Here is a 287,485-nt window from a genome sequence, read left to right as displayed (position 1 = left end):
CCATGTGGTGGGTGGGTGGGATCCAGGGAGTCTTAATACATCATGTCTGAGGAACAGCCAGTTGGATGAAGCTGAAACAGAGGATCCAAGGTAAAGCACAAATTGCAGCAATGTACACAAGCTGCTTTGGGATATGTATGGAGAAGTTATACTGGAATCACAACATTCTAGAATTAAATCAAACCTTTGCACGGTATGATTTTCATACCCCTAACAAAAGTCTTGACTATGTTATTTTACAAAGAGAGAATATTTTTTAAAGAAGTCTTTGCAGAAGTGCCTAAATTTTGTCACATAAACTTGAAACTTAAGTGACACTGCAGTCTATAATTGAATCTATGCCAAGTGATTAAGCTTTCAGATTTGCAATCAGGTTACCAAAAATAATTTGTTATAAAATAACTTCTTCCCAGTTAAGGAAATGGGGCTACAGGTTATATGAGATTCTATGAAATTCTATTTTAACTCAAAACAAAATGCAGTCAGTGTAAAAGCTACTAAGTGACTTTAATATAGACGATTAGGAAAATATGGAAACGGATGGAGAAAGAGCTTCATTTTAATCCATTGTTACTGCTGCCGTATTTTTAAAATAAGATTTTAAGAGGTATAAACAGACTTACAACATGAACTAGTTCTTTTAATTGTTTTTTTTTAAAGCTTATTTTATGCCACAGAAAATACAAAGTTACTGTACGTTTAATACAGCTGTATTAAATACAGACTGGATTATATACAGCTGTGTACTGTATTATAGACAGGCACACATATGGGCAAAACAGATTTTAATATTTACTTTTTTAAAACTGCATTGATTTACAAGACAGTTATATACATTTGACTAAGGTATATTTGTTTTTAAGGTTTCCACACTGTTGTACCAAATATGTCACATTTCATATTTTATATGTTGCACATATATCACATAAATATATAGTTTTTAAATTAATGTTTCTAAACAAAAACTTGTCTAAGAAAATATGCATAATTGTTGGAAACATTTTCCCTCATGAACATTATAAATGATTGTGGTATTTTAACTTGGGCTTTTTAGATTAATACTAAGTTCTATGGCTTTGGCAGCACTGCCTATTCTAAGAGACAGGAATTACTAATTGATTTTTAGTAACTTTATTTTTCAGTATATTCTTTTCAAATGTCTAATGTCTGTTTATATTAACAGTAGTTTGATCATTTGAGGAACACACACACACACCCAAAAATTTTATGGAAAACATGTTTATAATCTTGCATTTATTTTCATTTGTGAGAAAAATGTATGCAACTTTTGTTTTTACTTGTAAATTTGCTCTGTCATTATAACTTGTTTGTTGACTTGGCTGTTTACTTAACCTCTGTGGTTGTTAAGTTTTTTTTTAAATGATCCATTTAAATATTTGGTATATAATTCAACAGTGCTAAATGGCAAATTATGTACGTTTAAAATATTTAAACTGTAGAAAGAGTATATGAACATACTAAGTTTAAGCAATTATTTTCTTAGAATCCCTCTGATATTATTTACTGTCCTTTGATAAACAAATTTTCAAGACATGTATGAGTTTTCTTCCTGGATAAAGAATGAAAAAAAGAAAATGTATTTTTTTTAAAAAAGAGATCCCCTCTGTTGGATATAAGTTTGTTCTATTACTACATTTAAAAAAAAATTAACTATTAAATGATTTGTTCCAGAAAAGTCAAGTTGATCTCCATGGTGATATGCTGGAATAAGTGGTTTAGGTAGTTTTAAAGTATGTGTCGCAGAGAATGTACAAATGGTGAAAATGCCATTGAACATGATAGACATCTGTACAATCCACTTTTGAAAATATAGCTCTTAAATTGTCCCTTACCTGATTTCTTACAAATTTTTGAGGAAATGCTTATCCATTTGTCTCTGCCACATTATGGTCAACAATTTCATTTTTATTTTGCTCAGACTCCCCCATTCATGAACAGGTTGCTTTGTTTTTTTATGAGCATATCAACATTCCTCTGCTTTACAGAGGACAGTATTACTTGATTTTAGTCCTATCTACTTGTTTTAACCCTCAAGCATTTACATGCATACTTTGACCGTTTTTTTAATTTTACCAGTTTCTTAATTTTGACATCTAAACAAAATCAAAGTAAACTTCATTCTACTGATTTGTTGTTTGCTCCACACTGTTGTTCGAACATAGTCTTTAGATAAGATCACAAGACAAGCTCTGTTCAAGTCCTACCAAATCTCTATGTATTTGCTGAACTAAATGTGAATGTGTATGCCAGATGTAATGTCCACCTGCAAAAGCAGCTTATTTCTATTAGTTTCAGCAAGGCTATCTAGGACAGCAGAAGTTATGCAAGTATAGACCTGCCCCATATTAGCTGTTTCCAAAAAAGCAAATTATTAGTCTGAGTTCTATTCTGCCCATATTCACCACACTTTATTTAGTCTCTGTGCCTCTTGCTTTTGGTCTGTATTAATGTTAAGAAACAACCTAAATACGAAATATTAAGTTCATACCTTTATTTATTATAGAGTAATTTTGTAGAATACATTGATTTGGGGATGATATAAAACTTTTTTTTTGTATAAATGTTATTTGCCAAAACTTCACTTATATTTTGGAAAAGAATGCATAATGATAGTAAATGGACCTCATGTTGGTTTTGGATTTTTTTTTTCATAATTCCTTTGAAGCAAATGGGCCAAAATAGCATGCCAATACAGAAATTGGAGCGTAATTTCAAATTATTTGAGATGGTCTGTAGTTTATATAAGGAGGTCTTCACCAAAATACCTTAATCTGTCCATACGAAATGATTTACACTGCTAACAGTTAAATAAATCCTTCCTGTTGGTACATGTTCTTAACTATCTAGCAGCATACATACCCATTTATAAGTGTGTTGAGATATTATTTAATTAACCAATGTGCAACCATGGAAATAAAAAGAAGCCTTTTAAAATCATTCTGGTATGTCAGTTTTATTTCATTTCTGTGACACTGAGAAGCAAAATGCTTGAATGAAAAAATACATCTTTTTCTTTTAGTTACAAGAAATAATATAGAATGAAATTTAGTTTGCTTTCAGACAATGGAAATATTGATACATAGCATCTTCAGTTCATAGTGAAACAGCACCATATAATATCAAACTTCTGTAGGACAAGCTCCTTCAATTTTAGTGCTTGACATCAGCTGTCTCAAAGTACTTTTAAGTTGATGGTGCTCTTTGAAAGGGGATTCCAGGGGGGGAAAGGCATTGGAACTCTCAGAGTTGATCATTTCAGAAGAAATGGATAAAGTCTTGGGCATTATATGGTTCTCCATCATTGGGTGTTCAATGGGCAAGCGTCAGCCTTCTACCTCTCATTTACCAGAGTTCTGAAATTTTGCTGGGTCTTCACTTTGGCCAAGATGGCTACCTTGTCCTCTGCTGTCTTATTGGGGCACTACAAAAATATTCTACTTTATTAATGTATATATACTTGGGGGTGAGGGGGGGAGTGGCCCAATGGAGTCTTTGTGGGTTTTTTCATTGCTCTCTCTACAGGGAATCCCAGACAATGTTTATTTATCCTAACCTGAAGAAATTGCCTTGCAGAAAGCATGAATTCTACTGGTCCCTTCTCCTGTCTGACCATTCAGATATATTCTTCCAGATTGCCCAGTTCTGTACTTCTGAATATGTGTATGCATATACCTTGGGTCTCAAATTTTTTTTATTAACTTTATTTTTGTTTTATACATCTTCATTTTTACCTGTTTTATTTCTATTTCATAGATGGCCTTATGGCTGTAATAAAGATATCATTTGGATTGGATTGACTTGATTTGATTTGCTGTTGTAATCAGTTGATAAAACAGAAGTAGTGCTGCAACCTAAAACTCTGCAGCTTTAAGATTAAAAATTATTCTCTGAAAAGTAGTCAGGCACAACAGCCTTCTCCAATGTGGCACACTCTAGAGCCATGGAGCCTCTATTCCCAAGGACTTGCTGGCTGGGAATGAAGAAGGTTGGTAAAAAAAAGTGGCAGAACCTCTTGTGGATATTTTTTCCCCTGGTGATAATTTTTTTTAAGCCTTTCCATGTGGCAGCTTTCAGCCACTTGTGCCATGTATGTAAAGTGGCTAGAAATGAAAAACACCTTTAAAAATATTTTCTAGATTTCAGCCCCTTATCTCAGTGATAACCTGTATTCTATGTGGATGTTACTTACCAAGCCCCTGATTGGTGGATTCCCTTGTTTCTTTGCCCTCTCTCCCTTGGGGGGAAAACTAGGACCAATCACTTTCCCTCCCTTGGGCATGACTCTTTTTTATTACTAATCTTTTTTTAAAGAAGAAAAAATAATGAACGAGCAAGAGAGAGGAAAAAGAAATAGATACTGAAATATAATATCCATAAGTGGACAAAGGAACTACCAAGATTGTACAATTAGTGCTCAGTAGATTGTTGCTGAGAAATTTACCATAAAAAACAAAGTGAATGGATGAAATAATGGCTGTTGCTGAGAAATAAGAGAATGCTGGAACTAGAAGAGCACAACCTGAGGTTTGGGTGGCATGTTTTTTTATGATACAATATAGTAAAGTTAATGTCGACTTCAAAAAATCATTATGTTAGGAGTGCCATATTAAGAATATGGAATAAATTCAGACCCAGGGTATGTCCAAAAATACTTCTATTGGCATCAGCACAAGAAGCATTTTATAGAAAAGAGACAGTGGGCAAAGAAAAATGGCTAACATACCAACATTTGTTAGTATGGAGAAATGGAGAACTTAAGATGAAATCGAGAGAACAATTGACTGTACAGGGATTTTCAGTTTAGTTTTCAGTTTTCAACAGTTATCATATGTACAATTAAGAGAAAGATTTAATATAGATTTTGTTGAGATTTGAAACAGAAGAGGAGGAGGGGGGAGGGGGAAGAGATGATTTGAAATTACTTCTAATTACTGTTGGAAATGTGAAAAGCATGAAAGAACATTTTATCATGCATGGTGGACATGTGAAAAAGTGAAAAAGTACTGGACACAAATATATATGAAGATGCAAATAATTTTAAAAACTAATATTCAGATGAAACCAGATTTTTTTAAAATCAGGACTTATGGATGTACAATTAGAAAGGACGCATGGACGATTGGTTTTATATATGATAATTGCAGCATCTTTATGTATTATATACATAAAGATGGAAAAATTCAGAAGTACCCACAATGGAGGAGTAAAGATGGTAGAACTTGCAGAGATGGCAAAATTGACCTGTTTGATTAGCGATAAAACAATAAGCACTTTTATAAAAGACTGGAAACCTTTTATAGACTTTTTGCCAAAAATATATAAAAATGAACTGGTGATTTCTGGGTTTGCCAATTAAAAGGGGTTGAATATGGGAAGAAGGGAACTATATAAAGTAGTTCTAAAGGGGAAGAAATGATAAAAGTTTACTTGTACAGGGCTAATTGCTATGAAGATTGGAAACTGCTTCTTTAACTTTTTTTTCTTTATCTGTTTGTAGCACTTTTTTCTTTTTCTACTTTTCTTTTACAGTATACATTTGTTCTTGTTTATCTTTTAATTATGTAAAAACTTTCAATACAAATTTTTAAAAGAAAAACAAAGTACATTAAATTATTTTAACAATATAAGTAAACTACCATACATATTATATAAATGCTGCAAGGCAAATATAAGTATTGAGAGTATGGCTTTTAAAAGGAAAAAGAACTGACTAGAGAATTGAAATCAGAAACACAAAAATGTTAAATGTCTAAATACTATACATTAGTCAAAGTGGAACAAAGGGGAAGTTAGAAATTAATATTTCTAATGTTTTAGTATCTTTTTCTTTTTTTTATTCTTAAACAACAACAAATAACAAATAGTGGAGATTTGGGCACTTAGAGATTCAAATTCTTAGATTTTAAAATAGTTGAATGTACTCAGGCATGACTTCTGAGGATTGGTGGAAAAAAGGAACACCACAGCTTTACCATTCTGAAAGAGGAAATTAGCTGAACTCTTGCCAATTTCCCCCTGCTGTAAAAAAAAGTCAGGTCCATCATATTTTTTAAGTATAGTGGGAAAAATGGCCATAGGTTTCCTTCCTAGTGAGCTGGGGATGGTAGAGGATAACATTCTGGAGAAATGCACAGTCCTCTGTCCATAAAGGATGATATTAGAGGTCCTGATCAAACTACTTTTGATTGTATTAACAGTGTTGGCATTTCTGCATGCATCCTTTGTCATGACCCCCATCTCTTACACGTTTACATTGCAACACACTTTTATATCCTACAGTAACTGTTTTTACATCCTTTGGCACTCCAAGAGTCTCAATATCCTAGGTAAACTAAGCTTCTACAATAGCTGTAGTCCTGTGTGATTTGAAAAAGAATAAATAAGGAGCCATAAGAAGACAGATGAACAAGGAAGCTTTTTGACAAGATACAGCATGCCGCATCTGAACAGATGGCTGTGAAGAAATTGTACAGAGCTTAAGGACACAAGGGGACTACTCTGTAGGGAGGAGAGAGGACTAGAAGGGAGCAACAACATGCAGGGTTGCAAAAGAAGACAGGGAAAAGTTTATCAGTGGACTGACACTGTAAAATGTCAGTCCAATGCACTGTAAAATGTCAGTCCAAATGCACCAATGCTTCATGTAGCCCTATTTTGGAAAAATACCTAAGCATTTGATTTAGGAGACATACAATAGCAATTAGACTTCATGTACAACCCTTTAATATATTGGTTACCCACATTTCTGCTCCCACCATTGATGCAGAAGAAGTGGTTGACAACTTTTATGGTCAACTTTAATCTGAAATCAGCAGAACATGCAAGAAAGATGTGCTGCTTGTGGTTGGAGACTGGAATGCCATAGTTAGAAATAGTAAGGAAGAAGTGTAGCTTATATGGACTAGGAAACAGACATGGAGCATGAGAACAACTTGGATTCTGTGAATCCAATGATTTCTTCATTGCTAACACAATCTTCAAACTGAAATGATGTCTGTATATATGGATATCACCAGATGGAATTTAAGAAAATCAAGCTGACTGTATTTTGGCACATGGAGGTGGAAGAGCTCAGTTATAAAGGAAAGATATGGCCAGGAGCTGGCTGTGGAACAGATCACAATCTACTGGTGTGAACTTGCAAGTCAAGCTAAAGCAGCAGAAGAAAGCCAACCAATTTCCATGTTATGATATTGAGCATGTAGCCATCATTTTCAAGGAGAACATCAGGAGTTATTTTGAGGTCCTGAACCTCATTGATGGAACCAGAGGTACTGTGGAATGAAATCAAGGATGTTGTTAAGGATGAATATGAAAAGAGATTGCCAAAGACCAAGAAGAAAGCAAACCGGGTATCAGAACAGATGGTGGAAATGGCCAAGTTGAAATCTATACACAGGACGGGAAGTCACAGTCTGGATGGAATATAGCAAAACAGACTGGCTGTAGGCTGGCAAATGATTAAGGCAAGTTTGTGTACTCTCTCCATATTTATTCAACCTATTTGCTGATATATATTGAGGGAGGTTCTGTGGGGAAAAGTTAGCATTTTTTTAAATTGGGTATGCTAATTACACTACTCCAATAGCCGAAAATGCAAATGATCTGAACACTCTCATAGTGAAAGTCAAGAAGCGCAGTGAAAAAAAATGAGACTAAAATTAAATATAGAGAAGGCCAAGATAGTGTTAGCAATAAAGAAATCACTGGATTGGACTTCCAGTGGGGGATTAGCAACTTGAGACATGTCTCCGCGAGCTCTGCAGTTGACTGAGCAACACGGACTTTTTTGGGCTCAGGCAGGACTTCCTAGAGCCCAGAAGTGTTCTCCAGATTAAGGAGAACCCCAGGATTTATTTATTTATTATTCACATTTCTATCACCGCCCATCTCCCCCTAAAAGGAGGGCAAATTAACCCATTTGCCCTCCAGATGGCTGGAAACAGCCAGAAGATTGCAAAACAGCATTTCATGATCAACTGGTAAGGTAGCTGGGAGGCAGGGATTGCCAGCATTTCCTAAGCAGTGTTGAATCCTTAAACAGACTCAAAAGCTGCCCACCCCATTTCTAAAACACCATTTTTTTTCTTTCTTTATTATTATTATGGAGAGGCTCTTTGCAACAAAGAAATGCAGAATCTCTTGATGGTTTTAATTACTTTTGGAAGTTATTAATTTGTTAATTTGGATTTTTTTCTAAATATATATACAGTATATTATCTTTTTTTTCTTTTTAAATTGTATTCTTGGATTTAAGGACTTTCGCCTGTTTACTGTTACTTTTTTCAAAGTTTGAAGGATTACAAAAGAATTACCCACTTTGTTGAATTTGCGGAGCTGAGCTTTGATCTATCTGCTTTCCTGTGAGAAATGGTTTTGTTTACCTTTAATTTTGCACCCCACTGATTAACACTTCCTTTAAGAAAGACAGCCTTTTGTCTAATATCCCGAGGTACTAGAGGGCATCATAATGTTCCATGGAGGGATATGGAAGATTTTAAAGAAATTTTTAAGGAGCTGTACCTCCAAGTTACTTATGCTTTGGATCATCTTTTAGAAAGTTATTTGGAAAATAAGGTCCCAGACTCAAAGAAAAAAATGAGGAGTAATGTCTCAAAGCCAAAAAGTGAAGGGAAGACGACTCACCTCTGGAAAGTTAATTTTGAAGAAGGAAAAGCTTTGGGTGTGAAAGGAATGGAAATGGTTGCATTCGTTGAATATCAAGATCAAAGACAAGATTTAAGCCTCAAGGGATGGAAAGTCCTTTAAGATCAGTTGGACTTTATAAGGCACGTGGAAGATTGTAAGGAAAAAGCCTTGTGTCTGACAGTGAGATATATAAATGCCTTAGTTTACTCTGAAGTGGGTTAACTCTTTGTGTTTATTAGGATGGTCTTTTAAAGGTTTAGACTTTTGCTTTTGGGATAATGAATTTATCTTGGGTAAAAGGATATTAATAAGCTTATTGTTTAAATCTGTAATGGAGGAGATATGTTTAACTATGTGCTTTGGTTAGGAGTAAAATTTAAGGAAGGATAATATTTATTATCTGTCTATTAAGGGGGGAATTTTTTTATGTTATAAAAATTTATATCTATCTATCTATCTATCTATCTATCTATCCATCCATCCATCCATCCATCCATCCATCTCCATTTCAAGGGAAAAATAGTGTTTTAGAGGAAATGTTATATTGAGAATGGAATTGTTTTATAGGAGTAATGCTCATTCCAGTTTGAACTAGAGTAAGAGATTGATATTGACTTATTTATATCTTTGTTGTAGAAAGTCAGAAGTTAGTATGTATATATTATGTAGTATGTAGTAGTCTTTTTTGTACTTTCACGTTTTTTAGTTCTTTTTCTCTTATAGTATACTTTATTTCATTTCTTGTAGACAACATTTATTTGTTGAAATATTAATAAAGCTTTTTTTTTAAAAAAAGAAATCACTGGATTGACAGAAACTAGTAAGATGTATACAACCAGCCCTAGAACTGATGAAGAAGATATGTATTTGCAGATGACACAAAGCATAGGTGGGTGGTGGGTGGGTAGGAACTAGGGAGGGATTGTTAATACCTCAGAGGATAGGATCAAGGTTCAAAGGGTATTTGATAGATTTGAAATTGTACCCTACCCAAAAAAATTCTGCTCACTGGCACTGCACTTATAGAGAAAAAAAGCAGATGTGCAGGTACAAAATATGTGATACCTGAGTCAGCATTAGTACTTCCTAGAAAAATCTGGGTGTCCTGAGAGATCATAGATTACACATGATCAACTATGGACTGCAATTGCCAAAACAGCAGATGCAATCTTGGTCTACAGCAACAGAGATTATGGGAAGTGGTTGTTCTGCTCTGTGCTGCACTGGTCAGACCACACCTGGAATACTGTTTCCAGTTTTGGTTGCCACAATACAAGAAAGAGGCTGAAGAATTGGAGAGAGTGCAGAGAAGAGCAACAAAAATGGTGAGCAGCTTGGAAACTAAATTCTATAAAGAATGGTTAAAGGAACTGGGTATGTTTAGACTAAAGAAGAAGAGGCTAAGAGGAGACATGATTGCAGTCTTCCAATACTTGAAGGACTGTCACTATTCTCTAAAGTGCTCCAGGTAGGACAAGAACCAATGGGTGGGAGCTTTACAGAGAGACCCAAACTGAAAATAATGAGGAGTTTCCTGATCATGAGAGCTATTAAGCAGTGGAGCAGCCTGTCTCCTGGAGTCATGGGGGCTCTATCACTTGAAGTTTTCAAACAAGGGTTGAACAATTGTTGATCTGGGATTCCTGCCCCGGGCAGAGCACTGGATAGAAGACCTCCAAGGTTCCTTCCAGCCATATGTGTCATGTTCCTGTTCCGATGTTTATGGTTCCTCGTAACGTTTCACATGTCATATCTGCAGTTGCGTGCCTGCCTGGCCACGCTGGTAAATTTCCTTTGTGCTGACTTGTGATCTTCTGGAATGTATGTTTGGGTTATCTCTGCTGTTCAAGGTTACTTTCTCAGGCCGATTCTAACGGTTGCTAGCATCTGGGGTGGGTGGTTGCTATGCTAGCCTGAGGGGAGGGTTCGCAAAGGGGAGCAAGGCTTTTTAAGTTTGTATTTGGCGCACTTTTGCTCATTCTCAGCTTTCTTCGTACTTTGCATACTATTCATTCAATAAATTAATTTTCTCTAGTAACTACTGATGAGACTCCTTTTATTGGAATAGGCAATCATTACATAAAGCTGAGAATCTTTAATATCAGTCCGCTAGCATCCATCCAGTTTCCTGTGAGGAGTTTAATTAGCGATGACTGAAACTGCCCCAACCTCAACCACTGGCTCGGGGGAAAGTCAGCTCTCCAGAGGTGGGGAAAAAGAGCCCATGGAACCGCGGAGAGAGGGGACTCTCACGCCAGGGTCGGATGACCTCTCCAAGGCAACGGATTCCAGTTGCGATACGGAGAAGGCAGTGAAGTCAGTGGTAGTCAAGACGACGGAGGGACCCTTGTATGGGTCGCCACCAGCCCCAGCCAAGCCGGTGTATTCCTCGCTGTTTCCGACTGTGCAGATCACCAAAAGGACGAGAGCAGTGACACCAACGGAGATGGAGACGGAGAAATCCCAGCAGCTGGAGGCGAGGATGAAATCCATAGAGGATTTGTTGGCAAAGTTAACCTTTACCAGGGACACTCAGAAAAAGGAAAAGACGGGAGGTAAAGAAGGTAGTGACTCTCCTGACACCTCCGCATCCCCAACCCCCCTCCCCCAGTAGACAAACAGGGAAAGCCACGGAAATATTGGGGGGGAGGGCCCCCGCCGAGCCAGCCTCCAAAGAAAGCCTCCTTACCTTCCCCAAGTAGGGAGCAGAAGGAGAGAGGATGGAGCCGGGAGGGGGGGAGACGTGTGAAAGTTCGACTGGCAGAGGCTCAAGAAATAGCGGCAGAGATGCAGGAGGAAGAGCCACCACAGCCACGAAAGGCTAAGCCAAAAAAGAGACACGATAGCCCAACCCAGGTCTGATATCGAGACTTTAATGTGAAGTTTAATGGGGATCCTACAAAGCTGTCATTTTTTTTGACTAATGCACACAGCTATGTGGAAGAGTTTGGGAGCGTGTTTCGTTCTGAGCGGGCTAAGATTAATGCTGTCACAACCCAACTAGAGGAGAGGGCAGCAGACTGGTTCGTGCGACTGGTTGACATGGACGCTTTGGAGTTGGATTGCTTTGATGATTTCATGTGGGCAATGAAAATGCATTTTGGTGATCCTCTAGCTGAGGAAAAAGCAAAGGTAGCCCTAAGGGAGTTGGTTCAAGGCTCCAGATCAGTGTCGGATTATGCGCTGGAGTTTCAAGCACTCTCCGGCAAAGTAGAGGATTGGTCTGCCACCACCCCTGTAGAGATGTTCAAAGATGGACTAAGACCAGATATACTACGATGGGCAGTTGTACGGGGCGACCCAGCAACGCTGTATGAGTGGATACAATTGGCTGCGAAGGTTGAGCAAGCCCAAGCTAAGTATACTCAAACTAAAAGAGGTCCCAAACAACAAGCGATGGGGAAACCTACAAGGCCAGCAGCTACTGCTAGCAAACCAGTGAGACGGTCGTGGCAAGAAGAAAAAGAAAGCCGTTTTGCCAAAGGATTGTGCCTGCGGTGTGGAAAGGAGGGGCACCTGGCAGCTGCATGCCCCCGCAGGAAACCAGAGGAACGGAGAGACAGATCGGCGGGGAAATCACCAGTGGCACCGAGGAAGCTGAAAGCGACAGTAGCAGAGCTGGTGGAGGATGTGGACTTGTTTTATGGTGGGCAAGACGAAAAAGAAGCCTCCCAACTGGCGGAAAACTCCAGCCACCTGCTCTAAAAAGCGCCAAGGAGCAGGTGGAAGAAGAGGGGCGCGATCATGTCTCGGTGAGTGGATTTCCCAACGTTGACCGTGAGACTTAAGCTCGGTTCCCGTACAAAAACTGTGGAACTATGGGCTATGATTGATTCGGGATGCTCACGTTCCTTAATGCATCCTGATGTAGTAGCTGCTTTGGAGTTACCCACCTTCCCGTTGAAACGTCCCATGATTTTCACCCAATTGGATGGATCTATATCGGGGGGAAAACCGGTCACCCAGTCTACAGCGTTAGTGGCTTTGCAACTGGGTAGCCACTGGGAAAAGTTGCCCTTTGTGGTGGCACTGGTGGGTGGTCCCTTGGTCATTCTGGGGATGCCTTGGTTTGTTCAACAGAACCCTAGTATAAACTGGGTACACCGAACTGTTACTTTTGCAGATGGGTTCTATAAAGCCCCTCCTGGGGATGATGAGGAGGAGGATAGCAATGTGGGGAGGGCAGCAGTGTCAACGCTGCATACCCTCGCTGTACCGTTGGAAGGGCTACCGGACCAATACCAGGACTTTGCCGATGTGTTTGGGGAGAAGGAGGCGGATCGGCTGCCGCCTCATCGGAAAACTGACTGTGCCATTGAAATTCTTCCCAATGCAAAGTTGCCCAGACCAAAGGTATATGCAATGAGCCCAAAGGAATTGGCTACTCTTCGTGAATTCATAGACAAAAACTTACAACGGGGCTTCATAGAACCAGCCAATTCACCAGTGGGTGCTCCAGTACTCTTTAGATCAAAGAAAGATGGAACTTTAAGACTATGCACGGATTTCCGTGGGTTAAACGCAGTCTCCTTATTAAAAAAATCTCCCCTCCCGGTCATCAAGGAAATGTTAGCCCACTTGGCGGGGGGGAGAATCTTCTCTAAATTGGACTTAAGGGAGGCGTATTATCGCATTCGCATTCGGGAGGGGGATGAATGGAAAACAGCTTTTAATTGTGCATTTGGGGCTTTTCAGTATGAAGTGTTACCGTTTGGATTGGCTGGGGCACCTGGGGTTTTTATGCAATTGATAAATGAGGTCTTGCACAACCACTTGTTCAATGGGGTTTTGGTCTATTTAGATGATGTGTTAATATATTCAAAAACCATGAAAGAACATGTGCAATTGGTTAGGCAAGCGCTAACCAAATTGAGAAATGCTGAATTATATGCCAAGCTATCCAAATGTGCATTTCATAAAACACAAATTGATTATTTGGGGTATAGGATTTCAGATAAAGGCATTGAAATGGATCCTGCCAAAATTGAGGCTATTTTGGTATGGGAACCCCCACGCACACGCAAACAACTACAATCTTTTCTCGGATTTGCGAATTTCTATCGTCCATTTTTAAAACATTTTGCTGAGATTGCCTTACCCCTGACTGAATTACTCAAAACAAAGGGTGTAGGAGACACCCGCAAATCAAAGAATCCAGGGACATGCCTAAAATGGACGCCTGCTTGTCAACAGGCGTTTGACCAACTCAAGCGACTGTTTACCTCTGAACCAATCTTGCAACACCCTGATCCTAACAGACCATTTGTGGTGCAAGTCGATGCCTCAGACTTTTCTATTGGTGCCCTCTTATTGCAAGCCGATGAGCAAGGACAATTAAAGCCTTGTGCTTATCTGTCACGTAAATTCTCTGAGACAGAGAGACGCTGGCATGTTTGGGAGAAGGAGGCTTTTGCGGTTAAAGCCGCTTTGGAGAATTGGAGGCATCTATTGGAGGGGGCGGCACACCCTTTTGAAGTGTGGACTGATCATAAAAACTTGGAGTCCCTTACTGCCTCTCGCAAGCTCAGCCCTAAGCAAGTGCGATGGGCTCAGTACTTTAGTCGCTTTGATTTTAAACTCACATTCATTCCGGGAAAGAAAAACTTTTTAGCTGACGCACTGTCGCGGCAACCCCAAGATTCGGGAACAGCCCCAGATGTGGTGGGCACCCTCTGGACAGATTCCCAAATGGCACTAGCAGCAGTCACTCGCAGTCAGACGCGAGCGCAGCAACCTGACACTTCTGCCGGTCCTAGCGCGATACAAGTATCCGTTCCTGCAGATTTGCAACAAAAGCTTCTGGCAGAGTTGAAATAGGATGTTGTTGTTGTTTATTCGTTCAGTCGCTTCCGACTCTTCGTGACTTCATGGACCAGCCCACGCCAGAGCTTCCTGTCGGTCGTCAACACCCCCAGCTCCCCCAGGGATGAGTCCGTCACCTCTAGAATATCATCCATCCATCTTGCCCTTGGTCGGCCCCTCTTCCTTTTGCCTTCCACTCTCCCTAGCATCAGCATCTTCTCCAGGGTGTCCTGTCTTCTCATTATGTGTGAAATCGGATACTTGGTTGCAAAACAATCAGAGCGAGGTTACTTTGAAGCAAGGTTTGGCATGGAAAGATGATCGCCTCTATGTGCCTGTAACCTTGTGCAAAACCGTGCTGTTCAGGTCTCATGACGATAAAACAGCTGGGCATTTTGGCTTTACAAAAACTATTCATCTAGTGCGCCGACAGTTCTGGTGGCCAACCCTGCGGCGAGATGTAAAAGCCTATGTCAAGTCTTGCCCTGTCTGTGCTACTGCAAAACGAAAAGGGGGGAAACCTCAGGGCTTTGTGCATCCAGTGGCCAATCCCTCCCACCCCTGGGAGGAAATCTCTATGGACTTTATTGTGGATCTACCTCCTAGCCAGAGAAAGACTGTCATTTGGGTTGTTAAGGATTTTTTCTCGAAGCAAGCTCATTTCGTCCCTTGTGCGTCTCTACCATCTGCACAACAGCTGGCACGCCTCTTTCTAGTTCACGTGTACAGATTACACGGTAGCCCCGCCCGCTTGGTGACCGACAGAGGAACACAATTTACTTCACGCTTTTGGCGGGAATTTATGAAGCTATTGGGCACTAAACAGGCGTTATCCACGGCTTCCCATCCTCAGACAGATGGAAATACTGAGGCTGTCAATTGGAGCAATATTTATGTGCTTTTGTTAATTATCAACAAGACAACTGGGTAGATCTCCTGCCATTTGCTGAAGTTGCTTACAATAATGCTGTGCATCAAAGTACTGGGGCGGTGCCCTTCCGTACTGTGTTCGGGCATGACTTTGTCCCTATTCCTGAATTGCCTCCACCGTCTACCTCACCCACCTCCCCGACCGATTGGGCCTCACAATTGGCAGATTCCTGGCCAAAAATACAGCAAGCTTTAGCCGATGCTCAAGCCACTTATCAACGACATGCCAACGAAAAAAGGGCACCACAACCTGTTTTTCAAATAGGGGATAGAGTATACCTTTCCACCAAATACATCAAATCCCCTCAACCATCCAAAAAACTGGCACCCAAGTTCATAGGTCCATTTCCTATTGTTGCTCAGATTAATCCTGTTACCTTTAAGTTGGACTTACCTCACAATCTCAAGCGCTTACACCCTGTTTTTCATTGCAGTTTGCTTAAACCATTCGTGGAATCTACCTATTGGCATCCTGAGCCGGCTGCACCTCCCCCCATAATGATTGATGGTCAAACAACATTTCGAAGTCAAGGAAATATTAGACTCTAGACGTTTCCATTCCACTCTGCAATATCTGATTCGCTGGAAGCATTTCCCTCATCCGGAGTGGGTCGCTGCACGGCATGTGCGCTCTCCCCACTTGGTTGCTCAGTTTCACGCTGCTTACCCTGATAAACCCGCGCCTTAACAATTAAGTTTTTTTTTTCTTTGTGGGGGGGCAGTATGTCATGTTCCCGTTCCGATGTTTATGGTTCCTCGTAACGTTTCACATGTCATATCTGCAGTTGCGTGCCTGCCTGGCCACGCTGGTAAATTTCCTTTGTGCTGACTTGTGATCTTCTGGAATGTATGTTTGGGTTATCTCTGCTGTTCAAGGTTACTTTCTCAGGCCGATTCTAACGGTTGCTAGCATCTGGGGTGGGTGGTTGCTATGCTAGCCTGAGGGGAGGGTTCGCAAAGGGGAGCAAGGCTTTTTAAGTTTGTATTTGGCGCGCTTTTGCTCATTCTCAGCTTTCTTCGTACTTTGCATACTATTCATTCAATAAATTAGTTTTCTCTAGTAACTACTGATGAGACTCCTTTTATTGGAATAGGCAATCATTACAATATGGTTCTATAAATGGTAGATAGCTTCTGCCTTTCAACAATTAAGCAATCAAGAAATAAGAAATTTACTTTGTAGGGTAGCAATAAAGGCCTTGGAAAAAATACACAGATACCATTTGTCTATACCTTCAAAGATCAGCCTGGTACAGGCAATGTTTTTTCCTGTGTTACTCTCTGGAAGCAAAATTGAAGAAGCAAGATAAAAAAACATTGATGTTTTTGAACTTTGGTGCTGGAGAAGACTCCTGAGAATAGCCATGATAGCCAAAATAAAGAAACAAATGGATCATAAAACAAATCAAATATTCTCACCTGAGGCACAATGACCAAACCATATTTTGACACAGTTCGCAAAGACATAAAGGTAAAGGTTCCCATTTAGTCATGTCCGACACTATGGGGGGTGCTCAACTCTCTTGAAAAGTTTACAGTGTTGAGAAAGGTATAAAGACAGAAGAAAAGCATGACCAGCAGCAATTTGAATGAACAGCAGGCAAAGGTGAACCATTGGAAGACTTGATGGGCTAAGCTGGAGCAGATCATCCTGGAGGTGGTCTATGTAGTTGCTAAGAATTCATACTGGCTTGATGGCACATAGTCAATCTTATCACCATTATATCATTATTTTATTATGCTTTTTACATAAAAACAGTAGAAAACTCTGCCTTTAATCTTCAGGACTCATACCACTCAAATTCATCAGTATGGTTACAGAAGAATCCAGAGATCAATAACAGATATATGAATGGGAAGTGATGCCACACATAACTAAACTTAATAAGGTGTTTGTTTGATTCTTCCTACATTAACTCCTCTTATATATAATAGAAAATACATCATTTTGGTCTGGTGGTTAAGGGAATTGGCTAGAAACCAGGAGACTGAGAGTTCTAGTCCTGCCTTAGGCTGGGTGACCTTGGGCCAGTCACTCTCTCTCAACCCAACTCCCCTCACAGGGTTGTTGTGGTGGGGAAAAGAGGAGGAAGGAGTATTAGGTATGTTCCCCGCCTTGAGTTACTTATAAAAATAATAAAGGCAGGATGAAAAATCTAATAAATAAATAAATAAATAAAAATATGCACTACAGTAACACCAAAAGTATGATTCCTATCCTTGACAGTTTTACACACTTCTTCAGCAGTTTGCTGCAGTACTTTTCTATAGCAATTTACATACATACATACAATTTATTATGTGGCACAAACTAGATCATTTATCTAAGGCCCAATCATAAATTTACTTTGTTGCCCCACAATTCTTCTGTCCTGTTATGAAACATGAAAAAGCTGGGAACTACAGTAAACCTTTGCCAACATTGCCATCTAGTGGTGGTTCTCTGAAGCATCTGTTTCAGCTTAATGTTTAAAATATGCAAAGAATAGAAACTGCATGTGTAACATTCATCTTTTAAAAGTAGTTTTTAGATCAAATATTTCAGTGCCATGTTTGACACTCATATTCAAACATATAATGGGATGTCTTAAATTAAAAAATCAACTGACCATAATTTATTTCTCTAAATCATCTCTGTGTGATGTCCCAGAAAGAACTCCATTGTGCTAAAGGTCTCCTTGAATTACTTCTGTGCATCAGAGAATACAATATGCTGCAAAGGGGAGTCAAGGTGTGCCCTTCTAATTTATTCTGCCTGGGTTTCTTTACATTTCCTCATGAAGAGTTCCAGGGAAGCCTATTTTCCAATAAACTAGACAGCTGCCTACACATGTGGAGTTTTATTTGTAATTGAGATTTTCTTACTTTTGACTTACATTTACTTGATCTGTCACTGAACCCTTGATTTTAGAAAAAGGAATACAGAGATTTTATGTACAATATTAATTTTTTGGCTGCACTCATGAAATCACCCAATTTCTGGGTTCACACAGCACTTACTGTATGTTCACTTACTATCCACTAACCATAGAGGCTGGGTTTGCACAAAATGCTAAGCCACACACACACACACACAAACCTTTACTAAGCAAGCTTAGTAAGGCGGTCAAATACCATCACTAGTTCTTTAACTGAGCTGGTTAAAAAGGTTGTGTGAACTTACATTTAACTTGGGTAATTCTGATATTTCTCTTGATTCTATAGCTGTCATTTTTGAAATGACTAGCATGCATATGTTGATATATAATTGAGGAACAAATGCACCAGGTAGTTCATTTGGGTGATAAAATGTGGGCTTTTAAAAATGTAGGTTGATTGTAAGAACTGTTCCTCACCAGTTATCATAGCAGATATAATGCTGGACAAAGCTCAGGAAGAACTGATTATCTGAAATCCCTGCTTGGCTAAGAATTTCCCTGGGTGAAATAAATTGTATTTAATTACTACTAAAATAAGAAAAAGTTCAGACAAGATACACATTTTTATTCCTAAATGCTAGTATGCTGCAATTATCATTTTTGTGTGCTAAACCTTTTGATATGTGTAAAGTACAGCAAATCACCTCTTGCATTTCACACTATTGTCTAGCTCATTTTGTATATGGATTATTAGTTCTTCTGATAATGGAATATGCCTTTTGAGGGTTGCAAATATCACCTGTTTTCTCCCAGCTGCAGTCAAGACATTGTAGAATGATAATCCTGTTGGAAGTGTTAGCAAATCCAGCATGCCTCATTAGTATGTGCATTAGCATGTAAATTGAGTTCATCCCAAAATGCAATTCTGAGGAAGCTGTTTGTTGCCACTCCTACTCCCTCTCTCTCTCTCTTCCTCCTCCTTCCACCGAGGGAAAAGCAAGCATGCTGCTCTGCTCTCCGTTCATCAGGGCCATGTGCTCCGGCCTTGATGAAGGATTCTGCCCCTTTCTTCCACGCAGCTCTTGGCAGCTGTAGGGCAGCTGTAGAAAGAACAGAAGATACAAGGAACTTCATTTTCTACCGAAGATGGATGTAACAACAATAAAGTCAGTAACATATTCTTTTTACTTCTTCATCTACTCTGTCTAAGCCTGTGATTCTTTATGCTTCGGAGGGCTGAATGTGTAAGATCAATAACCTGTGTTTCTTTGACATGCTCATTAAAGCTATCTAAGATAATATTCTTTTTCTGTGCATAGCTTCCTCCGCTATGTTAAACTCTGCTCCATTTTGAGGTTCTAGCAGGCCACTAAATGGCTTCAAATCCAAGAAGGTGAGCAATTTTCCTCCAAGAGTGCTTTCTCTTTGGCAGGATAACACATTCAACTTTCAGTTCAGATAAAGTCCAACTTTGGACTTTGGTTAAGTCCTGTTCAATTCCCAAGTCTCTATGTTTTGAGTGCTGCCTTCTAGGAAGACTTCTCTCTCTCCAGATGGTGCCCTGAAGGTTTTGGCCATGCAGTGAGTTCTGCCAGTTTTATGCCAATCTTGTCCTAAGTATCAAACATAAGCTGACATTTGCAACCGTTCTTTGGGGCCAGCAAGTATACTGGATTTGGGGTGTTTATTTGGGGCTCTTTCACAAAACAGCTGCCACTGGAAAGGATTTTGCCTGTTCAAAATAATGGCTGGGAGGATGGCTATAGCCAGGCACAAAAAACCTATTTCCATCAGATTGGAAAAAATCAACTTACATCCCCAAACCAAAAAAGGGAAACACTAAAGAATGTTCAAACTATCGAACAGTGGCACTCATTTCACATGCCAGTAAGGTAATGCTCAAGGTCCTGCAAGGTAGACTTCAGCAATTCATGGAGCGAGAATTGCCAGATGTACAAGCTGGGTTTAGAAAAGGCAGAGGAACTAGGGACCAAATTGCCAATATCCGCTGGATAATGGAAAAAGCCAGGGAGTTTCAGAAAAACATCTATTTCTGTTTTATTGACTATTCTAAAGCCTTTGACTGTGTGGACCATAACAAATTGTGGCAAGTTCTTAGTGGTATGGGGATACCAAGTCATCTTGTCTGCCTCCTGAAGAATCTGTATAACGACCAAGTAGCAACAGTAAGAACAGACCATGGAACAACGGACTGGTTTAAGATTGGGAAAGGAGTACGGCAGGGCTGTATCCTCTCACCCTACCTATTCAACTTCTATGCAGAACACATCACGTCACGTGCTGGGCTTGAGGAATCCCAGGCTGGAGTTAAAATCGCTGGAAGAAACATTTAACAATCTCAGATATGCAGTTGATACCACTTTGATGGCTGAAAGCAAAGAGGAACTGAGGAGCCTTATGATGAAGGTGAAAGAAGAAAGTGCAAAAGCTGGCTTGCAACTAAACCTCAAAAAAACCAAGATTATGGCAACCAGCTTGATCGATAACTGGCAAATAGAGGGAGAAAATGTAGAAGCAGTGAAAGACTTTGTATTTCTAGGTGCGAAGATTACTGCAGATGCTGACTGCAGTCAGGAAATCAGAAGACGCTTAATCCTTGGGAGAAGAGCAATGACAAATCTCGATAAAATAGTGAAGAGCAGAGACATCACACTGACAACAAAGGTCCGCATTGTTAAAGCAATGGTGTTCCCCGTAGTAACATATGGCTGCGAGAGCTGGACCATAAGGAAGGCTGAGCGAAGGAAGATCGATGCTTTTGAACTGTGGTGTTGGAGGAAAATTCTGAGAGTGCCTTGGACTGCAAGAAGATCAAACCAGTCCATCCTCCAGGAAATAAAGCCAGACTGCTCACTTGAGGGAATGATATTCAAGGCAAAACTGAAATACTTTGGCCACACAATGAGAAGACAGGACATCTGGAGAAGATGCTGATGCTAGGAAGAGTGGAGGGCAAAAGGAAGAGGGGCCGACCAAGGGCAAGGTGGATGGATGATATTCTAGAGGTGACGGACTCGTCCCTGGGGGAGCTGGGGGTGTTGACGACCAACAGGAAGCTCTGGCGTGGGCTGGTCCATGAAGTCACGAAGAGTCGGAAGCGACTGAATGAATAAACAACAAAAATGTATATAAGTAATAAAACTTCATTTTTTATATTTTTATTATAAAATCTTTAAAAAGAGGGCAACATAAAACTAGTGGGATATTTGACTTTGTTTTTGCGAAACTAATGCATCAATGTCTGGTTCAATGAAAGTGGTTGCAATTCTCAGTGAGTTCTCAAGGTGATCGTCAAAAATTTTAATTCTAATTTTACTCTTTGTGTGCTTCATCCTTGAAAATAGTTGCTCACCAATGTATGTGCTGCCAAAAAGTGATGTCATGAATCAGGCGTGATTGTGAAGCGAGGAGTATTTTGGGAAGATAGGTGTCATGAGTAAGGATGGCGAGCAGGGGGCTCCCATCCAGACTGTTAAGCGCATGCATAGCACTGAGGAATTGGGCAGCCATTCCAAGAGACACAGATCGGGCCCGCCTTAACCTTTGGGGTTTATATGTCTGGGTTTTTCCCATGCTTCTTCAGTTTGTTAGGATTCCTGTTATGTACAAGCAATAAAACATTAGAGACCAGTTCCTTGTCTCAGCGTGGTTCCTGGCTGTTAGAACATCAATCCTAACAAACTCCTACTCCCATCGAAAGAGGGAGGAACAAGAAATTAAGGTGAGACATTTGGAAATGTCTTCAGAAAACCAAGAAATGCGGCTCACCATCCAACAATTGGCAGCAGCCCTGCAACAACACCAACAACAAGTAGATCTCCAGATCAACACATTACAAGCTGCCATGCTACAGCAGTTACAACAACCAGTTCCGATTAACCCACAACCGGCACCAGCAGCAGCAGCAGCAGCAGCACCTCCACCAGTAGTCTTGAGATCCCAGGGCAGTCTACCAGAGAAGTTTGGAGGAGAAGCAGGACAGTTGAGAACCTTTCTCACACAGTGCACTATGTTTTTCGACAGCAGACTGGCAGAGTTCCCCACAGACAGAACCAGAGTCACCTTCATCTTAAGCCTACTAAACGGACCAGCAGCCAAATGGGCTATTCCCATGGTGGAGAACAACGACCCGATTCTCAACGACTACCAGAACATTTTGGCAGGGTTCTGAGCACACTTTGATGACCCGATCAGAGAGGCCACTGCCAGCCGGGAAATTCGGAAGCTCAAGCAAGGGCGGGAATCTACATTGCTGATTTCAAGTTGTTAGCAGGAGATCTAGACTGGAATGAGAGTGCATTAAAAGACCAATTCAAACAGCAGCTGGATGAGGAAATTAAGAATGAATTAGTGCACCAGGGAACACCAGCTACCCTAGAAGCCTTATATCAGTTGTCGGTGGTCATAGATGCCAGGCTAGAAGAGCTCAGACAGATGCAGCCGGGGAGAAACAGGACCCTCAGAGCATTTCCAGGATTTCCAGCTCTCTCCGTAGTATCCACTCACTCAGCACCAGAGGAGCCGATGCAGATTGGGGTGAGCAGGAGGCTGAATTCCGAGGCTGAGAGGCAGAGAAGGAGAGAGAGAGCTCTTTGTTTCTACTGCGGAGCCCAGGGGCACATGGTGAGAGCTTGCCCAGTGAGAGGCCAAGCAACTTCAGTAAGACCCCCAGGGCAAGCAGCTGAAACAAGAGCCATCTCTGCCTCTGCTTCCAACCAGGGAAACTCCATCGGTCTCCCTCCACAGAGCTCAGCAGGGAGACCATCAATCAATTAAGGAGGGCTCATTCCGAGGATTCCAGGCAAGCCTTTTACTACTTACCCGTAATAATGCACGTCAGCCCAGAGCACCAGGTCAAGCTAGAGGCCATCGTGGATTCCGGAGCATCAACCAATTTTATTGATGTGCAGACCGTACAAGACTTCAACATCCCGACCAGAGAATTGCCATGTCCCATAGAAGTGGAGACCATTGACGGCCAGCCTGACAACGGGAGACCACACTGAGTGGATCCAGCTTTACATTACTGCATCGCTTAATGTGCCTGTAATCCTAGGCATGCCTTGGCTGAGGATCCACAACCCATTGCTGAACTGGACTACGGGAGCAATCTCCTTCCCAGCTAAGGAATGCCAACACCACAAGATTCAAGCCGCTATCCGCTCTCCAGCAACCAACGCAGTCACGGAAGCAGGGGGGGTCCAGTTGCCAGCCAAGTATGCAGATTTCGCAGACGTTTTCAGCGAACAAGAGGCCACGGCACTACCCCCCCATAGGGACTGTGATTGCACCATTGAGTTGATACCAGGAGCCAGGGTTCCAGCAAGGAAACAATATCCCATGTCTCCCAAGGAACTAGCCACCTTAAAGGATTACTTGGACGCTAATCTCCAAAAGGGGTTCATCCGACCATCTACGTCCCCAGCCTCTGCTCCTACCTTCTTCGTACCAAAGAAGCCTGACCCGTTGGCACCTGCAACCCAGGAGACACCCATGAGAGTGGTCCACGATTTCAGTTCCCTCAATAAAATAACAAAAAAAGAATCCTATCCTCTGCCTTTAATCTCGGATCTGCTAGACCGCTTACAGAAGGCACGCATTTTTACCAGGTTGGATCTCAGGAGTGCGTACAATCTGATCCGGATGAAAGAGGGGCACGAATATCTGACTGCCTTCGACACCAGGTTTGGTAAATTTGAGTACCTTGTTATGCCCTTTGGCTTGTCTAATGCAGGAGCCATATTTTCCAGATTTATGAATCAAGTTTTCTCTGATTTACTAGATAAGTATCTGGTCATTTATCTAGATGACATATTAATTTTCTCTGAGGATGCTACAACTCATGTAACCCATGTACATAATGTCTTGCAAAGACTGAGAGAGAACAGGCTGTTCGCCAAACTAGAGAAGTGTGCCTTTGATTACATTTCCTGGGCTATAAAGTATCAACAGAAGGCACATCCATGGATCCTTCTAAGGTCCAGGCAATTCTCTCTTGGCCACCTCCCCGAAATGTTAAAGAGGTACAAAGATATCTAGGATTTTGCAATTTCTGTAGGCGGTTTACAAAAAATTACAGTGATAAGGCTAGACCCCTCACACAGCTTTTGAAGAAAGAATCAAAATTCATTTGGGGGGAGAGACAGCAAGCAGCTTTCCAAGAATTTAAGCAACTCTTTGCATCCCAGCTGCTGTTAAGACACCCTGATCCCACAAAGCAATTTATAATGCATTCAGATGCTTCAGATATTGCCATTGGGGCAGTGTTATTGCAATATACAAACAAAACCGAGAGTACATTGCTTCCTTGTGCCTTTTTTTCACGCCTGCTCTCACCAGCAGAGAGAAACTATGATGTTTTTAACAAGGAGTTGCTGGCAATTAAAGCAGCATTCCAAGAGTGGAGGCACTGGCTGGAAGGTGCAGCCCTTCCTGTGAAAGTTTGTACCGATCACAAGAATTTACAGCTTCTACAAAACACCAGATCCCTCACCCCACGCCAAATCAGATGGAGCCAGTTTTTCTCCCGTTTGAATTTTGTTATTTCTTATGTGCCCGGGGCGCAAAACTGCTTGGCAGATGCCCTGTCTCGATCCTTTCAGGCAACCCCCACCGCTCACCAGGAGGTACAGGCTACTATATTACAACCTCACAACTTTGATCAGTCTATGAGGGGGAGCCAAACAGAGATTTTAGCAGCAGGCAGACAAGCAGAGGACCTATTTATAAGAGTCAGAGCTCAGCAGCAACAAGACCCGTATACCAGGGCCAGGATGGATGTCCTCCAGAGGGCCCCGCAAGACACCGCCTCACCATTCAATGTGGAGGCAGGAATCCTCTGGCACAGTGGGCGATTATATATTCCCCCTTCATTGAGGAAAGAAGTACTGAGACTTTGCCATGACCACCAAATGGCAGGCCACGGAGGTGTTTTCAAAACTCTCCATATTGCTCTGAGGGACTACTGGTGGCCTAAGATGGCTGCAGACATAAAGGGTTATGTTGCTTCTTGTCACACCTGCAGATGAGCCAAGCCTCTCCCAGGGAAGCCCACAGGACTCTTGCAACCCCTACCCACCCCCAGTAGGCCTTGGGATACAATCTCCATGGATTTCATCACGGATTTACCCCCGGTCCAGGGGCTGACTTCCATACTAGTGGTGGCGGACCTTTTCACAAAGATGGCGCATTTTATTCCTTGCAAGGGCCTCCCATCTGCACAAGCCACAGCGCAGTTGTTCATGGACCACGTTTTTAGATATAGAGGCATGGTGAATCACTTGGTGAGTGAGAGGCCCACAGTTCACTTCCAGGTTCTGGAGGGCCCTTTTCCAGTCATTAGGGGTCCAGATCCACCTGTCATCAGCGCATCATCCTGCCAGTAATGGGCAAGCCGAGAAAATTAACCAATGGTTACAGCAGTATCTCAGGTGTTACACCACTTATCAGCAAGACAATTGACCAGCCCTGCTACCCATGGCAGAATTTACATATAATAATTCTGTACAGTCCTCTACCAAGATGTCCCCTTTCCAGGCACTCTACGGGGTTAACCCTCTGGTGTTGCCGACCTCCTCCCAGCAGGGAACTGTCCCAGCCGTGGCTGATTTTCTTAAAGAGCAACAAGCCGCACAGGAGTTGTTAAAGGAGCAGCTGAACAGGGCAAAGAGTGCTTACAAGAGGGCTGCAGATGCTCACCGACAAGAGGGGCCAGCGATTACGGTAGGAGACAAAGTGTGGCTCTCTACCAAGTTTTTTAACTCTACCAGACCCTCCAAGAAATTGGACTCTAAGTTTGTGGGCCCTTTCACTGTGGCACAGCAGATAAATCCAGTGGCTTATCGTTTACAGCTCCCAGCATCCATGAAAGTCCACCCAGTGTTTCACAGAGCCTTGCTAGCCAAAGACCCTCTCCCAAGTGCCTTGCGATCGCAGCTGCCCCCCCCCCCACCTCCAGTAATTGTGGAGGAGGAATACGAAGTGGAGGACATTCTGGACTCTAGGAGGAGGGGAAGGGGCATCCAATATTTCATACACTGGAAAGGGTACCCTGAGGAAGAGCACACGTGGGAGAATGCCAGAGATGTACATGCTCCAGCACTGGTTCATCGTTTCCATCAGCTTTTCCCTCACAAACCCAAGCCTCGCACTCTACCTGAGATTCCTCTTTCGGCTGAGCAGGCAGAGGAATCCCAAGCAGAAGAGTTTGTGAGTGTGCACCTCCCCCCCCTGCCTGAAGCCTTGACTCCAGTTACAGAGGAGGTTGGGGAACCACAGCCCTCCACCTCGGGCGTACATTTCCCAGGGGGGAGGGGGGGATGACTTTTCTAATTATCTAGCTATTTTCCAGCAGCAGCCACCTGGGCCAGAAGCGTTATCAGACCTGGAGAGCAGCACTGACTCGTCCTTGGAGGAGTTTTCCTTTGAAGACTTTCCATCGTTGCCCAGTTCCCATGGGACCTTAGAAGCAGACGGCGAATCTTATCAAGACTCTGGAGGGGAGGGAGCTGAAATGGAATGTGAATCTGGAGGGGAGGGTGATGTCATGAGTAAGGATGGCGAGCAGGGGGCTCCCATCCAGACTGTTAAGCGCATGCGTAGCACTGAGGAATTGGGCAGCCATTCAAAGAGACACAGATCGGGACCGCCTTAACCCTTTGGGGTTTATATGTCTGGGTTTTTCCCACGCTTCTTCAGTTTGTTAGGATTCCTGTTATGTACAAGCAATAAAACATTAGAGACCAGTTCCTTGTCTCAGCGTGGTTCCTGGCTGTTAGGACAATAGGTCTTATAAAAGTCATAGATCAACAAACCCACACGCCGTCAACAAATTATACTCCCATAGAGAGGAATTGGTTGGAACGGGGAGGTGAGGAGATTGAAGATCTAAATGACACCCCAACTCCTGGCCTTACAACTGGAAATACAAATGAAGCATTAAGATTAGACCTGCTAACACTGATAGACATTTTCAGCAAACAACAACAGAGCTTAAATAGTCTAGCTCATTCCTGGCCATAAGATATATCCAAGATGAAATCCTTTTTAGCAGAGTGCAAAGACTTACTACAAACATTGACAGAACTGATACTTAAAACAATAAGTGTAATAGATCATAAACCAGAAGAAACCCTCACGGAATCATCACCAGTCATATTAGGCCATACTTCTAATCCTGAAGAAGAGATAGAAACAACAACTGTGAAACAAAAAATAAAAATACCCAAGGAAGGTGCCAAACTAAGAAAGAAGGCCAATAAAAAGGGAAAACAGGTCAAGAAAAGTAAAAATATTAAAAACTTGGAGTGTCGTAGAACAACAAAGAAATTAAAGCCAAATAAATTGTTACAAATCATTGAAACTGAAACTGAACGTGAAAAGAGTAAACAATCAAGAAAACCTCAGAAAAATCCAGGGAGACAAAAGAATAAATTTAAGAAAGATAAAGACAATCAAATACCACAAAATAAATTGAATGAAAAGAGCCATAGGGGAAGTCAAGTAAAAGCCATCCAATTAGAAGTAGATATTAAACATATTCAATCAGATAAATTAAGTACACGAGCTGATCTCAGCACAACCACTCCTTCCAAGAATCATCTAAGAAATATTGACATTAAACAAAATACTTGGCATTTACAATTGATACTTACCAAACTGACTTTTATCAACTACCCTAAACCTAGCGGTTATCAGATTGTTTGATAGGAAAATACATTTTGTTCATCTGAATATAATTGACCTCTCAACAAGAGACATAGATAAAGTGGAATAGCTATTTTACAATTATATAAATATAATACAATTGTGACGTTTGAATCTATGGCAATGGCCAGCTTGGTGATGAAGAAGAGATTGCTACAAAAATACGTGATAGGAATATCCAGAAATTTTCAAAATAATATACTTTGTGAAGCTTATAAAAACAATAGTAACCAAATAACACCAGAAACACAAAAAAATGAGATACCATATGCATTACAAGAGGAGGGAAATGAATATAACAACCTGGCCAAGGATAATGAAAGAACAGAGCCAGGGGAAAATTTAAGTAATATAGAAATGAACTCCACAATATTAAGTGTGTCACCAAAAGACAGTGCTTTAGCAAGACAATATATAGTAAACACCATTAATGAACATGGAGTCATATAAACGAGCATATCCTGACACAACAGGAGTTTCACAAAGCAGCACGAAAGCTGCCATCATCAGAGATGGGTAAGATAACGAAAACAAATAGTGCAGGAGTTCACAAGACTACTGCAGAAGTGCACAAATCAATCAAATTTAAATTCAAATCCGAGACTCCCCAAGAAAGTACAAGATGTAACACATAAGTCTACAATGAACAATCCTGGGATTAAAAACAATTGTGTTTATGAAGATACTCAAGGAACTCTGAATCTAACAGAACAAGCGATATGGTCAGAAGATGTTTTGAATTATCAATAATCATCAGAATCAATCCCAAAATAAGGATAAACAAAGTTGACAAGAAAACAATATGAAGACACCCACAATTAAATGTATATTTTGGAATATTGCTGGGTGGGCAGGCAAATGTACAGATGGGGAATTCTTTCATTTTTTACAAGATTATGACATGATCTTCCTCCAAGAAACTTGGATAGTGGAAAATAACGTGACAGTATTACCTGGTTATATGTGTTTTTATAAATGGGCCAAGAGGGATCAAAGGATGGGTCATGCCAAAGGGGGTTTTAATGAGCCTAATTGCAGTACATTTGGATGCGAGAATAGCAGAAATAAATCTCGAAAATCATGATATGGATGAAATCCAAATACTGAGGCTGAAATTTAAAAGGAGAACATTAATATGTGTTAACATCTATGCCCCACCTAGACACCAGACTAATTGGGATAAGCTGGAACAGTCATTAGTTGATATGTTACAGAACTCCACAAGCGTAGATTTAATTATCAGTGGGGATTTTAATGCTAGAATTGGCCCAGGCTTGGAAATACTGAACTTAAAAGATAAAGGCTTATTTGAAATGGAGGCCATCTTCCCCCTGGGCCATATGTCATATGATAAGCTCCAGAATAAGCACAGTTTAGAACTACTTAAATTGATGTATAAATTACATATGATTAATTTACACAGATCACAATGGGATCAATCTGGGGGTTCATATACATCAGTCAACAACAGAGGAGGTGCTGTTGTTAACTATATATTTATTTCACCCTCATTGATCCCATTAGTACAGTGTTTTAATATTAGACAGAACAGAGAGTGATCACCTACCACTTGGCCTGAATTTATGGTGGGTTTGTGGGAATAATGTAGCACAAAAGAAACATAATACAGAAGGTACTATAAAAAATTAGTAACGATTAAAGTGGACACTCTCCCTGGCCGAATGTAAGAATTGCCTATTCTAAAACACCATCAGACTCATGAGCAGGATCACAAAGATATCTGATTTATTAAAGAATAGTATGCAGGATCACAAAGAAAGCTGAGAATGGAAAAAGCATGCCAAATGCAAACTAAAAACCCTCGGTACAAATGAGATCCCTCCCCCCATAGAATCTTCCCAAGCTCACAATCCCAGGTACTCCTAATGGCTTCTGATGGTCCACGGGAAAAGTCCTTGAGCAGAGCACATAACCCAAACACATTCCATTGAAATGAACCTAGATACAGTGCTTGGCACTAGGTTTCACAGCAGCTCCCTCCCAAACAGAAACGCGCATCAGCACCATGGCATGTCAAACGTTACGATGTACAGTGCACATTGAAACAGTGAATATGACATACTGCCCCCCCAAAAGAAAGAAAACACTAAGCGGCAGGCTTCAAAGGGTAAGCCAAGTGGAAACGGTTAACTAAATCAGGAGCATTAACGTGGCGAGCAGGCACCCATTCAGGTTGAGGAAAGTGTTTCCAGCGGATCAGGTACTGGAGGGTGCCTCGAAGCTTGCGAGAATCAACGACCTCCTTGACTTCAAAGTGCTGTTGGCCGTCAATCATGATTGGAGCAGGAGGAGGAGGTTGGGGATGCCAGAGGGAAGGGTGGTGGACAGGCTTGAGCAGGCTGCAATGGAAAACAGGGTGCAAGCTTTTCAAATTGTGAGGCAGGTCCAACTTAACAGTAACTGGATTGATAAGAGCAACAATAGGGAAAGGACCAATGAATTTGGGAGCAAGTTTTTTAGAGGGTTGTGGGGACTTGATGAATTTGGTAGAGACATATACTTGATCCCCAATTTTGAAATCGTGTTGCAAGGAACGTTTATTGGCTTGAAACTTGTAAGCAGCCTGGGCATCAGCCAAAGTCTGTTGAATCACTGGCCAGGAATCAGCCAGCTTAACAGCCCAGTCAGAGGCAGAACAGGATTGGGGAGGGGTTTGTGGCAGCTCAGGGATGGGAACAAAGTCGTGACCAGAAACCACACGAAAAGGGGTTTGCCCGGTGCTTTGATGGACAGCATTGTTGTAAGCCACTTCAGCAAAAGGCAGCAAGTCCACCCAATTGTCCTGATGGTAGTTTATGTATGCTCTAAGGAATTGTTCAAGGGCGGAGTTCAAAACCTCAGTAGATCCGTCAGTCTCAGGATGGGACGACATGGACAGTGCCTGTTTGGTGCCAATCAATTTTAAAAATGATTTCCAAAACTGGGAAGTAAACTGTGTCCTGCGATCGCTGACCAATCGGGAGGGGCTACCGTGGAGGCGGTAGATGTGGATGAGAAAGAGGCGGGCCAATTGCAGGGCCGATGGGATGGACGCACACGGAATGAAATGGGCTTGTTTGGAGAAAAAATCTTTTACAACCCAAATGAGTTTTCTGACTGGGAGGTAAGTCCACAATAAAATCCATAGAAATCTCATCCCAGGGACAGGATGGGCTGGCCACTGGCTGTAGAAGCCCCTGTGGTTTTCCTCCTTTACGCTTTGACATGGCACAAACAGGACAGGAAGCAACATAGTCTTTTACATCGCGCCTTAAGGTTGGCCACCAAAATTGGCAGCGAACCAAATGCAAGGTTTTGACAAAACCAAAGTGTCCAGCAAGTTTATCATCCTGGGAATGCTGCAAAACATCAGCTCTTAAAGTTCCAGGCACATAGAGGCGGTGTTCCACCCATGCCGGACCGTTTTCAAAGGAAACATTGTCTCTATTAGCTAGCAACCAAGTGTCAGATTTCAGCGCCTGGAGAAAGTCCTTCTGTAACTGACAAGGAACTTGCACTTTCCACTTCCCAGACAGGGCTGGGGGCGGGGTTGCCTGTGCACGGGTCTGGCTCTGAGTGATGGCAACCAAGCCCAGTTGTGGTTCAGTGAGAACAGTTCCAACTATATCTGCCACGTGGTTAAGGTCCTGAGGTAAACGTGACAAAGCATCAGCCAGAAAGTTTTTCTTTCCCGGAATAAATTTTAACTGGAAGTTAAAGTGACTGAAAAATTGAGCCCAGCGAATTTGTTTAGGACTGAGACACTGGGGGGTGCGGAGGGCTTCCAAATTCCTGTGATCGGTCCAAACCTCGAAAGGGCATTTAGCGCCTTCCAGGAGGTGACGCCAGGCTTCCAAAGCGGCTTTTACAGCAAAAGCCTCCTTTTCCCAAACATGCCACTGGGATTCAGTTTCAGAAAATTTTCTGGACAAATAAGCGCAGGGTTTCAAGTGATTTTCAGAATCTCTCTGTAACAATATAGCCCCAATTGAGGAGTCAGAAGCATCAACTTGGACCACAAAGGGGCGTTCAGGATCGGGGTGCTGTAAAATAGGCTCAGCAGTGAAGAGGGTTTTTAACTTCTCGAATGCTGCCTGGCATTCAGGCGTCCAATTCAGCACTGCCCCACGGTTTTTTACTTTGCGTGTCTCCCCCAAACCCTTGGTATGGAGTAAATCAGTAAGGGGCAAAGCAATCTCAGCGAACCCCTGGATAAATTGGCGATAGTAATTACTGAACCCGAGGAAACTTTGCAATTGCCTCCGGGTGCAGGGACGTTCCCAACTTAAAATCGCCTGGATTTTTTCAGGGTCCATTTCAATGCCCTTGTCAGATACCCTATAGCCTAGATAGTCAAGTTGGGTTTTGTGAAACTCACATTTGGAAAGCTTGGCATAAAGCTTGGCATCTCTAAGCTTACTTAACACCTATTTGAGAAGGCGTTTGTGTTCCTCCTCGGATTCAGTGTAAATGAGCACATCGTCCAAATAAACCAGGACGCCTTTAAACAAATGATCATGTAATACTTCATTAATCAATTGCATGAAGACTCCAGGCGCCCCTGCTAACCCAAAAGGGAGGACTTTGTACTGAAATGAACTCAGTGGACAATTAAAAGCAGTTTTCCACTCATCTCCAGCTCGTATGCGGATGCGGAAATAGGCTTCATGAAGATCGAGCTTGGAGAAAATCTTGCCCTTAGACAAGCAAACAAACATGTCCTTCATGAGTGGCAGAGGGTATTTGTTGCAAATAGAGACGGAATTTAACCCACGACAGTCCATACAGAGTTGAAGTGTGCCATCTTTCTTTTCCCGGAAGAGCACAGGTTCCCCAACTGGGGAATTTGCAGGTTCAATAAACCCCCTTGACATATTTTTGTCAATAAAGTCCCGTAATGCCCCAAGCTCCTTCCAAGTCATTGGATAAATGTTTGGCTTGGGCAATTGAGCGTTGGGAACCAACTCTATTGCACAGTCAGTTTTCCGATGGGGGGGGGGGTAGCTGATCTGCTTCCATTTCTCCAAAGACATCTGCAAAGTCTTGGATCGATCGGGCAAGCCTTCTAAATATGCCAAACTAGGGCAAGGCGTGGCAATTGCAGCCCTTCCAACCCCCACACTTGAAGCCCTCTCCGCGGTAGGGGCTTGGTAAAACCCATCTTTAAAAGTCAGAGTTCTATGTTCCCAATTTATATGTGGGCTTCGATAGGTCAACCAGGGAATCCCCAGAATTACCACGGGGTTGCCAACAGGTGCCACTACAAATTTTAAAGTCTCGCGGTGGCTGCCCATTTGCATTGCGACAGTTCCAGTGAAATGGGTTGCCGGGGCCCCCCCCTGCCGTTGAACCATCCAACTGTGTGAAGATCAAAGGCTGCTGGAGGGGAAAGCTAGGCAGGTCCAAAGCAACAACCAGATCAGGGTGAATCAGACACCTGGAACACCCAGAGTCAACTAAAGCCCAGACCTCTCTAGTCTTTGTGCGGGAGCCCAATTTCACTTTTACTGCTAGAGTGGGACAATCAGCACTCACCATAGCATCCTCACGCCCATCCTCCTCCACCTGCCTGCAGACGCTCTTCATGGCAGGTGGCCGGCGTTTCCCGCTGGCTCCTTAGAGTCGTCTTCAGCCTCTCCCAAGAAGTAGAATACTTCCTCAGCATCGGCTGCCCCCTTGGCTGCTGTCATCCGCCGCGAGGGGGGGCGGCGATTTGGCCAGCAGCTTGCCCACTCAATCTCCAGCCTTGGCTTTTGGGCAATCAGCTGCTCGATGCCCTTCCTTTCCGCATCGGAGACACTGACCCCTCACATAGAGCCGACCTCTCTCCTCTTCCCAGGCTCTATAGCCTGGCCGGGTAGCAGTTGCGGCACTTCAGGGTCCCCTCATGGTGGCTGGTGGTTTTTCAGGTCGTTTGGTTTGCATGAAGGTATGCTGGGCATGCTCAGCCTTGCCGGCCAGACAGATCCATTCATACTATGTCTCTGGGTCGTCTCTACACAACACCCACCGCAGGACGTCCCTGTTGAGTCCCTCTTTAAACCATTCTATTAAGGTTGACTAAGACCAGTAGGGGATTTTCCCAGCTAAAGCCTTAAACTCCAGGGCATAATCAGCTACAGACAGCTGGCCCTGGGTAAGATCCTTCAGTGCCTTTTTAGCCCTTGCCTTGGCTAGAGGATCCTCAAAATGCAGCTTTAACACCCACATGAAGTCCTCAAAATACTCAAACTCAGGGGAGTCAGCCTCACTTAACTGAACATACCAGTCAGCCGCTCGTCCCTTCAGCTTGGTGGCAGTGGGAGTTATTTTAGCCTCTTCGGAAGGGAAGTATGGTCCAAACTGCCTCATATAACTTTTAGCATTAGTGAAAAAGAAAGATAACTTAGTTGATCCCCATCAAACTTGACAGAAAAGTCTTTCAGCCCCACTCCTGTTGGAGCTGAATCAGCGGCTGCTTGAGTGGTTGGGCCCCAGGTTACAGTAGTTCTCCCTCCTCGGGGTGGGGACATTGATGGTCGAACTCTGCGGGGTGGAGATTCATCTGGGCGCCGTCTCTGGCCCCGCTCCGCTGGCGGTCCAGGTGAGGGGATGGAGGATGATTGTGTGGAGCTGGAATCTTCTTCGTGCCTCGGCTGCCTCCCCCCATGACAGAGACAGGTTTTTTAGCATGTACTCCATCAATTGTATTTTGGCCTCTACCACTCTTAGCCTTTCAGGGGTTTGAGATTCCTCCCTCCCTCGCATGTTAGGCTGTCTTCCTGTTGATACTGTGGTAGAGTCTACGTTTGGGGTCAGCGGGAACCGATACTTCCAGGACACCTGGGACGTCCCTGGCAGGGGTTCTCCCATTTCATCCCAGGTGATCAACTATGCGGGTGATTTGCTGGGTGCCGGTTGCTCTGGTGCTCTCCCATCGTCGGATTCCTCCACCTCAGGGCTGGAACTCGAATCCTGCCAGAAACCTGAAGGTTCTGGGGTGAGGCTCAGTTCTCCGCTCTTGACCGTTGACTTGGGCATCAAGCCAGTTGGCTCCTCAAGTCTCCCGGTCGTGAGCTTGAACTTGGCCATCGTTAACTATTTTCCCTCACAAGAAACTAATCTTGGTAGGAGCTAACGGTACAACTTTGGTAATTCTCAGCTTTATGTAAGGATTGCCTATTCTAAAACACCATCAGACTCATAAGCAGGATCACAAAGATATCTGATTTATTAAAGAATAGTATGCAGGATCACAAAGAAAGCTGAGAATGGAAAAAGCGCGCCAAATGCAAACTAAAAACCCTTGGTACAAATGAGATCCCTCCCCCCGTAGAATCTTCCCAAGCTCACAATCCCAGGTGCTCCTAACGGCTTCTGATGGTCCGCAGGAAAAGTCCTTGAGCAGAGCACATAACCCAAACACATTCCATTGAAATGAACATAGATACAGAGCTTAGCACAAGGTTTCACAGCAGCTCCCTCCCAAACAGAAACGTGCATCAGCGCCATGGCATGTGAAATGTTACGATGTACAGTGCACACTGAAACAGTGAACATGACACCAAAGTAGTAAGAACATTATACAGTCCAACTACGCTACAACAGAGGCTCACACTAATCCAAAACCTCAGAAAAGCAAAGAGCATATATGAGGAGGTGGTTAGCAAACTTAAACATCTGGTGTGTAAGACATCGCAAGGGGAAATGAATAAAACCAGAATTTTGTGGTTCAACCATGAATGTAGACATGAAAGAAAGGAATTATCTAGACTTATGTCATGCACTGCCTACCGCTGAATAAAACACAGACGCTGATTCAATGGAGAGCAGGTTCTGGTTTATTCATGCGTAGTGTCAGTTTCGAAAAAAAAGCTGAGAGTGAGGGGAGCGCGCCGGTGCGGGGTTTAAATACCCCGCGCCGGTCAGCGCCCCCTTTCCCTGGCTTACGTCATCCCCCCTTTGTCCTGCATCCTGTCGTGCCGGTAGGTGAAGGGTTGCGAGGCCCCAGCGGGTGCTCCGGGATCGCCCATCATCGGTTTCCTCCTTCAGCCGGTGATTGCTGTCAGCTGGGCGATCTCCGTTGCGCTTTTGCTAACAGCTTGGGTGTGCCTCGTGATTCGCCTAGTCTTTGTCTTTCCTTCTTTCTCTTTTGTGTCCTGATGGCTGAATCATCTGGCCAGGGTCTGTGTCTGTTGTTGTGCGTGCTATGCTTATCTTGAGTCCCTTCCTCTGCTTCCTCGTTATTGTCATGTGTGCCGTTGAGCTGATGTCTTCAGCTCAACGGCACTCATGACAACTTATCAGACAAATCAAGGACAAATCATCTGACAGGGTAGAGGCAGTAAGGGAAAAGCACCGTAATTATCAAGCATTGATTAGGAGGAGTAAACAAGAGTATTATAAAACACTGTAAGCACTGGCACATTCAAGCATTCACACAATGACAGTCGAGAGACCAAGCTCCTTTTACTGTTTTAATGAAACGAAATTCTCCATTCGCAGCACAAGAGTAAAGCTGCGAATGGAGAATTCCCACTCAAACCTACATTTAAAACTACATTCACTTAATTACCTTTTTCCCCTCTTCCCACTAAAGTAAGTTACCCCCCTTCCCAATCCAGGTGGCGTCTCTGGTGTATCTCTGCTCTCTGACCTCGATGTGCGAACACCATAAATCCCTAGCCATAATAATACAATTCACACTCCATCTTAGCACCCCCTCCCATCTGGCAACACAGAGTCTGTTACCAGTGATAAGAAACTAGTGGAAGATTCTCCAGTAAGGGGTTCTGTGAACTTTTGATCAGAAGGATCTGACAAACACAATGGCAAGAATTAAGATTGTCATGTTTACAAAATAATGATATAAAATTTTGGGAACCAGTTGCCCAAGGCCAGAGAGAAATAAAAGTAATAATAGAAGCTCAGATTACACCAGACGATTGGATAGCTTATTTTAAAAATAAATTTGAGGATATTAGAATTTCAAACCAACAGCTAATAAGTATTGATGTATTAAAAACAGCAACAAAATGGCCACCTGTAACTGTGGCAGAAGTTAAAAGAATAATTGCACAACAAACAGCCGGCAAAGCCCCGGGAGAGGGCATGATGCCTCCAGAAATTTTTAAGGCTTTTCCTGATTGGTGGACCCCTATGTGTGCCACTTTGTTTACTCATATTAATAACAATGGGAGATTACCTGTAGGTTGGAATAATAGTGTAGTAATCCCAATATACAAAAAAGGAGATACTACAAACCCAGCCAATTTCCGACCTATAAGTCTCATTGACATAGGATGTAAGCTATATACAAGGTACTTTTTAAATAGGTTGATTGATGGGGCAGATTCCAAACAGATTATAGCAGAACAGGCAGGCTTTAGAAAGGGACATAGCACTAAGATCAATGCTTCATTTTACAACATTTGATACATAAATCAATAAATGGACCTTCAAAATGCTTGTATGCAACATTTATCAATTTATGATCTGCCTTTGACACAATAAATAGAGGGAAATTATGGGAGAAGTGTTTAGCTACTGATATAGATAGAAGATTACTTTATTTAATATATATATTATATGAAGACACTTATGTACAAGTAAGGAGAAACCAGAGCGGATCTTTAACAAAGCAGATTAAAACCACAAAAGGTGTCCACCAGGGCTGTTTACTGGCCCCTTTTCTTTTTAATTTTTATATAAATAATATTGGAGAAGCTTTAAATAACCCCCCTTTCCATGCTCCATCAACTGGATGCAGAAAGGTCCCTATATTACTGTATGCAGACAACATGGTACTTATGTCGACAACATTAATTGGAATGAGAAGAATCCTGACAGAATTTGGCATGTATTGTAAGAAAGAACATTTACAGATAAATTATTCTAAATCCAAGGTAGTAATATTTGCCAAAAGACCAAAGAGACATAAATGGACTCTAGACGGTAAGGAGTTAGAACAAATGAGGTCATTTAAATATTTGGGCATTCAGTTCACTGAAGCACTGTCCTGGAATTCACACATAGCATCAACAAGAATAATAGCTATGAGATCTATGAGAGCTATTTGCTCTTTCTATTATTCAAAAAAAGGACGCCTAATCCAACCAGCACTTAAGATCTACCAAGGGAAAACAATTGATATATAGCACTCCAGTTTGGGGATTTAATAAACTAGATGAGTTAGAAGTGGTTCAGAATAAATTCGTGAGATCAATCTTAGCCTTACCTTCATGTACACCAGCGGCAATGCTGAGATTAGAGGATGGCCTCCCATTGATCAATATAAAAGAAGGCAATAATCCTATATTATAGGAAACTAGTTCTTATGCCTGATAACTTCTTGGGAAAAAAATGCCTATATGAACAATTTAATAAAAACAGATGGGCAATTTCATGTCAAAAATTATTTTCCCAATTATCTCTAAATCAGGAACTGTTTAATGATACAAATTATCATACACTATTGAGGGACTATAGGGACGCGGTGGCGCTGCGGGTTAAACCGCTGAGCTGCCGATCGGAAGGTCGGCGGTTCGAAACCGCGCGGCGGGGTGAGCTCCCGTTGCTCGTCCCAGCTCCTGCTCACCTAGCAGTTCGAAAACATGCCAATGTGAGTAGATCAATAGGTACCGCTTCGGCGGGAAGGTAACGGCGTTCCGAGTCGTCATGCTGGCCACATGACCCGGAAGTGTCTCTGGACAACGCCGGCTCTAAGGCTTAGAAACGGAGATGAGCACCGCCCCCTAGAGTCGGACACGACTGGACTTTACGTCGAGGGAAACCTTTACCTTTACCTTATTGAGGAACTATTTATTTTTTAAAGATTTTAGTCAGGATAGAGACCAGGTATATAAGCTTAGGGTGGCTAAGTGGTACTGGCATTTTAAAAATAGACAAGGAATGTCATATTACTTACAGTCTTCCATATCCCAGCCACTGAGACAAGCTTTTACAGAGCTTCGTTTTCAAACAATGCCAACAGTCTATTTAGATGGAAGATATAAAGGACTACCGTTTATACATCGTTTATGTATTTGTAACATCTCACAGGTGGAAGATCTGACCCACTATTTATTACACTGTAGATTATATCAGGAAACAAGAGCTAGATTTATCATACCTTTGTTAAACCAACTGAATCAGACAAATTTGGGGGGGGAAATTGTTTCTTATTGTCTGATGAGAATGAATATGTAACAAATCAAGTCGCATTGTTTGCAAAGGCTGCAAGAAAGATATGGAAGAAAGTGTTGATAAATAGTCCTGCAAATATCAGAGGGGAAGGGTTGTACTGATATGGATCACTATAATTTTAAATGAATTTTGCTAAAAGGTTGCAAATAAAATGTATGAATGATGAATGATGAAATTAGCAGCATTACTCTTCAAACCTCTTTCAATAGATTTTCCTGTTTCTTCAATTCGCCTGGTGAGACAAACTGATTTTAGAAAAATCGCTTTTTTTTATCAGGACAAATTATATCTGCCACGCTTTCATACATTGCTTAATAAACTCACCATCGGTAAATGGTTTTGAATTTTTTGCAATTAGATTTACTACCAAATAACTAGCTTTTATAATAGAGTCCTTTTGAGTTGTGACTTTTTAAAAAAAAAACATTGTTGAGACGACACTTTTTTTCAGTTCCGCTAGTTTATCTTCATGACAAATTCCTTGATACACGTCGAATTTGGCAGCATGTTTTTCCATATAATGCCGTTTCAAATTGTAGTCTTTGAAAACTGACACATTTTCCCTACAGATTAAGCATAGTGCCTTAGTATTTGTCTCGACAAAAAAGTACTCATCTCTCCATTTTTCGTTGAATACTCTTCCTTCATCCATGATTTTTCTTTTTTTTTTCTTTTCTTTTTTGGGTTCTGTTTTCTGTTGAAACAACATTGAAGCCATGCTGGAATAAATTTATTTAGGAATAAATATAAATAATAAATAAATATATTTTTTAAGAAATAACACAACAAGCCCATTGTAAATTGTTAGGTAGGCAAATAAACAAAGCAAAGTTTAATAATCAAATAAGAGTGTAAAATGGGTGAACTTAGGGGTGCCCAACACTACATGCACGACTGCATTCTGGACCAGTTGTAACTTGTGGGTGGTCCTTAAGGGCAGCCCCATGTAGAGCACATTGCAGTAATCCAAACAAGTTGTAGCTGAAACACCATCATCTGAGCAAAAAAGGGTTGGAGTAAATTTATATTTCACTGCTGCCATGGTAGATCTCAAAAAAACCCGTATCAGAATACAAAATGTGAGATTTGGTAGTTTCATGAATTCTGGGGCATTTTTCCCTCTCAAGAATATTTTAAAAAAGAAAACCAATGTCCTATTTTATTTTGGAGATCCATGGACATAGTCTAGGGGCCCTGATGATCCATGACATAATGGATCTTGGATTTATTAGTTGCAACCAAATCATAAATTACTTAGCTATGGATTGGTTAGGCCTGGTGAGAAATGTAGAAGAAAACAGGAAGAGAACTGAAGGAAACATAGACTATTGCTATTAACTTAGACTTCAGCTGCTCTCAGACAAAGGTTTATTGTGTAATTGTCCTTCTTCAACATCAGATCCATAGTATTGACATCATTGGGTCCCCCTGAAACTTCTTGATTTGGACTGCTAAAGATCCAGCAAAAGCTGTTTTCTAGCACCGAACGAGATGTCAGGGACATAGAGGAGCTAAATTTGTCAAGTGCAATGTAGCTTAGTTCCCCATTTTTCTACTTTTGATATGCACACATTCACACTTTCTCCCTGAAGGCGACCTCCAGTGCCACGTCTCCCAAACCCCTCCTTTGGGAAGAGAGGGCTGGGCAGGCAGCCCCCTGACCTGGCTTCCCCACATGGGGACCCCTCCTCAGCCTCGCCTCCCTGGATGGCTGTAGTGCGGGCAGCCCTGGAAAGGAGGAAAGGAGGGCCAATCCTTTTATAACCGAAAGGGATTGGCCCTAAGTTAGGTTGGCCATATTTCCTTGAGACAAAAACGGGACATTGGGATGCAAAAATGGGACAGGGTTAAACTTACGTAATATTCCGTATCAGTCCCTGTGGTGTTGTTTCCCAATGCGAGGGGCAATCAGGCTGGGATCTCACAGCAGCAAGGCAAGGCAGAGCAAGGCTGATCTGGAAGGCTGATACCTCACAGCAGCAGAGTTTCCCTGGTGTAGCAGGGCATGAGGCAGGCACTGGGACTGGCACGGAATTACAGCCGGGCTCCGAAGCGGAACTCCACACAGCCACAGTCTCAGAGGCAACAACAGCAGGATACTAGCCAGCAGCAGACTCAGAGGTGACAGTGAGGCAAGCACCAGCAGCAAGCTGGGAGGGGGCAGCGACAGCAAGACTAGACCCGGTGACAGGCTCAGCAGCAGCAGCGGCGAGGTGCAGGTCAGCAGCGGTTTCTGGTGCAACTACGAGGCAGGGTGAAGGGCCGGGGTCCATCACATTGGCAGGGCAGGATTTCTGAGGCAATTCTGGAGCAGAGGCTTGAGGCGGTTCTGGAAGCTCGATAGAACAATTGTCTGCAACAACCAGCTCTTCTCCTGAGCACCTTTTATCTCAAATCTCCAGTCACTTGCGGGCGGGAGCCAATCGCCTCTCATGCTCTTGGACTCTTTTTTCTGCCCTCCATGCTTGCGCACTGATAGGCTGCCTAATGCGCATGCTGATAGGCGATTTTTTAAAAAAACCAGACAAAATGGACGTTTAAATGAAAACAAGGGGATGTTTTGGGGGCACATTACTAGCTGTTCAGGGCCGCATGTGGCCTGTGGGCCGCGGGTTGGACACCCCTGGCACAGATGTTAACATATCCGCTGTGCAGCATGGGATGGTTTGGATACAAGGGTAGCTGAGGCCACATTGCAAGCAGCATCCAGGAGGAACTTCTCAGAGCTTCCTTGTGAAAGGTCTCTGGGGAAACTCCTGTGGCCCTCCTAGTGGGTGAGAGGAGAAGGTAAGAGCAGAAGGCACAGAGGGGTGGGGTGGGGTTAGGGCTGGCTTGTTTATGTGCATTTAGCCACCAGGCCTTTGGGACTCCTACAGCCCATCCTGGGAGAGTAAAACACGAGCTTCTGTGAGGGGGGCAAGCAACGAAACAGCTGTCAATCAAGCAATCAAGTTATTATGGTTGTAGACCAGTAGTGCTCATGACAAGTACAAGCAGAATGCTCTGTGAATATATATAAATCTATCTTAATAAACAAAATAAAATTTAAGACAAAATTAAAATACATTTACAAAATAACCTAATATGTCAGGACAACACAATATAAATCCTGTGATTTACATACTTGCATCTGACATCAGGAAGCAAGGAGAAAAGGGTGGGGGTTGTGTTGTGAAGTTGCTACATCGTGTCAGTGTTTCTTCTTTACCTCCCTATGTCCACAAACACTAGTTTAGTGATATATATTTGTGAGATCATGCATAAACCCTGGTTTAGTTTGCTGAGAACTGTATATCACAAATGCTGACATTTTAAAATTTTTATTTATTGCTTTTAAAATAATAAAATTATTTTACTATTTATTATAGCCTGGGGATAGCTAGCACCATAGAATGATTTTAAAAGGGCATGTTATACTCACGGACTGACTGAGAACTTTCAGCCATCTAGATTCTTTTCACTCTTATTTTATTTATTGTATTTATAACTGTTTGAATTTTAACTCCGTTTTTATTGTAAATTGCCCAGAGTCCCTCCTTTGAGGGGGAGATGGGCGGCGATAAAAATTTGATAAATAAATAACAGAAAAAGGAAAAAAAACACACAAAGATAATTATAATGCAAATACATACATTTTCAGAGGAAAAAAACCCTACACATAAAAGGTGCTTAAAAAGTAAAAAAAATACAGCAGAAAAAAGAAAAAAAAAACCAAAGTAAAATATATCATTATAACAATTTAGTTACAATTCCATATATATTTATCTAATGTAAATAATAAGTACATATATATAATACATACATATTAATTTCCAGTACATTTATATAATCCTTTCTTTTTTTTAATCTACTGTATTTTGTATAAATGAGTTCCATATTTCATTATACTTGTCCATACAAAGTCTATTTCTATAGGCAACCCGCTCATTGAGTAAATGGGGTCATACATTTATCTTTTCAATGTTGCAATATCAGTCTTTTGGCCATAATAAGGGCACAAAGAATCCATTTATGTTGTCCAGTTGTCAAATTCCATGTACTAAATATGTAATTGAAGAGAATATTATCCTCTGAAAATTTTAGCTTTTGTTCGCACTGTCATATATTTGGGGGAGATGGGTGGTGGCTAAATTTGATTAATAAATAAATAAATAGTCCACTACTTTCTCCCAAAACTTAATAAGTATAGGACATTATCCTATCCTTATTACATCTCCAACAGAATGCTGGTTTTGACAGTCCAATAAATGGAGTCCAATAAATTCTAAATATTTTTTGTTGTATAAGTCATAATTTGAGGTCCATTGACATTCTTGCTATAGAAGTTAAGACACTTTCTTACTGTCTAGGCAATATAGGAACCTCTAATTCTTTATTCTACTCATTTGTTAGCATCTAATTGATAACAAATATCTATAAAACTAATCATAAGGTTTTTTTAGTTTTAAAGGATTTAAGAAGTTGTTTTAGTATCTCAGGTGTCCAAGAAGCTGAAAATGCTGCTGGTCCAAATAATGTTGTTAACGAATGTTGTAGCTGTAAAGATTGCAACTGGGTTATATCTGATAGATGATATTTATCTCTTAACACAGCATATGTTAAAAAATCATCTTCATCATCTATCAGTTGGTCCAAAGCCAATATCCCCACTTCCATCCAATTTTTCCATATCACTATCTTTTTCCCAATAACTCCCAATAACATCATGGAAGTTGTTGCTTTATTAGAATTAAAAATTAAAAGTTTGAACCCAGGAACATATCTTCACTACAAATTTAAATTGATATCTTGTAATGGCAGATTTGTAAGGAAAAGGATCTTTAACGTTATTCTTTACATAAACACCATCTCAGGATTCAAAGGAGAAAACCAATTCAGTTGACAGTTAAATTTGTAAGATACATTCACAACACAGTACCAGATCTTTTCAGACTATCAGTACAATTGGTCTTAGTTTCTATATGTTGTCTTTTCCCACTGATATGCTACAGTGAGAATCAAGGATGAACAGTTTCCCAGAATTCTATTTCCTTGAACATATCTGCTTCTGATTTTGTTCCAAATGTCTGGTTCCGAAACAGATTTTTAAAAAAAAATTCTATTACAAGATGAATATCTAAAGCTTAGCAGTAATTAAAACACTCTTTTAGGGATACCATATTTGTAATCTTGTTAATCTAGTATTAATATAGAAACAAAATCTAATTAAATGTAATAAATGAAGCTTTTTGCAAAAGCCCATCTCTAGCCTTATTGTAAGATATTTTATGTGAGATTTAGTAGGGACGCGGTGGCGCTGCGGGTTAAACCGCTGAGCTGCCGATCGGAAGGTCGGCGGTTCGAAACCGCGCGGTGGGGTGAGCTCCCGTTGCTCGTCCCAGCTCCTGCACACCAAGCAGTTCGAAAACATGCAAATGTGAGTAGATTAATTGGTACCGCTTCGGCGGGAAGGTAACGGCGTTCCGTGAGTCATGCTGGCCACATGACCCGGAAGTGTCCTATGGACAACGCCGGCTCCAAGGCTTTGAAACGGAGATGAGCACCGCCCCCTAGAGTCGGACACGACTGGACTTTACGTCAAGGGAAACCTTTACCTTTACCTTTTATCTCACTTACAAAAATATTAATTTCTTTGTCATGATCCTAAGTTACTGCTTGTTGAGGTACTCATTGGTATCAATTATATTCTATTACTGGGACAACACAAGGCACAAACAACTAAACTGGTATGTGAATTTAAGTCAGCTAGTTAGGCTGTAGGGCATGCAGATATGAAAACAGGGCACAGGTCTCACAACTAGAAAAAATTCCTTTCTATGTACTTTTCAGGTTACAAATTAGCACCTTCAGGATCAGGATAAAGAATGGTGGCCCTTCACATCTGTTACTGAACTACAGCATGGCCAATGTTGAAGGATACTGGGAAATGTCATTCAGCAACATCTGGAGGACTATATATTCCTCATGTCTGCCTTAAATAAAGAACTTTCTCCTTCACAAATATTCTTTCTAGTTCAGTCAGATGCACAGAGGTGAATGTAATAGAATTTATTCCCAGGAAAATGCTGGCACTTGATAACAATGGTTGGCTTCAGGCGAAGTTTATTTCTGCCCACAGAAATTTATAAGCAGAAGAACTGCTAGGATTGAGAGATCAAAAAACTTTTAGCACACACACTTCTTTCTCTCCATTCTTTCTTTCTCCCTATCACTTCACACAATGGCACAGTTCTTTAATTTTGAGTCTTGGTGGGTTGTAGATTCTTGGTATAAGTTAAAAACCCCAAACCACCCACACGGCATCAAATCTGGAGAACTTTTAGACTGTGTAGTGCCCCCAAATTTTGGATTTGTGCCTAAATTTGTATCTAACTTAGCAAAATTATTGTCAATGTTTTTTAAATTAATATTTGACTAATGTGTGTTATCAATTTAAAACATCTGATTTGAATTCTAAAATGATCACTTATTTATTTCAACAAACCTTTTGTCATGACCTCGTTGCAAGGCACAAAGAGCCTCACAACGTAGATCATGATCATCAAGGAATAGAGGAAGAAGATAATTAAAACAGGGATTAAAACAAGCACCCAAAGCACCCACACCCATGGACCCATATGCAGCTGAAAAGAAGGACATCGGATGAGCAGAGATAAGCCACACCTGGTGCCCTGGAGGACACACCAGAATCGAGAAGACAAGAGAAGACACCGGGAAAACGCCCAGGCAGCAATCAAGGGTCCCATCAAGAGGGATTGGGACAATAGAGGGTGGAGGAGCCCGGGGTCATACAAGAGGGTATAAAATGGGCACCTCCACACCACACCCCCCGTTCCCGTTTTTCGTTCTGTCAGCCATCATTCCAATAAACCAGAAATCCTTAATACCCATTAAGTGAGTCTGTGTCTTATTGCGAAGCGAGACTGACCCTGACACCTTTTCAATTACTCACATTGACTTACAAGCACTTTGTCTTTCAATGGCAGTTGGTTGAACTACACCAGGAAGTTAAAAAAATACCTTGGAAAAAAGGCAACGGCAAGCTACTTCCATTTGATTGCCAACAAAACAATAGGGACATGTCCATGTGGACACCAGGAATCAAGTTTGACTTGAAGGAGACTTTATCTTACTGAATTAAACAACTCTTCTACTGATTTTGGTGGCTTTGGTAAAGTTTCAGAAAATGTTTGGAGCATTCAGCCTTTATTAATTAAAACCACATGCTTTTCAGATGAGAGTCTAAGACAAATAATCTCCACTAGAATATTTTTAGAATCAGTTGCAAAATACGTTTAGACACATTTCAAGAACCAGCTCCTGAATTGTAAGTAGGGCGATTAGCTGACTACCGTAAGTACTTGACTTAGTTTCCTTTGACAACTGACATTCTGATTAAGGGAGCAGAAATCGGTCTGCAAATTACATGAAGTTAGCTAACACCTCCAATTTACTTAAAACATGTGTTCAGTCATATTCCCATACATTTTTTTGCTGTGGTACTAGAGTCTGCAATGTCTCCTATTGTTTTCCTTGCATTATACATAGTTTTAGTTTTGATACCATTGTTCATGGAATCCTTCTGGACCATCTCAGGGGCTGCTGGGTGGGTGGAGGTTGCACAGTCTTGCAATGGTTCTCCTCTTTCCTCTGGAGCTAATTCCAGTCAGTTTTGGTGGTGCTCCAGGACCTGCTCCTGTTTAACATCTACATGAAGCTTCTGGGCAAGGTCATCCAGCCACACAGGGAATCATAAGTACACTAACAATAACCCAGTTATATATCTGAACCAGTCTCTAAATTCAATACAGTGAAGCTGAATCCCAACAAGATAGTTTTCTTGATCAGGCTGTTATAGTTTGGGTGCCTATTTGTGATTGGCCTACCTGGCTGTATTATTTCACCTCAGTTTGTTCCTGCTTATTGGGTTGGTTCTCCCTTATTTATTAATTGCTGGGTGTGTGAGAAGGTAGATGCACCCTGGGCAGTTTGCTGCTTAATCAAGGCACACTGGTACGGCTTGCTGCCACATATAAAAAGCCAGCAACCCCACTCCCCTCTGTCAAGGCACTGATGATGTTACCTAATTTGACAATGACACCTTTGCAAGAGAACCAGGCTCAGCAAACACCAGGATTCCAACACATCCAGGTAGTTTTCTCTAGCAATCTTCTTTTTCAACTCCCCAGTCTATTTCACAGCCCTGGGAATTCCTGGTGGTCTCCCATGCATACACTAACCAAGTCCATCTTGCCTAGCTTTCCGAAATCAGCTCCGGTCAATTACCTCGTGTGTATGCTGCCCTTCAAACCGGACTTTGCCAGGGCCTCTTAAAGAGCCTTCTTTCGCAGAGGTTTGACTACAACGCCCATTACCCCAAGCCAGCATCAGGCAAGAAGCCGAGAACTGATGCAGTTGTTTTAATACAACAACGTTGGGGGAAGGCCCCACTTTAAAGAAAGCTGCTTCCTATTTCCCCATTGAGTCGGAACATCAATCTCTTCCACTCCTTACCTCCCCCGAACAAGCGCAGAGCGGCAGTGATTAATAACCAGGAGGAGAACGAAGGAGGGAATTCGAGCCTCTTCTACTCTCCGGCAGCCCCAACCCCCCAGCCCCGCGCGTCCCGCGGCACAGCGCCCTTCCCGCTGATTGGGTCGCTCGGTTATGCCTGTGAGGGGAAAGCCCTCCTCGATAGGTTGCTTTAAAGCCACGTGCCCTGAAACTTGCACTGGTATACAGGGGAGGAAAGGCGGGCCTCTGTTTCCTAGGCTACAATAGGAAAGAGCGGATCTGTCACGTGGGAGAAGGGAGGCGAAGATGGGGAGAAAGCGAGAGAGAAGAAAGGAAGAGTGAGAGTGTGTCATTCAGTTCCTCCGGCAGTGGCGATTGGTGGAGGGGAGTTCGTTCCAACCACAAGACGGAACGCCCAGCTTCTGTCCGGTTGGTGGTTCCCTCGGTTACGAGCAATGAGGGGGCGGGTAGTTCGTGCCTCCTGGCAGCGCCAGCAGTAGTGCCGCCGCCGCCGCTGTGGCCCCTGAAGGCGGCCCCGGCGATCGGCAAGCGTCGCCTTCGGCCAGCGGCGGCTGAAGCGCTCCCCTTCTTTGCCTCCCTTCCGCCCTTTTCCCTCCTGGTTTAAGCCATGGCGGTGCCGGAAGATGCTGTGGCGGCGGCGGCCGCCGCAGCAGGGTGACGCCCGAGGCGGCGGATGAGCGGCGGCGGACAGAGTCTGGCGTGGGAAGAGGATGCGGGAGTACAAGGTGGTGGTGCTGGGCTCGGGCGGGGTGGGGAAGTCGGCGCTCACCGTGCAGTTCGTCACAGGCACTTTCATCGAGAAGTACGACCCCACCATCGAGGACTTCTACCGCAAGGAGATCGAGGTAGACGCCTCCCCGTCGGTCCTGGAGATCCTCGATACAGCTGGCACCGAGCAGTTCGCCTCCATGCGGGATTTGTACATCAAGAACGGGCAGGGCTTCATCCTGGTCTACAGCCTCGTCAACCAACAGAGCTTCCAGGACATCCGCCCCATGCGCGACCAGATCATCCGCGTCAAGAGGTGATGGGGGGATGGAGGAGACCCCGCCTTAATTCAGCGAGATTCCTGCTTCCTTCCCTCTAATACCCCACCCAAATTCCGCTCCCCTTCTTCTTCTCCGTGGGTTCCCTGGGATCCTGGGTGACCAGTTATTTCTCCTTTACCCAGCAGCCTTTTCGTTTGCTTTGCAAAAAGCCTTGGGCTCATCCTTTCCTCCCAATAGGTCTTGTTTCTGCAACTCCATCTGCTTTTCCCCTGTAGGAATTACACATTTTGCAGCTCTGTTGGTCAGTGGAATTGTTCCTCTTTACTTACCTTATATATCAAAATGTTATGCCTGGGCAAACGCCTCTGTGATGTAAGCCCCATTGATTCGGCATCATACTGACTCATGCCTGCTTTCACCCATCCCTGCCTGCAGCTAGTCTTCTTTAAATACTGCGAAGAGACTTGCCTATTGCTTGCTACAGAGATCTGCACCTCAGTGTCACTATTGTCTAACCCATTTCTCTGAGTGATCAATCTTGTCATTCTTTTACCTTTACCCACAGAGTGCCTTGCATCCAGATCTATCTGTCCTCTCTGCCCTTGTGTATATTTAATTCTTTTCCCACACACAGAGCTTTCCGTTCCTCCTTACATTTACTTCCGGTGCTCCAACAGCCTGCACAACTTCTCCAACATGCCCTGAAGAGTGCTGTATAGTATGTGTCTGCAGCTCCCCATGTGTTTCTCAGTATTCATTTCATGCTGTTTTGATATATGGATCTTGAACAATCTGAATCTTTCTGCTGCATAGATCTTGACATCTGTACAGCACTCTGTGTTCCTCTGTTGTCATGTGTTTACACTGATGTGTGCATAAATGAATTCTTTACCTTCACTTTGGACAAGTTGTTTTGGATTTCTCGTTTTATAAAAAAGTTATAAAACTGAATCAAGTATCAAAACTATTGTTAATTTGGGAACAAATGATTTAATGGGGTATAAAGGGTTAGAGTATAGCTGAACATTGCTGTACTTCATACTTGAATGTATATACTTGCTTGTCTGGCAGAGTTTCATAAAATAGCATTAGAATCTACTTTGTCACACTGAAAAGTCTTCTGCTTTGCCCCTTGCTTACAACTTACAAAACATTACTTCCTGAATGCAGGAAGGGAAAATTCACTATTACTATGTTTCAGAAAAGTTTCAGTTTTTATCTTTTCTAGTGAAATGATTCAGGCCTTTGACCCTTAGGGAGGAACAGTGGGCAGCCATTTAATTTTATTGGTGTTGGTTATTTTGAATATTTAGAGTTTTTATTTTGCATATTATGTCTACCACCCACAATCATTTAAATTGGGGCAGCATAACTGGTCATCTTGGAAAGTATTTCAAGTAACAGAATCTTTTTCAAAGCTATATCAGTTTTGATTTATCCTTTTTGGTGGATGTATCTGTGAGCATCAGCTCATTTTAGTAAAGTTTGCAGGTTGATAAAGTCTATGTCCAAGCGAGTCCTGGAACCTGCAACCTGACAACTTGAAATGTAATACTACCTTAACCAGCCTGTCTTCAGGACAGTTTTTTTAAATCAATGTTTTATAAAACCTTTCTCACTGGCTTCTTAAAGACTGCTTTAAAAAACAAGAAAGGACCTTTTTAAAAGGTAGTGAAAATAGTTTAATAGGTACAAAGTCAGAAACTAAATGCAGCAGAAAAATGGGAGTCTTTTCCAATTTGTTTTAGAAGGTAGATGCCAGTTCATCAAAGGCATATAAACCAAGCTTTATAAGCTTGTACTATAAAGGTAAGAACAGAGATTAAATTCTGTAATAAAAGCATAGAGAAGATTCTACATTTTATAATTTCAGTTTTCATCTGTAAGGAGTTTGGAACTGGTAAGTAGTCTCACCTATCCAACCTTAGATATCTTAGAATGCTAAAGTAAGATTGTATCTGGCTAGTACTTAGATGGGGGACCATTAGGAAATCCCAGGGCTGTAAAATAGATTGAATTTTTTAAAAAATTTTTTCCAGAAGACAGGCAAACTACTCCCATAGTTTTGCAAAAAGAATTGTATCTGTCTATGAAATAACAAGGAATTCAGATGATTGTTGAGAAGAACATGATGGACATGCTGATAATTCATGTAATTGTAAAATGTTTATAGGTAAGGATCAGTTGAACAAAATAACTGCTTGTTATAAATGAAGAAAACCATAGTAAATGTTGAGGCAGTGGTATTTGTATTCTCTGGTCAGAGTTATTACTGCATCTTGTTTAAGAAAACTTTCTAACCATAAATACAATATTATGCTGAATTAGGCCAGCCTACCATTAGCTATGCTGGCTGCTAATTCTCTGAGTTAATTCCCAGCTTTTGTGGAGGGCCCCAAGTTTGGAAATGCTAAAAAATAATGTTTTTTGCTCCTTCTACTGTAGAAGGATTTTCACAGAGTGAAAATTCAGTGTATAACACAGGATGTGCTTCCCATGCTCCTAGACTGGGATCCCTGACCTGGAAGCAGAGTGTTGCAAGCAGACAAATAATCTGGGAGGAAACTCATGTGTCTCTGCTTTGGGAGCTGCACCCAGTTGCACATGCTGCAAATTCCCTGACCCCTTGACTCCAAAGCAGTGATTTACATGTGGATTTGGGTGACACCATGGAAGGGGAAAGCATGCAGGTTTTACTTTCAGTTGGGCTCAAGCTCCTTCTTAGAGTGTGTTAGTCATTTTATTTTGGGCGGATGGTGCAGGAGAAATCTCAAGTATGTAATATGGAGCCCAGCATGTTTCAAGCATTCTTCCGACAAACATAGAAATGGTAAGTTTACAGTACAAATCTTAAAACAACTGATAGAAAAAACATTCTGAGAAATTGTTCAGTTCTGCAGTCTACTACTTTGGGGATTTTTAACTTATGTATGAATTTTTGGTAAATACACAAGCAACAATGTCATATTTTTGTAATATTAGGCAGTGTATGTCATTAAATGCTCATGTGAGTTGCTGTGTATCTGTCAAACTACTAAGGCTTTAAAAGACACTAAAGGATACATAATTCATAATTCAAGGATTTGTTCTTCCCTTGTCCCAGTTCATAAGTGAGTGTTTGGTATATATATTTGTTATTTAAGATGTAGCTGTTATTTAATTCGAAACCAGTTTTATAACCAATATTTTCTTTGATTTCTGTGAGAGGAAAATTTAGAGATTTTAATCTTTATGGTAAATTTCACTACAGATTAGTGTTATGTTTGAGTTTGAATTGCAAATTGTATCCCATTACCATTTATTTTACATCACTGTAAAAGCTTTCTCCCAGTAGCTACTCATATCACCTACTAGGAGAACGTAGAAAGCTACAATGTACTCTTTGCTATGTAGCCTGGAATTCTCTGGGTGCTCCTGCTTGGCAATAGGTGCTTTTGCTGAAATAGTTCTCCAGTGTTTGTTCTTGCAAAATCCATAGAAAAAATATTTTACACATCAGAGCTATTAATCAGGGACAAGCATAAAGATAAAATATTTCAGATACCATGTAGTTGGAGATATGCAAGATAAATCAATAAATCTGAGCCCTACTACAAGCTTACTCACTGCAGGGGAGAAAAATGTAGGTTGTAAGAAAAATCACAATTTGCACAATCACAGTGCAAAGAGTGAAGGTTAGGAAAAGATATTTGGGAAAAATATACTAATTAGCATAGACATTTGGTCCTACAATTTTTATTTTTGGACTTCCCAGGATAATCTTTTTTTTTCCAGATAAAATAATTAAAATATTGTACAAATGCATTTGAACATTTTGTCTAATTTGAGTTAAGCAGAACAAGAATTACCTACCCATGAATTTCTACTGTATACAACTGTGCTTCTTCATATATGATAGATGGGGTTGGATATATATTTTTTTCTCAATATGCATAAGTATAGCCAGGATATGTAGAATCATTAAATTTTAGGTGCTTGACAATCTAGAGTTAGCAGGACGTAATTGCATAATGTAGGATAGAAGGAACCCTATAGAAGGAAGGCTGTGGTAGCAAAAAAATCAGGAAGAGCCTGGTAGTAATTTTTCCAACTAACAAATTTAATTAAAAGGCATAAACTTTTGTGACCTGCAGTCTTTTAATAAAATTCGTTAGTTGGAAAAGGTGCTGCCAGTCCCTCCTGATCATGTGCAAGAAGGCAACTAATATGAAAAGAGATTGACATTTTGTTTTTCTACTTTGGTTGACATACATGTAATCCAATTATTTCCTGGGCTGAAACATATTCCGAATTCCTAATATTGGTTTCTGGTTTCTCAACATTTGAAGTAGTTTAGCTGTTTTTAAATTTTCTATAAAAATTTCCTTGGTATTTCATGTATGTTATTCAACCTGAATTAATTACTCTCAAATTACTATTTGATGGTACAATATATTATGGATAAAGTTTTAAAAAAGCAAACACTTGAGAAATTTTTCTGAACTCTGTAAATGCATGTGTGTTCTCCATGATGTTAATGTAATTCATCTGTATGCTATTTTCTTTTGCAATGTTGTGGGTACCTTGCTAATTATGGACTTTTTAAGCTGTATTCTGTGCAACAGAAATTATGTTTCTCTTGGATTTCTGTTGATTTAAAAATAAGCTCTCAGATACTGCTTTTAGAGAGAATGTCTGACATAAAACCGTAGAATGGAAGGGATCCTGCCCTCTACTGTATTTGTAGAAAGTTCAGAAGGCTAAAACACAAGAAACTTAGGCTTGCAAGGAAAGCACAATGCAATACCATAAGGGGCTCTTTTCACTAATTCCTTCATCAAAGGGAAGGAATGGGCCTGCTTCTGAGAAACAATGTAGTATGGTAATTTGTGATGGGAGAGGGCAGAGCTCAATTCCTACTGTGCTTTGCTCTTAACCCTGAAGGAGGATGTAAAAGGGGAGAGAGGGAACCTAAGATAAGTTAAAAAACAAAAAACTTAGGGAGCACCCGGCTACATGCATGAGTTTAAATCTCCAGTACCAGATTTTTCATTTGAGAGTCCTGAAGGAGCTTGAAGTTGCCATCGGTGATCTTTGACAAATCACAGATGACAGGTACAGTGCCAGAAGATTAAAGAGGAGCAAATGTTCCTTTCTTCAAAAAGTAGGGGAAAGAAGACCCAAGTAACTGTAGACTGGTCAGCTTGACAAGAATACTGGGCAAAACTCAGGAACACTGTATTAAGCTTGATTCTAGAGGACTGGTGCTAGATGGAAAAAATGCTCTCAGTCTTGACATGGCTATTTCAGTGCAAGGAAATACTAATCAGCCAAGCATAGATACATGAGCTACAAGCAGACTTTTTCCAAATAACAAGGTGTTCCTGTGTATAAGGCTGTTTTGCACAGCACTTTGTTGATAAAGTCACTGAGGTGACTCTTCTTGGTCAAGTCTGATGTCTGGTGTGGTAGTTGGGGCATCATCTATCTATTTTATCTGAAAGTTCTTTTGGCCTGTAGATTCTGAGGAAGTGGACAGGGTGCTCTCTGATTTCACCTGTGCTGCTTGTAGACTTGAATCATGACTCTCCTGCTTCTGTATAGGGTGGCTGGAGCATGACAAAATTAATGTAGGAGGTTGTCAGTGCCTCTTTTGCAGATGGAGTGATGCCAACCTTTTTTTTTTTTTAGCCAACCACAAGGAGCTAGATAATGGATCCCACATGGCAGCAAGAAGGAAGATGTGCAAATCCTGGGCTCCTTTTTCTCACTCAGGGAGATGCAATTTCTTGCTCCACAACTAACAATAGGTGCCTGTTTGTTTTTGCTTACTCTGAAAAGTCATGGAGAGGTGTAGGTAGAAGCTACCAACAACAACAGTAGCTCACCCCAGCAGCCTCCAGCAAGGAAGCCAGATAGTGGCCCAAACCTTATCCTGTCATCTTGCTCTGACATGTATGTTAGGGGCCTTTTCAATGACAGATCTACATATGTTGCACCAAGACAAGGGGTTCCTTGCTTCACACTAAAGTCACTGTTGTCTTTCACAGGAGATGGTGTTATCAAATTTCTGTCCAGATCCCAACCTAGATCCCAGGAACACATTTATAATAAGCCAGATGTGCATATAACCTTAAAAATTATCTCAGGCTTAGCTGGGAGTTAAGAAGGCCAATAGTTCATTTGTGTCTTACAAACAGGAAATGCAGGGAGGCAGATGGGTCACAGAATGCATAGTCATGGCTAGCAGCAAGCAGATGCCAGCTGGGTTACCTCTGTCAGAGGAGCAGCAATAGCTACCACAGGTTTGGCAGTGGGAATCACATTGACAAACTTCTGTAAAGCAGCAAACTGGGCAGAGATAATTTCCAAACATTACAAGATGAATAAATTTGCCTCAACAGAGGCAGGCTTCAGGCAATCTCTTCTACAGAAGACCTGACAGTTTTACCCCAATTATTATTTTTTATGAGCTCACATGTTACAAATGTGTGTTGCAGATGCTTGCTTTTTTCTGGTGTGTTTTTTTCCTTGCAAATTAATAGAAATTGAAATGATTTTCTTCTCAGCCGAAGTCAACTGAGGAAGGAGGGATTCCTTCTACAGGGTGCAAAACCTAAGCCTTGCCTTCTGACCAGAATAGGGGAATTAATCTCTTGAGTCCCTTTTGTGGTGACCAGGATGGCCCCTTGCAGTGAGTCCAAGTGATATTCTTAGTATAACTTGGAGATTCAGAGGGAACAAGTTACATTAATGAGAGAGGTTCTAAAAAGAGTAGTCTGGTTGGATTAAAGCATTTTATGGGTTTTGTAAAGTGTTTAACTTTGTGCTAAGCTAAGGCTTTTTGAATGGGCTGCACACTGTGAAATTTTAAGACTAGCTTTAATAAGATGGGTTATGAAATTCTTGTCTAACTATGAAGAGAAAATGAGCCAAGATTTGCTGTAGATTTATTTGTGAAACAGTATGTTATGTCCAGACACTTCAATTTCTTCACCCAGCTTGCTGCAGCTTGTTTTATTTTATAGGATTTAGTTTATGCTGTAATAGATGTTATATGAGGCAACTGGCATTATGGTAGAAAGAGTTTTCTTATATGAACATTTTTCTTATATATTATCCTTATTTAATTCTCTTTTGGGATGTCTTTTTTTGAAAAATAAAGATACTATGTCCAAACAGCATCTGTGGAAAATGAATAGATGCTTTAAGTTGGAGTTTAATGTGTAAAAAGAAGGCAAACCTAAGCAGCTGTAATTCAGGATTAACAGGTGTTCCTTTAAAGTACAAATTTTTTTTTTTTTCAAATGAACGATTAACCTGTCAGTACATGTACTACAAGTGCAACTCCTTAACAAGTGAGAACATGCAAGGTTTAGATGCCTATCAGGAGGCCTGCTTGTTTTTATTATTTTCAACTACAGTATAACATTCTTTGTGGATGCATCAAGAAGAAATATTTATATTTGTATGTTCTCTGCATAAAATTGTTTACATATATAAGACTATACCTTAAGGCTGTGTTAATTTCTGCACTACAGTATTTTAAACTAAAAAGATATAGTTGAGGTGATTCATATAGATTGCTGAAGACATGTCTGTAATCGTTTGATTTTCAAATGTTTCTGAAAAATACTCTTTTTACATCCTGAAACAGAAAAGCACCCAGCAAGGATGGGAAATTCTACAGAATGAGATACTGAAAATCCAAACAAGAAAAAATGGGAGAGGCAAATGTGGATATACGTGTATCTGAAAAAACTGACAAGAAAAAGGGACATGAAATAGAATGAGGGATAGATAAGAAAGCAGAATACAGAGTCTTCTCCAGAAACTCTAGGAGCTCTGTCAGAAACCTAAAGCTCGGAATGAGCTAAGGCTTGTGAGAGATACTAAAAATAACAAAAAGGGTTTATTTGGTGTGTTAGAAATAAAAGGAAAGCCAAAAATAATATAGATCTATTGCAAAGAGAAAGTTGCAAAGTGGTGCATGCGTTGGTGAGAAGGTAGAAATTCTTAACTCCTGTTTTGCTTCTGCCTTCTCTCAGAAGGGAATGCTGGTGATGGTTAAACCACAGGGGAAGGAAGGAACCACAGTTCAGGACAAACAAGGCAAAGGTAATAGAAAACTTGGCTAATTTAGATGAATTCAAGTATGCAGGGCCAGGTAGATTACATCTATAGTTACTGAAGGAACTAGTGGAGGTGATCACAGGACTACTCTTGCTAATCTTTGAGAAATCTTTGAGAATTGGATGACTGGTGAGGTCACAGAAGACAAGGTCTTTGAACAAGCAGCACATCCAAGAGCACTTGGGTATGCTTTAACAGGAGCTAGCGTGGGTTTGTTGCAAGCAATTTCATGCCTGACTAACCACCTCTCTTTCTCTGATAGAGTTAATAACTTAGTAGATCAGGGGAATGCTGTGTGTACTTAGTGTACCTGGAGTTTAGCAAAGTTTGTGACCAATATTCTTCATAAAATGGTGAAATGTTGCTCAAGTGATATTACTGTTAGAGGGACTCACACCCAAAGCATGCTAGGTAACATCTCCAGTTTAGCTTTGAGTACTGGCCTCTGCCCTGGACCCTGTGCTATTCAACATATATTCAACATATTTGGAGATAACATAAAATTGAAAGGGTTGACTAATACTTTAGATGAACAACTTAAAATAAATTAGACTTGAGCAATGGGCTGAAATGAATCAGATGGAATTAAACAGGGAGAAAGGTAAAGTTCTGTATCTGGATATTAAACATGTACAGCAGCATGAAGTAGTTGCTAAAAAGGCAATTCTATGTTTGGGTATATTATCAGGAGCATAGAGTTCGGTTTGCAGGAATAAATTGTTTCATTCTGTTCTGCTTTGGTCAGATTCTCTAAGTTCAGAAGAGGGCTACCAAGATGGTAAGGGTCTGGAAACCATGTCCCCTCAGCAGTGGCTAAAGGATCTAGGTATGAGAGCCAGCTTGGTGTCATGGTGAAGATGCTGGGCTAGAAAGCAGGAGACTGTGAGTTCTAGGCCTCCCTTAGGCATGAAAGGTGGCTGGGGACTTTGGGCCAGTCACACACTCTCAGCCCAACCACCTCATAGGACTGTTGTTGGGGGATAGGAGGAGGAAGGAGTAATGGGTATATTTGCCACCTTGAGTTATATGTAAAAAAGGATTTTAAAAATCTAAGGATGAGGATGTATAACCTAGAGAAAAAACAGCTGAGGTGAGGGATGATAACAGTCTTCAGATATCTAAGTAGTTATTATACAGAAGATAACCTCTGTTGCCTCACTGGGTAAAGCTACAGAAACTGGATAGTCATTTGCCAGAGATGCTTTAGTGGATCCTGTACTGGGCAAGGAGTTGGTTTAGATTACCTCTATGATTCTATAGCATAACTAGTCCAAAGTGTCATACAACAGGAGAAAAACCATATTCCAAAGTAGAAAGCAGATAGGAGGAGGAAAAGTTTCCGTGTTGGTGATGATAATGCTAAGCCAGGGACTTTAACCATGATTTGTTGAACAAGGCTTGCTTGCACTTAAAGCTAAGCCATAATGGATAGGATCAGACACTACAATAAATAAAAAATGAAAAAAATGCATTTTCTCATACATGAACCACCTTCCATGGAATAAAGATTACGGTTGGATTTTTAGATTACATTAATGTGTATACAGTATATCAAACATTACACTTGTTTATCCTAAAACATTTACAAAAATCATTATAGAGATGTTGGCAGTAGTTCCTTTATTTAGCTTATTGAAGCTTTTATACTAAGAAACAGTATTTTGCTGGTTGGAACACTGAAACTGTTGATTACTGCAAAATTAGAATTCTAAAAAGATTGCTGTGTCATTTCATATTTTTAACTAGCGTTCATCAAAATAATAGCAGTGAGTCAGTCTTGTGGCTGCCTACTTTTGATCATGCTGATGTATATAATATTTAGACAGTGCTTGCGTGTGCAAAATAATACCTGTCCTGGAGTTTGGATATTGAATTTTAATATTCAGTTGAAATGCACAGGATAACAAGACAATACCTAGATATTTAAAAATGTGTGTAAAAAGTATTTTGATTAAGATATAAAAGGAACCTTAATGTATTTTGGATCCAAAACTTATATCAGGTTAATCTTGTCTCCATTTTTGAAGGTTCTGAAGGTTTTAAATGACTGTTTGAATGTGGAGTATAGGTTATTGTTGAAAATATCTTGGTTTTTCGTTTTAATAAAACAAAAGAAAAATTGCTGAAAGCTAAGTCTCCATTTGTCCTTTCTCAAGGATAGGGGGATCTCAGGTGATAGGGGGAGATATGCCCAATTAAGTGCAAAATTCCAGAGGTTAGCCAGAAGAGATAAGGAATTATTTTTAAACAAGCAATGCGCAGAAGTGGAAGAAGACAATAGAATAGGAAGGACAAGAGACCTCTTCCAGAAAATTAGAAACATCAGAGGTAAATTCCAGGCAAAAATGGGTATGATCAAAAACAAAGATGACAAGGACCTAACAGCAGAAGAAGAGATCAAGAAAAGGTAGCAAGAATATACGGAAGACCTGTATAGGAAGGATAACAATATCGGGGATAGCTTTGACAGTGTGGTCAGTGAGCTAGAGCCAGACATCCTGAAGACTGAGGTTGAATGGGCCTTAAGAAGCATTGCTAATAACAAGACAGCAGAAGATGATGGTATCCCAGCTGAACTGTTAAAAATCTTGCAAGAAGATGCTGTCAAGGTAACGTATGCCATATGCCAGCAAATTTGGAAAACACAGGAATGGCCATCAGATTGGAAAAAATCAACTTATATCCCCATACCAAAAAAGGGAAACACTAAAGAATGTTCAAACTATCGAACTCATCTCACATGCCAGTAAGGTAATGCTCAAGATCCTGCAAGGTAGACTTCAGCAATTCATGGAGTGAGAATTGCCAGATGTACAGGCTGGGTTAGAAAAGGCAGAGGAACTAGGGACCAAATTGCCAATATCCACTGGATAATGGAAAAAGCCAGGGAGTTTCAGAAAAACATCTATTTCTGTCTTATTGACTATTCTAAAGCCTTTGACTGTGTGGACCATAACAAATTGTGGCAAGTTCTTAGCGGTATGGGGATACCAAGTCATCTTGTCAGCCTCCTGAGGAATCTGTATAACGACCAAGTAGCAATGGTAAGAACAGACCACAGAACAACGGACTGGTTTAAGATTGGGAAAGGAGTACGGCAGGGCTGTATACTCTCACCCTACCTATTCAACGTGTACGCAGAACACATCATGCAACATGCTGGGCTTGAAGAATCCAAAGCTGGGGTTAAAATCGGAAAGAACATTAACAATCTCAGATATGCAGATGATACCACTTTGATGGCTGAAAGCGAAGAGGAACTGAGGAGGCTTATGATGAAGGTGAAAGAAGAAAGTGCAAAAGCTGGCTTGCAGCTAAACCTCAAAAAAACAAGATTATAGCAACCAGCTTGATAGATAACTGGCAAATAGAGGGAGAAAATGTAGAGGCAGTGACAGACTGTATTTCTAGGCACAAAGATTACTGCAGACACTGACTGCAGCCAGGAAATCAGAAGACATTTAATCCTTGGGAGGAGAGCAATGACAAATCTCGATAAAATAATTAAGAGCAGAGACATCAAACTGACAACAAAGGTCCGCATAGTTAAAGCAATGGTATTCCCCATAGTAATATATGGCTGCGAGAGCTGGACCATAAGGAAGGCTGAGCGAAGGAAGATCGATGCTTTTGAACTGTGGTGTTGGGGGAAATTCTGAGAGTGCCTTGGACTGCCAGAAGATCAAACCAGTCCATCCTCCAGGAAATAAAGCCAGACTGCTCACTTGAGGGAATGATATTAAAGGCCAAACTGAAATACTTTGGCCACATAATGAGAAGACAGGACACCCTGGAGAAGATGCTGATGCTAGGGAGAGTGGAAGGCAAAAGGAAAAGGGGACGACCAAGGGCAAGATGTATGGATGATATTCTAGAGGTGACAGACTCGTCCTTGGGGGAGCTGGGAGTGGCGACGACCGACAGGAAGCTCTGGCATGGGCTGGTCCATGAAGTCGCGAAGAGTCAGAAGCGACGGAACGAATAAACAACAACATGGTGATTTCTCCAGTCACTGTAAACTCATTTGAAGCTGTGTAATGTTTGCCTACCCTAAACACGCTCAGACTCACAAGCGGGAGCTTGAATTAAATCTGGTTTATTTAAGAATATGTGCAAGTACAAAGAAAGCTGAGAATGAGCAGAAGCGCGCCAAATACAATTTAAAAACCCTTGGTGCGAATGCAAGCCCTCCCCCCGTACAACCGTTTCAAGTTCCCCATTCCCAGGTGCCCCTAACGAGTTCAGCTAATCAATGGGCAACAAGACCTTGGACACCACCGATAACCCAAACACATTCCATCTCCAAGAAAACAGATATACAGCCTGGTACAAGGTCTCCTAGCAGCTCCCTCCCAGCCAGGACACGCATCAGCACCATGGCATGCGAAACGTTACGATGTAAATCAAACATTGAAGCGGTGAACATGACAAGCTGTAAATGAAGACTTGTGTTCATACACTTATATGCATGTGATATGGGAGACAGTAGCGCATAGATCTAATTATAGACAAAATCTGCACCCATTTTGGACAGTTCTATTCATACCTTGAGACAGCCAGTTTGGTGGAGTGGTTAAGGCATCAGGCTAGAAACCAGGAGGGCCTGAGTTCTAGTCCCACCTTAGACACAAAGCCAGTCACTCTCTCTCAGCCCTCTCCGGCTGCTGTGGTGCCAAAATATGGCATTTGACTCAGATGGGACAACATTTCCAGGGTTTAGGAGTGGTTAGACCTAGCTGAAGGCTGACACATTTTTTGTTTATCTTCTATTCTTATTAAATTGTTAGATTTATATCCTGCCTTTCTTCCAAGAGCTCAAGCACTCCCTTCACAACAACTTGTAAGGTAGGTGGGGCCAAGGGTTGGTGATTGGCCCAAGTCACCCAATCAGCTTCCATGGCTAAAGGGTAGATGTAAAAATGTAAAAACAATGTGTTACGTTTTTAGTATGGTTTTATATGTTTTTAATTTGTAGCTTCTTGTTTTTTACTGATTTTTTAATGGTTGTAAGCTGCCCAGAGTCATGTATGTGAATAAATAAATCACATTTTCTGGGGGCTGCAGAAAAATAGTTCTGAGATTGAATGCCAGTCTCAGAAATAAGGCTTTAATAATCTGTCCTCCAGCTCGAAATTTATTAAATGAAGCAAAGTTCAACATTCCTAGAAGACTATGCTAAAGACCACCCTAATGGCTAAGGCATGGGCAATTTTGACTGCTTTTGTCTTTGCAAACATGGCAAAAGACTTCAACCTTGTTTGTTTACCTCTAATTGCAGATACGAGAAGGTACCTGTAATCTTGGTTGGAAATAAAGTGGACCTGGAGAGTGAGAGAGAAGTTTCATCAAGTGAAGGTAGAGCTCTGGCTGAAGAATGGGGTTGTCCTTTTATGGAGACATCTGCTAAAAGCAAAACAATGGTGGATGAGCTCTTTGCAGAGATTGTCAGACAGATGAACTATGCCTCTCAACCAGATAAAGATGACCCATGCTGCTCTGCATGTAATATACAATAGCATTTCAAGGATGGAATTGGACCTAATTTGCTGTATTTTGGGTAAGGTGACAGAATAGACTATTTCACTTTGTGATTTAAAATTGGTTCTCTTGGGCTAAAATCCAAAGTGTAGTAGCACTGAACCTCCAAGTGAAACATAGATATTGATCAATTTAATAAAAAATTGAGGATAAGCTTCACTTGCCTGCAGCACATCTTCTGCATGTACTATTCTCTGGCTTAGCCAACAGATTTACAGGGTGAGCACAATCAGTGCATGTTGGCTTGTCAGGTAACAGCTACTGCTTTAAATTAAGAGAAGTTTTTGGTGAAAAGGAGAGCACCAGCAAAGACCTTTTGCACTCTGCATATTCTGTACTGATAAGTAAAGATTTAACAAAATGTACCTACTTACTGAATTTCAGGACTTTATCACTTGTGGCCAAATCAGTCCAATATGCTAATTTCATTTTTGACACAAGTGTTGGTAAATTTATTGGCAAACTGATATAGTTCTCTGTTATTTCCTTTATATTCATTATTTTCTGTTATCCCATAATGCAAAAAGGAAAATACTCCATCCGTACTTGAACTTAAAGAGAGAAGCTCTGAAAAAAAATCAACAGCTTATAAAGAGAACATAGCAACCCTAGAATGTGTTAAATATTCTGCATTGTTGCTCAGAAAATGGTGGATTGCTTCAACTGCTGTTCAGTCAAGAAACCAAACCAGCCCTTGCTTTACGGAGCAGGAAATGCATTAAGCGCTTTACTGATCCAGGAAGAAGCAACCACGATGGGGTAAAGAGAATTGTTTGGCCTTACTAATGAGGAACATTGCTAGCACATTAACAAGCACCACCTTGTAAGGAAAATGAAGCCATGTTGTATCCAGATGTTCCTTTTTGCAGAAACCTCATGGGGGCTGTAAAAGCATCCTGCATTTTTTAGTTTAAAGATACCAGTTTATTTCTGCCTTTAAGGGCTGTGTCTTTGACGTGATATTGTGGAATTTAATTTTGCCATTTTAAATCTTTAATGTTGGCAATTCTGGTTAACTCTGTAGAATTACTTTGACTCAGAAGTTGAATACAAAATATTTTAATTCCATGTGGGAATGAGAAAAGGATTTGTGTCTTCAATTGCCTAACATGCTAGTCAGGTGCTGCCATAAAGTGATCCTGTTGCCCTGGTTATTGCTGTGACAAGTAGTGAGTGAAAACATTGTTTTTAAATGGTGCTCAGCCTCTGATTTTATTTTAAATAGCAGTGAAATACTTAAAATTTGCATGACTAACAGCACCAATTATATCTATTGTGTCTTACAATCCAGAAAGTTTCCAATCAGAAAGTCTAAGATTGAAATGGTGGAATGATAATGGACCTTGATGGATAAATTGGCCTTTAAAATACAATACCATTGAGCCTGTGGTCCAAATACTATCCTGCAATTTGGTCTCTCTATCTTGTGAAGTAGCTCTGTAATTTCTTGTGTAGATGAGTGGAAAGGAATGTATGTGCTGTGTGTGGGTGTGAGTGTGTTGGTGGGTGCAACTTTTTACAAATGCTGTAATGAATTTGAGTTCTGAGATCTTGTCTCGATCAGCAGAAAACAAACTGCAATCTAAAGGGTATTAAAAGCAAATGAATTTTAAAAGCGTTTTTAAAAAAACGTTAACAACACTTGGCCACTTTATATCTTACACAGTAGAACACATTTAATTTCGATCAGATCAGTTTTTAATAATTATGGATGATTATTGGCCTTCGTCCTTGAATTAGTTTCCCTTCATAAGAAAGCAAAGAGTTGTCATTTAAACATGAGGTCCTATTTTAGAAATGTAATTCCTTCCCAAACCACTTTCTCAGCTCTGGGAATTATTAGACTTTAGTGCATCTCATATTGGCAACTTCCATGTATTAAGGTAAGAATTATGAATTACAATTTCTAAATTCTTTTAGAAGAAATATTATGCAGCACTAGCTTTGAAGAAAATAATTAATTTCACTGATCAAATACAAATGAAATAAACAGGTATAGAAGAATGTTGATTGCATCTTACACTGATTCCCAAAATATGTCCTGTATTGCATGTCAGATTATTTGATGTAAGAAAAATGAGGGGCATAAATGGCATTTCTTATTTTTGTTAAGGCACTATTTTGATAGGAAGTCTTTGTGTTATTTGAAAACATACACAAAAGTACTTCCTAGTGCATAATGTTCTTTTACAGGCTAAACATACATTCACACAAAAGTAGGTGATATGCTAATTCCAAGAACTCATTTATATGCTACTTAGATTCTGTCACTGAGTGGTATATTTGACCAAAATGTTTTAAATCAACAGAGGGATATTTAAGGCTACCATTAATTATGTTTGTGTGGATTCCCTCTCTCCCATGTTGTGTGTTTAGACCAGCAGAGTTAGTGGCAGCTAAAGGAGGTTCCTAGTGCCAATGCAAGAGTGTTCCTTTGTCAATTCCCTATCCTTTCTTCACAATTTGTAGCGGTGGGCGACTTTGTCATTTTCTGGCCATCGCTGTGTTAGTAAAGATCATCTTGCCATTGGCTATCCCAGAATATGGGTTTTAAAAAAATAGATCAAAGCAGGCATATTAATCTGGGCTACATGGTCACTCTGACTCTGTGCCCCTGAATATATAGCTATGTCACCATTCAAGCATACAACCTGTAACCTCTATAAAGTAATGATGACATTTTCCCATCTATCTGCTCAGCAATATTATATGCCTTGGGAGTTGCTTGTCAAGAATAACTACCCATCCTAATCAGATCCATTAGTAATAACCTGGGAGGGAGGGCTAACATGCCTTAAAATATTATCAGTTCATCCAAAGACCCACAGTTCGTTGTGTAGAGCTTTGTATTTTTGTGCAGCTGTCAGTTCCTCATTTCCTTTGAAACTGGTTAGGCAAACATCTGTTCAGAATGTTTTTTAAGATGATTCAGTACACATGCAAACGCTGTCTTGATAGCAATTTCTGCGGACTTTCTCATCTGGTAGTACTGACAATAGATACAGTGTATCCCTTTTTTAAAGAATTGGCATTATATTTTTGTCAGCAAACATGTTAGTATTTTCTGTGTCACATATGCTGCCTAAAGGCTTAGGGTGAGGTGACACATGGTCTTTCATCAACATACAACTGAAATAACTGCGAAACTCCATGATAAAGCAAATTTGGCAACTTCAGGATTTTACTGTGCATTATTCCTTTATGAGTTTTTGATCAGGAGTTTAAAAAGGGATTGCAGTGTGTTTTTGCAAACTAGATTTAACCATTGACAATTTGATTTCTAGAGCTGAATAAACATATTTAACAATTGATTGTTGACCTGTTACAACTGATAAATGAAAAAAATTACATTTTATAAGGTATCAGTTGTTTAAATCAAACTATTTCAAAATCAATCAAATTGTACATAGAACTCAATGCAAACTCAGCAGTTGTATCTGGAGTTAAATTATTTTAACAAATAAATTTATTTAATGAAATGTCTGTTGGATCGTCTTGTATTCCTTTTTATTCAAGAATAAAACAAAAAGCCAACTACATTCTTCACTTGTTCAGAATTCAGATATCCTTTATTAGAATGCCTCTTTGAAAAGGAGCATATTTGTCATACATTTTTAGTGAAAAAAGTTTTGCACTAACTGATATTGATTCACTGCTGCATTGTTGTCATGTCAGTACTGCTAAAATCCATCATTATGTACGATAGCGGTAAATACTGGATAGTTCTTGTTCGTAAGTCATGTGAGTCCTCTGACACCAAAGACTGCTGTGAGAACTCTGTATTCCAGAGCTAGTGCTGTGAAGATTGACAAATGTGGCTAATTGTACACAGCCATCAGCTGGTCCTGCATTTGATAATTGGATCCATTCATTCAGCCAGCCAGTTTTGGCCCAAGTCCCTTTGGAGGGCTCTAAGTAGCATTGCTTCTATGGATTAGTGTGTGTGTTGCAAACAAAAGTAGCTGTATAGAGTAATGCAGACCAAATTATCTTGTTTGTTCTTTCCCTCCCCCTTATCACAAATAAATTGACATTTCTATAAAGTTTTCAACAGTGCTAATGTTTTAAAATGTTTCTTCATCTTGTAAACGTTGAAGAAGACAGAAAGAGAAAATTTGTTGCTTGTTTACTTCAGTAAACCTTTACAGAACATATGAAAGCCAATGATGCAATGAATTCAATTTTTTTTCTTTTAGGCAATATAAGAAAATCTTAATATTGGAGCACAGACCTGTAAAAAAAGTTGCCATGTCAATATTTATATTTGTATTTGAAACATTAATATTTTATTCTTTAGCTGAAAAGAGTGTAGGAATGGTTCTGAAATATGAACCAGATAGTCCCTACTTTGAGAACAGATTAAGGGTGCTCTCAGAAAGCAGTTGGCTGCAAACATCAAGGATTTAAATATGTAAGAGTTTTCTAATAAATCACTGCTTTGGGAAAAGAAACATAGAAGTCTTCCTATGCCGTAATTCAGTTTGCTAGCCACCAGGCAACAACTTTCTCCTGGCTGTAATTATTCAAGACCAAGCTGCTGAGTCCTCTGCTTTATGGTGCTCAGCTTTGTGCTTATAAAGACAAGAAAGCATTGGAAGAAACAGCCCAGGTTTTTATAGGCTATGAACCTAATGGTTTTCCTTGTTGAGGCTGATGAGAGATCCTACCAACAAATGTATTAACTAAAATTAGGCTCAGATGGTTCTTTGGCCCAGTTAATCCTAGACAATGTTGATTTCCTCTTGGGAAAAAAAACATAGCCTCAGACTTGGATTATTATGATCTTTATTAATGCATCAGGACCCAAGAGGGCCAACCTAGACATTAAACTGCAAGAAAGATAGAATCTCTGTTTACTGCAATGGTGAACCCTATTAGAGATCTATCTTTAATTATTTTTATAATATCCACACAGGAGAACATTTATATTAGCCAGAATCAAGAGTTCAGTTGAATGGGCTGGCATGGCTTGAATTTCAGTTTTTCCCCATTGTGGGGAAAAAAGTGCTTATTAAGACACAAGGGGTACATATGACATATAAAATGTGTTCTGAATGTGGAGTGTCCACAGTTTGATCAACCAAAACTCAGACAATTCTGACTGTTCTGCATCATTAAAACAAAACTGCTTTCAGCTGTGGGATTCAGGACAAGCTTCTTGGGCTATAAAAAAATCTAGATTCCCACCACATAGCAGCAAAGAATTGGGATTTTCTGTATTTTTTTGCTGCCATCTAGATTTGGACATTCAGATTTTTGCAATCCTGATTGGGTAGGCCTAGCCTTCATTGAACTCATTTTTTTGCTGCCAGTCTCAATTCCTCCCACCCACTGTCTTTGATTATTGGTCTTTCCCCAATCCCTCTTCACATCTTAGACAATTAGGCTCCTTGTGATCCTGATATCAAGTTGCATATGATTGCAGAGACCACATTCTCTGCAATAACATCTCTTTAGAGAAGGCAATTCCGCTCCAAGCAATTGCAGAGGAGAAAAACCTAAGGCTTCCTCTGTCCATAACCCCCTCTCATAGCTGGTGGGTAGTCAGCACCAATTTTATTGCCACATACTTGTCTGTATGCATTGGAGGTTGAACCAACTGTCTGGAAGGCTGACTCTTCCCTGACACTATTGCTGCTGCTCCCACATCAATCATCTTCATAACAACCCTTGCTGCCTAGAAAAAGCGGGTTTTGCTGAATCAGACTATAAAGCAATACAGCTTTAGCTGTTAATGGCAGAGACTCACAAAAGCTACTTCATCCTGAGCCATTCTTTATTCAGGTGGCTGCTTGTCAGATGATATTCTATACCCCCCACTCCCACTCCAAACTTTCTGCTGTTGCATCTACAGACTGCAGAGCTCCAACTCTGCCTCCTCTAGCCAGAACACTTATCCATTCAGGCTTTCCTGTGACTCTGAGTCACATTACGGTCATCCTAGCTTCCATTTGAGAACACTTCTGGTAAGATAAGGAGGAAGGATTCTGTCATTTGTGAATAGGAAGGGGGCATGGGGCAGAGTTAGGTTTGGCTGTATATCACCTAAAACAGAACACTTGAAAAACTTTCCTCCTGAAGCAACCTCATTGGATTTATATCTGAAGCAAAATATTGGAAATGGTTTCTGAGTGAATGACTCAAACTATGCTTCAAGTTATTCTTACATTTGAACCATTTTGTATATTGGAGTTCACACTTTGCAAATCAACATACAAATGAGAAAAGTTTTATGTGCCAAAATCAGTTTTTTAGAATTTTGCAATGTGGTTCACAAATTAAGAAATGTGCACAAAAGCACATGCAGAGTTGATTATGATTATGTGCCATCAGTTGTTTTCAACTCCTAGTGACCACATAGATAGATTTTCTCCCTGACGTTCTATCCTTCCCCTCCCAACGGTGTACTCATCACCACTGTAACTGAGTCCCTCCCCCTTGCTGCTGGTCGTCCTCTTCCTCTATTTCCTTCTACCTTTCCCAGCATTAGAGCCTTCTCCAGAGAGCTGGGTCTTTGCAGCTTGTTTGTTCTGTTATCCCAGAGGGGTAGCAATGCTATTTTTTTTTAAATTTTTTAATCTGTTCAATCATGTCCGATTCTTAGAGACTATCTGCACAAGTCCCTGCAATTTTCTTGGCAAGGTTTTTCAGAAGTGGTTTGCCAATGCCTCCTTCCTAGGGCTAAGAGATAATGACCAGTCCAAGGTTACCCAGCTGGCTTCGTGCCTAAGGTGGGACTAGAACTCACGGTCTCCCAGTTTCTAGCCTGATGCCTTCATCACTACACCAACTGGCTCTCAGCAATGCTAATTAAGAAATCTCAAATTATATAGTTATAATATAATTTTGGATGTTGATGGATATTATATGATTTTGGTGACTAATGAAAGACAATTACATTTACTAAACAGAAGTTGCCTATAGATGTAGAGCATTATGCTATCATTTGTTTCTTCTTGTTTATATTGATATTTAAGAAAAATGTTCTACAGTATTCTTACTTTTTTTCTCCTATTGACGTTTGTGGTGCATGCTGATTTTTAAAATTGATTTGCCTTGATCTGAATCATGGTATGTTTTTTCATCATAAAATAAAATATTTTAAATTTTGGATAATGTTGTCAATTGTTTCTTGGAATGTTAAAGGTTTGAGATGTCCAGTCAAGAGGAGAAAGGTTTTTTACAAACTGATTCCATTGGAACTGGAAGAGAGTTTTTGTTTTTCTGTTTTCTTTGTTTTTCTGTTTGTTTTGTTTTGCATGTTTCCCTGATGGGAAACATAGATCCATATCTCTCTGATGGGAAACATTTAGAGTTGGATTGATATATTTGTGACAAATCTAACTTGGCTAAGGGAGTAGTTATTTATTAAATTTTCCAATTTGATGGGCAAAAAAGGAATTTTAGATAATGGAAATTATTTTGAAACTTTTGGCTACTAGGTTTTTAGTAATTATTATACCTAGATGTTTTGCTAAACTTTAAATGGCCTGGCGGAGTGGGTTGGCAGCACGGCAGACCAGCAGCGTGGCAAACAGGCAGACCAGCCTGGAAGGGCCTGCCGGGCAACGTGACAGACCCAGGGGTGCCCAGCACAACAGACTTGGGCAGGGGGAGGTAATGAGCCAGACCCCGTGGATGAAGTGGTGGGGGCGAGTAACCTTTGCGGTGCCATGAATTGTAACATCACAGGGGACCCAGGTGGTACAACGGACTTCGGTGTGGCAGACCTTGGTGGTGAGGAGCAATGGGCCTGGAGTTGAGAACTTGGCCATCCCCTCCCAACCTACCCAGAGATGGTGGAGAGCTGTTGGGGCCCCTCCAGTGCAAATGAGGACTCCCTCCTGGGGATGAGATGAGGGGAGTCTGGGAGTGTTTGATGGTGTGGAAGGGCACTCACCTCCTGAGTGAAAAACAGGAGGTGAGAGGGACTGAATGAGATGCCCCCTTGCTGACCAGTGAGCAAGGCCAAGTGGGTGGCATAGTGAGTGAATAGTGAATGGGTTGGTGATGGCTGGGTCCAGATGGTGCTGAGAGTATGAATTGGTGTGCTGGAGGACCTGCTATTGACCTGTGAGTAACTGAGTATGTGTGAGGGTGTATGAGTGGATGAAGGGACCTCTATTTCGAACCAGGGACTCCGGAGGCCCAGGAGCGGGACTAGATGGATTTGGAATCTCGGGGGGCTATAGGGTGGGTCATATCATTGAAGTGAGAGGCAGGGGATTCTATGGTGGGAGCCGGAGGGTGGGCCATCTTCAGGGAAGACGCCCCTGGTGTTTGCTACCAGTGGTGTATTCTGGCCCTTTGTGCTCAGACAGCAGACCCAATGAGGCCCTGGCTTTTGGCTGCTGCTTTTGAATGCCAGGTCAGTTAACAACAAGGCCCCCCTCATACGTGATCTGATCATTGAGGAGGGGGTAGACCTGGCATGTATTACCAAGACCTGGCTGGTGCCGGTACCCCTTTTGGAAATTTGCCTGGCTGGGTTTATGGTATGGCACCAGCCGAGACCCCAGGGCATGGGAGGAGGGGTGGCTGTTGTCATCCGGGAGTCTCTAGTGGCCTTCAGGGGTGCTGCTCCACAAGTGTCTGTCTGTGAGACCCTGTTCTTCAAGTTGGGTTCCTGAGAACAGTTGGTGTTGCTACTGTACCAGCCACCCTGCTGCGTAGCAACCTCCCTGCCTGAGCTGCTGGAGGTCATTACAAGATTGGCAGTGGAGTTCCCCAGACTTATGGTTTTTGGGGGACTTCAACCTGCCATCCCTGGGGCATGCCTCAGAAGCAGATCAGGAATTCATGGCTATCATGGCGGCCATGGGCTTGTCCCAGATCATTTGGGACCCGACTCAAGACAGTTGTCTCACCCTGGATGTGGTTTTCTTGTCGGAGCAGTGGCAATGTGACCTGAGGGGAGAGTTACAGCTGTCCCCATTGTCATGGTCAGATCATGCCCTGGTGGCCTTGAGATTCTCCTATGCCGCACCCCTCTTCAGGGAGGCAGGACCCATTCGATTGGTCCACCCCCAGCGACTGTTGGACCCAGTAGGATTCCAGAGGAAGCTGGGGGTTATACCCAAGTGTCTGCTGCATGATCCAGTGGAGGCCCTGGCTGCTGCCTGGAATAGGGAGGCAGCCAGAGCCTTGGACAGGATTGCATCTGTGCGGCCTCTCTTACCCCATCAAATCCAACACTCCCCATAGTTTATGGAGGAGCTGAGGGTTCTGAAGAGGGCTAAATGCCACTGGAGGAAGACAAAGACCAAATCCGACTGAACTCTGGTTAGAGCCACTATTAAGGCCTACATTGTGGAGATAAGAGCGGCGAAGCGCCAATACTTCTCCGCCCTTATTGCGTCCGCGGACTGCCGCCCCACAGCCCTGTTTAAAATTACTCAATCCCTTTTGGGGAAGGTGGGCAGAGTTTTCTGAGCATCTGCAGGACAAAATTGTTCAGATCCGTTCCAAGTTAGACTCCAAGCATGAGGCATGGTCCATGGAGACACCAAGGGAGCGTACTTACCCAGTTATCTGGGAACAGTTTGATCCTGCTGGACCCAAGGAAATGAACAGGACCCTCCAGACAGTAAATGCCACCACTTGCCATCTAGACCCATGCCCCTCCTGGCTGGTGAAAGCAGCCTGGGAGGTGATGTGGTTGGGTCCAGGCGATGGTTAATACATCCTTGGGGGAGGGAGTGTTTCCAACTGCCTTTAAGGAGGTGCTGTTGCACCCCCTCCTCAAGAAACCATTGCTGGACCCTACTGGACAATTTTCTTTCAGTCTCCCACCTACCCTTTTTGGGGAAGGTGGTTGAGAAAATGGTGGCATTGGACCCGGAAGCAAACTGGTACCCAGTGCAGCTTGCGCAGCAGAGGTGTTATATGTGTCCTTGTAGGGGCACCAAAGATAGTTCTCCTGGCCATGGCTGCTATGGGTTCTGGATGAAACAGATTATCTACCTTTCAGTCAGGTGTCAGGCCTGGATATGGGATGGAAATAGCATTGGTTGCACTGATGGACAATCTCTGGGGGGCACAGCATGGTGGCAGTGCATCCATCCTTGCTCTTCTTGACCTCTCAGCGGCTTCTGATACCATCGACCATGGTATCCTTTTGGGGCGGCTCAGGGAGTTGGGGGTGGGTGACATGGTTTTGCGCTGATTCACCTCCTTCTTCCAGGGCCGTTACCAATCGGTGGTGATAGGGAGTGAGAGATCCGACCCTCGACCCCTCCTTTTTTGGTGCTGCAGAGTTTGGTGCTCTCTCCGCTCCTTTTTAACATCTACATGAAACTCTGAGTGAGATCATCTGTCATCACGGGATGAGGTATCATCAGTATGCTGATGATACTCAATTATACATCCCCATCCCGGTAAGTGATGCTGTGCCTGGGGGCTGTGGGGGTCTGGATGGGGAACAACAAGCTTCAGCTCAACCCTGGTAAGACAGAGTGGCTGTGGGTTAATGGCTGTTCTGTATCTGGGACTTCGTCATCTTTGGCTCTGAATGGGGTTGCACTGCTCCAAACAGACCCAGTGCATAATCAGAAGGTCCTCCTGGACTCATGGCTCCTGCTCGAAGAGCAGATGGCAGCCGTGGCCAGAAGAGCTATCCTTGGTGCCCCTAGTAAAGATAAAGGTTTCCCTCGACGTAAAGTCCAGTCGTGTCCGACTCTAGGGGGCGGTGCTCATCTCCGTTTCTAAGCCTTGGAGCCGGCGTTGTCCGTAAGGACCCATCTGTGGTCATGTGGCCGGCATGACACGGAACGCCGTTACCTTCCCGCCGAAGCGGTACCTATTAATCTACTCACATTTGCATGCTTTCGAACTGCTAGGTGAGCAGGAGCTGGGACTAGCAACGGGAGCTCACCCCGTCGCACGGATTCGAACCGCCGACCTTCCAATCGGCAAGCTCAGCAGCGCAGCGGTTTAACCCGCAGCGCCACCGCATCCCTATTGATGCCCCTAGAAGGACACATATAACACCTCTGCTGTGCAAGCTGCGCTGGGTACCAGTGTGCTTCCAGGTCCAATTCAAGGTGTTGGTTATCACCTTTAAAGCCCTACATGGCATGGGGCCAGGCTACGTGAGGGACTGCCTCTTCCCCATTACGTCAACCCGTCCCACCCGATCATGCAGAGAGGGCATGTTGAGGATCCCGTCATTAAGAGAATTCTGTCTGGTGGGGTCCAGGGGGCAGGTCTTCTCTGCAGTAGCTCCCGCCCTCTGGAACATCTTATCCCCAGAGGTGAGGTTAGCCCCATCGCTCCTGGCCTTCTGGATGAACTTGAAGATGTGGCTTTGCCACTTGGCTTGGGGCAGGGAGGGGGATAGTCATGCCTGGGGATAGCTACTTCCTTAAACTGCTCCTCCCATGCAAGGACTGAACTGGATCATAGCCATCGGGACTTTATTTTTTTCTATATTTATTAATTATTGTAATTGTATATATAATATAATATATAATAATATATATAATATATATATATAATATAATTATATATAATATATATATATAATATTATATATTCATATAATATATAGTAATATAGTGTATTTTTATATATTGTAATTATTTATTGTTTTATTGACCATTTTGTTGTGAACCGCCCAGAGTCCCTCCAGTAGGAGGAGATGGGCGGTGACAAATTAGATGAATGAATGAATGAATGAAAAAATAAATAAAATCTCTTTGTCCCCTATCCCATCCCTTATCTATAGACAAAGCATCAATTTTTCAGCAAAAAGTCCATAAAGGGTTCCCAGCTTTGTAACATAACAACATAGTTTATTTTCCGATTGAGGTGGTGATGGGCTGGGGATGCTATGACGGGACCTGGTGAGCAGACCATCTTCAGGGAAGATGCCCCTGGTGTTTGTTACCGGTAGCGTGTTTCGGCCCTCCATGGTCATACATGGCCCTGGACAGCAGATCCTTGTGAGCCCTGGTCTCCGGCTGCTGCTTCTCAACGCCAGGTCAGTGAACAACAAGGCCCCCCTCATATGTGACTTGATCACAAGGAGGGGGCAGACTGGCGTGTATCACCAAGACCTGGCTGGGCTCAGAGCGGGGAGTAGCCCTTTCTGAAATGTGCCCGGCCGGGTTTCAGGTGTGGCACCAGCCAAGACACCGGGACAGGGGAGGAGGGGCGGCGGTTGTCATCAGAGAATCTTTAGTGGCGTTCAGGGGCACTACTCTGCAAGCGGCTGGTTATGAGACCCTGTTTTTCAAGCTGGGTTACCAGGAACAGTTGAGGGTGTTGCTATTGTACCAGCCTCCCTGCTGTCTAGCAACATCCCTGCCTGAGCTGCTGGAGGCTGTCTTGGGGTTGGTGGTGGGAGTTCCCCAGGCTTATGGTGTTGGGGGACTTCAATCTGCCATCCCTGGGACGTGCCTCAGAGGCAGCTCAGGAGTTCATGGCTACCATGGGAGCCATGGGCCTGTCCCAGATTATTCGGGACCCAACTCGAGACAGTGGTCTCACCCCAGACTTGGTTTTCTTGTATGAGCAGTGGCAAAGTGATCTGAGGGGAGAGTTAGATCTATCCCCGTTGTCATGGTCAGATCACGCCCTGGTGACCCTGAGATTCTTTTGTGCTACCCCACTCTGCAGGGAGGCAGGACCCATTTGACTAGTCCACCCCCAGTGACTGATGGACCCATTAGGGTTCCAGAGAGAACCGGGGGTTATTCCTGAGGACCTGCTGCACAGTCCAGCAGAGGTCCTGGCCATGGCTTGGAATAGGGCCGGGGCCTTGGACAGGATTGCACCTGTGCGACCTCTCTTACCACATTCGACCCATCACTCCCCATGGTTCACAGAGGAGCTGAGGGTTTTGAAGAGAGTTAGACATCTAGAGTGCCTCTGGAGAAAGACAAAGACTGAATCTGACTGAACACAAGCTAGAGCCGCTATTAAGGCCTACCTTGTGGCGGTAAGAGCGGCGAAACGTATTTCTCTGCTCTTACTGCATCCGCAGAATGCTGCCCGACAACCCTGTTTAAGATCGCTTGATCTCTTTTGGGTCAGGTAGACTCAGTGATCCACTTGCAGGGCTGTTTGGAAGTTTTCGGAGCATCTGCAGCATAAAATCGCTCAGATACATTCTAAGTTGGACTCTAATTGTGAAGCAGAGTCTGGGGAGATACCAAGGGAGTGTACTTACCCTGTTATCTGGGAACGGTTTGATCCTGTTGGGCCTGAGGCAGTGGACAGGATCCTCTGGACTGTTAATGCAACCACATGCCATCTCGACCCACGCCCTTCCTGGCTGGTAAAATCAGCCCAGGAGGTGACTTGTGGTTGGGTCCAGGCGATGGTTAATGCATCCTTGAGGGAGGGAGTGTTTCTGGCTGCCTTTAAGGAGGCGCTGGTGCACTCCCTCCTCAAGAAGCCATCCCTGGACCCTACTATATTGGGCAATTTTCGCCTTGTCTCCCACTTTCCCTTTTTGGGAAAGGTGATTGAAAAAGTGGTTGCATTGCAGATCCAGAGAATTCTGGAGGAAATGGATTATCTGGACCCCTTTCAGTCAGGTTTCAGGCTGGGATATGGAATGGAGACCACATTGGTCGCACTTATGGATGATCTCTGGCAGGTGCGGGATGGAGTGAGTGCATCCATCTTGGCTCTCTTGGACCTCTCAGCAGCTTTTGATATCAACTATGGTATCCTTTTGGGGCGGCTCAGGAGGTTGGGAGTGGGCAGCATAGTTTTGCGCTGGTTCACCTCATTCCTCCAGGGCCACTCCCAATCAGTGGTGATAGGAGAAGAGAGATCCAACCCTCAACCCTTCCATTGGGTGCCGCAGGGTTTGGTTCTCCTATTCAACATCTATGTGAAACCGCTGAGTGAGATCATCCATCCCCATGGGATGAGGTATCATCAATATGCTGATGATAGTTATATATCACCATCCCGGGTGAGATAAGTGATGCTGTGACCGCCCTCTCTCAGTGCCTGGGGGCTGTGGTGGCCTGATGGGGGACAACAGGCTTCAACTGAACCCTGGTAAGATGGAGTGACTGTGGATTGATGGCCCCTCAGTTTCCAGGAAGTTGTCATCTTTGGTTCTGGATGGGGTGGCACTGCCCCATTCGGACCCTGCAAAAAATGCTTCAACAACTTGATGCTGAAAGCAGAAAGGTGGGTCTAAAGATGAATCACACTAAAAACAAAATATATGCAGACAGGGAACCTTCCAAAATTCCAAATGAGGCTTCAGAATGAACTTATCAAAGACGTTCATCAGTATGTCTACCTGGGACAGCTAATCTAAATGAACAACGATCAAAGAGAACTGGTCAGAAGAAAGAAAGCTGGATGGGCTAGATACATCTCCATTAGGGAAGCCTTACAGAATGAGAAGATGGACGAAAAACTGTGTGCTAATCTTTTTAATTCAACTGTCTTATCCGCAGTGCTATATGGAAATGAGATATGGTCACTAACAAAGGCAGAAGAGGAAGAGCTTTCAAGAGTAGTAAGGGCTATGGAAAGATCCATGCTGAAAGTTTCTCTCCGAGACCACATCCGAAGCAGCCAGATTAGAACACAAAGTGTTCTAACAACAAAATGATGTTATCGTCGAATATCGAAAACAGAAGCTATGTGGAGCAGGACATGTCGCTCACATGTTGGATGGCCATTGGACAATAGCAGTTGCTGAATGGTATCCAAGAGAAATAAAAAGACCTATTGGCCAACCTCCAAAGAAATGGGAAGATCCAATAGTCAAGGACTTTGGCCAAACCTGGAGAAGGAAAGCCAGAATTCAAGACAAATGGAAAGCGAGTTGTGACCAGCAGGACTCTGTCCAGTGACAGTCTGGTCAATCAAGGTGATATCATAAATTATATCAATATACCTCTTTTCATTCTAATATTTCAGTCTTTTCAGTGAAAGTAGATTATACTATAAGTTACTATACTATAAGTTACTATTGTACTATAATTTACATGGGGATATAATTAATTTAAATTATAATTTACATATATGGGGATCATTTGTTTAAGCCAATATTTGAATCTTAGTGGGGTGGACTAGACTTGTGATCTGGAGGTCTTCCTGGACTCCTGGCTCCTGTGGGAGCAGCAGGTGGAGACTATGGCCAGGAGAGCCCCCACCCAGCTGGGCACACAACTGTGACATTACTTCAAACAGAAAGCACTGAAGATGGTCAGACAGCCCTGTCATTTCCCATGTGGATCACTGTAGTTCACTTTATATGCGGTTGTCCTTGAAGACTGTTCCTCTTTCTCCTTCTTCCCTTTCCCCTGCCCTCCCCCAATCTGTTTTGGGTAGTTCAAGCTTTTCTTCCCAGGAAAGTAAAAGTACATCCAAGCTAGGAAGGAAATAAGCAACTGTGGGAGAGGGGAGGATGCAAAGGTGGTGCGCATTTAAAACCTTAAGAAATTTGGGGGATTACATGGGCTTGAGAATTACATGCAGAATATTCGGTTAAGTTAAATGAGTGCTGGGGGGCACCAAAATGGGCATGGAATCCATGTTTGCCCCGGGTGACACAGACCCTAGTTGCGGCCCTGTATAAGACAAGATGAGAGAATTGTGGCAGTAAAGATTTTAAAAGAAACTTATAAGTTAAGGGCTTTTGCAGATGACTTGGTGTTGGTTTTGGAAGATTCTTTTAAAGAGAATTGAAACATTAATAGGAAAACTAAAAGAGTTTGGTACATTAGCAGGTTTTAAGATTAACAAATAGAAGATGAAGACGCTAACAAAAAACATGAAAATAGAGGATCAAACAGAATTGATGAATAAAACAAGTTTTAAGATTGAGAAGAATGTAAAATATCTGGGTATCATCATGACAAATATGAATTGACAGAATGTTTCTGTCAATAACATTGGCCTTTTCTTCAATTAACACAGATTTGTGTTTGCAAAATTCATCATGACATATACTAATGATTTATTTAGTGATCTTCTATGAAAAACATAACACATCCAATTTTTGACAATTGTTGAATTGCAGAATGATGTTAGTTCTTTTGATTTGAAATAAATTAGATGACCATCTTTTAAATTACATTCTCAGTACCTTCCTGTTAAGCCAGCCTTTCTCAACCTTTTGACCCTGGAGGAACCCTTGAAATATTTTTCAGGCCTCGAGGAAGCCCTGCACATTCAGGCTCAAATGCAGGCCAGAAGTTACAAAATTACTATATTCGTTTCTTATGTAGGCCTGTATATATGCATTAATAGTATTCTTAAACTAAAAGTAAAGAATGAAACTTACCTCTTTAACGTGAAGTTGCCTGAATTTGAAATAATTTTTTTAATAAATTATGATCTCCCAGGGAACCCCTAGTGACCTCTCACGGAACCCTAAGGTGCCACGGAACCCTGGTTGAGAAACCCTGTGTTAAGCACACATTCACTGCAAACCTGTTCCTTTAACCTGGTTGCCTTTCCTGCTAATCTGTCATGATTTCTTAACATTCCATGTTTTTCCCCTCTCCCTTCCAATTAATAATTTAGACAGTGATTCCAATGAATCTTTTTCACAACACAGCTTTGTAGTTCTAATGGCACAAATTATATTGTTTTCAAGGGTCTGAAACACCCAGCTATTATCACTAAAAACATGGTTTGGCAAATCTTTCATCACCAGGCAGATGTTTTTGCTCTGCTCTTTATTAATTTATTTTTTATTTTTTTTAACAGAACACAGTCTGTTAAAAATAATAAACTGAGCAAAAGTATGTTTGTACGGGAGAACAGAGTGAATTAAATTCCATCTTTAAATACACAGCAATTACTTTATTTATTGGCTGAGGCTGCAGAACTTTTTTTAAGTTCTGGATGGAAAATGTCTGATTCTTGATTCATTTGATCATTGCACATGCAGAGTAAATCTGAATCCAAATAAACCTTACATCAGAAAATCATAGAATCCCACAATGAGGAGCTACTGAGACCATCAAGTTCAATACCTGCTCCATGCAGGAATCCAAATTCAAGCTCCTTCACAGGATAGTTAGCCTTCTGGTACAGTACAGCAAAGACAATCCCAACACTTTTCTGGATAATTAGCTCCACTGCTGAACTGCTTGGATTGCTAGAATTTTCCACCAATATTTAACTAGAAGACAATTTCTTTTGCCATTCACAGCAGAATAGCCTAGTATCTTCATTTTTCTCTCCTGTCTTTTTAAAACCTGCCCAGAATTTCCTTTAATAATCAATCAATCATTAATATGGTCACAGACCAGAATTACAAATTAAAAAAAAGAGGAATACATTGAAATATGTTAAATAAATTAAAAATACATTAAATGAAATGAACAAAACATGATAATATATTTACAGATTAATAGAGTCGTCAATGGGCAGTCGAGGTCTGCCAAAGTATGTGCCCTCCAAAATTTGGAGACAGTTACATGATTTAGGTATCTCGCTGGCTTATAAGAAAAGGCTTGATTGCCCAAAAAAAATACTCTTAGGCAAAGCTGACTGGTCCTGCTGGATTTCCAGGTCTTTGATACGCTGCTTGAATTCGCTAAGTGCACGCTCATAGCCCATCATTAGGAGTGCCTCACAAGATGTGGTAGTTTTTGTGAGATGGTCCTGAACCATACTGATTTATAATTATCCTTAGAAAGGAAAGAACCCAAACCTGTAGGGAAAAACAGTAGTTTCAGCCAATGTGCTATAATACAAGTCCATGCACCTGTTCCAACTTTAGGCAACCCTGCTTCCCTCCTTAATACTACATTTGGGGTACAGGGAGGTATCTGAAATATGGCCCTTAAGAATTTGGATTGAACCCTTTCCAGTGGCGTGAAAGAAGGATAGGGTCCTAGCTGAGCACCGAAGAGTAATTGTGTGCGGGCCTTAGCTGAGTATAACTTCAGTGCTGCTGGAATGTGCTGTGCTCTCTTGGTAAAATGAAAGGATTGGATTGCTGCCAGTGTTTTTTGAGCATTTTGTATAACATAGCTTTGGTGCGCACTGCGTTTAGTGGAGCTATGAAAAACCATGCCCAGATATTTAAAGGATTTAACTTGTTCAATGTTCTGGCCATTTATCCTCCAGATGTGCAGTTTAGGTCTCTTTGCAAAGACCAAAATTTTAGTCTTGCTATAGTTGATTTCGAAAGCTTCTTCCAAGCAGTAACTGGCCAGAGCGCTCATGGCTCGTTTGAGTCCAATTCGTGTTTGTGATAGGAGTACTATGTCATCTGCATACAACAAAGTTTCGATATGCCTATCTGCCAGTTTTGGAGGGTGATATTCTAATTGATTCATTTTGGCCACAAGTGAATTGATATACAGATTAAACAGCAGAGGAGCTAAAATACAACCCTGCCTCACTCCTCTGTGAGTTGGAATCTCACTTGTGTGATGGCCTTGCGTACTGCATCGAACTTTGATTCTAGAGTTCTTATAAAGATTATGCATGAGCAGCAGTAGCCTTCTATCAATTGTAGTATGAATAAGCTTAGACCAAAGCCTTGCTCTGGGAACTAGATCAAATGCAGACCTAAAATCAATAAAAGCGGTATATAATGTCGAGCCTGTTTTAGATGTATATTTTTTCCACCAGATGTTGAAGTATAAGGGCATGTCCATAAATTGAATGTCTGGACCTAAAACCTGCTTGCTCATCTGCCAATATATGCTCTGAGTCAATCCAGTCAACTAGCTTATTGTATAAGTGTATTATATATTATTATTATACTTATTGTATAAGTATAATTATAAATATTATAATAAGCTTACTTATTATACTTAACAAGCTAATGGGCCTGTAGTTAGCAGGCAGGTCTCGAGTGCTCTTTTTATAAATAGGGACAATAATAGCTAGGCCCCAGTCCTCTGGAATTTGTGCAGTGCGGTCAATATAAGTAAACAGGGAAGCAAGAACAGGAGTCCACCAATCCAGGTTGTTTTGTAATATTTCAGGTGTAATAAAGTCATTGCCTGGAGCTTTACCAGGCTTTAGCTGTTTTATGAACCTCTTTATTTCAGCGTTTGTGACAGGGGCCCAATTTGGGAGCAGGTTAATATTAAGATCTAAGTCAACTAAGCCTCTTCTTGTGAGTATAATGCTCTAAAGTGGTCTTCCCACACAGATGCAGGTATGAGGTGAGGGAGTAAAAGGGGTCTGTCAATTGAATGGAGAGCTATAAGGTGCCAGAACAGAGTGGCATTTCTGGCTTGAGAAGCTGTTATCAGTTGCTGCCAGGAAACCTTAGTGAATTCTCTTTTCTTGTTTTGTAGAAGATGTTTATATTGTTTCTTCTGGAGCATAAAATCTTGGATGGGGTGCTCAACTGGGTTCTCTTTATATAGCTTAAATCCCCTGATCAGTTTACCTTTGGCCTCAAAACATTCTGCATCAAACCAGGGCTGGGAAGGATAGATCTTGCCCTCTCTGCTCCTTGATATCTGGGTGGAAATCACAGTCTGGAGCAACTGAATCAGTGGTGTAAATGTCTGCAAGGGAGAATCCCCAGACCTCTCTTTGTCTATGGCGGAGCGGAGTTGCAGTGCTGCTTCCGATAGAAGCAGCTGAGCAATTTGCTTACTAAGTTGCTGAGTCCATTTGACACGAACCAACCTCAGCTCTGAGTCTGAATCCCAAAATGGGATGGGTTCTGTTTCCAGAAAGCAATTGTCAAATGCTTTTAAAACTGTAATACTTGGAAAATGATCACTACTATTGGGTCGATTTCCTAAATAAAATTTTTGTACAAAAGTAATCAAATTCCATGAGATTAAAGTATAGTCAATCAGGGAAGGTCTTGAGCCAACCCAGTGGGAGAATTCACCAGGGAAATCACTACTGATAGATCCATTCAATAAATATAAATTTAATTTGTTAATTGTTAGTAATAGACACAGCCCCTTATAGTCCCCTTTTGAGTCTTTAGATTGCCAGATTAACGGGGGGGGGGATTGTAACTGGTTCTGGGGGATACTGGTGGAACTGAGTAAAAAGTGCCTTATCGTTCACCCCCACCCTGGCATTTAGGTCACCAGAAACTATTACGTAAACTGAAAGATTATTTAGCATAAGAGTACTTACATATACTTCCAGTTTAGTCCATATGTTGTTAAAATGGGACCTATTCTGGAGAGGTGGAAGATAGACATTCACCAATAATAATATAGCATTATTAAATTTTAACAGCACAGACATTGCATAGCGCTTCATTGGGTCTAACTGTATAATATTTGTACGTAGTTTGGTTGAAATTTGTATACTTATCCCACCACACATTCTGCCTCATCCTGCTCCAGGAGCTGCGGCTAGTAAGAGGGATGTATACAAGTTGCTGTCAAGCCAAGTTTCTTGGAGTAAGAGTAAGTTGAATTCAGAAATGTAGTTTATGAAAGCAGAGTCTCTGGATTTGGCGTTCCAACCTGCAATATTCCATGAGAGGATAGATAGGGATTTAAGAGCGTCCATATGTCGATCTGAGTTCCCAAATGTGACCATTTTCAAAGGCGAGTCCTGGGAGATGGTTGAAACTTGAGTTGCTTCATGATGGTTGCAAGAAAATTTATCTTGTACAGGTCTCCCAGAAACAGAATATTCTAGATGGGGTGGTTGACTAACAAGTGAGGATAGATACAGTCAATTTGGTTCTGATGCTGGGACTATGTTGTCAATACTTCCCATGTAGACACAATTATTATAGGATTCAGCTTTCCTCGTCATAGGTCGTAATTGCTGCTCTTCTTCGTCTTGGGGGCCAATATTCCACAGATTTTGGTCTGCTGCTAGCATTTCTGCAAATGGTAGAGGACTCAATCCATCCCTCTCATTTTCTAATTGCTGTACTTAAAGTGACTAGCGTCACGTTGGTGGCTGTTTTCGGAAAATCGCTCCAGTTCAGAATTTCCCTTGATGGTATTAACTTGTACTGATATAGAATGATGGGATATAGGCAGAACACCCCCTTGCTGAACGGAATCAGAATTAGGGTCCACACTGAATTCACCTGGGTAAAGCGACTCTTGAGATTGCTCTATCTGATTCTCTGCTGCCAGTGATGTTAGGTCATCAGCTATAGTTTTATCCTCTGGATGGTTAATTAGGACTTGTACTATATTATCCTGCTGAGAGTCCTTTTCCTTTGTGTGTTTTTGCTTTGGGCTGGCACACTTTCTCTTTTTTTTTATTGGAGATTTTATGCTTTCAGAAACCGGACTTAGTAACATTTCCACAGAGGAGCTGCTGGAGGGGAGCAGGGTGTTAAGAGTTTCTGTTGCGTTAATTACTGATTTCAGCATTGACCTTACTAATTCAATTTTATGTAAAATCAGTTGTTGTTCTCCTGGGGGAAGGGTGGCAAACTGATTGATTTGTTCATCCTCATTCACTTAAAGGGAAGATACAAAAACTGTATCTTCCCTTTAAGTGAATCTGGGATCTTTTTTCCATTAACCTTATCTTGTTCTGTCTTTGTTAATAGAGGAGTACTTTGTTTTACTGATAGTGAACAGTTACATTTAGGATTTTCAAGGTTTGTGTCGTCCTCCCTCGCTGACTTGGCTCTCCACCCAGACTTTAGCAGGGACTGAGTTTGTGTATTATAAAACACACGAATTGGCCAGATATGATATTTCCAAGCCTAAAGAGCATTGATGGATAAGTAATCTGTCCAAAAGTTAACAATATTCTTTTACATCCGTGCCTACTAGGGAGCCAAGAGATCTCTATTAATTCATTAGAATATACCCTACAATGTAAAAGTTGAGAAAGAGAGTTCAGTATTACTCTTCTGTCATGCCACCTAGCCCTATTCAGAGGTGTATCGGCAACTTGGAGCAAAATCCTGTGTCTCTGTAAGACTAGCCTCTCCTCCATGTCTTTTCCTTCTGAGAACCCCCGTGCCATCCATGATGTCCATGGATTAGGGGTAAGTTTTGGAGCATGGGAGTTACTGTTTGCTTTCTTATCTATTTTGGAGATGTAATTTCCCATTAGAGTCTTTAGTTCATCTATCTTTTTATTGGCTTCTGAGAGTGGATCATATATAGCAATGACTGTCTGAGCAGTTAAAAGACAGTTCTTGGCAACCAGGTCCAAGTCCCCTTTAAAATTACTCTTAGTATTAACCATGTCCTCCCCTCTATCTCCTGTTGAAACCTCATTTTCAATGGAAAAACAATCATCCACATCCCAGTCCAGTAGGGAATAAGAATTGTTGACAGAGGTTACAAGGGGAGAGGAAAAAGGAAAAGGAGACTTACTTGCAGTGTCTATTGATTGACATAAATCCTTTATCTTTGGTTGCTTTAGAGTCATCACAGCCGTGTCTTGTTTTGGATTTCCTCTCAGCTGTGTCTCCAATTTGTGACTCCTTTTGAACTTTCTTTTCAAGTTCTTTTTTGTTTTTATTCTTGCTTTCTGATTTTGCATCCTTGAGTGATAATTCAGGATTGTAAGTCCTACTCTCACTTCGTCGACAGGTGTCTGCAGCTGATGAGTTCCAGAGTCCAAAATCTAAAATCCTAATCCTATCTAATCCTGAATCTAAAAACCTAAAATTGCTAATCCTAATAAGAAAAACTAAAATTACTAAGATCACTGATTGATATTAAATAAAATAAACTAACTTAAAACTAGGGGACGCGGTGGCGCTGCGGGTTAAACCGCTGAGCTGTCGATTGGAAGGTTGGCGGTTCGAAACCGCGCGGCGGGGTGAGCTCCCGTTGTTAATCCCAGCTCCTGCTCACCTAGCAGTTCGAAAACATGCAAATGTGAGTAGATCAATAGGTACCACTTCGGCGGGAAGGTAACGGCGTTCCGAGTCATCATGCTGGCCACGTGACCCAGAAGTGTCTATGACAACGCCGGCTCCAAGGCTTAGAAACGGAGATGAGCACCGCCCCCTAGAGTCGGATTCGACTGGACTTTACGTCAAGAGAAACCTTTACCTTTACCTTAACTTAAAACTACATATAGGGGATAAATAAAATAAGAGCATTAGGAGCTCACTAAAAAGCTGTCACTCGGTGGCCATCTTGCTCCGCCCCCCTTTCCTTTAATAAATGTAACATGGCATTCCTCCCTGTTAGATTCTAGTACTGAGGGGAGATGCTTAATTTAAAAAAATTAAATTATTAATTAAATTATTTAATATAAATTAAAGCCATTCAGTACAGCAGGCTATAACAGAAAGAACTCTGGTTTTTTTCTGGCTATATTTCTCTCCTAAGTTATACACTATTACTGGAGATTTATTTTTGGTTGGGAAAAATCATTGCTCTTCCATAGCAACCAGAATGGGATGTAACACCACAAGCTGGTCTGATAAAATTGTCTCTAGAATCCTCTGGGTTGTTAAGATCCTAAAATTAAATGCAGTGGCATAATGTGCTTCAATTTTAATCTTATTTTAAAATACAGTTTTTTAGGGTTGCAAATTTCAAAAATAGATTACTGTGATTACCTTGCAGAGGGGTTGATACTACAAAGGAAGAATGTTGGGTTAGAGCAATCTCCAATTTCTTTCCTTATATTGAGAAGAATTTTTTATTTATTTGTTTATTTTTTTAAATGGCTATATGTGCCATTCAGGGAAGGCTGTCTTCACAGGACAGTTTATATAGTATTTTAAAATACCTTTTTCAAATGGACTACTGCTTTTGAAAATATTATTTAAAACCTCTATCAGCTAAAATTCTTCAAGAACATTTATGATTCCAAATAGGAGGTATGGTTGTTTGCCCTAACCCTCTAATTTCATCCTCACAATAATCTTGTAAAATATGTTATGCTCACAAAGAGTAATTGGCATAAGGTTCTTCTGTAAATTCCATGGCTAAGCTGAGAATCTAAATCTTGATCTCCCCAGTCCTAGTCTGATGCTCCTTGCATCCAGATACACATATCTGGATCTGATAATTTCTTATGCCTATAATATCCTTACCTATTACATTGACTGATTACATTTTACTGTGTCAACAGTGCCACACATGGTTAAACATGCCTTAGAATAGTTTGCTTGCTTAATGTACATTCCATTACTTTTGTATATATTTCTTTACTTAAATGGGGACTCTGACATACAAACAAATATTTGTTCCATGCAAGATTCTCCACGTCATGCTCCCCAATCAAATGTTCACAGAACACCTTATTGTACTGACATCCATTTTGTTCCAATCCATGTCAGCCTGTGAGTCAACCAGCAGGGAGGGGGAGTATGGTCAGAGTGTGAATCATCTTGTTTGGGCTAGCTCCTTGCACCAAGGTCATCCATGAAGAACCGTTACAGATATCTGCTGGCATGAGAAGGAGGGGCACATACCTAAGGGGACAGGGGGGGGGGAATTTGAAGTTACTGTGAATTTAAATTGTAGAAAGGCCTGGGAAATTTCATTCGCAACTTTTTCTCTGTACTGAATGCTTCACTTCATTAAAATAGATTTATAAGCAGAAGCTTATGAGTCATAATTGAATGAATGCACAAGTGTTCCAGTCATCACCTAAAGTTGCAAATCATTTAAACTGTGACTCTACCTGGTGACTTTTGTACCCAGTTGAGAGTTGAGAAAAATTTCCAAAATGCCAAGACCAAGATTGAGAGAATCCTCACCTTCAGGAGAGACCAACAAAACCATCCAATATGCCAAAGGAGCGGAAGCAATGGGAGAACCAAGAAGGGACTTGGAGGGCAACATGACTGAAGAAAGCCCTGAGGCTCTGGAAGACTACACTACAGAGTTGGAGACCAAGCTCATCACCCTGGATGTGACCCAAGAGTCCTGAGCCATGGTGCCTTGGTACTCGACTAAGAGGCAGTTGGACCCTAGGGAGTCAGAGTGGTCACCACGTAGAGACCAAAGGCAAGCAGACCAAAGCTGGACTGCGGGAGCCGAAGGAGGGATCGGAATGGGGTTGACACTCAGGTGAAAATCTGGCGACCTAGCTCCCAGGAGACTGAGAGTGAAAAGGGGGCTACACCCCAGCACCTCTGAGACTTGGAAGCCAGGATGTTGGCGATGGAAGAAATGCTGCAGTACATATCCGGACCCTGGAGCATCTGGTGGACCTGCAGGAGGAAGGGTCAGTGGCTTATTCCAGGAGATCCTTGCCTGATTGAGGCATGGGATCCTGACCTGCACCCTCACCCAGGCCACTATCACCACTGCCAGGAGTCAGAAGAAGCGGGAGGCAATCGGTGACCTGGGATGATCTGGTGTCTGGGCACTTAAGTCTTCCCCCTGCCTGGGGTGTGCCAAGGGACTTACAAGTTAAGTTTAATGGGGATCCCCAGCAGCTGTCCTTTTTTATGATCAACTTGTCAGCATATATGCAGGAGTTTGGAGACTCCTTTTTAACTGAATATTCCAAGGTGAATTTGGTGGCACCTAAGTTACAGGGTGCTGCAGCAGATTGGCTCGTGCAATTAGACAATGCCATGGCCCCCAAACTCCACAACCTTTGTGATATTATGAGAGCACTAAGAGAGAGATTTGAGGATCCCTTAGACAGCTTTGATTACTACCTTAATTTTAAAAGTAAAGAAACTCAAGCAACCCATAGTGTTCATGCAGATGGATGGAACTGTGGCACATGGGGGGCCTGTAGAGTACCAGACAGAAACTAGCTATGAGCATAGGTGGCCACAAAGAGGCTTTGCAATTTATAGTGGCACCTATAGCAAACTATTTCATTATTTTGGGACTTCCATGGTTGAAAAGCAGAAAACCCCAAGGTCAATAGGAAACTGGTGGATTGAAATTTGCTGATGGGCTTTACACCAGTTCAGAAACAGAGGTGCAACACCCACAGAGCCAATTTGCTGGCATTTGGATTAAAAATTGCCCATCTCTAACCAGCAAGCACAACTCCTTAATTCCTAGCCAGTATCGTGAGTTTTCTGATGTGTTCAGTAAAAAAGAGTCAGATCAGTTATCCCCCCACCGAAAGACTGACTGCTACTGAAATTGACCCGAAAGTGAAACTGCCTAAGCCAAAAATGTATGCCATGTCTGAGACAGAAAAGGTGTTGAGAGAGTTCATTGATAAGAATTTGGCCAGGGGGTTCATTGAGCCGGGGGGTTCACTTTAAACTTTTTTCCCTGTTGGCTGCACCTGTTTTATTTAGAGCTAAGAAGGATGGCTCCTTAAGACTGCACAGATTACAGAGGTTTAAATTCCATCTCAATCACCAATCAATATCCTTTGCTGTTGATGAAAGATATATTGTCTCACCTATCAAAAGGGACTATTTTCACTAAGTTGGACTTGAGGGAGGCTTATTTCAGAATCCGTATCAGAGAGGGAGACAAATGGAAAACCACGTTCAACTGTCCGCTGGGATCCTATCAATATAAGGTGCTCCTGTTTGGGTTGGCTGGTGCTCCAGGAGTGTTTATGCAATACATAAATGGAGTTGTACATGAGCATTTGTATAAAGGGGTGTTGGTCTATCTTGATATTTTAATCTACACATCATCAGAGAAAGAACATGTCAAACTGGTCAAAAAAGTTTTGCAAAAGCTGCGGGATGCCCAGCTTTATGCCAAGCTGTCCAAGTGTGAATTTCACAAAATGCAATTAGACTATCTAGGCTACAAAATTTTCACTAAGGTGATTGAGATGGATCCTGCAAAAATTCAGGACATTATTGCGTGGGAATCACCATGGATTAGATGCCAGCTCCAAAGTTTCCTGGGTTTCACAAATTTTTACCACCAATTTATCCCCAATTTTGCTCAAATTGCTTTGTCATTGATCTGTTGAAAACAGAAGGCGTGGGGGAAACGTGCAAGGTCTTCACACCGGGAGTGCGCTTAATTTGGACCCCTGACTGCCAAACTGCTTTTGACAATCTAAAAGCTCTTTTCACAGCTGAACCCATCCTTAAATATCCTGATCGAGAACATCCATTTATCATCCAAGCGGATGCTTCTGACCAAGCAATTGGGGCTGTGTTACTCCAAAAAGACTCGGATCAAGTCCTGCGTCCATGTGCCTATTTGTCCTGTAAGTGCACTGAGGCAGAACAGTGCTGGCACATATGGGAGAAAGCTTTTGCTGTAAAAACTGCCCTGTTGGCTTGGTGCCAACCTTTTAGAAGGAGCCAAGCATCCGTTTGAAGTATGGACTGATCATAAAAATTTGCAGGCATTACACACACCCTGAAAGCTGAATGGGAAGCAGCTGTGCTGGGCTGTTCTTCAGCCATTTTAATTTCACTTTAAACTTTTTTCCAGGGAAAAAGAATTTTTTGGCAGATGCTCTTTCACACTTGCCCCAACAGCAAACCGAGGTAGTGGATAGTTTTCTCTGAAAAGCAATTAGGGATGGCATGTGTAACGCGCAAACAAGCAGCTGCTCCAAAAGTGAAAGTACAATCAGATTTGAAACAGGAATTGCTCCAGGCGCTAGCCAACAATCCCTGGCTACAATGTAACAAAACCAACTTGACTGAGCACAATGGGATTTGGTATTGTAATGACAAGATTTATGTACCTGAGGTTTTACGCTTAAAAATATTGCTAAGATCTCATGACAAAACTGCTGGTCACTTTGCTTTTACTAAAACTTTGCATTTAATCAGGCCCCAATTTTGGTGGCCCACTTTACGAATTGATGTAAAAAATTATGTCAATACTTGTCCCACTTGTGCCCAAGAAAAGAGGAAAGGAGTAAAATCGCAGGGGCTGCTTCAACAACTGGCCGATCCTTCCAGGCCATGCAACGACATTGCCATGGGCTTTATTGTTGATTGACAGTAAGAATAAACCTGTCATTTGGACTGTCATTGACTTATTCTCAAAGCAAGCCCACTTTATTCCTTGCACAAAAATTCCGACTGCCCTGCAGTTAGCCAAGCTGTTTGTGCAACACGTGTATAGATTACACGGGTGTCCTGAACGTGTAATCTCAGACCGCAGCATACAATTCACCTCCAAATTCTGGAGGTACTTTTTAAATTTAATTAGGGTTCAACAATCTTTAAGCTCATTGCATCATCCACAGACGGACGGAGCGACTGAACAGGTCCAGTCTACTCTTAAGCAATTTCTTCACTGTTACATTAATTTCCAACAGGATGATTGGGTGGACTTGCTTCCTTTTGCTGAAGTGGCTTATAATAATTCAGTTCATCAAAGTACAGGGTTGACCCCTTTTCAAATTGTTTCAGGTCAGGAGTTTGTTCCCATTCCCAAACTTCCCCTCAAACCAGCCACTTGCTTGGCAGCAAAGTGGTGCTCTTAGGTGGCTGCTGCCTGGCCCATTATTAAACAAGCCTTAAACAATGCCCAGCAAATGTACAAGAAATTTGCTGACCGCAAAAGGCTACTTCAATGGGACATGAAAGTGGGCGATAAAGTCTATCTGTCAGCCAAGTTCCTTAAATCACAGCAACCATCCAAAAAACTCAGACCCAAATGTATTGGTCCTTCCCAATTGTTAAAATCATAAACCCAGTGACTGTTCAGCTAGACCTCCCACTAAATTTAAAGAGAATTCACCCTGTTTTTCATTGCAGCTTACTGAAACCTGCTCATGAATCTTCCAAGTGGCATCCTGCCTCTCCTCCACCAACACCCATCATGATTGATGGGGAACAACACTTTGAAGTTAAAGAAATTCTGGACTCTCAGATGCATCAGGGTTCCTTGCAGTATTTGATTAAATGGAAACATTTTCCTGATCATGAATGGGTTTTTGGCCGCCATGTAAATGCTCCATGCTAAATATTCTGATAAACCTGCACCTTAATTGTTTGCCTTCCACTGTTTTAATGTTTCATTTGAATTAATCAATACTCAATTTGTAGACTGTCATTTTGTCCAGGTGGGTGCTATGTCATGCTCCCCGATCAAATGTTCAGAGAACACCTTATCGTATCCATTTTGTTCCAATCTGTACTAGCCTTGTGTTTGGGTTTTGGCAGTGGCATCATATGATTGGCTCATGTTTAGCTTGTGATCCAGTTCCTTTTTGCATGTACTGCTGCCCAATATGATCCTTCCATCCTATAGTCATGCTTTTGATTTTCTTACACAAAATGTAAGACTTACTTTGCATGTTTAAATTCACCTTGTTGGTTCTTGCTCATACTTCCAGTTTAACAAAATTCTGCTGAAGCATCATAGCCTTCTCCACTGCAAAGAGAAATGTTTCTATTTAAACTCTAAAAAATTCTTCCAATGCACCTCTTGCTGTGCATTAGCATATACAAATTTTATGCAAATCCACACATAGATCTCCCATAGTAGTAGAAGGTCACTCTTGCTGATGGTGATCAGCAACATGTTTGTAAGAATCCTTAGTGATCCAATGGTGCTTTGAGAAATTGTGCTGCTTATAGCTCCCACAGGAATTTAGATGCTTCAACAATCTAGGAAACTGAGCAAGTAGCAGCGGTGAAAGTCCTCAGTTGCCTCAAAGTGGTCATTTGAATGGAAGAATGCACTGAACTGTTATATGCAAAAGCAGTTGGAGGCAACAGGCCAATCAGGCCAATTCTCCTGCTGGTAATTGACATAGCAATGAAGATACTGTTTTCGAGTTGCATCTGTCTGCTCTGTCTCACCTTCTGACTGCAGGGGATGGGTGGAGGATAAACAGACTGTTATTATTATTGAAAAAATGTGTGATGGTATGTGGGAATGACCTTGGGAAGACTCACACCCTAGGCAAGAGTCTGATGAGTGGCAGCTCAGTCCGCAGGTGGAGGGAAAGCATGGGGAGCATTTCAGAATGGACTCTCCCAGTTTTCCAGAGACTAAAAAGAGAGGAAGGGAGAAATATTTTCAGTCTTGCAAGATTCTGTTTAATGTAACCCTGCAATAAATATAGTGCTGATGCTCCTGGTTGTGCTTCTTGTCTGGACTGCCCTGAAGGGCTGACAAATGCTTCCCAAAAGCATGTACATCTCTGAAAGAACACAATTAAAGCTACTTCTGTACCAGAATACATTGTCAGTAAAGAACTTGGCAGTCTGTGGTGCAGCAGGAAGAGCCTTACAATGAGTAAAGTCAGCCATCTTAGCAAATAGACCCACAGTGACCAAATAATAGTCAGGCTTTTAACATTTGGGAGTTCAGTAATAAAATCCAAGGAAGCAGTATCCCAAGGTCCTTTCAGAGAGATTTGTGGGTGTAAGGCTTGCTTATTAAAGGTCTGCTTTGTCTGCATGTATGACAGGAGGAAACTTATACTTTCACAAAAAATCCCAAAGCAATACAAAAATTTTATTGTCATGTTCCAGATTTTTTTCTCTGATAGCAGTAGGAATATACAGACAACTATTCCAGGAAAAGGAAGAAAACCTTCAGAAGGGCTCCCTGATGATCCAAGCCTATACATATGGATCTTCTTGGTGCTGAAGGCAGACTTGTTAGAAGGCAAAGGCATAACAGGACGTTGAAGAGTGACTCTTGTTGCCATTAATTATGATTTAAGGATCTTAAATGGGTCTGCTCCTGGTGACGCAGAAAGAGAGTTTATTTTCTGGGACCCAAGAGAGTCAGTACCATTGAATACATGTTAATATCCAATATACTTCCAGTGGAAGAATTTACTTTGAAGTAGTTTTCCACTTCTTGTTATTTGGGTTACTTGCTCTTAGCAGGCCAAGAATGGCTTGGTTCACAGGTCCACAATGCCCATGTTAGGTGGTCAAGGCAATTTCCCAGCTGCTAACTTCCCCAGAAATGTCATCACTTAAGCAGTCCATTGGGCTAGCAAAAGTCCTAAATGCTTACCATCAATTACTAAACTTTGCACAAGATCAATTTAACGATAATTCTGCTCCTGACTGAAGGAACCTTTCTGCTCTGCCTGCCTCCAATTGTCTCTGCTTGCCCCACCAAAGTTGTCATATTCATCAGCTTGTCCCATTAGAGTCATCATGTTCCAGGTCTCATCTACTACCCAGTGTGTAATAGATGATAATAGTGGGACCAAGAACTTGGTCCTCATCTGTCACTGCACTTGCCTGTGAACGATATTCCCTTGGAGATGACCTGACCTTGTTGGCCTTTTGCAACGTGCAAAGACCTGGATGGTCCCACAGGCATTTGGGCTGGGAGGTTAAGCGAGACCTGTTGTGTTATTGTTTGTTGTAGTGATTTGAAAGGGGAAGGTTTTTTCTATCACAGGCATTGCAGTCACAGGCTTTTGAATACTGATTTTCTGAATTTTCTGGGTTTTGGTTTGATTTCTGTACTCTGCTCAAAATCACTTTCATGAGGTGGATAGCTATATACATTTTATAAATAGATAAACAGTTGCATAATTGCAGCATTCCCTGGAGGAAGAGGAGGTTTTCCTCTGGAATGCACCAATCTGACTGCTCCAGAAATGAATCTTATAAGCTATGATGTTTTTATTATCTGATAGTAGCCACTTGGAGTCTTTGGAGCAGAGTGGAATACAAATGTTAGTAAACAACTAACTGGTAAATAAGTGGTCTAGAAGTGGTCTTGCACTGGGGAATACCAGATCATGGAGTTTTGTACATCCATAGTTTGCACTTTATTATCAAATCTCAGCCCAATGTATAGTATTGTGTTGTTTCAGTTCTATTATAATATTTATCTCTTTCTATACATTAGGAAACATATCATTAGGGATGTTAAAGAATTTTGCAGTACATCATAATTGGAGCAAAGGTAGGCATTTAGCTGCTAACAGATTTGTGGTAGCAGAATTAAGGTTCCAGGAAACATTTCACCTACCTCCCCCACCCCCAAGAGTCACACCCACACGTAAGAGTGCTGGACTTTATCCACCACCTGAGGCAGCCATGAGGGTTTACTATTTTTTTGTTCTTTTCACAGGAACCTAGGGCTCTTTGCTAAGATGCAACTTGCATTATAGTGCTTCCTGGAAGCCCTGTGAGACATATAGCATCTTGTTAAAGAAACATGTTTTTCTATAAGCACTGGATTTTTAAAAAAATGTTACAACGCAGAAAATAAAAAAACCCTCTTTATCTTGTATAATGAATAATGTTAAGTCCAACCCATTGCCCTAAATGGTCTTGAGCAGAGAATTTTTCTATAGATAGTAGGAAAACCAAGACAAGCCCTCAAAGTAAGCAGGTCAACAGAATGGGAATGGATTTGCCTGACATACACATCTTTATATACCAGAGCACTTCTACTCAATTTGGCATCTCCAATTCCCCTCTCTCAGCAACACATAATTAGTTATTTGAATTTATTATACCCATTAAGATGATCAACTTTCCTTGCCCCATATTTTCTTACCTCCCTCTAGAAGCTGATTGTTCCATTCAACCCTTTCAATGTTCTGTGGACACCCTTTCAGTTTCTGCCCAGATTGGGTGAAGCATGCTCTCCTTGCTTTTCCAACCCCTGTCCACGTTACAGCAAAGCTTCCCTTTCGTTTTTTTCTCCCCTAAATCTTTAAGTTGCAACATAGGCATGTTGGACAAAATTCAAAGTTCCAGTGAATGTTACTTTGCTTCTTTGAAGTTGAACCATTAGTTCTTCCTTACTACAAAGTTTCTGTGGAGCATAGGAACAAAAGAACAACCTGTTCCCTGTGCTTTGATCATTGTAGCATGGGAACAACAATGGTACAATAAGGGCGGGGGGGGGGGAGAGAGAAAGGGTCTATCTTAATGTTAAAGGAAAGAAGGTGTGAAGGCATCCATGTGTGGAAACATTTGAGAAAGCAAAGGAAAGACACAAGAACTAGTGAAGAGGCAACAGTCATTAAAAGGAAAAGGCAGGCACCAGGAGACTTGCCAGGAAAGCTGGCCTTCCCTGCATGGATGGGAAGGACAAGAAGCACTGGACAGCCAATTAGATGCTACCATGGCCCTCATTGTGATCCAGACTGGAGTGTTTAGAGCAGCTTCAGGAACAGCCAGAAGCAGCAAAGGAGAGAAGCAGCTCAGCAGTGGGAAAATGCCCTAGAGGTACAGCACTATTCAAATCAAGAATGCCTGGAGGAGTACTCAGCTCTTGGTGCTCCATAATAAATAGTACACCAAATTAAGTGTAGCATGGGATTGTGCATGGGATTGTGCATGGGTAAGTGTGCATGGGTAAGTGTTGTAAATGAACAAACAAACAAAAAAGAGGTCTGAGAGTTTCCAAAAACAAAATGCAAGAGTCATATAGAAAATGAGATCATAAATGAAGTAGACATTCTGCCATATGGTTAATAATTCAATGAGCTCTGCTGCAAGACAGATTTCATTTCCGTTTAGGAAAAATGAATTATTTCCTCCCTTTCCACATGATAAATGATTCCAAATAAATCCATTGTTCTTGACTAAGAATGGTTTCATTTCCATCAACCCCCCCCCCCCCCGTATCCATCCAATTTACATATTTGGAATACAGGGCAGGGCAAGTAAGGGACAGGTGATTACTTTGGAATATATTTTCAGCACATAGTAGATAGTAATATAATTATCACCTTGCCTGAGATGGGAGGGGGGACAGTTATTTGTGGGGGTGGTTAGCACCGTGAGGGTGCCAACGAGAAGATCTCATCTCCCATCTTGAATTTTATATTTGTATTTATATGTATTTATATTTATAGTTACATTGAATTGTTTTTAGCAATTGTCATATTTATTATCTGTAAGCCACCCAGAGTCGTTATATGCGAGTTGGGCGGTAGAGAAATTTAATAAAAAATAAAATAATTGGCTCTGGCTGTTATGATTTAGCTTCCTCTCTTTTCCATTCCCTATTCTTGTGGAATTGGTCAGTGACTTACTGAATCAGCTAACAACTGCTTTTATGCCTTTTATTTCTTATAGTTCATAACATCTATCAGGACCTGTACTGAGTGGTGATGATCCAAAGTATAATAATTTCATTTTGTCTTAAGTGTTACCTGTAGTTTAAAACTAATAATTGAATTCCTTCATTAACTAAGTCTAATACCTATATTTTTCTCTGACTTATCTCTTCCCAACTATCAGTAGACCATAAAAGGCCAATTCTCAAATCCTGTATAAATACAGGTAGTCCTTGCTTAATGATCCTAACTGGGACCAGAATTTTCATCGCTAAGCAAAGTGGTTGTTAAGCAACACATGTTGTTACACATGCTGCTCCCAGGTTCGGCTTATGGTCACTCACTCACACACTCACAGCCTGTTGAGGCACACAGATCTTGTCAGCCCCGCTTGCTTTCTACCTGGGTTTTCCAGATAGGTGCGGCTTGAGCAGACAAGACACAGTCCTGGTCAACAGCCGGGAAATAATTAGGGACACACACAAATAACTTCCAACCAAACACTGAGACACAACAGGTTCTTTGTAATACACGAGACCCAGTGAATTTAGAGTAACAGCAAAATTTTACTGGTTGCAAGGTACATTTGCTCTTTCTCACACGTGCGCACACACTCATCCACACTTACCCATGTCCTCCCAACTAGGCTGCCAGGCACTAGCTAGAGGGATGGAAGCCACCAAGTCTGGATCCAAAAACGACTCAAGGAGTGGGCGGGCCTTGGGACCCCTTTTATTTCCAAAAGTCCTTGCTTTGTTGATTCACAAGACTGGCACCTACTCTGGCCTTGTTAATTTACAGGTTTGGTAGCTGTTGATTTGATTGGGGTGGGGTTTTCCATGTGCTCAGGCCCAACTTCCTTTGTCTGGTTCAGGTGACCTTTTTCCTTTGTTTCCTTAATGACTTGCTTCCTTCTTATCTACCTCCCTGAAGGGCTCTTTCAGACAAGTTTCCTGGCTTTTGGTCCTCTCTGCTTATGTGCCTGCTTCATCTTTAGGTTATGGCAGCTTCAGCTTAGTCTCACAATGTGACCACACTGCTTAGTGACAGTTCCAGAAGTCCCAGTCGCAGTTGTTAAGTGAGGACCTCATGCTTTTCCTGGCCTGTGCGAACTGCCTCCACTCCAACTCCCCCCACCCATCTCCCCCCCACATCTCTGCCCTTTTGGCCGCCCTGAACAGCATGGCCAAGATGAAAAGGCCGCTGTATTCTGCCACCACCTCCCCACTGCCACCCCGTTGCTGCCCCCAGCTGACCTTTGCCTCGCCTCCCCACTGCTGAGCTCACCACCAGCTGCCAGCCTCAAGCCCCACAGCTCAGGGGCTCTATCAGTGCTGGGCTTGGTGCCACCCATTGCCACTTGCCACCAGTAGTCTCAGCCTGTCACTGGCTGGGGGTCATACATGCATGCTCACCTCCCCCCTCACCGCAATGGGGTGGGGAGTTGAAGCAGAGGCAGTTCACATAGAGCAGGAGAACGTGACTGTGGGATACTGTGACAGTCAGAAATGTGGGCCAGTCGCCAAAAGCTTCAATTTTGATCACATGACTGTGGGGATACTGCAACAGTTTTAAGTGCAAGGACTGGTCATAAGTCCATTTTTCAGCGCCATAACTTCGAACAGTCCCTGAATGGTCATTGAGGACTACCTATTGATGTGATAAATGCTGTTGCCTGTGTGCAGATCATTTCCACCCATGAGTCTTCAAGCACCTCTTCCTTTAGTCCTTTTGTAATGCATAAAAACTTGGCCAAAATGCTTGTTAGCATTATACAAGGTCTCTCTGCAGTTTTTTCTGCCACAAAACAATGATGAACAATCATGGTGCAGGAGGTGCTCAGAGACACCAAGATTGGCTTCTGCTCCAATCACTTTGTAGTACAAATGTAAATCCTAATTGGTGAGGATGCTCCCTCCCATATCTATTCCAACACATCCTAATTCCTCCTCCTCCTCCATTCAGTTGGGTGGTGGCAAGAGAGTTTCAAATATTCCCTTTTTATTATGAAAGGGCCATTATCTGATGTCCTTTAAGGGTGTAGCTGCACATAAAACATCTGGTTTCTTTGTTGATGGTGAACATTCATTCACAGTGTACAAAAATACTGGCCATTTGATATTTAAGTTTAAGTTCCAGTGTTCTCTGGGGATTGCTTTATATTTTAAAAAACATCTTAATGGGTCTGTTTTAGCCAAAACAGTTAATTATAGTTCTGTGGCAGAAGATACCAAATTTTTGAAATGTACCATCAAACATTCCAGTGATTTTAACTGCATAGCTGCATTTTTGGCCTCTTCAAGTGGCTGAGCTAAGCAAGCAGACCTGATTAGTGCTTGGATGGGAAACAGGTATCCTAGAGCGAATACGGACCTCAAAAACGATGATCTTTCTTACGCATATACACTTTAGAAAAATAACACCGCGAAGTAGCCTTTAAAATACTAAACAGTGTTGGGGAAGTAGCAATTAAGACATGAAAAACATTCAAAAAGCACCAATACAGTAAATCCCTGGAGCTTAGAAATGGGATGGTTTTTAGGGAAGAGAGGAAGCCAAAACTACAATGGTGAAGCCCTTTTTTTGCCTAAGGAGAGCGTAAGTTTTTATAAGTGAGGGTAGGGGTATTGACCCATGAGCCTTAGCTTTGCAACTCAAGAGTTCAGCAGGAGGAGGAGCAAATGAAAAGGCAACCTCTGTGCAAGAGAGAGATCAGGAGGGGGAGGAAAAGGCAGGCAAGAAAGGAAAAGGCAAAGGATACTCAAAAGCCAGCCTGTACATTAAAGACCAATGACCGATCAGGATGCGTGTGGGGTGGACAGGGTCATCTTTCTGGCCCACAGTCCTAGTTCTCCCAGATTGACAGACTCTCCAGAAATGAATGGAAGAAGGGAAAGGAAGAGGTGGGGCCCTCATCAGTAGCTGCTTAGTGTACTCCCTGGCTTCCTGAAGCTCTAGTTCTTCTAGAAATGAGATCTCAGACTAATGATCAAGGTAGAAAATTAGTATACCAGTCCTTTATCTGTTCTGGATCTAGCTGAACAGGTGAAGCAAGCTCCCCTCCCTCCAGATGCCTGTGGAAAGTTACTCTGAAATCATATTTATTTTCCCCTTCCAGATCCCTTGCATGTGTTGTTGGTAAGCTGCATACAGTGGCAGTGCTGCATGTTACTTGTCAACATGCTGTGCCCCCTTAATACCTATACAGGGAGCACTGTTCTTAAAAACGTGGACTGGAATACCTCTTAGGTTTTTACATTTCTATACAGCACAAATTTGTATGACATAAAGTATTAAGCTCAGCACTTCGGCCCGGAAGAGTGTAACTGCAGTGCAAACATCATTATTTCCAGAGTGCTTGACAAATCTGACTATTGCATTTGTTTTTTTTTTTGTGCATGAGATGAAATAGGGTGTGGCTTTTTTTGTTCCTTCCAAGTATTAGAAAATTGAAAAACAACTCCTAAGCATTTACAGATCTTAAATTGTTCCTTCTGTTTACCATTGGCTTTCAATTTTGGAGATCATTATTGTGTTATTTTTGTGAAAAAACCACTTTTGTTTTATTCTAATTATTTTTTAATTTTTCTTCCCTACAATAAGTCTAAGGCTCATAGATACCATTGAAAACCAACTTGTGTCAGGGAATGGATGACAGCATTATCTGTGTAAAGCAAAACAGTTATTGGTTTATTGGCTAGTATTGGGAAATGAATTTCAGTTTTTGTTAGGGCTTGAACAAAGGAACTGATATCAAGATTAAACAAAAAAGAGGCAGAATACAACCTTGTTAGGATGGGAATTGAGGCTGAGAGATCTCCATCTGACTTACATATATGTATTCTTATGGAGCACCATAATTAATCTAATAGGATGATCCATAGATTAGTTAATATTAATTAATGCATTAATTTATTTCAACCACAGTTTATCCTTAGGGATCAAATCAAAGCCATCTTCAAATCTATGAAGAGAGCATAAGGGCACTCAAGACTGAGAGGAATATTTTTCCACCAGATGGTTTATTGATACATTGTCCTAAAACCTGCTTGTTCATCAGTCAAGACTTGCTTTGATCTAGTCAATCAGTTAATTTCTTACATAGACATTTTGCATATAATTTACTAATCAGAGACTGGACAAAAATTTAAACCTGCACTACAAAGACTACTAAAAATTCAACCCATTTCACAGGAGGACTTGGAACTGTAGCATTGATTTGTGCTGTTGAACTGACAACTAACAGAAGAAAGCATACTTTTTTTAAATGTTTGTACCAAATTTCCCCTTCACATCATTCAAAAATTTCAATAACTCTTTTCGCCCAGTCACCAACTTCCTTTTTCTGGGGAAGATTGTTGAGAAGCTGTTCAAGCTACAGCTTCAGAGGGCCTTGGATAAAATGAATTGTGTGGACCCTTTTCAGTCAGCTTTCAGATCATAGCATTGATTGCATTACTGAAGACCTGTGGCATATCCAGGATGGGTATGGTGCAACCATCCAGGCTGTCCTTGATCTTTCAGCTGCCTTCAAGACCATCAATCATTATCTTCAGGACTGACTATGGAGTAGAGGGCATGGTGTTGCAGTAGTTCTCCTCCTTCTCTGTGGTAAGTTCCAGTCAGTGTTACTAGAAGGGGAGAGATTGAGTCCAAAGCCCTTGACCCTCTAATTCAACATGTACACGAAACTGCTGGGTGAGGTCATCCATTGGCATGGGGTCAGATATCATCTGTACACTGATGATACTCAGCTGAATATCCAAGTGATGATGTCAAAGTTTGTCCAGTGTCTTGAGAGGCTGTAGGGTGTCTGAATGGGGAGGAACAAACTTATGCTCAACCTTGGCAAGACTGAGTGGCTGTAGGTACATAGACATTCCATCTCTAGTTCTGAATAGGGTTGCACTTACCCAGATGGAACTGGTAACAGAATTTGGGGGCATTCCTGGACTCTCAGCTTAAGCTCAAAAATCAGGTGGCAGCTGCTGCAGCAAGGGAAGCTGTTGCTCAGATTCCTCAGCTGCAGAAGGCTTGAGAAGGTAAGCTCTGGTTTCTGGATACTCTAGGATGATTATTCAAGTTAAAGTAAAGTAACATTTACAACTATTTGCTTACTTCTGATTTTCTTGAAAGTATAGGATAAACATAATCTTAGCAAAAGAAAAAAAGAAATGATAAGAAAAAGAATTTGCTCTGGATATTTTTAGTTTCTGAACCATTGTATTTTTATCTGTTTATAGCAATACAGATGGAGATTGGTTGCTTGCGAATTTTATTAGAATTTGAATGAACCTGAATACAAATGTATACCTAGACCATCTAGTGTCTTAAGTCAGCAATTATCCAATGTTGTTTCTGACATTTCTGGAGTTGCATTTGTCTTTTTAATTAATCTTTACAGTTCTGTAATATACCTTCTTGAAGTAACAGCCTGTCACTAATCCCCCTTTTGAAGAGTGGTTTTTCTCTTTGAAGCCATATTATTAAAATTGGGTTATGATTCACATATGTTGTTGGGAGAATCTCTACTTCTTTGTTGGATGGTGTAAGAGTTTAGAGAAATCTCAACTCTGTAATATGTTTGGAGTCTTGCTGAAAAAAAAAGTGTAATTCCTTACTTCTGAGTTTTGTAATCTCCAGGAATCTGTCAAAACCAATGTATCCATGTAATGAAATTCACCTCATTATTTATTTTTAAACATATTACATATTTATTAAATTCAAATGGAGAAAAACTGCAGAAAACAAGAGGAAGTTGGGACTCCTTTTAGCTCACTCTGAAAGATTATGTGTCCAGCTTCTGCTGTACAATTACTACAGTAGGTGAAATTTGGGGATGCTATAACAAAGAGATACTTCTTGATTTTATATTTCAATTCCTGGGGTTTTGAAACTGGAATAATTTTCTATTCTAATTTTAAACTTAAGATTATGGGACTTGAAACAAAACATTGACGTTTAGAGCGTTCTTTTCTTTACCAACCACACCTGCTTTCACAGTAGTTCATCCTATTTTCTCACTACTCCCACAATATTTTAGAATCCCCTCCAAAAGATACTCGTTTTCACCAAATCTTTTTTTTTAAAATGAAACTGCATTCACCTGGGGTTTATGAGCAACTGTTTCTCAAAAAAGGCGCTGGAGCAAAAGATTAGGCATCCTTCTCTTGATGTAGTAGTCTTGATCAAGATCAATCCAACTTGTGCACTTACCTTAGATTAAAAAAAATGTGGAAGTGTGGGTGCATTATGCATATAATTTGGCTATGTTTGCCAGACTTTCTAGCATTTTTCCAGTTGTTATATGCTGTTCTTTTCTCCTAAAGTATTTCTGTAGTTCTTGAGACTCTCCCAAAGCTTCTGATAACTCCCTTTTGTATGTGAATGGTACCATTTTGTACACAAGAACTGGCATTCAGTAGGAGCTTTGCTATTTCTAAGTATGATATAGGAGGCAGGCAGAATCTAACTGGGAGTCAGGCTGCCAGGTATCTTTAACTTACCTTGCAGCTATGGGATGCTCACCTCACTGGGACAGTATACTTATTAAATAAAAATGAAGCAGAGTGAATAAAGAACACAGACAGTCCATTTCTGTTGCACATCCAAAAATATTATATTGCTGAAATAGATTTCTTTATTTCTGAATCTTTCTAGATCAGCAGAATGCAAGTTGTAGTCAAGTATTCAAACCATCCTCTGTAGTAAGAAAGCATTTATTAGTGCAATTCAATGTTTTGTGAAAGTTTTATCAAAAATGTAGTATTTCCATGAAAACGAATTCATTTTCATCATATACAATTGTTAATAAAACACTACAAGTGTATTCTTTGTAATAAAGTATTGAAATCTGACTATTTCAGAGATCGTTGCAACTTTTAAGTGCAATGCAATTTACACACTTCTTATAAATAGAACAGTGTGGTAATAAATTAACAAGGAGATGAGGGAACAAACTCATGACTACCCAAAGATATGGCAATTTCAACTAAAAGCTTGTTTAGTGCATACTGTTATATCATAAATTCACAATGTTGTATTGACTGTCATACTTCCATTCAGTCTTTATCTAAATCCAATCTCTGCTTTCTGTTCCTTCTCCCCCACTGTTCCTGCACCCACCCCCTGCAAGATGGACAGTATCATTTAAATTACTGTTTCACATTGAAGAATTTTCATCAATTATTTGAGCAACTCAGCAGAGACTTGCATGAAGTTGGCCTTTTCTGTGCACAGACAGACCTAACTGGATATGAGTATATGCTTAACATACATTCTGACCAAGAACTGATCATTAAAAGAAAAAAATGGTGTGCACATAGAAAGTTCTTCAACACTTTGTTTCAAGCAAATGCAAAAACATGTTAAGTGCAAAAAATATGCTTTCTTGGGAAGGCTACAAAAGAAAAATATGAAGTAGATAATAATTTGTAAATCTGTGAGGGTCAAAAATGCCTTTCTAAAGAGAGAGGAAAGCAAATAAACAAGGAACACTAATTTAAAAAAAAAAAACACTAAACACTTCATTCTGACCAAACATTCAGAAGTCACATTTTGACTCCCCAAGAGGGACACTTCAGGTACTTTGTGCATGTATTTTAAAACTTTAAATAAGAAAACTGCAACATTAACTTGGTAATACTGCTTTTTGCTTAAGCAGACAACTAAGTGCAATATATTTAGTGACAATGATAAGGACAGAGTAACAACGAAGAGCACTATGTTGTAGCACTCCTAAAGTCATATTTACCCAGCCAGCTGGGTAGGAGATCTGAGCTATTTCTTGAATGTGATTCAGATTGACTTGACATCAATAACAGCCATCTCTCCAGCTGCCATCCCGTAGAGTAGTAAATGAAGAAAGAGGTTTTGGTGGCTGAAGAAAACTGTTTTTAAAAAGAAACAAGGTAAACATAAAATAAGGCAAAGTTCCATGAACAACTAAGCACACAAGGCACTGCAGTCCTCTCCACAAGTTCCAGCTGACAGCCCTCTCAGATGAAATCTTGCAGCATGACCCACTAGTTCCCAGCACTATTAAAAGGAAGATTTGGAGGAGAATATACTGCACACATCTTTTTGATTTAAAAGACCTTTCTAAGGTCTTTTCATACAACAAGTCAGTCTTCCTGTCCTTTGCCCAGATCTGTCCAGATCCACAAGAAGCTTCAAATGTTTACTGAATAGAGAAATTGAACAGTTCTGTGCCAGGAGTGGTGTCCGATCTTGCACTAAATAGAAGGTGGGCTAGGGGAATTCCCAGGTCCCTTTCTAAAATTCTATTACATTGTTATTTGGGTATTTCCCCAAATTGACTGCAGGGTCCTTCAACCCTTTGCTGACATTTTCCTCCCTACTGTGTGACTCTTTTCATATAACCAGTTCAGCAAGGATCATGATTTTTTAACTGGAGGTCTTTGGAAATTAGAGTTCTTCAGTAACAATTTATAACAAAGGCAACCTTGCAGCTTGCCTTCTCCTGAAGACCACACCTTTCTATTTTAAAATGAAATGGCCAAATGCCCAAGAGGAGCTGCAGGAAAGTACAGATCAGGCCTGCACAATGTACAGCCCGCCAAGCAGCCTTGTGTGGCCCACCGGCATTTTTTAAAAACTCATGTTGCCACTGCCAGGAAGGGTCCATCACTGCCACTCTGAAAGATGTGCTGCTGAGTACCTCCAAACCTCACTGATACCACCAGCTCCGGTGCTGCCTCTGCTCTGCTAGCTGCTGAACAGCTGATTGGCATGCCAAGTATTCCAGTTTGGTCTGGCGGTTAAGGCAACGGTGTCATGACCTCGTTGCAAGGCACAAAGAGCCTCACAACGTGGATCATGATCATTAAGGAAAAGGGGAAGGAGATAATCAAACCAGGGATTAACACAAGCACCCAAAGGCACCCACACCCATGGACCCATAAGCAACTGAAAAGAGAGACGTCAGAGGAATGAAGATAAGACGCACATGGTGCCCCGGAGGACACAACCGTCGCAGGGAGACAAAGAAGACACCGGGGAAAACGCCCAAGCAGCCATCAAGGGTCCCATCAAGAGGGATCGAGGCATTGAGGGGTGGGGAAGCCCGGGGCAATACAGGAGGGTATAAAAGGGGCACCCCCACACTACCTACCCCGTTCCCGTTTTTCGTTCTGTCAGCTATCATTCCAATAAACCAGAAATCCTTAATACCCATTAAGTGAGTCTGTGTCTTATTGCGAAGCGAGGCTGGCCCTGACAAACGGGCTAGAAACCAGGAGACTGTGCGTTCTAGTCCTGCCTTAGGCATGAAGGCTGGCTGGGTGACCTTGGGCCAGTCCCTCCCTCTCAGCCCAAGAGCCAATCAGGCATAGTAGGAGAGTTCTAGTCCTGCCTTAGGCATGAAAGCTGGCCAGGTGACCTTGGGCCAGTCACTCTCTCTCAGCCCAACCCACCTGACAAGGTGGTGGTTGTGGGGAAAATAGGAGGAGGAAGGAGTATTAGCTATGTTCCCCACCTTGAGTTATTTATAAAAATAATAAAGGCGGGATAGAAAATTAAATAAATAAATAAATTCCTTTGCAGCCCACGATTATTCTTAATTTATAATGTAGCCCTTTCCCTTCTACAGGCTGTGCAGGCCTGGTCTAAACTATATATTGCAGAATATAGCGATAGTTTCACAAATCTAACCAGAACACTCCTTAGTAGCTAAAATCTTAGGCTTTTTCAGAAGACAACATCACTGTAGTGATACTTTCCTCATGGGTAAAATGTTCCTAAATCATGTAGTATCCAGGCTGTTGGATCTAAATGTAGTCCTCTCTATGTTGTATAATGAATGTCAGATAGCAACTTCTCATTGAAGTATTTTCCTTTCCTCAAATGATGCTATTGAAGCCAACTGGAATTTGGGTCCTGCTGGACAGATAGGATTAGAAGCAAGCACTGAGACCTGCCTAATCAAAAATATATTCCTGACTTTTAGCTTACTCCATTCTGCATCCAAGTTTGTCTTTGGCCCTGACTGCTATCTGGTTCCGTAAGTCCCCACTAATGTTTTCACAGGTGGGCACCAAAGGGCTGCTTCATGTACTAGGTGTCTTAGCAGGTGGCTGATCTTGGCAATTAAGCATGGTTCAGCCTATTAGCACTTGAAAGGGAGACTGAGAAATTAAAAAAAAAATCTGGAAGATGGCAATGGCAAACCATCTGTACTGTTTTCAAGAAAACTGTCTGGATGTGTCCATATAATCATCAGGAATGAAGCTTGACCTAAGAGAGACTTTGCTTTTCTCTCTTTTTTAAATTGTATGTTACAGAGGTGGGGTGAAGCAGAACCGGGTTTAAGGGAAGGCACCCAGGTAATATTCCTGGGCACTGGGTTTGTGTTGGCAGCAGACCAGTGCAGTCAAAAGCTGCAATAACTATAAAACAGTTTCTCTTCACTAGTAAAGTTCCAATAGGAGATCAGATGAAATTGTTTCTTTTTTCTAATTTTTAAATAAGAATTTTATTAAGTTTGAAACAAAGATAAAAACTACAAAAAAGAAAAAACTACAAAAAGAAAAAAAACTAAAAAAGTGTGAAACACAATAAAAAAGGATTTTGAAGATTACATAAAGAGGTGCCTTCTGACTTTCAACAATATGAATATACAGCAAATTCCATAATCAATCCCTTACTCTATATCAAACCAAAATCACACTATTTCTATAAATCCTTCCATTGGCACATTATAAAAAGCACTAAACACAATTGCTTCTTCCCCTTATATTGAAAGAAAAAAAAAAGAAAAAATATATATAAACCTCCAAATCAACTCCCCCCACAAAACAACATTTATTTCCTTCCTACCACTATTCTATATATTTCTGTCCACTATAATAAAAAACAAATTATAAAAACATTTTATTTTTTTTACTTTTATAATTAATATTATAATAATCTTAACCTATTAAACCCAAAACCAAGCAATTATTACTATATCTTATATATCTTAAAAATCAAACAAATCTTAAAAGCAATCCAGTAAATCTTAGTTCAAATCATTAAAGATGAAATCATACAAGCCTCAAAATCAATCCAAATAAGCATCCTTAATTCTCTACCCCACCTCAAAATAAACCAAAGCATTTACACATCTCGAAGCATTTTTTATACAGAAATCAAACAGCACAACTGCCCCCCTTGGAAACTCAGACTTCTCAGTAAAAAACCTCCCACAGAACAGAGCCTCTTCTTTCCCATAACGTTTCACCAAAAAAAACAACTGCATTTGTGATCTGCAGTTTGGTCTGTTCTGTTAACTCGTTCAGCACCAAGATCTGATCATCTGGCACAACAAGCTTCAATTTCACTGTCAGTAGAAACATCTCCATCTTCATTAGAATCAACTTCTTCCACAAGCTCCTCAGCCAGATGAAACATTTTAAAGCTAATATTTTCTGCAATGTCCCAAATATCTTGCTGAATAGCTTGACAGGTATCATAAAAGATCTGTTTAAACTCAGAGTGAAGCTCACAATGGAACTCTGAGAGAGTCTCCTTGATATCCACCATGCTTCAGTAGATTATGGCACCCCCTAGATACCTGACTGGCAAGTGTAGGAGTTAATGAGTTAATAGAAAATCTCCAAAAGTTGTTGACATATATGCTAAAAAAGCAGCTCCATGGAAAGTGAACTGAAAACTGAAGATTCGACACAGCAGATTCAACATGTAGGAAAATGATAAATCCTTCAAATTCAATACAAAAATAATAGCAGGGAGACAATTATTTTTCTCAATCCTCCTCAATATCCAAATGTGAAAACAAGCCAAAGCTTGAAAAAAAAATTTTTTAATCCCAAAAATAACGACAAGCACCAAGAGAGATTGTTTCTCCATGCTGTAGAAAAGCTCTTAGTGTACATAATTTAAAAAAAATAATAAATTGGGTGATTTAGAAATGGGGTGGGTGATCTAGTGTCCCTTGAGGCTACAGTGCGGCTTGGAAACAATGATGTCCCGGCCTCCCAGAGGCTCTTACCCGATCGGTGTGAACGCTGTTTGCAATTCTCGGGCTGTGAGTCACCATTCCAGAGGGCAGACAGGATATTCTGAGCGCTTTGTCTGTGAAATCACTCTAGGGCTTCAGGAAAAAGCCTGCCCAAACCCCCCAAAAAACCCTGCCGCTGTCAGTTCTGTCCATGGAGCTCGCGGACACAGCTGTTCAGTCGGCCATGTCCCCCACTGGAAGTCTCTTTTTTCTAATGTTGACAAAATTTAGAACATAAATGCTTGATCAATTTACATGAACAGTAATGGTCATATCTATATATGAAAAAATGTTTTCTTACAGAGGTACATTGCATGTATAGATTATACTCCTTCCCCTTCTCTTCATGCAGAGTAATTAGCCAACACTTGCAGCACGCATAGTTGTTGTTTTTAGGGAGAAAAACAAATATGGCACATGCCCCGCAGATTTTTCTGTACCAGTACTGCTGGCTGCCAGCCAAGAAGAAAGTAGGCTGGATGCCTGCCACAGTTCAGTGATATATAAGCTCAGGCAGAATAGTCTTTTGAAAGAAAAAAATCCTTTTTACCAATATCTTAAGATGGCAACTGTAAATGTAGTCAATAGACTGAGCATAGGTCAAGACCGGAAATCCAATAATCATTCGACAAACCCAAGGGGAGACACAGGAGACACTGTGAGGTGGAATCCAGAGTTCTAAGCTAGACACAGTATGGTAAACACAACGAGGTGAAACGTGAAAAGTTGTTCTCAGCATTTTCTCCCAGGGAGTGAGGCCAATAAATCAGCCATGTTGAGCTTCTACCCAATGCACAGCTGAGGCACATTAGACATCAGAGTCTGATCTTCTACCAGTCTGCTTCTTGGCAAGCCTCTCAGATCTGCAGAGTTTAGCCCTCTGTTGTTGATCTTTGTCACATACCTCAGTTTAGGATTGAGTGGCTGAACTTCGGAGTATGAGAAGCTGCCAGTGGATGCAGGCAAGGAGTCCTGAGGGCTTGCTGGATCTGCCTCAGTCAGAAAGGAATCACTGGTTTGAACACTGCTGAAATCACCAGCATCAGGACTTTGGTCACTAGATGCCCCTGGCTCCACTTCCTAACCATCCTCTTTATCTGATGACATATCCCACAGGGCCAAAACATACATGTCATAAATCATGAGAGCAGTTCCCACTATCTCTGTGTTCCTCTGATGAACAAAACACTGCCCCTACCTTGACCTCCCAAGCCACCTCCTCTGCCAATCTTTTCTTTGGTCTTCTTGTTCACTCACTCAGGAGATGCAACTAAGCATGCCTCATCCCAGAAACTGAAACATTTTCTTCAGCCTTCAGGCTAGTATTTAAAGAAAGTTGAAGTCAATTTCATTCACCAAGCATTAAACAATTTTGACTACAGATTGGGTGCACAATAAAGCTGTTCAAATCCTATTCATGTCCTTATTAAGTACTGCCTTTAGGTTTAATGTTAGGAATCAAACATTTAGCAACAATTGATTACCAAACTATACGCATAATAAAACTGTGTGTCAAATTATGAAATGGACCTTGGTGTAACATTTATTTATTTATTTATCGTATGGCAACACATCATACATATTACAAATATATTAAAAAATGGGAATATAAAAAGGTATATAGAAAATATACATTGGTCATAGGGCAATTATAACTAAAAACAAACATTAAGATTACAAATATAGTCTTTTGCAGCATCAGTTGCCATCAGGAAATCAGCAAATTTCCTGTCGTAGGCTCTAGTCTTACATTATTATGTGTTTAACAGTTTGCCTGTCAGTCCCACAGTCACACCTTGGAGATGGTATCTTACCCCATTTATATAGGGAATCTGCACACCTGCCATGATTAACACGCACTCTATTGATAGCTGACCATATTCTGCGTGGCTGATCAAAAGCAGGAGGCTTCGTTGTAATACAGGGTAGGCTTTGACAATGCTGGGGATAGGCTTTTTGCCAAGATTGCCTCCAGGAATCGAGGAGATGAAAGTTTTTTATAGCCAATTCCCTGGCGGTAGCCATATGTGAATGCCTAGATTGCAATCTGTTTATTCCTAATTCCACTATATCGCCATGTATGGGGAGCTTGGAGTTATCAGCTATCCTTTTATATTCTCGGAGAAGAGCATTCTTCTGCCGGAGGTCTGGATGAGGGATATGGCTCAAGATGGGCAGCCATTGGGTAGGAGCGGACCTGATGGTTCCACTAATAATCTGCATTGTACTGTTGAGTTGTATGTCTACCTTCTTTGCGTGCACACTATTGAGCCACACCGGAGTGCAATATTCTGCAGTTGAATAGACTAGCGCTAGAGCCAAAGTGCACAGCATGTCAGCAGATGAACCCCATGTAGTACCGCATAGCTTATGAAGAATGTTAATTTTAATTCTCAGTTTAGTTGCGGTATTTTCTAAGCGCTTCTTATAAGTAAGCGTCCTGTCAAGGGTTATCCCAAGATATTTTGGGTGTGTATTATGTCAGAGTCTAGTGCCTTCAAACTGAACATTAAGTTGTCTATTCACCAACCTGTTATATAGGTGGAAGCACACTATTTCTATCTTTGCAGGGTTTGGTTGCAATCTCCATTTGTGAAAGTATGTTCCCCGGGCAGCTAAGTCAGATGTTAAGATGGTTTCCATTGTCTCAAAGGTTTGATGTCTTATGCCTATAGCCCAGTCATCCACATATCCAAACTTTCTGGAGATGGTATCAAGCATATCAGAAATATACAAATTAAATAAAAGAGGGGCTAAAACAGAACCTTGTGGTAAGCCATCATTAAGGACTTTTTGAGTGCTCATGCAAATTGGGGGACAATTGATAGACTGCCTCCACATGGTGTCCCCTGGGCCAACTAAGATTTTGGGGAGTGGCTAAATGGTCTATCATATACAAGGCAGCCAGATAATCCCATGGATCTCCTGGCTAGAACACATTCTTTTATGTCATCTTCATCTTGGTGTAACAAAAGTGATCAGTTAGTCCTTTTGTCCAAGGAAAGACATTACAATAGCTTATGTCAAACCAGCTGCTCAATTAAAAGAATTCATATCTTGTCCACACCAATTTATTGGCTATAAAACCAAATGCAGTCCAGAGGTAATTGGGTAATACCACAAACAACTGAGACAACTATCTGACCCATTATCTACTATGGATCTCAAGTATATGTTTCCCGTTACCTACTACCTGATGTTTCTCAACTGGAGGTACCAGTAACTGAACTTTGCATCTTTTGCATGTACTGTAAATCTATGACCCAGTTCTCCAACATACTATGTTACTAACATCCATATATCCATGCAGACACCAGAACAGTTTGTACTTGTTTTGATAAGAAGCTAAGAATATATTAGATTCTCATAGGGAAACTCTCATATAAGGGGCCGCAGGTGGACTAGTATCAGCATTAGGCATCACATCGACATAATAGGTGGAGTTTTAAATAGTATCAGAAAAGACTTTGGAAAAGAGATGCTTGTAGCTAAAACGGCTGAAAAGGACTTAGACAGCAACTGGCTTGTTGGTTTCAGTAAAACCTAATAAGGGCTGGTAAACCTGAACTGGATTAATTCATAGGCAAGTGGAAGACTGCCAGAAAGAATTTTTTGGGTGCTCCTGGAAGAAGCGTAATGAAGAGGAGGTGCCATGACAGGCCCTTCTCATCAACGCAGAATGTGCTAGGTGGAGCCGAAGATGACAGAAGATGGTTAAAAAATGTATATGCCAGAGAAGAGCCTGCAGACAATGAGCTGCCAATCTGAATGATGGAGGAATAAACCAGAATAACTTTAAGCACCTTAACTAGAAATACCCAAATACTTAGAAACACAGATAGATGCATATATGCTGGATACCCATTTACTGTATGTTAAGCTTAAATGATAATGTACATATATTTACATGCACAGAGTTAACTAGAGCTTAGAGGGGGGGAAAGTTATTGTACTTTTGAAACACTATCTGAAGAAAAGGAGTAGGAGAACCCATTTTTGATATGTGAAACAATTAGTGAGGCTTAAAGCTGGGAATGTGAAACTATCCTCGTAATTTTTTTCAGAAATTGCTTCTTACTGTCTTTTAACTAACTTCTTACTGTCTTTTAACCTGGCTGCTGCTTCTTAACGCCAGGTCAGTTAACAACAAGGCCCTCTCATATGTGACTTGGTCACAGAGGAGGGGGCAGACTATTACCAAAACCTGGCTGGGCCTGGAAGGAGGAGTGGCTTTGCCAGAGATGTGCCCAGTTGGGTTTCAGGTGTGGCACCAGCTGAGATGACAGGGCAGGGGAGGAGGGGTGGCAGTTATCATCAGAGAGTCTCTAGTGACCTTCAGGGGCCCTGCTCTGCAAGTAGCTGGTTGCGAGACCCTGTTTTTCAAGTTGGGTGCCCAAGGGCTATTGGGAGTGTTGCTGCTGTACTAGCCTCCCTGCTGTGTAGCAATCTCCCTGCCTGAACTGCTGGAGGCTGTCTCAGGGCTGGCGGTGGAATTCCTGGGAGACTTCAATCTGCCAACCCTGGGGCGGACCTCGGAGACAGCCCAGGAGTTCATGGCCACCATGGCGGCCGTGGATCTGGCTCAGATTATTTGGGACCCAACTTGAGACAGTGGCCTCACACCAGACTTAGTTTTCTTGTCGGAGCAGTGGCAATGTGATCTGAGGGGAGAGTTACATCTTTCCCCATTGTCATGGTCAGATCACACCCTCGTGACCCTGAGATTCTCATATGCCATCCCCCCTCCACAGGGAGGCAGGACCTATTCAATCAGTCTGCCCCTGGCGACTAATGGACCCAATGCGGTTTCAGAGGGAGCTGGGGGTTATATCCGAGGACCTGCTGCACAGTCCAGTGGAGGCCCTGGCTGCTGCCTGGAATAGGGAGACGGCTGGGGCCTTGGACAGGATTGCTCCTGTGCGGCCTCTCTTATTCCATCAAACCCGACACTCCCCATGGTTCACGGAGGAGTTAAGGGTTCTGAAGAAAATTAAGAGATGTCTAGTGTGCCGCTGGAGAAAGACAAAGACCGAAACCAATCGGACACAAGCTAAAACCACAATTAAGGCCTACCTTGTGGCAGTAAGAGCGGCAAAACATCAGTATTTCTCCACTCTTATTGCATCCGCAGAATGCCGCCCAGGAGCCCTGTTTAGGGTCACCCGATCCCTGTTGGGGAAAGGGGATCCCGAAAATCATCTACAGGGCCATGCTGAGTTTTCAGAGCATCTGCAGGATAAAATCGTTCAGATTCACTCTAAGTTGGACTCCAAGCGTGAAACAGGGTCTGAGGAGATACCTGGGGAATGTACTTACCCAGTTATCTGGGAACAGTTTGATCCTGTTGGACCTGAGGAAGTGGACAAGATCCTCCGGACTGTAAATGCCACCACCTGTCAATTAGACCCATGTCCCTCCTGGCTGGTGAAGGCAGCTCGGGAGGTGACATGTTGTTGGGCCCACTTGATAGTAAATACATCCTTGCAGGAGGGGGTGTTTCCAGTGGCCTTTAAGGAGGCACTGGTGCACCCCCTCCTCAAGAAACCATCACTGGACTCTACCGTACTGGATAATTTTCATCCAGTCTCCCACCTCCCTTTTATGGGGAAGTTGGTTGAGAAGGTGGTGGCACTGCAGCTCCAGAGGACCCTGGAGGAAGCAGATTACCTAGACCCCTTTCAGTCAGGTTTCAGGCCCGGATATGGGACAGAAACTGCATTGGCTGCACTTATGGATGATCTCTGGTGGGAGCGGGATGGAGGCAGTGCATCCATCCTGGCTCTCCTTGACCTCTCAGCGGCTTTTGATAACATTGACCTTGGTATCCTTTTGGGGCGGGTCAGGGAGTTGGGGCTGGGCGGCGTAGTTTTGCGCTGGTTCACCTCCTTCCTCCAGGGCCAGTCCCAGTCGGTGTTAATAGGGGAGGAGAGATCGGGCCCACGGCTCCTTCTCTGTGGGGTGCTGCAGGGTTTGGTACTCTCTCCTCACCTAACATCTATATGAAACTGCTGGGTAAGATCATCCCTCTCCACAGGATGAGGTATCATCAATATGCTGATGATACTCAACTATACATCTCCATCCTGGGGGAAGTAAGTGATGCTGTGACTGCCCTTTCCAGGTGCCTGGGGGCTGTTGGGGTCTGGATGGGGAACAACAGGCTTCAGCTGAACCCTGGTAAGACGGAGTGGCTGTGAGTTAGTGGCCCCTCGGCTCCTAGGAATTTGCCATCTTTAGTCTTGGATGGGGTTGCACTGCCCCAGACAGATCCAGTATGTGACTTGGGGGTCCTCTTGGACTCACGACTCCTGCTAGAAGAGCAGGTGGCAGTTGTGGCCAGAAGGACCTTTGCGCAACTTCGTGTTGTGTACCGGTTACACCCCTTCCTGGAACAAGAGCCCTTCGAAGGGTCACTCATGTCCTGGTCATCTCCCATATAGACTACTGTAATGCACTCTACATGGAGCTACCCTTAAAGAGTATCCAGAAGCTACAGCTGATCCAAAATGCAGCTGTGCAGGCAATTTTAGGTGCTTCAAGATCAGCACATATTACTCCTTTGCTCTGCGAGCTGCATTGGTTGCCAGCTTGCTTCTGGGGCCAATTCAAGGTGTTGGTTACCATTTTTAAAGCTCTACATGGCATGGGTCCAGGTTACCTAAGGGACTGTCTCATCCCCGTTATATCAACCCATCACACCCGGTCATGCAGAGAGGGCATGCTATGGACCCCGTCTGCAAGAGAATTCCATCTGGCGGGGTCTAGGAGGTGGGCCTTCTCTGCAGCAGCTCCCACCCCGGAAGTGCGGTTAGCCCCCTCCCTTCTGGACTTCAGAAAACAGCTGAAAACCTGGTTTTGTCACCATGCTTGGAGTGGGAAGAGGAATAGCCATTCTTGGGGTTGGTTGGTTCCCTAGTCGTGCCAGGACCAGTCTTACCCCTTATGGGTTGAATTAGATCTGCCGTTACTTGGATTTTATTGTATTTTATAGTGGTATTTATTGATTATTGATATTGTCTCTGATTTTTTTGAATTTTAAATTGTTTTTATTGTGAGCCGCCCAGGGTCCCACACCTGGGGGAGATGGGCGGTGATAAAAATATGATAGATAGATAAATAAATAAATAAATAAATAAAAAGGAAAAAAACTGGAAAATTGTGTGGCCCTGCCTCTTTCAATCAGATCCCTCAAAATCATGTGCACACCCCATCACAAAACCCATCACGAAACTGCAGTCCTTCTTCTACAGAAGCCAAATGTGGATTCTGCTAGGACTCAAATAGAGCTGTGACACCCTGGCAGGCCAGAGTATATGTCCAGCACTCTATTTAGGATATATGGCAATCAAAAGCTTCCTCTTATGGAGGAAAGTAGAAAACAACAACTTTTCTTTTTGATAGACGAGATAGAAGACCATGGCAGGCAGCTTTCCATCTCAGGAATACATAATAGCAAACTTGTATATATATAGCATACTAAACCATATATATTCCTAGGCTTCCCAGATAATGAAACAATTCTTCTGCCAGCGTAGTTGCAATTGTGCCAAAAGAAAAGATTTCTCAAGCTGATGGCAGAGCACCATGCATCCCATTATTCATTTCCCAAAGCATTATGAAATACTTCTTTTTACTTATGTACTACTACTGATTGCTGCTCATTATTCTTTCATCTGTGGGCTGAATTTCCTAGACCAGTAAAGTAGTGGTTTCCATCCCCTGGCATGGCAGCTACTGGTGGTCCTTGAGATTACTGGAGGTGGTCACTGGTAAAAGCCTACTTCAAGTCAAGCTCAACTCTGGTTGATACATTTCATCAGTGATTTGCCATTGCCTTTTTCCAACTTTCCAGTCTAACCTAAAACCCCGGAATTTTCTATCTAAAGACAGAATTTCAGGGAGTGGGAATGATTATTTAAAGGATATAAGCTCAATTTTTCCTTCAACAAATGTACTCTTACCTTCGAATTGGCTGTGCAATTTTGCTCCTAGGTATACTGCTTCCACCTATGGCCAGGGAAGGCCTAGGAAGACTACTACGTGTTACAGTGCTTGTGTTTGCAGTCTTGTTTGGCACTGGAATGCCTGTGCTGGAGTGCATCTGCAAGCTGCTGCTGAACAATGCAAGGCCACTGCCACTGTTGCTTCCTTGAACTGTTGGGCTCACATAGGCCATAGCTTTGAGAGGCTGCCGGACAGATACTGGAAAGTGTCCCACACTGTGGACTCTGTGTTGAAGTTGCCCTGGTGAAGGAACTAGAAAGTAAAAGAGGAGGAACAGAAAAGATTTACTGAGAGCTATAATGCATGAGAGATTTAAATAATTCCTGACAATGACTTCACATTGATGAGCAAGTAAATAATTTAAGCAAACATACTGTATAAGCATGTATTCAGATACACAGTTATTACATACAGGTAGTCCTCGACTTATGACACTCATTATTTCAGTGATCGTTCAAAGTTATGGCAGCGCTGAACAAAGGGACTGAAGACCCATGCCCAAAGTTACTGCTGCTGCACCATCCCCACAGTCATGTGAACAAAACTTGGGCATTTGGCAGCCTGCCCACACTTATGACCGCTTCAACTGCACCCCCCCATCTCTCCCCATCTCTGTCTTTTTGGTCCCCTGCTGCCCTGAGATCCGCTGCCACAGTGGACCTTCGCTATCTTCTTGCTCCTGCTGCTGACAAGGCAGGCCTGGCCTGACTGCTGGGCTGGGCTGGGGCTTGCCACTTGTACTGTGAAAAGAAAAAAAGCAAAAAGCTTTGCCCCAGAGCTGTGGCACACCAAAAGGCCTGAGGCTGGGTGTTTTGCTTTTTTTTTCACAGCAAGAATGGAAAGCCCCAGCCTGGCACAGGAGCATGGTGCAAAGGGGCTTTTTGGCGTGCCGTGGCTCTGGGGCTGCAAAAAACAGTCCTGGAGTTGTAGTGCAGCACAAAACCCAGCCCCAGCCCGCCCAGCAACCAGAATAAGCACACCTCGTCAGCAGCAGGAGCAAGAAGACAGAAAAGGTCAGCTGGTGTGGCAGAGCACAGAACAGCAGGGGCCTCGGAGTGCAGGGTGGTGAGGGCGACTGCAGCTGGGACTGGGGTGGCTGCGGCTTCCCAGGGTGTGGCAAGCAGCCCCAGAGCCACGCAAGTACTTAAGGGTGGGCTTTTTGTCAAAATGTAATTGCACACATAACATCATTTGGTAACTGCAGATGCTTATGAATTTGGGGAAATATTTTAAAACCCTCACAGAAGAGAAAAGATGGAGAGATGGTAACTACCAACAGCACTGGACTGAAGTATTTTCTTATCCAAAATAGGCCAAACAATTTGAAAGCTGAAATCAGAAAACCTGCTAGCACCTTTTAGGTAATAATAAAATAAAATGCAAAATACATTAAATAACATTGCCCTTTCATAATATCCAAAATTTGTACTTGAAGTAATCACCTAAAGCCATTTAATGGCAGGAACAGCACAATGAGCAATTTAATAGTAGGTACTGAGACAAAGGCATGCTTGAGTGTTATTGGTTCAAATTCTCTCCTTAAGAGTCTAAGATCAAATCTACAAAGCACACCTTACTGTTATTGCTGGACTTTGATCCATCATGGGCTCTCTTAAAGACTGCTGGTAACAGTAGCCTAGTGAGAAGACTTCAGACACCTAGCTTCTAACAGCGGGTTCAAATTTACTCCATGCATGTAATAACTGAGGAGCGCAGAATTAGAGACAATGGAGGTGTATTGGAAGTCGAATCAACAGACACAGGATGTTTGTGCCACCAGTGTATGTGCCAGGAAGAGGGAAAACAGGGGCTGTGTTATTAGTGCTTGGGTCAAGGGTATGTGACAAACAAACCACAGGGCAATGACCCCTAGACAATTAGCATCCTAAAAACAAAAAACGTTTGTTTATTGAAAACCCACTGTGATAACCGCTGTAGAGCTGTATAAAGCTGCCGTGCGTGGGTGTTCGGCACACCCTCCCCTTGCACAAGGAGCACCCTCTTTCTTCTAGATGTCTGGTCTAAACGAGCTTAACTCTCCCGCCTCGTGTGGTCATTGGCTTATTGTACTGGGCGAACAGACAGAATGCAATTTGCGGCCAACATAACCTTTAATCCACTTTTTAGTATTCACTAATATTCTTTAGTTCATATTTAGTAGTCACTTTAGTATTCATTAATATATTTTATTAATTTAAATACTTTTATTCTGCTTTATGCTTTAAAAAGCATCTTACATACAACAGATAAGTATAAGACTATTTCTGTTTCAGAGCTTAAAATTTAAAGCCGATCTAAAATATATACTTCAAATTTTAAAATAACAAACTCTTTAGTTTCTATTGCTACAATAGTCAGGATTATCTGGGAGAATAACAATTAAATCAGTTTACTTCTCTAATATATGTACTGTATATCCTTCTTGTAGCACCATTCTCCTAAAAAAGTGTGAGCAAGTCCAGTAAGTCAAATTCATATTAAATTAAGCTACAATATTAGGTCAAGGAGATTCTTGAAGAGGTATTTGGCTTTCTTCAAAAAAAAAGCATAATTGGGATACTTCAACTCATGAACTGTATCAAATTTTCAGAAACTACATTTCCAGCTTTATTTTTCACAGCTCAAAATGTTACAGTACAGATTGAGCAGCACATTCTAAATATGGTATTTGCATGATTTGTCACTAAAGCACTCAAGACATATGTAATTCTGCTCAAATGGTACCAACTGCTTATTTCTTGACACAAAACCAATAAAGATAGAAGAGAACATCAAGATCTTGAACTAAGTTTTATCAAAATTATCTCCCCAAAAGGGGAGAAGAGCACTTGGGAGTTACTAGGGAGGTACCATTCTGATCACCAGAAGATGGGCTTTTCCAGTCCAAAGGCAGGGCTAAGTGAAGGGAATCCTCCATATCCTCAGTTGTCCCATGGTTTCAGTTGCAAAATACAGTTTGACACACCTTTACTGAACATAAGCAGCAGCAAGAAAATTGTTTGCAACATATGGAGTCCATACATATCAATAAACACACCTCAGGTCAAAACCAAGTTGGGGTGAGTTTGTCAGGTCCATCTTCTGATGACCAGATGACACCTCATGAAAAGTCCATGAGCTGTTTTTTGTCACTGAATGTAGAGCCAACAGGAAAGGGCTCAGTATTCAGGGCAGGCCAAAATAATCATACAACTCTCTACAAGACCATGAGCCCAAAGGCAGCCTCTACCAAAGTGAATTTGTCAAATCTATAAAGTTTATTAAACTTTATTTATTAAACTTTATTAAACCTTATTAAGTAGATGCATCTACTTATTAGAGGTAGATGCCTCAGCCCAAGTTGCTGCTCTGCAGACATACTGTAACTAAACATTTGTTGACTATGTCAAAGAATCTGCTACACTAAGTGGGACACAATGCCTTCCAGAAACTGATCGTTACTGGAGGAGTAAGTCAAGGCAATACACTCCCTAGCCTAGTGCATTTTCTGATGGCATATTTGGATTCTCATTCCCTGCACTGCGTCTTTTATAAGAAACAAATGAATTATGATTCTTATGAGTCTACAGAGTGTACTTAAAGCTAAATTCTTAGGCTTCTAATTTATTCAATGTGCTTTCTCTGGGATGGCTAGGATTTGGACAAAAATTGGGCATAATTGTTTCCTGATTACCTTGAATAAACCTTTGATTTCAAAAAGCTCTCAGGTCTCCAAACCACCCTCTCTTGCTGAAAAACACAGATATCACATCTCTTTGAGAGAGACCCTATCTCCCCAACTCTTCTGGCCAAGATGATCACAACTACCATTTTCCAAGTCAATATATTGATTGGATCTTCTCTAATGGTTTCAAGGTGAATAATGTTTAAAGCCCTTAAAACCAACATCAAATCCCATGAAGGGAACAAATACCAGGAAGGAACATAAGTCCAGTGCCTCTGAGAAACTTACATTTCACATTTTTTTTTAATCCGTTCAATTGTGTTCAGTTCTCAGAGACTGCCTGGACAAGTCCCTGCAGTTTTCTTGGCAAGGTTTTTCAGAAGTGGTTTGCCATTGCCTCCTTCCTAGGGCTGAAAGAAAGAGACTAGCCCAAGGTCACTTAACTGGCATTGTGCCTAAGGCAGGACTAGAACTCACGGTCTCTTAGTTTCTAGCCTCAACCACTACACCAAGTTGGCAATACATTTCACATAAGAGTGTCCTAAAACAGGATTCCCTTGCTTGCCTCAAACTGCAGAACCCAGCACAGCTGCCTGACTGAAGAAAATACAGCAATTCTGGAATGTCAACTTCTATGACCCATGCTTCTTCCTTCTGCATCAGTATTCAATTCATCTGGTATAGTCTCACCAGGCCTGGACGCTAAGATGCTGCTTATTGCTTCCAGAAGATTTGCCTTCAGAAGGTGCCCCTATTCAGGTTCCAGGTGCAGAGATAAAATCACTGTATCTGGGTGCAGGAAATGACTCAGAATGTCGAGCCTAAATAGAAAATGCCATGCTTATCTCAACTGGAGTTGAGAATTAAGGTGTCCTGGGCCAGAAAGGTTGGAAATGATAGAAACAATATAGCCAATTCATCAAAGTTGGAAATGATAGAAACAATATAGCCAATTCTTTGGGCAAGGAGCCACCAAAACATTAGACCATCTCACTTTATTGTCCCCAAAACAAGCAAAGAATCGATTCACTTTCCTCTCTTCTGCCATGACAAAATATAATGACAATGGGAGTCCCCCATCTCTCTGAAATTTTTTGGAAGGTCTGGGTTGCAGTGCCCAGTCTGAGAAAGGTTCTGTCTGTTCAGCTAATGTATTAACTTCTGGACTGATCTGCCAAACAGATCAGGCAAGATACCTCCTTCTAGAGTCTCTCTCTCTGATTTTGTGCCCCAATGATAATTCTCATTTGATGAAATATCCATTTAGATCAATACATATATGGCATCCTTTAACAAGATGGATGGTCCTCAATACCAAACATCCTGCTTTCAGCTCTAACTGGTTGATGAGGAGCAACTACATGAAGTGCACCAATGCTCCTGTATTGAATGATTCTGCTCATGATCCCCCAGTCTGTCAAGCTGTGTTGTAATCTGAACTTTGACATATAGTAATTTTTCCTGAGATAGATTGACTGGACATCTGTCTCCAAGGACCTATCAGACTATTTGGGACCTCCAAGACTAAACACGTTGTGATAGCAATCCCTTCTTGGAATGGTAAGAGAAACCGCTAAAGCAGGCTTTCTCAACCAGGGTTCCATGGAACTCTAGGGTTCCATGAGGGTTCACTAAGGGTTCCCTGGGAGATCACAATTTATTTAAAAAATTATTTCAAATTTGGGCAACTTCACATTAAAGAGGTCAGTTTCATTCTTTATTTTTAGTTTAAGAACACTGTTAAGGCATATATACAGGCCTACACATGAAATGAATATAATGTAATTTCTGGCCTATATTTGAGCCTGAATGTGCAGGGGTTCCCCAATGCCTGAAAAATATTTCAAGGGCTCCCCCAGGGTCAAACGGTTGAGAAAGGCTGCACTGGACTTCCGGTGGAGAAAATGGCAGATTTACTAGCTCCTTTTGAACTGGAGCCGATGGTACAGTTATTTTGGGCTCAGGCAGGATTGTTAGAGCCTGAAGAATTCTCCAGATTCAAGGAGAATCCAAGAAATTATCCCACTTGTCCTCTGGATGGCTGTTTCTCATGAGGGGATCATGAAATGATGTTTCTGGGATCAACTGATGAGTGGAATAGCTGGGAGGTGGGGCTGTCATCTTTTGAGACTGTGTTGAAGCTGGGAAATGGACTTTAGATCCAACCACCCCATTTCTAAGACACTTTATTATGTGTATATTTTGTTACTTAAGAGGAGGGACGCGGTGGCGCTGTGGGTTAAACCGCTGAGCTGCCGATCGGAAGGTCGGCGGTTCGAAACCGCGCGGCGGGGTGAGCTCCCGTTGCTCGTCCCAGCTCCTGCTCACCTAGCAGTTCGAAAACATGCAAATGTGAGTAGATCAATAGGTACCGCTTCGGCGGGAAGGTAACGGCGTTCCGAGTCGTCATGCTGGCCACATGACCCGGAAGTGTCTATGACAACGCCGGCTCCAAGGCTTAGAAACGGAGATGAGCACCGCCCCCTAGAGTTGGACACGACTGGACTTTACGTCAAGGGAAACCTTTACCTTTACCTTGTTACTTAAGAGAGGCTTTTTACAGTGAAGAGAACTTGACACTCTTGGAGATTTTTGTTATTTTTATGATTTTTTTAAGTGATTGGTTTGGCAATTAATGTTTTGTACATTTATCAGAAAGATTAAAGCTGAGTATTGATTGTTTCCTTTTTTTTAAAGAAACAAAAGAATTTTTATGGAGTATTGAAGCTTTCTTTTTTTGCAAACCTGTGTTGATAGAGCTGGAATTTGCCATTTTATTTTTTTTCCTGTGGGAAAGTTGTCTTTTGTTATTATTTCCCATTGTGCTGATTGGTTTGGATGTGTAAACAACAATAATTGGAGAACTTTCCCACATTCCTTTTGAACTCTATTTCTGGATTTTTGCCTCTATTAAATACTTTGGGACACTAGAGGAGCCATCGACTGTGGCACTGAGAAGGGAATTAAAAACCATTTTTGAAGAATTTACTGTAAAAATTATTCAAGTCATCAAGAATAAATTTCAAGATTTGGAAAAGAGAGTGGATGTTAATTTGGGTGATACTCAACAAATAAATGGCAGAGTGGAATTTTTAAACAATAAGGTGGAGACCAGAGAATTAGAGACAAAAAGAGAATTGGATAAGACTGTATTGTTTGGGCTTAAGGAAAAGGAACTTTGCTTAAATTTGTGGAAGATATTAGAAAAGACTGATGAGGATATAAGGAAAAAGATAGATAGATAGATAGATAGATAGATAGATAGATAGATAGATAGATAGATAGATAGATAGATAGATAGATAAAATGAGATGCCCCAAGTGCTAGAGTTACCAAGATGGGAAGAAGAGAAGACGGATGAGAAGATATTTCAAGTATTGAAGTTACTAAGATGGGAAGAAAAGAAGAGGGAGGACAAGGTGGATAAAGTTCTCTGTATAAATTTAAGATGTGTAATAATGAATACGAATCTAAGGGATGATTTGGTTTATTTTGAGGTGGGATAAGCCCCAATTATTATTGTTGGGATAGATTTTTGTGATTAAGACAAATGCTTTACCCAATATGTTGTTTTTATTTTTGTTTTAAATAGTATTAATATTGACAATAGAAGTATCATTGTAATAGTTTTTTGTATAAATTTAAGATATGTAATAATGAATAAGAGGAGAGAGCCAGTTTGGTGTAGTGGTTAAGGCACTGGGCTAGAAACTGGGAGACCATCAGCTCTAGTCCCACCTTAGGCACAAAGCCAGCTGGGAGACCTTGGGCCAGTCACTCTCTCTCAGCTCTAGGAAGAAGGCAATGGAAAACCACTTCCGAAAAACCTTGCCAAGAAAACCACAAACCTCTTTCCCAAACCCTGAGAAGTTCATTAAAAAAAGGGAAGGTAGTAAAAGACTAGCTAAAAGGTTGGGGGTGGGGGGGTAAGCAGACTAATAGGATATCCACATGGGACATCAGTGGTGCCAACAGTATTGGCTGAGGGGAGTGAAGAAAGGGAACACACTGGGAATACTGGGGGCAGAAGGGCCAGTACAATAATAATATTTGGACATCAGCAACAGCAGATGTGGAAAAGGAGGGAAGAGAAGATGAGGGCAAAATCAGTAAATGGGTGACCAGTGGGATATAGTACCTCACTGGGACCTGCTGAAGAGAAGACAGAAGATACGGGTGACACGTATCAGTCTTGCCCTATTTGTTCTGTAAAATCACTTCAAGATCCATCCAGATTTTGTTTTACCCAATATCTAGGACAACCAGCATGTTTCAGGTTTTGTTTCTTCAATGCCACAACCAAGTTGAGATGATTCAGCAGAACTTCTAGAACTTTGCTCCAAATTTGAAACAAAACTTGTTTTCCATTTTGTGCACATCCCAGTAACCTCTTTCAGGTCAAGGACTGCACAAAGAACTGCCTTTCAAAACCATGCTACCAACTCACTCCAAAAAGAGGCAGAGCTGGAGAAAAATAGGCAAAATTTGATAAATACATTAAATCAATACAGTTCATATGATTATTCATGTTTTCTCTAAATTAAAATTACTCCTGATAATTTTCTCTCAAAAATCACAATTTGGTGGCAACTTTTGGAAAGCTTCTGGGGGCCACACCCACATTTTGAAGAAATGAGATTATACTTGCCCCTTTTACCTCCTGTCCCCCTAAATGTCAAGCCATTCATTCCTCCTCTAAAGTCCAGTTTGTACATTCATGGTACATTTGGCAGACTCACATTTGAATAACAACCCCCACAATGCTGAAGTCTTTCCTTTGCTTCTGATAATGAATCAACTGCTCTGAGGAAACAAACCATTCTAAAAGGAAGGGAGGGAGGAAAGAAACGTCATACTACCTGCACATTTTTGGAAGTCACACATATAAACGTAAAGTAGCCCTAAAGAAAAGAAAACTATCTGAAACAAGAACAATTTAAATTTTCTGAAGTAGTATTCCCAAAATCTGGGTCCTCAGTTGTTCCTATTGGTCCCAATAATTTGCCATAGGAGCTGTAGAACTATCAGTTCAAAAGTTCCAGGACCGGGTAAGGATGGTAATTGAATACCTTTCAATAAACTAAAAGAACATTAACATTTTCATACTTACTGCAAGACTGTATTCTGGATATCCCATTACTGGCTCCATGCAAGTTAGAATCAAAACTTAGACTGTTCCTCACAGAAACTGCGGGGCTGCCATTGGTATTGACAGTAAGGGTACTTGGCATTCGAGCTAAATTAGGCATGCTTCTTCGGAGTTTGTCTGCAGCAAAAGTAAGACATTTGCATTGTCTGGAAATGCATACAATTAGTCAGGCATGAATTTCAAAGAGAGAAAGCTCTTCTGGATTGAGCCAAAAGGACCAATTGATGTGAGTTTAGTGGGATTTACAGAAGGATGCAGCTAGTCAAGCAAGCCAGAATGGCAAAATCCTTATCTGTTTTGATTTCACCATGCCAATTCTTATGGCAATATGTTAATTTATAAAAAACCAATAATATGCTTTTCACACTAGCATCCCATTCATAGGATGGGAATGATGGTGACTGTGATATTCCAAAAAAGAAACAGAGGAATTTGCCCTCTGTGGCTCTGAAAGTTTTCAGTTCAGAAAATCTATGCCAATTGAAGCTAGTTCAATTCAGTGCAAACAATCCTCAACCCTCCTTGCTTCATGTTTCCTCTCCCTTCTGGTCCTAACTTGCTTGATTGAAAGAGTGGTAGAAAAGGTTATGTGTTAATCTCTACATCAAATTTCTGTGCCATCCTAACTTTGAAAATGAAATCCGTGCTAACCAACCAAGCAAGATGTTTTCAAGAGTCATGCTTTTTGCCCTGTCAGCTGCTTATAGGACTTTAGCTCTGCTGCAGTCCCAAAACAGTCAATAGCTTTATTGAGGCACAATAAATGATGAACAGATTAGTGGGTTTCAAGTTGCACAGGACTGAAGGAAGCCAACATAAATGCATATCCTGTGTAGAAATAAACAATGTCATCTCATGATCATTCAATAAGCTAGTTCATACTACAGCTAGCTATAATTTATATACTTAATGTCAGGACTTCTGACATACTATTTACCAGGTGTACTTAACTGAAAAGCTGTTACATACTGTATACTATATATATGTATATGTATTTGAATAAAAAAGAATGTTATCTTCCCCCCCAAAATTAATAAATATTGACAGACTCACTACAATTAAGAATTTTAGTGCAAAACATTTGGCAGGAGATAAGCCAACAGCATCCATTACTCAGGGTCACCCACACAATGAATGCAGTTTACTGAGATGCATGGATTTTGATCCTTCGTTTACATTAACCTTCCCTTACTTGATACCTTCCAACTGTGTTGAATTATGATTCCCACCCCTGTCAGAATGGTTGCGATGGCTGGGAATGACAGGATTGCAAGATCTCCAATTGAAGTGGCAAAATTCATACTACACAGGAATCCTCCTCTTATGGAAGGAAAAATGTGTGGTTGTGGGCGGAAATAAACAAAAAAGAAATTTGAAGCATGGGGTGTATATGGAAAGAAGGAAACTGTTTCTAGAATATTAACACTTTATGCATTATTTTTAGGTACGTTGTCAAAAAAAGAACCACCAACTGGTATTACAGTGTGTCCCAGATCAAATGTAAACTGATGTCAAGAAAAACTCTGGTCAAACAAGCCAGCTGGCCTTACATCCATTAATTTTGGTTGACTGAGACTCCAGAAGATTCGGGGCTTGAGGAGAGTAAAATGGCTGCTGTTGATTATTATTGGAAGGAAAATATGGGGAAATTGGGCTCCTTTTACAATCCCGTATACTGGAGAAAGTTTGTGAATGGGGAATTCCTTTTTGGAAAGGAGAGCAACGTGTGAGCCGAGGCTGTGGAGGGGGCAAGTGGTCAAATTCTTCTTCCTCATCTTCAAAGCTATAACGATCAAATTCCTGATCACTGCTGGTCCCTTTTTTGACCAAAGGAAGAGACACACTGGAACTGTTTCTTGACACTGATGCTGAAGTTGAAGCATAGTCCTGCCTCAGGCCTGTAAAGAAAAAAAAAAAAAAGAAGTTCCAGAATATAAAATGGCAAAATTCATAATTCTACTAATATAAAAATATTGCATTATTACTTTTATCTTGCCATACACACCATACATAGCTCCAATGTCAATCATAAACATAAAATACGAGGAGTATACCAACCAAGATATACTTGGTAGGATGTTAAGCCCCACAGAGCTAGGCAAGATCAAAGAAGCAAGAACTACACATATTTCAGTAAGATTTCTTTAATACTGCTCTGGGATAAACACATAATCTTGGAAACCATAAGAGGAAATTTCCCCTTTATTTTTATGAGTTCATTAGGACAGCCTGTCTAAATGATTTGAAATGCTTCTTCCTAGGTTTCTTTCCACTTGGGTTAAGTTTCATTTAATGAGATAAACTATCAACCGCTAAGTCTCGTTTATTTATATCCACTCTCTGTTCCATTTCTTTCCCAGACATCTCTCAATCTCTTACAATAGATGTCATTAGGTTTGTAGGAAAACATGGTACTGCAACTGCAGGTACAGTAATCTTCACGTTGTATTTGCCTTTCTTCAGAAAATGAAGTTATTAATGAAAGCATAAAGTATATTTACTGCAATATGAGAAGTGGTTCCCAAACAAGATGATTAAATAAAAAGTTAATTTTACATTAATTTATAATTTCATCAACATCAATAGAAAATGATGAGTATACATAAGCTTCTGAAGGAATTTCTTTTAGTACAGAAGTGACACAGATCCCACTGCCATTTTTTATGCAGACAATTAGCCCACTCCCCAGCCCAATTAGGTTTCTTCTCTTTGCAGTAGATCAAATGCCATATAAGTTAGGATACCCAATAGTAATTTACATTGGCTATTCATACTGAGTTCTTGAAAGCAGCATGAACATTACATATTTTTAGGGCTGTGAAGTACTTAATATTCAAAGGCAAATGGGAAATTTATGAGTGTGTATATGCAATACCACTCTCCAAATCCTTGAATCGAACACCTATTTTCCAGGTAACATGCATCAGTCACAGGGGAAGCAATGCAATCTTGTGTAAAGATGCAGATGTTTTAAGGAGTTACAGAGAAGTCGTATGTGAGCACCTTTTTCCCTTCAAAACCAAAGTGCTGCAAAGCATTTTCAAATTTTAACTAGATATCATTTTTAAGTCATCTTCTACAACATCATATAGTTTGCAAAGATCAAGCCTTTTTTTTCTCTAATCATAAAGCAAAAAAAAACCCCACAACCTATCTGGAAGGAGGAAAATCTAAGTCTCAACCTACTCTCTTCTTGCAGCCGAGCCATGATTTGGACATCTGTGAGATCTTGTAATTTATATCCCATGGAAATGGAATCATCTTCTAATTCTGAGGTGCTCAATTCACTGTCTAGAGATGACTGGGGACTTAGAGGGGAGCTTCTAGAAATGCAGTCTGTTGAAAAACATTAAATCCATAAACATCTCATATGGTGCAAGCAGTTTCACTTTTAAAGAAACATAACTAATTCATAAATTAATGGACTAAGAATATGAGTGTTATATACAGTATGTCTACATCATCACAGTATCATAAATATCTACTTGTAAGGAAGTCTCAATGACACTATAGAAAGTATACAAAAATTGCAACCTAAGGCTATGCATACTTTGCAGATGATTAGCAATAAGTTCACTCACATGAACACAACTGTTTTATGTTATTAATTAAATAGATTGTCTTATTTTAAGCTTTTGTACAAGCCTGAAAAAAGATGCTGCTGCTTTGAGTTGAGTCATTAAAATTCTTAAAGCAGCTGAATGTGTTTGCAGGCTTAGAAGTGTGCAAAAATAGCTGTTAAGTGCTGGTGAAAGGTTAAAAGCACATTTTCAAAATATTCACAATCCTACTGCAGTCCATTTAAATGGCATGAGGTATTCTAGTGATCTTTATTCATTAATGCAATACAAATAAGAATCCTACAATATCCTTACATTAAAAAACGTAGGACAAAGAAACAAAAATCAAAACTTCAGTACAGATTTAATTTGGGTTTGGGATTCCTAGTTATTTTCTGTCTTTTTGTAGTTTTCTTTTAATAATGAAATTTTTAAACTCTAATGTCAGTAACGGCAAATCTTACAAATGTTCAGTTTATGATTCAAACCATAGTTCCTAACAATCTCCTATTTACATATATATGGAATTAGAGAGGATGTGGAAAGTGAAGGCCAAAGTGGTCCCAGTGGTGGTAGGGGCACTTGGGGCTGCGACTCCCAAGTTGGGAGAGTGGCTCCAACAGATCCCAGGAACAACATCAGAGCTCTCTGTCCAGAAGACAGATAACAGCTTCTGGAACAGCTAAGATACTGCTCAGAACCCTCAAACTCACAGGCCTCTGGCAGAGAACTCAAGGTTGAGGAAGACACATACCACCCATAGGGATGAGAAGGGAATTTTTTTATTTTTTATCAACTAAATTAGTGTCTTGCATAACTCTTACTCAAATAGCCCTAACCAACTTGCACTTGTATTTCCTTCTGACAGACTTCTCTATTTAGTCTGATGATCCAGTAATGTACAGGCCCTCACCCAAAGTACTGCTTTTAGGATGTCCTAACCTGCTGTCATACCTGATGAGATTATAGCAATCTATCCAAATTATTATTGGGTGATCATACTTCAAATTTCCCCAAACTGGCAGCCGTCCAATATGCTGGACTTCAATATAGCATGTATTTTAAACCTTGTACGCTGCAATTGTAAATGGAGAGGCTTTGTAAGATTGTAATGATGGAAGTCCCACATACTGAGGTTGGGGAGCTGTCATATCCCATTATTCAGTATAATGCACAATAGCAGTTTTATTTGCAAATAAAGTTCTCCGAGCACCCTTCAAGTGATGTGGGAAAGCGGAGGGGAAAGAAGAAATGGAAGCATCTTCTTTGAAAACATGCCATCAAAAATAAAATAATGAAGGACAAATTCTCCCTAGATCAGCATTTTGAGTCTTCTGCTGTACTTCAGGAAGGATGTCTCAGACCCAGAGGGCCAAGCTTCATTTAATAGGCTAACTATCTTTCAGCAGTAGATAAAGGTAGCTAATCCTCCACTTACCATGTATTATTGGGATTCTGGCCTTCCACAGGTATACAAAAGAAGTTCCTTTCTTAGAATTAATTTATGTTGGGTATGCTGACATCACAGAAAAGGCATATATGGTGCATGGCATTAGAGAACAGGACGACTCAGTTCTGCTTCCGTATGTGTATTTAAATAAGTACTAAACTTGCAGAGCTACTCTGCAAGAATCTGGGTATAGCAAACTGATCCTTCCTATTCCCTGCCCCACCGCCACCCCCAGCTTGGTAAATCAGAGCTAAGGGTCAAGACTGAGCAAAAGGGATCAGTACAAGTCCTTCTGAATTTTCTGGTAACTGTAAAAGCTGCAGGCACTGCCACCCCCTCCATTTCCAGCAACAAGGTGCAGGTTACTTGATGTTGTTTTCCTTAGCATTTGTCCCACATGATTGCAGGATCACTTGTTTTTTGCACTCTGCTTGCCTAGTTTTTACAGAAAATCTATCAATCCATGATGGCTTTCTTTACGTATTGGCTTGTTGCAGAACTTGATGCTGATTAAGGCTGAGAGAGAGTCACTGACCTAAGGTCACCCATCTGTCTTCAGTGCCTAAGGGAGGACTAGAATCTAGATTTCCTTACTCCCAGTCCAACCTAGTCCAGGTTGAATCATCATTAGTTCTTAAATACCACCTCTGAAAAACTTACAGGACTTCGGCTTATATATTATTAAATTGATATGTTAGTAAGAAAGCAGGCATTACCTGTTCTTTCAGGTGTTAATATTGCTTTGCTGAAGGTTTTAGAGAACGCAGGACTGTTATAGATATTGCTATATGGAGTAAGCCTTGCAACAGGACTATAAGGAAAAGCCAAGGATACAGATGAAGAGAAGAGACTCCGCCATCTACTAGCTGTTAGTGGGCACAGAAAATAAAAATATCAGTTTGTATTTAGCAACTGAATGCTTATCTATTAGGAAGTTAATATCACAAAAAAGATCAAACAATATTGTCTGTACAGAGATAAGTCCCACTGAGGTCAATGGAACTTATTCCCAAGCCAAATGAGGTATGAGAGATGCCCATTTGCATGGGAGTTAGTCCCACTGAACTGATAGAATGTCAATAATTTTCTATAGGCTGTAGGGAAAAAAATCCCTGCTTCTTAAGATAAATAAAAAAGAAGAACCCAGGTATGGGGGGAAAGGACAGAAATGGGATAGGCTTAAAGTGTTGTTCTTTTCTTAATTTTCACCTCTCCCATACAATACATTCTAAAGTTGAGCATTTAAACACCTCTTGGTACAAATATTTAACTATAAAAACTATTTAAATTAAAATTTGTCAGAAAAAATAAAGAATATGAGAATATTTTGATTATGGACAAAATGATTTAGTGTACATACTAGAATAAGAAATTTAGAAGCAATGTATAGGTTTGTTAGGGACTAGTACCACTGTAATTCCATACAGAATAAACTCATGTTTTAAAAAATGTTTAAAAGAAATGCGATACCAGTGAAGCTTCTATTATCACAGAGGAAAGGTTTTTGAAACATAGCATTAATGGGATTAATTACTGAGGACAAACCTGAACAAGTGAAGTTTCATGACAAACCCACGGACTCACTCATCAAGTAGTCAATACAAACTGAATTCCCTTCTTAAGCTTTTAAGCCAATAGATGTAAATATTTCTTTTCATCAAAGTGAAGTTTCAAATTACATAAACACAGATATTTTAAATGCAAACATACATTCCAGAGCAGACGTATTTCCATTATAATCATGCTAAATGCCAGAGTGATATGCAGCCTTTAATGATGGGCTGAATCATTTACCAAAATTGTGTATCCACGTACACGAGGAAGAGAGAACATTTAAACATGTGATCTTGGTCTTAATAGAAAACGCAAGAAATGCAAAAGCCATTTTTAAGGCAACTGGCAACCTTTTGTTCTTTTCATAAAAAATAATTAAAAAATGGATGTCCTTAAAATGAAAATGGTCTTTGTGCTTTTGCACTGGCATCAGATGCAGGGTCATAACAGTCTGATCCAAGGCCATCTCCCTGTTACTCACAGATGCAGTCTGCAACCCACGTGTAAACAGTATTCATTATTTGGCCACAATGATTGCCTTTGAGAAGATCCACAGTGAACAAAGCTACTGTTTTTGCAGCTGGGACGCTCAGAACCTCAGTAATAAAAACACAGCATTTGTAACAAAAAAATTGGAAGGGGGCAGAAAGAACATGTTCTACAGCCATCCAGTGTTTTTAGGGAAAGTGTGAGATCCATTCCAGTCAGTTTTAGAGGGAGTACTTTGAATAGGCACAGGGAAAGAAAAAGAGTATTCACCTTCTGCTCTTCCTATAAAAGTAATTTCAGAACAGAACTGAGGAAGGAAGTGGTACAAGTAAGAAGTACAAAATGTGTTTTAGGAAAAGTGACAAAAGTGCAGTGTTCTTTGGCTAACTCTTGCTACATCTATTGCCCCCCACAGTCAGTAGGTATATAGGTGCAGAGAGCCAGTCTATGCAAAACTGAATTTCAACATTCCCTTTCCTAACAGTTGCTGCACCAGTTTCATGGCTCTGCTGCACAGTTTGCACATAATAGTACTTAGCTATATCCAGGGTGCTCTGACTGGGGGCAAAAACAAGAAACAACTAGAGTAAGTTTCCACTCATTGATTTTCTGTCCTCCTTACCTTCAGCTCAAGTTGCTTCCAGGGATTATTGTCTAACTTTAGATATGCAGTTCTCTTTAGATATCTTTCTACTTTTGACTGCAATCCAGTTTTCTTATTTGGTACCTTTCTGTACAGTCTCCCTCCTGCTGATACAATGTCCTATCTGTGGAGTCCTTAAGTGTTCTCCGAGCTTGGTTGCTTGCTTGCAAACATTTCATTACCCGACTAGGTAACATCATCAGTGCTAGTGAGTATGGGATTTGCTCCCTGTTTATATACAGTAGCTTGTCCTGCCAGTTTTGATGGGGGTGTGGTTTTCTCCTTGGTAGTTCCTTGATTAGGGCATTGTGTTTTGCTTGTTTGTTTGTCTGCTTCACTGGTTGTTTCCCTGGCAGTTCCTTTGTTAGGGTATTGTTTTCTGCTTGTTTGTCTGGTGTTAATCCCTGCTTATCTGGGTGTTGGCTGCTGCAGAGAATGTGTTCTGGTCTTTTTGTTTCCTTCTTAGCTTTTTTATTGTCTCTTTTGAATGGTGTGTAAATGTGGTTTATCTCTATGTGTCTATTGATGGCTGATTTGTCTGTTTAGATGTCTGTTCATCTTGGGAGGAGAGCCTGCAAAATTTCCCAAAGACAAGGCTCTGGAGTGATTCAGGCATTTACGTGTAAGGCGACCCATAGTTCCACAGGTGCAGCACCTTCCAGCCATCTCAGGAAGAGACTTTAGTGGGACAAGCCAATGCTAGGTACTAAGTGCTCCAGAGTAGAATAATAAACCAAGGTCCCTTCTTCTTTGTTTCTCTGCTGCAGAAAGGACCTCTTTGCCATGCGTATTTGCATGCATTCTATGGTGCAAGATCACCCAAAGGCTGTAAAATGTCCTCCCTCTATTATTCTTTTATTCCTCAACTCTTCCAATCACACACATCACTGAAACAGTTCTTCCAAATTCTCTGGTGTGCTCTATCTTAGTAACTCGTCCCTCAGTTCAGGAGAAAGTCCTTCCCTAAATGGGGTCAGTCAGGACAAGATCGTTCCGATGCATATAACTGGAAATTAGCAATGAACTCACAAATTCAGTGATTTCCTTGCTTCATCCTGCAACTTTCCCAATTAGTGGTCGCCAAGTCATCAAAAACAGCTTCAGATCTTTGCATGGTTCTGGTAATTCTCTAACACTGCATCATTACTCTAAATGAGTGGAACTGTCCATCTGTGATGCCCCTTCTTTCACCAGACTAAGAACAAAGACAATATTGATCTGATCAGTAGGAAATACTGCTGAGCCATCACCATTAACAATTCACATTGAGTGATGAAAATCAGGAATTGATCTTGAGCCCCACCAAAGACTTTCAGGAGAACACAGCAACTATTGTACAGTAGTTTGTGGGGCTGCTCCCAGCTGAGGTCATCTTTGTCCCACATGCTGTACTTGCTGTATCATGGCATTGTGCAAGCTCATTATCTGTGTATACACCTGCTGATGTTGTAATAATGCCTCAGGTATTTGTTTTGCAGACAGCGGGGTGCCTCAATGATCTGTTGCCATATTCTAGAAGGCAAGGTCCAGTGCCTCTTTGATGAGAGAGGCTTTCAAGATTGAAATAAGCCCTTCAAGGTAGGCAAGATCAAGAAACAGAAGTAAGGTCTTGAAACCCTGTAAGGCTTCCTCTCTGCCTCATTTTACAACAAACAAAATCAAGGTGAGATTATTCTCAAGTTACTTTCTTACACTTTCCACCTTCTCAGGACTGCACTGTCTTTTCTCCTCACTTAATGGTTCATTCCCCATATCTACATTCCTTCACTATTGGTAATAGTGTCAAGAATTCTGTCTCCTACATCCTAATTCATATCATATTAAGATGCCTTCTTCTGCAATTTAATTTGCTCCCTTTTTCTTTAGGTACATCTTGTACCCAAACACTTTAACATGTTTTATGTTTGTCTTGATCTCATTCCACAATTCAAATGGCATCACATCTTTGCCTCTTGTAGTTTGTTCATTCTGCAGGTATGTTGCAGCCTTCTCTCCACTACTGCTTTGCCAGTTCAGCATCATGAAGCATGTTTCTGGTAATTTTCACTAAGCTTCTATATAGGGAGTTGTCTTCTCATTTTCTTCCCTATTCTTTCAGATACTGTCCAATTTCCTTACCTGTATCCATGTGCTAGGTTTCAGACTTCCTTCCAAAGTTATTGCTCATTCTTGCAATGTATTCTCTTAGCTTTTTCCAAACTTCACTGGTGAAAATGTAGTTTGAAAAATCAATAAATGTCAGGAAACAAGAATTAAGAAGTGAAGAATTGATTTCCTGGAGTTAAAATTGAAGATTCACATAAATCTGAATTGAATTGCATCTAATGGTATTTTGACTCTTTTCCCTTATATAGCCAGTAGGTGGCTCTAACTGCATTTTTCTTCAGACTTGCATACTCCTATTTTCAGTTCCTCAAACTTATTGCCTTTTATTAATTTTGAAATATATCATATAGTTCTGTGCCCAAATCTCCTATGTAAGATACGTAAGATCTCCTATGTAATATTGTCTATGAAAACACTTTTTTTACATTGTTTAATTTCTCAGTTATATGTTGCACTCAATAAAGGCAATCAATCCTGTCTAAAAATCTCCACCCCTCAATAAAATAGTTTATTCAATGACCAGCAAAAATAATTTTAAAAGTACATACACTGCATTAATGGTGCATTAATTACCTATGCAAGTGTAAATCTAAAATATTACAGACCATGAAGTAAAATATGTATAATCTAAAAACAAGATAGCTAGTACGTGTTAAACCTAAAATGATAAAACAGATGTGATTATTTCTGTAACAGTTATGCCTTATTTTCATTGTGGCAACACCAAATTTGGCTACTGCAGAGGTGATAAAGGGTTTCGAATCTTCTAGAAGATGGTTCACATAGAAATTATCTAGTCTTCCTGGAAATTTATATATTACGGGCAGAATATAAGCAGACCTGATATCCCTGTAGAGTTTACAGTGTATTCATACATGCGAAATGGTTTTCATCTTCTAGTTGCCACATGGGAAAGTTCACTTGGTTAATGGGGCTTTGGAGTATCTGCCTTGCAGCAGTGTGGGTAGTAAGATGTTAAGCCCAACTTTAAAAAATGCTATACTCAGCTTGGGGAAAGTTAGATTTTGTAGACATCTTGCTGGTTCTCAAGTGCCCTTATTTATCCAATTTCTGCCCTGTTGGGACAGCTTATTAACTGCAGTCTGAAACTCCACGTCCCTTATTCTTTGGGTGAGCAACTGTTTGGCTTGCTCATATCCTAAAAACATCAGGAATCAGAAAGCTCACATAATGCCAACTTCTGTTCTATGGCCTGTTTCCAGGGAGAAGGAAAATTATCTATTAAAACTAAAGGGGTCAGTCTGACTGGGAAGAATTGTATTTTCAGCCAGTAGTTTACCGTTATCCTCCAAGTCCTTACCTGGATTGCAGACATTCCTGTCTCAAGCCTTAACTGGGTGTTTGCTGTTCCACTGGGTTTGCTGTTCCACTGGATCTCAAAAATTTTGTTTGCACTGTTTCTAGCGCATCCTTCTTCGCATAAATTTCTGCTTATGTCCCAAAAAGGATTTGGGCCAGTGGTTTGGCCTCAAAAAGTTTTAATGCTGCAGGGATTAATTGTCCTCTGCTTGTATAAAAGAAGCGCTTAATTTTATGTATGTATGTATGTATGTATGTATGTATTTATTTATTAAATTTTGCCACTGCCCATCTCCCCCGAAATGAGGGACTCTGGGTGGTTTACAATAGCGATAAAAGCATTAAATATCATAAACATAAATATTAAATACAATATAACAATATAATATAAAACATAAATACAGTATAAAATTCATGTGACAATGATAGATATAATACCGTTCATGTTTATCTAAAAGGCTATTTTAGGGCACCAGCCATCTCCAGGAGTGACTACTTCCCTTGCCCCAGGCAAGGTGGCAGAACCAGGTTTTACTTGTTTCTGGAAGGCCACAAGAGATGGAATCTGTCTTATCTCTGGGGAAAGGATGTTCCAGAGGGTGGGTGCTACTGCAGAGAAGGCCCACGTCCTGGACCCCACCAGATGGAATTCTCTTACAGACAGGGTCTGTAACATGCCCTCTCTGCATGATCAGGTGGGAGAGGTTGATGCAATGGGGATGAGACAGTCCCTCAGGCACCCTGGACCCATGCCATGAAGGGCTTTAAAGGTGATAACCAACACCTTGAATTGCACCTGGAAGCAAAGCAGTTCCCAATGCAGCTCGTGAAGCAATGGTAACATGTGTCGATCTAGGGGTGCCAAGAATTGCCCGCACAGCTGCATTTAGGACCAGCTGTAGCTTCCAGATACTCTTCAAGGGTAGCCCCATTGTCAGAACCAAGCTTGCCTCTGACTCAGAACTAGTTTCACTTTCTGAGTCAGAGGAGGAATTGGAAACATATTGGGCTGGAATCGGAGAAACAACACTCAAGCATGACTCAGCAGAGCGGGAAGAAGCTACAACGCAGATTGGGCAAGATCCGGAGGAGGATTTGAATACGCCAATCAGCGCACGCCAGAGACAGGCTGAAAAACATGCGAAGGAGAAGGCAGCATGATTGGCTACAGGAGACTCGAAGCGTGCCAAAGATCGGTATAAAAGGCAACCGCACAGAGAGTGAGCTGCCGGAGACAACCTCTAAGCCTGCAGCTTTGGAAGAAGAATCCCTACCGGCATCAGAAGCAGCATCTGTTGTCAAGGAGGAACCAGTGCCTGACTTTCAGTCTGAAGAAGGGGATTTTGTGCCTGCTGCATTTGAGGAATCAGCGTCAGCCAAGCCCAGTAATCTGCATTTTGCCTCAAACTTTGAAAGCCCGCATTCTTCTCAGCAGCGCAGCCAAGTTGAGGGGTTTCCACATCGCTGCTTGTCCGTGGTTCGCTGTAACCATGCTTCACAGACTCCAGTGGGTTTTGAGGATTCACACCTATCTTGTCCAGGATCTGGATTCATGGCACACATGGTTCTTCCAGCCGAGTCCAGCCTAGTTCCAAGCCTCTCTCCAAGTCTGTTGAGGTTTTCCTACTAACGATTAAGACTGCTATTGTACCTCATCATTTTGGCGGGGTGAAGAGGTTGTATTTGATTGACTCCTTTCACGTGCTTCATGCAAATCGCCTGGGGGGAGGAGGACCTGCCCGGACTTGTTTCTTACTTCCTTTTTTTTTTCTCTGCCAGCAATGTAGCCAAGCAAGGCTTGCTCCAAAGGGGAGCTAAGTCCTTTAAATATGTTTTGCTTTTGTTTTGCTTTCTGTAAATAAATTATTTTTATAGAAATGCTTGGTGTGTGACTTTTTTGACCTCTCCTGGGCTAAAGGCTTTCCCAGCATCTGCTAACAGGTTATGGGCCCAGTGAGCAGCCCAGCAGCCCAGTAAAACCTAGAGAGAAAAGAGAGATCAGCTCCACACCTCATGCACAATTTAAAGGCAGGTAGCAAAGACCTGTGAAGATTTTCTTTGGAGCGCCTGGAGATTTTCCAGCAACTGCCAGTCTACAGGACAAAGAAGCTAGCTGAGGTGACTTGCAAAAGAAGGAAGAAGCCATGACTACCTCCCAGCCCTCAGCAATGCCTCTGGAGTGCCTATCAGAGACCAACTATTTGAATTGGGCCCTGAAGATGGAGATGTATCTTCGCAGAGAGAATCTTTGGCTGCCAATTGGTGAGCAAAACCCCCAAAATCCCAGTGCTGAATGGCTGAGACAGGATGAGCGGGCTACAACCACCATTATCTTGGGAGATGAGGACAATCAGCTAGTCCACGTGCGAGGCATGCAGTCTGCAAACCAACTTTGGGACGCTTTGAGAGACTTATATGTAAAGGCAACAGCAGGGAGTAAAGTTACTCTGACGAAAAAGCTGTACAGAGCCTACCTTGCAGAAGGAGATAGCCTTCCTGAGCACCTGCATTATATTCAGCAGCTGTTTGTTGAGTTGCAGGAGAGAGGAATGGAATTTACACCTCTCACAAAATCCTATATCCTCCTGTCCTCACTAAATGCAACATGGGACATGCTGATTTGTACCCTGGAGGTATGCCTGAAGCAGACCTCACCCCATCGTATGTTACACAGCGCTTACTCGCTGAAAGGGAAAATAAGGGAAAGGAACCTGAGGCCACAGCGCTAGCCAGCCAGCAATGCTTCACTTGTGGTTCAGCTGGACATTTGCAAAGAGACTGTGCCATGAGACCCAAGACTAGAAAGACAGAGAAGAAGAACACAAGGGCAACACAGAAGAAGGCTCTTCAGACAACCCAAATTGCACAGGTTGCTGAGAAGGGTAATTCTGATGTATGGGTGTTAGATTCTGGGGCCAGTTGTCATTTATGTAATTGTAAAAGCTCTTTTGTGTCACTGTCTAAAACTGAAAGACAAAGTGTATCTTTGGCTGATGGGTCTGTGACCAAAATTATGGGACAAGGTGACTTGTATTTATCCTGCTTGGGAGAAACTGTAAAAAGTGTGTTGTATGTGCCAAATTTACAATCAAACCTTTTATCTGTGGCACAATTGGCTGCAACAGGGTATATCATAACATTTAAGAAAAATGGTTGTGAGATACGAAAAAATGGGAAATTGTGTGCTACTGGTATGTTAAAAGACTCCTTGTACATTGTGCAAAATGCAAGGAAGCCAAGCTGCAAGGCTGCAGTTGGCAACACACCATATCATGACCAATGTGTACACCTGATGCACAGGAGATTTGGTCATGCTAATTTCAAATATATAGCACAAATGCCACAGCTGTGTGCTGACCTAAAGATAAAACCCTGTGATAAATACTTAGACTGTGTAGTTTGCAAAGAATGCAAAACACTAAAAGCTCCTTTGAGTAAGCACAGTGACAGAGTTACAACTAGACCTTTGGAAATTGTACACTCTGACATTATTGGTCCTTTTGCTCCAAGTCTTGGACAAGCAAGGTATGCAATGACCATCATTGATGATTTCTCAAGATACACATTTATCTACATCTTAAAACATAAAGATGAAGCATTTGAGAAATTTAAAAGTTTTGTGACATGGGCAAATGGAAAATTCCCTAGGCCTGTATCTGCACTCCAATGTGATAGAGGAGGAGAATACCTTTCTCACAAATTCAGAAGGTTCCTAGTGAAAAAGGGGATAGAACAAATTCTTTCTAACCCTTACACCCCTCAGCAAAATGGTGTTGCTGAAAGAAAGGGCAGAACCTTGCAAAATGTGATGGAATGCATGTTAAAAGATTCACGATTATGTTTTAAGTACTGGGGAGAGGCCATATCTACTTCCACTTATGTACAGAACAGGTTGTATAACTGTGATTCAGGACACTCCATTCCATTTGTTTTATGGTGTGAAACCAAAGGTAAACCATCTTAGAGTGTTTGGTAGCACTGCATGGGTTCACATCCCAAAACAGCAGAGAAGGAAAGGAGGCCCCACAACAAAGAAAGCCATCTTTGTTGGCTATGAACAAAGCCAAAGGAGCTACAGGTTCATAATGGGAGAGAAATTAATAATTAGCAAAAGCGCTTCTTTTGCTGAACAAAACTGGGGGAGATTAAATTCTAGCTCTCCGGTTGATCTGACCACCACAAGAGAACAGCAAGGACTTGCTGATGGTGATCTTTTGCCTGATGAGGACATTAAACCAGAAAAGCAAACTGAAGATCTGTCTGATGAGATAGATGCTTCTCAGGAAAGTGATAGGAGTCAAAATTTAAGCCCTGTATTACCTCGCAGATCTCAGAGGAGTAATAAAGGCGTTCCTCCATCACGTTTTCAGGCTGAAACATCAAAAGCTTTTCACATATTCACAGAACCTGAGTCTTTAGAACAAGTGAATGCTTTACCACCAGAGATTGCACAAAATTGGCATTCTGCCATGCAACAGGAATTAGCATTCTTGAAAGAAAATAAAACATGGAAACTGGTAAATCTACCTCCCAATGAACGCTGTCTGGGTTGTAGGTGGGTTTTCAAACTGAAAAGGGATGCTGATGGCAAAATCCAAAAATATAAAGCAAGGTTGGTTGCAAAAGGGTTCACTCAAAGGAAAGATTTAGACTTTGACAAGACTTTTGCACCAGTTACTAAAGGTGAATCAATTAGATTACTGTTAAAAGTTGCTGCACTAAAAGGAATGTCAGTTAACCACTATGACATTCAGACTGCATTTCTCTATGGTGATTTAGATCACAGATTATACATGCAGCAACCCCCTGGCTATGAAAAAGAGGAGAATCTAGTCTGTGAACTGCAGAAGTCAATCTATGGGTTAAAACAAACTGCTAGATCCTGGAACCAAAAAGTAGATGAAAAACTGCAGAATTTTGGTTTTGAAAAAGGAAAAGCAGATCCCTGTGTATATATGAAGAAGGACAAACAAGGCTGTATGTATCTGTGCATTTATGTTGATAATTTGCTGCTGTTCACATCAACAGAAAAACAAAGGCTTGATTTTGAAGCCTGCATGAAAAGCCATTTCATATTAAAAAGCCTTGGAGTTGTGACCAATTACCTAGGTTTGGAAGTACACAGAGACAAGGATGGTAGCTTTCTGTTAAACCAACGTAGTAAAATTCAAAAGCTCCTAGAGGATTTTAATATGCAAGACTGTAAACCAGTCTCTACTCCGATGATAACAGATTTTCAGAAAGATATAGGAGAAACTCAATTAACTGAGGCAGAGAACTATAGATCTGCAATTGGAAGTTTACTGTACATTGCAAATCATTCTCGCCCAGATATCTCAAATTCTGTGGCCATTTTAAGTAGACAGGTAGAGAAGCCTACATCTACTGGAAAAGCAGCATTGAAGAGGTTAATGAGGTATTTGCAAGGAACAAAGAATTATTGCCTGAAGCTAAATGCCTCTGGAACCAAGAAATTGCAGGCTTTTGCCGATTCTGACTGGGGAGCAGATGTCAGTGACAGAAAATCCACTTCTGGGATTTTAATTCAATTTGCTGGATCTAGCTTAGGCTGGCATTCTAGAAAACAAACACTTGTTGCTCTTTCCACTGCAGAAGCAGAGTTTTATTCTCTAACACAAACCTGTAATGAGGTTACATGGTTTAAACATTTGTTAAAAGACATAGGCATGGAAGTGAACCAGCCTATAACTGTTTATGAGGATAATCAAGCTTGCATTGCTATGGCAAAATCTGAAGCCTGCAGAAATAGAACAAAACATATCGATATTAGATATCAATATATCAAAGATATGATAAGCAAAGGAGAAATAATGTTAAAATATTGTGAATCAAAAGACATGATTGCTGATATTTTAACCAAACCTCTTCCTGTACCAAGACACAAAGAGTTGTCAGAGAAGATTGGTTTGCATCTTAATCTATAGTGTAAAAAGGGGAGTGTTGAGGTTTTCCTACTAACGATTAAGACTGCTATTGTACCTCATCATTTTGGCGGGGTGAAGAGGTTGTATTTGATTGACTCCTTTCATGTGCTTCATGCAAATCGCCTGGGGGAGGAGGACCTGCCCGGACTTGTTTCTTACTTCCTCTTTTTCTTCTCTGCCGGCAATGTAGCCAAGCAAGGCTTGCTCCAAAGGGGAGCTAAGTCCTTTAAATATGTTTTGCTTTTGTTTTGCTTTCTGTAAATAAATTATTTTTATAGAAATGCTTGGTGTGTGACTTTTTTGACCTCTCCTGGGCTAAAGGCTTTCCCAGCATCTGCTAACAAAGTCTTCTGCCCAGAGAATCCAGCCTAGTTCGGGGCTTCCAGCTGAGTCCAGCTGAGTCCAGTTCCAGGTTCCAAGCCTTGCTCCAAGCCTCCAGAGAATTCAGCCAAGTCCAGGGCTCCCAGCCGAGTCCAGCCTTACTACAGTTACAAGCCTTGTCTTCAAGACTCCAGTTCAGAGTACCCAGCCTAGTCTAGAACCCACAGCTGAGTCTAACCTTGCTCTGAGTTCGTTCTGCTCCAAGTCTTCAGTTCATCCCTGTCTGCTGTTTGTAGTCCTGCTCCAGATCCAGTGAGTCAGATATTCAGCATCAGCGTCATTCCAGTACTGTTCCAGTTCGAGAACTGTTGCTTCCAGCCTTCATGTTCCAGTCGGCCCAGTTGGGCTTGCTTATCCAGTCTAGCACATCAAGGACTTAATTATTGTAAATAGTTAATAAAGAATATTCTTTGAGAATCTGTCTGGTGCTTAGTCTGAACAGGACACCCATGTAGAGCGCATTGCAGTAGTCTATATGGGAGACAGCAAGGGCATGAGTGACCGCACGATATTAATAGCACTTGCAGACCTACATGATTCTGGTGTGCGTTCCAGGTGCCTTTAGAGTGGAAAACCACCCCAAGGTATTTAAATGCAGTAACCTGCTCTAACTTGTGCCCTTCTACTCTCCAGGATTGTTGGGTACTGATTTATCAAAATTAAGAACCAGGTGATTTTGTCTGCAGTACCAAAATATTGCTGCTATTGCTCTTTTCAGCCCTATAGGGGTTTGTGAAATTATGGCGGCATCATTGGCAGACTTGCTAAGAGGAGTACTCGAGCTCCTTGATTCATTTATAAAAAATGTCCTATGTATAATATGGAGACAAATAAATGTTCTGGTTTACTATGAGTTAGGATAAGAAAGTAAGAATAAGTATATGGATTGATTTCAAGGCTGTATGATTCTATTTTTCCATAATGATTCAAAGTTGCTTTGATTTTTTTTTAAGGTATAATAAAGGCAAAGATGAATATGTTAAAGATTGTATGATTAAATATGAATATGTTAAAGATTGTATGATTAAATAGGCTAAGAATTCTAGGTACAATACTATGATAATACAATGGGAAAACATGTGGAAAAAGGTCTGAAATTCACTTGGAACCATAATTTGAAAGAGAACTTTTATAAAATGCTGTACCATTGTTATTTAACTCCTGATAAGCTGTCTAAAATGTATAATGGGATATCAAATGTCTGTTGGAAATGCTCACAGGGGGAAGGAACTTTCTATCATATATGGTGGACTTGTGGAAAAACTAAGAAATCCAGGAACTAAATATGTAGTACTCTTCAAAGGATTCTTAAAGGGGACTTACAATTGAAATTGGAGCTGTTGCTCTTGGGTTTGATGGACCAACAGCTTGAAAAGCAACATGGAACTCTGTTCTTATATATGATAACAGCAGCAAGACTCTTATATGCTCAAATTCCTTCAATGAAGGACTGGACGATTAAATTGATGGAATCAGCACAAATGGCTAAACTGACAGCATTGATAAGAGAAAACACTGTAACTAGATTCATTTCCATCTGGAAACTGCTCATGGACTAACTGGTAACGCAAAACAATGAAGTCTTGATTTTAGGTTTTGATGACTGAATGGTTCAATTTTAGAGATACGTTACTAAATGTTTAATTAATAGTAAGAAATTAACTTTTATGTACTTTTATACCTGTGCTGGAAAAGATCAGAAGCCAATGGTCTGATATGCTTCTTTGCTTATTCCTGTACCATTTTAGCTTTTCCTGTTTCTTTTTTAGACTTGTATTCTATTGGTCTTATATTCTGCCTTAAGTGCTTTAATTATATCTTGAACGATTAATAAAAAAAAAGGTCCACTACTGAATGGTGGAAAGAGTATAGAATATAGCAAGAATACCATCCCTGTGTCACTCTTTCTGAACACTTATTGTACCAGAGAGGGACTCTTGGGGCTTGCACCTCACTCTTAAGGTGGTGTTGGAGTAGAATTTCTGTATCAGAAAGAGGAGGTGCCTGTCATTAGTTGTGTTTTTTAATTTTTCCAAAAGGGCATTCCTGGAAATTGAGTCAAAGGCATGTTTAAAATCTAGAAAGGCCATAAAGAGGGAGGATTTCTTTTTATGAGTGTATTTTTGTGCAAGATAGTGGAGCACCAGAATACAGTTTGCTGTTGAGTTCTCTGAATCCTGCCTGCTCATCTTGGATTATGCCCTCTGTCTCTATCCAGTCTTGGAGCTTGTGATTTAAATGTTTAGCATATAATTTGCTAACAACACTCAAAAGACTGATAGGCTTCTAATTGCATGGATTGTTCTTATTGCCCTTTTTATAAATTGGGCCTATTATTGCCAGCCCCCAATCTTTTGGAATATAACCAGTCTCATCTATGAATATAAACAGGGATGGTAGCAGAGGCACCCACCAGCTAGGATTCTTTTTAATTATTTCAGGCAAGACACAATCAACATCTGTAGTCTTGTTCAATCAATCGGGTTACCTCTTGCATAGAGACAGGGGGCCAATTCTGAACTTTGTCCAGGTTGACCTCACTCTCATTTATGTTACTAGCAGGGTCCATGTACAACCCTCTAAAATACTCCTCCCAGGCTTGAACTGGTACTTGATTTGGGGGGGGGGGTGTTCCTAGTCCTCTGGTACTTTGCCAGAAGAGGGAAGAATCCCTCTTCCTGACTGATTGAATTAGTTTTTGCCAGGTATCCTTCATTGCCAATCTTTTTTCTTTTAGGAGGGCCTTATATCAAGCCTTTAAATTCCAAGGGAACGTAGCTGGTCCTCAGAAGGAAAATGTTTACTCTTTCTATACACTGCATATGACTGTCAGTATGGAGCAACCCAGAAGCAATAGTTAATTGTGTCTGGATGCCTCACCTGGACTTGGGTTAGGTAGTAAGGGGGAAGTAGAGTTTAGACACATGTATAGATTAGAGGCTTGTAGTTTAGAGCACTGTAGAACAAAGGATGAGGAAAGAGGCTTGCATTCCAGCAGAGCCGTTAAAAAAATGTTTAGACGAGAATTCACCTCAAGGTCGGGCAGCTGGCACTTTCTGTAATGAAGTGAACAGGGAGTAAGAGTCTGAAAACAAAAGGGAATTTTACTAGATAGTAAATCACAGCAAAGGGGGAGGGGGTGAAACAGGAGAGAGACTGAAATGTTTTTAAGGGAAACTCTGAGCAGGAAAACTCATTCGTGGCTTTGCAAGAGTCTGGTACCAATCTTAATAAAGAGCTTTCATATATTCTGCATGGCTTGTATTGAGAGCTACTGATTTTAAGATTACAAGGACCACACACCTCACAATGACTTTTTCAGCTGTGCACAGTCCTGATTAAACCATTTTTTATGCTTTACACCCCTGTTATTGGAGTGTCACTTTTTTCTTTGACAAAAGAAGATTTCAGATTAAAAATTAACAGATCATACAAGTCTAAGTATGGTTTTTGAGACTTGTTGCCTAACAGGTGTGCATGGATTTCTAAGGTTTCTGAGGCTGCCAGCCATTTAGCAACTGCTTTTGCACTACTTTCATTCCATTTAATTTGTACCTCTGTGTTGTATGAATTTTCCAGCACTGGGACATAGACTGCTCTTGTTCGCACTGATTCCCAGAGGTATATCACAGTTAGTATTAAGGAGTGGTGATTGCTTTCTAATTGTGAATCTACCTCCATCCACTGTAGGGCATTTAGGAGATCATGCAATGTGATCCAGTAATCAATTACTGATCTTTTTCCTGCCCCCCAGTAAGTATGTTGTGCTGGATGATCCCTATCTAGCGAGAGACTGCGTATGCATACCTCCAAACGTGTGGTCATCTGCCTAACACATATTTCTGCCCAATTAGATTTTAGATCTTAAATTCTCTTGTGTATAGGGGTCCTTCTAGTGTGCAGGATATGTAGGGAGGATAAATTTTACCAAGGGAGGATAAATTTTTCTATATGCCCTGGGTACTGTTAGTTTGGGCATTTGTTTTAGAAGGGGGGATGTAGATGTTAAAAAGTATGATTTCAGCCTGTTTGAGGGACAGCAGGGAGGCTTGATACCCATGGGTTTAAAGAAGGCAGAGCCACATTTCAGTTGTAAAGCTGTACTAACTAGGGTTGCAATACCTCCCTTGGGTCTCCCTCCTACCTTACTTGGGTTGAATTGACCCAGTAACTGTCTAACTCCACCTCTGATGTGGCCCAGGTTTCCTGTAAGAAAAGAATATCAAATCATGACAGGTAATCAAAGAAAGGTTGGTCTTTTAATGGCTGACCAGCCTGCAATATTCCAAGTTAATAGGGAGATTATGTGAGCATCTGGTAAAAGTCATATGAGCTGGTTTTGGCGAGTACGAATGTTGTGAGATCATGACGTTGGGATGGTGAATCAGGGAAGGGCAGCGGGGCTCAGCCAAGGACTGGCTTGCCTCAAGCAAATCCTGTGGCTGCTCATGGGAATCCAATTCTCTGGTGACAAAGTTGGCACTGTCCAATGATACTCGCATTGTGGCTTCATTTCGTGTCACTGGGTGCAGGGTTAATGGATCGTGATGATTCTGCATGGGATATACTAAGGTGGAGGTTATTTATAATCTTTCAGGAACATGTTGGTAAGTTTCCATATTGTCATGAGTAAGGATGGCGAGCAGGGGGCTCCCACCCAGACTGTCAAGCGCACGCGTAGCACTGAGGAACTGTTCAGCCATTCAAAGAGACACAGATCGGGACCGCCTTAACCTTTGGGGTTTACATGGCTGGGTTTTTCCCACGCTTCCTCAGTTTGTTAGGATTCTTGTTAAGTACTAGTAATAAATATTAGAGACCAAGTCATTGTCTCAGTGTGTTTCCTGGTAGTTAGGACATCAATCCTAACAAACTCCTACTCCCATCGAAAGAGGGAGGAACAAGCAATTAAGCAGATACATTTAGAAATGTCTTCAGAAAACCAAGAAATGCGGCTCGCCATCCAGCAATTGGCAGCAGCCCTACAACAACACCAGCAACAAGTAGATCTCCAGATCAACACATTACAAGCTGCCATGCTACAGCAGTTACAACAACCAGCTCCGATTAACCCACAACTGGCGCCAGCAGCAGCAGCAGCAGCAGCCCCACCAGTAATGTTGAGATCCCAGGGCAGTCTACCAGAGAAATTTGGAGGAGAAGCAGGACAGCTGAGAATCTTTCTCACACAGTGTACTATGTTCTTCGACAGCAGACCTGCAGAGTTTCCCACAGACAGAACCAGAGTCACCTTCATCCTAGGCCTGCTGAAGGGAACAGCTGCCAAATGGGCTATTCCCATGGTGGAGAACAACGACCCCATTCTCAACGACTACCAGAACTTTTTGGCAGGGTTCCGAGCACACTTTGACGACCCCATCAGAGAGGCCACGGCCAGCCGGGAGATTCGGAGGCTCAAGCAAGGTAACAAGAGGGTGGGACTCTACATTGCTGATTTCAAATTGTTAGCAGGAGATCTGGACTGGAATGAGAGTGCATTAAAAGACCAATTCAAACAGGGGCTGGATGAGGAAATTAAGAATGAATTGGTGCGCCAGGGAACACCAGCTACGTTAGAAGCCCTATATCAGCTATCGGTGATCATAGATGCCAGGCTAGAGGAGCTTAGGCAGATGCAGCCGGGGAGAAGCAAGACCCTCCGAGCGTTTTCAGGATTTCCAGCTCCCTCTGTAGCAGCCTCTCACTCAGCACAAGAGGAGCCAATGCAGATTGGGGCAAGCAGGAGACTGATTTCCGAGACTGAGAGGCAGAGAAGGAGAGAGAGAGCCCTGTGTTTCTACTGCGGAGCCCAGGGGCACATGGTGAGAGCTTGCCCAGCGAGAGGCCAAGCAGCTCCAATAAGACCCCCAGGGCAAGCAGCTGAAACAAGACCCATCCCCGCCTCTGTTTCCAATCAGGGAAACTCCGTTGGTCTCCCTCCCAAGAGCTCAGCAGGGAGACCGTAAATCAATTAAGGAGGGCTCATTCCGAAGATTCCAGGCAAGACTTTTACTACTTACCCGTAAAAGTCCATGTCAACCCAGAGCACCAGGTCAAGCTAGAGGCCCTCGTGGATTCTGGAGCTTCAACTAATTTTATTGATGCGCAGACCGTACAAGACTTCAACATCCCGACCAGAGAATTACCATGCCCCATAGAAGTGGAGACCATTGACGGCCAGCCCCTCAAGGCAGGGCCGATTAGAAGGCTCACAGAACCGGTGCAGCTGACAGTGGGAGACCACACTGAGTGGATCCAGCTTTATGTTACTGCAGCGCTAAATGTGCTGGTAATCCTAGGCACGCCTTGGCTGAGGATCCACAACCCGTTGATGAACTGGACTACAGGAGCAATCTCCTTCCCAGCTAAGGAATGCCAGCACCACAAGAGTCAAGCCGCTCCACACTCTCCAGCAACCAATGCAGTCACAGTAGCAGGGGGGGTCCACTTGCCAGCCAAGTATGCAGATTTTGCAGACGTTTTCAGCGAGCAAGAGGCCACAGCACTACCCCCCCATAGGGACTGTGATTGCACCATTGAGTTGTTACCAGGAGCCAAGATTCCAGCAAGGAAACAATATCCCATGTCCCCCAAGGAGTTAGCCACCTTAAAGGATTACTTGGACTCCAATCTCCAAAAGGGGTTCATCCGACCATCTACGTCCCCAGCGTCTGCTCCTACCTTCTTCGTACCAAAGAAGCCCGACCCGTTGGCACCTGCAACCCAGGAGACACCCATGAGAGTGGTCCACAACTTCAGTTTTTTAAATAAACAAACAAAGAGAGAATCCTATCCTCTGCCCTTAATCTCGGAGCTGCTAGATCGCTTACAGAAGGCACGCATGTTTACCAGGTTGGATCTCAGGAGTGCGTACAATCTGATCCGGGTGAAAGAGGGGCACGAATACCTGACTGCCTTCGACACCAGGTTTGGCAAATTTGAGTACCTTGTTATGCCCTTTGGCTTGTCTAATGCAGGAGCCATATTTTCCAGATTTATGAATCACGTTTTTGCTGATTTACTAGACAAGTACATGGTCGTTTATCTAGATGACATATTAATTTTCTCTGAGGATGCCACAACTCACGTAACCCATGTACGTAATGTTTTGCAAAGACTGAGAGAGAACAGGCTGTTCGCCAAGCTAGAGAAGTGTGCCTTTGATTTAACTGAAGTACATTTCCTGGGCTATATAGTATCCACAGAAGGCATATCCATGGATCCTGCTAAGGTCCAGGCAATTCTCTCTTGGCCACCCCCCCGAAATGTTAAAGATATACAAAAATGGCTAGGATTCTCCAATTTTTATCGGCGTTTCATAAAAAATTATAGTGAACGGACCAGACCATTTACACAGCTCTTGAAGAAAGGCTCAAAATTCATATGGGGGGAGAGGGAGCAAGCAGCGTTCCAGGAATTGAAGCAGCTTTTTGCTTCCCAACCGCTCTTAAGGCACCCTGACCCCACGAAGCCATTCATAATGTATTCAGATGCTTCAGATGTTGCCATTGGGGCAGTGTTATTGCAATATACAAACAAGGCAGAGAATACATTGCTTCCTTGTGCCTTTTTTTCACGCCTACTCTCACCAGCAGAGAGAAACTATGATGTTTTTAACAGAGAGTTGCTGGCAATTAAAGCAGCATTCCAAGAGTGGAGGCACTGGCTAGAAGGGGCGACCTTTCCTGTGAAAGTTTGCATCGATCACAAGAATTTACAGCTTCTACAGAACACCAGATCCCTCACCCCACGCCAGATCAGATGGAGCCAGTTTTTCTCCCGTTTCAATTTTGTTATTTCTTATGTGCCCGGGGCGCAAAACTGCTTGGCAGACGCCCTGTCTCGATCCTTTCAGGCAAAACCCCCCACTCACCAGGAAGTACAGGCTGCTATATTACAACCTCACAACTTTGATCAGCCGATGAGGGGGAGCCAAACAGAGAGTTTAGCAGCAGGCAGCCAAGCAGAGGACCTATTTTCAAGAGCCAGAGCTCAGCAGCAACAGGACCCGTATGCCAGGGCCAGGATGGATGACCTCCAGAGGGCCCCGCAAGACACTGCCTCCCCATTCAATGTGGAGGCAGGAATCCTCTGGCATAGTGGGCGATTGTATATTCCCCCTTCATTGAGGGAAGAAGTACTGAGACTGTGTCATGACCACCAAACGGCAGGCCATGGAGGCGTTTTCAAAACTCTCCATAGAGCTCTGAGAGACTACTGGTGGCCTAAGATGGTTGCAGACATTAAGGGCTACGTTGCTTCTTGTCACACCTGCAGACGAGCCAAGCCTCTCCCAGGGAAGCCCACAGGACTCTTGCAGCCCCTACCCACCCCCAGTAGGCCTTGGGATATGATCTCCATGGATTTCATCACTGATTTACCCCCGGTCCAGGGCCTGACTTCCATACTAGTGGTGGTGGACCTTTTCACAAAGATGGCGCATTTTATTCCTTGCAAGGGCCTCCCATCTGCACCAGCCACAGCGCAGTTGTTCATAGACCACGTTTTTAGGTATAGAGGCATGGTGAATCACTTGGTGAGTGACAGAGGCCCACAGTTCACTTCCAGGTTCTGGAGGGCCCTTTTCCAGTCATTAGGGGTCCAGATCCACCTGTCATCAGCGCATCACCCTGCCAGTAATGGGCAGGCCGAAAAAATTAACCAGTGGTTACAGCAGTATCTCAGGTGTTACACCACGTATCGGCAAGACAATTGGCCAGCCCTGTTGCCCATGGCAGAATTCACTTATAACAACTCTGTGCAGTCATCTACCCAGATGTCTCCGTTCCAAGCGCTCTACGGGATTAACCCTCAGGTGTTGCCCACCTCCTCCCAGCAGGGAACTGTTCCAGCCGCAGCTGATTTTCTTAAAGAGCAACAAGCCGCACAGGAGTTGTTAAAGGAGCAGCTGAACAGGGCAAAGAGTGCTTACAAAAGGGCGGCAGACGCTCACAGGCAGGAGGGGCCAGCGACTGCAGTAGGAGACAAAGTGTGGCTCTCTACCAAGTTTTTGATCTCTACCAGACCCTCCAAGAAATTGGACTCTAAGTTTGTCGGCCCTTTCACTGTGGTGCAGCAGATAAATCCAGTAGCTTATCGTTTACAGCTCCCACCATCCATGAAGATCCATCCAGTGTTTCACAGAGCCTTGCTAGCCAAAGACCCTCCCCCAAGTAACTTGCGATCGCAACTACCCCCCCCACCTCCAGTAATTGTGGAGGGAGAGGAAGAGTACGAAGTGGAGGAGATTCTGGACTCTAGGAGGAGGGGAAGGGGCATCCAATATTTCATACACTGGAAAGGGTACCCTGAGGAGGAGCGCACGTGGGAGAATGCCAGAGATGTACATGCTCCAGCACTGGTTCATCGATTCCATCAGCTTTTCCCTCACAAACCCAAGCCTCGCATTTTACCCGAGATTCCTCTTTCACCTGAGCAGGCCGAACTCCAAGCTGAGGAGTTTGTGAGTGTGTATTTCCCCCCGCCCCCGCCTGAAGCCTCGACTCCAGTTACAGAGGAGCCGGGTGAACCACAGCCCTCAACCTCGGGCTTGCATTTCCCAGGGGGGAGGGGGGCTGACCCTGCTAACTCTCTAGATGTTTTTCAGCAGCAGCCACCTGGCTTGGAGGCGTTATCGGATTGGGAGGGCAGCACCGCTTCGTCCGTGGAGGAGTTGTCCTTTGAAGAATTGCCTTCTTTGCCCAGTTCCCATGGGACTTTACAAGCAGACAACATATCTTATCAAGACTCTGGAGGGGAGGGGTCTGAAATGGAATATCAATCTGGAGGGGAGGGTGATGTCATGAGTAAGGATGGCGAGCAGGGGGCTCCCACCCAGACTGTCAAGCGCATGCGTAGCACTGAGGAACTGTTCAGCCATTCAAAGAGACACAGATCGGGACCACCTTAACCTTTGGGGTTTATATGGCTGGGTTTTTCCCACACTTCCTCAGTTTGTTAGGATTCTTGTTAAGTACTAGTAATAAATATTAGAGACCAAGTCGTTGTCTCAGTGTGTTTCCTGGTAGTTAGGACACATATGGATCTTGTGATATGATATGGAAATGCTTTTAGGGGTAGTGTGGCTTTCTTCTTCATCACCAAGGGCATCTGGACTTAAGCTGACCTGCATGGGTGATTCTGCAGGACATCCTCCTCCTGCCCCATGATTTGCAGTTATGGACCCTGTAGGGGATCTCAGTATAGAGAATATCTGCTCCTCAATAGTTAGCATGGCCTGATACTCTCCAACTCTTACTGGGTTCCCCAACTGCCCAATAAGGACTGAAACAAATATTACTTGGAGAGCAATATCCATTGTCCACTGAGAGAGGGCAATTAGTATCAATGTTTGTAGACACAAGGTCAATAAGTGGCTCAGCTGTAGCAATTAAGTAAGGCTTTTGTAAGGTTTTCCAGCTTGTGCATTATATTATTTTGTTCATTCCAAGGCAGGAAACCAAAAGTACTGATAAGACCAGCTTATTTAGTGAAACTGACTTGACTCCCACAGCCTTGCTTTTTCAAGGCCAGGTGTGGGGAAGAGGCAAACTTGGTGGCATCTGCTAAAGTTTTGAAATGGTTATGAAATCTAGGTGAGACACAACCAAATAGGGAATTAACTTACTTCATGAAAGACTGGTAAGAAAGATTTGAAATGATGCTAAGTATAATCTCATCTTGAATAGCATCAGTGGGACAGTAGGCTGATTAAAAGATAACAGAATCAGTTTTCAGTTTGGAGTACTTGGAAGTCATTCAACACATAAATCTGTCTGCACTGACAGCAAAGAAGTTATGTCTAACATTTTTTTCTAAAGAAGTTCCAGTTCTTTTCACAACTAAAGCCTAGAAAGAAAAATGTCAACAATTGTATTTCTTCTCATACACTCAACAATTCTGTATGTCCTGGGGCTTCCAGGTGAGGATCTATGGACATCCCTAAAGGAGCGGGGACAGCATTGCAGTGGACATTGCCAACCAGATGGCACAGTCTTTCCAGATAAAAGCAAGATCATGAGATTGCCCACTTGCACTCTGGTCAGCTGCTCTTCATGGGTAGACTGCAGGAATGGAGACTTTTGCAGTTGGCTCCTGAGTTGAAAGGCTGGGAGCCGAGGGATTTCAATCAAACTCACACCCATAATACAGCCAATCCAGACACAAGGTTTGCACAAGCCTCACTTTCTTAAACAGTTTCAGATTTAATTAATTTACAGCTAAAGAGAGATTTTTTGAGTGGCAGGATAAAAGAATTCCACTTGGTGCATCAACATTCTTTCTGGACTAAAAATGGGAAAAAGGGTTTTAAAGATCTAAAAAATTTTGGGAAAAAGCTTAACAAGAAGTGGATGTAACAAAGTTTTAAATGGATAAAGGGGATAGTTATTTTGAAATAAGAGTTTTTGGTTAAAGTATTTTTGAATAAATTGGAATTAAAATAGACAAATGGACCAGATCTTTGTGGGAATGTTTTTGTTTACTACTAAAGAATGCAGACAATTAGTGGATTTTACAAAACCAAAGATAAAGGTAATATGAGCTGACTGAAATTACGGAGTGCCATTTGAGATGAAAGTATCAAGGGCACAGGAAGACAAAAAAGAAAAAAAGGGGGGGATTTGCCTTCTACTCTCTCCCTTGCAATTGAGACACTTTTACTTTTGGATTACAATATTACAATGGCAATCACCAGAAAAGCAGCAAAAACAGCAGAGGGGAGGAGAGGATCAATACAACACAACACAATACAATACCATACAATACCTTTATTACGGTCTTTGACCAGCCTTTACAATAGAAGAAAATAGTTTAATTCAACAATTCATTATCAGGAAAAAAGGAAAACAATAAAATAATAAAACAATATATCTAATTAAAAATTTTGCATGATTGTACAGTTTGGTAAAAATATTTGCCCACCAGGTGTGTGAATGTGGAATCAGCATCCCTTGAAAAGAAATAAACATAAAATCTATCAGTACGACCCACAAATTTGGAAATAATTGGGGAGATCAGAGCATGTCTTGGGGCATCATAAAAAGGATACCGTAGGAGGACATGGGCAAGAAAGGATTGCTAGAGCAACCGGCAGAGAGGAATTACACCAGATTTACTTCAGAAAATGTTTGAGGAATTGGGCAATAAGTTAGCTGAATCACTTGATACTAAATTGACTGAATCACTGGATACTAAATTGACAGCTTTTGAAAAAAGAATTGATGAAAGACTTGTAAAGAGGACATGAAAGTAGAAGTCAAGAAGATGGAAAGCTCTGGAAAACAAGTGTCTAGGGATGTAAAACAAATTAATGACAAAATGAAAATTCTGGAGAATAAGTCAGAAGTTATGGACAGAGAGCTGGAAAGAGAACTAGACAATCTGGCAATACTGGAACTGAGAGAAAAGGAATTTTCTTTGTGATTTAGAGCCATTACAGAGGATTCTGGTGAAGATATTAGAGAAAAGGTTATTAAAGCTTTAGCAAATTTTTTAGATTGGGATTAGGAGGATACAGAGGCAGAAATTCATAAGGTATATAAAATAAATACAAGATTTGTGAGAATAAGAAATGTCCCAAGGGATGTCTTGGTGCACTTTGTCAGGAAGAAGACAAGAGATCAAATTCTGCAGCAGCGTTTTAATACAAGATTGAAGGTTAATAATACAGATGGAATTGTTCTTAAAGAAATTCCTATTAGAATCTTGTGCAAGAGAAAAGAGTATTCTTTTCTGAGTAACAGAGTAAAACAGAAAAAGATTCCGTTTCGATGGGATAAACTAGAAGGTGTGATTTTTATACAGTGGAGGTTTTGACTGAATTCTTTTTTTTTCAATGATTTTATTAAGATTATATAAAAAAGGTAAAAACAATACAAGAACCTAATACAAAAATACATTAAAAAGAGAAAGAAGAAAAGAAATATTTTAAAAGTGTAGGAAAAACATCTCCCCTCCAAAAAGAAGAAAAAAAAGATACCTGGTGTATTCAACACTGCCAACTTAAAATACAAACAAATACACCTTCACTCCATTTACTATAGACCCATCCCTAAATCCTCAGCTCTCCTTATTAATCAGCAAAGGTCCAATAAAAGTTAACAGACATAACTAACAACTTAAGTATTTAATCCCTGTTTCCATTAAACAAAATCGCCCTAATCCCTCTTTTAATAATCCAAATCTATCCCAATTAACAAACATTACAAAAACAAACTGTTAAATATTACCAGAAATAGTAACCCCTTATTTATATACCAAGAGTAGTAACATAGATATTGCAAACAAATCCATTACACCCAATTAAACATTTCCAAAACAGACTACCCAGTCAAAATAACCATTAAGTCAGGGGTCCCCAACCCCCAGGCTGTGGAATGGTACTGGTCCATGGCCTGTTAGGAACCGGGCCACACAGCAGGAGGTGAGCAGTGGGCAAGCGAGCGAAGCTTCATCTGTATTTACAGCTACTCCCCATCGCTCGCATTACCGCCTGAGCTCTGCCTCCTGTCAGATCAGTGGTGGCATTAGATTCTCTGTTAGAATGCAGTCTGAGTTTTGCAGCAATGGTGGGAAAAGTGCTGAGCTCTGCAGCAATGGCAGAAAAGTTGCAACAGAGCCCAGCTTGACAGTTAGGAAGAGCGCCAAAAAGAAAGCAAGCCCATGGGCTGCTATCTCCAAACAGTGCGAAGAAAAATAAAAGGTCGGGAAAAAGAGGAACGTGTTGTTGGGGACAACCGTTCTTCAGGCTCAGCTTCCAGACCTTGCCTCTTAGGATCCAGAACTGGGAAAACCTTCCAAGCCTTGCACAGCCAGACCACCAGACAAGCCTGCCTTCCTGCACCTTCGCTGCCCTCAGCCACTTCCAGCCCTGCCCTGCTGACCCATCCTCCACCAAGTCCTACCTTCCTACACCTCCTACACCGCTGCCTCCATTGCTGCCACGCTGCTGCCAAAGCATCCAAGGGTTACCAGGCTGGAGCTCCTTGCCTGAACCTGCTGGTTTCCGTGCCAGTCCTAGCGCCTGACGTGTGCCTTGTGAATCCAAGAAATTCTGTGGCTGGGTCTGCTTTGATTGCTGGCTTTATGGACTCTGCTCTTTGACCCTGATGGCAAGCACACAAGTACTCTGTGTCAAGCCTTGTTGTACTCAGTGAGAATCCTGCCAAGTCTTGTGGTTGCCCGAGTGAATCTTGCCAAGTCTTGCTTGGATCCAATGCAAAATACACCAAGCCTTGCCTTCGCCAGCGCAACCTTGCCAAGCCAAGCCAAGCCAAGCTATTACCCTGCTTACCACCATCCTGAATTTTGTGCCAAGTCTGCCATGTGCCTACCAGCAAATAACCACTGAACTTGTATCGCACTTACTGTACTAATAAAGGTTATTACTTCACCTTCCGTGCTGAGTCACAGTTCAGAACAGGACATTCTCATAGGAGCACGAACCCTACTGTAAACTGCACATGCAAGGGACCTACTGTAGGTTGCGCGCTCCTTATGAGAAGTCAGAATCTGACACTTATTTTAGTCTGTGCGTGGCCCACCCATCATTTTATTTACCACTTCTGTCCGCACCTCTTTCCCGCGCTGAGCACTTGTCTCAGTCACAGTTTTGGTAAGCCCACAAGCTGCCCCTAGCAAATATGAGTAAAAAACAAATGTCGCTGGAGAACTTCATTGAAAAGGGGGAAAGACCCAATGATGAGACAGCAGAAGACTCTAAGACTGCCAACAAAAAGAAAGCTGCATTTAAAAGAAAATACCAACAGTCCTACTTAAATTACAGGTTCATTGCAACAGGTGATTTACATTCTCCAAGCCCGCTTTGTATAATATGTGGTGACCGGCTATCCAACGAAGCCATGAAACCTTCAAAACTGCTTCGCCACATGGAGACCAAGCACCCTGCATTAAAAGACAAGCCTTTGGAGTTTTTCAAAAGAAAAGAACTTGAACACGAAGAACAGAAGCAATTATTGAAGGCCACTTCATCAAATGTGTCTGCACTGATAGCATCATTCTTAGTGGCTAACCACATTGCATAAGCTAAGAAGCCCTTTACTATTTGTGAAGAGTTGATCCTGCCTGCTGCTAAGGACATTTGCTGTGAACTTTTAGGAGAGGCTGCAGTTCAAAAGGTAGCACGTGTTCCTCTTTTGGCTAGCACCATAACTAGATGAATTGATGAAATAGCAGAGGATATTGAGGCACAACTGTTAGAGAGGATTAATGAGTCACCGTAGTATGCAATCCAGGTTGGCGAGTCTACCGATGTTGACAACAAGGCAACAATGCTTGTTTTTGTGAGATATATTTTTCAGGAGGATGTGCATGAGGATGTTATGTGCACTTTTGTTGCCAACCAACACCACAGCTGCAGAACTATTCAAGACTTTGAATGATTACATAGCAAGAAAACTGAACTGGTCATTTTGTGTCGGTATATGCAAGGACAGAGTGGCTGCCATGACAGGATGGCTTTCTGGTTTCACTACTCGGGTCAAGGAGGTTGCTTCTGAATGTGAGTCTACGCACTATGTCATCCATACAGAAATGCTGGGTAGCTGAAAAATGTCACCTGAACCTAAAGTTTTGCAGCATGTGATTTAAATTATCAACCACATGCCCTTAACTCACGTCTGTTCACGCAGCTCCTTGAGGAGATGGATGCAGAGCACACACATCTTCTCTTATACACAGAAGTGAGATGGCTTTCTAAAGGTAGATCACTGGCCAGGGTTTTTGAGTTACGAGAGCCGCTCCAGAGATTTCTTTTAGAAAAACAGTCACCACTGGCAGCACATTTCAGTGACACAGAATGGGTCACAAAACTTGCTTACTTGTGTGACATATTCAGCCTGCTCAATGAACTCAATCTGTCACTTCAGGGGAGAATGACAACTGTGTCCAAGACAGCAAATAAAGTGGCTGCATTCAAAGCCAAACTGGAATTATGGGGGCAACGAGTGAACATTGGGATTTTTGACATGTTTCAAACATTAGCAGAGATTTTGAAAGAGACTGAGCCAGGGCCTTCTTTCTCCCAGCTGGTGCATGATCACCTATCTCAGCTTTCAAAAGAATTTGAGCATTACTTCCCAACCACAAAAGACCCCCAAACTGGGAAGGAATGGATCCGCAACCCATTTGTGAATAAGCCAGGTGAATCAACCTTGTCTGTGCTAGAAGAGGATCAACTGCTTAAGATCACAAATGACAGTGGCCTTAAAAGTACGTTTGTGACAACTTCAAATCTCCATACATTCTGGATTAAAGTCAAGGCGGAATATCCTGAGATTGCCAGAAAAGCACTGAAAAGCCTGCTTCCATTTCCAACATCCTATCTTTGTGAAGCAGAGTTTTCTGCAGTGACAGCAACCAAAACGAGATTACGGAGTAGACTGAACATAAGCAACACACTTGGGGTGTCACTGTCCCCCATCACCCCCAGATGAGACCATCTAGTTGCAGAAAAACAAGCACAGGGCTCCCACTGATTCTGCATTATGGTGAGTTGTATAATTATTTTATTATACATTACAATGTAATAATAATAGAAATAAGGTGCACAATAAATGTAATGCGCTTGAATCATCCTAAAACCATCCCCCCCCCGGTCCGTGGAAAAATTGTCTTCCACAAAACCAGTCCCTGGTGCCAAAACTGTTGGGGACCGCTGCATTAAACATCACCAGAGATAGCAACCCATTATTTAACAATATTCAAATAAACCAATTTGGTATTTTTTCTTCTTCCTCCCAGCAATCCTTAGATCCCATAGATAAAGTTCTAATAACTGCTTTCTTCTACTATCCTTATTTCTTCTCTTGAAATTCTTGTCACCTTTATCAGTAGAGTTCTTATAAGCCAATTTAAACGAGTAATCCACATCACTCTTTTGATACATTATTTGTATATCTTTTTAAATTTTTAGATGCTCAGCCAATTGCATTTGTACATTCAATTTTTCCATCTCTTTCTTGTACTTATAATTTTTAAGTCCACCTTAAAGTCCATTTCAGTTTTATTTAAAGGGACTTGCTCCTCTTCAATAACACCTTTATTGCTCCTCTATTCCAGTATAGAGGAAATAACCACTTCTTGAACCCAGATATCAAATGTTTCCTTTAAAGTAGACATCTGGTGCCCTCAAGTGATGAACCTTCGAAGTCTTGTTAACAACTCAGACTGTAAACATGGAATTTTTTCTCATGCAAGAGTATCTTTTTAATTAACTTCAAAGTCTTCCTTAAATTAAAGTTTAAAAAACTTTCCAAAAACAACACTTCAATTACCTTATCCTATATATTGGAAAAAATAAAGATAAGGCTGGAAACATGTATTTCTCTTTCTTTTTAAATGGACTGGAGAGACACTCACCCAGGGAATGCCAAACTTACGGTTCTGAAGGTTTTTCAATCTTAAAGAAACAGTAAAGAAAAAATTAAACTCCAGAGTGATTAAAAAGATGGAGTTTGGTCAAACTTTAAGTCTATAAAAGGCTACATTAATGGCTCAGAGTATGATGAAGCCTGCAACTCCCAGCTGATTGTAAGCGATGGCAAAAATATCATTTTCTGCCGTCAACTCACCAAAAACAAACAAAAAAAGCTGTCCGGAGTACATGAGGGTAACCTCAAGATCTCTCTTTGATCCAGAGAGAATTTTTGGCAGTCTGGATCCCGCATCCAGCTGCCTTTCAGCCACAATGCTTCCCAGAGTCTGCAGGACATCAGATCACCATTCCTCACTGGAAGCAACTCCAGGTTTTGACTGAATTCTGTCCAGAAGTGAGGGAATTTCTAGAAAAATTTAAAGAGGAATTGGAGGAGTTTCAAATGGTGGTATCAGATAAGACTACACAAAAACTTCAACAGGTGCAACAGGAAACTGAAAGAGATGATACTGAACTAGGTGCTAAGGTATGGACTTTTCTAAATTTTGTGCTTGATTATGGATTATAAATGCTTAATATGGAATATAAATGGAGCACATGCTCCTCAAAAGAGAAAAAAATCATTATTTGAAAAAACTAAAAGAAGATATATTTTACCTACAAGAGATACGTTTTAGAAAAAAAGGACATAAAATATTTGATTTATAAAAATTTGGGTGAAGAATTTATTTCAGCAGGAACTAAAAAAAGAAATGGAGTTGTTTTGTATATAAATCCCCAACTAAAACCAGAACTTATATTGACTGATGAACATGTAGCTTTGTTGGGGTGGAAGTTAATTTGCATGGGACTAAGACACTGATACTGGGAATTTATGCCCCAAATGAGGATAAAATACTGTTCCATAAAAGACTTCTGGAGAGACTAATAGGATTCTCTAATGAAAATTGGTGTTTGATGGGGGATTAGAATGGAGTGATCGCCCTACATCTGGATAAAACTTCTGAGAAAAATATTAAAATCAATCAAGGCAAATTTCCAAAAGTTTTCTTTGATTTGATGGACAATTTAGGTCTTGTGGATATATGGAAACAGAAAAATGGCAATTCAAGAGAGTACACCTACTTTTCTGAAAGACCTAGATCCTTTTCAAGAATAGATATAATATGGATTTTTAAGAATTTGGCTACTAAGTTTCCTAAAGTAGAGATATTAGCAAATACTTTTTCAGATCAGAATCCTATGAATGTGGTGGATGTCAGCACTGCCACTAGTTCTCAGGAAGGAGGGAGCACATTCTAAGGAGATAAGAGGATTCACAGTCCGGAGAGCAGTGGTGGGAGAGGTTTAGGATAGCCCCGCCCTAGAGTCTCCCAGGTTATATCCCCTTAGGTCAGCTAGACTAGCTTTAGTCTGGCAAGATTCTGTCTGTACGGTGAGAGCAAATAAAGAACTGGAGTTTGAATGCACTGACTTGTCATTGTTCTTGGGCTGGGCCTGACAGTGAGTTTGGTTTATAAAAGGAAATCCAATTCTTTTAGATGAAGACTGAATGAAATGTTGTTACAGAAAGAAGCAATAGTGGAAGATTGTAAAAAGAAATTAAAAGAATTTTTAAAAAATAATTTAGACAAAGATACTGATTTAAGAATGGTTTGGGACACAAGTAAAGCTTTTATCAGAGGGTATTTTATAGAACATAATAGTGAACTCAAAAAGAAGAGGCAAGAGAAAACACAAGTTAGTTTGGATGAGATAAAGAGAAAAAAGTATTAAAAAAATTTCTAGAGAAGGTAAGTACTTTTCAATAAATTAAGCTTTTATAGCAACCATTATCTATGTTAACAGTAAGAGAAATAAAAAAAAAACGAACTATGTAAAGCAAAAAAAAAAACTGAGTTTGCAAACAAACCAGGGAAATGGCTGGCATATAAATTAAGAAAAGAAAAAGAAAATGATATTGAAACTACAAGAGGGAGATATTGCATTAACAGACGGCATGGCCGTGCAAAAAGCATTTCATCAAAATTACTCTAACTTGAATAAAGTAAGTGACATCTCTCTGGAGAAAATAGATCAGTACCTAAAGAAACAAAATTTACCGGAGATTACAGAGGAACAGAAACAGATTATGAATGGACCTATAACAATAAGGGAAGATTGTGAAGCTATAAAAAAGATTGAAACAGGAAAGATGTCTGGACCAGATGGATTATTAGGTTCTTATTATGAATGCTTTGAGGATGAACTTTTAACAACTTTTACAGAATATCTTACAGACAGAAAAGATGCCAGAGAGTTGGAAAGAGGCCAGTATAGCACTTATACCTAAAGAGGGACAAGATTCGACTTTAACACAAAACTATAGGCTGATATCATTATTGAATAATGATTACATGTTGCTTAAAACAATTCTGGCTGATAGACTAAAAATAATTTTGCAAGAATTTATTCATGAGGATCACTAAAAATAATTTTGCAAGAATTTATTCATGAGGATCAATATGGATTTTTACCTAAAAGATAATTAAAGGACAATATTAGAAATGCGTTGGACATTTCGGAATATTTGGAGCAAAATAATGAAAGACAAGCTACATTGATTTTCTTAGATGCGGAGAGGGCCTTTGACAATTAGAACTGGGCTTTCCTGTTCAAAGTTTTGGAAGATATGAACTTTGGAGAGAACTTTATAAAATGGATAAGATCAATTTATACTTCACAGAAAGCACAAATAATTGTTAATGGAGATCTAACGAAGCCTGGTGAGATAAAAAAAGGAACAAGTCAGGGATGCCCACTGTCTCCTCCCTTGTTTATTTTGGTTCTTGAAATACTGAATAGAGATATAAGATAAGATAAGAGATTTATGGGAATAAAGATTTAAAAAGAAACTTATAAGTTAAGGGCTTTTGCAGGTGACTTAGTGTTGGTTTTAGAAGATCCTGTCCTGTTCCAACTATGAGGCGGCCAGACAGCAGTATTATCTAATTCTTTATTAAAACAACTATTTACAACAATAAAGTCTGTGAATGGTTAAGCAAGCAAGTTCAGTCAAGACCACCCAGGCAATGGCAGATGAACAGGCAAGATTCTGGTGTCAGATTGAGGCAGAACCACAAGGCAGAATTCAGCTAACTCTCTGATGGATGCTGTCAGACCTGGTGATGCTAGAGAGCGAGGCAAGGAGGAAACGGAAGGCAAGGTTCCATGGACTGGCACGCAGGAAGGATCAGACTGAAGCGTGGAGGCTAGACAAGACTGGGCTGGAACCTGTAGACGAGGCTTGGCTCTGGAGACTAGGCTGGACTGGGCTGGAAGTTCTAGGCAGGGCTGAGAGCTGGAAGCAAGGCTGAACTGGACTGGAGATTCTGGGCAAGGCTGAGAGCTGGAAGCAAGACTGGACTAGAGATCCTAGGCAAGGCAGAGAGCTGGAAGCAAGACTGGACTGGACTGGAGATTCTGGGCAAGGCTGAGAGCTTGAAGCAAGACTGGACTGGACCGGAAATCCTAGGCAAGGCTGAGAGCTAAAGGCAAGGCTGGATGGACACCTGGATTGCTTCGAAATGCAGCAGCAAGGTCCGGAGCTAAACGCAAGGCTGTGCTCAGCAGGGACAGCAAGAGGAGGGTCCACTGGAGCAACTTGTACAGAAGGCAATTCTGCAGAGGTAGAAGACCCTGCGCTGGTTCCACTCTGGCTACAGGCAAGGCATCCGATGCAGGTAAGGACTCTTCCGCAATGGCTGTGAGCTCAAAGGATCAGTTGTCTCCGGCAGCTTGCTCTTCGTGCGTCTGCCTTTTATGCTGATCCTTTCCGTGCCTTTTCTCTCCAGCAGCCAATCGAGCTGCTTTCTGATTCGTGCACTTCTCAGCTCTCCTGTCTCGTGCACTGATTGGAGAGTTCAAATCTCCCTCTGGAGTTTGTCCAATCTGCGCTTGCAAATTCTCCTGCTCTGCTGAGTTACTTCCTGGTTCCTTCAATTCTCTCCTGTTGAGTTTTGTTTTCCCCTTCTGACTCCAGATAAGTTTTGTTTTCGGAGTCAGAAGCGGGCTGAAACCTCACAGGTCCTTTAAAGGAAATTGAAACATTAATGGGAACTAAAAAAAATTGGTACATTAGCAGGCTTTAAGATCAACAAACAGAAGACAAAGATGTTAGCAAAAAAACATGAAAATAGAAGATCAAACAGAACTGATGAATAAAACGGGTTTTAAGATTGAGAAGAAAGTAAAATATTTGGGTATTATCATGACAAATATGTATTGTACGTTATTTCAAAATAACTATGTTAAGACATGGAATGAAGTTTAAAAAGACATGTTAAGATGGGAGAAACTACAAGTGTCATTGCTGGAGAGAATTTCTGTGATAAAAATGAATGTCCTGCCTAGAATGATATTTTTGTTTCGGACAATACCTGTTTTGACAAGTGATGCACCATTTAAACAGTGGCAAAAGGATATATCTAAATTTGTGTGGCAGAGGAAAAAAACACAAGTGTTACAAGATGCAAAGGAAAGAGGAGGATTGCGTCAACCTGATTTGAAATTGTATTTTGGAGCTTCCTGTTTGGTTTGAATGAAAGAGTGGGTGCTGCTGAGAAACAGAAGTCTCTTGGAGTTAGATGGACACGACCTGAGATTTGGGTGGCATGGGTATCTGTGGTATGACGAAGTCAAGGTTACTGTGAATTTTAAACATCATTATTTTAGACGTGCCATATTGAGACTATGGAATAGATACAAACCCAGGTTATGCCTGAAAACACCTCTGTGGTTCTCAACACAAGAAGCATTTTACAGACAAGAAATTATAGGCAACCACAAATGGCTAACCTATCCTGAGATAGCAGAATTTTGTCAAGGGAAATACAAAATAAAATCAAGAGAAGAACTGGTGGTAGAGGGACATAGTTGCCAATGGTTTTCTTATTTACAGTTATTAGAAAGATTTAAAGTAGACAAAAGAGTTTATGGTTTTGACTGTTGTAAGACTGCGTTTGAAATGGAATTATGTGTAACTGATGAACATGTAACTGCTAAAGTGTATAAACTTCTATTGAAATTTGAAACAGAAGAACTAGTAAAGTGATATGATAAAGTGATAAAATATGATAAAGTGATATGATAAAGTGGGTTAAATTTTTCAGATGGAACAATGGGAAAATATGTGGTTGAAAGGATTGATATTTACACTATGTTATAAAGAGAATTTTTATGATGTACCATTGGTATATGTTGCCAGAGAAATTTTCTAGAATGTATAAAGGCACTTCAAATTCATGTTGGAAATGTGAACAACAAGAAGGGACATTTTATCATGCTTCGTAGATGTGTAAAAAAACTAGAAAATTTTGGATTCAAATACATATACCGATTCAGAGGATTTTAAAGATTTATTTTAAATTTAAATTTAAATTTTTAATTTTAATTTTAAAGGTTAATTGAGACTAGAGGTCTTTCTTTTGGAATTGACAAACAGTTGGAAAAAAAGTCATGGAACTTTGTTTTTGTATATGGTAACTGCAGTAAAATTATTGTATGCACAAAGATAGAAAGATTCAACATTACCTACAATGGAGGAATGGTTAGTGAAGATGATAGCACGTGTTGAGATGGTCAAATTGACTTACTTGATCAGAGAAAAAACAATATCTACATTTATTGCTGACTGGAAACCCCTTATGGACTTTTTGTGGAAAACAAAAAAATGAAGTTATGATTTATTGTTTTGATGATTAGACAGGATAGATTATAAAAAAAAGAAAAGTGAGATGTTGTAACTTTAGAGAAAGAGGTAAATTTATAACTGTATTTATAACTGCTGTAAAGAGGATCGAAAGCCACTTCTTTGTATCTTTTTTCTTTTTCTGTTTTTCTTTTACTTTTTTTTACTTTCTTGCACTTTTAGCTTTCTCTTCGATTTATTTATTTTTGTTCTTTCTTACTTTATATTAGTTTGTATTAGTTTTTATCTTCCTTTTAAAAACTTTTAATAAAATTATTTTAAAAAACAGTTCTGTATGTCCTGGTAATGGTGGTAGTAGGGAGATTAATCACAAACATACTGCAATTTCATTTTGCTTTCCAGGATCCCAGAGATGTAGACACCTGCTACACATCATTTGAAACAGAAGGATCACAAACTGAATCTCACTTTTTCTGCATGCTAGGCATGCTCTATCACTGTTATGGCTCTTTCATAGTGCAACACTATGAATGCAACACAGCAGGTGAAGAAATTAGGCTACAGATGATGAGCAATTAGGATCAACTCCTTATTAATAACTGACAGCCACTGAAAAGAGTTCCTGAAATGTCAGAAAAAGACTGTCATATACTCCTCCCCTTCATAATTTGTTCTTGATTTGACTGCCAGCAGTGCAATCAGGAGTGTTTTCAGACCATTTCACAAAGCTCCTTTAGTAACCTTAGGTACCACTCCCCATCTTGAGCCAGCCAGTGGTCCTTCCAAATAATAACAGAAGCAAGCTAGTATCTTGCTCCCTTCCTTTATCATGTTTGCTTTTTTGTGAAGAAAGAGATGCAAAGGAACCACAGCTCCTTTGTTTCAAGCAGGGAGGAGAAATCCCAGAAACTGGGAGGTGGAATGGGATAGGAATTCCCACCAGTGAGGAACCACCTGCCCTACAACTACAGAAGAAATATAGCAAATCTATCTTCACTGTGTTTCATCTACAGCAGCAAGTGAGCTACTTAACATATAAAGTTAATGGCATCATAGAGATGCTCAAGAGCAATACCAATCCAGGATCAATAGTTATTTCCATAAATGATGTTCTGATGGATCATCCAATGGTCATCCAGATAGTCACAGATATGAATACCCTGTGTCTGGAGACACTCAACAAGGACCACTATCACTTTGATTAACACTCTGGGTGCCAACACCAATCCAAAAGGGAGTGCTGTGAACTGGAACTGGTTCTTCCCATATGCAAACCATAGAAATCTTCAATCATGGTAGCCTAATAGTAATGTGAAGATAATCTTCGAAAAGGTTTATCAAGACTAGAAAGTTATCTGGAATTATTGCTCCCACAAGCAACATTAATGTCTCCATTCCTAAAGTTTGGTGGCTGATGAACTCATTCATAGGTTTGAAATTTAAGATGACTCTCCAAGTTATGTTCTTCTTCAACGCTGTAAAGAAAACAGAGAACAAGCTGGAGAAACTCTCTTGTGTTGGGACAAGCTCTACCGCACTAATCTCCAGTAGTGACTGTTCTGTTCTGATCCATTTCTCTTTGTTCATGGAAAGAAGGGAAGGCAGGAGCCTATTTCTTAATGTCTTTATGAATTCTTTTGCATATTCTCACCAAACTGCCTCCTACCCCCATCTGTCCCTGCAAGTGTGTTCCTGGTGTGTGAGAACTTAGGGTCCATTTCCTCTGGGATCTACTTCTTATGCTTTGTCTGTTGGGGTTCTGTTTGTGTGGGTGGTTCTATTTGCTGTTGGAATGAAAACTGGTCTAAGTGAAGTTTCCAGACCACAATATAAAGAATGTCCTTCTCTTGTACCTGCTTTTTTTCCTTCCTCAGAGCTGTTCTCTACAAAGACTACATCAATGGCTTCTCCAAACAGCTTCTTCTGGTTTACGCATGGTGAGTCTTTGGTCACCTAGCCCACATTAGAGTCCTGAGCAGCATGATGGTTTTAGGTAACTTAGCTCATGACTCTCCCATTCTTTCTAAGCTCACCCTCCTTCTTCTGACAAATCACTCCATTCCTTAGATCTATTTTCATAGAGATGGGAAGCAGAAAGGTTTCACTCACACATCCTCATTGCCTTGCACAAGGATCCAGTCATTAGAGAGCACTGCTGCTGGCACCACTTGAACTGATCCAGTTGTTGTCACTCCTTCAGGCTGCCAGGGAGTCATCATGGTTGACACCACATACACCTGAGTCTGCTCTCTGGGGGGAAGGGCCTCCAGAGGAGACCACAGTTGATGCTACTTTTGCTTAAACCAGTGTTCTCCTTGCTGCTTTTGAAGATAACCTTTGGGGGGTTCCATGCAGTTGTGGAGTTAGAGAATCCAAACAGTTGCAGCTCTGCTATCTCTGAGGCTTGCTCATGTGATGGAGAAATTACAGCAGGGTTCTTTTTCCCCCAAAGAGGCACACCAGTAGATGATTGAAAGAGTTATCCTGCAAATGGAGCCTTCAATCAGTCTCTTCTGTTGTCACGCAGCCCTTGGTGTTCAACCCAATCTTCTTCTTCTTTTATTCTCAACCCTCAGGCTGGAACCAAAAGAAAAGCCACTTCTTGCAGAAGGCAAATGTCAGGCTCTGCTTGCTACTAAATAAAACACAGACGCTAATCCAGGGAAAATCAGGTTCTGGTTTATTTGCGTATAGTGCATGCCTAGGGAAAAGCTGAGAGTGGAGGGAGCGCGCCGGTACGGGGTTTAAATAGCCCGCGCCGGTCAGCGCTCCTCCTTCATTGGGTTAGGCAATCCCCGAACCCCGGATGTCCCGTTGCTGGTGGGTGAGGGGTTCGGGCTTCTGCTGGTGCCCCGGGCCTCTGCTTAATCTTCCTCCTCCGGCCGGTGATGGCTTTGTGCCGGGCGATGATCTTCTGTGATTCTTCTGACAATTCCATGCGTGCTTTGGTTCGGGCGTTGTCAGTGTCAACCTTTGTTACAAGGTATCGCTTGATCGGTTTCTTCGGCTGAAGTCGTTATCTTGTTGCCGGAGTCTGATGCCTTTCTTTTGTTAGTCAGTTATATGTCCTTTGCCCCATTTCCCTGTATTGTTGTGAGTGTCGTTGTGCTGACGCAATCAGTGCAACGGTGCTCATGACAGCAAAGCTAAGACTAAGAGGGAGGTTTTTCTCCATTAGGCAGGAAGAGGTCTTAAATTGTGCCTTCTAGTTAGAAGAGCTGAAATTCATCCCTTCCTGTTGGCTCCAGATACCTGGTCTATTCTGAAGGCTTAACTCACGAATTAAAGAATGCAGTGAATTACAGGTAGTCCTCACTTAACAACATCCATTTAGTGACGGTTCAGGCTTATGATGGTGCTAGAAAAACCAACTTGCAAGCAGTCCTCACACTTACGGCTGTTGCAGCATCCCCACAATCACGATTCGGGCACTTGGCAACCGATTCACTTTTATGACCATTGCAGCATCCTGTGGTCACATGATTGCCATTTTTTACCTTCCCGGTCAGCTTCTGGCAAGCAAAATCAATGGGGAACCGTATGATTTGCTTAATGACCGTGATTTGCTTAATGACCACCACAAAAAGCTTGTAAAATTGGGTCAGATTTGCTTAATGACTGCTTTGCTTAGCAACCAAAATACTGGTCCCAATTGAGGTAGTTAAGCAAAGACTACATGTAGCTCTTGAAGTGACAAAGATGACTGTTACTTGGCCACTAATAGCCTATCATTATACCTTTCCCAGCACAAACCAAACATTGTACCTTTCCCAGCACATCAGCCCCCTTTCCCAGCACAAACCAATATTTATATAATTCATTTAAGGTCTGACTATTTTGGGACCACACGCACCTGTGTCTGCTCTCTGGGGTGCAGGAAGGCCTATATTAAAAATGTATTATTGATCTATTTTGGAACAAGTATGCATTAGGCTAGCAGTAGGCCACTTTTTTCAGCTGATGGCTGATTTGGAATTTTAACAGCATATTGTGGGCACTCTCACAAAATGGCTGCCATGGTGAGTTAAGACAGTCTTAAAATAACTTATTAACCAGAACACAAACTTAGAAGATTTGTCCCTCCCATTCTTAGGATGCTCTTTATCACCCTATTCCATTATCTTCCTTTTTTCTAACAAATTAATGAGCACATTCTTGCACAAGCTAAGTGGGAGTTTAAGAATGACAGTGGCCATCCAAATGTGCACTGAAAGCAAACATCTCTATATAGATATGCATCAAATTTTTGGCCATATTTTCAAAAGATAAAGATATCAGAAACATAATGAAGAGCTTTGATATGTGTCCAAAATCATGGGACATAAAAACAGAAAAATTCCACAGAGTCACAGTTTCAGGTTTTACATATTCCAACTCTCATTTTATAAACAATTTATAAAATTTATAAGGACAATTCCTTACAGAACAGGGTTCAAATGGCAAACCCTGTACCAGTACTGCTATCTAATCAACTAAAATCAGTAAGAAAAGGTTTAGTTGAAAAAAAAAAGAAATCCTAAGAATAAAAACTTAGAATTACCTTGTTCCAGCCTGAAGCACAAAGAACGTTTTGCAGCTTCCATCTCAGGGCTTGGATTATCAAGAACATGTCGACACCACTGCAGAGGACTCAGTGACTTTTCTTGGGGCATGATACCCTTAGCAGGTGCAGCATATAACCTAAATAGAAGCAGAGAAAATCTTTCAGGACAATATATTCTTAGTAGTGATTTTCTACCTTTGGCATCTCAAGATAATGTACAAGCCCTAAAACATTACGATAGTTAAGGCATATTTCAAACAGCATTAGCTTTAGACCTATGTAAATCAGGATCATGTAACTATTTATTTCGCCAAGAACGGAGATACCAGTGAAAGTCTATAAAGTAAAATAACATGAGCCAATAGTTAAACTGTAAGCAAGCCTGGAACTGAACTTAAAATAAAGGTCATATACATACCTGTTTTCCTAGCCAGAACCTTCCTATAAACTACCCAGATGAATCTCACATGGCAATATACACAGCTGAGGGAGGTTGAGGAAGCACCCTCCCTCAGTAATGAAGAAGATGCAATGGAGGAAGCAGCACTGCCCAAAGACATGGACAGACTCCTGATGTGGAATTCACTGGAAAGCCAGCTTGGTGCAGTGGCAAAGGTGCTGGCCTGGAAACCAAAAGGCTCTTAGTCCTCCCTAGGCATGAAAGCCAGACTTCGGGCCAGTCACTCTCTCTCAGCCCAACCCACGTAACAGGGTTATTTTGTGGAGAAAATAGGAGGTGGGTGGATTAGGTATGTTCGCCACCTTGAGTTATATATAAAAAGGCAGAATAAAAATATCATCATCATCCCCCAGTGAGGCATTATCTTGATGTGGATGTGGGGTTTGTGTGCTCTGAGGAAGATGAGAGCTATGCCAGAGGTTCAACCAGTTTGGGCAGCAGGCTAGAAACCAGGAGGCTGTGTGTTCTAGTCCCACCTGAGGCATGAAAGCTGGCTGGGTGACCTTGGGCCAGTCACTCTCTCTCAGCCCAACCCCACAGGGTTGTTGTTGTTGTGGGGAAAACAGGAAGAGGAAGGAGTATAAGGTATGTTCACCACCTTGAGTTTTTTATAAAAATAATAAAGGTGGGATAGAAAATAAATAAATAAATAAAAAACAATACTGGACAGGTCTCATCAGAGGAGCCAGATGAAGAGTGTCTCTCCCATAAACAGTATGGTGAGACATAAATACAGAAACCTATACTGGATCATTCGTCGCCTGGGACAAGGACTGCACTGGGTACTGGAATTCCTGGACATCTGGTGACAAGTGGGCCACAGATCTTGGACTGTTGGCTGAGCAACCAGGGCCAGCAGCTATAGGACTACCAGAACAAAAGGTGCTTACTCCTGGCAAATATTGTTTATTCGTTCAGTCGCTTCTGACTCTTTGTGACTTCACGGACCAGCCCATGCCAGAGCTTCCTGTCGGTCGTCAACACTCCCAGCTTCCCCAGGGACGAGTCCATCACCTCTAGAATATCATCCATCCATCTTGCCCTTGGTCGGCCCCTCTTCCTTTTGCCCTCCACTATCCCTAGCATTAGCATCTTCTCTAGATGTCCTGTCTTCTCATTATGTGGCCAAAGTATTTCAGTTTTGCCTTTAATATCGTTCCCTCAACTGAGCAGTCTGGCTTTATTTCCTGGAGGATGGACTGGTTTGATCTTCTTGCAGTCCAAGGCACTCTCAGAATTTTCCTCCAACACCACAGTTCCAAAGCATCTATCTTCCTTCTCTCAGCCTTCCTTATGGTCCAGCTCTCGCAGCCATATGTTACTACGGGGAACACCATTGCTTTAACTATGCAGGCCTTTGTTGTCAGCGTGATGTCTCTGATCTTAACTATTTTATCGAGATTGGTCATTGCTCTTCTCCCAAGGATTAAGCGTCTTCTGATTTCATGACTGCAGTCAGCATCTGCAGTAATCTTCACATCTAGAAATACAAAGTCTTTCACTGCTTCTACATTTTCTCCCTCTATTTGCCAGTTATCAATCAAACTGGTTGCCATAATCTTGTTTTTTTGAGGTTTAGCTGCAAGCCAGCTTTTGCACTTTCTTCTTTCACCTTCATCATAAGGTTCCTCAGTTCCTCTTCGCTTTCAGCCATCAAAGTGGTATCATCTGCATATCTGAGATTGTTAATGTTTCTTCCAGCGATTTTAAGTCCAGCCTTGGATTCCTCAAGCCCAGCATGTCTCATGATGTGTTCTGCATACAAGTTGAATAGGTAGGGTGAGAGTATACAACTCTGCCGTACTCCTTTCCCAATCTTAAACCAGTCCATTGTTCCGTGGTCTGTTCTTACCGTTGCTACTTGTTCGCTATACAGATTCCTCAGGAGGCAGACAAGATTTATTTATTTATCAATCATATTTTTATCACCGCCCATCTCCCTCATACGGGGGACTCTGGGCAGTTCACAATAAAACAGTTTAAAATTTGATAAAATCATAATAATATCATTAATCTATCAATATCAATATCAATAAATAAATATAAAATGTAATGAGATCCAAGTAATGGCAGATCTAATACTACCCAGAGGGAGCAAGGTTGGCCTAGTCAGGACTAGGGACCCGACCAACCCCAAGTGTGGCTCTTCCTCTCCCCTGTAATGATTGCCCCAGCCCAAATACTCAGACTCACAAGAGGCTGCTTTATGAATTCTGATTTATTAAGGAACTAAAGGCAAATACAGAGAAAGCTGAGAATGAGCAAAAGCGCGCCAAATACAAACTTAAACCCATGGTGCAAACATATCCCGCCTCCCTCGTAACAGCCCCGCCCGGCACAGGTGCTAGCAATCGTCAGAGTTGCTAGCCTGGGAAAGTAACCTTGAGCGCAGTAGATAATGTAAATACATTCCAAAGCAAAGCCAAAAGATAACTACTCCCATCCTCCCGAGAAAGATGAAACACGCATCCAGCTAATGACATGCGAACCGTTACGATGTATCAAAGACATTGAAACGGCGAACATGACATACCGCCCCCCCAAAAATACCCTTAGGGACCCGGTTTAGCGGGATAGGCTGAGTGGAAACGGGCAACTAGAACAGGGGAAGCCACATCTGGTGCAGCGACCCACTCTGGATGAGGAAAATGTTTCCAGCGAACTAAGTATTGGAGAGTATTGCGAAGGCGTCTGGAGTCCAAAATTTCTTTAACTTCAAAGTGTTGCTGACCGTCAATCATGATGGGGGTTGGAGGTGGAGGTTGGCGGTGCCAGCGGTCAGAAGGAATAGTCGGTTTGAGCAAACTACAATGAAAAACAGGGTGTAAGCATTTGAGGTTATGAGGCAAGTCAAGTTTAAAAGTCACAGGGTTGATTTGAGCGGTAATTGGGAAAGGACCCACAAATTTAGGAGCCAGTTTCTTGGAAGGTTGTGAGGACTTTATGAACTTGGTGGAAAGGTAAACCGAGTCCCCTACTTGAAATGCCGGCTGAGGAGCCCGCTTCCGATCAGCGTACTGTTTATAATCCAATTGTGCATCAGCTAGTGCCTTTTGAATCATTGGCCAGGAGTCTGCCAATTGCGTTGCCCAATTATCCGGAGTGGCCGATCCGCCGGTAGGTTGCGGTAGATCAGGGATAGGAACAAAGTCTCTGCCTTGGGCCACACGAAATGGGGTTTGGCCAGTGCTTTGATGCACTGCATTGTTATACGCAACTTCAGCAAAAGGGAGGAGGTCTATCCAGTTGTCCTGTTGGTAATTCACAAAAGCTCGGAGGTATTGCTCCAGAGTAGAATTTAAAGCCTCAGTGGCCCCGTCCGTTTGAGGATGCCAAGCCGTGGAGAGGGCTTGCTTCGTGCCTAACAATTTAAGGAACGCCCGCCAAAATTGTGAAGTAAATTGTGTGCCCCTGTCCGAAATCAGACGTGAGGGACATCCGTGTAGCCTGTATACGTGTACAAGAAATAGGCGGGCCAACTGACGTGCCGACGGAATGGACACGCAAGGGATGAAGTGAGCTTGTTTTGAGAAATAGTCCTTGACCACCCAAATGACTGTTTTGCGTTGACTGGGTGGTAGCTCAACAATAAAGTCCATGGAGATTTCATCCCAGGGGCAAGAAGGAGCAGCCACCGGCTGCAGCAGTCCCTGGGGTTTGCCCACCTTGCGTTTAGACATGGCACAAACAGTGCAGGAGGCAATGTAGTCTTTAACATCCTTACGTAATGTGGGCCACCAAAACTGTCTCCGAACCAGGTGCAAGGTTTTGACAAACCCGAAGTGACCTGCCAGTTTGTCATCGTGTGAACGTAGTAACACGTCTTTTCTGAGGCTTTCAGGGACATAGAGGCGATTAGATTTCCATGCGAAGCCTCGGTCGAAAGTAACATTGTCTTTATTCGCAAGTAACCAAGTATCCGTTTTCAGTTCTTTTAGAAACTTTTGTTGCAACTGGGAGGGAATTGACAAAGCGTTCGGCTGGGCGGCGTCCGCAGTGGGAGGCTGCTGCGCGCGTGTTTGGCTACGCGTCACAGCCTGCATACCCAATTGGGGCGCTGTCCACAGGGTGCTGACCACTTCTGGCGCTGCCCCGGAGTCCTGAGGTTGCCTGGACAACGCATCAGCCAAGAAATTCCTTTTCCCCGGAATAAATTTCAACTGAAAATTGAATCGGTTGAAAAATTGAGCCCACCGAACCTGTTTGGGGCTCAGTTTTCGAGGGGTACTAAGAGCCTCTAAGTTTTTGTGATCAGTCCATACTTCAAAGGGATGATTCGCCCCCTCCAACAGATGCCGCCAGGCTTCTAATGCGGCTTTTACTGCAAATGCCTCCTTTTCCCATACATGCCAACGTCTCTCAGTCTCAGAGAACTTGCGGGACAAGTAGGCACATGGCTTGAGGCACCCTGTCCCGTCTTGTTGCATCAACAATGCCCCAATGGAATAATCGGAGGCATCCGCCTGCACCACAAAAGGTTTTGAGGGATCAGGATGTTGTAAAATGGGCTCTTTGACAAAAGCTGCTTTTAGCCGCTCGAACGCCATTTGACAAGCAGGCGTCCAGCGCAACAGCGCCCCTGGATTCTTTACTCTCCGAGTATCTCCCACACCCTTGGTTCGAAGCAGTTCGGTGAGTGGCAAGGCAATTTCAGCGAACCCCCTTATGAACAATCTGTAGTAGTTGCTGAACCCCAGGAAACTTTGAAGTTGCCTGCGGGTGCGGGGGCTTTCCCAGTCCATGATAGCCTGCACCTTGGCAGGGTCCATTTCTATGCCTTTATCTGAAATTCTATATCCCAAGTAGTCAATTTGGGTCTGGTGAAATGCACATTTAGACAGTTTGGCATACAATTCTGCTGATCTGAGTTTACTCAGTACTCTTTTTACCAGAGCCACATGCTCTTCCATGGTTTCAGTATAAATCAATACATCATCCAAATACACCAATACCCCTTTAAACAGATGTTCATGCAGTACTTCATTGATCAATTGCATAAATACCCCAGGGGCCCCAGCCAACCCAAAAGGTAACACTTTATATTGGAAGGCTCCCAACGGGCAATTGAATGAGGTTTTCCACTCATCCCCCTCCTTGATTCGTACACGATAGTATGCTTCTCTTAAATCAAGTTTAGAGAAGATCTTTCCCTTAGCCAGATGTGACAACATGTCTTTGATCAATGGCAAGGGATATTTGTTGGAAATTGAGACGGCATTTAATCCGCGGAAATCGGTACAAAGTCTCAATGTCCCATCCTTTTTCGGGCGAAAGAGAACTGGCGCCCCCACCGGTGAATTCGCCGGCTCGATGAATCCGCGCGCCAAATTTTTGTCCACAAAGTCTCTCAACAAAGTCAACTCCTTTTGTGTCATAGAATAAATCTTTGGCTTGGGCAATTGGGTGTTGGGAAGCAGCTCGATGGCACAGTCCGTCTTTCTATGGGGAGGCAACTGGTCGGCTTCCTTTTCGCCGAACACATCAGCAAAAGTCCTGTACTCCGCCGGCAAGCCTTCCAGAGGAGGAGCCGGGCAATGCGGAGTCGCAGCTGCCGCAACCCCCACCATCTCCTCTGGGGCCCCCTTCCCCTCAGTCGCTTGGTAGAACCCATCCCTAAACGTGATAGTCCGGTAAACCCAGTTGATTTGGGGGTTTTGCTGCACCAACCAGGGCACCCCCAACACCACCAAGGGACCCCCTACTGGAGCCACGACGAAGGACAAATCTTCCCGATGGCTGCCCAGCTGCAAGGCTACCCGCCCCGTGAACTGGGTGACCGGTTTGCCCCCTGCCATGGACCCATCCAGCTGTGTAAAGGCGATGGGTCGCTGTAAAGGGAAAGTAGGTAGCTCCAAAGCCGCTACCACATCAGGGTGCATCAGGCACCGGGAACACCCCGAATCAATCATGGCCCATACTTCTACAGTCTTGGTTTGGGAGCCCAACTTCAATTTCACCGTGAAAATGCGGTAACTACCACTCACCGATGAAGGCTCGCGCCCTTCTTCCACCACCTGCCCTGCGGCGCCCTTTAAAGCAGGTGGCTGGCGTTTCCCGCCGGCTGCAGGATTTCGGGCTCACCCTCCTCCTCGTAGAACATCGCATCGTCTCCCTCGGTTTCAGCCACCGCGGCTTTCTGCTTCCTCGGCAAGGCAGGGGACTTCGCCGGCGGTTTTCCAAGCCGTTCCTCTCCCTTTGCCTTCGGGCACGCCGCCACTCGATGCCCCTCTTTACCACATCTTAAGCACAGGCCTTTCGCATACCGCTTCTCTCGCTCCTCGTCCCAGGGTCGTTGTCCTGGTTTTCCCCCGGTGCTCGATGGGCGGCTGGGCTTCACCTCCCGCCCCGATTTGGCGGTCTTTCGATGGGCGAAGATCTCATGGGCATGTTCAGCCCTCCCCGCCAGCAGGATCCATTCGTACAGCGTATATGGGTCGTCCCTCCCCAAGGACCAGCGCAGCACCTCTGTATTCAAGCCATCCTTGAATAGCTCGATAATGGTGGCTTGGGACCAGTCATCCACCTTCCCAGCCAGCGCTTTAAACTCCAAAGCATAATCCGCCACGGATCTGAACCCCTGCTTAAGTTCCTTCAGGGCTCGCTTTGCCCTCTCTTTCGCCAAAGGATCCTCGAAGTGTTGTTTCAATGCCCAGAGGAACTCATCGAATTTTTCCAGTTCAGGCACTTCCGACTGGCACATCTGGACATACCAGTCTGCCGCCTTCCCCTTCAGTTTGGTGGCAATGGTAATGATCTTTGCCTTTTCCGATTGGAAAAGCGACCCCCATTCCTCCATGTAGGCTTTAGCATTCGTCAAGAAAAATGAGAGTTTGGTCGGGTCCCCATCAAACTTGACCGGGAAGTCTCTCATCCCGCCTCCCGCCGGGCTGCGCCCCGCCGCCGGTGCTGCAGGGGTTTGTGCTTCCCTGGCTCGCGGCGGTGCGGGGGCCCGGGGCGGTCGCCCTGGCGATGCTGCGATTTCCATCTGGACCGACTGGTCCCCTTCGCGTCTCCGCACTGGCCGTCGCTGCTCCGGGGACTGCACATGGGACGAAGGGGTTGAATACCGTTGGCTTGACTCTTCCCGGACTTCCCGCAACGAGGTTACATCTAAGCTCAGCTGCTTCAGGATAGCTTCTAACGAGTCCATTTTTGACTCCAGCACTCGGATCCGATCCGGGGTGGGAGAGCCCTCCGTTGGCTGCACCTGCACCACGTTGGGGGATAATGGGTATCTCTGCCTCCAGGATGGGCCCCCTGCCACCGTGGCATCCCCTTGGGTCTCATCCCAGGTGACCAGCTCGCCCGGAGAATTTACGGTAGTCTCCGGGGCGGTTTTCAGACCCTCGGCTTCCCCCTCCGACTCGGAGCTCGCCTCTTCTAGGATGGCATCCCCTCCCTGGGACGGTCGGTCGGGCCGCCTCACGGTCGAGTCCGGTTCCCCTTCTTCCATCCTCACGATGTCGGGTTCGGTCATCGCTGGCGCTCTCCCTCACAGGGTTAGACAACTTGTCTTTTCCTGGACAGGGGCCAGCGGAGTTAGGATCTTAGATTCTCAGCTTTATGTAATGATTGCCCCAGCCCAAATACTCAGACTCACAAGAGGCTGCTTTATGAATTCTGATTTATTAAGGAACTAAAGGCAAATACAGAGAAAGCTGAGAATGAGCAAAAGCGCGCCAAATACAAACTTAAACCCTTGGTGCAAACATATCCCGCCTCCCTCGTAACAGCCCCGCCCGGCACAGGTGCTAGCAATCGTCAGAGTTGCTAGCCTGGGAAAGTAACCTTGAGCGCAGTAGATAATGTAAATACATTCCAAAGCAAAGCCAAAAGATAACTACTCCCATCCTCCCGAGAAAGATGAAACACGCATCCAGCTAATGACATGCGAACCGTTACGATGTATCAAAGACATTGAAACGGCGAACATGACATCCCCACTCCAGGCATGGTGACAAAGCCAGGTCTTCAATCATTTCCCGAAGTCCAAAAAAGAGGAGGCTAGCCTCACTTCCGGGGGAAGGGTGTTCCAAAGAGTGGGAGCTGCTGCAGAGAAGGCCCGCGTCCTGGACCCCACCAGATGGAATTCTCGTGAAGACGGGGTCCGCAGCATGCCCTCTCTGCATGAGCGGGTGGGACAGGTTGATGTAACGGGGATGAGACGGTCCCTTAGGTAACCTGGACCCATGCCATGTAGGGCTTTAAAGGTGATAACCAACACCTTGAATTGGACCCGGAAGCAAACTGGTACCCAGTGCAGCTCGCACAGCAACGGGGTAATATATGCTGATCTTGGACCACCCAAGATCACCCATGCAGCTGCATTTTGGACCAGCTGTAGCTTCCGGTTACTCTTCAAGGGTAGCCCCATGTAGAGCGCATTACAGTAGTCTATATGGGAGATGACCAGGGCCCGAGTGACCATTCGGAAGGCCTCTCGCTCTAGGAAGGGGCGTAACTGGCGCACAACACGAAGTCGTGCAAAGGCCCTTCTGGCCATGACTGCCACCTGCTCTTTAAGCAGGAGTCATGAGTCCAAGAGGACCCCCAAGTTACATACTGGATCTGTCTGGGGCAGTGCAACCCCATCCAAGACTAAAAATGGCAAGTTCCTTGGAGCAGAGGGGCCGTTAACCCACAGCCACTCCGTCTTATCAGGGTTCAGCTGAAGCCTGTTGTTCCCCATCCAGGCCCCCACAGCCCCAGGCACCTGGAGAGGACAGTCACAGCATCATTTACTTCCCCCGAGATGGAGATGTATAACTGAGTATCATCAGCATATTGATGATACCTCATCCCATGGAGACAGATGATCTCCCCCAGCGGTTTCATGTAGATGTTAAAAAGGAGAGGAGATAGTACCGACCCCTGAGGCACCCCACAAAGGAGAGGTGGTGAGCCCAATCTCTCCTCCCCTATTAACACCAACTGGGACCGGCCCTGGAAGAAGGAGGTGAACCAGCATAAGACCACGCCACCCACCCCCAACTCCCTGAGCCAACCCAAAAGGATACCATGGTCGATGGTATCAAAAGCCGCTGAGAGGTCAAGGAAAGGACGGATGCACTGCCTCCATCCCGCTCCCACCAGAGATCATACATAAGTGCAGCCAATGCAGTTTCTGTCCTATATCCAGCCCTGAAACCTGACTGAAAGGAATCTAGATAATCCGTTTCCTCCAGGATCCTCTGGAGCTGCAGTGCCACCACCTTCTCAACCAACTTCCCCATAAAAGGGAGGTGGGAGACTGGATGAAAATTATCCAGCACGGTAGGGTCCAGTGATGGTTTCTTGAGGAGGGGGCATACCAACACCTCCTTAAAGGCTGCAGGAAACACCTGCTCCTGCAAGGATGTATTTACCATTGACTGGGCCCAACCATGTCACCTCCCGAGCTGCCTTCACCAGCCAGGAGGGACACAGGTCTAATTGACAGGTGGTGGCATTTACAGTCCGGAGGATCTTGTCCACTTCCTCAGGTCCAACATGATTAAACTGTTCCCAGATAACTGGGTAATTACGCTCCCCAGGCATCTCCCCAGACTCCATCCCATGCTTGGAGTCCAACTTAGAGCGAATCCGAGCGATTTTATCCTGCAGATGCCACGAAAATTCCTCAGCACAGCCCTGTAGATGATTTTCTGGATCCCCTTTCCCCGACAGGGATCGGGTGACCCTAAACAGGGCTGCTGGGAGGCATTCTGTGGATGCAAAAAGAGCAGAGAAATACTGGCGTTTCGCTGCTCTTACCACCACAAGGTAGGCCTTAATCACGGCTCTAGCTTGTGTCCGGTTGGGTTCCATCTTTGTCTTTCTCTAGTGGCGCTCTAGGCATCTCTTAATCCTCTTCAGAACCCTCAGCTCCTCCATGAACCACGGGGAGTGTCAGGTTTAATAAGATAAGAGAGGCCACACAGGTGCGATCCTATCCAAGGCCCCGGCCGCCTCCCTATTCCAGGCAGCAGTCAGGGCCTCCACTGGATCGTGCAGCAGATCCTCGGGTATAACCCCCAGCTCCCTCTGAAACTGCATTGGGTCCATCAGTTGCCGGGGGCGGACCAATCAAGTAGGTCCTGCCTCCCGGCGGAGGGGGGTGGCATATGAGAATCCCAAGGTCACCAGGGCGTGATCTGACCATGACAATGGGGAAAGATGTAACTCTCCCCTCAGATCACATTGCCACTGCTCTGACAAGAAAACCAAGTCTGGTGTGAGGCCACTGTCTTGAGTCGGGTCCTGAATAATCTGAGTCAGGCCCATGGCCGCTATGGGGGCCATGAACTCCTGAGCTGCCTCTGAGGCCTGCCCCAGGGATGGCAAATTGAAGTCCCCCAGAACCATAAGCCTGGGGAACTCCACCACCAACCCTAAGACCGCCTCCAGCAGCTCAGGCAGAGAGATTGCTACGCAGCAGGGAGGCTGGTACAGCAGCAACACTCCCAACTGCTCTCGGGCACCCAACTTGAAAATGAGTTGGTATCCCCATACAGCTAAGAACTTGCCACAATTTGTTATGGTCCACACAGTCAAAGGCTTTAGAATAGTCAAGAAAACAGAAATAGATGTTTTTCTGAAACTCCCTGGCTTTTTCCATTATCCAGCGGATATTGGCAATTTGGTCCCTAGTTCCTCTGCCTTTTCTAAACCCAGTTTATACATCTGGCAATTCTCGCTCCATGAATTGCTGAAGTCTATCTTGCAGGTTCTTGAGCATTACCTTACTGGCATGTGAGATGAGTGCCACTGTTTGATAGTTTGAACATTCTTTAGTGTTTCCCTTTTTTGGTATGGGGATATAAGTTGATTTTTTCCAATCTGATGGCCATTTTTGTGTTTTCCTAAATTTGCTGGCATATAGCATGCATTACCTTGACGGCATCATCTCGCAAGATTTTGAACAATTCAGCTGGGATACCATCGTCTCCTGCTGCCTTGTTATTAACAATGCTTCTTAAGGCCCATTCAACCTCAGTCTTCAGGATGTCCGGCTCTAACTCACTGACCACACCATCAAAGCTGTCCCCGATATTATTATCCTTCCTCTACAGGTCTTCCGTATATTCTTGCCACCTTTTCTTGATCTCTTCTTCTGTTAGGTCTTTGCAATCTGTTTTTTTGATCATACACATTTTTGCCTGGAATTTACCTCCGATGTTTCTAATTTTCTGGAAGAGGTCTCTTGTCCTTATTCTACTGTCTTCTTCCACTTCCGTGCATTGCTTGTTTAAAAATAATTCCTTATCTCTTCTGGCTAGCCTCTGGAATTTTGCATTGAATTGGGCATATCTCCCCCTATCACTGTTGCCTTTTGCTTTCCTTCTTTCTTGGGCTACTTCTAGTGTCTCAGCAGACAGCCATTTTGCCTTCTTGGTTTTCTCTTTATTTGGGATGTATTTTGTTGCAGCCTCCTGGACAATGTTGCGAACTTCTGTCCAGAGTTCTTCTGGGACCCTATCTATTAAGTCCAGTCCCTTAAATCTGTTCTTCACCTCCATTGCATATTCCTTAGGAATATTAGTGAGCTCATATCTAGCTGATATGAGCTCACTAATCTTTAATCTGATCCTAAATTGTGCAAGAAGAAGTTCATGATCTGAACTACAGTCAGCTCCGGGTCTTGTTTTTACTGACTGTATAGATGTCCGCCACCTTTGGTTGCAAAGGATGTAGTCAATCAGATTTCAGTGTTGTCCATCTGGTGAAGTCCATGTATAAAGCCGTCTCTTAGGTTGTTGGAAGAGAGTGTTTGTTATGCAGAGTGAGTTGTCTTGGCAAAATTCTATCAGCCTATGCCTTGCTTCATTTTGTTCTCCCAGGCCATGCTTACCTGTAATTCCAGGTGTCATCTGACTGCCCACCTTAGCATTCCAGTCTCCTGTGATGAAAACAATGTCTCTTTTAGGCATATTGTCCAGTAGGTGCTGCAGATCCTCATAGAACTGATCTACTTCAGCTTCTTCAGCATCTGTGGTTGGGACGTATATTCGGATCACTGTGATGTTAGATGGCCTGCCCTGAATTCTATCATTTTTTGGATTGTATCCAAGCACTGCTTTAGCCACTTTACTATTAACTATGAAGGCCAGTCCATTTCTTCTGTGGTCCTCTTGTCCACAGTAGTAGATCTGGTGGTCATATGATGTGAAGTGGCCCATTCCAGTCCATTTCAGTTCGCTGATGCCCAAAATGTCTATCTTTGATCTTGACATCTCACCAATAACTACATCCAATTTGCCCTGGCTTATAGATCTTACACTCCAGGTTCCAATGGTGTGTTGATCCTTAGAACATCGGATTTGCCGTTCACCACCAGCACCATCAGCCGCTAGCCATCCTTTTGGCTTTGAGCTAGCTGGGTCATCACGTCTGGGGCTAGTTGAACTCATCCTCTATTCCTCCCCAGTAGCATTTTGACCATCTTCCGACCTGGGAGTCTCATCTTCTGATGGTATACCGACATATCTCTGGTTGTACTGATCCGTTTAGTTTTCACTGCAAGAATACTGGGGTGGGTTGCCATTACCTTCCCCAGGGATCGCATTTAGTCTGACCTCTCTGTCATGACCTTCCCATCTTGGGTGGCCCTTCACGGTTTAGCTCATGGCATCATTGAGGTGCTCAAGCTCCAGCACCACGACAAGGTAACAATTCTTTGCTGAAGCTTCGCAAATATACGAAGACTGAAATCAAATAATGATTTGCTATTACAAATCAAGTCCAACAAGATATCTGAAAAGAATGCATCAGTTCTGGAAAGAACATCCAGAATCAGAAATAATAGAACAGAGGCTAGCATTGATATATAATACAAAATAAAGTGTTCACAGAAGTAGAATTGGAAGAACTGCAAAGGTCTACCCAGAGCAAAGAAATCAAAGCCTTGCCAGAAGTAGCTCAGACAGCAGAGACAAACCAGGGGGAGTCAGCAGTAGAGGAAGCCAGCATTGCTACTGAACTATTTTCATTCCCAAACCAGGCACCCTCTCCTCTACCTTCTCCTCAGAAAGAACAAAGTCCTCTAACTGAAAAACAAGAGGAAGTAAAATGAAGAATAACTGAGCATCTAGAATAGCACAAAAACAACAGAATAAGGTTGCCTGCATTGAAGCTTGGTACAAAAAAGTACTTGTACTTGTACTTTTAGCACAAGTATTAAAAGATGCCAATACTGTAATATTAAATATAAGCACCAGCTCACTGCAAGAAGCAAACCAACTGATTTACAGCACAGCTGCAGTTATAACTGAAGATTCTGGATGCTAAATCAATAAACAAGGAAAAAAGCAGGCATCACCAAAATGGAAGATCAGGTTGGAAAATAAGATCAGCGTGCTAAGATCAGATGCAAGCAAGCTGGAACAGATGAAAGAAAAGAAGCTGAAGAACAAGAAGATGAAAGAATACCCGATTGAGAAATATCACCTAGAGACAAGGAAGATCAAGGAAGCACTGAAAATAATAAAGCAGCAAATAACAGCCATAGCCAAGAAAATCAGCAGATATGAATCTTGAATTGCACATTACAGGCAGAATCTCCAATTTCAGGCAAATCAGAAACATGTTTACCAATCCATCAATGGAGAGACTGCAATGAACCAGCCAACACCTGACAATGAAGAAACAGTGCAGTTCTGGGCGCAGTTATGGGACAACCCAAAGAAATACAACAAGAATGCAGCTTGGATAGAGGAGGAGAAAGGGAAAAAAGAGCAGCTGAAATGAAAGAACTTGTAATAACAGCAGAAATGGAGGAAAAATGGCAAGGAAGAACAAGAATTGGTCAACACCAGGTGAAGATGAACTGCATGGTTCTTGGTTGAAACATCTGACTGGTCTGAACTCACTGCCAAGCAATTTAACAGCATACTGCAAGGAGGTGAAATTGAAGATTGGTTAACATCTGGCAAAACCTACCTAATAATGAAAGATCCAACAAAAGGGTCAGCACCAACCAACTCCAGGCCAATTACCTGCTTACCAACAACTTTCAAATTGCTAACTGGTATTGTAGCTGATGCAGTCCAAGAGCATCTAGTGAAAACAAGCTCTTTCCATCTGAGCAGAAAGGAAACCGCTCAAACAGCAGAGGGATCAACTCCTAACTGACAAGATGATTTTGGAAAACTGTAAGAGAAAGAAGACCAACTTGAATGTAGCTTGGATTGATTACAAGAACGCATTCGACTCCCTGCCACATGACTGGATAATCAAATACCTAGAAGTAACAGGAGTCAATAGAAACATCAGAAACTTTGTGCAAAGATCAAAATGGCACAATGGAAGATACAGCTGCTGATCAATGGTGATAGACTGGGAGACATTAACACCAAGAGAGGAATCTTCCAAGGAGACTCACTATCACCACTATTGTTTGTCATTGCATTGATTCCTCTGTCAACAATACTGAACAAGTCAGGCCATGGCTATCAAACACCAAAAACATCTGCCAAGCTATCCCACCTCTTTTACATGGACAATCTGAAGCTTTATGGAAAAACACTATCTGAATTGCAATCGCTGCTCAACACTGTCCGAATATACAGCCAAAATATTGCAATACAGTTTGGACTGGACAAATGTGTCACCCTTACCATCAACAGAAGAAAAATAGTGAAAACTGAAGGAATCAAGATGCCCTATGGGAATAATATCAAGAGTCTGGATGAAGAAGATCACTACAAATACCTGGGTGACAACAACAAATACCTTCAGGCTGACAACAACAAGCCCACTGGAGTCAAGAGAAAGGTTAGTAGTAGGCTTCCTGTGGGGAATGGCAGACTGAGCAGTACTGCTTTTTTAAGCAGTGCTGATGGCACAGCGTTTTCTGGGTGCGGGCTGGGTCCCTGCAGCCTGAAGAATTCTCCAGGTAAGGAGAATCCAGGAAATCATCCCTTTTGTTCTCCGGACAGCATTTTCTTGTGGGAGGGTTGTGGAACGGAGTCCCTGTGATCAATCCATGATTGAGAATGCTGGAAGGTGCGGATGTCATCAAGTTCAGGGCTGTACCGAATCCGTAAAAGGGACACTAAATCTTGCCACCCCATTTCTAAAACACCAAGGGTTGTTTGTTTGTTTGTTTGTTTGTTACTGAAGAGAGGCCTTTTGCAACAAAGAAATGCAAAGCTCTTGGTGATTTTCATTATTTTTGGAATTTACTAATTTGGAAAGTTGGCCTTTTTAATATTTAAATTCTAATATTGGGATTTAAAGATTTTTGCTGTTTTGTTACATTTTCTTAATGATTTGAGGATTATAAAAGATTTATCTACTGTACTTTGCTGAATCTGCAGAGTTGAATTTTGAGCTATCTGCCTCTGCTTACCTGTGAGAATAGCTTTTGTTTACATCTTTTTTCTCCTGATAACACACTGTGGAGAGACATGGAAGAAATGAAAGAGATCTTTAAAGAACTCTATCTTGACATCACCCAAGCCCTGGATCATCTCTTATAACTTGTGGAGTTTAAAGCCTACCAACAACTTGAAAAAGAAGACAAGAGTAAAAACTACTTTGAGGGTAGTGCTCCTTCTTTAAAGAAGAAAATGAGGATTAACGTTTCCAAGTCAAAAAGTGAAGGGAGAAAAATTGGACTGTGGAGAGTTAACTTTGATTCTGAAGAAAGAAGAGTTTCAAGCGCAAAGGGAGAGATACGATTGGCTGTCTTCCTGGAAAATCGGGATGAAGAATCACGGCTGGCCGCTGAATTTGAGACTTGTAAGGGGAAAGCTTTGTGTGTAATACTGAGATATGTAAATGCCTTAGTCTATTTTGAAGTCGGATAGTTATTTAAATGTGTTTATCAGGATGGTCTCTTAAAGGTTTAGACTGATGTTTTTGTTTTGGGGATAATGATTTTACCTCGGGTAATAGGACATTAACCAAATGTAGATAACTTATTTTTTGTTATTTTAGTAGGCAGAGAGGAGTAAAATTTTAGTGAAGTAGGATAATATCTGATAACATTTGCTTATTAGGTGAATAATTATGTTAGAAAAGTTTTTTTTTAAGAGAGACAGTTTGTTTTAGAGGAGAATGTCATACAGAGATGGAAATGCTTTATAGAAATAATGTTTATCTTAGTTTAAATTAGAGTAAGAGATTGATAATGAGTTATATATATCTTTATTGTAGAAAATCGGCAGCCACCATGTAATAGTCTTCTCTGTATTTTCGCACTTTTTTCGTTTTCTTTTTTCTTGTAGTATTCTTTGTTTCATTCTTTTTAGTTTTTATGTATTTTAGTATGTTGAAAAAATTAATAAAACTTTATAGAAAAAGAAAAAAGAAAAAGGTTAGTAATGAACACATCAGAAGAGTGAAGAAGATCTTAAAGTCCAAACTCAGTGGAGGAAATACCATCAAGGCAATTAACACCTGGGCAGTTCCAGTCATTAGATATACAGCTGGAATAGTGGATTGGATTCAAGCTGAACTAGAACCCCTGGAAAGGAAGACCAGAAAAATGACAATGAATCATGCCCTTCATCCACGCTGCGACGTTGACAGACTCTATTTACCAAGGAGCATAGGCAGGCATGGAATGTTGCAAGTATACCAGATAGCTGAAGAAGAAAAAAGAGCATTGGAAGAATATCTGAAGGATAGTGAAGAAGATGCACTGAAGCTAGTACACCATGAAGGCTTACTGAATACCAAAGAGATCAAATTGGCCTATAGGAAAGACCAAATGAAGAACAGAAAAGAGACATGGCAAGGCAAAGCATTACAAGGCCAGTACTTACACACACAAAAAACCTAGCAGGCAAAGCAGATAACAAGATGACCTGGCAATGGCTAAGAGCAGGAAAGTTGAAGAAAGAGACAGAGGGGCTACTTCTGGCGGCACAAGACCACGCCTTAAAAACAAATGCATATAAAGCCAGAATCGAGAAGATAGCAACAGACAGCATATGCCGTCTCTGCAAAGAAGCTGAAGAAACAGTGAACCACCTAGCTGGCTGCTGCAAGAAGATCACACAGACTGATTACAAACAATGGCATGACAAAGTAGCAACAACAGTGCATTGGAATATCTGCAAGAAATACCACTTGCCTGCAAGCAAGAACTGGTGGGACCACAAAATAAACAAATAGAAAATGAAGAAGCTAAAGTGCTCTAGGACTTTAGAGTTCAAACAGACAAGTATCTGCCACACAAAAATCAAGTGAGCTGGAGGAGATTAAATGGGATGGTAGGAGTGTTCTTCTAAGACATCAGCATTTAAAACCACTGACAGAAAAATTTAGGCAGGACAAGATGTGTTACAAGTGGGGGATTTCCTTTCAAGTTAATTGTTTTTATGTCACAAGGAAGAAAAGTTACTTCACCTTTGACTGAGATGCACAGCCTGCTGGCAGAGCTCTCTAACAAAGGGCAAAGAAAGCCATCTATAATTTGTCCTTGGCATTGTGGAAAGTAGACTCAACCACAATTGAAGATTAGGTTAAGAGTGCTGCACCAAGTTACAGAGCAAAAGAAATTATACTGACTGTATTAACTCCTTTTGAGCCCTTAGATTTAGAGCAGACGTGTCCAACCCATGTGTCATGAGCGCTGATGGTGAGCAGGAGGGGGCCCCTATCCAGGGGGGGAAACGCATGGGTAGTAGTGAGGAGTTGAGCAGCCATTCAAAGAGACACAGAACAGACCCGCCTTGACTTTTGGGGTTTATCTGTCTGGGTTTTCCCACGCTTCTTCAGTTTGTTAGGATTTTCTGTCTAATGTAGCAGAAATAAAACACTAGAGACCTATTCCTCATCTCAGCGTGGTTCCTGACTGTTAGGACATCAATCCTAACAAACTCTTACTCCCATTGAAAGAGGGTGGAACAAAAAAAAAAAAGACATTTGGGAAAATGTCTTCGGAAAACCAGGCAAGCCATCCAACAACTGGCAGCAGCCTTGCAACAACACCAGCAACAAGTATATCTCCAGATCAACACAATACAAGCAGCTATGCTACAGCAGTTACAACAACCAGCTCCGATTAACCCACAACCGGTGCCAGCAGCAGCAGCTCCGCCAGTAGTCTTGAGATCCCAGGGCAGTCTACCAGAGAAGTTTGGAGGAGAAGCAGGACAGTTGAGAACCTTTCTCACAGAGTGCACACAGTTTTTCGACAGCAGACCGGCAGAGTTCCCAACAGACAGAACCAGAGTCACCTTTATTTTAAGTCTGCTAAAGGGCCCAGCAGCCAAATGGGCTATTCCCATGGTGGAGAACAACGACCCAATTCTCAATGACTACCAGAATTTTCTGGCAGGGTTCCGAGCACACTTTGATGACCCCATCAGAGAGGCCACGGCCAGCCGGGAGATTCGGAGGCTCAAGCAAGGCAACAAGAGGGTTGGAATTTACATTGCTGATTTCAAGCTGTTAGCAGGAGATCTGGACTGGAATGAGAGTGCTTTGAAAGACCAATTCAAACAGGGGCTGGATGAGGAAATTAAAAATGAATTAGTGCACCAGGGAACACCAGCTACCTTAGAAGGTTTATATCAGCTGTCTGTGGTCATAGATGCCAGGCTAGAAGAGCTCAGATAGATGCAGCCGGGGAGAGGCAGGGGCTTCAGAGCGCTTCCAGGATTTCCAGCTCTCTCTGCAGCATTTCTCTACTCAGGACCAGAGGAGCCGATGCAGATCAGGGCGAGCAGGAGGCTTACTTCCGAGGCTGAAAGACAGAGAAGGAGAGAGAGAGCCCTCTGTTTCTACTGCAGAGTCCCGGGGCATATGGTGGGAGCTTGCCCAGCGAGAAGCCAAGCAAATTCCATAAGAGCCCCAGGGCAAGCAGCAGAACCAAGAGCCACCTCCACCTCTACTTCCAACCAGGGAAACTCCGTCAGTCTCCCTCCACAGAGCTCAGCAGGGAGACCATTGATCAATTAAGAAGGGCTCATTCCGAGGATTCCAGGCAATCCTTTTACTACTTACCAGTCATAATGCACGTAAACCCAGAGCACCAGGTCAAGCTAGAGGCTCTCGTGGATTCCGGAGCTTCCACCAATTTTATTGATGTACAGACTGTACAAGACCTGAACATCCCGACCATGGAATTGCCACATCCCATAGAAGTTGAGACCATTGATGGCCAGCCCAAGGCAGGACCAATTCGAAGTTGCACAGAATCTTTGCAACTAACAACGGGAGACCACACTGAGTGGATCCAACTTTATGTTACTGCATCACTTAATGTGCCTATAGTCCTGGGCACACCTTGGCTGAAGATCCACAACCCATTGTTGGACTGGACTACAGGAGCAGTCTCCTTCCCAGCTAAGGAATGCCAGCACAAGATTCAAGCCACTCTTCTCTCTCCAGCAACCAACGCAGTCACTGAAGCGGGGGGGGGGGTCCAGTTGCCAGCCAAGTATGCAGATTTTGCAGATGTTTTCAGCGAACAAGAGGCCACAGCACTATCCCCCCATAGGGACTGTGATTGCACTATTGAGTTGATACCAGGAGCCAAGATTCCAGCAAGGAAACAATATCCCATGTCCCCCAAGGAACTAGCCACCTTAAAAGATTACTTGGATTCTAATCTCCAAAAGGGTTTCATCCGACCATCTACTTCCCCAGTGTCTGCTCCTACCTTCTTCGTACCAAAGAAGCCTGACCCGTTGGCACCGGCAGCTCAGGAGGCACCCATGAGAATGGTGCATGATTTCAGCTCCCTCAATAAGGTCACAGTCAAAGAAAATTACCCAGTCCCCTTAATATCTGATCTGCTGGATCGCTTACAGAAAGCACACATTTTTACTAGGTTGGACCTCAGGAATGCGTACAATCTGATCCGGATGAAAGAGGGGCATGAATATCTGACGGCCTTCGATACCAGGTTTGGTAAATTTGAGTACCTTGTTTTGCCTTTTGGCTTGACAAACGCAGGAGCCATATTTTCCCAATTTATGAATCAAATTTTCTCTGATTTACTAGGTAAGTATCCGGTCATTTATCTAGATGACATATTAATATTCTCTGAGGATGCTACAACTCATGTAACCCATGTACGTAACGTCTTACAAAGACAGAGAGAACAAGCTGTTCGCCAAGCTAGAGAAGTGTGCCTTCGATTTAACTGAATTACATTTCCTGGGCTATAGAACATCAACAGAAGGCATAACCATGGATCCTTCAAAGGTCCAAGCAATTCTCTCTTGGCAACCCCCCCGCAATGTGAAAGATGTACAAAAATTCCTAGGATTCGCCAATTTCTATAGAAAATTTATATATAAATTTAGTGACAGGGCCAAGCCCCTCACACAGCTTTTGAAGAAAGGATCTGAATTCCTTTGGGGGTAGAGGGAGCAAGCAGCCTTCCAAGAATTTAAGCAACTCTTTGCATCCCAGCTGCTTTTAAAGCATCCTGATCCCACGAAGCAATTCATAATGCATTCAGATGCTTCAGATTTTGCTATCGCTGCTGTTTTATTGCAATATACTGACAAAGCAGGGAAGACATTGCTTCCTTGTGCCTTTTTCTCTCACACGCTCTCGCCAGCAGAGAAACTATGATGTTTTTAACAAGGAGTTGCTGGCAATTAAAGCAGCATTTCAAGAGTGGAGGCACTGGCTAGAGGGTGCAACCTTTCCTGTGAACGTTTGCACTGATCACAAGAATTTACAGCTTCTACAAAACACCAGATCCCTCACCCCACGCCAAATCAGATGGAGCCAGTTTTTCTCCCATTTCAATTTTGTTATTTTTTATGTTCCCGGGGCGCAGAACCATTTGGCAGATGCCTTGTCTCGATCCATTCAGGCAACCCACGCTACTCACCAGGAGGTCCAGGCTTCTATATTACAACCTCACAACTTTGATCAGTCTATGAGGGGGAACCAGACAGAGATTTTAGCAGCAGGCAGACAAGCAGAGGACCTATTTACAAGAGTCAGAGCTCAGCAACAACAGGACCCGTATGCCAGGGCCAGGATGGATGACCTCCAGAGGGACCCACAAGACACTGCCTCCCCATTTAATGTGGAGGCAGGAATCCTCTGGCATAGTGGGTGATTATACATTCCCCCCTCATTGAGGGAAGAAGTACTGAGACTTTGCCATGACCGTCAAACGGCAGGCCATGGAGGTGTTTTCAAAACTCTCCATAGAGCTCTGAGAGACTACTGGTGGCCTAAGATGACTGCAGACATAAAGGGTTATGTTGCTTCTTGTCATACCTGTAGATGAGCCAAGCCTCTCCCAGGGAAGCCCACAGGACTCTTGCAACCCCTACCCACCCCCAGTAGGCTTTGGGATACAATCTCCATGGATTTCAGGGGCTGACTTCCATACTAGTGGTGGTAGACCTTTTCACTAAAATGGCGCATTTTATTCCTTGCAAGGGCCTCCCATCTGCACAAGCCACAGCGCAGTTGTTCATGGACCATGTTTCTAGGTATAGAGGCATGATAAATCACTTGGTGAGTGACAGAGGCCCTCAGTTCACTTCTGGAGGGCCCTTTTCCAGTCATTAGGGGTCCAGATCCACCTATCATCATTGCATCATCCTGCTAGTAATGGGCAAGCTGAGAAAATTAACCAATGGTTACAGCAGTATCTCAGGTGTTACACCACTTATCAGCAAGACAATTGGCCAGCCCTGCTCCCCATGGCAGAATTTACTTATAACAACTCTGTGCAATCCTCTACCAAGATGTCTCCTTTCCAAGCACTCTACGGGGTTAACCCTCGGGTGTTGCCCACCTCCTCCCAGCAGGGAACTGTTCCAGCCGTGGCTGATTTTCTTAAAGAGCAACAAGCTGCCCAGGAGTTGTTAAAGGACGAACTGAACAGGGCAAAGAGTACTTACAAGAGAGCTGCAGATGCTCACAGACAAGAGGGGCCAGCGATTGTGGTAGGAGACAAAGTGTGGCTCTCTACCAAGTTTTTGACCTCTACCAGGCCTTCCAAGAAGTTGGACTCTAAGTTTGTGGGCCCTTTCACTGTGGTACAGCAGATAAATCCAGTGGCTTATCGTTTACAGCTACCAGCATCCATGAAAGTCCATCCAGTGTTTCACAGAGCCTTGCTAGCCAAAGACCCTCCCCCAAGTGCCTTACAGTCGCAAATGCCCCCGCCCCACCTCCAGTAATTGTGGATGGGGAGGAGGAATACGAAGTCAAGGAATTTCTGGACTCTAGGAGGAGGGGAAGGAGCATCCAATATTTAATACACTGGAAAAGGTACCCTGAGGAAGAGCGCATGTGGGAAAATGCCAGAGATGTGCATGCACCAGCGCTGGTTCAACAATTCCATCAGCTTTTCCCTCACAAACCCAAGCCTCACACTCTACCAGAGATTCCTCACTTGACTGAGCAAGCAGAGGAATCCCAAGCAGAGGAGTTCGTAAGTTGGCAACCTCCACCCCCGTCAGAGGCTCTGAGGCCAGAGCGAGAGGAGGAGGGGGAGCCGCAGCCCTCCACTTCTGGCTTGCATTTCCCAAGGGGGAGGGGGGAAGAATCTTCTAATTTTCTAGCTATTTGCCAGCAGCAGCCACCTGGGCCAGAAGCGTTATCAGACCTGGAGAGCAGCACTGATTCATCCTTGGAGGAGTTTTCCTTTGAAGAATTTCCATCGTTGCCCAGTTCCCATGGGAGCTTGGAGGGGGAGATGGAATCTCATGAGACTTTGGAGGGAGGAAGGAACTCTAGAGAGGAGGGAGCTGAAATGGAATGTAAATGTGGAGGGGAGGGTGATGTCATAAGCACTGATGGTGAGCAGGAGGGGGCCCCTATCCAGGGGGGAAAATGCATGCATAGTAGTGAGGAGTTGAGCAGCCATTCAAAGAGACACAGAACAGACCTGCCTTGACTTTTGGGGTTTATCTGTCTGGGTTTTCCCATGCTTCTTCAGTTTGTTAGGATTTTCTGTGTAATGTAGCAGAAATAAAACACTAGAGACCTATTCCTCGTCTCAGCGTGGTTCCTGACTGAGAGTACACCACAGCCGTGAACAGCTAGTAATGCAGCCCACCAAAATCATAAACTTTTAACATTATTTTGCAATTCTTTTCGTGACTCGATCATGCAATGCCCAAGCATGGACTGCGTAGGTAGAAACAACGGAACGCTGTGTAGGGGAGGGGGCAGTGCAGTGCTAACGCCACCACCACCCGCTACACACGTCACTTGTGGGGACTTGGCGTTATATATATTTCAACCTACCTATGTGTGTTCTGTGATGACAGGCATTTATTGTTATTATTAAGTAGACATGTAAATTTTCTTATTTGGTTATTAAACTTTGCTTTATTTGCCTACCTAACAATTTACAATGGGCTTGTGTTATTTCTTAAAATATATATTTATTCCTAAATAAATATATTCCAGCATGACTTCAACGTTGTTTCAACAGAAAACAGAACCCCAAAAAGAAAATAAAAAAAAGAAAAATCGTGGATGAAGGAAGAGTATTCAATGAAAAATGGACAGATGAATACTTTTTTGTTGAGACTATGCTTAATCTGTAGGGAAAATGTGTCAGTTTTCAAAGACTACAATTTGAAAAGGCATAATACGGAAAAACATGCTGCCAAATTCTAAGCGTATCAAGGAATTTGTCGTAAAGACTGTTGGCAGATTGCTGGGAAAGCCTTTGGCCCAGAAGAGATCAGAAAAGTCACACACCAGGCATTTCTATAAAAATAATTTTATTTACAGAAAGCAAAACATCTTTAAAAGCTTCTGCATTCTCGCAGGCTCTCAGTGAGAGCAGCTACAAACTCTCTACATGCCTACACAGAAGGGAAACAGAAACTAAGACAAGTCCAGGCAAGTTCCTCCCTCCAGGTGCAAAAAATCAACATCTGAAAAGGGAACAGTTGAATTCAACCTCTTCACCTGGCCAAAATGATTAGTTACCATAGTAACTTTAATCTGTAGTAGAAAACATTAACACTCCCCTTTTTATACTACAGAATAAGATGCAAACCAATCTTCTCTGACAACTCTTTGTGTCTTGGTACAGGAAGAGGTTTGGTTAAAATATCAGCAATCATGTCTTTTGATTCACAATATTTTAACATTATTTCTCCTTTGCTTATCATATCTTTGATATATTGATATCTAATATCGATATGTTTTGTTCTATTTCTGCAGGCTTCAGATTTTGCCATAGCAATGCAAGCTTGATTATCCTCATAAACAGTTATAGGCTGGTTCACTTCCATGCCTATGTCTTTTAACAAATGTTTAAACCATGTAACTGCATTACAGGTTTGTGTTAGAGAATAAAACTCTGCTTCTGCAGTGGAAAGAGCAACAAGTGTTTGTTTTCTAGAATGCCAGCCTAAGCTAGATCCAGCAAATTGAATTAAAATCCCAGAAGTGGATTTTCTGTCACTGACATCTGCTCCCCAGTCAGAATCGGCAAAAGCCTGCAATTTCTTGGTTCCAGAGGCATTTAGCTTCAGGCAATAATTCTTTGTTCCTTGCAAATACCTCATTAACCTCTTCAATGCTGCTTTTCCAGTAGATGTAGGCTTCTCTACCTGTCTACTTAAAATGGCCACAGAATTTGAGATATCTGGGCGAGAATGATTTGCAATGTACAGTAAACTTCCAATTGCAGATCTATAGTTCTCTGCCTCAGTTAATTGAGTTTCTCCTATATCTTTCTGAAAATCTGTTATCATCGGAGTAGAGACTGGTTTACAGTCTTGCATATTAAAATCCTCTAGGAGCTTTTGAATTTTACTATGTTGGTTTAACAGAAAGCTACCATCCTTCTCCCTGTGTATTTCCAAACCTAGGTAATTTGTCACAATTCCAAGGCTTTTTAATATGAAATGGCTTTTAATGCAGGATTCAAAATCAAGCCTTTGTTTTTCTGTTGATGTGAACAGCAGCAAATCATCAACATAAATGCACAGATACATACAGCCTTGTTTGTCTTTCTTCATATATACACATGGATCTGCTTTTTCTTTTTCAAAACCAAAATTCTGCAGTTTTTCATCTAATTTTTGGTTCCAGGATCTAGTGGCTTGTTTTAACCCATAGACTGACTTCTGCAGTTCACAGACTAGATTCTCCCCTTTTTCATAGCCAGGGGGTTGCTGCATGTATAATTTGTGGTCTAAATCACCATAGAGAAATGCAGTTTGAATGTCATAGTGGGGAACTGACATTCCTTTGAGTGCAGCAATTTTTAACAGTAATCTAATCGATTCACCTTTAGTAACTGGTGCAAAAGTCTTGTCAAAGTCTAAATCTTTCCTTTGAGTGAACCCTTTTGCAACTAACCTTGCCTTATAGTTTTGGATGTTGCCATCAGCATCCCTTTTCAGTTTGAAAACCCACCTACAACCTAGACAGCGTTCATTGGGAGGTAGATTTACCAGTTTCCATGTTTTATTTTCTTTCAAGGATGCTAATTCCTGTTGCATGGCAGAATGCCAATTTTGTGCAATCTCTGGTGGTAAAGCATTCACTTGTTCTAAAGACTCAGGTTCTGTGAATACGTGAAAAGCCTTTACTGTTTCAGCCTGAAAACGTGATGGAGGAACGCCTTTATTACTCCTCTGAGATCTGCGAGGTAATACAGGACTTAAATTTTGTCTCCTATCACTTTCCTGAGAAGCATCTGTCTCATCAGACAGGTGCTTCAGGTTGCTTTTCTGGTTTAATGTCCTCATCAGGCAAGAGATCACCATCAGCAAGTCCTTGCTGTTCTCCTGTGGTCAGATCAACTGGAGAGCTAGAGTTTAATCTCCCCCAGTTTTGTTCAGCAAAAGAAGCACTTTTGCTAATTATCAATTTCTCTCCCATTATGAACCTGTAGCTCCTTTGGCTTTGTTCATAGCCAACAAAGATGGCTTTCTTTGTTGTGGGGCCTCCTTTCTTTCTCTGTTGTTTTGGAATATGAACCCATGCAGTGCTACCAAACACTCTAAGATGGTTTACCTTTGGTTTCACACCATAAAACAAATGGAATGGAGTGTCCAATCTGTTTTGTACATAAGAGGCAGTAGATATTGCCTCTCCCCAATACTTCAAAGATAAATGTGAATCTTTAAGCATGCATTCCATCGCATTTTGCAAGGTTCTGCCCTTTCTTTCAGCAACAGCATTTGCTGAGGGGTGTAAGGGTTAGAAAGAATTTGTGCTATCCCCTTTTCCATTAGGAACCTTTTGAATTTGTGAGAAAGGTACTCTCCTCCTCTATCACATTGGAGTGCAGATACAGGCCTAGGGAATTTTCCATTTGCCCATGTCACAAAAGTTTTAAATTTCTCAAATGCCTCATATTTATGTTTTAAGATGTAGATAAATCTGTATCTTGAGAAATCATCAATGATGGTCACTGCATACCTTGCTTGTCCAAGACTTGGAGCAAAAGGACCAATAATGTCAGAGTGTACAATTTCCAAAGGTCTAGTTGTAACTGTCACTGTGCTTACTCACAGGAGCTTTTAGTGTTTGGCATTCTTTGCAAACTACACAATCTAAGTATTTATCACAGGGTCAGCACACAGCTGTGGCATTTGTGCTATATACTTGAAATTAGCATGACCAAATCTCCTGTGCATCAGGATATGGAGTGTTGCCAACTGCAGCCTTGCAGCTTGGCTTCCTTGCATTTTGCACAATGTACAAGGAGTCTTAATCTACCAGTAGCACACAATTTTCCATTTTTACGTATCTCACAACCATTTTTCTTCAATGTTATGACATACCCTGTTGCAGCCAATTGTGCCACAGATAAAAGGTTTGATTGTAAATTTGGCACACACAACACACCTTTTACAGTTTCTCCCAAGCAGGATAAATACAAGTCACCTTGTCCCATAATTTTGGTCACAGACCCATCAGCCAAAGATACACTTTGTCTTTCAGTTTTAGACAGTGACACAAAAGAGCTTTACAATTACATAAATGACAATTGGCCCCAGAATCTAACACCCATACATCAGAATTACCCTTCTCAGCAACCTGTGCAATTTGGGTTGTCTGAAGAGCCTTCTTCTGTGTTGCCCTTGTGTTCTCCTTCCTTGTCTTTCTACTCTTGGGTCTCAAGGCACAGTCTTTCTGCAAAAGTCCAGCTGAACCACAAGTGAAGCATTGCTGGCTGGCTAGCGCTGTGGCCTCAGCTTCTTTTCCCTTCTTTTCTGGTACTGCAGCTTTCCAGAACAGATGGGGGGGGATCTTTCCTCTCTCTTCTCCCATTCAGCGAGTAAGCGCTGTGTAACATATGATGGGGTGAGGTCTGCTTCAGGCATAGCCCCCAGGGTACAAATCAGCGTGTCCCACGTTTCATTCAGTGAGGACAGGAGGATATAGGATTTTGTGAGAGGTGTAAATTCCATTCCTCTCTCCTGCAACTCAACAAACAGCTGCTGAATATAATGCAGGTGCTCAGGAAGGCTATCTCCTTCTGCAAGGTAGGCTTTGTACAGCTTTTTTGTCAGGGTAGCTTTACTCCCTGCTGTTGCCTTTACATATAAGTCTCTTAAAGCGTCCCAAAGTTGCTTTGCCGACTGCATGCCTCGCACATGGACTAGCTGATTGTCCTCAACTCCCAGGATAATGGTGGCTCTAGCCCGCTCATCCTGTCTCAGCCATTCAGCACTGGGATTTTGGGGGGTTTGCTCACCAATTGGCAGCCAAAGATTCTCTCTGCGAAGATACATCTCCATCTTCAGGGCCCAATTCAAATAGTTGGTCTCTGATAGGCGCTCCAGAGGCATCACTGAGGGCTGGGAGGTAGCCATGGCTTCTTCCTTCTTTTGCAAGTCACCTCAGCTGGCTTCTTTGTCCTGTAGACTGGCAGTTGCTGGAAAATCTCCAGGTGGCTCCAAAGAAAATCTTCACAGGTCTTTGCTACCTGCCTTTAAATTGTGCATGAGGTGTGGAGCTGATCTCTCTATTCTCTCTGGGTTTTACTGGCTTATTGGGCTGTTTACTGGGCCCATAACCTGTTGGCTGGGAAAGCCTTTGGCCCAGGAGAGATCAGAAAAGTCACACACCAGGCATTTCTATAAAAATAATTTTATTTATAGAAAGCAAAACATATTTAAAAGCTGCATTCTTGCAGGCTCTCAGTGAGAGCAGCTACAAACTCTCTACATGCCTACACAGAAGGGAAACAGAAACTAAAGCAAGTCCAGGCAAGTTTTTTTTTCCAGGTGCAAAAATTAACATCTGAAAAGGGGACAGTTGAATTCAACCTCTTCACCCGGCCAAAATGATTAGTTACCATAGTAACTTTAATCTGTAGTAGAAAACATTAACAAAGACAAATTAGTGGAACTGGAAAAAATCTGTTGTCTCAACAATTTTTTTTTAAAGTCACAACTCAGAAGAACTCTATTATAAAAGCTAGTTACTTGGTAGCAGATCTAATTGCAAAAAATTCAAAACCATTTACCGATGGTGAATTAAGCAATGTATGGAAAGTGTGGCATTTATTCTGAGAAAAAAAGCAATTTTTCTAAAATCAGTTTGTCTTATAGCCAGGCGAATTGAAGAAATAGGAAAATCTATTGAAAGAGGTTTGAAGAGTAAAGCTGCTAATTTCAAATTTTATGCTTTGGCGATGGATGAAAGTACTAATGCTACAGATATGGCTCAACTTGCCATTTTTATTAGAGGTATTGATAATGAATATAAAGTCACTGAAGAAATGGCTTCTTTGGTGCCATTAAAAGACACAACTAAATCTCTTGATTTGTACAAAGCAGTAAAAATGACATTAAAGTGATTTTCTTTAACCATTGTCAACATATCTGGTATATCTACTGACGGCACCCCGGCGATGGTTGGTAAAAGTGAGGGACTTACAAAATTGATAGAAGACGATGCAAGTGCTGCTGGCAAGTCATGTTTGATGAAGTATCACTGCATTCTACATCAAGAAAATTTATGCACAAAAGCTTTAAAAATGGATAATGTCATGCAAATTGTCATCAAAGCAGTGAATTTCACAAGGGATTGAATCATGGCCAATTCCAGGAGTTCCTCAAAAGTATGGATGCTGATTATGGGGACATCATTTACTTTTCTGAAGTACGGTGCCTAAGTCGGGGTAAAATGCTGAAAAGATTTTATGATTTGAGAAACGAAATCAAGTCGTTTATGGAATCAAAAAGAAAATTTGTGCCAGAACTTGAAGGTGAAAAATGGCTCATGGATTTAGCATTTTTGGTGGATTTGACAGCTCATTTAAATGAGTTAAACATGCGTCTTCAAGGTGAAAACTAACTTATCATTGCTATGCTTCAAACCATAACAGTGTTTGAAATGAAACTTAAAGTATGGCAAGCTCAAGTTATGGAAAATAATTTTATACATTTTAATATGTTGACTAAACACAGTCCTGTGAACAGTGAAAAATATGCAGCCTTGTTTTTCGGTTTGAAACAGGAATTTGAGAACAGGGTTTCAAGATTTCTGGAAAAATCATCAATATTTTGGTATATTTTTGACTCCATTTTCAGTCTACATAACTACATTACCACCAAATTTTCAAATGGAATGCCTAGAGTTGCAATCAGATATTCAACTCAAAGAAAAATGTGATCATGTCTCTCTACTGGACTTTTATAAGACCTATCTTCCCAAAGAAAAATACCCCTCGCTCCACAATCACACCTGATTCATGACATCACTTTTTGGCAGCACATACATTGGTGAGCAACTATTTTCAAGGATGAAGCACACAAAGAGTAAAATTAGAATTAAAATTTCTGACAAGCACCTTGAGAACTCACTGAGAATTGCAACCACTTTCATCAAACCAGACATTGATGCATTAGTTTCACAAAAACAAGGTCAAATATCCCACTAGTTTTATGTTGCCCTCTTTTTTTAAATTTTATAATAAAAATATAAAAAATGAAGTTTTATTACTTATATACATTAACTATGTTATATATTTTATGTGTGGCCCAAGACAATTCCTCTTCACTCAGTGTGGCCCAAGGAAGCCAAAAGGTTGGACACCCATGATTTAGAGGAAGGAGGGACAGGAGGGAGTTAGATAATTAGGGAGAAAATTAAATGAAAGAATTATGTAGGTTAAACTATGGCCAAGGCACTATAAAAATTAATATTGGCAGCTTACTGGCTGGGGAGGGGGAAAAGGAATCTCAGTAGGTCACACACACACCCTTAGACTGTGAAGAGGATCCTTAAAGGATCCTCTGCCATTTCCTTGCTAGCAGCCTAAGTGGGATTGGAGGGCATGGAGATTAGTTATGGAGGCATGGCACAAGGAGGGGGTGATTTTCAAAGTGGGAAGGCAGAATGGGAGGAGAGAAATACCACAGAAAAAGCAACACTACAGTTATACATGTTATTTAAAACATCAGGCAACATAAAGAAGGATTCTGTGAGTTTTCAAAATTTCCCTGGGTATATTATTTGCCCAGATGGAGATGTTGTTAAAAAGCAGATAATGGGAAAGCAATATATTATATATTCTACTTCTATGCAATATCCTGCACCAAGGAGACCCCTTACTAGAGTCTTAGAAACAATGTAAGGTAATTCTGATCCTTAAACTGGGTAAAAATTCTCAGGAATTGGCATCTTATAGGCCCATCTCACTTCTTAATATGGACTATAAATTCTATTCTACACTAATTCTAATAGCGATTTTAAGTACAATTACCCATATTGATCATTTGATTTATTCCAAATTGAAATATACCTACCCCATTAGGAAAATTGAGAGCCAGTTTGGTGTAGTGGTTAAAGTACCAGGCTAGAAACCAGGAGACAGTGAGTTCTAGTACTGCCTTAAGCACAAAAGCAGGCTGGGTGACCTTGGGCCAGTTACTTTCTCTCAGCCCAACCTCACAGGGTTGTTGTTGTGGGGAAAAGAGGAGGAGGAAGGAGCATTAGGTATGTTCCCCACCTTGTAAAAATAATAAAGGCGGGATAAAAATTCTAAAAAAAAATTAAATATTACACAAATTAGTAAAATTAATAAACTGTTCCTTAGATATATTTAAAGCTTTTGATTCTCTCGAACTACAACTGTTGAAACAAATACTGAAGAAATTTAAATTCAGGGCTGGCTTTTGCAGATGATTGAGCATATTTATGGACCAACTAAAGCTCAGGTAAGACTTGTTGTTGTTTATTCGTTTAGTCGCTTCCAACTCTTCGTGACTTCATGGACCAGCCCACGCCAGAGCTTCCTGTTGGTCGTCAACACCCCCAGCTCCCCTAGGGACAAGTCTGTCACCTCTAGACAGGTAAGACTTAACTGTTATGATTCATACTCTATTATGATTTTAAGAGGTACTAAGCATGCCTGCCCCTTATCACATCTATTATTCAACCTAGCTCTAGAAGCACTTAGCAACAGTACTCAGTCAAATTTATGGGATGAAACTGGGCAACAAGACATATCTTTTAAATTTATTTGCAGATGATATTTTATTATTTTATTATTTTTATCCCGGCTTTATTATTTTTATAAATAACTCAAGGTGGTGAACATACCTAATACTCCTTCTTCTTCCTCTTTTCCCTACAACAACCCTGGGAGGTGAGTTGGGCTGAGAGAGTGTGACTGGCCCAAGGTCACCCAGCCAGCTTTCATGCCTCAGTGGGACTAGAACTCACAGACTCCTGGTTACTAGCCTGGTGCTTTAACCACTAGACCGAGCTGGCTCTCAGATATGATTCTGACTCTCAGCTAACTATATTAAGGAGTCAGAGGAATTTGAAGAGGTATCAGGACTATCAGTTAATTTCTACAAATCACATTCAATGTTTTTCTACACATACCCAAAAATTTGAAGGGAAATTTCTATAGATTTAGAGATTCCAATAGTATATAAACCTTTACAATATTAATGGATCGCTATTACCCAAAATATTAAGAAAAACATTATTAATAATTATATACCAACATGGAAGTAATTAAACAGGGAAATGAAAAGTTGGGCTATAAAACATTTCAACATTTTAGGGCAAATTGCAGCAGTTAAAATGAAAATCCTTGCAAGGCTCAATTTCTATTTTGATGCCTCCCAATGGAAATTCCAGAACAGGTTTTAATATATTGGCTAAAATAAAATAAAATAAAGCGTTTACATTCATGGAAAAAAAAAAGGAGAGAATTAATAAAAGGATTTTATACAGACCTCAAAAACAGGGAGGCTGCAGCATACCCAATTTAAGAATTAAGCAGCACCATTAGAGCATATTCATTATGGAAGACCCTTCTAAACAGTGGATCCAAACTGAAACTACACTGGAGCCAAATAATTTTATAAATCAATGGTTCTTTCACCCAAAACACTTTTCTAGAATAAACAAGATTGAAAATGTTGTCACTAAAATGATGCTTCAAGTTTAGAAGAATACATAGCTTTGATAAAGGATACTTCTCCTTTAACTCCTTAAATCAGAATAATCACTATGGTCTGACTAAAATGAAATTTTTGAGAGGATATAATCTATACAGACTAAAATATTTTTATAGCAATAGGTAACCTCTCAATAAAGATCAAATAGAACGTGGTTGCCAAGTGGCGATGAATCTGGAGACAGTATTCTCTCTTATTAAAGCTGTTAGCTTCACCATTTGGGCCAAACCCATTAGTAATCCAATCTTCCACTGTAGGTATATGTGGGTCTTTCCATCGTTGTGCATGTAGAATTCTTGCTTGCTTTTCTATATTTTTTTACATTGTATTGCAACTATATGTGTTGAAATTGAATAAAGTTGTCAATAAATAGAAAAAGAAAGATCAGACAGAACAATGAATAGTTACCATGGTTCTTCTGACATAGGCTGACCATACGTCCTGTTTTGAACAGGACAGTCCCATTTTTTTAACATTTCCCAACCCCGTCATTTTAACATAAATGTCAATTTTATCCCTTTTTTTGAAAAACGTTGGAGCCATTATTGGGAAAAGCAGGGAAAAAAATTGAAATTGAAAAGGAGGCTGACTTGGCAGTAGTTCTCAATCTGGCTAGAAACCTAGAGCGGGAACGGCAGAAACAGCTGATTGGCGGTGAGCAAGAGGGAGAGTCACTGCCGCCAATCAGTGCAGTGGAAGACGGTCGGAAAAGCACTCCCAGCAGAAAAGAAGCCAATTGGCTCTCAGGCCAAAATGGTGAGAAGAAAATAAAATATAGGGGCACGCCGGAGAGGAACAAGTTGTCAAACAACCATTCACTAGACTCCTCCATTCCTGTCCTCTCGTCCCAGCCCTCCTGCACCTCTCCAGCCTCCTGCAGCCTTCTTCTTCTCCTCCATCCCAGCTCGGGGCTGCCCTCAGCCCTCCTGCACTTCTCCAGCGCCCTGCCGTCTCATTCCTCTCCTCCGTCCCAGCTTGCAGCCCTCCTGCAACCTCTCCACCCAACGCCACCCCTGCACCAGCCTCTCCAGACCCAACCATTGCCGCACCTCCCCCTCCTGCACCTTCCCAGCTTATTGTTAACTTTTTTTACTGTCTTTTTCATGAATACGAAATATTACATAAGTTTAACCCTGTCCCATTTTGCCATCCCAATGTCCCATTTTTGTCTCAAGGAAATATGGTCAGCCTACAGTATTCTGACATCAACTCAAATCTCTCTTGAGCAATACAAATGCTAGAGCTCCAGCAATTCAGCCTTACTCCAATTTTTAGAATTTAATACTTAGAACCAAAAGGAACAATCTCAAAAATGTATAGGCTATTACAGGAAATTCACCTTATGGTTTAAAGGAAGCTTGGGATACTGATCTTGGTAAACCCATACAGAAGAGACAAATTGGCAGGAATTATGAAAATCAGGTAAATTCACCTGAACTTCAGTGCAAGAACTGCAGTGGGAGATTATATGTCGCTGGCACTTGATTCCAGTTAGATTGGTACATATATATCAGAATTATTCTTCCAAATGTTGGAGAGGTTGTCAAAACAAAGGGTCTTTCTTTCATTTGTGGTGGTCATGTGATAAAGCTATATATTTTCGGCATAAGATTTTATAAACCCTTTAATACCCTTTTGGCATAAAAGTTTTGAGGAGGTAAGAGCCATTGCTAAACAAAGAACTGAATATTCCCCAGAGTTAGACATTTATTTACAGGAACAATTCTCAACCTTAAAAATAAGGAACTTATTATCTACTTAATTTTAGCAGCTAAAATAATAATTGGAATAACACTGGAACACTCTTGATAACACAGCAATTGAGAAGTGGATTACTAAGACCTCTTCAATTGCTACATTAGGAAAAAAAGTTAAAATAATGAAACATCAGACACAGGAACCACAATTCTAACAAATTTAAATGGATTTTATAGTTTGTCTCAATAGCAACAGACCTACTATTGGTAATATTTTAAATATATGGTAAATGTATACATATATATCTGTCTCTTTACTTACTTTTTAGTAATTTTTTCTATATTTTTTCTCTATGCATCATGAATTTATGTTATTTAGTTACTTGATAATGTTTGTTAATCGGGGTTCAATACAAAAATAATGGGGTTGCACATCCCAATGTCAGACTGGTGTGCAATGTGGGAGTCCTGTTGGACTCCCAGCTCCTGCTCAAAGAGAGTCTTTGCACAGGTTCGTCTTGTGTGCCTTTTGTGTCTGTTCCTGGTCACTTCTCAATTGGACTACTGTAATGCACTCTACATGGGGCTGCCCTTGAATTCCACTTGGAAGTTGAAGTCCAGAATGCAGAAGCACAGGCAGTGATGGGCATGCTTCACAAGCTGCATTGGCTTCCAGTTGGCTTCTGGGTCCAATTCAAGGTGCTGTTGATCACCTATAAAATCCTTCAGGGCATAGGGATCACCTGTCTCAATGTTTCCAACTACCCAGTGAGGTCAACTAGAGTGTAAGTAAGTTTCCTGTCATTCGCATTCCAGAATTACTCCATTCACATGCAACTATAGGCGCATTAGCCTTTTGAGTGTTGTTAGTAAGCTATATGCCAAACATTTAAATCTCAAATTACAAGACTGGATCGAGACAGAGGGCATAAGCCGCCCAGAGTCACTTGTTGAGCTGGGCGGCTATAGAAATCAAATAAATAAAATAAAATAAATAAAATAATTCAAGATGAACAGGCAGGTTTCAGAGAAGGGAGATCAACAGTAGATCACATACTGGCACTACACCATCTTGTACAAAAATACACGTACAGAAAGAAATCATCCCTCTTTGTAGCCTTCCTTGATTTTAAACAAGCCTTTGATTCAATATCCAGAAATGTCCTTTGGGAAAAATTAAAAAATACAACTATTGATAGGCACCTTCTCCACCTCATGCAGAAATTATATTCCAATTCCACTTTAAGAGTGAGGTGTAACCCTCTCGGGACCCTCTCCGGCATAGTAAATGTGCAGAAAGGAGTGCGACAAGGATGTATTCTTGCCCCCACCCTTTTTAATCTCTATATTAACTCATTTGTGGACCTCTTACACAACATGGATATTCATGCACCCAACCTAGCACAGCACAAAATTCCAATTCTCCTATATGCTGACGATGCTGCTTTAATTTCGCAAATTGAAAAGAGCAATTGCAGCAACACTAAGGTACTGCAGACAAAACCATTTGGTTATCAACTTTGACAAATCAAAAATTCTAGTTTTTGCCAAGAGAGCTAGGCAGCATTCCTGGAAAGTTGAAGGGCATAAATTAGAACAGGTCAATGTATTTAAATACCTTGGGGTGGTCTTCCACTCGAAAGGTATTTGGAACGCACATCAGAACTACGTAGTGCAACCAGCCCTCAGGTCAATGATCGCCATTAAACTTTTTTTTTTTACACTGGTGGAGGACAATTAGTACCTGCAGCTCTAAAACTTTTTAAGGCCAAAACATTGGCTCAAATTCTTTATGGGGCACAAATAGGAATTTATATGAAGAAGGTGCTGCAGGAAACAGTCCAAACAAAATGCCTGCGATCAATTTTGGCTGCACCCAACAGTACATCAAATGCCCAGTTAAGGCTCGAGACAGGAATGCCGCCAATCCAAGTGAGGACCTGGAAGCTGATGATAAATTATTGGCTAAAAATCCAATTTTTCCCAGTTGGTTTAACTCCTTTAGTCCTAGTAGATAATTTTTCACCCTGGAAGCAGGCGGTAGAATATAAGCTGGCTTCATACGGACTCTCTCCTCTATTCGTAATATCATTAGGCTATGATCAAGCCAAACAAATAGTTGTCCAAAGAATGAAGGACATGGAGTTCCAGAATGAACTCAATAGGCTCTCACAACTTAACAGAATTTGGATAAACAGGGGCGTAAGGGAACCAGCAAGATATCTCCTAAATTTAACACTTCCTAAGTTGAGAATTGCATTCTTTAAAGCCAGATTCAATGTTCTCCCCTCTGCACTACTCCAAGGCAGATACAACAAAGTCCCCACAGCTGAGCATATCTGCCCATGTGGTGAAGAGGAAGTAGAAACCATTTTACATGCACTGCTACACTGTAAATTTTATAGGGATATCAGGTCAACTTACATTTTGCCCCTAATAGAAGAACTCCCTGGTTATCCAGATAATTTTTATGTGAACTATCTACTTCAGGATTTAAAACCTTACATTACGTGTACAGTTGCCAAATTCTGTGTTGCTACAATGAAAATAAGACAAATCCAGACAAAGAAATAACTCCCTATTTTAAAAAGTACTTTTAAATTTGAAATATTTTAATTGATAAATTGTCAGGGGATATATATTTTTACTTTTATTTTATAAGTTCTTACCATATAATTTCTAATGTTTTAGGCTCAACCCATAAGGTAACAAATATATTAATACAGTAATAGCAGAGTGAATGCTATATTATTATGTGATATATTTTGTTAGTTTGTAGTTTATTATTGTATTTCCTGATTGTACTGTTGTTGTTTTTAATTCTGCTGGTCATTGACCAAATAAATAAATTTACTTACTTGCTTACACAGGAGTTTCTGGAAGCCAAGACAAGAGGGCCATCCTCAGTCTAAAGTAAGACTGGTACTAAAAACTGGTGGCTCAATTCCAGTTGAGGGAAGAGACAGTCATGCAAAGGCCTCATGGCCAAACCACATAGGACTGAATAGCTAAGGACACACAGTTTGAATAGCACCTAGAAACTAACAGGAAGCCAGGGCCTTGAGAACAAGTGTATTAGGGTGATTCATCAGCTTCCATCAGCTGAGGAAATGGCACAACTTTTCTAGACCACCCTTTTTGGCACAACATCCTAGCATCAAAGGGCTAATAGTAACCTAGTCTGTACTTTATCTACTTATTAAATGGTGTGTGTTAAAACTCTTAACGAAAGCCACCATGAGTGGCAAAGTCTAAAGAACCATCTAGTGATAACCATGGCACAACAAAGATTGCAACTTGGAATGTAGAAGAGTAAAGGATTAAGATTATAAATTCATGAAAGAAAATAAAATAAAACTTTATTTTCATGAAAGAAAATAAAAAGAAATAAAATAAAAATAAAATAAAAAATAAAAAATAAAATTTTATTTTCTTTCATGAATTTATAATCTTAATCCTTTCATGAATTTATAAATTGTTATGTATGTATAAACTAACAGAAACAGGAATGATGTAGATTTGAACGAAGACTGTCTGATCTTATGGTGAGAAATGGATGAAAACATGCAGAGAAGTGAAGATATAGGTTCAGTTATGAATGAAAGAGCTAAAATGTGTGTCAGAAAGTATGAATTGATTGTCATGGATATGTAAGAAAGAATCCATAGGATAGTGATAGTTGCATGTTACACTCCAGTGAATGATGACAATGATAGGACAAGATGAGTTTTGGCAAAATCTGTAACATTCTGAATGAATGCAATGCAAATAACATGAATGTAGGGACAAGAATGAGACAAAAAAGTACAAAAAAAGTGATCCAGCCATTTGGCAACCCAAGAATGAATGAGAATTTGTAATTGGTGAATATCTTTTCACCAAAAGAAAAGGACCTGTTTGTTTTGAATAAGTTTAAGCATATGTCTAATCATATAGACTCATAGCAAAGGAATATAAATCTAAAAGCATGATTAATTTGATTGGTAATGATGAAAGATTGAGATAATTAGTGAAGGAAACAAGAGTGAGGAGAGGTTGTCAGTAGGAGTGACGAGCAGATGTTGGGGGAAAAAAAGGACATAGGTAAAAAGAAAGGAAGTAACTTCTTCAGTACTTTAGTGATTGCATTCATTTAGGTAGGTTCACTGCGAGAAATGACAAGACCAACAGGTGTTTGTGTTGTATATACAGTCCAATGCTATAATGTTCTATCTGGGTCCAAGATTTTTCTGTATTTCATCTCTACAACTCTTAGGTGGTCAACCCTGCAAGCATCTAAAGGCGCTACTAATATCTCATCTTTTGGGCCATCCATTGCCTTGAATATTTAAAACATGCCCTGCCTATTCAGAATTTCTTTCTGTGCCACTTTGATGACATCTTCAAATTGGTTCTGCAGTGAATTTCTGCATTTTAGATTTGGCATCTGAGTGAATTTTTAGTATTTGCCCTTCTACCACATACTGTGTTATTCAAAGCTTTTCTATTTCAGTTTTTCTTAGATTCCACACTTTGCAGCCATAGGTTATTGCTGGTATGACTATGGTGCTGAAGGTGTCTGCTTTGGTGTTTTTCATGTGTTGGAGGATTGGGTAGCAGAGGTAAATGTCTAAATACCCATCTAAAACTGTACCATGATGCTGTTCTTCAGCATGATATCTCTTAGTCAATTGTATGTATGGCACTGATTTCTCAGCCAAGGTAAATGTAGGAGCTGGCATTCTGTATCTGCTCATTATCTAGTTTCATTTCATGATATGGTTAGAATTAGACTGACAAGCATTGGGGGATTTTTCTGTTGATTTTCAGGCCAACTGCTGTGCTCTTCTGTGTTGAGCTCTTTTAAACATTACTCTGCTTCTTAGACACTGTGGCTGATTATCAAAATGTCTTTGGTGAACCAGTGTCATTGCATTTCTCACCATTGATACAGATACCTTTATCTCCCCAGCTGAGTCACTTAAATTCCAGAATGTTTTACAGAAGTAAGGAGTTGAAGTTTGCTTGCTGAATATTATACAAGCAGTGTATGATGGAAGTAAAACACATGTGAGATTAAATAGAATTCTTAGCAAATTGTGCAACATTGAGCAGGATTAAGACAATTACATGTGATGTCCTTTAATGTATTTATGGATAAATGCTTAAGGAAAGCTTGTAGTGATGTTAGAAGTGTATTCTTTTGTACATAGATAATGTCATACTAATGGCTGAGATTCTAAAAGAATGTACTTACTATATGGTGCTGAAATAACAAAGTTATTTGATATTTGATATGGGAAACAGAGTGAATGATGTTCTTTCCACATGATTCTAGATGTACTTTTGTCTGGAAGCATTTTAAATTTCACAAGGAGAAAGCATCAAAGAAGAAGGTACGGTTGTAAGAAAGTGAAGAAGAATGAAGCAGTCTTTCTCTTCCCAAACTTCTCTACTTCTCCTCTCCGTCTGAAAAGACTAAGGATTTCTCTTACAATGACTGCAGTTTTTTCTAACAATGGAGAAAAAACCCTCTCGTTTTTCTGACTGTTGGAGTTTATACCATTTTCTGCAGTTACAAAAATCACAAATGCCACCTCCATTTTTATTCTTTTTGCAGGTGCCCTTACTGCTTTGCATCTATTCAGAAATAGGACAGTGCCACCACCAGGGTTGCTGACCACAGTTCTGAAATCCACGTGCATTTCTCCAAGCCATGAGATTTCATACCTCTCCAATGAGGTGGCAGTACCCATTCATTTTCTACCTCCATTTCAAACATGCATTCAATACTAAGCACAAGCTCCACTGATTGCAAAAGGACTGGCTTATTTGGAATCCCCAGCTTTTTCCATTTTATATTTTCTTCCCTATATTAGACTGTCCTATTTCAATCACCATCAACCTAGAATCTTGAAGGGTGCACCATGATTATTATGCACAATATAGTCAAGGCAAAGAAGCAAAAAATTAAATACTACCCAATTTCAGCACTGGCTCCATACTAAATTTTCTTTTAAGAATCTATACCCTTTCCCATTTTCAGAAACAATCTTAAAATGTATATGCATGCATACAATGTGTGGAATTTATCCACCATCAAATACAAAAACAAGTCTTTAAAGCCCAGTATTTCTAAATGTTTTTTTTAAAACTGCACATGCAAAAAAGCAGGTTGGAAGCAAATGGAGGACTTGGGAAGTAGGAAGCAGCAATGGGTTGAATAATCAGTGAGAAAATCGGAGATGTTCGTAGAGGGAGGGCAGATGTAAATAACAACAAAGCAGGATCAAAGAGGATTGGGCAGCTAAGGAGGCTTTGGAAAGCGCCAGAGGGATAGGGAAAGAGGAAGGCGGAAGAGACGCGGGGAATGAGGGGGAAAGGGCAAGGAGTGAAGCAGCCCTTTGTGCCGAGAACTTGCAGCGCGGTCGGGCAAGATACCCACCAGGTTTCCTCCTTCTCGAACGGCTGGTGCTCTTCTTCCTTCTCTTCCCGGCCATAGCAGCTAAGTCCCTGAAGATCCAGTATTTCCACCTCATCCAAAAGGCTGGCCGGGGGCATAAGGGCGGAAGGGGCGGCGAGGGCCTCGTGGGGTCCCCCGGTTGGGGATGACTTGAAGTAGACGAAGGGCTCGGCATGGGACACGAGACCTGGCGCTGGGCTCGACACGCCGGCCGGCGGGGAGCTGCTGCGGGGGACTTGTGCGGCGGCGGCGGCGGCGGATACCAGCCGCGGCTGCAGAGGGCTGCTCGGGCCAAGCGCTGAAGAAGGGGAGGTGGCAGCGGCGGCCCTATTGCGTAGCTGCTCGTTTTGTTTCTCCAGCTTGCGCACCAGCTCCTGCAGCTTCTTTACCTCCAGCTCGGCGCTCACGGCGCCTGGCTTCACCTCCGCGACCAAAGGCTTTACCAAAGCGGCCTCCATGCCCGGAGGCGCCTGGGAGTGGAGCGCAAGAGCCTCCCCTTCCCGGCGAAGACGACCCCTCCCCGGCTTCTCTCGGAAAGCGCACTTCCCTTCGGCCAAGACTCACCGGGCACCTCCCGCCAGCGCGCAGCAGCAACGCCGGGACGCGCGGAGCCTGGGCGGGCAGGGACCAAGGGAGCGCGAGGAGAAAACAAAGCAGGGCGGGGAGACACCCACGCGCTGCGCAGGGAGGGAGGGAGGGGGCCGCTTGCCCGCGGAGAGGGAGGGGGAGGCAGAGCGGGAGGGGGAGGCGCCAGGCTCCTCCTCTCCCATTGGCGGGGCCGTGGTGGGAGGGTTATGAAGCGTTTATTTCAAGGGAGAAAATGGCGCAGGGAACTTTGGTTTGCTTAAGTCGAAGCACGTCAGCGGATAGTTTCCTCCAGCTCGGTTCTCTTCTTAGATCCTCAGCTTTGCCAAAGAGGCGCGTGTGTTTATGTGAGGAAGCGTTAGAAAGGATAAAGGATGGAAGGAAGGGAATATAAAATAGAGAAAAGCGAACGCTAGTTTTAATTTCGAGAAGATTTGAGAAATCCAATTCCAGAACAATCATGCAGGTAAAAGAAAGGAGAAGGCTGATGACCCCCGCCTTAGACTGAGAATATCAGACTGTGGCTGTTCCCTCCCCCACCTAATCTTCCTTGTCAGGACGATCTTAAAATCTTGGTTGTCTTGCTTTCAGAGAAGCACGGTAGGAAGTTATGGCTGAAAGTTGAAAAAGCAGAGAGTACAGCAGAAAATGCTGTGCAAAGCAGTTACTTTCCCCTCCGCCCGTCTCGTCTCTGCCCTTGCGACTTTATGGCTCCCTCGAAGAAAAGGGCCGTTCTCATCCTCGGTCCCCCGTAGAAATGCGTTTAAGGCGTGTTTTATTGCTTAGCTCTGATCACATAGCGTACTGATGTCAAGCAAATAAGACAGTGATTTTGAACTCGGGTGTTGAGCAGCGCCTAACAATGAAAGCCCCCGAGAGTGAAGGTCAGCTCTTTTTCTGACTGGCTTCTACGCAATTAGCAGCAGCTTGGCGTTCAGAAGTCAAGCAGGTGCACGCGTGCCTATCCTAGCTGTAAAATGATGAGAGAAGTCTATTCAGTGCTTAATTTCTCTGTGGTGAAAGTGCACGTGCTGAGCCAGTGCAAAAATGAAATTACCCAAAAGTTGCATAGAACTGGTTCCAGCTTTAAACTTACTTCATGCATACATGTAGGAATAAAACTGATTTAATTTAGGGGGACTTACAAATGGATATGCACAATTGTAGCATCATATGGTTGGAAGTCATTGATTCCAATCCTATGCTCAATGCAGCTACTTAGTGTACACCATCCTTAAAGCCATTCTGTACAGATGACTCTTCAGCCTCTGCTTGAAACAAATCCAGTTAAGGGGATCCCACATTCTCTCTGGGTCACTGTTGAATTGCTCCTATTGAAGGCTTTCCTAACATTCAGAACATTATTTCTTATCCTAATACTGAACAATAGGTTAACTGCATTGCACTCCTGCTGAAATCTCATTTGTCCCACTAATTTCAGAAGGAATAAATATGACTACTGTAATATGGATCCTGTTTTTAATCATAGAGTTGGAAGTTACCTAGGTGGTCATCTAGTCAAACTACTTGCTCAGTGTAGGATCTACCTCTGAAATATGACCATTTACCCTCTGTCTGAAGACTTCCAGCAAAGGAGAACTTACCATTTCATGTGGCAGCCTATTTCACTGGTTGATAGCTCTTTCTGTCAGAAAGTACCTTTCAATATCTAGTTTTAATACACTGTACGTCCTTGGAGTTTTAACCCACTGCTTCTGGTACAGTACTGTACTATTTTCTGGGTCAATAGAGAATAAGCCCACTTCATTTTCTGCATGACATCCCTTCAGATATCTGAAGACTCTTTAAAGACATCTGTAATGGTTGCCTAATCCCAAATACTCAGTCTCACAAGCTCGGGCTTAAAGATAACTGATTTATTAAAGGAATAGTATGCAAATACAGAGAAAGCTGAGAATGAGCAAAAGCGCGCCAAATACAAACTTAAAAGCTTTGCCTGTGAGCAAGTTCCGCCCCAATCCCTCGTCAGTGCGCACCCCTCCCAGGTGCTAGGAACCGTTAGACGCGCCTGGGAAAGTAACCTTGAACAGGAGCGCAAACCCAAACACACATTCCAAGCCTGCAAAACAACGGAGGGCGGAGGAATGGAAAAAGCCTGGATGGGCGAAGGAACACGGGAAATAAGATGACATGTGAAACGTTACAATGTTAACAGAACATTGAAATGGGTAACATGACATATCGCCCCCTCCCCAAAATAATGCTAAGGAGCAGGTTTGTCAGGATATGCAGAGTGAAAGCGGGCCACTAGACGAGGTGAGAGTACGTCAGAAGCAGCGACCCATTCAGGATGAGGGAAATGTTTCCAACGAACGAGGTACTGCAAAGTGGAGCGCTGGCGGCGAGAGTCCAGGATGGATGTCACCTCGAAATGTTGCTGGTTATCAATCATGAGAGGAGGTGGTGGAACGGGTTGGGGATGCCAGCAGTCCGACGGCAGGTAGGGCTTGAGTAAACTACAATGGAAAACAGGATGTAAATGTTTGAGGTTGTGAGGTAAAGCAAGTTTAAAAGTAACAGGGTTAATTTGAGCCACAATTGGAAAAGGACCCACAAACTTAGGGCCAAGTTTCTTTGAAGGTTGTGGGGACTTGAGAAATTTGGTTGATAGGTAGACTTTATCCCCCACAGTAAAAGCAGGTTCAGGTGAGCGTTTCGCATCAGCATGGCGTTTGTAAGTGGTCTGGGCATGGAGGAGAGCTTGTTGAATATTGAGCCATGAGTGTTTGAGAGAGTCAGCCCAGTCAGTGAGTGAGGCTGGCAGCGGTTGTGGATGGGGAAGTTCAGGAATAGGAACAAAGTCTCACCCAAAGACAGTTTTAAAAGGAACTTGACCAGTGCTCTGATGAACGGCATTGTTATAGGCGACTTCTGCAAAAGGGAGTAAGTCGACCCAGTCGTCTTGTTGGTAATTGACAAAAGCTCTGAGATATTGCTCTAGCGTAGAGTTAACCGCCTCTGTAGAGCCGTCCGTCTCTGGATGCCACGCGGTGGAGAGGGCTTGTTTGGTGCCTAGAAGTTTCAAAAATGCCCGCCAGAATTGTGACATAAATTGTGTGCCTCTGTCACTCACCAAACGGGCGGGGATACCGTGGAGGCGGTACACGTGGACGAGGAAGAGGCGTGCCAGCTGTTGCGCGGTGGGGATAGAAGCGCAGGGAATGAAATGGGCTTGTTTCGAGAAAAAATCTTTGACCACCCAAATGACGGTTTTACGTTGGCTAGGGGGCAAATCAACGATAAAGTCCATGGATATGTCTTGCCAGGGGACAGATGGGGTGGCGACGGGTTGAAGGAGACCCTGAGGTTTGCCCGTTTTGCGCTTTGTTGCTGCACAAACAGGGCACGATGTAACATAAGCTTTGAGGTCTTTAAGTAACGTTGGCCACCAGAATTGTCGCCGAACAAGGTGAAGCGTTTTTAAATAGCCAAAATGTCCAGCCAGCTTGTCATCGTGGCAGCGCTGGAGGATCATTTTGCGCAAAGCATCGGGCACATAGAGACGATCGTTGTGCCAGGCAAAATCGTCGGTGAAAGTTAGACTGTTTCGATTTGTTTGCAACCAAGTATCATTTTTAAGGTGGAGGAGCAACTGTTGTTGCAAATCCGATGGAATTGACAAACGTGGCGAGTGGCTAGGAGGCGGAGCGGCTGGAGATTGCGTTTGCTGCACTCACGTTTGACTGCGCGTTACCGCTGCCAAACTTAATTGCTTTTCGGTCCAGACGGTACCTTGGACCGTTGGCCCTGGGCCAGCATCTTGAGGTCGGCGGGATAGCACATCAGCTAAAAAGTTTTTCTTGCCTGGTATGAATTTAAGAGTGAAGTCAAAGCGGCTGAAAAACTCAGCCCAGCGAAGCTGTTTGGGTCTGAGTTTGCGACTGGTGCTTAGAGCCTCCAGGTTTTTATGGTCAGTCCAGACTTCAAAAGGGTTGGAAGTTCCTTTCAATAAGTGTCGCCACGTTTCTAGAGCAGTTTTTACAGCAAAAGCCTCTTTCTCCCAGACATGCCATCTCCTCTCTGTGTCGGTGAATTTGCGCGAGAGGTAAGCACAGGGTTTTAAGGCGCCAGAGTGGTCAGTTTGCAGCAAGAGTGCTCCGATTGAAAAATCAGAAGCATCCACTTGTACAACGAATGGTTTGGAGGGGTCTGGATGCTGTAAAATTGGCTCAGTGGTGAAGATTTGTTTGAGCGCTTCGAAAGCCTGTTGACAGGTTGGAGTCCATTTAAGGAGCGCTCCTGGGTTTTTTGAACGTCGCGTATCCCCCTGCGCTTTGGTTTTTAACAGTTCAGTGAGGGGGAGGGTGATTTCAGCAAAATTTTGGGCAAATGCCCGATAGAAATTGGCGAATCCAAGGAAACTTTGTAATTGTCTCCTGGTACGGGGAGGCTCCCATGCCACAATAGCTTCCACTTTAGCAGGGTCCATTTCAATGCCTTTAGCGGAAATTCTATATCCAAGATAATCAATTTGTGACTGATGGAAGGCACATTTGGACAGTTTAGCATACAACTCTGCTTTTTTCAATTTAGCCAGCACCTGACGCACCAAGTGAATATGTTCTGACATGGTTTCAGTATAAATCAATACATCATCCAAATACACCAGTACTCCCTTAAATAGGTGGTCATGCAAGACCTCATTGATTAGTTGCATAAAACCCCCAGGTGCCCCCGACAAACCAAAGGGTAAGACTTTGTATTGGAAAGCCCCGAGAGGACAGTTAAACGCTGTTTTCCACTCATCCCCTTCCCTTATGCGAATACGAAAATAGGCTTATCTCAAATCCAGTTTTGAGAAGATTTTGCCTCTGGCCAGATGTGATAGCATATCTTTGATCAGGGGCAAAGGATATTTATTTAATATTGAGACCGCATTGAGCCCGCGGAAATCTGTACAAAGCCTCAATGACCCATCCTTTTTTGGTCTGAAGAGGACAGGAGCCCCCACTGGTGAGTTAGCAGGTTCAATGAAACCCCTAGCCAGGTTTTTGTCAATGAAGTCCCTTAATGTGGAGAGCTCCTTGGGAGACATGGGGTATATTTTTGGGTGAGGTAACTTTACATTAGGTAAGAATTCAATGGCACAGTCTGTTTTTCGGTGGGGTGGCAAGCGATCTGCTTCCTTTTCCCCAAACACATCAGCTAGATCCTGATACTGACTGGGCAGTCCCTCAAGAGGTTGTAGCGTCTGTACAGTGGTGTGCGCTACCCCTCCACCCTCCATGTCGTCTAGAAGATTCTTTTCTGGTACTTTGTAAAATCCATCCGCAAAGGTAACAGTTCTATGTAGCCAGTTGATGAAAGGATTTTGTTGTACAAACCAAGGCATACCTAAAATAACCAGAGGGCCCCCCACTGGAGCTACAACAAAGGGTAGTTTTTCCCGATGGGAACCCATTTGTAAGGCAACCAGTCCTGTGGAATGAGTGACTGCTTTCCCCCCCGCCATAGTTCCATCCAATTGGGTGAAGATCATGGGTCTTGGCAAAGGGAATGTGGGCAATTCCAGAGCCGCTACGACATCAGGGTGCATAAGGGAACGGGAGCAGCCCGAGTCGAGCATGGCCCAAACTTCCACAGTTTTGGTTTTTGATCCCAGTTTAACTTTTACAGTCAGTGTAGGGAAATTCCCACTCACCGAATCGTGGTCACGCCCGGTTTCTTCCACCTGCCCCAGGGCGCCCTTCAGGGCAGGTGGTAGCCTTTTCCCGCCGGCTGTTCGAATTGCAATTCCTCTTCCTCTTCCCCGAATGGTAGTTCTGGTGGGTCGAGTTCTGCGATGGCAGCTTTCATTTTCCGCGGCAGAGCAGGCGACTTCACTGAAGGTTTCGCTTGCCGTTCTTCTGGACGTCGCCTAGGGCACGAAGTGGCGCGATGCCCTTCTTTTCCACATCTCAGGCACTGACCTTTGGAAAACCGACGTTCTCTTTCCTCTTCCCAGGTTTTTGGTTTGGGGCGGCTGGCAGGTCCAGTCGTGCGCGCTCCTCTGGCAATTCGGGATTGTCTAAGCTCTTTAGTATGGGCATAGGTCTGCAGGGCATTTTCTGCACTGCCCGCTAACTGAATCCATCCGTATAGTGTTTTAGGGTCGTCTCTCCCTAGTGCCCAACGGAGGATTTCTGGTTCTAGCCCTTGCTTAAACATTTCAATTAAAGTTGGCTCGGACCAATCTTCCACCTTCCCTGATAAAGCCTTAAACTCGAGCGCATAGTTGGCAACTGAGAGGGACCCTTGGTAGAGTTTCCTCAGGGAGTTTTTGGCTGTCTCCTGGGCTAGAGGATCTTCGAAATGCTGTTTAAGTGCCCACAAAAAGTCATCGAAGTCCTCTAACTCTGTTGCCTCGGTTTGGCACAGTTGCACATACCAATCGGCTGCCCTCCCTCTCAGTTTGTTGGCAATAAAATTGATTTTGCTGTGTTCCGGACGAAAGCTTCGGCCCCAATCCTCCATATAATGCTTAGCGTTAGTGATAAAGAAGGAGAGTGTAGTGGGATCCCCATCGAACTTCACTCCAAATGGTGGGAAGTTTCTTACCGGCTCAGCTGGCTGTGGCGGCTCCGTAAATGTCAGGGTACGCCGAGCCCCAGGGGTGGCCGATCCCTGGGAGGTCTTGCCTCTCGCCCCCCCACCTGACGGGATGCTCGAGTCTTGCTTCTTCCCCTGGGGGGTAGGGTGCTGTGCCTGGGGTAAGCCAGCTGTGACGGCTCTTCCTCCCAATCTTCCTGACTTGGCTCTGCACCCCTGGGGAGATCCTTCAGGATTGTCACTATTAGGTTCATTTTGTCCTCGATTGCTTTCATACGAGCAGGAGTGACCGGCTCTTCTAGGGGTTGGTTGGTTACCACCACCCTCGGTGACAAGGGGATTTCGGGCTCCCAGGATAGTTGTGGAGACCCCCTCCCCGTTGCTCTTTCCATTACAGTTTTGTGTTCACTCCTGAGGCTCTCTGTCATGTTCGCCGTTTCAATGTCTTTGATACATCGTAACATTTCGCATGTCATTAGCTGGATGCGTGTTTCATCTTTCTCGGGAGGATGGGAGTCTTTATCTTTTGGCTTTACTCTGGAATGTATTTGCATTATCTACTGCGTTCAAGGTTACTTTCCCAGGCTAGCAGCTCTGACGATTGCTAGCACCTGTGACGGGCGGGGCTGTGGTGAGGGAGGCGGGATACGTTTGCACCAAGGGTTTAAGTTTGTATTTGGTGCGCTTTTGCTCATTCTCAGCTTTCTCTGTATTTGCCTTTAGTTCCTTAATAAATCAGATTTCATATAGCAGCCTCTTGTGAGTCTGAGTATTTGGGCTCACAATCATTACATAAAGCTGAGAATCTAAGATCCTAACTCCGCTGGCCCCTGTCCAGGAAAAGACAAGTTGTCTAACCCTGTGAGGGAGAGCGCCAGCGATGACCGAACCCGACATCGTGATGATGGAAGAAGGGGAACCGGACTCGACCGTGAGGCAACCCGACCGACCGTCCCAAGGGGGGGAGCTGTCAGCCATCCTAGAAGAGGCGAGCTCCGAGTCGGAGGGTGAAGCCAGGGGCACGAAAACTGCCCCGGAGACTACCGTAACTTCTCCGGGTGAGCTGGTCACCTGGGATGAGACCCAAGGGGATGTCACGGTGGCGGGGGGCCCATCTTGGAGGCAGAGATACCCATTATCCCCTACCATGGTTCAGGTGCAGCCAACGGAGGGCTCCCCCACCCCGGATCGTATCCGAGTGCTGGAGTCAAAAATGGACTCGTTAGAAACTATACTGAAGCAGCTGAGTCTCGATGTGACCTCGTTGAGAGAAACCCGGGAAGGATCAAGCCAACGGCATTCAACCCCTTCGTCCCATGGGCAGTCCCCGGAGCGGCGACGGCCGGCGCGGATGCGCGAGGGGGACCAGACGGTCCAGATGGAAATAGCAGCATCGCCGGTGCGGCCGCCCCAGGGCCCCGCGCCGCCGCGAGCCCGGGAAGCACAAACCCCTGTAGCCCCGGTGGCGGGGCGCAGCCCGGCGGGGGGCGGGATGAGAGACTTCCCTGTCAAGTTTGATGGGGACCCGACCAAACTCTCATTTTTTCTGACGAATGCTAAAGCCTACATGGAAGAATGGGGCTCGCTTTTTCAATCGGAAAAGGCAAAGATCATCACCATTGCCACCAAACTGAAAGGGAGGGCGGCAGACTGGTATGTCCAGATGTGCCAGTCGGAAGCGCCTGAGCTGGAGAAATTCAACGAGTTTCTCTGGGCATTGAGGCAACACTTTGAGGATCCCCTGGCGAAAGAGAGGGCAAAGCGGGCTCTGAAAGAACTTAAGCAGGGGTCAAGATCCGTGGCTGATTATGCGCTAGAGTTTAAAGCGCTGGCTGGGAAGGTGGATGACTGGTCCCAAGCCACCATCATCGAGTTATTCAAGGACGGCCTGAACACAGAGGTGCTGCGCTGGTCTTTGGGGAGGGATGACCCATATACGCTGTACGAATGGATCCAGCTGGCGGGAAGGGCTGAGCATGCCCATGAGATCTTCGCCCATCGAAAGACCGCCAAATCGGGGCGGGAGGTGAAGCCCAGCCGCCCACCGAGCACCGGGGGGCGACCAGGACAACGACCCTGGGATGAGGAGTGAGAGAAGCGGTATGCAAAAGGCCTGTGTCTGAGATGTGGTAAGGAGGGGCATCGAGTGGCGGCGTGCCCGAAGGCAAAGGGAGAGGAACGGCTCGGCAAGCCGCCGACGAAGTCCCCTGCCCTGCCGAGAAAGCAGAAAGCCGCGGTGGCTGAAAGCGAGGGAGACGACGTGATGTTCTATGAGGATGAGGGTGAGCCCGAACTACTGCAGCCGGTGGGAAACGCCAGCCACCTGCTTTAAAGGGCGCCGCAGGGCAGGTGGTGGAAGAAGGGCGCGAGCCTTCATCGGCGAGTGGCAGTTACCGCATTCTCACGGTGAAGTTGAAGTTGGGCTCCCAATCCAAGACTGTAGAAGTATGGGCCATGATTGATTCGGGGTGTTCCCGGTGTCTAATGCACCCCGATGTGGTAGCGGCTCTGGAGCTACCTACTTTCCCTTTACAGCGACCCATCGCCTTTACACAGCTGGATGGGTCCATGGCAGGGGGCAAACCGGTCACCCATTTCACAGGGCGGGTAGCCTTACAGCTGGGCAGCCATCGGGAAGGTTTGTCTTTTATCGTGGCTCCAGTAGGGGGTCCCCTGGTGGTGTTGGGGGTGCCCTGGTTGGTTCAGCAAAATCCCCAAATAAACTGGGTCTACCGGACTATCACGTTTAGGGATGGGTTTTACCAAGCGACAGAAGGGAAGGGTGCCCCAGAGGAGATGGTGGGGGTTGCGGCAGCTGCGACTCCGCATTTCCCAGCTCCTCCTCTGGAAGGCTTGCCGCCGGAGTACCGGATGTTTGCTGATGTGTTTGGCGAAAAGGAAGCAGATCAATTGCCCCCTCATCGTAAAACAGATTGTGCCATTGAACTGGTGCCCAACACCCAATTGCCCAAGCCAAAGATTTATTCCATGACACAAAAGGAACTGACTCTGTTGAGAGACTTTGTGGACAAAAATTTGGCGCGCGGATTCATTGAGCCAGCGAATTCACCGGTAGGGGCGCCGGTTCTCTTTCGCCCAAAGAAGGATGGGACATTGAGACTTTGTACCGATTTCCGCGGATTAAATGCCGTCTCAGTTTCCAATAAATATCCCCTGCCATTGATCAAGGACATGTTGTCACATCTGGCCAAGGGAAAAATTTTCTCTAAACTCGATTTAAGAGAAGCCTACTATCATGTACGAATCAAGGAGGGCGATGAGTGGAAAACTGCCTTCAATTGCCCGTTGGGTGCATTCCAGTATAAGGTGTTACCTTTTGGTTTGGCCGGGGCCCCTGGCGTATTTATGCAATTGATCAATGAAGTACTGCATGAGCATCTGTTTAAAGGGGTATTGGTGTATTTGGATGATGTATTGATTTATACTGAAACCATGGAAGAGCATGTCTCTCTGGTGAAAAGGGTGCTGAGTAAACTCAGATCAGCAGAATTGTATGCCAAACTATCTAAATGTGCATTTCACCAGACGCAAATTGATTATTTGGGGTATAGAATTTCAGATAAAGGCATTAAGATGGACCCTGCTAAGGTGCAGGCTATCATGGACTGGGAAAGTCCCTGCACCCGCAGGCAACTTCAAAGTTTCCTGGGGTTCAGTAACTACTACAGATTATTCATAAGGGGATTCGCTGAAATTGCCTTGCCACTAACCGAATTGCTCCGAACCAAGGGTTTGGGAGACACTCGAAGAGTAAAGAATCCAGGGGCGCTGTTGCGCTGGACGCCTGCTTGTCAAACGGCGTTTGAGCGGCTCAAGGCAGCTTTTATCAAAGAGCCCATTTTGCAACATCCTGATCCCTCAAAGCCTTTTGTGGTTCAGGCTGATGCCTCCGATTACTCTATTGGGGCATTGTTGATGCAACAAGACGGGACAGGATGCCTCAAGCCATGTGCTTACCTATCCCGCAAATTCTCCGAGACTGAGCGACGGTGGCATGTATGGGAGAAAGAGGCATTCGCAGTAAAAGCTGCGTTAGAAGCTTGGCGGCATCTGTTAGAGGGGGCGAATCATCCCTTTGAGGTGTGGACTGACCATAAAAATTTGGAGGCTCTTAGCACCCCTCGAAAACTGAGCCCGAAACAAGTCCGTTGGGCTCAATTTTTTAATCGGTTCAATTTTCAATTGAAGTTTATTCCGGGGAAAAAGAATTTCCTGGCTGATGCGTTGTCAAGGCAACCTCAGGACTCTGGGGTGGCGCCAGAAGTGGTTAGCACCCTGTGGACGGCGCCCCAATTGGGTATGCAGGCTGTGACGCGTAGCCAAACACGCGCACAGCAGCCCCCCGCTGCAGACGCCGCCCAGCCGAGCGCTTTGTCAATTCCTTCCCAGTTGCAACAAAAGTTTCTAAAAGAGCTGAAAACGGATACTTGGTTGCTTGCGAATAAAGACAATGTTACTTTTGACCGAGGCTTCGCTTGGAAATCTAACCGCCTCTATGTCCCTGAAAGCCTAAGAAAAGAGGTGTTACTACATTCCCACGATGACAAACTAGCGGGTCACTTCGGGTTTGTAAAAACCTTACACCTTGTGAGGAGGCAGTTCTGGTGGCCCACCTTACACAAAGATGTCAAAGACTATATTGCATCCTGCACTGTTTGTGCGATGTCAAAGCACAAGGTGGGAAAGCCTCAGGGACTGCTGCAGCCGGTGACTGCCCCTTCTTGCCCCTGGGATGAAATTTCCATGGACTTTATTGTTGAATTACCACCCAGTCAACGCAAAACTGTCATTTGGGTGGTCAAAGACTATTTCTCAAAACAAGCCCACTTCATCCCTTGCGTGTCCATTCCGTCGGCACGTCAATTGGCCCGCCTATTTCTGGTACACGTGTACAGGCTACACGGATGTCCCTCCCGCTTGATTTCGGACAGGGGCACACAATTTACCTCACAATTTTGGCGGGCGTTCCTCAAATTGTTAGGAACGAAGCAAGCCCTGTCCACGGCGTGGCATCCGCAGACGGACGGGGCCACAGAGGCTTTAAATTCTACTCTGGAGCAGTACCTTCGAGCTTTTGTAAATTACCAGCAGGACAACTGGGTAGACCTCCTCCCTTTTGCTGAAGTGGCTTACAACAATGCGGTTCATCAAAGCACCGGCCAAACCCCATTTCGTGTTGCCCTAGGCAAAGACTTTGTACCTATCCCGGATCTACCGCAACCTCCAGGTGGATCAACTACTCCGGGTGATTGGGCAACGCAACTGGCAGACTCCTGGCCGATGATTCAAAAGGCACTAGCTGATGCACAATTGGATTATAAACAGTATGCTGACCGGAAGCGTGCCCCTCAGCCAGCATTTCAAGTCGGGGACTCGGTTTACCTGTCCACCAAGTTCATAAAGTCCTCACAACCTTCCAAGAAACTGGCTCCTAAATTTGTGGGTCCTTTCCCAATTACAGCTCAAATTAACCCTGTGACTTTTAAACTTGACTTGCCTCATAACCTCAAACGCTTACACCCTGTTTTTCATTGCAGTTTGCTCAAACCGACTATTCGTTCTGACCGCTGGCATCGCCAACCTCCACCTCCAACCCCCATCATGATTGACGGTCAGCAACACTTTGAAGTTAAAGAAATTTTGGACTCTAGACGCCTTCGTAATACTCTACAATACTTAGTTCGTTGGAAGCATTTCCCTCATCCGGAGTGGGTGGCTGCACCAGATGTGGCTTCCCCTCTCCTAGTGGCCCGTTTCCACTCTGCTTATCCCACTAAGCCGGGTCCCTAGGGGTATTTTTAGGGGGGCGGTATGTCATGTTCGCCGTTTCAATGTCTTTGATACATCGTAACGTTTCGCATGTCATTAGCTGGATGCGTGTTTCATCTTTCTCAGGAGGATGGGAGTCTATCTTTTGGCTTTACTCTGGAATGTATTTGCATTATCTACTGCGTTCAAGGTTACTTTCCCAGGCTAGCAGCTCTGACAATTGCTAGCACCTGTGACGGGCGGGGCTGTGGTGAGGGAGGCAGGATACGTTTGCACCAAGGGTTTAAGTTTGTATTTGGCGCGCTTTTGCTCATTCTCAGCTTTCTCTGTATTTGCCTTTAGTTCCTTGTAGGCAACAAGGACAGCCAGATCCCTGGCAGGTCTCCCCCATCCTAAACTTGTGACTTGCATTTTTCCTAGCCAGATGTAGAAGTTTACATTTGTTCTTTTTGTTTATCAAATTTATATAACCACCCATCTCACAAAAAGTGACTCTAGGTGGTGTACAACAATTAATTAAAACAATAAATATATAAAAACAGTTATTAAAATGTAAAAAACTGCAAGGTACAAGAGACAGTGAGTGTTAACCATGGAGCCATCTCAGGGTTTCACCAGTCCCCTGGGACCTCCAGGCCCGATGACATAGCCACATCTTGAGGGACTGCTGGAACATTAACAAGGATGGAGCTATCCTCACTTCAGGGGAGAGAATGTCCCATAAGGCAGGCACCACGGCAGAGAAGGCCCACCGCCTGGGACCCACCAAGTGTCCCCTAGCAGACGGGACATGCAGCTTGCCTTCTCTGCCAGATCTGACAGGACGGGCAGATACAATCAGGGAGGGTAACCAGCTTCATGCCATGAAGGGCTTTAAAAGTTAAAACCAGCACCTTGAATTAGACCCGGAAGCAAACTGACATCTGATGCAGCTGGCGGAGCAGAGCTGTAACTAATGCTGTTCTAGAAGCACATGTAACTGCCCGTGCCACTGCGTTCTGCATCAGCTGAAGCTTCCGGATGCTCTTCAAGGGCAGCTGCAAGTAGAGTGCATTACAGTAGTCCAATCAGGAGGTGACTAGGGCATGAGTGACTGTGTGAGCAGAGCCCCCAATTTAGGAACGGGTGCAACTGGCGCACAACACGAAGCTGTGCAAAGGCCCTCATAGCCACAACTACCACCTGCTCTTCGAGCAAGAGCTGTGAGTCCAGGAGGACCCCAGATTGCACACCAGGTCTGCTGGGGCAGTGCAACCCCATCTAGCACCAAAGATGGCATAGCTAGAACTGGCAGGTCCCATTGTTCAAGCCCATTGTTCAAGCCTGTTTAGTTATTTTTTAATCTTTGTCCTCTAAAGTATCAACCAGTTCTCCCAGCGTTAGGTCATCTGCAGATTTGTTAAGTGGAAGGACATCAAGGTTGGGCTTGGAGTCAACAGCAACACAGTTTATGTGATCTGAGTTTTCAAATTTTATATCTTATCTACCCTTTAGTACTATACTTTTTAGTGCTCATTATTTACAAAATTTTTATATTGGCCTACAAAGTGGGAGGGAAGACCAGAAAGAAACAACATCCCTGTGAATAATTATAGTTATACAACAATATCAGCATAGCTGCAGGTCACAGCTGGCTTTACATATAGGAGTTTTAATACGCCCCTTTGGAAATCACAACTAAATACAGACACAAATAGACAGGAAGTGTGTGAAGTTTGCCAAGTAAATTGGGCACTTTATTGGTCTGAAATAATACCCCCAGAATTGCAACTTTATGTAGAGTTTATAATCTCTATGTAGAGTTTCTGAAAGGACTTACTGAACTGTGCCTATAATTTGAAGAGTGATAGAAGGCTATAAGAAGGAAACAATGGTTCTTAGTGGAGTTGGCTATAAACTGAAGGGGCTGTGCCCTTTAACATGTGACTTTAAATTTCATGAACAGTCACGGAGTACAGACTTCTTCTCTAGGGATGCAAACTCAACTGCTTGTGTTGCACAAATCCAAATCAATAGTCTGTTTGTGAACAGACTATTGATGAAGGAAAAAAAGAACAGAAAATAATATGCTAATGGGCCCTTATTGTATTTGGACAGATATTACTGATAGTCTAGATAAAAAGCCCCCCCCCCCATATTGCAGCTGAAATAACTATTGCTGAGAGACAGTTAAATACTGGGAAAATAGAAAATCTTATATCTCTGAATAATAGCGCACCAATACTGAAATCAGAATACTTCTGTATAACACAAAACTAACTTTTAATAACAAACCCTTACATTGAAGTAACATCAACCCTCACTAAAGCTAGGATTTGGACTCGTTATTAGCACATGATTTAAGGGATTCACAGGATTCCTGTCAGCCCAAGATAATAGAAAAAATAACAACACAAGGCTTTCAATAATTCTACTTTGAAGTCATCTGACTTAATATTTTTGTTTGTTTGTTTGTTTATCTATCTATCAAACTTTATCACCGCCCATCTCCCCCACATGGGGGGACTCTGGGTGGTTTACAATAAAACAGGATTAAAATTCAAAACAATTACTAATATAATAATACAATAAAAATAGAGATATAATAGAATCTAAATGGCTGAAAAGATTTTAATCAGTTAGGGTTATGTGAATGAATATCTACTTCAAATGATCTATTTACCACTCTTATCAGATTGGTCGCAAAGACAAATGGTGATCTCTTCTTGTCCATTCTCAGACTCTATCTGGTACTAAGAAGATGGCAAAGGTAAACTCTCAGGGGTATCCTAGAAAAAGGGAAAAGAAGGTCTAATTAGAAAACAGGAAGAGTACATCTGTTCTTAAGCTGAATTATAACCATCTTTTAAACTTTTGGAAACAACAAAAGAGAATACAGGACAACTAAAAAATCATCCAGGAAGAAGATTGATAAAGTAAGTAAAGTAGTTAATAAAGAAAGTAAGGTTTATAATAAAGTTGAAATGACTAATACTAGTCAGCTAAATCAGCACTGCTCAATTGCTTCAGGGGATTCTGTAACTGATCAAAATCATCTAGCAAGCAACTTAACAAATTCCACTTATGAGGAGCAACAGAGAATATGTTCCAGGTAGAAGGTGGCATTTGCAACTCATGAAAGCTAAACGAGTTTATTAATTTTCTAAAACTCAGAGGCTTACATTTCGTTCAGCTACTTCAAACATTTAGACTCACCACAGATGACATTTTGAAGATGGAATAATAGTATTACAGCATGAACTTTTATAATTTTTGACTCTAAGGACAAAAGGCACAAATAATTTATCAATTTAAGTATCTCCTTCAGGCAAGAGTTCTTTTGCAATTCTGTTAGATAAATTTTAATTCATACAGTTCAGTAGTTGATAGGAATGCTTTACCAGAAGGAAAGGTACAAATAAATTATTTTAGTGAATTGCCTCCTATGGAACAAATATCATAACCAAATTGTTTTCGCTAAGCGAAGAGCTGATAAACAAGACTATGGTTCCAACTCCTGTGAAAGGTCCCCTGTGCAAGCACCGAGTCATGTCTGACCCTTTGGAGCGACGCCGCTTTTGCGACATTTTTTTGGCAGACTGTAGCGGGGTGGTTTGCCATTGCCTTCCCCAGTCGTCACCTTCCCCAGCAAGCTGGGTACTCATTTTACCGACCTCGGAAGGGTGGAAGGCTGAGTCGACCTGAGCCAGCCACCCGAGAATCCAGCTTCCGCTGGGATCAAACTTGGGTCGTGGGGAGAGTTTTGGTTGCAGTACTGCTGCCTACCGCTCTGCGCCACACAAGTCTGCTCCAACTCCTACTAACCTTAAAAATTCTGAAGAAGATGAGATAACCTAAGAACTGGTGCCTAACGTGGTTGAAATGGAGGCTGACAAAGGCAAGCATAGCACTGCTGGACAAAGCAGCCAAATAATCATCCCTCAGGAAAACATAGATAGATCCTACAACTTTGATAGGGAAACAGATTCAGATAGTAATGGATATCATGAGAATAATTGTTATGGCTCCACTTTTCAAGGGACATTAAAATCATATAGCCACTTGTCATACAAATATAGGGTCTACCAACCACTTGTACTTAACTCTTTAAGATCTAACTACAGTGTAATTGGTAGGCGACTAAAGTTGCCTGCTGGTTTTCGCAAACAAATCCATGTGGTTAAACTAAACATCCCTGATTAAATTACTTTATGCCTCAACTCAATAGTCAAATCCAATTTAAGAAATGAAATTATTGGCACTAAAAGAACAAGAACAAACCTTCCCATGTGTCAGATCAAGCTGATTCCATTAGTACTCAAGTCATAAATAAAATGTGTCTTCCTGGTTCTCCAATTGATAGGAAGTCCTCACGTAACAAATAACAATTAAGCTATGCAATTTCAGGAGGCTTAGCCATCCTGATTTGGAATATAGTATAATGGAATACTCAAAATGCTAATAAGGATTCCTTAAAGTTTATTAAAATAGCATGACGTAGTATCCTTGCAAGAAAGATGGATCCCAGAAAGCAAGACTAACATAACTTATTTAGCAGGGTTTAAATCATGGGTTATTTCAGCAGGGAAATTACATTCTATGGGCTGCCTTTGGAGGGTAGGATAGCTATTTCATTAAATAGAAAATGGAATCTGGAGGCAGCTCAGATAAAACTGGACTGTGATCCCTCCTTGATGATAGTGAGATTCATGATTCATGAAAGAGACTGCCATAATAATACTAGAAGTACCAAATTTCAAAATTAAGACTAGTGGGCTATACTGGAAAATGCAGTAGATATATTAAAAGTTAAATGTTTGGTATCACAGCTTAGTTAAAAAATTATTTCAAATTCGGGCAACTTCACATTAAAGAGGTAAGTTTCGTTCTTTATTTTTAGTTTAAGAATACTGTTAATGCATATATATAGGCCTACACATTAAACAAATATAATAATATTGTAACTTGTGGCCTATATTTGAGCCTGAATGTTCAGGGGTTCTCCGAGGCCTGAAAAATATTTCAAGGGTTCCTCCAGGGAGAAAAGATTGAGAAAGGCTGAGTTAGGGATAGATCATTATGAGGAAAATCTATGTGGTCACTAGGAGTCGAAAGTGACTTGATCGCACATAATCAATCAATCAAATCCTGAATGACTCATTTACCTGAATTAGAAGTTTTGAGTAAAAAAGGAATCAATTTGTACATTTAGCAGAAAAAATCATTGCAATTTTATATTCAAGGCATCTGGCAGATATTTGCCACAAATTGATTCAGACTCCATAGAATACAGGCAGTCCTTGACTTACAACGAATTGTTTAGTGACCATTCAAAGTTACGACAGTGCTGAAAAAAGTCACTTGCAAGCGGTTCTCACACTTACGACTACTGCTGCATTCCTGTGGCCACGTGATCAAAAATTTATATGTAAATTCATTCTTCTGGTTTCAGGTGGTAGACAAATCCCATAAATTAGTCAATCAGTCTGAACAGAATGAGACCAAATTTGGTGTGTGGGGAGAAACTGGCAAAAGAAAAAAAGAAAAATCACATTTGAAAATGGGCTTGATTTGGCCAAATGCTCTGGAAGAAAAGTCCAGAATATTTTCCCCCATGCATCCCCATGCATTTGGGCACAGCTGGGGATCTTGTGGGCTGTTAAGAGCCCACCCTCATCCTTATCAGAGCAAAGCATGTGCTGCTCACCCTGTGCATCCCAGTGCATGTGCACACAAACAAAAAAACACAAAAATATAATATCAAGGGAGGAGAGCAGAAATACACACTCAGAGGCAACCCATTTGTACCCAACCTGATTAGACCCTCATACATGCACAGGCTTCTCAAATGCTTCCTCCTGTATTTGACCCCATCTGATGCATCCACTGGTAGTTAGGTTAAACAAACAACGCTTTTCCATTGTTTCTGTCATTTGGGCTATAAGGGCAAACTGACAGAATTCTTGTCAGACCCATTAATGAAACTAGTTAGTCCTCGTTTAATGACTGCTTGTTCAGCGACTGTTCAAAGTTACAGTGGCACTGAATGAGTGGTACTTTCAGCCAGTCCTCGTAGGTTCAGCCATTGCAGTGTCTGCAAGGTCATGTGATTGCCATTTATGACCTTGTTAGACTATGTTGAAAAATAATACAATATTAAAATCCCATCAAACAATCGTGAGAAGTGATAGTAGCAGCGAATGCATCAATTTTAATTTTTAATACGATAAATATTGATAAATATAACCCATACAAACAAAAGCTCTTTTGGAGTCCTCCATAATTTTTAAAAGTGGGAAGGGGTCCTGAGAAAATTTTTTAAGAAACACTGTTTTAGATTATCTATTGCCTTTTTGTAACCCATTCTCAGTAATACATCTTACGAGAGGCCATAACTTTGTAATTTTTGGTGAATTGATCTTCTCCAGGCAGATTCAAAATTATCCACAAGAATTAGGGGTTTCTATGGGGAAGAACATTAAGTTTAGCCAGTGTGACAATACAGATAGTCCTTGTTTAGCAACTGCCTTGTACAGCAACCTTTTTCAATTACAAAGGTGGTGAAAAGGTAACTGTGCAACCAACCCTTGCATTTACAACCTCTGCAGGTCTGTAAAGCCAAAGAAACCTAAAGTAAGATCATAAGGACAGATGTGATTTCACTTAGCAAATGCTTCACTTAATGACCAATTGCCAACCAATTGCCAGTCCCAGTTGTGGTTGCTAAATGAGGACTACCTGTATACACAGCTATATACTTGCCTAGACTCTAATCACACCTGCCTAACAGCAAAGGACTGTTGGGCATGCTTGCACTATTTGAAAAATAGACCGTAAAAATTTAACTTGTACTCTATCAAGAGGGACATAAGAACTAGATGTACCCCAAAATAAACACTGTGCATGAAGTTTTGCTGAGAGATTTTTAATTAATTGAGGGAGATCACCTTCAATTCTTTAAATTGAAGAAAAGCAGAATTGTCAAGATGCACTTTCTGCATTATAGACACTGTTTTGCTTTGTTTCCTCCTACTCAAGTTGGAAAAATAATAAGTAATCTCATGCTTAAAATTTCGATTCATTAAGTTTTAATAAAACAGATTAAAATGTTAAGAGTAGATAATTAAAAAGCTCAATAATGGTCAATAATGTAATGTATGAATGCTAAGTAGCATAGTATGAAAAAAAAAAACAAAGCTGTTAATATTAGCTTTGAAATTTAAAAAATGCATTACAATTCTTAACATACAACTAGATAACTGGTTTCATTTTATTTTATTCCTTGTATTAGAGCTCCCTCTTGTGGCTAAATCTCAGATATGCAGATGATACCACTTTGATGACTGAAAGTGAAGAGGAACTGAGGAGCCTTATGATGAAGGTGAAAGAAGAAAGTGCAAAAGCTGGTTTGCAGCTAAACCTCAAAAAAACCAAGATTATGGCAACCAGCTTGATTGATAACTGGCACATAGAGGGAGAAAATGTAGAAGCAGTGAAAGACTTTGTATTCCTAGGCGCAAAGATTACTGCAGATGCTGACTGCAGTCAGGAAATCAGAAGACGCTTAATCCTTGGAAGAAGAGCAATGACAAATCTCGATAAAATAGTTAAGAGCAGAGACATCACACTGACAACAAAGGCCTGCATAGTTAAAGCAATGGTGTTCCCTGTAGTAACATATGGCTGCGAGAGCTGGACCATAAGGAAGGCTGAGCGAAGGAAGATCGATGCTTTTGAACTGTGGTGTTGGAGGAAAATTCTGAGAGTGCCTTGGACTGCAAGAAGATCCAACCAGTCCATCCTCCAGGAAATAAAGCCAGACTGCTCACTTGAGGGAATGATATTAAAGGCCAAACTGAAATACTTTGGCCACATAATGAGAAGACAGGACACCCTGGAGAAGATGCTGATGCTAGGGAGAGTGGAAGGCAAAAGGAAGAGGGGCCGACCAAGGGCAAGATGGATGGATGATATTCTAGAGGTGACGGACTCGTCCCTGGGGGAGCTGGGGGTGTTGACGACCGACAGGAAGCTCTGGCGTGGGCTGGTCCATGAAGTCACGAAGAGTCGGAAGCGACTAAACGAATAAACAACAACAACTTGTGGCTAAAAGAAAAAGCCAGCTAATAAAAGAAAGGTAATTCACCATTGGAAATACAAATAAATGCTCCAACTATTTAGCAGTTTGCAGAATTAATACAGATCAGCCATGGATGACTGCAATAAATCATGGCTTCAATTTATATATGTATGTCTGCAAATATACATTCTTTGTGTAATTGTTTTCTTTTCTTTTAGTTCTTCTCCCTTTTATAATTTTGTGTATACTTCTTTTTCTTCATTTTTTGAATTTAGTTTAAAAAAATTAAACTTCATCAAGTTTAAACAAGTTGGGATTAAAAAAATCTTTTATTCTGTTTATTTTATAAGATTGTTTTAATACATAAAATATGAAAACAAACCAACCAACTACAAAATTGAGAGCCAGTTCGATGTAGTGGTTAAGACTCCAAGCTGTAAACCAGGAGACCGTGTGTTCTAGTCCCACTTTAGGCACAAAGCCACCTGGGTGACCTTGGGCCAGTCACTTTCTCTCAGCCCTAGGAAGGAGGCAATGGCAAACCACTTCAGAAAAACCTGCCAAGAAAACTGCAGAGACTTGGCCAGGCAGTCTCTGAGAATTGGACACGATTGAACGGATTAAAAAAAACAAACAATATTGCAAAAGAACCCAAACTACGAACAAAAACAAAAACATACTTATATTAACAATAAAATATTGTTCCAAGAAATGCCAATAGCTCACAAGACCAAATCACATGAATCAAATTTTTACATTGCCAGTAAGAGAATCTGATGTCCATCCTTTTAAATACATTCTTTGGGGCATCCATTAAACTTGAATCTTTTGATGAATCTGTCTTAAGTCCAATAAGACAAACTTTACACTCTTTAAGACTTGCAACCCTTGGTGTTCCCTTATTGGAAATTCCAATTCTTTGGTCCATGTGTCATTAAATATCCATGATGACAACTTTAACATTTTTATTTTACTTTAATACAGCTAAGTTGAAGTTTGGTTCCAGAAACAGATTCCATAAGATAAGAAAACAACTCAAGTTTCTTTGAAGCAGATGAAGTATCTGGTCCATATTCAGCTGTTAAAACATGCTTGTTGAATATATTGCCACTGCTGTGAATTAGGCAAGCAAAATTCTTCTAAAGTTGAGATAAATCCTTAAAATAATCATTGTGAATTGATTTAATTTAATTGATTTAAAGTAAGTTCCAAATTCTGTCCATACTTTCCAATGGAACATCCTGCCATCTATTTTCAAAGTTGAATTCTTCAATATTCAATATCAAAATGCAATCTATGACTAGCTGCTTTCAGACCTGGGATATTAGTGGGGATAAATAAACAACTTTCCAATGAGGCCCACAAAGGTTGATAGTCTACTAAAAATTAAAACCATCCTCATCAAAAGATAATCTCTCTTTTTTTGGTTAATAATTTTATTGAAGTTTTTAATAAATGTAGTAAAAACGAATACAAACTAAACTAGAAGAAAAAGGGAAAAGTTCAGCAGGTACAGAAAAAAGAAAAGAAAAAAAAAGTAGAAGAGAAAAGAAAAAGGCAACAGACAATAAAGAAAAGAAATAGACAATAATAAAGAAATGGCTTCCAACCTTTATCACACCAAGCATAAGCTAATATACTAACTTTTCACCCTCTTTTAAAGTTACAAATAAAAAAATCTCTTCTCCCCATAGCCTAACTTTTATCTACTGTATACACAATCCAGAAATCATCATCTTTTCAATCATAGTTCAGCAAAAAGTCCATTAGGAGTTACCAGAAATACCAAACAAATAGTTCATCCCTAGTGAGATAGTCCAACTGTATATTCCTTCCTTTTGCTCTGCACAATCTTGACCTTTAAATCATTCCTATGGCATCACAGGATTTGATCTTTCATCACTCTTTGGCATTTAAAAGGAGTCTTCAAAGCTTTCACCAGCCTACTTTGTAAATCCCATAAAGAGGCATCATCCAGAATTTCTTGTCACAAGTGTTCCAAGTCCAGATGGCTTAGTGTCCTTATGAAAGGCTCCACTGCTGCTGAGAGCAAAGATGTTGTCTCCCTTGGCTCCTGGTGCTCAAACCCGTAGGAGACTGCTGTTTTATGGTCTCCTCACGAGGAGCTGACATTCAGATCACTAGTGGGCAATCTCCCAATTTCGCCTTCTCTGGAGAGATTCAAAGGACTGGTCTACTCGCTCGTCTTTCATTCTTCACAGCGGTTGTTGTGGAGACATCTTCAGTCAGCCATGACTCACACCAGAAGCCATTAAAAGATAATCTCAACATAGCCAGGGAAATCTTTGGTGGCTTATTTTCCCATACAAATGTTCTCAGTAATTTATCTAACTGAAGCAAGTATCTACTTGGAATTAATATTGAAATGCCTCTTAAATTGGGGGGCGGGGGCTATATTCATTTTAATGACATTATACCACCAACTTAATGGAATTTCATCCATCCATTAATTTCCAAGGCAACCTTTTCTAAAACTTTTAACATATTTGTTTCCCTGTATTTAGAAATAGTTTCAGGAATGTAAATGCCTAAATACTTAACATGTTAAGTAGAAATTTCATTTCATCTTATTCCTTATGTTAGAGCACCTCTTGTGGCAAAAAGAAAAAAAAAAGAAAAGGCTGGCTTTATCCAGTATAAACAATGTGATGTATATCTGATTTCAGCAAAAGAAATAATAATATAATATCTAGAGCAAATGATTAACAATGTTCTTAACTGTGCTGAAAAAACAGTTTAATAATATCAAAGTATTGTTCCTTTTAAGTTACTCAATAAAGAAGGAAAAGGAAGGTAATAAAACTGAGTAAGTAAAAAAGAATAGGCCAAATTAACTCTCATTCTTGATCTTCCTTGTAGATTAAAATTACACTTCTATATTTTATTAAAACATAAATGATGAGCCATTAAGAGTAGAAGAAAAAGGGTATGAGAAAACATAGGGAATAAATTCATCAAGCAAGGTATCCTTCCAAACATAAAAAGGTCATAGATTATTAATAATAATAAATCATCTTCAGGATTTTTTAAAAAATCTTTTTAAATGTAAATTTAAAAAAAATGTTTTACATTTCATTTATATGTGACATATACAGTATACATACTTCCCTCCTTTTCTGCCTTTCTGTTTTGCTTTATTTTTTGTTAACTTGGGTAGCTGTATTTTGTAGATTTTCATATATGTTTGTGTATTTTGTATTCTCTCTCTCTCTCTCTTCTTTTTCTTTCTTTCTTTCTTTCTTTCTTTCTTTCTTTCTTTCTTTCTTTCTTTCTTTCTTTCTTTCTTTCTTTCTTTCTTTCTGTAAAGCTTGTTAAATAAATAAAAATGTAACGAAAAAAATCCCTGTCAGGAAAGTTTCAGCAAATACTCAAAAATAAGCAGTTCAGCCAGTCAGATAACCTAAATAAAATACAATGTGAAGAAATTAAAATTAAAAGTTAAAATTACAGCATGGGTGGTTGTAAGTTTCACAACTCCAGCTATCAACTGTAGAAAGCTTAATCAGAGAAAAATGTAAAGTATCTGGAAGTTTTATAATCCTCTGGGTTCCTCTCACTTGCTCTTCTCCCAAATTCCTGGCAATTAACAGCCAAAAATATCCTTCCTTAGTTAGGAAGGAGAAAGATTGGACAGCCTTTTTCCTGCTGTGAAAGTTGCAGTTTCCGTAGCAAACTGCCGTCTTGGATCCGCTGTCTACAGGAACAAGCAAGAGAAGATCATCATGGCACGATCACTGCAGATAATGTTGTATGAACCAAACACTGAATTTTCAGAAAGGAAGTTTGTGCTCAGAAAGTAAGTCAAATAAATTATCAGGCTTCTCAGGCATACGGTATTCGAAGCTATAATTGTGCTGATTTATATCAATGATGTAAACTGTGATGAATTCATGGACAGATTTTCATGCTTTCTTTGTAATGTACATGGGTAGGCCTATACAAATATGTATTTGGGGTGCCCAATTAATAGTTTTTAAGCTGGATGAAACAGCTAATTTGCTGATGACTTTTTCCTGCTCTTTCATCATCCCAGTATGACTTATGCTCTTACCAAAGGGGAAAGTTTAAATTCTGCTAGAAGGGGTAAAACATACCCAGCTACTTAGACAGGACAGCTGGATATGCAGCATCCATTGCTGTGTAGGATTCCTACCCAGACTGAGAGAAGGGTGCAGAAGTTTGTATTGCTCCAGCTGGCAAGAGATGACTATCCTCTGAGCTGTGACAAATTTCAAGGGTGCTATATATGGAAAACAATAGGTACTAACTCTTTAAGGATAACATGTGTCTGTCAAGCAGAATTCCCCAATAATTACAGGACAGAATGTGCTCATAATTGGCTGCAGCACCACATCTCTGCACTTTCCTGAGTATTATAATTAACCCATCAACCATATTCAGTTTGGCTTGGTAAGATTACTTGGCTAACCCTTGTTTTGGACCAAAAAAACCTTAACACCCGATTTAATAATCTGGAAACAACACATTAGTTCTTCTTCAAAGATGAATGTTAGATTTTCTCTTCCCTACATAACTGCCGATAAATTTCTTAGAAGAATTTCTAATAACTATAGTATTAGCTGGCAAATACTAGCACAATGCAACCATAATAGATTTCTACAGCAAACCATTATGGTATGGCCATTAAACTCTATTAAATGTGGTGCTCTATAAGAGGGTCAAGATGTGATCAATCTGCCAACCTAATAACCTTCAGATATCTTAGACTATAATTCCCATCAGCCAAAGCAAGCATGGACAATGGTCGGGGATAATGAGGGGTGAACTCCAACACATTCAAAGGGCACCAAGTTGGGGAAGGCTTTATTACTTGAAGACAGTAATCCTGTCTGTATCTTTTCTGGTGGTGACATAAAGAATAACTCCTTCTGAGATGGAATACAGGTGTTGACAAGAGACAACTTCTTTCATTAGTATTAGTGTTTCATTGGTAAGTGGGGAGCGGAGAAGAATGAATTAAATGTTATGTTTCAAGTTTGACAGTAAAAATGTTCTTAAACTGGTTTTACCTCTCCCAGTTTCTTGCCACTCCCTGAAAGTTTCACATACTATAAAGCAAGTTGCTAATGGAGTAAAATCAAGTGTGGTATCATGCAACACATTTTAGGTATTTAAATATACACCCAAGTCAGGCATGTCATTAAGTTGCACTGTAGTTCAATGGCTGAGAACTCTACTCACTCAATTTAGGTACAATTCCAGAAATTAAGTATTTCAAGAACAATATCTTTCTGCTATGACCAACTCTGCTTCCTGCTGACAAAGACAACAGAGCTTTTTTCAGTGAGTAAAAAATGGTGGAGGCAGAACTGGAATTCTAATTGCAACTGGTTCCTGAAGATATAAAAGTCTGTGCATATACAGAAATATACTCTTGTTTTTCTTCAGGCCCTTTTGCTGAAGTAATAGCTCTTGCATATTTCCATCAAGGTCATCTTCCTTACTCTCTACACCTGTGAATTGTATCATGCTATCAAGCCAAATAATGAATCAGTGTGACACTGAGCCAGAGTGATACTGATTGAGTATTATTATCATAATCTGTACAAGACATATACTTGGATGTCTTTCCCAATCATGTGCCTCACGATATGTTGGGACAGAAAAAAAGTTTTGGTGTGCCTGTGGAACACTCTTCCCCAGAGGTGAGGCAGGCCCCTACTCTCCTGGCCTTCCGGAAAGGGGTGAAGACTTGGCTCTGCCATCTTGCTTGGGGCAGGAGGAGAGGTAATCAATCCTGGGAGTGGCTAACACCCTGAAGAGGCCCCCGTGAATTCATGAATTTAAATTAAGAACTTTTAATATCTCCATCTTGGATTTTATATTTTATATTTATATTTTATTTTTAAAAAATTCTTACTATATTTTAATCTGTATTTATCTTAGTTTTATTGTAAACCACCCAGAGTCATTCTTTGAGTGAGATGGGTAGTGATGAAATTTGAAATATAAATAAATAAATATAAATTGCTACAAAGGAATACTGGAAATTGTGGAATGCATCAGGGTGGCAAGGTTGATGAACTTAAATTAACAGCCATTACTTTATTCATTGATATAGTAAATGTATATTTGGAGATTCTTCAAATGCGTAAAGAAATCCTTTTAATTTAATGTACATTCTGCATCAGGACACAAAATTCAACAAATATTTCTTTATCCATAGTTATTTATTTGTCAACATTTATACTGCCTTTCTACTAAGAAGATACTAAGATGGGTTATAACAATTTTTAAATTAAAAAAGTAACCACTGCAATATTAAAAATGCAACTATGTCACAGTATTACAAGAACAGTAAACTACTAAAAAATAACTTGCTTACAGTAGATGGCAGCACCCAGCCAACATAGCTGATCCCTCAAAGTTAAGCAGGATTGTACTGGTTGGTTCTGAGGCGGACATTCCAAGGCTGTAGGAGAGACTGACAAACAACTTCTGTATTGCTAGCCCCCAAAAGTACATTGATGTTTATGGCAGTAGCCACTGAAAATCATGCTCAATTTAAAGTAATCTTTACCTTAAAAGAATTTATAGCATGAAGATAAAAAGTTGTGTCTTTACACCTTTGCTAAAACCAGAGGAGCCATCCTAGCTCTGAAGGAAGGGCATCTCAGTTTGGGAATGTCATGGGATAAAGTCTTTTGCCACATGCCACCAAGAGGGGCTTCAAAGGGGCAAAAGCATCTCCTGAAGGTTCAACAGCATCAAAATGACAAGCGCAAGCAGGACAGTAGAAATCCTGCCCCCTTTTACATGCTTGTGATGTATTAAATGTACCTTAGGGGTGATTCAAAGATTCCTGCTGCCTCTCACCACAGCATTTGAAATGTTAGCTGCCTTAACATTTTGACACAGAAGCTGACAACTGAGGTGTTACATGCATTCAACTCATCTTTATCTGCTCTTTAGAATTTTCCTGAACTTTGTGGGAAAGAAATGTATTGGCCAAAGTCTTTTCCACATACGTTGAAAGCTCTCTTGCCATCTAAACTCTATTTGCTAATTGATGACCACTTTGACCATGATTTCTTTCTTGTTTCTAAAGGCGTAGGCTGAGAGCACGCAGCTGTTTTTTGCCTGAAACTCAAGGCTAGCAGTACAGTATTTCTCACAAGGGGTAGAGGGGCCATTTTTGAACAGTAAGTCATGGAACAAGGTATTTGCAATGTTATGTAAATTTGCAGTTCTATTAACATTTTGCAAGATGCATCTTCATATTGCATATCTATATTCCAACAAGCTTTGGAGTATATTAATGTTTCCCACAATTCATCCAAATAATTTAGGGCAGCATACCTTGGCTGAGAACACTAGGACTTTCTAGAGAGGGCCCCAGAGACCTAGAATAAATCAATTCCATTTATTCTTCCACTTTGCACCCCTCTTGGATCTGAGTCGTCACAAAAAAAGAGTATTTCCATTTATAGCAACGTAAGACTAAATCCAAATTATAACTTTCCCTCATTTTAAGTATTCTCTTAGATTGATAACCTTATTTGCTCAATAATCTCAAGTGTGGCTTCATTTTATTTCCACAAAAATAATATTGTGAGGTAAACTGGGACACTTCAGCAAAGGATCGTTACCTTGTCATGGTGCTGGAGCTTGAGCACCTCAATGATGCCATGAGCTAAACCGTGAACGGCCACCAAAAATGGGAAGGTCATGACAGAGAGGTCAGACTAAATGCGATCCCTGGGGAAGGTAATGGCAACCCACTCCAGTATTCTTGCCGTGAAAACTAAATGGATCAGTACAACCAGAGATATGTCAGTATACCATCGGAAGATGAGACCCCCAGGTCGGAAGATGGTCAAAATGCTACTGGGGAGGAACAGAGGATGAGCTCAACTAGCCCCAGACGTGATGACGCAGCTAGCTCAAAGCCGAAAGGACGGCTAGCGGCCGACGGTGCTGGTGGTGAACGCCGAATCCGATGTTCTAAGGATCAACACACCATTGGAACCTGGAATGTAAGATCTATGAGCCAGGGCAAATTGGATGTAGTTATTGGTGAGATGTCAAGATTAAAGATAGACATTCTGGGCATCAGTGAACTGAAATGGACTGGAATGGGCCACTTCACATCAAATGACCACCAGATCTACTACTGTGGACAAGAGGACCACAGAAGAAATGGAGTAGCCTTCATAATTAATAGTAAAGTGGCTAAAGCAGTGCTTGGATACAACCCAAAAAACGACAGAATGATCTCAATTCGAATTCAGGGCAAGCCATCTAACATCACAGTGATCCAAATATACGCCCCAACCACAAATGCTGAAGAAGCTGAAGTAGAGCAGTTCTACTGGACAATATGCCTAAAAGAGATATTGTTTTCATCACAGGAGACTGGAATGCTAAGGTGGGCAGTCAGATGACACCTGGAATTACAGGTAAGTATGGCCTGGGAGAACAAAATGAAGCAGGACATAGGCTGATAGAATTTTGCCAAGACAATTCACTCTGCATAACAAACACTCTCTTCCAACAACCTAGGAGATGGCTTTATACATGGACTTCACCAGATGGACAACACCGAAATCAGATTGATTACATCCTTTGCAGCCAAAGGTGGCGGACATCTGTACAGTCGGTAAAAACAAGGCCTGGAGCTGACTGTAGTTCAGATCACGAACTTCTTCTTGCACAATTTAGGATCAGACTAAAGAGATTAGGGAAGACCCACAGATCAGCTAGATATGAGCTCACTAATATTCCTAAGGAATATGCAGTGGAGGTGAAGAATAGATTTAAGGGACTGGACTTAGTAGATAGGCTCCCGGAAGAACTCTGGACAGAAGTTGGCAGCATTGTTCAGGAGGCGGCAACAAAATACATCCCAAAGAAAGAGAAAACCAAGAAGGCAAAATGGCTGTCTGCTGAGACACTAGAAGTAGCCCAAGAAAGAAGGAAAGCAAAAGGCAACAGTGATAGGGGGAGATATGCCCAATTCAATGCAAAATTCCAGAGGCTAGCCAGAAGAGATAAGGAATTATCAAAAACAAAGATGGCAAGGACCTAACAGAAGAAGAAGAGATCAAGAAAAGGTGGCAAGAATATACAGAAGACCTGTATAGGAAGGATAACAATATCGGGGATAGCTTTGACGGTGTGGTCAGTCAGCTAGAGCCAGACATCCTGAAGAGTGAGGTTGAGTGGGCCTTAAGAAGCATTGCTAATAACAAGGCAACAGGAGACGACGGCATCCCAGCTGAACTGTTCAAAATCTTGCAAGATGATGCTGTCAAGGTAATGCATGCTATATGCCAGCAAATTTGGAAAACACAAGAATGGCCATCAGACTGGAAAAAATCAACTTATATCCCCATACCAAAAAAGGGAAACACTAAAGAATGTTCAAACTATCGAACAGTGGCACTCATTTCACATGCCAGTAAGGTAATGCTCAAGATCCTGCAAGGTAGACTTCAGCAATTCATGGAGTGAGAATTGCCAGATGTACAGGCTGGGTTAGAAAAGGCAAAGGAACTAGGGACCAAATTGCCAATATCCACTGGATAATGGAAAAAGCCAGGGAGTTTCAGAAAAACATCTATTTCTGTTTTCTTGACTATTCTAAAGCCTTTGACTGTGTGGACCATAACAAATTGTGGCAAGTTCTTAGTGGTATGGGGATACCAAGTCATCTTGTATGCCTCCTGAAGAATCTGTATAACGACCAAGTAGCAACAGTAAGAACAGACCACGGAACAACGGACTGGTTTAAGATTGGGAAAGGAGTACGGCAGGGCTGTATACTCTCACCCTACCTATTCAACTTGTATGCAGAACACATCATGCGACAAGCTGGCCTTGAGGAATACAAGGCTGGAGTTAAAATCTCTGGAAGAAACATTAACAATCTCAGATATGCAGATGATACCACTTTGATGGCTGAAAGTGAAGAGGAACTGAGGAGCCTTATGATGAAGGTGAAAGAAGAAAGTGCAAAAGCTGGTTTGCAGCTAAACCTCAAAAAAACCAAGATTATGGCAACCAGCTTGATTGATAACTGGCAAATAGAGGGAGAAAATGTAGAAGCAGTGAAAGACTTTGTATTCCTAGGTGCAAAGATTACTGCAGATGCTGACTGCAGTCAGGAAATCAGAAGACGCTTAATCCTTGGGAGGAGAGCAATGACAAATCTCGATAAAATAGTTAAGAGCAGAGACATCACACTGACAACAAAGGCCCGCATAGTTAAAGCAATGGTGTTCCCTGTAGTAACATATGGCTGCGAGAGCTGGACCATAAGGAAGGCTGAGCGAAGGAAGATCGATGCTTTTGAACTGTGGTGTTGGAGGAAAATTCTGAGAGTGCCTTGGACTGCCAGAAGATCAAACCAGTCCATCCTCCAGGAAATAAAGCCAGACTGCTCAGTTGAGGGAACAATATTAAAGGCAAAACTGAAATACTTTGGCCACATAATGAGAAGACAGGACACCCTGGAGAAGATGCTGATGCTAGGGAGAGTGGAAGGCAAAAGGAAGAGGGGCCGACCAAGGGCAAGATGGATGGATGATATTCTAGAGGTGAAAGACTCGTCCCTGGGGGAGCTGGGGGTGTTGACGACCGACAGGAAGCTCTGGCGTGGGCTGGTCCATTAAGTCACGAAGAGTCGGAAGTGACTAAACGAATAAACAACAACAAAACTGGGACAGAGTTTCTGTGGCTGTGGCTGGACTGAAATGTGGGTCTACACAGTCCACATTCAACACCTTTATCACTACAATGCAGTGGCTTTCTTTTAATTCCATAACTTTGTTGGGGTGTGTGTATGATCCTGAGGATCAGCAACAGAATTTCAGAAGAGCTTTGCCATTGAGAGAGATCAAATAATCACACCAGTTCAACAAATATAAACTGTATTTACAAAACAGAGAGTAAAAGCATTTTTACAGTTCTGCCTCTCTCCACGCAGGGAGATAAAAACTTTTTTCAGGCAGGACACAGAAGCTGCATTTGAAAAGCAAAAAAAAGAAGCAGAGAGCAGGAACACAGAAGCAGGAACGCACTGACCTTTATCTAGGCTACTGACAATTAGTTACCATAATAACTATTAGCATATCAGTTTGCAAGACAAAGGATTTGACTTTTTGACCTGGCACACTCAGACTTTTTGGCTCCAGCAAGAACCCACCAGAACTTTTTGCTTTCTTAATTCTTAATTCCTTTCAAATAAAAAATGAAATAACAACAAACTTGTCTTTGAGAATGCATGTCACACGGAAGGAAGGAAGGAAGGAAGGAAGGAAGGAAGGAAGGAAGGAAGGAAGGATTCTGTTGAGCTTGATATGATCATAGTCAACCAGTGAGTTTGAATTTCTGATCTGAGTTTCCTCTACAGGTAGTCCTCGCTTAACGACCATTTGTTTAGTGATGGTTCGGACTTACTGACGGTGCTGGAAAAACTGACTTATGATCAGTCCTCATACTTACGACTGTTGCAGCGTCCCCAGAGTCACATGATCACAATTTCAGCACTTGGTAACCTCTTTTTAGGGGGAGATGGGCGGTGATAGAAATTGGAATAATGCATAAATAAATAAATGACTGTTGCGGTGTCCCGTGGTCATGTGATCACCATTTTTGACCTTCCCAGTCGGCTTCTGGCAAGCACAATCAATGGGGAACCATGTGTTTTGCTTAACAACCACATGATTTGCTTAATGCCTGTGGTGATTCACTTAACCACCACCACAAAAAGGTTGTAAAATTGGGTCAGATGCACTTAATGACTGCTCTGTTTAGCAACCAAAATTCTGGTCCTAACTGTGGTTGTTAAGTGAGGACTATCTGTATTCCTAATATACCACATATTGGCACCTTTGTCTTGTTCTGCCTCTGCATAATATTTGAAATTCTTTTGCAATAGAAAAGTTCATGCCATTCTGCCCAGATTTAAAAAGAGAAACAATGCTCCTCCCACGTTATATTTTTTTGACGTTGAGAGCAAATATTTTGGTGAGCAAGTATGGTAACATCAGAGATTAAATGATTTCCATACCTTTAAACAAATATGTCAATTCAGAATATATTAGATCAACATAGTTGTTTAAAGGTGTGGAAATAATTAATTGTAATCTTCCTATGCAGTATTATATGATTTTTCACATAAAAACTCCATTTATAGTCTATTCAATAAATTTCTTGATTTATTTAGTTCACCTATGTTCATCTAAATTTATGTTTATCTATGTTTAGTTTCAAAACTATTCAATGTTCATTATGATATCCTAGAATCCTAAATTCTATAAATGGAACCACCAGGAGTCTTCTCAGACTTTAGTGATATATTAAGTAAGTAAGTAAGTAAGTAAATTAATAAACGACCATTTTGCATACTTACTAGCTAGGGGCAGTTTTTTTCCTGGAAAGATCAATACTGGATATCATTCCTGCACATGTGAGAATTACGTCTTTGCAGATAGTGGATGATTCTGTTGTACATACCAATATTACATGGATTTAATGGATTTCTAACTCATTGAGGACTTAATGATTTTTAAAATAATTTTTCCTCTCTAAAAATGCTATCTGCCAAAGTAGAATGCCTAAAAATACTCCAAAATATGTAGTATATGTATTTATACTACATATAAATACTTGAAAAAGATTGACAGGGAAATTATCTATAATATATTCTGCTTGTAGTAGTGAAGCATCTGACAATAATTGGCCGAGCTGGTGTTATGACAGAGAACCATATGGTTTGCATTTCAGCTTCTGTGTGGGAAAGAAGAGTCTTCAGTTTGGTGGAGATAAAAATTCCATGCATACCAAAAGTGAAGACTGAGGTAAATGTTCCATGCTACCCTTTGAAAAGCAAAAGGACATTGGTCCCATAGGCAGGGTGACTGGAGAAAGAGAATAATCATTCAACTGGAACATGTTCCTGAAGGAAGGGTGGAGGGAGAATGGAACTCAAGAACAAGAGCAAAGAGTCAGAGGAGGATGGCACTGAAATAAAGGCTTAGTTGGGATTAATTTGAGAAAAGAGAGAAAAGTGAGGGATACACTGTATTAATAAATAGGTAATAATTTATAGGTGTAATCCTTAAATTATTTTGTTTATATAACAGTACATAAACAGGTTTTCCCATGTTCTGTTTCCTTTGGGAAATTTCTTTTGGCAGCAATTAAAATGTTACAGCCAATATGCAATATTAGATTTGTAAATTTATTATATGTCACTTCCCCAAGAAAAGTCTTTTTTTCAAAATGTTGTTAATATATGCATGCACATAAGCTTTATAGATTTATAGATACACATGAACCCACCCTGTAATCCTATTGAAGAATGCCATCACCCACCCACCCCCATATAATAGAAATGGGTCCAGTATCAGTATAAAACAACAATAATAAATAGATTTAAATTACTGTATTTAAAGTATGTACAAGGTGCCCTCCCTTTTCCATACCTCCTCCCTCCTCCTAGAATGATTCATCCCCTGGTAGAGAAGCCTCAAAGCTGTGAAGACTCTCAGGTGGAGGCAATACTGCTTTTTTGTAAGCTGAACTGCACAGTATTTCTAGGGAATCTGGATTTTGACACTGATTACATAAAAAGGTAAGCAGATATTTATAATAAGCCTATGATTTTTCTGAAGTGTTCAATCTGAGATATTTAGAGGGCAAGGGTGATTCGTCTTATGAACTTCTTATCCTTTTTTTCCTTTTTTATTAATTAGTAATTGTTCAAGATATAATTAAGACACATAATGTAGAATATAAGACCATCAGAATACAAGTCTAAAAAAGAAACAGGAAAAGCTAAACCAGTGCTGATTTGGATTTCATCTACCACTGTATATTGCACAGAAGCTCAAACAGGATGCACAAAAGCAATGCCTTCAAAACCTCTGTAAACCTCAGAAATTTTGCATTGACAGTTGCATTAGTATTTTGCTTCTGCTTATCAAAAGAATCACTTAGAAGGAGGATTTTTTAAACCCAGAGTCTCACCCATGTGAGATGACCATAGGAGTAAAATTGTACACAAATATGTCCTCTCTGTGGCATAATAGTAAAACTAGGCTACTATCTGTCTTTCACAGGCAAAGTATTAGACACTGAAAAAGCAAGTCTTTAGAGACAAGAGAATGATTTAAAGGAAGCATTCACTATTTATTCTACTTTATTTTGCAAGAGCATACCATTTAGGAAAATACTTATTTCTTTGTTCAATATAATAAAGAATTAAGTTTGAGATTGTTAAAAAAGTGCTTTAATAAAAAAGAACAATTAGGGTGTTAACAGAAAACTCACACGTATCAAAATTGTACAGAGAAACTAGCTGATCCCATAGCTACTTACTATTTTAATTCTTTCAAAACAGAATCTTCATCTCCACCCAAATCCTGAAAAACCTGTTCTTGCAACTTGCTTTATACTGAATAGACAAGATTTTTGTTGGACAGTTTTGCACTCAGATAGCAAACCTTTTCTTTTGCATATGGAATCTTGCTTTATGATTGGAGTTACGATGGTTACCAACATGGAGGACGTAATTCCTAAATTACTAAACTGGGATACATGCCAGTTAATAATGTATGATGTGAATGTTGTAAGTCAAACAGGCAGATGATAATACTGAGAACTGATTCCAGTGAATGCCTGATGGAGATTTTAAAATCTTGCAAAATTCACATTGCCTTAAACATAGCTTTACATTCCTCCATTTCTAGACTCTCCAGAGGAGTAAACATTGTGGATTCCAGCCCTTGCTGTGGCAACAGAAAGAGCTGTCATGATAGTGAGAAATTGTCTGAACTATTTGTGTTTTATGGCTGACTATTGTTTTGAAGTATATAAGACAACAGGACAGGACTACATAAGTTATGGCCTGAAGAAAGACCAGCATCATGAGGACAGGGGGTAAAATTGATTTGAGTATATGCTGTAAATGTTTACAGGTAAAATGTGATCAATTTCAAATAGCTTATTATCTTCAATTATCTTGATTTTATGTACCACTGTATATTGTATGGAAGCTTAACACAAGGTACAAAAGCTATGACTTCAAAACTTCTATATGGTTTAAATTCTTGCTTTGACAATTGCATTTTGATTAATCTCTAGTTTGGTTCCTTTTGATTACCAAAATGAGCACCTGCATGTTTCACAGCACTATACAGTACCAAAGTCATAGCTGCCACATAATACAATGGTTTATTAAAAACTCTGTATATAATCACAACTTCGTTATGTATTTTCAAATTTAAACTTTATATTTTAAGATATTGGGTGAGGAGTGAAATGCAGAGAGAATGAAACCCTTTTATCTCAGGTGACTGGTGAAATGATGAAACAGTGCTTTGATGAACTTTAAAAAATCTCAGAGAAAAGTATGTACCCCAGGGAAAGAAAAATAGTAATTAAAAAAATTATCCCAGGTTGTAAACCAACAACCTTTAATTAACAAGCCAAGTGTAACAATCTTTGTGTTATTTTATCATGTACATGTGGCTTTAGAATATATTAGAGACCATGGTAACCACTGACTCAGTTGAGGAGGTACTCCTGAATCATAGATAGAAATACTTTCCACATAATCTTTGTGTCATCCTCAAATGTGGACATATTTTTTTTCTAACCTCTAATCCAAGTCATTTATAAGTATGTTGAACTTTACAGGGCCCAGAATGGAGCCCTGCAGTATGCCCTCAACACTTCCATCCAGCTTGACAACAAGTGACTGACATACATTCATTAGGTACAATTGTTAAACCAGTATTTAATGGTAGTATAGTCCAGCCCACATTTTACCATCTTCTGTACTAGAACCTAACCCTAATCCTAACTATTTAGTAATCTGTTCTAGAGTTTTGTTTGGTTTTGACATTAAACAGCCTTGTAATTATCTGGGTCCTTTTCCCCCCCCTTTTCAAAGATCAGAACTACCCATGCACAACTCAAACAACTATTAGGCAAACTTGGATAATATTTGAAGCTTTGCTTAGACCTATACTCTCTTGCTTATTTTATCACTGGTAGTGAATTACTGTAAATGCCTGGTGAGTCAGAACTATATTGCAAAATGAGATATTGAAGGTATATGGAAAGTAATTTGGAGTCTTTCAGGGCTATGTTACAAGAGAGAAGGCTAGATCTGTGCAACTCCCCAAAATGGTTTAATTGTGAATGTGTGGCTGTCAAAAAGGGTTATTAGGCATATTCAGCAACCAGAAAGCAAATATCTCTGGAGTTCAGATAGACTGCTGAATGGATCCAAAAGGAACTATGAATTCTTTTGAAGAAACCTCTCTTCCCCTTCACTGGAGGTTTTCAAATATAAGCTGGATAGTCATCTAGTTGGGTGGTATAGTGAATCCTGCAAGGTGTTGGACTACATGACCTCTTAGGTTCCTTCCTCTATGATTCTATGAATTGTTACTTTTTAAAAAGCAATTATACTCAATCAGCTGTTGCCAAATGGGTATGGTTGTTTTTCTTTTTAAAAAAATGATGGATTCCTCCCTCTTTTGATATATCCATATGCAGGGCTATCTCAACTGACTTGCTATAGATGAAGTTCAGACACTGCAAATTCAGCTAGAGCAGCAACATTGTGGTTAATATCTTTCCCCAAAACTGAATTTCCATCTATAAATATTTTTCAAGCAACTGTTGTTAGGACACTTGGAAACCCACAGCACAATGTGGGTAAATTGTATGTTAAATATTTTAGATATTTCTTAACTAAAGAGAGATTGATTGTTCAAGAATGTCATTTTCAGTGGCACTTTTTTGACATAATGCTTTGGTGCTATGACCTTTATTTAACCCCCCCTTTTTTTTTTGCAATTTGGTGCCAGTTTCAGAGCCAGACACCAAATATATTCCTCTCTCTACACATACAATAACTTTTACATCCTTTTAAGTCACTTCTTTTTTTATTCATTTTATTGGTTTTTAATTAATAACAGAAAAAAGAAAAACAAAACAAAACAAATAATATTAAGATATATACACTACCAAGAAAAAGACCATAAAAAGTACAATACAAAAAGTGAAGATATTACAAAAGAAAAAAAACTTGTCATAGTGTATTTTTATAGTTACAAGTCTATATATACAGTATTTATCTAATGTAAATATTATTCAAATGCATATATATTTCTAATAAATTTATATGACTATCATGTATATTTATTATTATCGTTATTATTTTAACTTACTGTATTTTGTATAAATGAGTCCCATATTTCATTATACTTGTCCATATAAAATCTACAGGTCTATAGGCAATCTGCTTGTAAGTAGCAAGTACTTATTCAATCCATTGAATAAGTGGGGCCATACTTTTATCTTTCCAATGCTGCAATATCAGTCTTTTGGCCATAGTAAGGGCACAGAGAATCCATTTACATTGTCCAGATGTCAAATTCCATGTACTAGGTATATAGTTCAAAAAAATATTATCCTCTGAGAATTTTAGTTTTGTCACATTTATTTACTGTGTATAGTCCACTACTTTCTCCCAAAATTTAAGTATAGGACATTGTAAAAATATATGCTTTGAAGAGGCATTGTCCTTATTACATCTCCAACAAAATGCTGTTTTTGACAATCCTTTTCTATACAAACATTGTGGAGTCCAATAATTTTAAATATTATTTTTTGTTGTATAGGTTGTAGTTTAAGGTTCATTGGCACTCTTGCTATAGAAATTTAAGACATTCTCTAGTCACTTCTTCTTCCCATCTCATCCCCCAAATATCATTCCTGCACTGGGGAAGGCAATAGTCTGCCAAGAAAATGTCGCAAAAGCAGCATCCCCCCAAAGGGTCAGACATGACTCGGTGCTTGCACAGGGGACCTTTCACCTTTCACACTAATTATCACACTCTAGTAATATTTTCCTGTACAAACAGGATATGCTTATAAAAACTAAAAATAAGCTTATGTGGAATTTTTTTTAAAAGCTGAGATAACAACAAAAGTAATAGCCAAGCATACTCCTAATATTTTATTTGCAGTTTAGTACTGAGTTAAGCATTTGGAATTTGGAATTTTTATGGCTTATTTACATTATTTGCTGAACTGGTTCAAAGTAATGTTTTACCTTTCTTCCACCACTGTCCAAGGGCAGTACCAAAAAGCCCTTTTGGTAGGGTTTTTGGAAGGAAGTCTAGGACTGAGGCCCTGGGAACAGAGGTGATCGAGGTAGGGGAAGGAACAGCAATGGGGACAGCAAAGCTCCTGCCAACATAATTTTTTGCAGTTCAGCAGTAGGTAAAGGTCTTGAGACAATAAAATCCAAACCCCAAAAGCTGTGGTTCTAAGGAAATGCCCTGTGTTGGCAGAATGCTTAGCGGACATTTTGTGACATTTTTTTCTTTCCACAATTTCTTATACTGTAGTCTATAAGTCTTGAGCGCTTATACTGAGTTAGAAACAAGGTTACAAGTCTCATCTTCTTCTGATAAAGCTACGTGAATGAATTGTTTTGTAACAAGATGTAAATGAAAAGGACAAATATGTTAATATTTTATGATCAGCGAGCTAAATTCTAAATTGTATATATGCATGTTTGAAGTTGGCATAGCAACACCAAGTTTGTGCCTGACAATTGTTTTCACACTTAGATATGAAAAGTTGTGCTGATTTTTTTTTTAAATGTTTCAGGGATGCTGCTGGAATCTCCTTGAAACTGAATATTGTTACTGTTGGTTTACTGGTGATTCTTCTCTCAGCCACTGAGCCAAGTAATATTATTTTCATTTCTTTTCTGATACTCACTTTTCCCCCTATGACTACAGTTAGCAAATACAAATTGGCTTGGGACATGCTTGCAGGATGTGCAGAGAATGTTCATATGCTTATTTAATGCTTTAAAATCAGAAGTGTGGAAATTAAAGTAATGTCTGATTTTTAATTTGACTATTGTTGAAATTTGTAAGTCACATTCCAAACATTTGCAGGTAGTACACTTAATGCTTTAAGGCCACCTAGTGAAAATGGGAAAAAAAAGAGTGTTTCTCCACAGAATCTGGATGACAGTGGGCACAAATTTGGGAGGAAAGCCTACCAGTGGCATTTTGCTTGCTTGAACATAAAATAGAACCTTTGGTGCTTGCTTTATCTTTCATGCACAGTTCTCCCTGTTTTCTTGAAAGTAGTCAGGTTTTGGACCAAAGTGCTATGAAAAGAAATGTTTAGAACTCTAAATCGTTTAAGTTATGGCATCTTTTATTGATTAAATTTCAGTTTATCTCCATAGGGGTCAAGGCAATGTATGTACCTTTTCAAAGTTTTCCTCAGAAGACATCCTGTGAGGTAGGCTGGGCTGAGAGAAACTAGACCAAAGCCATCAGTAAATGTCAGCTCCACTAGCTAGACCAGACTAGGAAATCAACTCCACAGGAAGGCTAAATCTACTGTTATTGAGAGTGACTATAATAACAGAACCTTGCAAATCTCATTGCTGTACCTCCCTCTTCACTCCTGTGAATTGAGGAGGCATCTGTCTGAGCCTTTTCCAAATATTATTTGGACATTCTGGACTTTAAAAATGTTTTACCCTCTGTTGCCTTGACAAAGGAGCTTGCATATCTTCATCAAGGTCATCTTCCTTATTCTCTACACTACACTTCCATAGCAGAGGTTAGTTTGAAGATGGGTCCTAATCCAAACTTTAACCTCTATACGACATGGTTCTTTGGCGTGAAACATTCACTTGTGGAAAAACAAAGGCAGTGAAATATGCATGTTTATGCTATGTAAAGCTTTCAAAAGAGATATTTCACAAGTGCCTTTTTCAAATGAAACTTCCAACTCTCTCCACATGCATGTCCATGCAATTACCACTCAGGCTAAATCTAATACTGTATTGCAATTTATTCAGTGTGAGCTACCAATGGTATGTATTTCCAGACCATATGGGAAACAGGATTTTTCCATTGGCTTCCTCAAGTTCATTTGGACGTTTTTGAGGAAAAAAATAGGCCATTTTATCTTGGTGCAGCAACTATTTGTACTATCATGATTTTGTAGTCTCTGTATGTATCAGTTGAGGCTTGACTGAAATAAAATTTGGAAACTGAACAATATCCTTCTTGGTAGGAATGTAAGTACATAGAACAATACCAATCAAATATACAGTACCATGAGTCCTTTTAAAGACATTGTGATGACTGGAACAGTCATGCATTCATTCAATTATGACTCATAAGCTTCTGCTTATAAATCTGTTTAATGAAGCGTAGCATTCAGTACAAAGAAGAAGTTGCAAATGAAATTTCTTGCTCATTCTACAATTTAAAATCACAGTAACTTCAAATTCCCCCCCACTGCCCACTAAGGTATGTGCCCCTCCTTCTCGTGCCAGCAGATGTCTATAACCGTTCCTCGCAGATGACCTTGGTGCAAGGTGCAGCCAGCCCAAACAAGATGATTCCCACTCGAACCATGCTCCCCTTCCTGCTGTGAATTATGACTCACAAGCTGACATGGGTTAGATCACAATGGATGCGAGTTCGATAAGGTGTTCTGGAAACATTTGATCAAGGAGCATGACAGACATACACAAAGTGCAGACCAATATTGTGTCCTCTCTTAGTTCAAAGAGATATACTTTGTTTGCTTGAAACTTTGTAGCAAACAGGCCAAATGATTTTTGGGTTCATCATGGTGCTGAACTCTTTTTTTTTTTTTTACAAAGTTACCAGGATAGTTAACAATTGTTGACTTATATTGCAGCTTAATGACAGACCCCTGCAATTACAATTCAAATATAGGTAGTCCTCATTTAACAACCATTTGTTCAGTGACCATTGAAAGTTACAGTGGCGCTGAACAAATAGTATTTACACCATGTCCCTGAAGTTACAGCCATTGCAGTGCCCTCGCAGTCATGTGACCAAAATTCAGGCACTTGGCAGCCTGCCCATACTTATAACCACAGGGGCACTTAAACTCCTCCGCCTGCCTATTTGCCCCCCATCTTTACCCTTTTGGCTGCCCTGCATTCTTGGCGGCAACAGCAGCACTGGGGATGAAGTAGAGGCCTGGGGCCTTCAGCAGTCTCAGCTGGCTGCCACTGCCCCCAGGCTTCTACTTCAGTCCCAGTGCTGCTGCCACCGAGGAGTGCCACCTCAGGTTCTGAGCTGCAGCCAGCCACCCCAGTAGTACAGTGCGAAACCCCAGCTGCCCACTGCCCTGTGCTCCAGAGGCCCTGCCGTACCCAGCTGGCCTTTGCCATCATCATCCTGCTGCTGACAAGGCATGCCAGGCCTGGCCCTATGCAAGGCAGTTGCTGGCTGCACCAGGCCTTCTTCCCAAGGCCACTCGTGCCATTCTCCAAATAGTGTGTGCCATTCTCGTCATGCTTCAGAAGCTTCTGCGGCCTTCTGAAAATCTCATGAGAAGGCCGCACCCACCATTCTGCAAAATTGTGTGTGCCCTTCTTGCCATGCTTCAGACAGCCTTAAAAGCTTTCCAAAGGCTTTTCAAAGCATTGGGAGGAGTGCTGCTGCACAGGGCAGCCAAAAAGGCAGAGATGGGGGGGGGGGGGGACACAGGCAGGCAGGGAGAGTTGAAGAAGAGGCAATCCTCCCATGCCTGAACCTTACCAAGGCTTATTGCTGGGAGGTTGAAGCCGGGAATGGCTTGGATCAGAGTGGGTCCTCACCTAACGACCAATGGGATTTGATCAACAACTGGTCACATGATATCACACTTTACAACCGCATCATTAGAGATGGAAATTCCAGTCCCAATTACTGTTGTAACTCAAGGACTACCTGTATAGCAAATACAGATAGAGCTAAACCACCACAGCTTTCATGGTTCACTATTCTATTAAGGTTGTGCAAATTTTTGAATGAGTTTTTGGAGAGCAGCCTTGTCACGTTGCTAGAGGAAAAAAGGATTCTGCATATGAGCTAAACAGATTGCCAGAAGAGTCAGTCAGCATTAAGCAAAGAGCCTTGATGAAGAGCAGTGTTTTGCCCTGCTGGCCCCAGAAGCATTCTTAATAACCAAACATGCTTTATTTGGCAATTTGCTAGGAAAAACAATAAAAAGTAAGCTAAGGTGATAAAATGTTATTAACAGGGAGGATAAGAAGGTTAAGGCTAGGAAATGCCTGTCTCCCTGAACTTCCCCACTAATAGTCTTAATAAGAAGAATGGATGTTTGCAAATTTTCTTAAAGAGCTGTTCATTTTTGAGTGGGCACTTCTAAAATTTTAGGTGAGTTGCCGGCCTTGGCTCACTATTACAGTATACTATTGCTACCTTGGACTTGAATCAGACAGCAGCTAATCACCTCTGATTAGTCAAGAGCTCCATAGCAAACAAGTGTGCTTACTTCAAATCTCCCCACCTCCCAAAGCTACTTTATGATAAGAAGCCATTTTTCCTGTCTTGTTTGTAAGAGAATCAGGAGTCAGAAAGAACGAGCTGTTGGAAGTCAATTCCAAAGTCTTTCTTATAGCCTCTGACTGTCTCTTAGTGAGAGTTTTGGCACTTCCTTAAAAATTCAGACTCTCACCTTTGAAGAATTTGCTGGGTTCCAACATCATTACAAGGCATAATGTGGTTTACTGGCTTTTAGTTTTCCGTGTAGTTTATAACCAATGATTTTTAAGTTAGTGGGTTGCGTGAACCTAACAACTTGTGGTTTATCCAATAAATGATTAAGCAAATTATAGTTTAGTGCAATGTGCAGCTCTGATCAATGTGATTTACTAAAACTAGACTATGCTCTTTCCAGGTTTAGAGGCAAAATGCCAATGAGCACTGGCTGCAGAAAGCAGCATTAAGGGAAAGTTTTTGGGTTCAAACCCTGATTAAATATATCTGGTTGGTCACCATAGGAACAGAAGGATGGTTTGTGTTTGATCTGATCCAGCAAGATTCTTGTATATGGGTAGTGCAGGAAAAGTGGGGAAGTAATGCATTCTGATGCCATTTTCTATGTTTTGACCGCTTAATTTTTATTTTTTTACTTTATTTTAGGACAAACTGGATATAGCCCTGAATAAAATGACGACGTTCACTGTAGGAAAATCATCCCATAACAAAAATGGTAATATATTTCCTCTTTCAGTTTGCTTCAGTTGCATTGATTAATCACAGACAAAGAGGAAATATTAACTACTCAAACCGAAATGCCTTTCAATGATATGCAAGGGGTGTGGGTGTGCGTATGTGTGTGTGTGTAGAGGACAGATTGGTGCCTTCCTGTATTAAGGATGAACCATGCAGTTTCATTGCAACTGCATTGATTAAACTTCTTTCATCACTTGTTAAGCTATAGAAGTTATCTTAGCAACATGCTTTAACTAGTTGTTAAACACAGTTAAACTAGTTGTGTTTAACTAGCAGTTTGATTTTAAGTCAACTATCCTGAGACTTTGCTTGCATTGGTGCAAGCAAGTCAGGGTTCAAGCCTACATATGCTAACTAGGGAGGAAGCCTAATTAAAAATTATAAAAGTTGATAATTGTTAATAATAATCTTAATAATGTTAATAATTAACTAATAATAATGTTAATAATAAAAACAATAATGTTAATGATGTTAATTGTTAATAGGACTGTACTGTCAGTAACTGCCAGAAGCATCAGTCTAACTTACAAGAAAATCATTTTTTTAAAAAAAATGTTAACTAATTATAAGCTTCCGGACAACAGCAGAAGTGCACATAGCTGTCTGTATAATGGAAAAATATATCTTGGAGACATTTCAAATAATGTATCTGATGTACTTTGGCTACACTCTTGCACAATCTAATTTGGAAGTATGCAAAAAATTAGAATTCAGAAGGATTTACTCCTAAGTAAAAAAAAAAGTTGCACTTTTATAAGAGTTTGAGAAGAAAACAATGAAGAAACAAATATATTGAAAACTAGTACCTGGCTGACCTTTTCTACATTTGGAAGCTAAGCAGCCAAGCTAAGCAAATATTTTAAGTTAGTATTTGGATGGGTGGCTAACCAGGTCTGTAGGCTAGACCAGGAAGCTAAAAAACATTCTGGAAGAAGGCACAGGTTATGGACTGAGGCTTGGCATTCTGTCCAAAGACTCATATTCAGATATAGCCGCATGTCATTTGGCAACTTGAAAGTTAAGCCCTCCATCCCAAGTATCCTCCTACACCCACCCATTCTTTCCACACCACACAATTGATGTTTTTCCCACCAGCAGGTGATGTTGAGTGGAGCAGGAACAAAACCAGAGGAATTCACAAATGCTTTCCTTAACTTGTAAAAACTGTAAACTTTAAAACTGTAAAAAACAGCACCATTTGCCAGCCTCATTCCTAAGATAGAATTGAGCTTGGCAGTTGGGGCAGCAAAACTTAAGTTAGCATACTTTTCTGCCAACTTGGAGACTGGAGGATAGCATGTTAATGCCACCATGAGGAAGAATCCTGTATGCCAGACAATGTGGGGAAGAAGTTTGGAGAGTAAGATGATGATAGTAGTGGTAATAATATATGGGCTGTGGACCAAGATGGTTTCTGAGGCTTGCATATGGCTCATGAGCCACAGGCTGCCCCACAGATACTCTAAATCCTTCTTAAGAGATACTCTTTATTTTTACTTGTATTGCTTATTAAAATATACCTGGAAACAAATGCTATATTTTTAACTATATTAACTATATTTCCTTAACTGTATTAAGGGTAAGACCCTCAAGTGCCAATTGGAAGAGAAATAATTGCTCACTAAGTTCTTAGTTCAGTCTTAGCTATTTATACTTCACTGTAATCTAAGTTGTTTTGAACTCAACGGGATATACTTCTTCGAAGCCAGATATAGGCTTGCAGTGTAATTGTTTCTGAATTAATGTAATGGTTTGTCATGTTAGCTGTACCCTGATTCTAATTTTTGAGATTTATTTGGGGAGATGAATTAGTAGCTTTCCAAGTTCCACACCTGTCCTTAGCTGCATGTATAAGATCAGCTAAACGAAACAATTACTATTTTAGATTGAAATTTTATTAGACACAATAAGACATTACAAAGTAATATAGAATTAGTAATGCTAATTGAGAGCCTCGTGTGGTGCGGAGTGGTAGGCGGCAGTATTGCAACCAAAACTCTCCCCACTGCCCGAGTTCAATCCCAGCGGAAGCTGGATTCTCGGGTAGCTGGCTCAGGTCAACTCAGCCTTCCATCCTTCCGAGGTCAGTAAAATGAGTACCCAGCTTGCTAGGGAAGGTGACGACTGGGGAAGGCAATGGCAAACCACCCCGCTATAGTCTGCCAAGAAAACATCACGAAAGTGGCGTCCCCCCAAAGGGTCAGACATGACTCGGTGCTTGCAGAGGGGACCTGTCACCATCATATGATGGGTTTATTGGACCTGACCATCATACTTTTTTGTAAAAAGTAACAAAAGTGGTTCTTTCCACTTCAGATTGCCTGAATCCAGTGAAGGCTTAAACAGAAGCAATAAATAAAACAATTGAGAGACTCCAACTTCAAAATAGACCACATTAAAGGCCAATTAAAACAGAAAGTCCTGAGGATTGACTGAAGGGACCCAGCTAGATCTCATAGGGCAACTAAACTCTGGTGTACCAGAGAATTGATTACATTATACTGTTTCATATACTGTTGGTATACTTACAGATATTAAGAATGCCTCCCTTGCAATGAAGAGCAGACAGCAAGTTATTAATGAGGTCAACAAGCGAAGAACCCTTTTGCAAGATAATAGCTGGATAAAGAAAAGACCTGAAGAGGAAAGGTAAGGAAAGAATCCATTGGCTTTTTCGCATGGTCAGGCCTTGCAACTTTTTCTGGAATTCTTATGTAAATCCACGGAAGTGATTGACTTGTTTTCATTATTTAAAGTCTGTTGAATTTTATCAGCTTAGTTTTCCAGACAGATATTTTCCAGGTGGATATTTACAACTTGTAATTTACATACCTGAAGCCATGCCCCCACTTGCATTTATTCATTGCACAAACATAGCCTAGCAATCTCTTCTTTTTCTGCTGTGTTCCCATGAAGCTGTCTTTTTCTTGTCCTGAGTCCATGACGGAATCAGTTGTGAGTCCTACCCTTAGCTTACCTTCATAGCTTACTGCTGTTAAAGCAATATTCTTCTCCCTATTCTGACACTTTCCAAGAGCATCCTCAAAGTGTATAGAATCTGTTAGGCCTTCTCTCCCATTACCTTGGAGAGAAGTCATGGGATTGGACTAAGTGACTGAGCGCAGAGGCAGGAGAGGCAGCATAAGAATTAAGAAGGGGGACAATCAATATCATGTCACTATTGTTTTCTGCTGACTGTAAATTGAATAGAGAACTATCTATCTATCTATCTATCTATCTATCTATCTATCTATCTATCTATCTATCTATCTCTATTTATTTTATAGCTGCTCAGCTCACTTTTATGTGACTCTAGGCAGCTTACAATAAAACAAAATACCTAAAATACACAGTATAAAAAACAAATAAAAATAAAACACATAACAGGCAGATGTAATCTAACCAATTATCCACATGACCAGGAGATGAGCTCTATCCCACGCCCAGGGACCCAGGCTTGGGCACAAAGCCATCAAGGCCTTATCAAAGGCCAACAGAGACAGGGCCAACCTTATCTCAGGAGGGATGATGTTCCAAAGGGCAGATGCCATGGCAGAAAAGGCTCTCATTCTGGGCTCCACCAGCTGACAGCTGACACTCCCTAGCCACCAATACCTGGAGCATGCCCTTCCTGCCAGATCAGGTAGGATGGGTAGAAACAATTGGGGAGATACGATCCCATAAGTAATATAACTCGTTAATAGAGAAGGCTTTGAAGGGCTAAAGGTAAAAAGTGGTTGATCACTTTGTGGTTCATTGTGAACCAGTGCAGCAAGTTGATGGTTCAATGTACTGTGCAAATTGGATTTATTCAGTTCATACAGGGATTAGCATGTTGTGCAAATGGAGCCATGGTGATCTGCCACATAGAAATAGAAGGGAAAAGAAGATGAGTGGTTTAAATTAAATTATAAGCAGCTTAAGGGATGGAATATTTAGTACTGCTTTATAGAGTTTTTTCTGTATAGTGTCTTGCAAATCTTTAAAACTTCATAACTTCACTCCAGATGGCACAATACTTATGACAAATAATTAAAGAAGAGTTTTGAAATTGATCTATTTGCTTTCCTGTATTAGTTACCTGTGATATACAAATGATCTAACAAAAAATTGTTAATTTAATTTGGCGGTTTTCATAGTTTGTTCCAATGAAACTTTGAGTATCTTAGAAATTTAAGGTTTAATGTTTCTTCATGTAAAAAAACAACTTAACCCAAAATCAAACTAATCAAAAGTTAGGAATCTTCATTTCTGATGCAATGTGAAATCTGGTGTGCATGCAGTGTTTAGGATATGCAGGGGTTCTCCATAAGACTAGGTCCCAAGGCTTCTTTGAAGATTAAAGTTTGAAAACATTTTATATAACTGAATAAATCAAGTGTAAAAGCTTAAGAAATCAAATGGTGAGAGTGGTCTAGTTCAAGATTCAACAAAAGCTAGTGGCATAAGTATATGAGTCTTATATCCATTTGGGATTTTCCCTTTCCTACTTCTTGATATAGCAGGTTGCCAAGAAATGGATAGGTCATTTTTACTAAAAATTTGAATTGCTTCTTTGGAAAAGATGCATGAGATTATAGTAAATTTTATTAAGTTTCAAAGAGAATAACAATACAACAACTACAATAAAACAAAAAAGGGAAAAAAAGAAAAAAAACTTAAAAAGTGCAGAAACACAAAAGAAGAAAAAAAAATTAAATTTACAGGAAGATGTAGAAAGCCTCTCTTGGGGTATATATACTTAAAAAAACTAACAAATGGGTGATTAAGAAATGGGGTGGCCGGTCTTAGTGTCCCTTTAAGGCTATAGCATGGCTTGGAAATGGTGACGTCCCCACCTCCCGGGGGGTGCTCTTACTGTTGACCATGAAAAGCTGTTTGTGATCTCTTGGCTGCAAGCCACCGTTCTGGAGGACAAATGGGATAATTCCAAGTATTCTCCTTGATCTGGAGAACATTTCCGGGTTTCAGGAAAGCCTGCCTGAGCCTGAAAAATGCCGCCGCGCTGTCCACTCCACCCACCAAAACAGCAGGCACACCCTTTCAGTCCACCATTCCCACCAGAAGCCCCGGAAACAATGCATGAAATTAGATTGAGAGCCACCTGAGAGATTGAAAGCCATAGGCCATCCTAGAACCACAAGTTTCTCGACTCTGGATTTAAAGTGCTGGCTTCATTTGCACATTATGAAGATCCAAGGTTTATTGGGATAGAGTTGAGTTGCAATGAGCTTGGGGTTTGGATGCTTGCCATTTTCTCCTCTTACTTTAGTCCACTTAAAAATAACTAAATGTATTGTGTTACTCAGATTTTGCAGATTAAACATAGTTTAAAAAATCCAGCTTCCTAAGGTATTGTTGCTATGATGTCCAGTCAGATTTACTGCATTTAAATAAGGGTGATATCTAATTCTTTGTTTATTACAGCACCAGTGAAAACTATGGCAGAGTGGTTCTTAATCAGTACAAATCACAAGATAGCTTGCACAGGTACAGTATAATTTTAACATATGTACTCTTTCTCATGCACATTTCAACTGTTGCATATATATGTTGCAGTTCTTTGTTCTGTTTAATAATTTGTAGTAAGAACCTGCTTTATTAATTGAGCAAAGTCAGGCCTTTGGTTTAATTCAAATGCTGGCATTTTCTGTTACTTGATGCAGTAATTTCTTCATTATTTAAAACAATCATGAAATCTGACATACACACTAATTCATGATATGAGAGATCTTGATAGTCATCTGTATAATTAGTTTAATTAATAATAATTGCACTATTTAATTTTTAAAATGAGGTTGATCCACCAATCTGTTTTTAGAAGATTTTTCAAGGGGAAAAATGAGCAATGAATTTGCAATAAATGGTATCTCCTTTTATTATGGGTGCATGTAAGATAGTAAGAAATAGTGCTCCATATCTCTTGAACAGTTTATTCATTAAATTTAGATCAGGTGTTGCTGGTCTGAATACATTTAAATATATTACGGCTTCCATATCAGGGCTGCAAACATTTGGATGGCCCACAGAAGACAACTCATATCAGGAAACTTGAATTCCTTGTTTCCATTTCTGGCCATCCAGGAAATGACTTTTGCCACTCAAATACAGTAACCAAAATGGAAAGTGATTTTATCTTTGTTTTGTTTTCTCATATAATAGATAATCAAAATGTGGAAAGAAGTTATTTTATTTATTTTATGGATGCAAGTATTAGTTATATGGCTATTTATGTATAAGTAGATACAAGCAATTCTCGTTATTTGTGATAGTTACATTCTGTAAAAATGCCGCAGATAACGAATTAGTGAATGCTGGAACCTCAGCTGGGAACATGTGCATTGGGTGATTCCAATGTTTTGCCGCTCAGCATGTCTGAAAATAAGCATGACAGCACTGCGAGGACCGATTTTGCCATTGCAAATACATTTTTGCAAATAAAGAAACCCACAAATACAGAACCTGTGAATAACAAGGATTGCCTGTACTAGTTAAATTAAGCTGAAGAATATAGCTGTTTAAAAATATATTTACACTGATCAAGGATTGGTAAAGGCCTTTCTTAGGCATTACCTCATGGTGATAAGAGTGGCAAAACGTAATTTTTGTGCCCTTATTGTGTCTGCTGGCGGCCTTGTTTAAGGTGATCCAGTCCCTCCTGGTTAAGGAAGGTTTGGGGAAACACTTATGGGGCTGCTGTGAGGATTATTCTAGGCATCTGTTGGATGAAGTCACTTGGATGCTTTAGACATTTTAATTTAGGCCAACTTCTTTAAAACAAAAACTAGTTTATACCTAATGTGAAAGCTAACTTTGATTTTTAGGATTCCTAGCAGAAGTGATGCTGATGAAGCAACTAGCCCACTTACCTTAGATAGCAAGATAAATAAGAGGTATGAATGAACTGGAGATGCACTGGGTTTGGCAGAGAATTGTAACTTTTCTGAAACTGATCTTCTAAATTTAGTTACAGCTTGTTTGACTTCCTCAGATCTGGATAAATTTTATGAGTTTTATCAGAAAAATAGTTAACATTTTTTTTAAAAATCTGGTTTGTTAAGTAGGTATGGCCCAGTGACTTTTATGCTAACATACAACTTAAAAAAAAAATCTGTTCAATTATGTCCAATTCTCAGAGACTCCCTGGACAGTATCTATCTTCTCAAAACGTGTGAGCATGCCTATGTGATCTGATCCCTAAAGGAAGTTCCTCTAAGCAGCCATGTAGAATATTCCTTTGGTATAAGCTTGCTTATCTGGGACTGCAAAAGTGGGTGCAGGACAGATGAGGAATGTGTAATCAAACATTTTGAAAGACGCTATTTGTACCTGAGTTGTGTAAAACCTAATGTGTTTGAATCATGCAGAGTCTTGACCGGAAGGAGTCAGAATCACATTCTCATTTAGTTATGAAATTACGTGAGTGGTCTTGGCAGCCAGTCTTAGTATAACAAGCACATAGAGTTGTAAATATATACATATAAATTGCCCTAATGGAAGTCCATTATAAATATTCCATGAGATTTAGACAATTTGTAATTGTAACTAAATGGTCACTGAAATATCTTTAATTCCATTGGTTTTGTTTCATCTTTAAAGGAGCCAAAACATAAACGCTATTGGTGATAAAAATGAGGGGTAAGTCTCAGAAGTCTATTTTACACCATTTATTTCTCAATCAAATATTCTCTTTATTTCTCTCTTTCACTTGGTTCCAATAGGATGGGACTAAAGGTAAGAGTCACACAGAAATGGATTTATATAAGGCACATATGCTATAAATGTACAAATATAAAACAAGACACAGTACTTATTAATACATGACAATACCATATTAACCATTCCAGCAGAATCACTTTTGTCAAAAACTAAAGTTACCTTAATTGTAAGTTAAGATTAATAGATCACTTAGTAAGGTTTCATGTCATTTATGCTTTGAATATCAAACTCATTTTCATAGAATTGGAGTTCAGAGGGGCCGTTATCACTTCAAACTTCGTGCAGGAATCCAAATTAAAAGCTCCCCAGTGGAGCTTGAACACATCTGATGAACTGGAGCCCACTGCCACCATGGTCATGGGCTCCACTGTTGAACTGTTTTTCCTGTTGGCAAATCTTTTTCTAACATTCAATCAGAATCTATTCCATGCCAACGCAGCTCCCATAGTATTGTGTTATATGACAATATAGGGTGATCCCAGTTAATGGGCTGCTGCATTTTGTACCAGTTGCAGCTTCTGATCAGTTTAGGTAGGGCAATTCTCTGTAGAGTGCATTGCAGTTGGATGCATCTGTGGTGCAGGATCAAAAACCTCAAGACTGTGACAACCATGTGATTGAAGCACTGTCTCTTTTTTTTACATATGCCAGTGCCTCCTTCCCTTGAGAGTCAGAACAATATAAGAAGAATTAATTATAAAGTAAACTTTCAAAAATAAGGATAAAACTTCCTTGCAGTTTTCTATGAAAACAACCACTATTGGAGAAAATAATCCTACAGTACTGCTAAAATACAGTACTGGCAGAATCTTAGAAATTGTATCTCATAAGATGGTATAAAGGACAGTTCAGATTGCTGGAAGATCATGTCAAAAAACTCACCATATGAATAGACCCTGAAAACTAGAGACAACAATTCCAACCAGAAGAACCTTTGAGGCATTAAAGCATTTCACTATTCGGTATGCTTTAAAATAAAGCATAAAATCTTGGGGGAAGGTTTTAGCCAAATGGTTCTCTGTATCTGCCCAAACAACAATTCACAGAATCCAAAATCCTCTTCCTGATTTGAATTTAGCTTTTTTTTTGGGGGGGGAGGGAGATCCAGGCTTCTTCTTAAGAGCCCCTCTTGTCTTCAGGCTCCCCTCCTTTTCTCTTTCAATTCATCCTAAAACCAACGGCTTTTCCCCCCAAAGATGGAGGCACTGAGGGTATTCCCTTTTGCCTTACCTGGGACCAATTAGACTGGGCTCCCTTACTCACCTACAAGTTCCCAGCCATGGCTTACATGCTTAAATAAAGAGGTTGATTTCATGTCTGGGAATCAGTCATCCATCTTGTGATGGTGCAAGGAAGGCAAGATCCATTAGCAGAGACAGTAAACAACCTCTCAGTCCTGGGAAACGTGGAACCATGAGAAAGAGCCTCGAAATAAAGCTGCCTTGATTCTGTATGGTATAAGTGGGGGCAGAGGAGACTGGCAGCCTTTCCGAATTCTGTTGTTACGCCTTACAACAACAGTTCCAGTACTTGCAGTGTCTGTTTCCTTATCTGACCTACCTCAAAGGGCTTACAGATGGCTGAAGTGGGCACAAATGGTGCTTACTTCAGGGCCATCTGTAGAGAAGGATGACACAAAAATAGTTTAAAACTGACACAAGGCAAGCTCCATCCCTTTTTTTTATGTGTGTCATGATATTGTCCATGCATACAAAAGATGTGGATCTTATGTGACTCTTACTTTGAGTAAAGTCTAGTGGCTGCCTCTGGAAGAGGGCTTGCCTATTCACTACACATGGTCACTTTTCTACAAATTTCCTGCTCTTCCCTTTTTCCAGTTGAATCTTCTTATTAGAAAAACCGATAGATATTCCCTTTGTGCCTTTCTCCACCCTCTGAAGATGGAAATTATCATCAAGAAAAGTCAGTGATTTTTGGGAAGGACCATGCTTGGTAGTGTTTGTCTTGCAAATTGCTTGTAAAGTAAAAAGGTAGGGAAGGTAGAATCACAACCATAGTTTGTAGAATGCAGCTATTAGAGACTGGTGGTGCTTCTGCTTTGCTTCTTTTATTAGCTAAATTTCAGAGTATATTGAAACTAACCCTAACCTTTGCTTTTGTTTCAAATTTGCAGGTACCAAGACCTGGATGACCTCATCAAAGTGGATCGTACATCTAAATGGCAAGACGAGGGGTAAATCTTCAAGTCAGATCAGCATCTAGATTGCATTTAATCTAATTTTGAAAAGAAGATTACTTTGATTTTCCTTCTTCATTGTCACCCTGCCCCAAAAACCATGTGAATCTAATAATTGACAAAAAGGCAGTAGTTATACTTCCGTGTTTCCTTATTGAATTTTAATGCATATATATGCGTATCTTTTTCCTTCCAAATATTATGTAGCTACACTATTCATATACATTATTTGTTAAGTTTATTCCTTGTCTTTTTTTAAATAATGCCAGTGTTGCTAATAAAAGCAAGTTGCAGATAGAATCCAGAATTTTAATTCAGATGTTAAAACAAATACAGTAGACTCTCAGTTAACCGACACCCATGTGGATTGGTAGATGCTGGATAAATGTAGTTTCTGGTTGCTTGAGAGTTACTGTTACACCCTAATTGTAATGACCAGCCCACTTGAGCATTCACTCAATGACAGTCTAGAGACTTGTGCTCAATTAACTGTTTAATTAAACGAAGCGTTCTGATACAAGGAAAAAGTTGTGAATGCCCTTTTCCCATGCAGTCTGCAGTTTAAAATCACAAACCTCTATTTTCCCCTCCCCCACTCCCTGCCTAGGTATGTACCCCTCCTGGTACCAGCAGATGGCTAGAACGGTTACTGCCCACTGACCTTGGCAAGGGCCATCTAACCCAAACAATATATTTCACACTCCAATCTCATTCCCCCTTCCTGCTGGCAACTCACAGTCTGCTGACACGGGTTTCTGGATATCTTCAAAATGGCAGCGTGTTCGATCAAATGTTAGATTGACATTTGAGCAAGGAGTCTGACTCTAATACTGGTTGCTTGAGTTCCAGTTAACTGAGAGTCTACTGTATATTAAAAGGAATTAAAGCACATCAATAATTCCATCTGCTTGAAATCTTTCTACTGGTTTTGTTTCATATTTAAACAAGCTGCGACCTGGACAGTCCCACTGCAGTCAGAGATAACAGTGAGGAGGGGTAAGACTCTGTTCAGTTTCTGGTATAGGCCTTTCCTTACTACTAATGTATACTGCTTTCCACCATCCTTTAGGCTGCAGAAAAGTATATAGGTAGTCCTTGGATAATGGCAGTAATTAGGACTGGAATTTCAACCACTAAGTGATGCAGTCATAAAGTGCGATGTCACGTGACTGCAACAGCAGCCCTGTTGCCATCATTAAGCAAGAATTGCAGGTTGTTAAGCGAGGACCTCCTTGCAACTTCCTGCTGGCTTCCAACAAGCAAAGTCAGTGGGGAAGCCAGCAGGAAGTTGCAAGTCCTAGGTGGCTCACAAGCAGGCTGGTAGGCAGGTAAGTGGCTGCTGCCAGGTGGGGGAAGGTATGCAAAGGTGTGTGGGTAGCCAGTGTGGTATGAATGTGGTGAGGCTGGGGGTGGCTGCTGCAGGGTGCGGGAGGTCATGCAAGGGGCTGGCGCGGCACGAGCTCTGTGGGGCTGGAGGTCGCTGCTGCAGAGTGTGTGAGGGCACAGCACAGCATGAGTGCGGCAGAGCTGGGGTGGCTGCTGCAGGGTACAGGAGGATGCGTGAGGGGCCAGCGTGGCATGAGGGTGGTGTCTGAATCTGGCTGCTGCCAGGTGCAGGAGACTTAACAGAGCAACTTGCAACCTTTCCTGCTGGCTTCTCCGTTGACTTTTTTTGTTGGAAGCTCGGAGGGAAGGTTGCAAACAGTGATCACGTGACCAGCTCTCATAAACGCGAGCCGGTTGCCAAGCGCCCAGATCCCAGTCACATGATGGGAAGGTGCTGGGACAGCCAGAACTTTGAGGACCAGTCATATGTACTACTTGTTCAGTGCCATTGTAACTTCAAACAGTAACTGAATGAGTGGTTGTTAAACAAGGTCTACGTATAGTGGCATTAAATTTGCTGTCTCCATGCTGAACACTATCTTGGTTTTAATGCCTGTTTCAAGGCACTGCCAGTCACTAACAGAATTTATATGCCTTAAGACTGTACTTGGATGGTGTCAGAAGTAGAGGGTAAAGACTTTTTCAATACTGGTACAGCTAAGAATGACTTAAGTCAGCCTCCCTTCCTCCCTCATGGCCTGGAGACAAAGGCAAGTTGGCAGAATGAAGCTGGGCTAGGGCATGTGTGTGTCATGCTTAGGTGTAAGTGGGGACTGGGCCTTAGAAGGAAAACATTAGGTTTCAAGACAAACACAGATACTACAATAATATCAATGTTCCCCTATTGTACTTCTCAGTTCCCAGAAGCCATAGCCTGAAAATTACATTACAAAACAAGCTCACTCACCATACATAGAATGGAAAGATACAATATAAATATAATATTTCCATGCTTTTGCAGAAGAGTCCAGTTCTAACACAGTTCTAACATTTTTAGAATTAATTATCCAAAGTCATACTAGCAATAGGAGGGTGATACTAGTAACTGATATTGGATCTCTCCCTGAGTTAGTCAAAATGCACTGCATGTTAATATAGTATTTATATTATTTATTTTATTTTACTTTATTTTATTTATTTTATATTATTATATTAATATTTGCTTGATTTCATCTTGGCAGACATCAGGACCTGAATGACCTCATCAAAGTGGATCATACATCTAACAAGCATGGCAAAATGTAAGTTTTGCAGTCAGATTAGACATTTATGTTGTGTTCTTAATCTAATTTGAAAAAAGTATAACTTACTGTTGTTCCTTCCCTTAAAAAAGCCATTGTATTGGTAATATGGTGGGAATTGCTTTATTTACTGAACTTGTTCCTCTGTGAACTGTTCCACAGTTGCCTGTTGAAAGTTTAATACATTCATAACCTCTTTTCTACTCAGTACCATGCAGCTGTATTGTTTAATCATTCATCTATTTGTCAAATTTATATCACATCCCATAAAAAAGAATATTCTGGTTGACTAAGAATAAAAAATGCTGATTAAAAAAAGCAATAGTGAAATAAATACTAAAACAAAACAAATATATGAAATACATCATTGATTCTGGCTTCTTTCACTGATTTTTTTTGCTTCTAAAGAAGCAGTGACCTGCTTCATTGCAATCAAAACTAAAACTGTTGAGGGGTGAGTTTCTGTTTCATATTGAATTGAGAAGGGGGTCTCTATTTCATGCACAGTTTATTGGGGTTCAATCTGATCCAAATAATCACTTTTTTTTAGAACATTGCTCTGAATCAGTGTTTTGAATCAGTTTGGAAAATCTAGTCAATTTGAAGCATCTACTTTAAGTTTGGTAATTCAGTTTGACTTCCTGGTTCAGTTCATAGACTTGACTGGATTTGAAGATTCAATCAAATCTGCTTTAATGAAAATATGAAGGTTCACATAGAGCCACATTTGGCAGGAAATCCTGGATTCAAGAATAGCAAAATGATATGAAGTTAGGCACAATATAGCAGAATTTTCTTACTCCTTTGCTCAGTTCCCAGGAGCTGTAGACTGGATGCATTAGATTTACGTGACTCCTTCTCTACCAAACTTCCAGTAGAGTTTAGATAGATAAGAATTTTTTTTATCATTCTGCATGTTCTTTGTCTACAAGACTGCTATCTGAGGTCACTTCCTTCTCCTTTTCTTGCCAGGCACACTTGCACAGAGTATATGCTCTTTCAACTCTTCTTGGTAGGATGCGGCCAGCCAGGTGCTTGACTTTGGCTATCCCTATAATGTATTTCATGTAAATAAATATCTTTATAGTAATTAAACCTGCTTTGTGAATCCTTGCTGAGATTAGATTCTCTGCTTTGAAAATGCTCACATAGAATGCTTCAACCTCTTAACAACTTTCTACTTTAATTTGCAGATCATATAAAGCAAGTAAATAGAAAAAATGATAAGACTTTCCATTTGCTTGTAGGAGGCTAAGCCTTTAGGTGTGCTGCTGGGGACTGGAGATTCCTCTTCCCCCTATGCCTTTATATCAGTTTAATTTCACAATATATTAAGAATAAATTACCTTTGTTTCATCTTTGCAGACACCAAGATCTGGATGACTTCATCGTAGTGAATTGTACATTTGAGCAGCATGACAAGAGGTGAGTTTTGCAGCCACACTGGGCATTTATATTACATTCATAATCTAGTATTGAAAATGGTCACTTTTGTTATCCCTCCTAATCCCCTGCCTGATGAAACCCCAAGTGAATCTTACATTATTTTATTTATATCCTTTAAATATCCTTTCTGTTCTGATGAATGGTATCAAACTTTTATTAAGATCAGAGCACAGAAGGGTTTTTTACATTTCTGTGCATTTGTGTGTCAGAGATAACTTAATTTAAAATATGAATTATAAAATGAATTATAAAATTATTCAAAGAAATAAGCTGTTGTATCTTTATTGCAACTTTACAAATAGATGGCAATGCTCATTGTTACATCTTGACTGGTATTTGACAGCAGTAGTTTAATGGAGAACTTACCTGTTTTACCTGGCAATTGTTGGATGCTAGGTGGCATTTTTCAAGAGTTCCTGTAACAATCACAGTTAAGGAACATACAGTATGCTGAATTGTCTGTGTCTCTGCGGAGTCACATGCAATAGAAGTTCATATATAGGGATTTTGTTATATCTGCCAGTTAGGAGAGCAGAAGGTTTATGCCTAATTTTGAAGAATTCTTCCCTTAGACTGGAGGAGGTCAGAGTACTCAGGTAATTTGCCAGTTTCCAGGTATTCTTAGGGATGAACATTCTAGAGTTCCAATAATCTAATGCCCATAGAAGATCTACTGTAGCCACTGCTTCCTTTTTATACTCATGATGACCTTTCCTAAACCCTGAGGCTTGAAATACCATCCTAAGTTACTTAAAGGAGGGCACTTGCTTTATGCTGGTCACACCCACATCCATGAGGTTTTGCTTTTCTGCCAAATACTACTATTTTAGATTTCTGGTGGTTTATAATCAAATTGCAAAGATTGCATTAATGTGCAAAAAGCATTCATTGCTCTTCTAAGGCCAGATTAGGAGAAGAAATATATACCATACCTTTGTAACAACACAGAAAGACCTTTTTCAGATGTCTAAAATATAGAGGTCTCATAGTGCACTTGTGGACTAGGCTTAACTGTGCACAGATATTCCCCAGATGTCACTTGTAAATCTAGTGATAGCAGAACATCAGCAAGCACTCAGGTACTGCAGATATGCTCTTTCAGGGAGTGTGCAACTCCAGTTTAAAGCCTGAGTCCAATTTCCAACAGCATCTCTCCTTGTCTGGTTTTAATTTCAGTTCTCCCTCATTCAGCCCATTTTTGAATTTAGCTGACATTTAAGGGAGAGTCACTTTGGTGTAGTGGTTGGAAACCGGAAGACCATGAGTTCTGCTCCCACCTTAGGCATGAAGCCAGCTGGGTGACTTTGGGCCAGTCACCTTCTTTCAGCCTTAGGAAGGAGGCAGTGGCAAACCACTCCCAAAAATCTTGCCAAGAAAACTACAGGGACAAGTTCAGGCAGTCACTAGGAGTCAGCACTGACTCAAAGACACAACCCTGCCCCCAACCATTTAAGGGCACCAAATGCTTCCTTCGAACTGAATGGCAAGGATCAAAGGAGCTTGGTGTTCTTTTTTACTTTTCCCCAGTGATGCATGCAACCCTGGAGAACACTATAGATAAAGTGTTGAATGACAGATTCCCATGTGAGGGAGTGAAGTTGGGAAAAGTAGCTTCAGCCAGGCAGAAATGCTTCTCACTCAATTCCCTTCATTCATTCATTCACTCACAACTTTACTCACTAGCATCCAAGCCTGCCTTCCAGCTGCCTGTGATAATTGAGCCACACCCTGCCATTTTCAAGAACATACTGATGTCCAGAGACAGCCTCACCCACTCAGGCTTTTAGCTTACAAAAGCAAATGCTAAAACAGAGTTAGGGAGGTGAGTGTAGGAGGTGATAGGCAAAGGTCTGGCATACAGATGGGGAAGCAGAGGTGATATTTGGAGATTGGCAGCTATTACAAGCAGGCAAGAGGACTATTAGTCAACTGCCAGAACCACAAATTATGGTTATCCTGGTGGGAGTCCTGCTTGAAGCTTGGCCAGGAGCTCAGTACCAACTAGAAGAACAACCACACTGAGGCAGCACCTCATCTCAACTAGTGCAAGAACATTTGTAAAAAGGCAAAAGTTGTATGCTACTTTATAGACTTTGAGAATTTTGTTTGAACTGAGTATTAAAAGAGTTGAATATAAAGAATTGAGTATTAAAGACGTATTTACATGGCAACAGCAACATGAAAGTCCTAGAAGGGTAGAGTTGACCCAGGGCTATGGTTTGTTGTTGGGGAAGGGGTGTGCTACCCCTTGTTATACAGATTTGCTACACTGTGATATGTCCAGTCCTGTGGTATGTCCAGTCCAGTCCAGTCCAGTCTAGAAGGACTAGAACCACTGAAAAACTGCAACCAAGGCCAACCCACTAGGGGTCGGATAATATCAAAACAGTTGATAGCATCTAAAGTCACCCAGAGATACAGCAGAACTAGCAGGGCCACATTTCCCCCATCCAGTTTCTTTTGTAGGTCATCCACCTGGATGATCAGTGCAGTTTCAGTACCATATCCCAGCTGAAAGCCTACTAAAATGGTTTTAGAAGATACTACTATTCAGATGCATCTGAAGATGCGAAGCCCTATTATCTTTCTGGAAACAGAATATATGAGGCTGGCTTGTAGTTAGACAGTTCTCATGGGGATGAGAATTAATTCTCACACACAGATTTGTTTAAAAAAAGATGGCCCTCACTCTGTATTAAATTTGGAATGTGCTAAAGTTTCTCCATTTATGCTCCAAATGGGATACCATCTGTTTCATCACTCTTTAATAAATCAAGGGATTGACTTGATTCTGCAAGAAGGAAAAATGTACTCAGAAACAATAATCTCAACTTCCAAGGCCGATATGTATTCTGTATTCCACAGATGATGTGGGAAATTCCCGAAGTATATGCAGAAAGCCATCAAGTGGCTGTATTTAACCAGTTCTCCATCCTGCAGAGATTTTTATCAGCCATCAGTCTACCTCTATCAGGGAATGATTTTCCTTGAGAACAGAGGCCCATGGATCTCCTCCAGATCTACAGCTGAATCTAAAAAACCCCCTAAATTTAGCATCTTCCCTGCTGTGTTCATAGGACCAAATACTATTTGGGATAGGTCCTTCCTCATTAAAGAGGATATGAAATCATAACTGAAGACACTGAAATCCTCCAGGACAAGCAGTTCAGCTTAATACAACATCAAATGAGTTCACCATAGCTAGCTTAGGAAGAGAGACTGTTAAGCACCATCATAGGCAGCATACAACAGTTTCCCAGTGCTGTTCTGACTATCCAAATACTGCAGCATGCATTCGGAATTGGCAGGTGGAGGTGTTAGTCAAATTGAATTTCTTATAGATCACCCACCCTTCCATTTTAATTCTGTACTACAGAGTGGCCTACTGGACAAAACTGGACAGATTAATTCTCCAGCATTCTGATGGTCAAGTGTCTGATTTTTACAGTGCAATTAATCTTGGATAACAGATGTTTTACCAGCAGCTGATTAGGCATTGAGGAACTTTTGACTTTTTTGGTTAGGCTGCAAGCAACCCAGTTGCACCTTTCTGTTGTAACAATCCTGCTGTGTGGCCCATGAGTTTTTGCTCCAAGCCATTTCCATTCCTTATTTTTATCCCCTTTTTGGGTACATCTCTTAACACCAGGCCACAGTTTTCTTTCTTCCCATGAAATGGCCTAGCTTTTCTTCTGGCATTCACATAAACATAGAAAAATAAAAATGGGGTGTCACTTGGCTCCATTTAAGGGACTTTAAGGGCTTCCTAAAGGAAATCACACATCCAGCAACCTGGGTGCCAGGTCAGCATTCCTTTTAACCCCCAAAGTTGGTGCTTATGCAAGCTTGAGAGCAGAGCAAGTAAGTAACTAATCCTGTGTGAAAACTTTTTCACAGGTACCAAATACACAAAGAGTATATACAAAGAGTAAACTGCCCTTGTTTTTGTTTCACCTTTGCAGACACCAAGACCTAAATGATCTTATCGAAGTGAATCATATGTCTAACCAGCAAAGAAAGTAAGTTTTACACTCAAATCCAAAACCTTTATTACATTAAATCTAGATTTGAAAACAGTGTAAAATTCCACATTCTTCCTTATTCTGCCCCCCACCCCCAAACTCTAGTGAATCTTATGATGATTAAAGGTGTTAAGGCAATTTCTACTTCTTTTATGAAGCTATAGGTTTCATTGTTCCATGGGCATCTACTGGGAGGGTAAAAAATTCAGGATGGCAGTTGCTTCCATATGATTGGAGCTGTAACTTTTATTATGTGCACAGGATGTCAAAGCACATACAAAAGAGATGGGGCTTCAGTCAGTTGACCACAACCTCCACCTTTGCTATTTGCATAGCCACTGCATAGTAATTTAATTTTAATCCATATCCTTTCTTCAATTTGGTGTAGCAGAGGCACCATGCTAGAACCTGGGAGACCGTGGGTTCTAGTCCCGCCTTAGGCACGATGCCAGCTGGGTGACCTTGGGCCAGTCCCTCTCTCTCAGCCCTAGGAAGCAGGCAAGGGCAAGTCACTTCTGAAATCTTGCCAAGAAAACTGCAGGGACTTGTCTAGGTAGTTGCCAGGAGTCAACACTGACTCGAAGGCACCAAAATAAATAAATAAATAAATAAGTGTGTGTGTGTGTAAATATAAAAAATTAACACAAAAACATATGTTAAATTTATCTTTTTTTTATGCTCATAGCAGCATTCTTGTCTTTGACATCTGATTTCTACAACCAAAGATCAAAATGGTTTTTTTAATCTGTCAAATTATTTGTTTGAGTGATTATATCTGTACCATTAAGTTGTTCCATTTTAGATTTTTACTCAATTATTTGAATACAGATAAGGAGAAATTCCCCTTTTAATCAGTATTGTTATAATTTGTGCATATTGTAAGCCATTTTTGTCCTTTATTATTTATTATATTTTCTTATTATTATTTCTGTCCATACAGTGCTATTGAAGAAGGAATATTTTCTAAAATGTGTCAAACCAAATAAACAGTTGTTTCCTGATATTTGGGATTCTCCCTTCTCTCCCTCTTTAAATTCGCTAACAAAAATACAGATAAATCCAAGATTTGTAACTGATATATTAAAAGCAATGAAAACACAGTATTTTTAGTTAAGTTATCTCTCTGCTTTCATTTCTAAAGAAGTCATAATCTGGACCCTTTCACTAAAGTCAGAATGAAACTGATCAAGGTTAAGTCTCTATTTCAATTTCAGTTCAGTATCTAGAAAGAAAACATAGAGTATCACAATGATAGGAAAGTTTTCTGGCTCTACTACTGAATTCCTAGGCACCAAAGCATGCATTATGCAACTATTCATTATCAGACTTATCACCAACAGTATTTCATACCATATCAATGTGATATCTCCCTGTTATTTTGCAGGGCTTCACACCTAGCAGAGGTTTTTACTACTATTCATCAGTGTGCAGATTATGCACACACCTAAAACCCTTTCTTACTCATGTAAAGTTACTCTAATGATAGTGAAATCAAACCATAGCTTTAGGTAATAGTAGTTCCTCCTCCTGCTTTGCCTCTGTACTGGCTAAAATTCACTCTATATGAAGAATAAACTGCTTGGGTTTTCTTTCATTTTAGCGGATGTCAGGACCTGGAGGATCTCATCAAAGTGAATTGTATATCAAACCAGGAAGGCATGGAGTAAGTTGTACAGTTGAATCAACATTACATTCTGAATCTAGTTTTGAAAACATTTAACTCACCTCACCCTTTTAAAAAAGGGTGAATCAAATATTGGTATGGTGATAGTTGTCTTATCAGGCAATTCCTTCATGAAGTTACAAATGCTAGTTTCTTACTGAATTGTTAATATATACAAATGAAACCTTGTTTTAATGGACTAATTGGGAGTAAAACTCAGTCATTCACAAATGTCTTAAATATGAAAATGTATCAGAGTGATTTACATCATTTACATGATTTCACAATGTGAAGGACTGTAAATGGACAAAAAACAACTTTGTACTATTTGCATCACACAGAGGTCACAAATTGTCTCATTTGCATAATGACTTCATTGTGCAAATGTTGTAAATCATCATAGAAGATCCATTGCATCCAAAGTTAATTATACTGAGATCCAATAAACCAAGGTTTCACTGAACACTTTACTCTTTCCTTCCAAATGCATTGTAACTATGATGCACGTTTATGATAGATTGTCAAATTTATGTTCCATCTTTTCACCAAAGACACTGTTCAAGTGTTTATTGCTTATAAAATAAAGAATTATAATTTAAATATTAAAAGAAATACATTAAAAGAAATTAAAATCCATTCTACTAAATAATAATTGAAATCTCTGCACTTCCTTCTACTAATTTTGTTTCATTCCTAAATAAGCTGTGACCTGGATAGTTTCGTTGAAGTCAAAGGTAAAAGCAATCAAGGGTAAGTCTCTATTTCCAGTTTGGTGACTTTTAGTAGTATTAATGGGCATGTTTTAGCCATGGTCAGTCACAAGTGGGGTACCACTTGAGAAAGAGAATACCAAATGTGAAACTAAATAGAAATGTCACAATTACATGAACATCCCCCTACTGCTTTGCTCAGTTCCCAGAATCTATAGCCTGAGCACTTTTTAATCACATACTTCCTTCATTATAAAGCTTCTATACATGAAAGTTCATCTGTGAACTGGGACATACTATTTTTGCAGGCAATCCAATTCCAGAGGTGTTTTGTACTACAGCAAGACAGTTTGCAGTTTATGCAAGGGACAGGTTAAAAGTATTTTCTTATTCCTGAAAAATACACTAGTGATAGGTGTTGATGTTGGGCCTCCCTGTTTATTCATGCGTCAGCCAAAATGTAAGGTATGTTAAGTGTAAATGGCCCTTGTTTTGGCTTCATCTTTGTATGCCCCAAGGTCTGAGTAATGTCACCAAAGGGAATCTTATATCTAATTAGTATGGCAAGTGAGATGAGGCATTTGGATTATATCCTTAATCTAGTTTTGCAAATAGTGTAAACAGGGTAATTAACATATTTCTAGTTTCATCATCATCAATATTATTATGTATATACAGTAGTTCCTTCATGAAGCTACAATTTCCATAAATAGGCAACAATACTAATTGTCTTCATGGACAGATCCATGTAATATTCTTGGCAACAACATGACATTAGTTTGCTATTGCCTTCTTTTTAAAAAAATTGTTTTGCTAATATCGCAGGGAATTCCATTCAAGTACTGTCCACTCCACACTCTGCTTAATTTCCCAGTCCATACAAGGTTGCAATGTCCTGAAAAACAATTTCTATAGTTCCTTACTATTTTTTTTAATATGAAAGCCAGTTTGGTCTAGTGGTTAAGGCAATGGGCTCTGTGAGTTCTAGCCCCACCTTAGGCATGAAAGCCGGCTGGGTGATCTTGGGCCAGTCCCTCTCTCTCAGCCCAACTCACCTCACAGGGTTGGTGTTGTGGGGAAAATAGGAGGAGGAAGGACTATTAAGTATGTTCGCCGCCTTGAGTTATTTATAAAAATAATAAAGGAGGGATAAAAATTAAATAAATAAATAAAATATTGACATGCATTTTTTTCATTAACATTGTATGATATGGGTTCTCTTCTTATGTGAGAGAACAGATATAAAAATTATAGTTTAGGTTTTTTATATTTTTGGCAAATATCCCAGTGTAACACACACACAGTATACTATAAGAAGAATTTCATCAATTAATTCAAATTTTCTGGGATTTAGAACTAGACCAGTCTTTCTAAGTTACTTGTTATACAAGCTTTCATATCAACTTGGGATAAGGTCCCATAAATAGAATTTCTTGTAACACAGTGCTGTAGCATCCAGACTCTTGCCTTCCCCCAAGAAATTTCTAACACCTGAAAAATGTGGTTATGTATTAGATTTTTTTCACCTATTATAAAATTCAGTGTTTATTTGCATGCAGGGAAATTAGTGTTCTGAGACTATATTAAAGTGCTGTGAAGTTGGTCTACCACCACAATTTCAATAACCTTCCCCAAAAGGGGAAGGCTGGAGACCAGTCAGTAGTTATCTGGATGAAGAGGGATGGCCTCTTCAGGAGCCAGTGCCCCACAGCTTCTTTCAATGCTGCCAGAAGCACTGTGAATAGAACCTTCATATATTCTAAAAGTCCATAAACATTTAGTTCAAAAAGGCTGCCTCTTATCTTTACATCAGAGCAAATTGTTCTGTTTATTCTACCCAGAAAATTGGGTCTGTGTATTTAAATTTCTGGAGGCAGATAAAAATTCAAAAAATTTTTGCTTTAGTTTCTCATTTTGACACTTATCAATGTATGTATGTACACATGCATACACACATTTGGGAGCAATATCCATTTAACTCAATGAGACATGCATCTTAAAATGGAGATGCATAGGATTGCACTGCTTATAACAAAACAGTAACTCTGTAATGCAGTTACTTACCAGAAAATTATTTGCTCTAGTCTTCTACCTCCCTCTGCTCCGCCTTAGTTGCATTCTTTTGTTTGCCTGAATCCTTTCCACTGCTGGCTAATTGTGCTTTTGGCACAATTTTGTCAGCAATAACATTGCAGCACCAGATTCACTTCAAGCCCAAAGATGGGGAGAATGGGCTCCATTCTCTGCATTCAAAAATGCATTTTTGAACTGTGGCAAGGTCTAGCTGAGGCCAAATGCTCTTCATATTTAATGGCAGTGGGTACCATTCATTTAGCAAAGCTTAAGGTTTTGGCATAAAATTATCAACATTCAAACAGAAGACAAAGAAGACATTGTGAAGATTTGTGAGGGATACATTCTCTGAGAACTTTCTCTTTAAAAATTTCCCCCTTAACCTTTGGCTCTTTTGTTACCTTCCTATTTTTTAAAAAATCAGAAAAGAGAAGTAATTAATTATTTTTACAAATCTTGCTTTTTTTTCCTTGCACAGGGCTTCCAAACAAAGCTGTGAATCAGAAAGTATTCCAAGGAATCAGTCAGATATGAGCCATTTAACCCAGGTCTCTGGAGACACTAGATAATGTAAATTAATACATTCATTTTTGGATTTTTTTTTCTTCTGCAAAATCCTGCAGTAGGGAGAGGAACATTATAATAATTATTGAAACCTTACTAGTTTTCTCCAATGAGAAAACTGAAATGGAAAAAAATGAGTTTCCTTACTTTTCAGCATTTCATTTGCTACTTAGAGCTGTTGCCCCCGTTTGTTTATTTTTTAATTTTACTCATTTTTACCCCACTTTTCTACTTCAAAAGCATTCAAACCAATTCTTGAGCACCATATAGGCATAAGAGAACACCATATGGGTATAAGAGAACATAAAGAATTGCTGTATCTTGGAGGTTCAAAGAGCTGGGGAAAAACCGTATATATAAAGGGGACTTCTTGGAATCATATATCATTATAAGGGGATTTCTTATTTTTACATCTCATCAATGACAACATCCTGAAATTGGACTGTTCAAGTACTACAGTGCTTTCCAACTACACTAACATTAATCTCTGTGATACCTGTAATTTGTTGTGATGAACATAACATCTATGGAATAAGAATGGCAGAGTTGCTGTTTTGACACAGTAGAATATAACAATTAGGAAGAAATTATTAACACAGGGTCATGCTGAACTATTTGTTTCTGGCTTTCATATTTTCCCTTATATACAGTACTTGTCAGTCACCAAAGACCATTTACCAAGTGGTAATTTGTTAGTGTACATATATTTACTTAATAAACTGACTGCGTTTCCAAACACTGAAAAGAATTCTGCTGCTCTGGGCAGTGTATGGTCCTGTTTTATCTTTCTATCCTGCCCTTAAGAAATCCTATACAAGTAGTCCTTGTTTAATGACCACTTGTTCAGCGACTGAAGTTACGATGGCTCTGAATGAGTGGTACTTATAGCTGGTCCCAAAGTTCTGTCCATCCCAGCACCCCCGTGGTCACGTGATTGCAATCTGGGCACTTGGCAACTGGCTCACACTTAAAAGAGTTGCATCGTTCTCTGGTCATGTGATCACCATTTGCTACCTTCCCTGCCAGCTTCTCACAAGCAAAGTCAATGGGGAAGCTGGAAGGTCACAAATCATTCCGGTAAGTCACTTGCACTCTCCCCCACCTGGCAGCAGCCACTCCTGGCCTGGGCACACTTGCGCCACACCTCACTGGCCATTCATGCACCCTCACCTGCCCGGCAGTACCCAGCCTCGCCATGATCACACGTCACCCTGCTGGCCACCCATGACCCTCCCCCAGCAGTCACTCACACCACACCTCACTGGCCACCTGCACACCCTCTCTTGCCTGGAAGCATATACTTACATGCCTGCTGGCCTGTTTGCAAGCCACATGGAACTTGCTTAACAACCTGGTCCTGTGACATCACGCTTTACAACTGCATCACTTAGCAATGGAAATTCCATCCCAATTACCATTGTTAAGCAAGGACTACCTGTATTACTACAAGAATGCATGTGCCATTCAGGTTGTGAATTCTGTGAAGGACCTATGAAATCATTTCACCCATGTGATTATCCCTGCAGCATGGAATCATGAATGGGCCCAACACCTGTCATTTCTCGAGTGGTTACTTACTACAAAGAGACATAATCACTTGAGTCTGCTGATCATCTGTGTGGTAATACAGTTAGTCTTCCCTTAATGACCATTTATTCAGCGACCGTTTGAAATTACAACTGCACTGAAAAAATGGACTTACGACCTGTGCCTGAAATTACAACTGTTGCAGCACACACACCCCCAGTCACGTGATCAAAATTTGGGTGCTTGGCAGCCCTCCCACACTTACAACCTCAGGGGTGCTTCAACTCGCCCCACCCTCTATCTCCCCCCCATCCCTGCTCTTTTAGAAGCCCTGCGCCCTGCCTTTTGGGGCGGCAAGCTCATTCGCTCTGCGTGAGGCCACCATAGCAAGCTTCAGCCTCCCCAGCCCGCATTCATTCACCCAGCTGCCTCCTCTCCCAGTTCCCCGCACCTACCTTTTGACTTTTTGCCCAGCAGCCATGGGCAAAGCAGAAGCACCTAGTTGCCTTTGCTGTCTCCTATTCAGACCCAGCTTCTCCGGCAAATGTTTCCTCCACGTGGCTCCCTTTGGAAACAGTCCAATTTCAAGATAAAACATTAGTTAATCATTCAAAATACTTTTTGAATGATCAGAAAAACCTGTCTCAAGCTTAAAATGCTTTGATCCTTAGTGATATCATAGTAAAGTCTAGCTTAATGTAAACATTACTGTGAAATGTAGTTGCCACCTGACTACCACCTCTTCCTGCTGTCAACTTAATTATGGAAAGTCCTGAATAGCATGGAAGGAGTCCCCATGATAGATTCTTTCCATGCCACCATTAACTTTTGGAAACTTAGTTAATGCTAGTCATGAAGATGTGGTCTCCTCCCATTTGATCCAGGCTTTTTCATATTGCCATGTGACATATGCAGGGCTGCAAGAATTGCTATCAAATTCTAGCTTTAGATCTCTGTAGTCGAAACATATGAATCAGAACACGGTGATAAAATTCTGGTTGTATTTAATTATTTCAGATGGTGGACAAGATGACTTTTTTGAATGATTACTGGAAGCACAATGTATTTCTAGATCAGCACCCATCCTCCTGTGCTACTTTTCTATTTGTAGAAGTTCTAGGAATTTCACTTAGGCACTTGATTTTTGCTATGCAAACTATGCTCTAAATTTCTCTCAAATCATTCTGCATCTGGGGATGCATCAGTCTCAGTATTGTACAGAAATGTGTTACTTACCACTCATAAATCCTCTGCCTAAAATAGGCAGATAACACATATTGTCCAACGTTTCAAAAACAAACATGTCATGGTTCAGAAACACAGGAACAATAAAAACCATGCATAGCAAGTACTGTAGGTGTATTTTGACACTTCTTCCAGTTTGTTTTGTTTATTTTTGGAGACTGAGGTTCTCTGTATTTTTGTGTGTATTTCAGCTACTTTGCTTCAAGCAGTCATTCAAGTTCAATGGACACTATTGTGTACACAAGAATATATGAGAATAGGTACTTGAAAAATATGTGGAGTATTTTTCCCACATATTTCTTTCTCTACTAATTCAAAACAACTGTTTAAATATGATTTATTTAAACATAAGTACTGATATTTTTTAATCTATGGAATGCCTAACTTGGTGACAAAAATGTCTTGAATATTATGACATCCAGAAATAAAACATGAACATTAAATGGAAGTTTAAAAAAAGATCACTGAAAAAAGAATGTTATATTTATTTGCAAGCTGTACCCCCACAGTGTATTGTATACAGCTAAGCTCATTTATGTGATTGATTCCAGGAAACATGATGCTGCAGTGGTTTGTAGCCCAGGCATACGTGTATGTGATGATACAAACAAGTACATGTAAATACAATTATAACTAAGGTTTCTAAAGTTTGCCTGCATATGTAAAGCTTAATGTTAGTGCATCAGGGGCATTATCTCATTTTTCCTATTTTTCTGTGACTGCAAACACAAGCTGAGAGTTATTTTAGTAATGCATCATACCATTCTTCAGTACCATTCTGTATCATTGTCCTGTCCAACCTGGTGCCTAGTGTGTTGGACTATAATTGTCATCTACATATCTGTACTGAGGATGATGGAAGTTGCAGGCAAACATCTGGAAGACAGGGAAAAGTTCAGAAGGAAGATATTTGTACAAGATAGTGGTAACATAATTTAAAACTGTAGAATCAAATAATTGTTTACTAAAATTAAATAAAATGCAAATATAGGACACATTTACCTGCAGATGCTTGGCAGATTGCTGAGGGAGAAGGAGAAGCATACGTTTGCAATTTAGAATTGAGAAAAGTAGCTATAAATTATTAACTATAAATTATTCATTTCTTTTCTCTCTTCCCTCCCTGCCCAATCTGCTTTCTGAAAAAAGCTTTTAGTGTAATAACCCCTGTAAGTATAAACAGTAGTCTTGTAATGTAATATTAAGCAATTACATATTCAGCTATTTGGTAGAATAACTTTTATTGGGATTACAATAATATGGTGCATGGAATAAACAGATAATACTCAGCTTACTCTGGGTTAATTCTTACATGTATTCTGAAATGATACAGTCCTTTGGAGAGGATTGTACCAATATCATATTGGCTTTAAATTGCCAAATTAATAGATTCTTGCCAGCATTATCATCTCCCCAAATCCATGAGATGTAGTGTGTAATTGAAGTCTTGATGCTCTAGTCTTGAGAATGTTCAGTTGTCAATTTGTTTCATTTAATGCCAAGACATGTTAAAGATTAATACATTTATAGTGGCACATGCTTTCAGCATTCCATGTCTCTCTGACATCATTGATTTCAATTTCTTATGTGTATAGATTCCACAAACTCAGAATAACACTTTATGCATTTGATGAAATGAATTCCAATTTCCAAAAGCTTATGCCATAATAAAATTATTTATTTTTAAGGTGACTTAAGATTCTTGACAAAAATCTTCCATCTTTGCTCAGTTATCCATGTAACAAAAAATGAAAACAGTTCTTGCAATCCTTGTGTTTCACCATTTCTGATTCTGACGTTGTGTCATGCGCTGCCTACCTCTGAATAACGTTCAGACACTGGGTTGCAAAGCAGGCTCTGGTTTATTTCAGGATAGGTACAACGTTGTTAGAAAAAGCTGAGAGTGACAGGAGCGCGCCGGTGCGGGGTTTAAATACCCCGCGCCGGTCAGCGCCCCCTCGCTCTCGGTCACGTCACCCCCCTTTGTCCCATGCGTTGCCCTGCCATTGGTTGAGGGTTTCTAGGATCGCCCATCCTCAGGTTTTCATTCTTCTGCTGATTGCTTTCAGCTGGGCGATCCCCGTGGTATTGCTGCTGATGGCTTGGGTGGCTCCGTGATCCGTTTATCTATTGTTTGTTAGCCGTTAGTCGTTGTGGGTTGATGGCTACTTAACTTGTACCCCTTCACCTATTTCCTTGTCATTGTCATGAGTGCCATTGCGCTGATTACTTTAGCTCAACGGCACTCATGACATACTGCCCCCTTTCCGAATAGTGTTCTCCCCCGGGTTTCCGGGTTTCCCCCATGGAGCTGTCAAAACGCCATTTTTTTTTTTTTTTTTTTTTTTTTTTTCAAAGTTCCCGCCGGAGTAGTTGTCGCCCCTCCCTTTGCTCCTCCCTCTACCACGTGCCTTCCCAGGGTGTGTCCATGGTGCGCATGCTCGGGTTCTGACCTGGCGTGCGCATGCTCCAACCACACCCTGTTTGTTTGGCTCAGTTCGGCGAGGCGAGAGGCGTGGCTGGTCGGGTGCTGCTCAGCTCCAGGTAGGGCCCTTTTTTGCTTATTTGGAGTGCGTCGCCTTTGTTGTGTCTCCTGGGCGTTGCCCCCAGGTTGCCCTGTTGACTTGCTTGCCACTCCCCCGCGGCCAGGGGGCGGGGGGAGGGTGCTGGCGATCGTTTGTCACCACCCCGTGGGCCCGGGGCGGGGGGAGTGAGTCCCGGGGGGGGGAAGGTCCACCCAAGTCGCGGGCTTGGGGGGGGCCCCTTCCCTTGGGGCACGGGAGGCGGGGGGAGGCCTGCGGGGGGGGGGGTTGGTTTTGCTGACCTTGATTGCGGTTTGTCGGGGTATGCCCGGTGGAATGCTCTGGTCAGGTCAGGCGCTTTAACGTTGTGCGCCGCCACCCATTCCGGGTGGGGGAAGTGTTTCCACCTGACCAGATAGTGTAGGGTTCCTCGTTGCTTGCGTGAGTCGAGGATGTCCCTTATCTCGAAGTGGTGTTGCCCGTCGATCATAAGCGGTGCGGGCTGAGGCGTGCTTGGGTGCCATCGGGAGGTGGTTGCCGGTTTTAGGAGGCTGGTGTGGAACACCGGGTGGAGCCTCCGGAGGTTGTGTGGCAGGTCCAGGCGTATTGCTACCGGGTTCACTATTTGCGTGACTCGGAACGGCCCGATGTACTTAGGCCCCAGTTTTTTCGAGGGTTGGGTTGACTTTAGGAACTTGGTGGAGAGATAGGCCATGTCCCCCGCCTGGAACGTCGGTTGTTGGCGCCGGTGCTTGTCGGCCTGCTCTTTGTAAGCAGCCTGTGCCTCCTTCAGCGCCGCCGTGATTACTGGCCATGCTTCCGCGATCTTCCGTCCCCAGTCGCTGGCGTCCACCTGGGGTTCCGGGGGTTGAGGTAGCTCCGGTATGGGGACGAAGTCGCGCCCCGAGACTACTTCGAACGGGGTTTTTCCCGTGCTCGTGTGGACGGCGTTGTTGTATGCGACTTCGGCGAACGGGAGCAGTTCAGCCCAGTCGTCCTGGTGGTAGTTCGTATAGGATCGTATAAATTGCTCTAAGGTGGCATTAAGAACCTCAGTGGCTCCGTCCGTCTGCGGATGCCAAGCCGTAGACAGGGCCTGTTGGGTCCCCGTCAGCTTCAAGAAGGCCCGCCAGAATTTGGAGGTGAACTGTGTGCCCCTGTCGGTCACCACACGTGCGGGACATCCGTGTAGCCTGTACACGTGGATGAGGAAGAGTTTGGCTAGTTGTTGTGAGGATGGGACTGACGTGCAGGGGATGAAGTGGGCCTGCTTTGAGAAGTAGTCCTTCACCACCCAAATGGCCGTTTTCTTCTGGCTGGGTGGGAGGTCCACTATAAAATCCATAGAGATTTCCTCCCATGGGCGGGAGGGTTCTGCCACCCGTTGCAATAGCCCCGCGGGTTTGCCTGGTGCCCGTTTGGCCCGAGCGCACGTTGGGCAGGACGCCACGTAGGTTTTTACGTCTCGCCTGAGCGCGGGCCACCAGAATTGCCGCCGTGTTAGGTGTAGGGTCTTGAGGAACCCAAAGTGTCCCGCTTGCTTGGCGTCGTGTGACCTATGCAAGATCGCCCGGCGTTGCGAGTCCGGGACGTAGATTCTGCCTTCCCCCCATGCTAGGTCTTGCGCCATCGTTACCTTGTCGGGGTTTGCCAGGAACCAGGGGTCGGTTTTGAGGGCGGCGGCGAGGTCCGTGCGCATTCCCCCTGGTAGTTGCGGTTGCCTTCTTTCCGTCGCCGGTTGTCCCGCCGTCGGCTGCGCCGTAGCGTCGAGCTGCCTCCGTGCGCCGCTTCGGGTGGTCACGGCCATCCCCAGTTGCGAGGCGGATAGGACCGTCCCAATGGTGTCTGGGGCGGGCTCTTCGTCTTGGGGCAGCCGGGAGAGGGCGTCGGCCAGGAAGTTCTTCTTGCCCGGCATGAACTTCAACTGGAAATCAAAGCGGCTGAAGAATTGTGCCCATCGGACCTGTTTTGGGCTAAGGCGTCTAGGCGTTCGTAGGGCCTCGAGGTTCCGGTGGTCCGTCCAGACCTCGAATGGTTGGGTGGCTCCCTCGAGTAGGTGACGCCATGTTTCTAGTGCCGATTTCACCGCAAAGGCTTCTTTCTCCCAGACGTGCCATCGCCTCTCTGTCTCGGAGAACTTCCTTGACAGGTAGGCGCATGGTTTCAGGAGCCCCGTGGAGTCTTTTTGTAGGAGGATGGCTCCCAGGGAGAAGTCTGAGGCGTCGGCTTGGACCACGAACGGCCGTTCTGGGTCCGGGTGCGCGAGGATTGGCTCCGTCGTGAACAGCGCTTTCAGCTTGTCGAATGCGGTCTGGCACGCGGGAGTCCAATTCAGCACTGTGCCTGGGTTCTTGGCGCGTCTGGTGTCCCCCACCCCTTTGGTTTTGAGGAGGTCCGTTAAGGGTAGGGCTATCTCAGCGAACCCCCGGGCGAAGGACCTGTAGAAATTCGCGAATCCCAGGAAGCTCTGTAGTTGCCGTCTGTTGCGGGGCCGCTCCCAGTTTAGTACCGCTTCGACTTTTGCGGGGTCCATCTCGATGCCGTCCCCGGAGATTCGATACCCCAAATAGTCTAGGCGGTCTTTGTGAAACTCGCACTTTGTGGGCTTTGCATAGAGCTGCGCCCTTCTGAGCTTGTCGAGGACTTGCCTGACTAAGGTTACGTGTTCCTCGTATGTTTTTGTGTAAATAAGGACGTCGTCGATGTAGACCAGGACCCCTTTAAACAGATGTTCATGCAGTACCTCATTGATGAGCTGCATGAACACCCCAGGGGCCCCCGCGAGTCCGAAGGGCAGTACCTTGTACTGGAAAGCGCCTAGGGGGCAGTTGAACGCCGTCTTCCATTCGTCCCCCTCCCTGATTCGGATGCGATAGTACGCCTCGCGCAGGTCCAATTTGGAAAAGACTTTGCCCGTGGACAGGTGGGCGAGCATGTCCTTCACCAGGGGTAAGGGGTATTTGTTGGACAGGGAAGCCGCGTTTAGGCCCCGGTAGTCGGTACAGAGCCGTAGGGTCCCGTCTTTCTTCTCCCGGAATAGGACGGGGGCTCCGACCGGTGAGCATGCTGGCTCTATAAATCCCCTGTCTAGGTTTTTATCGATGAACTCCCGGAGGGTTGCCATCTCCTTCGGGGTCATCGAATAGATCTTTGGTCTAGGTAGGGGGACGTCGGGCAGTAGGTCGATTCGGCAATCCGTCTTGCGGTGGGGGGGTAGTTGGTCTGCCTCTGCTTCTCCGAAGACCTCGGAGAAGTCGGCGTATTGTTCCGGTAGGTCTGCAGTGGTAGCGGCGTTGTCTTGTGTGGTCGCCTCCGCTCGTCCTACCGTGGGGTTGCTTTTGCCAGCTGGTACTGGTGCTCGATACTCGCCGTCGCCGAATGTGAAGGTGCGGGTCGCCCAGTTGATCCGCGGGTTGTTTTTCGCGAGCCATGGCATCCCCAGGACTGCAATGGGCCGTCCGATGGGCGTGACTACGAACGATGTGCGCTCGGTGTGAGTGCCCATTTGCAGGGTGACCGGCTCGGTTTGTAGCGTGGCTGGTTTCCCCCCCGCTGTGGAGCCGTCCAGCTGGTGGAATGCCAGCGGCGTGGGGAGGGGGAAGCAGCGGAGTTCGAGTTTGGCGACTAGGTCGGGGTGGATAAGGTTTTTTGAGCACCCCGAGTCCACTAGTGCCGCGGCCGTGGTGGCTCCGTTGCCGGCAGAGAGTTGAATTGCTGCCAATATTACGGAGCTTTTGTCGTTTCGTTGAGGTGGTTCGCGTTGCTGTCCCGCCGCCTGCCTCGCCACGCGTTTCAGGGCAAGCGGGGAGCATTTCCCGCCGGCTGGTCGGGGTCGGTATTGTCCTCTTCTCCCCAGTAAGCGTCCCAGCCCTCTTCCGGTGTCGCTGTGGCCACGGTCATTCGGCGGTGAGGGGGCGGCCCCGGGTTGGGTGGTTTGGGGCTAATTTTCGGGGCGGGCTTGGGCGCGCTGGTCGGCGGTCGGTTGGCGAAGCAGTCCGCCGTCTTGTGCCCTAATTTGCCACACCTCCCGCAGGGCTCCCGGTTGAACTTCTTTTTAGGGTATATGGGGCCGGCCATCCCCCCGTGTGGTGCGGGTACCTTTTTCCCGACGTAGTTTGTGTCTTCCGTGGTTGTCATAAGGAAGGTGCGGTGCGCGTGTTCGG

At 41.7% G+C, this 287,485-nt stretch overlaps 2 protein-coding genes and 3 long non-coding RNA genes across 7 annotated transcripts; 4 read left to right on the top strand and 1 right to left on the bottom strand.

Annotated features, from left to right (window-relative positions):
- Positions 1-47,985: 47,985 nt before the first annotated feature.
- Positions 47,986-65,939, top strand: RAP2A (RAP2A, member of RAS oncogene family). Of its 2 annotated transcripts, XM_063304641.1 has the most exons (3): positions 47,986-48,113; positions 48,492-48,729; positions 62,085-65,939. In XM_063304641.1, exons 2-3 carry the CDS (start codon positions 48,614-48,616, stop codon positions 62,320-62,322), a joined length of 354 nt encoding a protein of 117 aa, XP_063160711.1. In that variant the 5' UTR covers positions 47,986-48,113; positions 48,492-48,613; the 3' UTR covers positions 62,323-65,939. The 2 variants fall into 2 exon arrangements, with proteins under 2 accessions (XP_063160711.1, XP_063160710.1); XM_063304640.1 differs by lacking the exon at positions 47,986-48,113 and having other exon boundaries at positions 48,126-48,729.
- Positions 65,940-102,702: 36,763 nt separating this feature from the next.
- SLAIN1 (SLAIN motif family member 1) lies at positions 102,703-211,413 on the bottom strand. The gene is made up of 7 exons (XM_063304646.1): positions 210,899-211,413; positions 169,991-170,130; positions 128,105-128,254; positions 126,469-126,816; positions 124,880-125,035; positions 116,063-116,357; positions 102,703-103,971 (listed from the first exon to the last, which is right to left on the bottom strand). Exons 1-7 carry the CDS (start codon positions 211,372-211,374, stop codon positions 103,896-103,898), a joined length of 1,641 nt encoding a protein of 546 aa, XP_063160716.1. The 5' UTR covers positions 211,375-211,413; the 3' UTR covers positions 102,703-103,895.
- Positions 211,414-244,185: 32,772 nt separating this feature from the next.
- Positions 244,186-260,501, top strand: LOC134498236 (uncharacterized). Of its 2 annotated transcripts, XR_010068015.1 has the most exons (7): positions 244,186-244,251; positions 244,671-244,744; positions 245,389-245,520; positions 250,581-250,660; positions 254,915-254,984; positions 257,539-257,656; positions 260,435-260,501. It is a non-coding gene; the product is annotated as an uncharacterized LOC134498236 (long non-coding RNA). The 2 variants fall into 2 exon arrangements; XR_010068014.1 differs by lacking the exon at positions 244,186-244,251 and having other exon boundaries at positions 244,626-244,744.
- A 2,090-nt stretch (positions 260,502-262,591) lies between these two features.
- Positions 262,592-273,021, top strand: LOC134498235 (uncharacterized). Its single transcript, XR_010068013.1, has 5 exons — positions 262,592-262,645; positions 264,861-264,920; positions 265,872-265,919; positions 268,916-268,975; positions 272,959-273,021. It is a non-coding gene; the product is annotated as an uncharacterized LOC134498235 (long non-coding RNA).
- A 1,598-nt stretch (positions 273,022-274,619) lies between these two features.
- Positions 274,620-278,029, top strand: LOC134498234 (uncharacterized). The gene is made up of 3 exons (XR_010068012.1): positions 274,620-274,681; positions 275,384-275,431; positions 277,943-278,029. It is a non-coding gene; the product is annotated as an uncharacterized LOC134498234 (long non-coding RNA).
- The last annotated feature ends 9,456 nt before the right edge of the window (positions 278,030-287,485 follow it).

Source organism: Candoia aspera, chromosome 5 (genome assembly GCF_035149785.1).
Source record: "Candoia aspera isolate rCanAsp1 chromosome 5, rCanAsp1.hap2, whole genome shotgun sequence".
Taxonomy (NCBI): Eukaryota; Metazoa; Chordata; class Lepidosauria; order Squamata; family Boidae; genus Candoia; species Candoia aspera.
This window is presented reverse-complemented; position numbering and strand designations above follow the sequence as displayed.

Excerpts from the sequence above, each read along its gene's own strand:
- RAP2A (XM_063304640.1), top strand. The coding sequence starts at position 48,416 with ATGCGGGAGTACAAGGTGGTGGTGCTGGGCTCGGGCGGGGTGGGGAAG. Across the intron at positions 48,730-62,084 it reads CAGATCATCCGCGTCAAGAG|ATACGAGAAGGTACCTGTAA; the intron begins GTGATGGGGGGA and ends CTCTAATTGCAG.
- SLAIN1 (XM_063304646.1), bottom strand. The coding sequence starts at position 211,374 with ATGGAGGCCGCTTTGGTAAAGCCTTTGGTCGCGGAGGTGAAGCCAGGC. Across the intron at positions 128,255-169,990 it reads GTGCTTCAGGCTGGAACAAG|ACTGCATTTCTAGAAGCTCC; the intron begins GTAATTCTAAGT and ends GTTTTTCAACAG. Across the intron at positions 126,817-128,104 it reads GGCTCGGCTGCAAGAAGAGA|GCCTGAGGCAGGACTATGCT; the intron begins GTAGGTTGAGAC and ends TTTTCTTTACAG.